At 37.6% G+C, this 288,358-nt stretch overlaps 1 protein-coding gene and 1 long non-coding RNA gene across 21 annotated transcripts; one reads left to right on the plus strand and one right to left on the minus strand.

Moving 5' to 3' along the window:
* The first annotated feature begins 16,317 nt into the window (after positions 1–16,317).
* On the plus strand, positions 16,318–192,804 carry ADGRL2 (adhesion G protein-coupled receptor L2). 20 transcript variants are annotated; one of them, XM_058421844.1, is made up of 26 exons: positions 16,318–16,359; positions 67,509–67,681; positions 120,665–120,878; positions 141,549–141,658; positions 147,265–148,065; positions 155,984–156,280; positions 156,818–156,921; positions 157,762–157,947; positions 159,581–159,619; positions 162,499–162,682; positions 164,553–164,675; positions 164,928–165,133; positions 166,194–166,367; positions 167,377–167,586; positions 168,554–168,774; positions 170,047–170,113; positions 178,064–178,155; positions 179,010–179,054; positions 179,342–179,368; positions 180,035–180,203; positions 183,839–183,967; positions 184,390–184,486; positions 187,288–187,416; positions 188,216–188,233; positions 189,997–190,049; positions 190,733–190,873. In XM_058421844.1, exons 2-25 carry the CDS (start codon positions 67,609–67,611, stop codon positions 190,032–190,034), a joined length of 3,753 nt encoding a protein of 1,250 aa, XP_058277827.1. In that variant the 5' UTR covers positions 16,318–16,359; positions 67,509–67,608; the 3' UTR covers positions 190,035–190,049; positions 190,733–190,873. The 20 variants fall into 20 exon arrangements, with proteins under 20 accessions (XP_058277827.1, XP_058277826.1, XP_058277814.1 ...); XM_058421843.1 differs by lacking the exon at positions 189,997–190,049 and having other exon boundaries at positions 188,216–188,267; positions 190,733–192,804; XM_058421831.1 differs by lacking the exon at positions 189,997–190,049 and having other exon boundaries at positions 190,733–192,804.
* LOC131378611 (uncharacterized) lies at positions 19,850–23,897 on the minus strand. The gene is made up of 3 exons (XR_009208142.1): positions 23,875–23,897; positions 22,230–22,256; positions 19,850–20,118 (listed from the first exon to the last, which is right to left on the minus strand). It is a non-coding gene; the product is annotated as an uncharacterized LOC131378611 (long non-coding RNA).
* Positions 192,805–288,358: the final 95,554 nt, after the last annotated feature.

Genomic DNA, 288,358 nt, shown 5'->3' on the forward strand with positions numbered 1-288,358 from the left:
CACTGTGATTTTTATGGGTATCAGCTGAAATGCACAATATTACAAGAAACAATCCAGAAAAATACAGCAAACTTACTAAAAATTCCACCAAACTTCAGAAAATCAATAAAGCATTGACAATCTCACTGAATTTACCCTAATATGATGTTTACACACTATAATCTCAGACTTGACAGTGATTACATGACTTTAGGCAGATGTTTTGTAACAAAATTTTAAGTAAACTTCAGTTGCAAGAGCCCTCCAGAACGTCTTAATTTAGCTTTACTGCAAGTTTTCTAGATTGGCTTATTATTTGTGAAAGTCCAAATTAAGTTTCGATAACAATAAAGTCATAGAAATCATCTATAATTGTGGGATTTGTTCCACTCAGCTCCAATATCCATCCAGCAGTTCCTTGCTGAGCTCCCGTATTCAGCCAGTTTGACTGTGTACTTGAGAAGACCTCAATATGTCACTTTGATATTAATTATAGAATACAGTTTAGATTTCCTCTTATCTCCTATCTCACTCACCATCCTCAGCAATTTACCTAAGGAAACAAAAGCAGGGAGCACAGTGCTGGCAAGCAGATACAGTATCCAGGTGCTGCAGGTTCAGGTGGCTGAGCACCATTTAGCCTTTTGTGGTGCCATTTCTATGAAATTTCAGCTACCCGACTTCATAAGTACATGCCTTGTGATCTACATGTGGAGTACCCTATGAAAGACAGATATTATTTATTATGAAGGATATCTCTTCTCAAGTATTAAATATTTTCATTAAAATTTAGTTTAAAAATAGTTTTTAAATGTTTTCAATCTCATTTTCTTTTTGTATTCTTGCATTGAGCTGGTTTTAATTTTGCTTAGTATGATTAAAAACAAGAAGCGCAACCAAAGGAGAGCATTCTTTAGCCTTCATTGTACCTTTTTAATCAAAGCACTTCACTTTTTTCTTTATCTTTTGAATGGTGAATGTGAAGCAAAAAGAGAGAAAGCAGAATACAGAACAGTAAAGAGCTTAATGATAGGAAAGGTTGGGAGACTTACTAAGGTGAGTACGGAAAGAAGTTTGTAGGCGCAGTAAGACATCAAAAAGTTAGAAATACAGTTTTCTTCCTTTTTCCTTTTTTATATATGTGAATGATAAGGAGGAAATACAAACCTCAGGTCTAACCTGTTGAAAGCTCAAAGTATGCAAAGTATACAAAACAGTAGAAATTATGTCCAATAAAAAAGATAAAAGAGATGTGTCAAAAGAAAACACTGAACTCAAAAAAATTATATGCATTTATGTTTAGAAAAGAACAAAACAGAAACAAAAAGACTGTGATTAAGAAAAACTATTCTTAATTGCTAAAACTGAGTAAATTATGAAGGGTTAAGTATTTTTATTGATGTTTTCTGATATAAACTGAGTAGTTCAAAAGGAGCAAGAATTTTTTAGGAGCAAGAACTTTTCGCAATCTTCTTTTTGGTTTGTTAGTTTTTGTTGGGGTTTTTGGTTTCTGATCTAGCATTTCTTAGTCCTTTTGTTGGTGTAGATTCAGAACAAATGCTTGCCGTTTCTCTGCCTTGAACGTCTACATAGCTACCTTGTAATAGATTTTTATGATATATAGGGTTCATAAATGTTATATATATAGGTATAGAATTTTGAGATGATATAACAGATGGAAAGTCATTCTATAATTAGATAAAGGCTATACTTATTTTCAAATGGAAATCTACTTCTAGGATTTTCTAAATCAATTTTTGCATGGCAAACTACTGAGATTCTATCATCAGAACACTGTTTACCAAGAGCTCCCTGGAAACACCCCTGATTACTGGTATTCAGAGTAAAGTTTACAGCACTGTTTCTGGTCTGTGGACTTTGCTGAGGACCTGGTGGGTGACACAAATGGACACTGCTTAAGTTTGATTTTTAAATGTTTTTGAAGGATGTTCACATGAAGTTCACACAAACTAAGGCAGTGCTATTTATATATTAGACAAACCATATCTCAAATCCCATTTCATATACAAATTTTTTCAGCTTTCCATGATGCCCATAGGCCCACTGCTTCTGTAATATAGCCTTGTCTGTATTGATAGTTTTATTATCAGGAGGGGCCGTTTTATTCAGTTTTCACAAAGAGGGTAAGATTTTAATTTGGGTGGATTCTTCATAATGAAAGGTTCCATATTATATGAAGTTATTTTATAGCTAAAGTATTTAATGTAGACATAAATCACTGTTTTATATCACTGTTTACTGTGAGACTGGTGAGACAGAACAGGAAGCTGGTGGATGCCCCATCCCTGGAAGGCCAGGCTGGATGGAGCTCTGAGCAACCTGGTCTAGTGGAAGGTGTCTACAGCCATGCAAGGGGGTTGGAACTAAATGGTCTTTAAGGTCCCTTCCAACTCTAACCATCCATTGAGTCTATGATTCCATGATTGTGTGATATGTGTAGGTACAGTGGATAAAATCTGACTGCACAGGTTTGAATAGAAAAGTAGCACTATGTCCATGAGTTAAGTAACAGCTTAGGATAGGGACAGTTGTAACTGCCAACATTTGCCATAAACATAATTTTCTTATATCAAGGAACATCCTAGGGAAATTTATACAGCTTTTAAGAACAAAGATTTCAGTAAGCCTTTGCTGAAGTTAACTCAAGGTAACTGTGAGCTGTGTGAGTTTCTGCCCTGCAGTGACAGATTGTGTCACACACCCTGTGTAAGTGAGAACAGTCTCCCAGGGCTGCTGCAGCCTCACCTGGCTAAGGCAGCTGGCAGAAGGGCAGCGATGGCCTTCCAGCACGATGTCCTGCACAATTCAGATTGGAATCATTCAGGTGCTACTCGGGTCCAGCTGCAGACTCTGTGGCTCTTTACTGTGTCTGTGAAAGAAATGGCAAATGCTTGTCTGCGAGAAGTGGAAAAACAGCAAATATATACTATCTGCATAATAGATTGAAAAATTGTAAGAATTTTAGGCTAAAGTTGCATTTTTAAACAAGAGATAATTTTTTTTTTTTTTAGTTAGCAAGCATATTTAGATCAGTACTTAATGCTGCATCTGTAACATAAAAAATACAACCCAGCTGAATAGTACAAAGTGTCCAGTACTTTGGGGGTCATCCTTGCGGCTTCTTGGTGATTGTGTGTAAGTTTGTTTTGTACTATTATTTAAGGCAGGACTTGGAGTGATCTGTCTGCTTTCTCAGCAGTGAAGAGCTTATACACCTTGCAACTGCCTCTAATGTATTCCAGTATTTGTGTGTTTGTTACCATGACATCTGGTTCTTTGCCAGACGTTTTGGGTGGCATTGCTGTACACTTCATTCTCAAAGTGCTGAGTGATATGGTCATGAAAAATGCCTCCTCTTTACCCATAAAAAAAAATCCCAATCATATTAGAGTTGTTAAAATTTATGCTAAGTCTATTCAGTGAAACATAAATAGTCATCACTTGAAGAACTTGCTGTGCAAGGCATGATCCTGCAATATGCTAGGCTCTTCTGAGATATTCTCAGCACCCTTAACTTTTAGTGAGTTGCCTGATGCTCAGCACCTTGTCAGATCTGGCCTCTGAAAAAGAACATGAAAAGACCCAAAGCAAACTGGCAAATATTCAGCTTTTTGTTGTACAGCTCTTCCTCCACAACCCCCCCCCCCCCCCCCCCCCCCCCCCCCCCCCCCCCCCCCCCCGCCCCGCCGCCCCTTTCTCTCTCAAAAGTAGCAATTCAAACAAAGGACTAATTTAGAAAGAAAAAAAGTAATTAAAATTGAAAGAGGAGAAACTAGGATGTGTGAAAAAAAATGTTAATAACAGTATTTGAAGAGGCAGAGAAATTAAAAGAGATAGAAAACCTGATATTTCTTTAAGTAACATTGGAAAGGTTGTAGATATTATTTAATATTGTCCTTGAATATTTTGCAAGTGGCACAACTACTTCGTGAGATGCCAATTGCTGATATACAGAGTCGTGATTTAAAGTGACAATGTCACCTCAGTTGTAGTCCAAGGGATGGATTTTACTATGAAATGGGTTTGAAATGGTTTGAAATGGTTTGAAATGGGTGTACCAAACCTAACATGGGAAGATGTGTTTGCATTTGAGTTAATTTCAATTAAAATTAGTTTTATTAAAAGTATCACTGCCATAACTGTTAATGAAAATTTTATCCCTTCTAATGTGAACTCAAACGGGCCTTACAAGACACCAAGCACTCAGGAAGAGAGCTGATGTATCCAGATAGCCAAGACAGGCAGCAAAAGTCCCAAACTGTGCAAAGGAGCTCTGGATATTTCTTTTCTTTTTAACTGAATGGATAAAAGAAAATAGACAGAGAGCCTTTTAAAAATACAGGAAACATATTCTTAATTGCTTGCACCTGGTTTATGTGAAAAGCTAATATGGAATCCTGTAATATTGACTGATATCACTTTCTTTTCATTTTTTGTTATGATAAACTATAAAAATGGCAAGATGGTAGAATAGGAAGCACTAAGTCTTTATTTCATCAGCTTTTAAATCACAGATTGCATAGTAAATCAACTTAATTTATGTACTATGTTTATTGGTAAATTCTCTGGATTTGTTATAGCCCTGGAACTTCATTTGTATAACAGAATATGGCCTCTTTTCCTGGCTTTTGAGTCCGTTTTCAAGCTGCATAGACCTTTGAATGTGTTAAAGTAGTAGCCTCATTTAACAGGGAGACTTCATAAAGCTTTGAAGTGTGTCATTGAAAGGGACACTGTCAATTTGAATTTTTTCAAAATGACCAATTAAAGGTTTTTGGTGTGTTGTTGTTGTTGTCGTTGTTGTTGTTGTTGTTGTTTGTGTTTTTTTGGTTTTTTTTGGTTTTGTTTTTTTTTTTTTTTTTTAATGTGGAAGGGTATTTTTTCTAATTCCTAGAAAATACCTAGAATTCTTTGGGGTTTTTTTTTCACTCTGTGAATGTTTGGAAGCATCATTCAGAAGACCAGAGAATAATACCATCATAGCCATCATTATTAATCATGAATACTGTCATATTTCCCCCTCACATCCTTTCCTCTTACAGGAACTCAGCCCCGTGCATTCAGCCAGCCTGACTCCTGGGAATCATTTCAGCATTGTTTTAAAACTTTGAAATCTGACTTTCGCTACAACACTGTTCTGTCCACTGTGGTTATTTTTTCGTTCTTTGCCGCCAGTTGTTTGGAGAGGATTTGTAGGCCTGAGCTTTCCAGCACCTCTCTCCAGCAGACCCCTGCCTGCAGAGCCCACCCTGCCAACCAGCCGTTCAGCCATGGCCTGTGACAGACGAGCTCTGCCAGATGTCGTTGCCATGATTTCAGATATTCATGCTCACAGCTGTCCACCTTACAGTTCTGCTGGAAACTACTGTCAGCCTGTGGGGATGAGAGAGGAGCATGTGTCTGTACTTGAGCCACCTACATTCACACCGCCTGCTCATTTAAACCGCCAGTGAAAAGCCTTTGCCCTGCTCTTTGGGACTGTCGATGGGATTAGTCTTCCAGTGGAGGGGCAGGGTATAAGGCTGGGAAGTGCTAACATCCAAAAGTGTGGCGGCTTTGTGCTTCAGTGTATGTGAGCAAGAGCACAAACTACCTGCGCTAAGTAAGCAGGAAAAAATGGAGCAAGAAGGGTCAGCTACACTGCATGATAAGTTTTTAGATGAGAAAGTAGCATTTGAGTTCCCGGTGTCTTTTTAATGGCTTGGTGAAATATATTTTGTTTTCCCAGTAAAGTTGCTAAACTGCGAATATTTCATCCAAGCGATTAAAGTAACTTTTTACTCTTACTAATTAGGCTTAGAATATTTAAATATAAGTGAGAGAGGGAACACTAGATATGATAATATCTGACAATGTGTTTCAAATTACAAGCAAAGCATGTGCATACATATATGAATACAGCTGTGGTTTCTCTTCAGCATTAGGTAATGTTCTTTTAATGAAAGAAAGGAGTGAAAGCTCCTGCTATTCTCTTCAAAGGAAGGGCATTTATATATTTTATATAGCACTCTTTATACTGCTGTGTTATGGTATGTAATATATTGGAACTTCTCAGCCTGTGATAGACCCCCAAAGGGTAGACATGTAGGTCTAAGAGATGAAAAAAATCAAAGACATGATCTCTTGACAGAATTATATAACCTTCTCACACTGCCTCTGAACTTCATTGAATCCTCGAGGTGACAGAAAGTTGGCAGGCTAAGTAGAAGCAGCTGCTGGTGATGGCATGGCTGAGATCTATGAGTCTATTCAGTGTGATCAATGGCTGAATGCTCAACAGCCCGAGCCATTGATCACCACACTGACCCCAGTTCCTGCTAAGTCCAGCAGGCTGCTGGAGAGGCTTTAAGAGGCAGGGAGTGGAAAATGGAAAGCAGGACACAAACAGCAAAGGGAGGAGAAAGACAGGTATGAGCCCTCCTCATAAAAGCTATTCAGGAAATTGCAAAACTCAATCCTATATGCACGGTACTTGATCACATGGAATTTTAACTTTAAGGTGCATACCTTAATAACTTCAGAGAAATTCTGTTCTCTACATAGTCTGGGAAGCCTACCTTCCATGGAATTTCTATAAATGCCAGAGGTCTAGTTTCTCCATGCACCTTTGGCTGTCTCAGCTATGATATTCACATGAACATGAACCTTAATTTTTATACCCTTTTCTTTAAAATGTTCTTTAAAATATTGCATGTAATAAATAAAATACCAACATGCAGTATATGCCAAATTTTGCCAAAGAAAGCAACAATGTAGAAAGGGTGCAAGTGAGTTTTACTAAATGCATTATACTCATACTCAAAAATACTTTAACAACTGAATTGTTTCACAAAAGGAACTATTTCAGTGCAGTTGCACCATGAAAAATTACTTTGTTAGGATGGCAGAATATATTTCCATATGCTTTAAATCTCATAGGATTTATCTAATTTTCTCAGTTCACTAATAAAAATAGATTTTACAGCTTTTAACTGCAAAACTTGGAAAACTCAAATGGCCTGCAAAAGACCAGGCTGGGTTCCTTCTATCTCATGCACCTTGTTATTACTAAAGATGCTCCCAGTTAAACATTAGCAGTTTTTCTGCTACCCTTCATTGGAATAATGTGGTTTTATTAAATGCACTGCAATTGCACAAATTTCATTGTTGATACATCATAAATGGGAATAAAACCATTTTTTCCACCAAAGTAATCATACATGAATGTGGATATACACAAGGGTGTGATCCAGAAGTAAAAGTCCCAATAACTAGAAGTCTGGATTTAGTCCAAAGAGCCGATCTGTTGAGCAAAACCAGTATGTTTTACATCGGTGCTTTTAAGCATGGAAGTGCCCTATAAAGGCAGAAGTCTTTGAGGCTCTTGTTTCTTGTTGTTTCTTGTCCAGCACTAGGCATGGCTAACCCAAGAGGTCCCAGTCGACAACAAATATGACACCAATGGCTGAAAAGGAGAAACCAGGGAGGTACAGGTCTGTCAGTCTGACCTCAGTGCTGGCGAAGGTCATGGAGCAGATCATGTTTAGTGCCATCAAACAGCAGGTGCAGGATCAGGGGATCAGGCCCAGCCAGCATGGATTTATGAAAGGCAGATCCTGCTTGACCAACCTGGCTTCCTTCTATGACAGGGTTACCTGCTTAGTGGATGAAAGGTTGTGAATATTTTCTGCCTAGGCTTTAGTAAATTCTTTAACTGTTTTCCACTATGTTCTTAATAAACTGCCTTCCCATGGTATGGATGGATGTACTCTCCCACTGGGTAAAAAATTGGTTGGATGGTTGGGCCTAGAGAGTGGTGTTGAATGGAGCTACACCCCTTTGGTAGCTGGTCACTAGTGGCATTCCCCAAGGCTCAGTGTTGGGGACGGTTCTGTCTAATATCTTTACTGATGATCTGAACTTGAGGATTGAGGGCACCCTCAGCCAGTTTGCAGACACCACCAAATTGTGGGGAGTGTCAATCTGCTGGAGGGCAGGAAGGCTCTGCAGAGGAAATGGCCTCAAATTGCACCAGAGGAGGTTTAGAGTGGATATATTTCTTTGCTGAAAGGGTGGTCAGGCATTGGAACAGGCTTCCTAGGAAAGTGGCTGAGTCACCATCCCTGGAGGCAGTTAAAAAAGCATGTAGCTGTGGTACATAGGAACATGGTTTAGTGGTGGACTTGGCAGCATGAGGCAAATGATTTGACTCAATGATCTTGAGGGTCTTTTCCAATGTAAACATTATATGATTCTGTAATGCCAATTAGATTATAAGACTGCACTTGGAGTCAAAATGCTCAAAGCAGAAAAGAGGATTAATTTATATTTTCACCAGGAGAAGGCCACATCCTAGTTGTTGTGTTATTCTGATGCATGTGCTAATACTTTTTTTTTTTTTCATTTTCACATACTTCATTTCATTATATAGTAGTTGGACTATAAATATAGCTGTCATTTAGATACAGCTTCCAAGTGCAGAGAATCAGAGGAAGACATGCTTTCTTTTGTCCTGGTGGAAATTGGGAGCACTTCCAGTGGTACCATTGGGATTACAGTATTGTAAAAATGAGACAGAATTACATTCCTAATCTTCCTTCCTACCATGGCTTAGTATCCTTGTCTCCATGTCCAAATGCTGTTTCATTTTTGAGCATTTCTAAGTCGACAAAGATGCATTGTCATGGTGGTAACTGTTGGATAACACTGCCATGAAATAACTGAATTAACTGGTTGGAGTGCAGTTCCTTATTTCATTATGTAACTGTGATATTGAGCCATGTCATTTCTCTTTCTCAGTGCATAACACCTAATAATTTACACAGCAAATTCTTTCACCATGAGATACATTGTTTTAAGGTTTGAATGAAGGGAAGAACCTAACAATTTTACTCACAAAGATAAATAATTATTCAGTTTGATCACCTTCACCTCTAATGAATACATCCCTTTGCACCTGCATAAAATGTGATTTTCAAATCCAAATTTAGTATACATTTAACACATGCTACTACTACTACTACTACTACTATAGTTGTTTATAATTCTGTTTTTGATCTCAGTATGCAGACCTTTGGCCATGTCAGTTCTGCACATCTCAGGTATCCTTTATAGGATCTCATTGCATCCGCCAGTACCAAAAAAACCCCACCTCTCTTGCATTTTACTTTAGAAATACTCTTATCAGGAAAATATTTTTTATGAAAGTTCTCAAAGTTGATCTCACATACTCCACTGCTTCCAGATTTCAGGAGATGTCCTTGTCAGCAAATCTACTTGCTATCATATTTCTGACCTGGGTAGATATCCCTCTTACTCTTTCTGGGCTCTTCTGTTATGTATTCCCTCCATCCATCTGCACTCAGTCCTGTAGTTTAATGAGTTTTACAGAAATTTTCTTTATTTTTATCTTACAGGCAGAAAAAAAAAAAAAATCATGTCATTTTGGTTGAAATTCACACCACCTAAATGATTATATTTTTTTTAATTGCATTTCCTGCAGCAGAAATGAGAGCAGTCAGTTGGCCCAGAGAAACTCCAGGACACCCACGGCTGGATAAATTCCTGCTGTTCACTTCTGTCTTGCCTGTAGGCATTTTTTAACAGTTTTCAGTTCATGTGCACTTTTACCTCTTGTTTAATTTTAATTTGTCTTACAACATAATAATACCTTTGGGAGTTTTAGTGCTGTAGTAAGAGCATACATAAATTCTGTGTGTACATGTATATATGTGTGTGTGTGTGCATAACATAGACAAAAACTGAGCCGTGCCTCCCCTGTAGTAGTTCTAGCTTGGTTAAGCTTTTTAAAAAAAATAATATGGTCACTTGCATAAACATTGATTAGGCTTTATAGAAAGGGTGTTTAAACTTGAGTAGATTTGAGACTAAGTGACTGGGGAAATGAGCAGAAAATGCTGCAAGCAATATACCAAGAGGGAGGCTTTACCCCAAGGAGAGGAAGGAGAATTTGTTGAGCACCTGGAAGTGGGAATTAAAAAAATAAAAATCTTCAGAGTTTTATTCAGCTTTTGAATTTTCCTGTCATCCTGCCCTGTCTCTCTGTCACACAAATTCCTCCCTTCTTTGGCAACCATATGAGAAATGGACCTGCAGCAGCCACAGATGCCACAGTCCATGTCCTCTTCTTGAAGACAAGATTTTCAGGCTGCAAAGAGACAGGATCAAGGAAAACAGGCACTTCTCCTAAGAAAATGTTTGATTTGGTTGACCAGCAAGATCTTCTGTGATGAATACCTGGATCACAGCAGCTCTTGGAGAAGTAGGAGGGACAACTGCTGGGCAATGGGAGGATGCCAGGAGCTCTGCTTGTGCTGGAGGGAAACAGGAGAGTTTTTAAATTATAAAGAATGTAATTTACTAGACCCAGAATGAGGGAAGGCATGGGGTTAGGTTAAAACACACTAAAGAAAAATCTGCTTAGAGAAGGAATGAAAGGGAGAAGGAAACAAACTATACTAAAAAGTAGAGGCAACCCATAGCAAAAATTTGTAAACTGCTGATAAGAAACCTAGTGAGAACTGTGTGTCCACTCCAGAACTCTGTGACATGCCTTAGTTTACAGATTACATTGTATTGAACTCTACTGTACCCTGTGGAAATCACACCCTCACCCAAAACTGTATTGAAAATGTTTTACTTTTGATTATTTCACATAAACACAAACAGGTAAAGGGTTTAATAAAGTTTAAAGTACTTTAGCAACTCTGGTTTTTGTACAGGTAACTTATTCCTAATATTTGTTTGGTATATCTTTTGTATAATCCTAGACAAGAGTCAAAAGGATAGGGAAATATCCTCCAAAACTGGAATTTTTACACATTTACAGCAAAATCTCACAAGGTCCAAAAAAATTGTCATTTAATGACATGACACTGTTCTGTGAGGGGTTTTGCAATATCTTTGTCCTAGTTCCAGCCCTCGCAGGGTTAATTTTTTGCAGTGTCCAGGAGGGGCATGGCCAGGACAAGGAGGTTATTCCATACCACCTCACATCATTGCCAGGGGTTTGGGGAAAGGAATCTCTTTTCCGGAAGGAAGGGAAGGGCTTGCAGGGTGGTGTGGCTGCAAGTCAGGTCACAAGTGAGCATATTTACATGTGAATCACTGTCTTGTTTGTACACTTTTATTATTAATATTGCTGCTACTGTTCATTTTCTTATCTCATTGCCATTTCCAGTAAATTGTTCTTATCTCAACACATGATCTTTGCCTTCTGTGCCTCCACTTGGATGGGGGGAGGGGAAGGCGCAGGTGGATTTAGTGGGAGTACCAAATTGGATAACACCCTCCCTAAAACATAACAATCTTATTACAAAGTCTCCAGTTTATAAAGTATTCAAACAAGGAATATGTTGTTTGGCCTAGCTTTCCAATTGTATGACATAGATCATTTCAGCAATAAAAGTATATGATTATAAAGACCATGTAACAGATTCTCAGCTGGTGGAAATCAGCGTAGCTCTTCCATGAATCAACAATCAAGTGGAGAAGTTATACTACAAACATTTTGTAATCTTTACTTTTTCATAGATATCAAAATTTTTAGGTTGAGGGTTTGAGGTTTTAAATTTTTTTTATTTTCCAATACCATTTCAAAATCTGAACTTCAAAAGATCTCTGCATCCCCTATGGCACATTGTTGTCTGTTATATATCGTTTATAGTTATATACTCATCTTAGATATACAAAGTTGCAAGGAGATACCTATTTTAAACTACTGAGAGCATCCTGTAAACTGAAATAGTTTTTATTTATAAAGTTAGACCTATAAATTTCAAAGACGTATATATGTATGTCTCCAGAAGTACTGATGTGAAAAAGCATAGTAAATTCTCTAACTTTCAGCTTTTTCTTCAGAATCCTGAAAAAATAGCTTCACTGGTTGATTGGGATACAGTGCTGCCATATGACATAGGCCTGCAACTGTTGGGCTTTGGTACCAGAGCTGGAAAAGTCTCCCCAGATCCATAATAATCATCCCATGTATCATTAACTTACATTTTCCTGTATTTTACTAATAAACTGATGCTTTATATTTTTTGGTATCTTGAGTTATGAAGCCTCTAAAAAAGCTGCTATGGCTCAGATAGAGATTAACTGTAGAAAGTGAGTTCATGTTACATGGTCAGGGAGGCTGATGAGACTTTGTTATCACTGGCAGGATGTGGAGTGGTTCTGACTCTGACTCCATTATACTTCTCTGGAACAAAATGGTCCAAGACAACTCTGTGCCTACCAAGGGTTTCCAAAAACCTTTAAGACAGCAGTAATCTGAGACCTTATTAAAAAGTGAGCTGTGATAGTTGCTTACATGGAAACAGATGAACAGCTGTAAAAAAATACATGTAGAACAAAAAGCAGTGTAGAATATTTTCTTTAATACAAAAAAGCAAAATTTACTATCTAGTCTATCTTCAAAATAGGCAGAATTACGTTTTAATGCTTTATGCCTATCTCTCTTTCCTAAATGTTTGACTATAATCCAAACAAATTTAATCCTTCTAATGCATGTCTATGTTTTTCACAATGGACACTAAGGCAGCATTAGGAGCTTATCTCTGTTTGCCCTTTACCTTGATGGTGACATGTTTGCAAAACAGACGATATTCTGTGTCAGAAATATCAAGATTTCCCATAACCTGAATTTAGTAATCCCCATCTACTTGTAGCTTCCTGATTCTTTTTACTGTCTGCATTTCAATAAGGAGTCCCTACTATCTGCTCATCACTTGTAATTACTTTTAGCCCATGTTCCTGGTTTCTGGGCCAAGAACTTTAAAGAACTATGATGTACTCTGACGAAGCATTTAATCAGGGCTGAGTAATCCAACAAAAAGCTTTTCAGGGCAGGGTGGAATATGGGAGGAACCATATTGTCTGCCCAATTATTATGTTTCCTGTTGTCAGCCCTGAAAGGGTTCCTGCAGGGACCAGAAGACCTGCCCATTGCTTGATGGGAAGAGTTCCCGAGTAAGCAGAAGCCTTGTGAAAAGGGAGCGGTGGCAGAAGACAATGTAAATTCAGTGAAGTGGGGAAGAAACAGTGGTAGAGAAGCACACACACTTTCCAACTCCTAAAGCTTTTGTCATCGGAGTGCAAAACTCTAGAAATATTTGTGGCTGTGGGTGAGGGGAAGAGGAAACCTAACCATTAATTCCTAAGAGGTGTTATCAGATGCATCAGGGTTTGGCTGTAAATTTGACTACATTGCTGTGGTGCACAGAGAAATGAGTGAAAAAATATCTGATTAAAGTGTACATTGCTGCTCAGGCAACTGAATGTTGCCATAGCAATTGAGATGAAATGTGCAAAGAAGTGAGATAATTAAATCTAACCCCTTTAGTAGTTTTGATAGTCAATGTAGTGCCAATAGGAAAAGTTATCTACAATGTTAAAGATAAAACATACTCTTTGTGGAAGTTCTCCTTGCTGGTATTTTGTTGCTCTCTTTTTAAATACTTTGCTTCAGGTTCCTAATTTGAATGTTCTCTTTAATAATCAAATACAGTTTTGACCTTGGTCAAAAGCAGAGGACTTTTGCTGACTTATTGTATTGTGGGAAGCATGTACACAGCAAATCCAGAAAGTTTTATTCACCCTTCCTCCGTGTGCAGTACAGTAAAACCCAGGCTGTCACCTCAAAGCTTACAGTTCAATAATATCTAGAACGTGCTGCCCTCTTCAGGAGCCCATGATAAGAAATGGGAAGTTTTGTTTAATGAAAAAAAAAACCTGGAGTGAGCAAACAGGAACTACAGGGCTGATTTTTTTCGTTTTGACATTCGTAAGGCCAGTACCAGAGGCACTGAAAACAATTATAACCTAAACAGACAAATCTGATCTTTCAGAAAGGAGATCAAGACATGTTAGCATTTCTTTAAATTTGAGAGCTGGGAGATCATATACATACCCAGACAGTTATTTATTTCGGCCAGTGAAAACAAAATCCAGGAGAAGCCTTGACTCACTTCTTCTAAACTAATAATTCCATATTCTGTATAGCAGCAAATAACCTATTAATCAAAATTGTTTGTGTCCAAAGAGTTCATACATTAGCCATCACACTAAACTTACTTTCAGCTGCTCTGCTCATCTGAAAACATCTAAGTACTTAAACCATGATTTAGTAGAACATTAAAACATATACTTAACCGTAAGCACAAACATTGCTGCAATGCCTTCAGGAGGATACTTGTGTGAAAGTACTGGAGAACTCATGGATCAGCCTGGTGGATTGCATACCTGGCTGATAGGTAGGGACAGGCCCACAATTTTCAGTTCAAGTCTTACAACACTAAGTCACGTTCTAGAATCCTAATAATTAAGCAGGTAAAAACTAAAGACAAAATCTTTTGCGAATATAATTCCTTTTGAAGTCAATGAGAGCTTTTGTTCATTTATGAAGTAGTGACATTTTATTGGTTTACAAATAGCTTTGGGGGAAAAAAAAAAATATCACAACTTTGTGGCAAGGGGACTTAAAAGCTGCGTGGAGGAAAGGGATTATTACTTTGCTGAAATGAATGGACTTTTTTTAGTAAGAGTCCCAGACAGGCAGTTGATAAATGTGTACCTCACTCAAACAGCATGTTTGCAAACTCAGAGGGCTGAGCAGAGATCTCTGGTGTGGGAACTTGGCTCCACTGAAACAGATGTTCAAAGGATTTGTTTTGAGCCTACGTGAAATAGTGTTTGTTTGGCTGAGAGGGATCCTGTTTTCCTGTGTGTTTTAAAGGGAGCAAAAGAAATATCCCGTGCTACATCTGATGTGGAGCACTTTGAAGAAGTGTAGCCCATGGAGAATGGAGCAAAGGAGGCATTTTACACCACCTCTGTAGATGCTGAGATTCAGGGCTGCTGCAGGCCAATGAATCCTCATGTGAAATAGAGCAGCCCGCGGGGATTGTTCTAATTTACACGAGCTTTAGCCAGGCTCCCTATTTCTTGTGCTGTGTGCAACCTAGATTAAGTCTGAATTTCTGCAGCACTGCACGCCCGGGAAACTCCCTTTTTGCCCAAGGTAAACTCCTTGAACGGAAATAACTTCTTTACTGTACTGTGGAATTCTTCTCTATCTGGAGTCTCCCTTACCTTTAAATACCTATAGTTCATCCAGTGGTACAAGTGGTCATGGTGAGAACCTGGAATTGATCTGTCATTTATTTGAGTTCTCACTTTTCCTCTTTAAAGGTGATAGTCCTTTGTAGACCTCAGCATTTTTTTTTGTAAGTGCCTTATGACTGCGTCTCTTGGCTCTAGTAACATTTTCTCAACATAATATTTAATTAAATTCCTTAATTCTCTCCCTTGCATGTTTATTTAAAGATTTAATTTTCTCAAACAGTGAAAACAGTTACGAATAATAAGTGGGTTGTAAGCATTCTTCCTTCTTTGGCACAAAACTGTTTTGCCTCAGAAAACTATATATGAGGCAGATTATGTACCATTTCAGCAGCACTAAAGTTGTATTCTGTGTGAGAAATGATCACAGAATTTAGCCTATTATCCTGAAAACTTTTTATTCTCAAAGTGCACAATTGGTATAGCACATGAAATCGCAGAGAAGTCTCTGTGTAGGTACTGAGTGAAAGTGCTCACTTCCTCTCCCTTCTGCCTTTAGTACAGGGAATGGTAGCACTGATTCATTTCTTTCTAAAGAAAACAGAATAGCCATGATTTCAGGTGTAAAACAGACTGAAAGGGATCATAGAAAAGAAGGAAGTGAAGAGAGTTAACTAGTATCCATTCTTTCATTTTCACATCGTGGTTAAAGCATGCTGATGAGGTGTGGGGTGTACTCAGTACTTCCCCAGGACACCAGTCTGATCATTGCAAACTTAGAACTCATGAGCAATATTATTCTGAAGCAAAATGTAAAGGCTGACTAATTGTTTTAATAGTAATGGAATTTTTTCAATACTAACACAAATTTCTCGACGAGTTAGGAATAAAGCCTTTGACATGTCATTGATAATTGTCTCTTCTGATCATAACCCTTTATGCTCATGTTTTCTCCCACTCCATAGCAGAGTGACAGCAAGCCCACAGTTTTATTTTTTAAAATGCAGTCACAAGTTGGATGCCAAGACCCTGTGTCTGTATTTTGTGAATACCATGCAGATATACACAGATATATTATTAGCAGATATGTACCTGCTAAGTACATGTCATACATATTTGGAACTGCATTAAACTATTGATTTATGATTTGAACATGTATTTTCATTTTTTGTTTTGATGTTGATGCACTGTTTGGCGGTTAGAATCCCTGCAGATAAGAATATAATAACTAATAACACTTTCTTTGCTTTCTAGGGTCTTTATGGCAGAATGATGAATTCCATCTTTTCCAGAATGGTAAGCAAAAAGCTTTTTCTGTTCCTGATAACACAGAACAGAAGGTAAATTCTTGTAAGAAGGGATTGCCAAATTGCTTGAGAAATAACTGTACTGTACAATTTCATAATTATATGGCTTATACAGCTGAAAATATTTGAATATTCAAATCCTGTAAGCTACCTAGAAAAGATTTGCAGAACATTATGTTAATTATTCAAGAGAAAATATGGGAGGATTTAACATCCTTGTTGGAAATGCTGATGACCACAGAATACTCAACTATTTATTTCTAATAACAACTATTTGTAATGTATAAATTCCCTTAAACATAACTATCTCTCATATTTAGGCTGAAAAGAGGTGACTTTCATAGTGTGTTACTACTTGAAATGTATAAAATTTATCTTTATTTATGTTTCACTAGAGCTTTGCTGTATGTGTGAATTTAAAAGTATGTAATTTACAAACATAGATATAACTTCTGCATTCTATCATGTTGTTTTAAAAAGATGGTTTCATCTTTCATTCTTTTTCTTTTTTTATGGCTGAAAAAGGCAGTATTTATTTTGCTCCATGATCATAATATCTTTACAGTCAAATATAAAGAAAAATTCATCATACTGTGTGTGTAAAGGTCATCCACTTCTGAACAAACTACTGAAACCAATGAGTATATTGCTAAGGAGAAATGTTTTCCAACAGGTCTTGGGCATTCACTTTACAAAAAATATCCTTTCCCCCTACATAAAAATGTAGTCTGAAATCAACATAAAACCATCAGGAAGTGAAACTACCGTGGTAGCTAAAGTGGAAAGAAATATTACTTGAAAAACATCTCATTGGAGCACAAGTTCTGACTTAAAATGTGCTTCTTAGTGTTACACTTGAAAGATCTTCCATCTTATCCCTAAAAAAACCCTCAACATTCCTTTAAAAATTTATATTATTCACAAAATTCAATGCATCAGAGCTTAAAACAATGATTTAAAATATGTGGGACTGATTTTTGTTATATCTGATAAAAGCAGTATCAAAATTGCCAGTGTTCAAGAAAACCAATATCAAAACACAAGTTTTGTGACGACCTTTAAGAATTATTTCTGATCAACGTGGAGGGTTAGTTGTTCTTTGGAACTTTCTTCTAGGAAAGTAAAACCTGCAGGTGAAGCTGTTTTGATGCACTTGGGTTTGACCTGGAGCTCTACCCCTCTGATAACAGCAGTGAGCTCTGCTTTGGCAAGGTCTGTAATGCACTTTTACCTCCCTGCTAAGTGGGAAAGAATGGGGCATTTTAGAACAATCATGCCTGCAGATCCTTCAGGGGCATATCTTGATTAAAGAAAGGGAAATCTTATGTTAAGCTAGGGGTGGGGTCATGTTAAAAAGAAAAATAAAAGAACAGTCCAAACAGGCATTAGAACTGCATTTAACCTCTTTCATCCACAAACATAAAAATGTTCAAGAAGAACTCAAGAGTAATTTTTAATCTAAAAGATTAACTGTGTGGCCGTTAAGTATGTTTGGGATTAAACCATCAAAGGGCCTGCCTCTTTTGTGTATATTTGCCTATTAGCAATGGGCCCTGGGCACAAGGATTGTACGTAGGTTGCAGCCACAGACACTTGCACTGCATACACCCTTCTCTGCAAAGTTCATTAGACAAAAATATTGTCAAAGTTAAGTGTTTACCAGCACCTTTCGTCTACTTAAAACCACTTTAGCCTGAGGCTGATTTTGTGAAGGCTGGGGGGAAGGAAAGAAGAGAGTCATAGCATTTCATTTTTTTCATGAAAACGAATGTATTCAGCTCTTCAGGCTTGGACTTGAAGAGTTACTTCAACAAGGACAGTAATAGATTGTTTTGGGTAGAATTAATTTTTATACATATAACCATGTATGCCTCAATGAATTTTCTCTGACCTGCTCAGGAGTCCAGGGTTACTCTGTTGATTATGGATTTCCTTTATGTAAATATTATTTCAAATACAAATATATTTTCAAGTTGGGTATCTTTTGTTTAAGGAATGGGAACCTGAGCTTTGTCACATTACTTCCTTTCAACATGGCAAGGCTTTCTCTAATCTTAAAACCAAGATAAATATCATAGAATAAAATAAATTGTTGAATATATAATTAATATCACTTTAGGAAAATACACTTACCTTCTCATTTCTAACTCTACCTCTGCTTAATGTATAAAGATTAAGTGCACATTATGAGCAGTCATAACACTCGATTTTAATCTAAAAATGGACCTTTTTCTATACATGTTAATAAATTATCTGTTACCTCAAATTATTCCTAAATATGTGCCATTTTGTGGTAGCATTTCATCAAATATATAAACATTTTGTCATAAATTTTTAATTCCACAAGTTTTAATATCTGGAAAGTCATGTCAGATTAACTGAGAGCATAAAAGACCCACTAACACACAGAAGACAGCTGCAGCTAAAAATTGAAGAAGACAAAAAAATAGTTCTCACTTTCTTCTCATCTAAAACTCTGCAATTATTCTTTGAGATTATAGATCTCTATTGGGATTCTGGTTATACAGAACTTTTTGGTTCATTTCACAGGAATAATATCCATCTTAATTAGCAAAAACAATTGATGGGCTTTTCTCTTTTTTACAAGAGGGAGTTCACTTGGTGTACTGATTATGAGTAGTAGATTATCCTGGTAAATGAAAAGTTCTTGTCTTTCTGAACAGCAGCTGAATATGTTAGCTGTCTTCAGCCTTGTAGCTTCTTTGTTAGACATCACCTTGTTGAGACAGAATGACTTACTTGGTAAGTGGCTGACCCTGATTTTTTGTCTGGCACCCTAACATTGCTGGGCATTACGCCAAGATGGATTCTGCAGCTATTTATGACTACATTCAAGGTTCAACTATGCAAATCACAAGTATTAGGCAAAAAAACAGAGCAGATTTGTTTTTTAAATATTTCCACAGCTCACAAGGTCAAAGCATTTGTTTTCACAATTTTAAAATATAGCTTTGTAAGTAACGATCAGTAATGTTTAAAAAGATTGTCACCTTTAACATTTTATTTAGACTGACTGATTTAGACAGTACATAAACATTTTTCCTCATGTGCTATAAAATACTTGTATGGAGCACAGGAAGAAGAGACATGAGCTGAAGTGAAAAAAATGTGTCTCATTTTATCAGCTGTGACCAGCTTAGCCACACCATACAGAATTACAGTAGAGTAAAAGGAGGAGGAACTGTGACAAAACATCTTTGGAGAGTGAGGCCATCCTGGTGCAGCTGCCTGTGGGAATGGCACAGAAGGGCAAGGACCAAGAGCCTGCCCTGTCCACTTTGCCTGCACCTCCTTGCATGGGCCTGAAATCAGGCCTGAATCCCACACCAGTCCCTAGACAGGCTGTATTCACAATTATTTTTGCCTGACGTTTGCCAGATCTAAATTCATCCCGCATCTCTGGTGGATTCTGCTCACGGGCAAGTACAGGACACAGTGGCCCCATGTCTCCGTTTTTGCATCACTCACTGAAATGGTGGTGGTGGTTTGCTGGACTTCAGCTTGGAGATTTCTGTGAGGTTTCGTGTCCTCCCCCCATTCCCATGACATTCAACCCCCATCGAGACTGGAAAGTTAAAGGCGTGTAATTTCAAAAGGAGGGAGTGCTACAGAAGTTCTTTGGGATAGGTTTGCCATTTGCTCTGTGTGCTCTCCAGTGTTCATCCTGGTTTGAATCCTTTTGTAGCCATTGCTATCATCCTGCAGAGGAGCTGTTGTTTTGTCTCTGCTGTACAAAGTAATAATGAAAACATATTTTTAAAACTAGCAATGGTATATGTTATGTAGTAAAGAACTGTGTCTACAGAAAATTGAAATGTGATTTAAACACATATAAAAATGATTACTCGTAAGCAGAAATTGAAAAGAGGTTATGTGCACAAGTTGTTACAAGATGGATTTTAAAAAACCATATATCTCTACCATATCCTAATTTCCTGACAAATTTAACAAAAGTATTAATAAACCTTACACATGTATCAACAAACTTATCTATTAAAAATACTTAATTACAAAATAATAATTCCACTCACCCAACACCTAAAGATTTTTCAACAATATAATACAAACAGGCAATAGATAATAACTAATAGAGAAGCATGGAAATAATGATAATATAGACTATATATAGTAGTCAATATACTTAATTGAGATTTCCTCTTAAAGAAAAGGGGAGCAGATTTAAAACCAAGCAGAGTCTGTTTTCTAATAGGGGTTCGGGCATACGTTGGATTAAGCTCTCAGACAGAACTTGATGTGGGTGCACGTGTGCCTTCATCAGACATCCTTCACATAACACCAAGGGTAGATAAAGGCTACTTAATTTCTTGATTGTAATATAAAATAATTAACAAGGCTGAACTGCTGGTTCATTTCTTTGACTAAAATAAAGGGTTAACATAAAAAACCTAAACCAATTAATTGTTTTAACAGTTTGCCTTATCAGTCAACAGTTTTCTTTATAGTTGTAAAACAAAAAGCATTTTTAAAACACTCTGTTGAAGAAGACTCTGGGTGTGAGTTAACAGTGGCTGAGCATAGTTTTCATTTGAGCGATGCTTTTTATTCATCACCTGAGTTCTGTGAGTTGTGGTGAAATAATGTGTTTCAGCAGAAGGGAAAGAATTATGGGAGAAATGTGAATGAGTGCAGAAAAAGGCCAATTAAGATAAAGTAATTGGTCGAAGTCTTGTTTCTTTGTTTTAGTTACCATCCACGCAAGAGCAGGGCTCATTGATCTTAGTGGGTTATTTCCTTACAAACTGCAGGACTGAGTGTAGAGCTTCCCTGAATCATCTGTAACACTGTAACTCCATAATTCTAACAAGGTGTGAAAAAGGCTTCCAACAAAGTAGGGAAGATATTTTAAAGTGGGTCAAAAAAAAGATAGGTTGAATTGGGAGTATGGAGATTTTCCATCAAATTCATAGGATTTGTACAAAGAAGTAGAATTTGATCCTTATTAATACAATACAAAGCCTTGGAATTTATTCATTGTTAAACTTCCGTGCTTCAGCCAATTCTTTTTTAAAGAGCCCCTTCTCTAACGAGAGTCACAGAACCCTGTGTTAAGGTAAACATTAGCAACTCCGTCCACAGTCAAATCTAAATAATACTTAAGAAACTAAATCCAAGACATTAGCAATAAAAATACTTAGCATGTATTTGTTTCCTGGGAGCCTACGTGGAAATTGAATTCCACTGACTGCACTTACACAGAACAGAATTCAATTAAAAAAAAAATAATCCACCTGAATTCCATGCTGTGAAAAGCCCTTGCAAATATATTTTAGGGACTTCGGATGTGGAGGCCGGACACGGTTTTGTTTTATTTTATTTTTTAATGGAATCAGTCTTAATGTCTAAGGTTGTTCTTTACTTGCCTCTGCTGAACAGTTTTCACATATAAGCCAATGGAGGACAACTCGTTATTAAAGAAGTCAGCAGGTGTCCTGTGCTCTGAAACATATTAAATAAAAAACTCAACAGGATCATGTTGACTGTGAGCTCCACAAAGAAATTAAATAATGAAGACAGCAGCTCTTCAATAAAGACGGGTTTTCATAAGTAAAAAAGTCTTGTCACAAGGTGGAAAGTTCTCCTGCATGTTTTTACTGGAATCTCCATTCTGGCATTTTCTGGAAAAGGGCGTATAGATGTAAAGTGTATAGATTTGAGACACTAAAACTTTCTGACCAGAATCTTATGCAATAGAGAGTGATCAGCGTGGCAGGAACTGAATAGTCCAAATCTGCTCTTCTCTTCACACTTTCATTGTTCAACAAAAGAGCATTGCAAAATGGCCTTGTTATAATTTTCAAGTTTTTTGAAGTGTCTTACCCGTGTCAATATTAATATGAAGCACTCCTGGAAAAAAAAAAAAAAAAAAAAAAAAAAAAAAAAAAAAAAAAAAAAAAAAAAAAAAAAGTTCATTGTATTTTTAGTTAATATTTTTTTCAATGTATGAAGCCTTCCAGCCACAGAAACATTTAAAATACAGTTTCTTTTGAAATTTAAATGTATTTTCAGATAAGATATCTTTAAACCTTATTAGGAAGGTTAAGAACTAATATAAACAGTTTTGAACTTCCCACTTATTGTGAGTTGTTGAGTAATTGCACCAGCCAAATGTTTTTAGAGGTGGCTTTAATATAAGGAATCACAAAATTTATTGGGTGCTAATTTATTAAAAATTTTGTCATGCAATAATTATTTGAAGAAAATTGACAATTAAGAAACCTAACTAAGATTCTTTTTGAAGCAAAATTAAACTTGATTTAATTCTCTTTGGAAAAATAAAAGTTGACTTCAATAGAAGTAGGTCTGGGCAACTCAGAGTTGATTGGAAAATAAATTATCCTAAGTGCATCCAGACTCACTGAGCATCTTTTAGAAACGGAGTGTTCATAATGAACCAAAGTCTTCTGACAGCTTAATATGACTTTAAAATAACTAATACAAAAAAAATATTGCAAAACTTTTGTTGACCAGGTGTTTTCCCATTTTATCAATACAATATATTCCTATAATGGCCATCCCATGCTCTGTCATTAAAATGTAAGTTTTCCTTTCAGGTGCTTTGTCTCAGACATATGGAATTCTCATCTGTAGTTTTTACCTCCAGCCTCCCAAGTTAATCACATAGGGCTTCTTGAAGAACAGTTTGCTGCAAACACAATTGCACAATATGGGCCTCAGTGAGTTAGTAAGAATTTACCAAAACAATTAAAAACTTCTCCAAAACTCCCCACTAATTTTAATAGAAGGTGACACATTTCCCTATATTTGTGATTTCTTAATCAGTACTGTTGTTTGGAATAAGTATTTCTAGGACTGTGGATATGGTCTTGGTCCAGCAGAAGTTTGCTGACCTAGACCTGTGTGTTTGCAGAAGAGGGCTTCAGCTTATGTTATGGGTGAGAAGTAAGAACTTCTGATGTCCTGGTGCCATTCATTCCCAGCAATAATTTATATCCATACTCATTCTTTCAGGAAGGAAAAAAATAATTCTCAAATACTAATTCTTCCCTCGACACAACCTAAAATTGAATTAATTACCTTGTTTGCTAATCTCTTGTTGTCAGCCTGATGCCTCGTGTGTAGGTAATAGTGTGTTTAACAGAAAAATTTCCCAGAAAGTTCAGAGGAAACCACAAAATTTGTCCAGTTACATGCGGCACTTCAGCCTCAATGTATGATGAAAAATCTTTCTCCTACCATTTTTTCATTCCAGTTGCCATTGCCAGTTCCCCCAGAAAAAAAATCCCAATCGATCCTTATCCTTAAATATGTGCACGTGAGTCTGCCCGGGTCAGGAATTCTACCAGCGCTCCATTACAGCAACGCGGGGCTCAGTGCAAGAATCCCTGTCAGGAGCACTGGGGGAGCCCAAAGCCAAGGCTGAGCCTGGAGCAGCAGGCAGGCTGAGCACAGGGCTGGCAGCTCCGTCTGTGCCAGTGTAGAGTGTAGGAGTGTGGGAGCTTACCCCTGGAGATCTCTGGAGTGAAGCACAGATGGCAACCTCTAAGTGCGTTGGAAGAGTGAGTGACCAAATAAATTGAATTCGTTCAATCGCTTTCAACACACGTCATCCTTGTGTGTGGCATTTTGATCCTGTTCTTGAGTAAATGTATCATTAATTTTTTATTAAAAGGTAATGCTCCTGTTCTAATGATGGTTAATTATATATAATTAAACTGAAAGGATTAATAATATTAAACATTTCATCAGAGGTAAAGATAAATATAAATACATATATTGTAGTATGATTTAATATGAGTATATAACATTGAGCCTATATTATCTTCAATGCATTATGTAGAAGAGCAAATGAATAAAATAATACGTGAAATAATATTATGTTCCAGGTACTACGTAAAATAAATGTCTAGTTCAGTACTTCTACATTCATAAAATCCATTTGATTTTTGGGGTGCAATATGCAAGGAATAGTTGAAGTAGTTTTAAAAATTCTTATAAAAAGTCCCTATTAAATGGATGCATACACTTCCTTGCTATGACACCCTTCCCTGTGAACAGTTAATTACAATGCTAAATGACCTACATTTTTGACCACAGAGTCATAGATTACAATTTGGAAATACCTCATTTCCAGTTAACATTGAATCCATACATCTTTATAGGCCTAGCTTCCGATTTTCAGAATCTTTGAAATGGACCTTAAATATTCATACACAGGGTATTCTTCTTGCATTGCTTATATGTTGATAGATATAATTTCATTTTGACTCTTTTTAAAAGCTTAAGTGTTCAGTATCACAACAACACAACTTGATCTTTACCCATAGATACACTTTGTTTTAAACAATAATACTCATTCCAGTTTTGATTTCTGCCATTAGATACAGTTAATCTGTATCTCCAGATGTAAAATGCTGTGAATACGCAGACATTCTGTCCTGTAAAATGCTGTGCCTTAACATAGTTCAATAAGCTGAGAAATGTGTTAGCTTTTTAAATAATTCCTTTAAACTGTGTAGTTTAAAATCACAGAGATGTTTTGGATTCTGCAAACTTATAAGGAGCTAGTATTTTTCTAGCAATATCTTAAGGCCCTCAGAAGAATTTTAAGGATTTTTTATGAACCTCAGTATGCATTTTTTAGCCAGATTTTGGCATTGTTTCATTTTAACTCCAGTACAACTCAATCAGTTTATTTTATAATTAAAAGCAAGGAAATAGTAACAAAAAATACATAATGTATGGTACTCGTGTTTATAATAGAAACATCCATAAAGAAAGAAACATGTTCTAACTCTTCTCATTACCCTAAAGGGAATTGCATCTTTAATCACACAAAGCACAACGGCTTTCTAATTTTGTTTAAAGTGTTTCAGTACTTACAAAAACCAGATCAGGTTATTGTAAATCTAGAGCAAATTAGAATCATTGGCCTCTGCTCAGCTGTATTCAAGAATACTATGTAAATCATAAATTTAATGGCATACTGAGACACACATCTGTTTCTATTTTGTAGAAGTTAATAATCTAACTTCAGAGTATTTAAACATTACTTTCATTAACTGGAAAATTGTGAAAAATAGAGACTGCTGTAAGTCATGTGTTGCAGCAGTATGCTCAAGGAAATATAAAAAACTGGAAGTCTAATCAGTAAAGCCCAAGTTTCTTAGAGATATGCCATTGTCGGTTTTGTGACCTTGCAGCTCCTCTGTTTACCAGGAAAACTTACACAAACAGAGCTGCATCGCTAACGAGAATCTGCACCTGCACGTAGTAGATTCCCGTTTGTAGTTCTAGTATCAAATGCCTTTCACAGCAAGGAATAGATGGTGCCTGAGTTCCCTAAACTCATGTAGATAATGACCTAATGGCTTTTCCTATAGTTAGCATTCTAAATCCAGGTAAATAATTTGCGGATCAATATACATATTGCAACTGATTTTAAAGATATTTTTGACATTAGAACTGATAAAACTGCTGTGCTGCATAAATCAATTCCCACTACATACTTAGTTTGGTAAAACTTACTTTTTGGTCTACTGTGTACTCTGTCGTATAAGTTGCTTCATAATAAAGTACTTACTGGAAAGTTTATTCATTTATTAATACCTTACACTGGATCACAAAAGAGGCATCGTGCACAATTTATGTAATTTGGAAAGAACCAACAGTGTGTGCTTTGTGGGAGAAACATATCAGTATTGTCAACATTTTCTTTGTTGTAAAGACAGTAGTTTTTATGTAAAAAAATTATGTCACAGATGTAACTTCTAACAGTTTTTTTTTTCTCTTCAAATAATCTCTTTATTAAAAGACACCCAATCTTTGGGAAGTCAAATGCCACTTACGTGCTGTTTTGCTTGTGCTAAAATTACCTGCAGTAGTAGATACTTTGCATTAAAGCTTATGTGCATAAAGCTGAATGAGATTTATGTAAATAATTGTATGAATATGTATCCCACCTTTTACCAGAGCTAATTTCAATGAACTGCATTTGAGAGGGAATTATATTAATATATACAACTGATAGGAAATTTGCACATTAATTTTACTGTCAACAAAAATTCTGATGAAAGCAAATTAAACTGACGTAGCCATATAGAGAGCAACGGGAAGAGAAAACCGAAAGGTGAAACTGGGTATCTACATGGTGCAATGCAAATTTGTGGTTTATTCTTCAGTAATATTCAGTGCTTGCATATGCAGAAAATTCTGCCATTTCTGTGTAAATTAATATGGGGTTATCACTTTGCTTTCCAAGTGTTTAATAAAAGTTTAAGTGTCTTGTTTTAATGATATATTAAATGTAGTACTATGATTTACCAGATATAATACAAAAATATTACATTTTGGTGCTGAGTAGTCAAAAAACAGCAGCTAGTGCTCACAGTGAGGTGAAGAATAGCATCTTAATCAATTATTGAATACATTTTATTATTTATAATTAGCAGTAGAAATAAGCAGTCAATTGATGTTCCTCAAAGCAGGAGCATGGTACTAATGTCATTCTTTGACTGCAGTGTTTTTAGGAAGGCGTAGCCATACCTTCAATCAGATTCAAGTCTATTTGTCAAAAACATTGAGGTCTGTCAAAAGTAAATGATCGTTTAATTAAAGAAAAAAAGGTGGAATATCTTTGATCCCTATACTTAGTGATATTAATTCGCCGTGCTGCAGGTGTTTGTAATATATAACAAATCATTACCAAAGCGGAGGCTTTTATAGGCGGTTTCGGTGAAGGAAAATGACTGTTCTTTACAACTACCAGAGTTACACCTGGCAATGTAACACAAGCACAACAAAATGTGAACTAGAAGATGTAAGCCTGGAAACAAATGTGGGTCTCCGTCTCCATGCGCTGCTCATGTCAGCTGAGATGGATTGCAGAGCAGTGCCGCTGTGCAAAGTTGGTGGGGAGGGGAGGGAGACTGAATTTGCTGCTATGTCTAGGCTCTCTGACCAGTGATCCATGATGCATCTTTGGTATCTGCTCCAGAGGGAGCCAATCACGTAACTTTCACCATTTCAATGGCAATCAGTAACAAGAGGAAAAAAATATAATCTTATAAAAAAAGATAAGGGACCAAGTCCTTGTGTTAAACCCACATAACAAAATCAAAGCAAGTATAGCCAATCAACTGAGGTTAAAGCGCTTCCAGACTGGCATGAGGAACTGATGGGTAGAACCAGATAACTGCATGTAAAGCACAACTAACATTGCCTTGATTAAAGCTACCAATTGAAAATTAATTAATTTGGTCTCACCGAATAACAGATATTGAGACACAGGGAAAACAGCAAAAGGGAACTGTGTTATGCAAGTTTGGAAGCAAATATGGCTCTCGTGCCCCGTCTTTTGGGAAGGGAAACTTGAAAGTTGCAATCATGAGGTGAGGAAGTCCCAGTGGGAGGTTCTTTTCTGTTCGTGATTGATTGTGAGCACCCTGTCCTTTCCTGTTCATAACCTATTACCATATCTCTCAACTTGATTATTATGACTAAGGGCCAGGTTTTCATGTAGGCAGTGTATAGAATTTCTGCAACTTGACTCCTAAAGAGAAACATGGAAAGAATTTAAGCCATTAAGTTTAAAGACTACTCTGCTTAAATGTTGCCTACCTGGGGAAGATGTCTCTGTTCAACAGGCACTTCTATGTTTTTTATATCAATTTTTCCTGCAGCTGTAATACTCATCATGCCAAATACTGTTTCAGTCAAGATAAACCAGACTAAGGAGCTCTGCACCTATATTATTGCTAAGGTTCTGTGTAAACCAAAGCTGAGCAGTTTAAGGTGACAGTCACTAAGAGCATCTGATACCCATGAGTGCAGTTAGTCTGCCACTAAACCCAGCAGCAGCCATCCCTTTCTTTTAAAGGCTTTAATCTACAACTAGCAGCTAGAGACTTGTCCAGTGTATGAAGCAGGGTCCATTCTCTGCTCTGCTTGAAATGCACATTTCTCACCAAACAATTCTCTAGCCCACAACCTGACTGGAGATGGAAATATTTTCCACTTCTCCTGTTGAAGTCCTGCACCAGGCAGAAAATGATTCATGATTCACTGGGCTAGAAAGTGAGAACACCAGAGGGAACATGACTCTGTAGCTTAATGATTCGGGCAATCAGCCGAAATGGGGAGACCTCAGTTCTGGTTGGTGGTCCAAGAATTTGATGTATTTTATCCCATAACTTCTCAAGAACATAAATTTAACCTTACTCCCAATGTAGGCATCTAAATCTTTATGGGTTTGTGAAGCTGTGTACATATCCTCAAATCTTGGTCTGTTCCATCAAGAACATGGATTTTAACAGTGCAGATTAAGTGAGGTGTTTGGGTAAGAAGAGAAAAGCCTTCATGGATTCATATTTGCAAATGTAATGGTTCATCTTTGCAAATTCTTTGTTTATCTTCTTGGCATTACCTTTCATTTTGTGATACAGAAGCAACAGAAGACTGTCTAGAAAGCTAGGTAATATGATACTTAAAAGCATTATGTAATAAACATAAGTTCTTAGATTGGAGTCCAGGTGCAACTGGAATTTGATAAAGCAAATTATTGACATTCTTTTATATTTAGCAGGAGGGTTGCAAGAGGTAAGAAGAGATGGTGAGAATATGCTGAGACCACCACACATGCCAGTCTGAGTCATGGGGTACTTCTCTTACTGCAAATTACAGAGATTGAGCAAAGTCATGGAAAATTTTATAATATAGTTGTGTAAAGGGGAGGAGGATCTCCCTGCAAAATTGCATTTATTTTAAATAGAAAAATCTATTTAATTTCTTAGTATTCTCTTGGGCTTCCCTCCTTAAAAAAAAAACCTAAACCAAAACATTTATTTGCCTCCCAAATGCAGAACGTGTGCCTACACAGATACAGCAGTTGAAGAAAAGGGAACCTAAAATGTGCAAACTTATTTGGAGAATTGGGACCTCATGACATATTTCTTCCCCCAAAAGCTCAGCACTGCAGTTCCTTTCCTGGTATGATCATTTAAGCTTTAGTGCTGAGCTTTTCATATGAAAACAGGGAATTGTACTCTTTTTTTTTTTTTTTTTTTTTTTTAATGTGTCCTGCTATGTTACTCCTAACAGCTCAGTCTTGAAAACTCTTTGGCCTTTGTAAATGCCTGCAGCATAAAACTGTAAACTTTTCTCCACCGACATACATCCAAAATACCTGAATTCCAAAGGAATGGATTTCTTCAGTAACATTGAGCACCACTGCTCCCGCAAACACTCAGAGAGTGGAGAGGTATCTGCAAAATACTGCATAAAAACCTGCATCCAGATTCACTGGCAAAAATCACATTGATCTCTTCTAATTTATTAATGTGAGACAAAAATTTGATTTCAGAATACGAGTTAATATGGCATACACATGCTTTTGTTTCATACTGCATTTTCTCTGAACAAGGTTGTTTCTAATATTACTTAATTAAACAAAATTAAATTAATTTCTAAGAAACCAGAAAAAACAGCTTTGTAGAATAAAATGATCTTCATTTTCTCAAAGCTATTTAAATTAAAAACATGCGTCTCTACAGTTGGAAAAAAACCATCCATGGTTAAAATGTTTGAAGCCCATCAATCTCTTTAACCACACAGCTAATGTGTTCCTTCTGTTTTCTTTGAATGAAATCACCATGAGTGGTTAGATGTTGGTTTAACATAAAGCAAGTGGAAATGGGTGTTTCCTTAGTCATGTGTAGAATTTATTTTTAAAAACAATTAGCAAGTGTTATGAGTAAGTCAATGATTTTGTCAGTTCTTAAATAATGATATAGATTATGAGTCATTAAAATTGATTACTGAAGTAAACTATGCAAAATGCAAATTCATATTACATTTATTTGTTAGGAACAGCTGCAGAATTCTCTTATTTTATTGATGGGTTTCATTTTTTTTTCCCCAAGTGACACTAAAATCAATTACTTAGTTTAAAAGACCGGTAATTGTCAAGATATATTTCCAAACTTTTAAGGCAATACATTGCATATTTCCTATTATGTGTTGTATCATTCACAGTTTATTTGTATAAATTTGCCTGCAAAATTAATTAGGGATTTTCCTAACTAAAACAAATAAATTTTTCTCTTTTCTGCTTTATGGTGAAATGGTAAAATCATTTAATGGCTTGTTACTTTTCCACGGGAAAAAATGAAGTCTTTACATCATAGCAATTAAACTGTGTCTTTATATCAGTGCACCAATTTTAGCTGATGTTAATGCATACATATATTTACTACCTCTTCTGTCAGTCTTTGCCAACATTACATCTAATTACAGGTTCATTGATAAGTTATTCACAGGAGTACAGACAGATAAGAGGAAATGTCAGTCACTAGTATTTAAAGTTCAGTCATAAAACTCCAGTAATAAAAAATAGGCTGCATAAAATCTGTGTAAACCATTCTCATGGAAGAACTGACACTTAGGGCAATACAAAATATTATTTATCAAGGTATTGAAACATTTTAAATTAACCTTTTTAGGAATAGGCAGATATAAAATGAAATTCTATGACCAAAAAAAAAAAAAAAAAAAAAAAAAAAAAAAAAAAAAAAAAAAAAAGCTAGAGCAGCCTCTAAGATCATATTACGGACATCATAATTTGACCAATTTTTTTGCTACAAGTTAAATCATCTTTCTCCGATGCATCTCTTCTGAGTACACAGCTGACAGTTCAATCTTTTCCAGTTGTTAATTACTACACATAGTCCCTGGAAATGCTAATTGATACACAATTTTTGTGATTATTTACTAAAAATTACTATGGATTTGCTTTTAGTTTTTCAAGGACATCATCCAGCAGATTCATGAAAGTAACTGGAGAGTAATACATACAGAATATACACCTTAGCATGAAAGATTACAAATGTAATGTTAGTTAAAGAGTGGGGATAAAATATTGCAAATTATTTTGATAAGAATATAACATTTCTTCTTGTGTTTTCAAGCTAGATATTTTGCACTGTTGAAGCAAAGCAAGATTTTTAAGGAAAATACTTGTCTGTACTTCTTTGTGGAGTCTGTATGGAATAAGATTCATATTTTATAGGAATATGTCAAAAAGCAAATAGTAGGAAGTCATAATGGTGGAAAGGAACTTGATTTGTTATAATTCCTTCTTACATATTTAATATTAAAATCTGACAATAATTGTGGCTGACTAAAAACTAAAGGATCAGATTTAAGGATGTCATGCATACATGTGTGTACAATTTTTCTTTTAAAGAAACATATGCTGATTCATATGAAGTAAGATTAATCATTTTAATAATAGTATTATACTTGCCAAAACAATATACACCTCTGCCAGGTATTCTTACATCTTAATGCAGTTTTAATGAGAATTAATGGAAATGTGTTTTCGAAACAAATGCTAAAAAGGTCTCTGCATTTCTAGCAATTATTTAAAACTCAGTTTTACAGCTTGCCATTGTAAAAGAGTTGTAAAACTCCATCTCTGCATGTAGAAAGAAATATGATTCCAGAGGTTTTTGATGAAAAGAGGGAAAATGAACTTCAGTCCTACATTTGAATCCACACAGGTGAATTCACTTTGACTTCTGCAAATATTAGCACAAAGCCTAGTTCTGCAGTTCTTTTCAGTCTTTTTGTGGGCATAAAAAAAAATTAGAGAACCCAACAGACTTTTTTTGTTGCAAATAGAACTTCTCTCTCTCATGTCCTCTCAAAGGAAAATCATCAACCCCAGATAATTCTTGTATTATCGACAGTTTTCTGGCTAAATCCTGTTCTCATCAACTAAGCAGAAGTCTGTCAGCTCAGGGCTATCACTGCTTATCTGCAATTACGTGAAAGAGAAAAACAAAGAAAGAGAAAGAGAAAAAGAGAGAAAGAGAGAGAGAGAGAAAGAGAGAAAGAGAAGAGAAGAGAAGAGAAGAGAAGAGAAGAGAAGAGAAGAGAAGAGAAGAGAAGAACGCAGCGATCACATACGCTATCACCTCCTCCCTCGCCTCTCCGCCTCCCTCCCTCTCCCTCCCTCCATCCCTCCTCATACCACGCCCTCCCTCCACTCCCTCCCTCCCTCCCTCCCTAAAGAAAGAAAGAAAGAAAGAAAGAAAGAAAGAAAGAAAGAAAGAAAAAGAAAGAAAAGAACTTGTTAATGATACAATTTAAAACTTTGGTAAAATCATAGCAAGTCAATATGTTTATATTTCTATGACCTTCTTTTTAAGCATGTTTCTGTAACAGATGCATCCAATCCTTTCAATGAAAATCAGCTTCTAATAAAATACATTAAAATGCCTGTATAATTTAATTCCATTAGAAATGCATAAGGGGTTATTTAGGGTTTATACAGGTGTATATATAAGGATAGCAAGAAAGGGCAATTGGCTATATTAGGAATACACAAAGAACCTGATAGAGACTCTGCTCTTTTGCTGTATGTTGCTCTCACAGAAACCCATACTTTAAACTATCTACAGTAGGTACAAAACTATTACCTAGACAGATGATCTGTCCTTCCATTCTGTTCGGGGCATTTTGCAGATTTAACCCAGTTGAAATCAGTCTCAGGAAGGTGCACTGCTCACTATGGCAGAACTCTTCCTCTGGTCCTAAAACCTCGAGATTGTTCTTCCACTCCCCAGTCCCCTGGACAGACACCCTGAACTGAGGAAGATCAGCATGGCTATGGCCTGTCCATATTTCAGTGACTTCTAGATATTCATCCCCAAGATTTTTGCTAGCATTGTTGAAAGTTTAATGTGGTTTGGAAGAGCCCTGGACCAGCTCTATGGTTCTCACTACTCCATATTGCAAGGTCTTTAAGATCCAGTCTCCTTTTAACATGTCATTTTTTTCTTAATACATTTGTACAATTCCTAAACACTAATTGCACAGGTATGCAGAGACATCAAAACTATTAAGTAGAAGAATAAATCATGACCATTAACAAAGGTAATGATCCTGATTCTCCCGTGTGGCGTAGCTGTTGTTCTCTGGACTGTCAATGTGCTTTGGACCTGAAACAGTTGCTCAAGCCCTAAGTGGTCCTGCCTGGCACATGCGATTTCGTGAGTAGAGACAGTTGAGAGGATTTCATTTCAGTGCTGCAGAGAGGGAGGGGATGGCTAAAACCCCCAAACAAGGGGAGGGGGCAGTTACCAGGTCACGTCCGAGCCGCTTTGACCGCGGCGGTCGCTCCCCCTGGTCGCCGCAGCCGCGGGCTGGCGCGGAGCGTGGGACGCGCGCACGGCCCTCGCCCCCCGCTGGCACCGGCCCTCGCTAATGCCCAGCTGCTTCTCCCTGACCTTGAGAGATGGGAATTGCCCGTGCTGCACATCCCGAAAGGTCAGAGCGGATCCTCAGTGTTTTGCATCCATACAGAGGAGAAACCCAAACACTGAAATCCCAGACCTGGTTTCCAAGAGGAGATTTTGGGAGAACGCAACAACGCTACTAGACTGCGTTTTGCATCCGAGCGCAGCAGTGAGTCAACCGAGTATCCTTTAAATCGTTTCCAAGTGCTGTTTACCCTGCCCTGACATGTTTTCCCTAACGCATCGCTGTGCCTCGGCGCGCCGTCCCTGCCGGGCAGAAGCCGGGCCATGTCAGTGCGAGGCAGCGAAGGAAAGGACCAGCGGAGCCCTGAAGGCGCTGGGGCTCCGGCGCCCCCCGTTCTCCCTCCCTGCTTGCCCTCCCTCGCTGCTCGCCCAGCCGGTGAACGATTTTTGGGTGACGCCGGGGAAAGGGAGGCGGGGGACGGGCGCTGCGCTGCGCTGCGGTGCGGTGCGGAGAGCCGGCCCGGCGCGGCGAGCCCAGCCGGCCGGGCAGCCCCGCTCGGGCCCCCGCACCGGGCGGGGTGCGCGGCATCGCCGCGCGGCCGGGTACGGGCACCAAGGTGCGGCGGGGACGCCTCCGGCCGGCCGGCCTGCGCGCCTGCAAGCCGCCGGGGAGGCAGAGGGAGGGGGCGGCGGCAGGCCCCAGGCCCCGGGCCCGGCCAGCGCCGGGGCCCGAGGCGCCGGGCAGGGGCGCCCAGCGGCTCCGCGGCGGCGGGCGAGCGGCTCCGCGGCGGTGCGCGCCTCTCGGCATCCGCGGTGGCGGCGCGGGCAGCGCCAGCGCGGAGCCGGTCTGCGCGGCCTCTGGTGCCGAGCGGCCGCTATTTAGCCTTCAGCCCCCCCCACCAAATGAATGAAAGGCGCGGGGGGGGGGGGGGGGGGGGGCACTGAAAAAAGACAGGAAGGGAGAGATTTTTGTCCTTCGCCGATGCCGCTCTACGTGATAATATGTTTATATGATTAGCTGAGCCCAGGGGTGGGAGCGCAGGGAGAAGGGGTGGAGATTGGAGGGGGAGGAGGCTGGAGGTGACTCCAGTTCAGAGCCGGCGGAGAGTCCGTGTCAGGACTTGGCGCTCCCCAGCCGCAGACGGAGCGGTGCACGAGCACGGAGAGGCTGCCATACATTCATTGGGATTTTTTTCTTTTTTTTTTTTTTTTGTGTGTGTGTGTATGTATTGCGTTTTTCCCATTACCGCGCGCGTTACTCGCTCAGCGCCCGGCGCCCGATCTCCAGTCGTTGGCGGGGCAGCAGCACAGGGAGGAAGAGGAGAAAATCCGAGGAGGGGCCGGCCCCGCACTCCGCCAGAGGCCAGAATGTCATCCCGGGAGATGTGAATCCGGTCGGTGCGAGCGACAGAGACACGGAGGAGGGGGTCCATTGTAACATTCGAGTTGTTCCCCGCTGCCCCAGCTGCTGGCGTCGCCTCCTGATCGCTTCATAGAAAGGACTCCCGAGGCTGGGCGCACACACTGCACTGCGCCCGTCCTCCTCTCCATTTCGGCTTTTTTTTTTTTTTTTTTTTTTTTTTAATTGAATTTATTTCTTGCGTGCGTGCCTGCGGGAGCCTGGCTGCATCGCTCGTTTGCCGCGGAGAGGAGTGTGGGGAACTGCAGGAAAATGTTGACTTAGACCCAGAAGACCCTCCCGGCCGGCTGCGTGGAGAAGAAGCCGCCCCTGCTCTGCGCTGCCCCAGCCCTCCGAGCCGCAGCGCCGGCTGCCGCCCGCTGCCGCCCCAGCCCTCCGCCCGCCCGCCCGCTCCCGCGCCGCCGCCGGGGCCCCGGGACTAACTCCGCCGCGATCTCCCGCAGCCCCGCGCTCGGCGGGCTCACCCGGACCGCGGGTCCCGCCGGGGACGCAGACCCCGGCCCGCCTTCGGCTCCCAGACATAGGTAAGCGGAGCTCCGCGCTCCAGCCCCGCCGCGCGTTCTTGCCGGCGCCTGCTCCCTGACTTCTGGACGTTCCCCTGCCGAGCCGCCGGCGGGGATGCGCTTACTTTAGGGTCTGCCTCGCCCGCCGCCGCCGCGGGAGCGATGTGGCCCTCGGTGAGCCCGCGGCTCCGGGCGCGGCGGCGCCTCCGCTCCGCACGGCCGCGCTCCGCCCGCGCGGAACGGCCGCGCTCCGCCGCCGCGCCCTGCGGAGGGACCTGCGGCGGTCCCCGGCCCCCGCCCGCCGCCGCTGGCCGCCCCGCCGCGGGGCTGCGGGCCCGGGTCCGCCCGCCGAGCAGGCCCGGGGCTCCGCGGCGCGCCCCGCGCAAAGTTGCATCCGTTCGCTAAATAATTACCTGTTGCGGGTTTATTTGTGTAACTCTGCCGAGCGCCCGGCTCCCAGCCCGTGCGAGGTGGGGGGGGGGTGGCTGTGGGAAGAGGAATAAATTACCCTTTGTCGGCTGTGGGGTGAGAACAACTTTTTTTTCTTTTTTTTTTCTTTTTTTTTTTTTTTTTTTTTTTTTTAATTTCTATTTATTTTCACATGTAGAAATCTGGGGCCATCTGGAGACAGAAAACAGTGTGTCATGAGCCACCGTTGCTGTGTCTGGCTCTAAAAATAACATCTTGTTGTTAGTCTGCGCCGGCCCTGCTGGGATTTGAGCGCGGTTTGTCAGAAAGTAAAGAGCTCTGCTGGTGCTCAGGTGTGTTTTCTTTGCCCAGAAATGCCCCTGTGCGCGACGGAAGGAATCCTGCGGAACAAATGTTCTGCTGTTTGGCTTCCTCAGACGCCCCGGCTCCCTCCTTTTGTTGCTTGCCACGAAAAGAGGTGCCATTTCGCATCATTCTGCAGAAATTGTTTGAATTAATGCAAGTGTGAATTCTTACCGTTTGAAGGAGGGTATTAGCATATCAAAGGTTTCTTAGCTCCGGCTCAATTGAGAAAACTTCAGCTTGTCTTCCATTTGCTTCCAAGAAGAGGCCCAAAGGGCAGTGGGAATTGTGAAGGGGTAAAATGGGGAGGTGGATTTGGGTTATGTTTCTGAACTTCTGCTGTTTTGCAATTATGCGAGTGAAAAACAAGGTCCCTCTGCTGCAGAGCCCTTGCGAGCACTCGGACAATTACATTCTATTGATTAAATGGTTTGTCCCGAGTAAAAAAAGTGACCTTTTATGACAGACACTGTGGCGTGGTTTCTGATTCCTCCTCTCTGGGAGGGGGGTTTAGAGAGCTCTTTCTCCCGCGCTTATGCTCTGGCTATGGCCTACACGTTACTGTGTGGAGGGATGAATGGGGAAGACCTTCTAATTACTTCAGAAAACAAATGAAATCTTGTAATAAAAGACCTCTCGGTTCCAGGCCTTTGAAACAAATATGCTTCCTTCCTTAATGGGTGGGTAGGCTAGAATAATAGATATTTTTATGGAGAGTTTTAAAAGAAGTTTTGATCACCACCGGCCATATGCTTCCATTTCCTTTTCATTCTAGAAAAAGTGAAAATGAGTAATTCTTGTAATCTCATTTAATCAGTGATACTGTGTTTACTAAGATAACTTAATTTGTGGTTAGTATTACCCTATAATAAATAATTTGAAACCAGCTCTGGCAGGAGTGCTGTTTTGGTGGCTGTGTAGAACATTTATCTCATTGCAAGTTGTTTTACGAGACTACATGTTCATAGTTTTTTATTCTTTTGCTACTATTTTCTTGAGTTTGATAGGGGATGTGGCCTGGCCTACCCTTTTATTACCTTTGCAAATCAATATTCACAATCCAGTAACCCAAAAGCCAAGCAAAATCCAGTTTCCATCAATAAGTTGGGACCTTTTCCAGGGACCAGATGTTTCTTGGGAACTGTATTCTGGTTTATATCTCTGGCAAAAAGCAACTTCCTAAATTTTCCTTGCCTATTGCTTCTTTCCAAACCTTTTACTTGAGTGACACAGATGCTGAAACACGTATTTTGTGTCTTTGAAAAGTTGGTTTAAGTTACTGGTATGTAGCATTTGGTCTGTTGTTTGGGGGGGGGGGGGGGGGGGGGGGGGTGGGCAGTGTGTGTGATTGTTTGTTTGTTTCTTTTTTTTTTGCTTCTGGTTCACCATTTGGGGGCTGTTTCTTTTGCTGCCAGGAAAGTGATGTGCCTTTAGAGTAGGATATTCAATTTCAGGCTTCAATTTCCTTTCATGTAATGAAGGAACTGAGTATATATGGTATGTCTTGGAGAAAAACACTGCAGTTGATCAAGTAATTTATATAGATTTCTGTTATTCTTTTATGGACACGGGTGTTTGGGCACTTTGTAAATAGATGTATTTAGTGGTCCTAAAATTGCATAATTACTTTCAGGTAATTTCCAGCAGTTTATTTACCTAATGTCTTCAGCTGTCTGAGGTAGTATCTTTTGGTGGTGTAAAAAGAGCATATTGATGTAATTGCCATTATCACACTTAAGTTGCTGTTAACTAGTCTGCTTTGAATGCAGAGGGCTATAAAGAGAGCGCATTATCCTTTCAGCTATTAGGGATAATCTAAAAATTGCCTTGGAAATGTTGCACTTTGGTTCATGTGATGGCAACCCCAAATTCGACAAATCTCTAAACGTAAAAAAGTAGAAAAAGAAGATTTTCAACATTCAGATGACAAAATTGGACCACTTAGAGAAAAATTAATGTGCTGCAGCAGCACTTCAGCTGCCATTTTCAATCACTGTGGGTTACTATGTGTTGGCAACAGGAAAAAAGCGTAGACGTTCAGATAGCTCTGGGAGCTGGTGGTTGGGGGAATCAGGATGTTGAATCATGTGGGGTAGAACAAACCAATTACTTCAGGTTTTGACTTGAGAATTTCCAGTAAACATTTTTTTTCTGGCTTTTGGCTCCCCTGCTCATTAATAGACCGACATCAAAGCAGGCAACCAAACTTCCAAATGTTATAAAAACTAATGTAAAGATACAGATCTCACATGTAGTCTTGCAAGTCTTAATTTAAAACAAGCAGTTGGAGTTTTTATTGCTGCAATTTTCACAATCAGCAGAGACATTAACACCAGGCTTCTGGGTGTTTCCCGTCTTAAAATGAGCAAGAGGAAGGCTTTAAAAAAACCAAAGTGTGCTTAGTTAGTTCTTATTTGATCACTTCAGAAGCTTTCTCAATGTTTTATTTATCTCTTACCAGTTTTAATACGTAAAGTCAGGAAAGGGGGTTACTCAGGAATCCTAGTTTCTAGTAAGGAAGCACCTTATAAAATTTAAATAAGCAAGGTAGTATACTCTTAGGAGTTCATAGTCTTTATGGTTAATAGTATGTAATAGTATGGTTGGTTTTATTCTGGAAATGTGATATGTAGACATGACATTTTGATGAATACATTTTAAATGAGAGTAGTTGTGATGACGAAAATTTGCTACAGTTTTGAATTACAGCTTTTTTTAAAAGCCCGTAATTTTCACTTATGGGCTTCGGAGAGAGAAGTCTCTAGTTAGGCAAAATATTTATCAAAGTTTATTTTGAAATACATTTCTAGATAGTATGTCATAAATTCATGTAAATCATAATAACTGTAGAGTAGAATTGTTTGACATTTAGAGAGCACAGAAACACAATCATAAATTTTTACTGAAATTTGAACTAAAAAGTTTATGTGTTTGCAAGCGCTTGCTCATCCTGTGTCCACCTAAAATGCTGACGTACCTGTAGGAAAATACTGTTACCTTGTAGTACGGCTCCTGCTGGGGATTGCGCCACGCCTAATACTAATGACAGATAAGCTACCAGTAACACTTGATATCAAAAAATGCTCTCTGATTCCTCTGCATTTCCACTAAGGAATATCTGTGGATGACTGATTATACAGGAACGGGAAGCACCAAATAGTGATCTTTACCTAGTCAGCTGCAAGTGGAGAGGTCAAACGACGTGTGGTGTGTAATGGAAGTCATATCCATGCACAGGTAGACGAGCAGTCAGTTATGAACCAAGATAGTTCAGAGCACAGGCTAGTGAAATTTGTAGTCAATCATGTTACTTGGGGATGTCATGGTGAACACTTTCAAAGCATTTTCTTAGGATTGATGCTTGGGATGTACAAAAGTGATTTGAAATTGAAAGAAATTCACCTCCTTGAGTATTTATGTGCAGCTTTTACACTTAAAAGCTGTCTATTATTTTTGAAAACACCATCTGTTTGAAACAGGTAAAAAATTTAAACCATCATGGTTGTAATTGGATGTCAAGAAGACAACAACCTATTTTAAGGCCATTCTCAATACTCTTAACAATTGTGTTTAATATTGAAGTAGTTTTCAAACATAGCTGCATTTTATTTCCAGCAGTTTTTAAAATAAAAGTAGCAGGTGGCTCTGGAATATTGGTAACTTGTGATTTAATTTGAATATATACCTGGTGTAGAAAATACTTTTAGTCTTTATTTAGCAAATGTGATTCCTTTTAACATTCTTCATTTAAAAAGTGGAAAATGGCAGGCTTAAAGCTCTCTTCAGTAGACAATTTTCTGGGAGTTCATGGTTCTTTCAGCCTGTAATATACAAGATGTGTTTCTGCAGCATGGACTGGGAAGATTGTGTCGCTTAATATCAGCAAATTAGTTATAGAAATACACTTGCTTAGTGAGTGCTACAATCTGACAGCATTCTCTAGATGCAAACTGATAGTTAAGTAGAAATTTATTCCAAAAGGAGGAAGGAAAAAAAGTCTTCAAATTCAGAATCGTAGCATCTACAGGTTATGGATTGTTATATTAAATGGAGCATTTTATGGGTTTTAAAAGAATATGTAATATGCATATGTCATTAATTTTTTCTTTTTGATTTTCATGAGGTACTGTAATGATTCAACCAACTCTAGCTTGCCATTTACCCAAATTATTTAGAAACGTGGGATAGTAAAAAGCATTGCAGCCTGACTGAAGCAAGCACAGTGCTCAACACCTGCAGGCAGAGTGCAGTCTCTAGCAAAATGTTGATTGTAACTCTGGCACAAAGCAAGCTTAAATACAGTTTTCTTAATTACAATGAAAATCCTTTTTTATGAGTAAGATGCTCTGGGTTTGGGGAATGTTTTGTGTTTTGTCTGTTAAGTAAAATCCCATCACACTTGTATATGTTCATTCAATTATCAGAGCACCTAAGAGGAGGAAAAAAAATCAATTTACCCTGAAAAGTACCAGAAATAAGATTACCTTGGCTAGTAGGAACTTGCCAGCACTGTCTAAATTGCTTAGTATTATCAAATGTTGCAATTTTTCATGTTCAGTAAGAAGGATATTGACTATTCTACATGTTCAGTTCTGCTATTTGTCTATTTCTTTATAAGGTATAAGCATCTTATTTTTATTCCTACAGTAGCAGTTACAGATAGATCGGAGGATCTAACAATAACTTTATAAAATAGATGGAATAACTCCATTCACTGGAGAAATAGTATTTACTTGAGATAAGTGATAACAACTAGTTTTTTCACTTGTTGTTCTTTTAACAGACAAATGTAAATACCTTAGCAGACATTTCAGAGTGAAAGGCAAGAGATAAAATGTAATTACTTTTCAGGGTGGCTCTGACGATTCCCATGTTCTTGTCTGTAATACAAAAAGAAAATCTTTGCTCGTCACCTCAGAATATGAAGGCCATTGTTACTTCTCAATATAAAAATATTTTCTGATTTTTAATGTTGACCTCAGTATTCATCTTTAGCTCTTCTGTGTAAGCTGGAATCCTTATAGCCATGAGTTCTAGTTGCTGTTATCCAACAGAGCATTTAATGGAGCACCTAATGGACTCTGCTCCTGTGTTTTTCTTGAATGCGTAGCATCTTGCTTCATTCAGTCACCAAAACTAACTTTGCTCCAAGGACAGGCAACACGACAAGTTAGAATCAATGGACCATTTGTAGGTCACAAAGTCAGTTTACTGGAATTTCAGAGGAAACTGGTTGAAAAGAGAGGACAAATGTCACTTTGAATAGAGATGTTTAAATCAGGCTTCTGCCTTAGGGTAAAATTTGGGTCTCTTGTAGCCTAGATGTAATGTCTCCCTCTACAGAGCACAGCATTAATCATGGCTTGACAAGTGATCATGGGCTGAGAAAAATAGGGCCTGTCTTGGTTGTGTGGTTATTTTTTTTTTTTTAATCTTAATCTCTTAGGAGCACATTATAAACACTAACATTTACACAAAAAGATTTAAGTATCATTGTCTGTGTTTCAGTAGTGAGAGTAGCTGGCTTCAGAGAAAATCTAGTCAGAGCTGGTAAGAAGCCACTTGTATTTCTTGCGTAGATGCAGTAATAGGAATGTTTTCCTTTTAATGTAATGCAGGGGGTTTTTGTCGTAAGAGATTTATTTTATGCCATTTCCTCATACAAATATTCCATAGTTTTGGTCTTGTTCCTTGGTGTACTAAATAACTCTGAAATCTTTTTGCTTTATCATTCTTTTACAATGTGTTTATCACCCAAGAAAGATACTTCCTTTACAAAACGGGCAATACAGGGGGAAAGGGGGAGCAGTTTTTGTAAAATGTAGCACAGATGAGTGGTTTTTTACTATGTTTATATGTTAATGATGTGTTACTTGATTGCAATGGGCTACAAAGGCTGGAATGAAATAACATTGAATGAAGAGTGCTATTTAAGATCCTGAGTTCTGATACTATACAAATTTTGTTTAATACTTAAATAAGGGGTGTCTTGATTCATAGATAGGTGTGGGAGTGTTCATACCTTTTATGGTAAAGAAGGGAATTTTCCATTTCTTAGGCTTCTTTGCTGCTTCCTGTGGTGGGGACAGTGTGGGAGCAGCCGAGCACTGGGTGTGCACCGCTGCTAGAGAGCTGCAGCTCCTTCATGCATGTTTATATTTGTGTCTGCAACTGTTGAAAAAATAGATAATATCAGCAAAGTCCAGCAAAACAGTTTATCACTGGAGAATTATGCTTTAAAAATTAGAGTACTTCTGTTTATCCAGTTGCCTGTGGATGTGATAAAATCCCTAGTCTCTCGTTTAGGCTGGGCTGCTGCTTTCCTTTGTGCCCTCTGTTGGTATTTTCCCATCAGTCGACACCTCACACCGATTACTGCTCTGAATCCAGATGACAGAATAATAACGCCGATTACTGGTAAAAGTTGTTTCTGGCAGCTGGGGAGGGGATGACCGACCTTGTTCCTGACTATCAGACTCGCTCTGCTGTTGATGGGCTCGGGTGTGTGTAGAGAGAGAGAGCCTTACTGTGAAATCAGTGCTGCAGTGGTGGGGAGTGATCACATGCCAGAAGGAGACTTTAATTCACTTTTCTATATATTCTCTTACAGTATCATATTTGTAATTTTTTACAGCATTGCAACCTACACCGGGGTGAGCAGTGTTCAGAAACAATTTCCTCACAGCAGGCAGTATTGCTTCTAAATAAAGTGGCATTTTAAGGAAATATTTCTGAGAACAAGTTCTGCTGTTGACTCTGCATTTCTCTGGCAAATTCCTGATGCCTGTATTGATAGTAGGCAGAATTCTTTTCATCAGATCCAGGCATCCTTTCATTAGACTATTGCGCTGTTTTTTAGACTTTTTCAATGTGAAGTGACCAATTTGGAAAAACCTTCTTTCTCAGAATGAATAATGATTGCATCTTCATTTTGAACGAAATGAGTGTTCTGCAGAAGACCAATTCGTAACTATTTTGTTGGCAGTGTCTCCAGCAGCTTTTATTTACTTCAGTCTAATAAGTATTTCTGAAATGCAGACTCTCAATTGGTGAGGCTGATTCTTGTGTAAATCGGTATAAAGTGCTTAAAGGAGAGAAAGTGCCTCGGCAGTGGTGTATTCCTGGCTGAGCTCTGTGCCAGCAAAACGGGTTGAGGCTGGGAGTCGTTTTGAAGAGAGAGGGGAGGCGCAGGCTGACATAATTTGAAATTGAGAAGAAATCCTTTTGCCCTTCAGGCAGTAACCTTAAACATACTTGAATAGCGCATCATCCTTCCAAAAAGTTGTTGGCTTCTTTTCTTTCTTTTTTCCTGCTTTCTTTATTTCCTCATTTGAGCAGGTGTGTAATAGTATCTCGTTGTAACTGGTTGATGGTCCAATTGTTAAAAGATATTCCTTCAGCAAAGAGGAGCTCTATTTGCAGCAGTCTCATCATCTTGAAGTGGACATCCAAAATTTGTCATATATTTATCCGGTGTAATAGCTGTGGCCATATTGAAATAGCAGTATTTTACTCCTGTGTTGTTTGTTGTTGGTGTTTTTTTGGTTTTTTTAATTGGGGGGGGGGGCATGGTTTGGTTGTGGGTGGGGGTTTTTTGGGTTTTGTGGGTTTTTTGGTTTTTTTTTTGTTTGTTTTTTTTTGTTTTTAAGCTGATATTGGAAACCTTGAAGGATTGTATTTTGGAGTTTATTTTCCCAGCGAAAATTAAAGTTGACACAGGCATATGTGACTTTATGCCCAATGCATATGCCCTTACTTTATGAATGTTCTTCATGAGTCTAAGGGCGCTACTTGCAGAAAGTGAGATTGCGCTCTGTAAGGGAAACAAAACCACAGGCGTACATTGGTTCTTACTGTGTGAGAAGAGAAATTAATGTTGCCTGATGGCATCCCAGTTTTTTGAGTGTGTGCTAAAGGTTAGATGGGATGAAGGCTTAATTACAATGTACTTAATATTTATAGCTTCATTGACTGAAGCTTTGTCCCATTTGCATTGAAGGGATTTTTATCTAGAAAGCTCATGCCATGACAGCAAACTTGAGACATTTTAAGGTAAGGGTAATGTCTTTTGAGAGAAAAACAGTTTACTTCCAGATGGATGAAAACTACATTGTTACTTCATTATTTGATTTAAATTGATAGGCATTTTTTAAATATAATTTAATTTTCAAAATAATTTATTATTCAGTTCAATTGCTTTTTAAAAATTTGGTGGAGTGCATGTGTAATTGTATCCAAAAGTGACATTAGGTTTTTGCTCCCAGCGGTGAATAGAATGAAGGGATGCTACTGTTTGGTTGGTTTTCAGTTAGACAAATGCATCAGATAGGATGAATTTGTTTTACTGTTTGGGATGGTCTTACATTCTTGTTTAGTTCTGGATAAGTAGAGCAATTTTAGGATTTTTCTTTTTTCTCTTTTATTTTTTTCCACACTGAAAGCATTTAGATGACTTTGGAAGAAGAAATTTGTGTCACTTGATATAGGAAAGACTAAAGCTGAATGTTTAACTTTTCCAAGGAGACAAGAGACGCAGAGCTGGGAAAAAAAAGAGGAGAATGTTTTCTGTGTTACCTCCTTATGCTGGATAACATCAGAGAAGGCTTTCTGGGGGAGTTTCTTTAAAATGATGACTGATTATTTGGTTTCCTATGCCGGCTGTTGCCCACATTTTTCACATATTTTTGCTCATTCTTATTATTACCTGCAGAGGGAGCTTGTATATGAGATAATCAGAGTAATCAAGGCGTTCAGGGCTGAATTGTTTCCAGTAAGTACAATTTCATTTCACAGAGCCTTCTATTTTATGCAGAGCAGAAAGGCTCTGCAAGACAGCTTTTAAAAAGGCTGTCCATCAGTAACAGCAAATCACAGTGGCAAAGGTTTTAAAACATCAATAAGCACAAGCCAACTTAAAAAAATACTTTGTATTTCGAAGAAGTACCTTTTTTTTCAGAAGTTTAAAATGGAGATGAGGAAAACAATTCTTGCTGGTGGAGGTGCAAGAGGACAGGTCTGGTATTCTGTATGACAGGAAGCAGATTTTTGTTGCATAAACTGTCTTCTCAGATTCTAATAATGTCATGTCAGCACGAGAGAGACAGCAGAGTATTTTCAGGTCTTCGACACATTTCGTGCAGAGTAGTCTGGTAGCCAAAAAGCAGTAGGTAAGTATTTTCTATTTACACAAGCAGTGTTATGGATCATAACCAAGGTGACTGCTGATGAAAGGCTAACTCTTAATTTTGCTTATCCTCTATATGAAATATAAAGAGGTGAATGAGTTTCATCATTTTGCTTATCCTCTATATGAAATATAAAGAGGTGAATGAGTTTCATCCAAATTGATTAATTGATACAGTCAGGGACAAAAGCAGGCAAACAGTTGTAAGGATTTCTGTCTTAAGCTTTAATAAATGCTGACAACAAAGAGCAAGGAATATCTTAACCTGAGTTTATTTGTAAACTGTAACTTAGACACTAGCTCGAAGAATCAGATATTTGTATTTTAGGTACTGATATTTCCTTATTTTAGCACAATGAAAGAAATAATCTGGTGATTGCAGGCTTTATAATTTGTATTGTAGTTATCTGGATGATGAAAGTGTGTGATCCTTCAAAAAGTTAAGACTTCAGAGAAGAAAATAATTCATATATAATACGGTTTCACTTGCTGAGCAAGAAGCATAATAGATGGTACTTAGATGAATTCTGTGCTATTTATCTCTGGAAAAATGGTGGCAGTCATTTTACTTTAAAATATTTCAGTAAATTTATAGATGATTTGCTATGGTATCGTTAGGAAATAAAGCAGTATGTATACACATTTCCTAAAACAGAAACAGCTTTCTGCAATATGCTCTTCTGTAATAAATCTGTGGTGTAAATTGGTCAAAGAGTTGATTTGGGGTTGGGTTTTTTTTTGTTTGTTTTTTCTTTTATGTTAGTTTAAATGAACAGAACTTTAAACTTCATATACATTCAGCCCAGCATGGTCTTAGGGGTTTAGTTTGGATTTTCTTTTAAACACCAGGAAAGATTTACCATATCTAAAAGAGTAGTAACTCTGTGTCAATTTATTATTTATACTGGCTAATCCTTTCTAATGTGAAAAGTCAGCTTGTTATTGTAACACCAAATGGCCCTCTAAGTAGGGAAACAGTTAAGTAGATCTCCTGTAATAGCTTGTTGTCTAATAAAGAGATTTATGGTATTGGCAAGGGCTATTGTATAGGTATTACCCTCTCACAGCATGATCATGTATTATCTTAACAACTCAGTGCCACGTTTACGTTGAGCATTTTCATAACAGGGTAAGAATATTAGCCACAGCAATTACACCCCAATAGGATTATGATGGTAAGATTTACAGAAAATATATGAATTGTGTCTTTCAAGGAGATGTTGGTAGGTGCTAGGAGTTTAAAAGTTGTACCATCCTTTTTACATGGGAAAATACTGATGTGTAAGTCATGATGAAGAAAGAGAGGTTTGTTAAATTAATCTTGTTGAGGAATTGTGGGGAGGCAGGGACATAATCTTTCTTTACAGAGTCTGTCTTTTTCTTTCCTGGCGAGGTAGAGACGTTTCAGAAGTTCCACTCCGTGGAGGTTGCCATACAATATGAAAATCAAGACGTGTATGTAGCTTTAGTTCTGTTGTGAGGATAGTGCAGCTGCGATTAAGATATACTTTTAACAGCCTTGTATTTTGAAGGTAGAACAATGGTAATTTAAATGCTACATCGGAAGAGCCTACTTGAATTAAAGTAGGTGGTTTTTGTTTTTTTTTTTTTCTTTAGCTGTAGTGTAACACATTTTCTCTTTCACTAGTGCCAGGTTTTTATGGTGATAAGTAACTTAAGATAATTTTTAAAATTACTGCAAGCAACAAAAGTGACAATAATGTCATACTTGTACAATTCTCATGTAAGTGACATTCAAGCTGTTCCTTAATTCTTAAAATTTTCCATCTGTTTTTTAAAAAAACAAAGAACTCGAGACATTAATATTCACTTACTTGGCAGAAGCAATGTTCCAGTCACATTTAATAAAACTAAATTATGTTTTGTCAATAAAAAACACTTATGGGGACTAATTGAACAAATGCATTAGGTTATATAGTCATTTATGAATAACTGCATTGAGTGGCACAGCAGTCTGCGTGGCAGAGCGTGATGAAACAGCCACATATTTTAAGATGATATCTGAGCTGTAATTCAGTAAATACTGAAATAATGAGTGTTTCAACAAACAAAATACCTTTCTTTCCCTGATTTCCTGTACCAAAATTAGAATAAGGTAATTCCAAATTAAGAAGATATATAGATGGCAATTCTTATTGAATAAGAAACTTCCAGTACATATTCCATACATTGTAGACATGCGGTGGTAGTATTGGTTAAATCTGTAAAGACACAACATTTCCTGGATGCTTTGGATTAATTCTATGTATAAGAGTTTCTTTAGAAAGATTCTCCACTCATCTGTATTAAATTGTTATTGATCATCAGAGAAAAGATGTACATGTTTCTTTTGACATGATATATTCCACTTCTGAAAATGTGCTAGAAGTTGCCCATGGATTTAAATGTGGGGGGGGGGGTTTGTGGTTTACTGGAAAATAACTGGGACCTCAAAGCTGGTTTAAAGTGAATACTCAAAACTTCGTTGTTTTTCTAATCATGGTAGCAGTGTATGGCTTCTTTTGTGACCAGTAGCCCGTGCATGTTGTATCTAGTGCAAAATTCTGGAACTTTGTCTTTAGTTTTGTGTTTGGAAGAAGAATATAATTTTCTATTTTAGACCAGCTCCTGTAGGTTCTTAGGTTGGCTTCACATTTCATTTATTTTGAACTGTGGAAAGCGATTGGATCTTTTGTCTGTAAGTAAAGAGAAGACACAAAAGGATGAATGTTACTCCCAGTGAATGTGGAGCTCCAGCCGATTTAGGAGCGTGAACTGTGACTGCATCGATGAGGGCAGTGCTTGGCTTGTTATACCCACACTAAGAAAAAGACAGTATTTAGAATAAAAGGGTGAATAATGCATAAAAATTCAGTAAGAGGTAAAGCATTTTATCTGTGCTTTGATATTGCAAGTATTTATAATTAATTTTAGAAGTATCAAAATAGATTGCAATGGATTTGTTTTACACAGTATTTGGAATTTCAAAAGTTGTCTAATGTTTTAGAATACAATTTCTACATTTGAAAGAGGAAAATGTATGCAGAAATATTCTTACCAAATTGTTAGCCTTATGTGCTCTCCTGAAACATATTCCGAATGTGTATATATAACTGTGAGATAGATTAACCATTTTTCTTTTTGTACAAATGTCATAATGAATTGCTGCATAAAATCAGTATTCTTCTGTTTGCAAGACAGCAAATCAAAGCACTAATCCACACTGTAGTCATTTTACTTGTAACGTGCATTAGAAATGAAGCCACACTAAGTCATACTTAACTGCCCACAGACAACTAACCCTGAAGAAGGGGCAAGTCTTTTTCTTCTTCTGTCTTTTTTATTATTATTTATATCTCTTTGTCTGTTTGGAACAGCCGTGCTGTTATGACTAATAAAGCTTTTGTATTTGGCAAATGGGATGCAAGTAATCAGCAGTTCTTGGCACATGACTGAAAAATCTGCCGAGCAGAGCACATAAAACCAATATAACCTTTCAAGTATACCTGTGAATAAAATTCTTCCTTATGCTTCTGTCACCTGTGCAGAATTCATATATCCTTCCTAAAATTTCACTTCTAATGGTATTATTTCTGATTACAGTGGTTTTGGTCAGTGGCATGATGAGCAAGTACTGCTTGAACGGATTGTAACTTAGAAAAACAAATACAAGAATATAGGGACTAACAGTGAAGTCAGCATCTTTCTGCTGTCTAATTAATGGCCAATTGAAAAATTTGATTTATTTTAATTATATTTAACTTAATATCCCACCAGCATGTGATTTATCACTAAGATTCTGTCATGAAAAATTTTCTTAGTTCTAACGTATTTCCCACAGAAAATCGCCCAATATATGAAACAATTATTTAAAACAATTCTTTTTGTTCAGTACAATTTTACATATAAAGAAAAACTTACCGAAGCCCTAATGTTAATTGATTCAGACCCAAATAAATGAACATTTTTTAGTAGGTCTGCTGGAATAGAATTTATTTCTCTCTGTATTTTAAATAGATACATAATAAGCAATGCACCAAATAAAGCTGCAGCATTAACAAATTATTAAAACTAATTGGTAAGGGTTTATGAAAAATACATGGGGCAGTGAGAAAATTTGCTGCTATTTCAGTGCTGTGGTGAAGCAGTTTCACAACTGTGTTCACAACCTCTGCAAAGCTGAGTGATAGGATTAATATACCCTTAATTAGAGCCATTAAGTTACCTAAAAGAAATCTGTTCAGATCTTGTGCGTATATGGAGTATTAGCTGCTGCTGTACTAACTGGGTAAGTATGCTGAGTGGAATGTTGTTGGGGCTCACAGATGCTGTAAAAGAGTAGCTCCTGGTATCACACTCTAGCTCACATGACCGTTGAATAAGTTGTAGTTTTTCTGCAGTGTTGATGAAATACTGAATGCCAATGTACACAAGAGATTTCCACCCCTTCCCACCCTCCCCCCCCAAAAAAGAAAAATAGAACAGCTTTATTTCTGTAGGTTTGTGACTTGGAGCTCTCTGGTGACATGGGCTGTGATATCCTGGATGCAGTGGTGGTCTCTACCATGGCTGCCACTTGGACAGTATGAGTCCTTCTGTCCTGCAGGTCCACATTCTTGGCTTCATTCTCTCAGTTGCTTCATGATAAAATGAAGGTGTAATTAGGACTAATTTAGCTAATCATCATGAACTGGAGGTGGTCCCATCTGCCCTTCCCCCTGAAAACCTGCCTGCGATATATCAGTGCGATCATTGTGAGAGTGAAGGGGGAGCTTTGTGTGTGCTGTCTGCAGATGAAGATCCTTGGAAACCAGGTTTGTCCTTTTTCTGTTATTCACAGTCGAAAAGTCAAAATCTCCATTTTAATGAAGACATTTCAAAGAACAGACGGTCTGAGAAAGATATTGTATTTCTTTACATGCACCTTCCTCTTAAACATGGAAGAACCCTTAGGCTATAAATTAAAGTGTTTTACCCTGTACAGCTGATCTCAGGCTGCCCAGTTGCCGTGAGGAGCTAAACTTTAAAAAAAAAAAAAAATTGTAAATGATTTGACAGTTTCATGTTTTACAGTCCATGGTTATCTTTTGTCCCCCTTATGTCCTGTTTTTGACAATATTTTCCTTTTGCCTAGGAACTACAGCAAGTGGGAGGAAAAGTAACTTGGAGGAATGTAGTTATGCTAGAGATGCATTTTCATGTGGGAACCTTTGTAATCCCTTCATGTAAATGACATTCACTATGGAAACAGTAAGAGCTCTTACAAGCAGAAAGGTTCATCCTGTGCTCCATAGGAAACCCTGATTTAGTTCTCTCCCTTCCTGGAAAGGGCACACATGTATCTGGGGCTGGGGGAGGCTTTGGCCATGCTCCATGTCCAGGGCTGCAGGGGGATGTAGGGGGCCCTGGGAAGGAGTGTCTCAGGCAGTGGCGTGTCCGGAGTCCGTGTGGTTTTATGAGTGTGTAGGAAATGGAGCCACCTTAGTGGATAGGTGTACTTTGCATTTTTAATTTTGCATGGTAGACTCTCGTTTTCTTTCTTCTTTCCTTAAGTCATTGGGTTCTCAGGTGTACTTCAATTTTAGTGAATTTCTGGGGGGATCCTCCCTGTGCAGCAGCTGGGGTCACAGGCAATGCTTGTAGTCTTGCTGGCTGGATTCCAGAATGTTTCTGGGAGTCCATTTTCCTTTAACTTGGAGCAAGAAGAGATGCAGATTTTTGTTATTTCAAAAGCTTCATATTTGTAAGCTTTGTTGACCAGTCTTGTAAAATTTAAAGTTGTTTTGCAGTGCTTGTTACTATCTCTACCACATTCTTAAAAATTAATTGTCTGCTTGAATAGTGTTTCCCAATCAACTTGAATTATTGATGTTTTGCTCCTTAGTGGAAAAGCAGTGGTACTTTTCCTCCCACACCGCAGTCTGTTCAACCCCAGTTTAATGAGTTGTAGTCCAGTACCTGTAACAGAATTACAACACACACACACAAAAATCAAAATTATGGCTCATTGAGTGGGGAAGTGGGAAATGGACTTGTGTGTAAGTTCAGGTTTTAGGAAATTGGTGCTCTGTGGATATTGAAGTAATCGATATTTGCTGTTTGGAAGTTAAAACTGTTAGTTTGCAATATAAACACCTTCCTAGACAGAAATGCAAGATTTAGTAGCCTATTTAAATATTTGAAAACAGTTAGATGAATGTATTTTGAATTTTAGCTATCTTAAGCTGTTCTTGGGCACTGTGTATTTTACAAATATTTTCAAAAGCAAATTAAATAATAACAAAATTTTACCAATCATAAGTAAGTATCTGCTTATGTATGTGTATATACTTGAGTATACATGTCTGGGTCATTATTAAAATACTACTTATTTAAAAATTAAAAAGTGTCCAGTTTATCTTGTGATAAAATTGGGAGATCAGGAGAGGAAATATTTCAGAGTCATGGATGAAGGTCGCTGCTAGCCTGGAAGAACCTGTTTTCCTTCATTCTGCTCTCAGCCAGTTGGACTGTACAGCTACATGTTCTAGTTAGTAAATAACAACACTGTTGAAAAGCTAAAAATTGGTATTTATTTAGCTGTTGTAAAATAATACTGTCACAGTGGGTTGGTTGGTTGGTTTGTTTGTGGTTTTTTTGTTTTTTTTTTTTTAATTTTGGAGACAAGAAATAAAATTGGGGTGAAATCTCTAGCTGTTGAAAACTTCCACTGTGCTTGCTGCAACCTCTTCTTGCTTCGTACACCATGGTAGCCTTGGACTGGATATTTTTATTTTTAAAGACCTATAAAGCTGCTATTTTTAAGTTAAAAATGTCAAATCACCTTTTGACTGAAGAGATATTAAAATAAAACTGAGTAACTTTTGGAGAGAGTGTGTTGATAACCAAGCCGTGTCGGGTGAAGTGTCCTGTCATGCCTCTGTCTGTCGCTTCTTACATATCTGAGAAGACGGACCTTTAGGTTGACTTGTTTTCTTCCTATCCATTTTTATCTGTATTATTCATCCTCCTGTCTTGCTTTTTTTCTTCCAGAAACAAAATCTTAGTTCAGCCCAGTAGTGTCCCATAAGTAAGCTGTACACTTATGTCACCGAGACACACAAAGCAATCACACGCAGACAAGAGATTTTCGCAGAGGTTCTTCCGATCCAGCTCCCAGCTGAAAGAGTGGAGAGAAGAAGAGAGCCCTTTGTTTATTTCTTACTTTTTATACATTTGTGGGTCTAGCAGAAAATTGGCTTTTTGGGGTTTCCACCCCTCAGCCTCAGTGGCCAGACCAATTGTCAGTTACAATTGTTTTCAGGCTAGAAATATGCAAACAAAGGACAGAGAATGAAAAACAAAGGATTTGTTTATGTTACATCTGTGGGAAAGGTAGAAAACTGCTATTGTACAATAACTAAAAAGACCTGACCCCATTTAAGAAAATCAAAAGGCTCAGAAAAACCAGGGTAACAAACTTATTGCTTTCACAACCTCTTCTGGATTTTAGTTTTAAACAAACAAACAATTCCCAGAATGGGCAATGGATGTGTTGAAATTGTGGTCACTTTTTTTTTTTTTTTTTTTTTTTTTAATTAATATTATTATTATTATGGCACTGTGAAATCGTTAGCCACTTACAGAATATTGCGATGGCACTGTGAAATCATCAGTAGTATAGAAAAAGATTACTTGCAGCATGGCAAGTGTTTCAAAATATTTGTGTGCGGCTAAGAGATGCAGACATGCATTTCATTGCACGTTGTTTGGTGGCCCCTCTTGTAGCACCGTGTGTCCACGGTCTCCTTCTCTGTCTCCACATTTATTACTGCTTTGACTCAGTTGTCCAGAGATGCTGATGTAGATTGGTGGGTTTTTCATATGGATTCCAAAGCGCATCGCTGCAGTCCGTGTAGCTTGCAGTTGTGTCCTGGAGAGGAGCGGATTCTGTGCCTCGGCTTACGGGGGTGTGGCAGCTGATCCTAAGTGCTGGCAGTCCGCTTGAAGGAAATCGAATCACGCTCAGATGTTTCATGCCAGCGGGTCTTTCGGTCCCTGTTCGCTCGCATTCCCCCGCTGCCAGCCTTGCTCCGCTCCTCATGCCCTCGCGGTCCGCTCGGGCTCCCGGAGCCGGGCAGGGTGAGCCCCGCGGGGCTCCCGTGCCGGCCTTCCCCTGCCATCCGCTGCCTGGCCTTCTGCGCCCTGCCCACGGGCTTTCCCGCTTCCTCTGCACTCGAAACTAGCTGCGGGGAATGCCGTCTTCCCTCTCTGCCTGCTCACTTGCTTTTTTACTCTTTTTTTCCCTTTCTTTTTCTTTTTTTTTCCCCTTTTTTTTCCCAGCCCCGTGGTGTGACTCTCACTGATTTCTGGTGAGTAACTGGCAGCACGAGGGGCTCTACCCGATGATGATAATTTCATAGTGCATCTGATGCGCACTCTGTTGCAGAATTGCCTGTAATGCTGACTGCTGTTATTTAGTGTTAGGGTTTTAAAATGTTAAAGCACATAGAGCACAAGGTAAATCAAGGTGGCTTGCTGAACGTGCGTATAAATTGCATGGTTTTGCGAGTGTGAAGATTTGGCGCGATACAGTATCTTTGGGCAAGATGTGAAATCTGGTGGTCTAGATGGAATCTGGAGTTTCTGAGATTGCTGAACGAGAAGCTGGTAAAATGGCATGCATTTTCTTTAACAGGGACGGCTTCTCTTAAATTTGCTTTCTATCCGTTGAGCTGTCAGCCGCTCTGTCACTGAAGGCTTAAAGCTATATTCATGAAAACAAGAGTTTCCTGGATTTCAAAGAAAATGCTATTTTTGTTAAAAGTAGCAATCAGACCAAAAGGTTAGACTATCATCAAAGTGTCTGTAAAAATATGCTTAAGACCCCGTTCTGTTCTTGGCTGTCGGAAGAGACGATGACTTGTAAATTGCCTTTCATGAAAGTGAGTTTGATTTAAGGTATTAATAAAATCTAAATTTGTGCATTCTGGCTGTGGGGAATGAAGATTTTAATTTAGTGAAATGCCAGGACAATTTTTTTGTGCTCAGTTTGATGAGTGTTATGTGAGAATTCCATCTTACTAAATTAGGGCAGACATATATATTACAGTGTTTACAAACTGTTATGATTACAACCTGTTAAATTTCATATTTAATATTCAGTCATCTTTGAGCGAAAAAGCCGCCTCATTTTTGTCTCAGCGCTGTTGAATTCTTGTGTTAAAATAGATTAAATTGCAAATGTTAATCTAAGCAACTGTGGAAAGTTGTGACCTGGATTTGAAATAGCCATGAGACTATCACAGCAGCAGTAAATCTTCCAGAACATGTAAGGCTGGCACATGGCAGGGATATGTCTGATGTGAGAATTAGAGTGCGGGCGGAGGAATAGCCTGAAAAGAAAATCATCTGCCAATATAATTTTATTCTAAAATAAGAAAAAAGAAGAAATAATCACTTTAATATAAAACTGTGTTTTTAAAGGCAGCACACAGGAACTTAATAAAAAGTTATTTTAAAACAGTTATCTAAAATTCAAGCTCCATTTAAGAAAGACTCTTTGTGGCATTGAGGCACCTAGTTCTTAATCCTCATGTGCTTCCTGTGGCAACAGTGATTCCGGTCTTTGAAATATGTATGGGAATTTTGGGTGCAGACTTCAGCCTAAAGAAACCATCAGTTTGAGGAAAAGTAGATACTAAATGTGCTTCCCTTTTGTTTTAAGCTTTTTCCTACTGTCCTTTAATGACTGCTTTTCTCTCAGCTAAGCCTGGCTTCAGCCCCAGTACTGGGTACTTTTAAATCCTGATATCATTAAAAGGCCCTGAGTGTTAGTTGTCAAGCACTGGCTTTGCTGGAATCTTTTATTATCTTCTTGCTTTGATTTTCTTCATCTCTCTTAAAACGTGTCAAACAAGAATGTGGGCGATGTCAGAAGAATAGGATAATAGTAATTTTTAAAGCAATGTTTTGACTTAAAAAATAATGTTGAAACAATCGTAATGTCAATCAGGGTACATTAATTGATAATTAAAACCAGTGTATTAAATAATTTCTACATATATATTTGATCCAGTTCGCCCTTCTTCTCTATAAATGAATATGTATTTATACAAATTCATTCTTTCATGAAGGAAAGAAATGAGCTTGCAGATACTGGCCCACATGTTCACATGACAAAATTATCTTGGGGCACTATAAAAAGGTATTCAGAGTGTTATCATGTCTATTATTACAATGTTGGCTAATGATTCTGTTCAGTTTCTAAAAAATACTAGGATAGTAGGGCTTATGCAGTGAGAGCCTGAAATACTTTACCTCTCTGTTTTTTTTAAAAAAGCTAGAATATGACTTTTTTCATTTTCTTCACTCCAGAGGAGGCTGATTGGCAGGCTCTGGCATTCGGCTGTCCACAGCTGAACTGCAGGGCTTGAGTTGCCTTGGCAGGGCTGCAAGTAAAAGTTTGTGCTGCTTTTGCCAACTGTGTTCTTGGCTCAAGCTGATGTTACACGTCTCTCGACTCCAAAGCATGCTCATTTGCCAAATTCTACCTAAAAATGTATGCTGGAATTCCTAATTAAATAAACCCCCCGATATTTATTTTACTCTTTGGAAAGGCACGCATTCTTTCATAGTAGATGCTGCTTTGGTAGAAATACAAATAAAAATTTAAAAAGCCCAAGGTGGATTAGAAATTACAGCTTAAGTATTAGGAGAGAAATTGTCTCTTTCAAACAGATTAGCAGCTTTGGTTTCTTCTAAGTATTGAAATTTTGTGACTTTACCAGCTTCTTACCTGGATTTCTTTGCATATATACTTTTTTTTTGTTTATTTTTCAAGTATTTTGAAAATTGTTGCACTACAAAGGATAATAGCAGTCCGTATATAATTTCCTTGTGTTTTCCAGCTAGATAGCATTATAGCTACCCTATTGTTGCCGTAAGCTAAAGCTATCTGTTGAATGATAAAGGTATAATTTATGCCAAACCAGTCTGGAAGCTTTTTTCAAGAAAACTGATAGCAACTGCTTTTATACATATTGCTATGTAAAATGCTTATTAATGTTAGCAGATGTTGCACTTTAATCCCCCAGAATGATTGTTTGGTAGCAGCAGGAGATTTATTAAGCTTGAGTTGTGTGAAATTGTGTGTGCATAAGCTGCTATTTGGATTGTAAAAATGCCATTGAAAACTGTAAAAAAGTTCTAACTGTAATTGGCAGAGAGGTATTAGCTGTTTCAAAAGAAGTATATGTGTACCATTGGCCCTTTTGCTATAACCTCTTTATCATTTATCTTCTTGTATTAATGTCACTGAATTATTAATTCATGAGCAGGGTTGGATAGGGTGAAGGCACTATTTAAATATGTGTGGCACATGTATCCTTATCGCTGGAGACATGAAAAGAGTCATTTCGTGTTATCTATAAAATGGAAACGACATTTAAAAATTTCATTTACGGTAATCCACTTCACTTCCCAGTAAAACACCTAGATTATTGCTACTATAATATAACGTTCTTATTAAAATTTTGTCATCTTTCCACTCTCTCCCTTATAAATACTGGTGATAGACAAATGTAGACTTTTTTTTTTTTTTCATTAGTTGTACATACAGTTCATGAACTGCAGCAGAATGCAGGAAGACCAGGGTTTTAATAAAAAGCAATTCTCTTTAATTTCTAGTAGAAGAATACAAAATAAAAGCCAATAAGTATTTATAATCATGAAGGGCTAAAGAACTTATCATCTAAAATCATAATGTAACCTAATTAAAGAAAAACAGGATATTTTCCAGAGTAACAGTGTCATTGTCACATTGAGCCATCAAGAGCTATATTATTTAAAAGAAATTGTAGATGTGTGGTTTTGGTCTGCTTGATGAAACCACAGAGTATCAGAGGTCACATTGCTGCTAAAAAATGTGTTAAAAATGTATCTTAAATTTCATCTGTGTTTTATGGATGATTAAAAAATAAAATGTACAGGAAATGTAATGTTTTCAGTCACTCCAGTGGAAAGAGTTCATTCTGTTGAATACCTTAAAAAGTGTTCATTCTTTTTAAAAATTCTTCGCATGAAAGCAATTTCAGGATACTTTGTCCTCAAGTGCTCGCAGTGGCTGGCATGGCAGTGCTGGAGATAACTCATATTCCATTTTGTTTAATATTTAAAAGATATCACTTCGCACTTCCCTTTTCACCATGCGTGGAAGAGACCTTCACTGTTTCCAAAATACATGGGGAGCCTTTCTTTCTTCAGAAATTTCTCTGCAGGAGAGAAAATGTTATGTAGACTGCTAGGGAGAAGAGTTTTAAACAGTGGTACATGCAGGTACATGCTGAATTATAATTTAGTGTTCTTTTTCCTTGTAACTTTTCCAGATGTAATCATTACAGTTTACTGACTTAGACTTTCTACAAAAGGAGTAAAAAGTAACTGAAATAATTTCTATTTTTCTATTATAGTTGAATAAATAAGAAAGCCCAGTTTTCCCCAACTGAAAGAATTTTGCAGCTCTGATGAATGACTGGTACTTATTCAGCTGTCTTGCGTAGTTAAGAATTGTCACTAATGCTCATTGCTTATTAAATTGTACAAGAAAATACTCTTAACTACAGCGCTATTGCACTATTATGCACCTCGGCAACTTGTACATCCTTGCCGAGCCCATCATCCATTAAGAGCATTGAATCCCTTGTTTTATTGCAGAATCAGAATTTCTGAATAGATCCTGTAGATTTTTTTGCCAAATTTATTTCATATGTTTCTCAGGTCCTTGATGATGTGCAAGCAGTAGGTGTGTGATTCAGTAGTATATCTGTGTGTAGGTGCAAGGAGGGGAGTGGTGTGTGCAGTGCTGTCATACAGGGCTTCTCACCCTTGAGTTCTTGTCTTGAATGTGTGTATGAGAAAAGCCAGTTATAAGGGGAGAAAAAACAAAGGAGTCTGTTGATTTTTGTTTCATGATTTTAGGGTTTTCAACCTCTTAAGTGCTACTGGTATGGAAAAGGGGTGAATATGAAAGATGTGTCTTCTGGCGCTGCCTGTTTTTTTGTACTTAGGAAGTCCACACAGAAGTCCTCCAAAGGCTTACATAATTTCAGTGGAATTTCAACCTGTAAGTCATACTTGCCTGGAGAATCTCTTCTGCTTAGCAAGCAATTAAAGACTTCTCTACTTCTACTGTCAAAATTAAAAATTTTGTAGTGGCTCATGGCCAAGTATGGGATGGCAGCACACAGCACTTCTCAGGTTTCTGTGCAAGGCATGAGCCACTACCTTTTAATAATTAAATGGTTTGTAAATGGTTTGGAAAATTCAGGTTTATGGAGTTACTCCTGGAAGTTTGTTTGGTGCTGGAGATATTTAGTGGAAGTAAAATGTGGTCTTCTAAATGTCCTGGCCATCAGGCTGCTGGAAAGAGAACATCTCTGATCGTGGTAATATTAATAGCGCTTCAGAGAAAAGAGACAAAGCTAGGAATAATGTAAGAAGGGCCTATTTGAAAAAAGAAAAAGAAAAATGCTTAGGTACAGGATGTTTTAAAACATGGTTAAAAGCATGCATTATTGAAATGGTCTTTCAAAAAATGCATTGTTGTGATGCTATAAATTCTAATACTTCAGCTTATGATGGAAGAAGAAATATTTTAGATTTACTTTCTCCTGCTCTCTGTATGTAGTCACAGGTTTTCGACATTTCTTTGCATGCTCATCTGATGTATTTTATCCTAGATTATCTCATTGCTCCCAAGAAAACCCTTTTGGTAATATTGATAACCTAATATATGATAGATCTTTGTCATTATTATTTCATTTAGTGGTCATATGTATAGACCAAGAGGGAATCTGAATATTGATTTCACTGAATGGCCAGTAACAATGATTTATGAGTCACAGATTCAGTGCAGTGAGCCAAACAGAGCAGAGATTCCATCTTAGGTGCCACTGTTGATTTTGATTCATATTTCACTGCACAGTGATTAGGCCATGGTGTCACAGATGTTAACGTTAGAACAATATTCCTCTCTTAAACAAAGTTCCGCCCAAACTACACCCAGTGCATGGTGACTGTAGCTATATGCCCACTGCTTCTGGCTTTTTAAAATGGTAAATATTTTTCAGTTGCTTATAAAGAGTTGCTGTCTCCCTGATAACAAAGGGTTTTGACAGAATCTTTTTAAACAATCAAAAGTGATTTTGCTGCACACTCAAGCTTGTTCCTGAAACTGGAACAATATAATTTATATTGAATAGAGACCACTTAATATTATCATAAGTACAACTGATGGAAAGCATATGCTTTAAAATGAATGTTAAACCAGCAGCTTCATGAATCTTTTTTTGATTGCCCAGAAAAGAAGTTTCCAGTGCAGTAGTTTCCAGGGAATTGGTGCTACCAAACTGAGGTTTGTGCTTGAATATCAAATGCCAAGGCTGCAGCACAACCATCCCCCAAGGGGTCCAGTGGGTTGGGGTTATACAGCCCCCATTAACCTGGTTATAGCAGGAATAAAAGTGCTGCACATGCATGAGGAAAATGTGTTCTTGTCTGTTCTTGCCTGTAACTTGATTTTATTTGGGAAGTTAGTAATGCGTGGGTGTTTTGCTGGCTCTGTGCTGTCTGTGGAGTTGTCTTATTCAGTGTCAGCTGTGAAAGGCAGAATGCTAGAACAGTTTGGGTTGGAAGGGACCTTAAATTATCATCTAGTTCCAACCCCCCTTCCATGGCCAGGCACACCTGCTGCCAGACCAGGTTGCCCAAAGCCCCATCCAGCCTGGTTTTAAACACTTCCATGGATGTGGCATCAGCAGTCCTGTTCCAGTGCCTCACCTCTCTCCCAGTGAAGAGAAGCTTCCAAACATCTACTCTAGATTTTCCCTCTTTCAGTTTAAAGCCATTCCCCCTTGTCCTTTCTCTGCAGGCCCTTGTAAAAAATCCCTTTCCAGTTCTCATGTGTCCCTTTAGGTGCTAGAAAGGCACTATAAGGTCACCCCAAAGTCTTCTCTTCTCCAGGCTGTCTAAGCCAGTCCGCATGGGAAAGGTGCTCCAGCCCTCTGATCATCTTTGTGGCTTCCTCTGGATGTTCTCCAAAAGGTCCACATAATTCTTATCTTGAAGGCCCAGAGCTGGATTCAGCGCTCAGTATCAGAACTCATCTCCCTGCCTGAGCCCAGGGCCTCATGGCCATAAAGCAGATCAGGTGTGCTGAAATCCGTGCAGTCAATTAGAGAAACACCATGTCACTTCACAGGTACCGACTTGTCTGACCACAGTCCCAGGACTTAGTTCTGTTTGTTTTGTTTTTCAGTCTACTTCCACTTCAAACAAGTTCTCAGCTGTGAAAAACAGTGGAGGAAAAAAAACACAAAATCAGCTAAGTGGCATAACAGCTTTGAGAAATACGGGCCTTTGCAAAGCCTTGTCAAGGCTGTCAACAAACAGTTTCCTGTCTTTCAAGACTGCTGTGTCTTTGGTTGATGTTAGTCTAGTGATTTTTTTTTTTTTTTCCATGGGAAAGAAATGAGATCTTTAATATAAATAGATTATTTTGAGGATTTCTCTTCTCTGAGAAGTTTGAAAAGCCTTTGAATTTTCTTCAGCTGTTACAATTGCTTCTTTAGGTTTGTCATATGGTTCTCAGTGTTTTTGTAAATATACTCATTATTTTCTTGTTTATTTTTGATGTTCATAAAATCTGTCCTACATAGGTTTGAAAATGAGAGCTATTTGTTTTGCAGTTTAATGAAGAGAATGGCAAACAGCCTCAGACTATGCCTCTGGTGTCCACAGTGATCAGCATATTTAACATGCTCAGCATGACACTAAGATGTTACAGCCGATAACAGTTGTAATTGACTTACAGCATCCCTTTCCTCCCCCCTTCTTTGCATGGTGGGGATTTATCTTTGAGTCCCTAGGAAGCTGTAGTGACAGAGAGGGCAGAAATGGTGGAAAGGTTTTACCTGCATTGTCTGTGTCAAGGTGGTCTCATGTAGCGGCATGGTGTCAATTCAGGTGAAATACGGGGAATTTGCATTGAGGATTGAGTGACACCCTCCATCCGCCTCCACCCCTCCTTGATGCTGAGCATTTATCAAAGGCAGAAAGAGAAATTCAGACTTGGCAAAGGAGAGTGCCTGGAGCCAAAAAAAGCCATTCTTATTAGCGCTAGCAAAGGTTTACTTTGCCGGCTTATTGAATGAAAACTCCCTTGAGTGTCCAGGCTTTATGCTGTGTTAACAAGGGGCAAAGCTGGCTTGTTGGGAATGGACCGCTGTGTAACGTGTCTGTAAAACACAAGAGTGAGGCCAGGCTGAATTAGAGTGCTGATGAGAAAGGAAAATCTTTGTCTTTTCCTCTCAAATCCTATTTATTTTCTCTGTGAATGATTGTGGTAGACCACTGGGGTGCTGGGGACTGATGGACTAAATTGTGATGTTCCACTAGTGAAATAGTGTCAGTGCACTGTTCAGTGCCATGTCTTGCATGGATATTTTGAATGATCCATTACACTGAAAGCTAGCAACTCAGGCTGGGGGGTGTGGGTGTTTCTGGGGTCTTTGTCAATTTTAGGGTGTGCATTTATTGCTCACTGTTTCAGGCATTCATCAGGCGAGCATGTAACTACGGAGCACAATGCAACTGAATGCATTGAAGTAATTTTTTTGTAGCAAGATTGGATGACCTTGGTCAAGTCTTGTTCTTACTGTTTTATTCCCTTCCCTCATACTGTATTCTTTCCATGTAACTTGGAAAGAAATGTTTTGGGTTAGAAATCCAGCGTTCAAGGTGACAATTAATAGGGACTGTTGAATACAGAAGTGTAGATAAGACTCCCTGCTACCTTTTGAGCATTAAATTGCTTTTAATGAAAAGGAAGTATTTGTTAGCCATTTTAGATGGATCAGAGTTAGCCTTTCCTTTCACCTTGCAATATGCAGTTGGTTTCATTGGAGCAGATCAGGCATTGGTTGTTTACCATAGGAAGTAGAAGGAGGCTAACTCGATCAGCACAATCTTGATTGTTGTCAGGGTTTTTTTTTTATAAAGTCTCATAGCTAAAACTCATAACCAGATTTTCTGCAATCTGGGACTGTAGCACTAATGTGGAGTTATTAATGCAAATCAATTTTTGAATAAGCATATTGAGAACTTAGGAATAACTCATGTTGAATGCATCTGAAGATATGTTCGATGTCGAAAACTAGAGCTGGATCTCATTGCAGATATGTAGAAAATGGTAGCTCTTGGATCATAAACAGTATTAGTCTCATTTGAGTATTTTGCTAATGCGGCTTAGACAGTTTTACTAATCACTCTTCTCTAATTAAATTCTTGCGTTATAGATTATAATAAATTTAACTTCTTGGGCTTTGGTTTTGTGGGTTTTTTTTTGTTGTTTTTTTAAATTGGGAAGGCCTCATGATGGGAAAGCACGTGGACACATGATTTCTCAGGAGGCTAAGTAGTCTATTATATTGTATGAATATATATCTACTCACCCTTGCCTTCTCTTCCCCCTCCTTTCCTCTGCAGAATGGCTCATATATATTATGAGAATTACTCAGTTTCATAAACTGGGTTATGAAAGGCAGTGGGGGTGCTGCATGTGTGGCAGGGTAGGTCACACAGGATTTATAAGAAGGACTGCCTAGTTCCTCTAGTTCCTTGGCATGTATGAGCTGTGCAGCTATGCCTGATGTTCCTTACCTCCCTGTGCCTCATCATCTGTAAAGCTAGTATAAATCTTATTTCTGTAATAGGGATGTTAAAGCTTCACTGAGGTTGCAAGTGCTCTGCGGTGTTTCTAAAATGATTTGGAAAATTAGGCACTATAGTCTCAAATACATCAGCATTAGTCTGAATGACTTAGCTAAAGAAAAACATCCTTGCTTAGCTGGAAAGATCTCTGTGTTCTCCTTTGTCTTAATTGCCTGAAAAGCTGGATAGGACAGGAGGGAAAAGGCAGCTTTTGAGCATGCTGTGTCAGTTGTCCGGAAGCTCTTAAGAGACCCTTTTTTGGCTTTTGAAAATAAAACCTTGGGAAGGTTAAACAGAGTAGAGTTGGGATGCGGCAGTCCTTTAGAGGTCTTTCTCTTCAAAGATAAAAGTATTTCAAGGAGCATGCTTGGAGCAGCTTTCTCTTATCTCTGGGGTGCTCTTGAGCAATGTTGTGGGGAGAGGGACGGCCAGCAGTGGCATGTATTCTGCAGCGGTCGTGTTCCGTCTGGAAGGAGGTTCAGAAGCACTGAAGAACAAGGAAGCGAGGCGGGGGCACTGAGAAATTCGGGACTTGGAGCACAGCTTATGAATACAGTATGAAGAGATGCCCAGTACCTTTGCAGTGTTACAGGTTTGAACATTAACATTTCTATTCCTGATCTAGCCTTCTTTAGAAGTGCATCTGAGAAGAATCTTAACAAGGTGAACCACTCTACTTCCAGCACGGGGTTGTTTTTTTGGTTGTTTGGGGTTTTGGTTGGTTTTTTTTTTTTTTTTTTTTTTTTTTTTTTTTTTTTTTTTTTTTTTTCCCTGTGGGAGATTGCAGTATGGCCCAGAGGTAGGGATTTAAGTTACAAGTGAAATTTTCTGGGCAGCTTTTATTGCACTCTGAAATTCAAGCAAGATTTTTCTCTAGGGAGTTTCTCCCTGCCCCACCCACAAGCTGAAGCAGACAGCGATGCAGAGAAAAGGTTTATTAAGGTCCAAGGGGAAATAACTTATTTGCACAGGACAGCCACTCGCTGTGGTCTCCTTTTTCTGTTTACAAAGAAGTAACTTAATACATCTTTTCCTGCTGCTTCTCGTTTGGTTTGGGATTTGTTGTTGTTGTTGTGAGATGCCACCGACAGTCTCTATCCCTGCTAGATGGATGGTCAGAAGGATGTGGCTGACAGCAGTGTCTTTAGTCCGAGTGCTCTCTGGCTCCAGCCCATGTCTGGATGCCTTTCTCAGCTTTACTTTTTGTTATGCTGATGAATGGTTGCAACTGCACCCTTCTTTTACTTGGAGCCACACAGAGATTCTCAAATACAGAGGCTCCATTAAAATATTTTTGCTGTGAGCATGTTAACTTAAGAGAAAAGAAGCAAACCCAAACACTATTGCATCAGTTTTCAAACGCTTTTTCATTATTTTTGAGGGGTTTAGATAAACTTGTGTTACCAATAATCTAGCAGGGGCTAGTTTATTTTTAATTCTTTTTGCAACAACACACTGAGTTAAATCCTATGTCTTTGGCTACAGCAATCTAAGAGAACAATATATTTCACAAAACCCTTAAAATTGTCCTTTAAAGTGCTCACGATTTCATCTAAATTGGATAGTTTCTGCCGGTTTTGGTATTATAAAGGCATCAATATATTTTCAGAAGCTGTGGGTCCTTATAAAAGTGACTAAGTCAGTTTAGATGGTCGAGGACTCTTACTCAAATTGAAAAAAAAAAAATAGGCAAAAGTGTTTGGCATACATTTTGCAATTATTTCCTTGGGAGATGCTGGGTCTTACTGTGAGTGATGCTTTGATTGTTGGTTTTATTTTTGACATAACTCTTTCCTCCCCCCTCCAATTTAAAAAGGCCCTCAAGGAAGTGATGACTTTGAGGATGATAAAGTACAAGGATGTCACTGTCCAGTTGAAGTTGGAGAAAGATATCTCAAAACCTTGGAGTGCAGCGATATGTTGTGGAAATAATGATAAAACCCGAGTCTCAGGAAATCCAAATCTTCTGGACAGACTGGGAGCAATCAGAAGGCTGATTTAATTTCATTTTTAGCCATTATTATTCATCATTATTCTCTTGGATTATTCTGATTGCTTACTGAAATTACGCTGATTAGTCTGTAGTGTGTGTGAAATAGTCTTATGATTTTTCCTTTGGGTGCTACAGGTGAAAAATTAATCCAAACTCTTCCCAGGCTTCCAGCTGAACTATCTCCAGGGCTTTTTTTGGAGATCATGGTGGCAATTTTTTCTTCTTAACTCAGCAGGAGCTCCTTTGCAATTTTAATTTCTGCTGAATGCAGTGCATCCTTTGCAGACTTTGTGGACTAGTAAAAGATCTAGAGCTGGAATGTGACTGTCTCTTCGGGGTTGTCCCGTGTCACTATCTAAATGTAGGTCACACCTTGTACCTCAGGGCACACGGGTGTGTGCCAGGGAGAGCCGCGCTCTGCCCGTCCCGCGCTCGGTTTGCTGTTGCCCGCTTCTTGTGGGAAAAAAGTGCCTGACTGAAGAGCACCTGTCTGTAGCTGGAAACTGGAAAAAAGGGTTCATTTTTATGTATCAATAAACAAAAAATAATACGGGCTCAGATGTCAGTTTTCTTTCATTTCCCTGTGTGAGGAATCTCACAAGCACACTTGGGTTGTGAGAGAGGTGCCTCCAGTTCTCTTAAAGAGGAGCCAAGTAAAGAAACCTGCTTGGCTATTTAATAATCTCTGCAGGTACACTGCCTTCATTGAGGGCCGGTGAAATTGTTCCATGTTTTCTGTTAATTCCCATCTTTCTCTCCTTGTGGGAAAAAAGTGTCAGGCTTGTTGCTGTTTGTGTGCTCAGGGAACAAACTTTATCACTGATTATGATTAACATTGAGTAATATACACTTTCTACTTCTGAAAATTATCAAATTTTCATAGAATTTCTGTATCTGGCATTTTGTGCTCTTCGTCCTTTCCACTTCTTGCCTGAAGGGTAAAAGTATTTTTAAGGCCCTTAACATGCTCTAGTACTTGTAAGAATCATAAGTGGTCCTTAGATCCTGCCACTTAAATTTTTACACAGTCATTGTTAAATGATTTTAAAGTAAGATTAATTTCAGATATCTCAGCAATACATCCATGCAGTCCTGTTTGTTCATCCTGGAAAGACCAAGCCAATGTGACACCGGGCTCAGCCCTTTGCATCTATGATTGCTGCAGTGTTCAGGGTTCTCCAGAGTTGTTTCACATATATGCAATGTGTAGAGCCAGCTTTCTACTTAAATAATGTGTTCTTCTATGGCTGTTAATTTTTCTCTAACTTCCCAAACTCTAATAGTCAGGGCTGAAGCATGACCTAGCTTCACGCAGTGAGATATGGAAGAGGATGTGAGTAGTTACTCAGCTGGCTGGTGAGAGAATAGAGTCATTAGCAAAAGGGAGCACTCTGCTGTCAAATCTTCTACCACAGCTACTGCACTCTATCACTGTAATTATATTTTTCAAATGCAAATGATAGCTTTAAGAATTCTTCCTTTGGTACATCGTTTACATGAGTAGCTCAGTCCCTGTTTCTCAGTAGGAGACAAAACTTGTCGAAGGCTAAGGACAGGAGAAGGTCTCATCCGTTGTTTATTCCCTTCTCTCTGAAGATGTTTATTGTGTAGAAATACAGCTAACTGTGCAGTCACATGAAGAGGCTGCCTCACCAAGCAGGGTATTTTGTCAGCAAAGCAGCTGTTACTGCCTTTCTCATGCAAGGAGAGCAATCTTTGTGTAGCATGAAGGGAACGCCAGAGCCATGGCAGGGAGCAGACCTGCTCAGCCTTCCTGCTGAGAAGAGTTGCTGTGTCGTTCTCAGTCCCTCCATGTTTCAAATCCCCAAGAAATATGGTAGTGCCCTAGATTTAATTTTATTGTGGTTCTCTGTGGTAGGGAAATGCAGATTCTGTCACATTTGTGGAGTCAGAAAAGCTTAGCAGACTCATGTACAGGTCCAGTTTCTTATATTCAGTGCAAATGTTCTCCTGTTGTTTTTTGGGGTTTTTTCATGTGTCTTAGTGCAAATACATCAATACAACTCATGCTTTCATACGACTTTAACATTATTTGGCATTGTGCTTAGTGATCAATGACCTTGAGAGATTACATCCCAAAACCCTGCCAAATTCCCAGCAACAGTGCAGGTGTACTCTGAGCTTTTACTAAAAATTTCTGTCTTTGTATGAAATAAAATTTGGTATTCCAAATTATTGGTGCTCAGGTACTAATAGATTTTTTTTCTCCTTTTCTTTCAAATCCTCTGCTACTCCAGGTATGAAGATGAATAATGCAGACCACTGGTTTCGATGATGCTGGGCTTTTATAACTGGATTCATTAAGGAATACAAAGAAAATTCTTACAGGGATCAATAATGGTGTCTTCTGGCTGCAGAATGCAAAGTTTTTGGTTTCTGCTCATTATCAGCTTCCTGCAGTGCACTGAAGGTAAGCCTTAGTTTATTTTTACTTGGGTTTGCAGATGAGTTAAATGGACTGTACAATTAATTTCTGTAAGATAATTTGAAGTTTGAGGATGACAAACTAAATGTATCTGTAGCTTATTCTATATTCTAGGTTTAATTCATAAGACTCAAATTGTCTCTTTTTAATGAAGAAAAGAAGAAAATAGGTTTTTTTAGGTTTGATAGTGTCATATGTTGAAATTGAAATGCAATGTTCAGGCAAGTGAAGTATTAATAGCCTTGATTGGTAGGTGCCTTAATTCTGGATTCTTCCTGTTTATCCTTTCTTTTCGATTCTCATTGCACAACCATTTAGAAGAAATGTATGGATATGTTAAATGTGATATAAAACAACTAAATGAAATACCCATTTTCCTTTTCTCATTTGGCTCACTGAAAACGAAATGGCAAACACTTCATTAAGATTAGTGCTATGCAAGTTAAATTTCAGGAAATAAAACTCAAAGTTCATACAGAAATAGCATCTACTTGAAAATATTTTTGCTTTTTTTAGACAAAGGAAGAATACTTCACTGCTATCAAATGTATTTAAAATAGCTGTTAAATTGAAGAGATGAGGAAGGAAAAAGATTTTTGAAAGAAGATGCATTGTCTATTCTTGAACTGTTTTTTTCATAAACTATACTTAATCCATTTAGTCTGTCTCCACAGCTGTTCTTGTAGTCCTTTCAATAAACAGGAACACGAATGAAAAGGAAAACATGACTTATGAATTCTTAATTAAAAATATTCATATAGAACTTGAGGCTATTTTGGGGTGTAAACATTTTGATTGACTAGATTGCAGGTGAAAAGATTAGTTTAGTAATAAAATAGCATCTCCATTCCATATCACATTATTCTGTTATTGATGTATAATGTATAGACTTCCTTGCTGCATCTTTGTCATAATCTCACCAGTTTTTAAAGCAGATATGCACCTTACTCTGTCAAAATTCCTTGAATTTTAAGGCCAGGCTTTTAGAAATACTTCTGAAAAGCTACCCTGCCTCCTCCTCTCTTTCTTCCTAAATTTGTATAAGTAAAAAGGAACTATTATATAAATAAAAAGTCCCTAAAAATGACAAAACCCAAGATTAAAAATTCAAATATTTTATGCAGACTTCCACACTCATTGTGTAATTTCCTAAGCTTTCTTTCTAGACTTGCGCAGCTCGGCTTGTGCTGGCAGACGAGCTTTGCTGAAATAGACTTTTCACCTGCATGTGTGAACGTACACATCTCTCAGGGAGCGCGTCCTCGGAGTCTTCATGGCAGTTTCTGAACTTGGGGAGGTCTCATTTCACTTAAATAGCTTCCACAGTCAGTTTCCCATCCCTCCCCTCCTTTAATATTGCCAGGATGTAGTAGAAACCTGGCGTTCCCCAGTGCAGCTCTCGGATGGTTTCATCCCTGGTGGGACTCCTGATCTGGGAGCTGCTGTACTCGCTGCCCTCTCAGTGTCTGCCCAGGCTGTGGACTTGGCTGTAATCTTACCTGTTCAGGAAAGTAAGTGCAAACAGCTGGGAAAGGAAATGCTTTCCAGCCTCTTTCACAGGTTAGAAAGGTAGATGTGTATTAGGAGGTTGGAATTATAGACTGTATGGCTGACTGGCTTGGTAATAACTGCTGCTAATTATAAATGCACTTACAGTGCAAAAGCGGTTGCACTAGGTGAAACCTACGGTGTAGGAAGTTGAGACATCTATTTATGGATTTTTTCCTGAAGTTTTGAAACATTAATTTATTATTTGTATTAGTATTAGTATTACTACAGTTGTTTCAAATCTGTCTCCTAAATGAATTTTACAAACATTCAGGTGCTTGCAGTTTAATGCTGTGTGGTGGTTGAAAACATTGGAAAGCAAAAAGGAAAAGCGGACGAACAACTTTTTGTGGTTTGGTTACAGTTGCAAACTGCAGACTGTAACTCTTTAAAAATCTTTTAAAATGTTTTATCTGCTGCGTTTGGAAAGTGAAAAGTCAACTGAGAACTTCTGCAGACTGAATTTTTGCAATTTGCAGAAAGTTAATTTTCATTGTAATCTGTAATATTTCAAGTTCATTTTGTTCTGTCCCTGTTTTTCTTGCTTTTAGTAGCCAGTAGCAATCTTTTGATGCTTCAGTTGTGAATTTACTTTTTTAAAGTCTATACAAGAGCTGCTTTTTCAGCTAAAAGAAACAGGGAAGGAAATTGGGAACAGATAACAGAATCATACCAAATTAATTGTAAATTCTTAAAATAAATGAAATACTGTGGCTCTGTATACTGGAAATGAATATTAATATAGAGTTGGCTTCCAGCCACAGAAGAAAAATGAATACTGCATTATTACACTTTCTCACAAAATTACATTGCCTTCTGCTTCAGTAATAAGAGATGCCAAGTATAACATGCTTTAGTAGCACTTCATGCCTGGAAGTATGAACATGAACAAAGGTTAAAATAAGAGCATCTAACTTCTGCTAGAAATAAGAAAATCTTTAATGCTCTTGCTTGGAACGTAGGATTTTTTTTATAGAAATCTGATGTGTACATGAAGGTTGTTGCAGTTACTGGGGGAGATAAAACCTGGCTGAATTCCCTGCTATTACATTTTAATGTTTCTGTACAGTTCAATGGGGGTAGGGGGGGGTGAAATGATCCTGGATGTGGACAAGTGATTCATTTATTCATATAATGAAACTTTTTCCAATCAAGAAAAGGCTTTATTACTCTCACAGCCTTAACTTTAACTCACCAGGGAATTAGCAAGCAGGCACAGTTATACGAAGGCTGTAATTTTCTTTTAGTGTTACCTATCCAAACAAGAATTGTATCTTCAGATAAGGTCTTGGTTTTGCTTTTTTTTTGTTTTTTTTTTTTTTCCTGGCTATGCAGTCCACATGGGATAGCTTTTGAACCAGTCCGTTCCTTCAGGTGAAATGCACCTGGAACAGACAAGTGCTGACAGCTGGACAGGAAAACCACACTGAGTTATGACACACTGCTGGTACATCTGATCAACAACAAGTCGATATTGTTGTGTTTGTTGTTACTGCCCTCAACAGCAAGCATTGCAGCCCTAAATGAGGAAGAGATGAGGCTGGGAGAAGGAATGGATAGCTCAAATCATGGGTTGAAGTGTTATTAATCCCATTTCTGAAAGTTATTTTTCTGTCCCTTTTTCTAGCACATTCTACATAGGCATGTCTTTCAAACTACAGTTCTCTTGCAAAAGGCAGAATGAAGGGATTACCTTGGGAAGCAGTTTGGCTTGGCCTTGGGAAGGTGGCCTGGGGACTTGGGGCAGAGCAGAGCTCCCTCTGCACTGTGGCAGAGCCCATGTCTGTCCCATATCCTTGTCTGTCCCGTGCCCATGTCTGTCCCATATCCTTGTCTGTCCCATGTCCTTGTCTGTCCCATGCCCATATCTGTCCCATGTTCCTGTCTGTCCCATGTCCTTGTCTGTCCCGTGCCCATGTCTGTCCCACCCCGTGTCTGTCCCATGCCCATGTCTGTCCCATGTCCCTGTCTGTCCCATCTCCATGTCTGTCCCATCTCCATGTCTCTCCCCTGTCCATGTCTGTCCCACCCTGTGTCTCTCCCGCACCATCAGGAGGAGCTTCCTGCTCAGTCCCATGCCTTTGAGTCCAGCTTTACTTACCTGTTTCCTACAAACTCTAGGAAGTTAATTACTTTTGACACCACCTCTTTTTTTTTCCTTCATTTTTTCCCCTTCCTAATTAGGTGAAATCATCTAACAAGTTAAAAATTATCTGAGAAAATACAGAAAGCCAGAGAGTGAGATCACACATGTCTTGTTTCCATAGCAAAGCAAAGTAGAAAGCATATTATACGTATTATTGGTTTCTCTTCAAGCAAGTTAAGACAGATACACTAATATGCATATAAAAAAAGATGTCAGAGCTAAACATTCTGGTGAAGATTGGTTTTTGGACGGTGCAGGTTTCGGTATTTTAAGCTTTATCTTGCTTACAAAGTCCACCTTTTTGACGAACTTTTGATGTTGCTTGTTTTTATTCGCTTCTGCTGCTTGAAAAACACAAGTGCCTTGGAAGCGCTGGAATAATTTTCTTTGCTAGCATTTTATTCTAACCAAGGTTTAATACAATTTAAATTCATTTCATTATGAATTGCTATCTATGCTTTGTCCAAAGGAAGAAGCAGCAGGCTTTCATATCTGTTTAATTCTGTTTTCCTAAATAGAATTAATGTTATTTAAAGAAAACCAGCTTGTCTTTGCTTCTGAATATTTGTTTTAATGAGCATGACACTGAAAAGGATGTATTCCTCTAAATTCCAGTTATGCCAGCCAAAGAGCTGAGTGCTGAATTGGAAGCAGTTCTAAGTGCATATTCAGTGTTAGCGCATTTACTAAAGAAAATACTAAATACAGATAACGTGCTTTGGGCCACTGCAAAGATATTTGCTATTTTAGTGTATTACTTCAGCCTTTCAGCTTCCTGTTAAGCCACTCAGATGTGGAGTGTCTAAAGCACATGGCACAGGTACTGAACAAACTGTAAAAGCACATCAGCTTTCCTACATGCTTTCTAGGAGTATTTAGCAGGACTTTGCCCAGGATAAAAATTATAAAAAACTTGTACCATGGACTAGAGTAGAATTCAACTTCTGTTAATTAGTTGGATTTAGGTTCTGCAAGGAGTGAAATGCATTACGGAGTCACACCAGAGCAAATAGGAGCACTGATTTAATTTCTAGCCGTGGAATTTATCCCAGTGAGGCTCTGTCAGGCACCCAGTTAGTAGGAACCACTTGGTTTACAGAGGTTGCAAAGCATCCACCAGCACACCCAGCCAGACTGGAATTGCCCACCCTTTGGAGGATCACTCATTAATGAGCTTCATGCTATCTTTATTTATGTCAGGTATACCTGATATGGTTTAGGGTTCTTTAGCAAATATTATTTTTTTCTAAATTGGTTAATGCAGATTATGCAGGATTTTTCTGAAGTAAGCAACTGCTGCTCTGGGTCCTGTTTTCTGTCCTGAAAGATCATGCCATTTTTCAGTGAGATTTTCTGGTGCATACTTATCTGGGACATCTCTCTTTTCTTTTCTGAGGGAGGCCCAACATACCTTCTAAAAAAAAAATTGATATAAACAGCAAGACCAACTTCTTCTTAAAGAAGAATGTCTGTTAAGCTTTTCAACTGCATTTCCAGAAAATAGAGACTGACAGACTGCCCGGAAAATCCAGAGATACTTTAACATACTGGCAGTGAATAACGTTTTATATATTCCCAGAGCAGTGAGGTCTGCAGGATTCTGTGCTGTAACATTACATTCCTGAAACCAAAGCAAAACCACCACTATTTCAAAATGTGGAAGAATCATGTAGAAGGACACATGAAGAATCATTTTAACTACTGTACTTACATTTAAATGAAAATTTGCTAGAAAGTGTTAATGTAGGAGTCTTACAATTTAAGCAAAGAAAAGAGTATAAATGCATAATTACTATGAGATGAGTAATAATATTACTATTTTGGTATGCTGTCTTCTCAGTTACTGATAAACATTCTCCTTTTTGAGGGGAGATTTTGCATATTCTTGGGCTCTGTGTTCAGAAGGGGAAAAAAAACCCTGTAGTGTGTAAAATGATAGAAGTGCAGAGCGTTGTGCTAAGGGCAGATGCTGTATTTTTAGAGCCCTCTAAGCTGCTGCTGGAGTTTGCTGTCTTCGGTTGCTGTGACCTTGCTGGGTCCCAGTGGGTGAGGTGAGCTGTGCTGGTGACCAGTGCAATTCGAGGGGGTTTGTTTAACCTTCAGCTGACCTGCGCTGACATCCTTGCCTAAGGGCCTTTTCTTTTGTTAAATGTAAATCTGGGAATATTTTAGATTAGTTTATTATGGTAAAGGGACCTTTGCAGGAATATGGTAGCAGAATTTGGACATGTCTTTTAAAAAGCAAACGGGCTTTATTAGTATTCTATTACTAAATATGGGAAAACATATAATTCAGTTTTTATTGAGTTGCATTTTAAAAATCTTTAATTACTTTTCATTTCTGTTTTTTGTCGAGCGGAAGAATGCTGCTTGTCTTAGTAACAAGGTTTTTTATATAGTTTTAACATTGTTTTATATTGTACTTTCAGGTCATAGTGTAAAATGTAAGTATAACTGTCTGAAGCATCTGACAATCAATGAATGCTTCAGCATTGGCTTTCTTATTGCATTTAGTGTCCTTATGATCAGATTATAAAAATTATCATAAAGTATAATGATTTTAGATGTAATATTTGTTGCCAAGTTCTACAAGCACATAATGGGTTTTATATTGCAAGTAGATCCATTGATGCTCATGGTCTACCTCTGTGAGTAAATGGCACAGAAAGTAATAGTCTGTGCTAATTGTATATTGCATGGATGGATGTCTTGATAGCAGGAAGCATATGTAGGATGAAGGCACTACAGAAGAACAACTTACACAAAGGGCTCTAAAATACATTTCATGTATGTGCCCGCTTCCATGTTTGTGCTAGCGTTCCGGGTTGTGTTATGTGAGGAAGAGGGGATAAAACTATTCACAGAGGGAAATTCTTGACTCGTCCATCCATACTCCCATTATAAAGGTGCTTAATAGTGTAGGAGCTCCTATCAATGGGGAAGACCCTTAAAAATTGACCTTTTGCAGTGGTTAACTGGTGTAATCTTTATTCATCAACGTTGTTTTTGTAGAAGAATATTTACAATCGCTCATTTTTATTTTTGTTTGTTTGTTTATTATGTTTGGGTTGATATTTTAAATGAAACTCAAGTATACTGGTTACTTCTGCAATTATAATTTCTTTTTTTCCAGGAATACTAAATTTTTTACATTTTCAGCACAGGATATAATTTGTATGTGTGCCTTTGTAAATGAGCTACACCTGAAATCCACAGTCATAGTATGGTAAATTGAATATGCAGTTCTTTTTGATAGTAGGAGCTGAAAAAATCCTTTTGTGTGAGGTGTTCCAAATCTACCGTTCCTGAAAGAGTCTCAAACTACTCCTTTGGCTTTCAAAACCCAACTGTGCTAAAGCTCTGTGTGTTTCTATAATCTCTACCTCCTTGCTTTCATTTGAAGTATAAAGAAATGGAGCTGTATGAATGTTAGCTCTGCTTATGGCTCCATCTTTCAGTCAGGGAGACAATTCATTCATGTCCCAGTGACATCAAGGTAACCCCTGTAAGTGTACACGAGGATGTTGGCAGTGGTGGAGGAGATTCCCTGGCTGTTCCTTCTGAGCTTGGACCAGTCCAGGTGGTTGGGAATGTTTAATTCTTTTTGTTTTCTCAATTTATCCTAGTATAATAATCCTGGTGTTTTCTTGGTGTATAAAAGATGTGTGGGGGAGACTAGTTGGGAAGCAAAATGAATTTTTTTTCATCTGTTGCCTGAGCAACCCATACATGTGAGAAGCCCAGGGGGACCACATAACTTTCAGTTGTTGGATACAGCACTCGGCGAGTTTTATGAGGGATCTTGACGATGGAAGGAAAGCTGGCTTTTGTGTTCTCCCTTGTCAGGGATCTGGATGTCTCTCTCAGGAGTTAGGCAGTTTTGTTCTCTTCCAGCAGAAAGCACAATTAATGCAAGGTGCTGTTGGAGCAATTTTCTTGTTAAATTTGAATTAGGTAATTCATTTAGGAAACCTGAGAGGAAGTTGACACTGAAACCAGATTCGCCTGCGTGCTGCACTTTCAGTTGGAAAAGCAGTGGGAAATGTTTGCCTTTTACAGGCTTCAGTGCAGTTTCATATCGCTTGTGTTTTAACCATCTTTTGAATGAGCTTCAGTCAGATTTTCCTCTTTGCCGCTGATCCTGTACATGTGACTGGATCTGCCTTCCACAGTTATTTCTCCCATTGGGTTTGGTTGTTCATTTCGCTTAGGCTTGTGAGTCGCCTCCAACTGCAAAATGTTACTTTATGAATTAAGTGTCTATTCTGCAACACTGTAGCATTTGCCATTGAAAGTCTATTGGAAAAGTCTGGGTTTCTGACTGTGGACTGATCATGCTTTTTCGTGGCTTTAGATAAATATGCTTTTAGTAAACAAAACTGAGCAGTTTGTTGCTTACGCTTTTGCATCATTTAATTTGCAACAGATGAAACTGGCATGCGTGAAGAGTGAAGCATGGAAAGTACTAGAGGGCAAACTGGTGGTTTGTGATGTGGATTATTACCCATAAAGATGGATAGGGTCCACGAAACATCACTTCATGTATTAATGCACCAGCTGGAAAAAAAAGAAAAAATCTATCAGCATATTATATCAAGCATAAACTGATTGGTTTAGGGCTTCAATTCAAATCCTGCTCAGTAATCTTCCCTATCTTTATGCTACTCTGAAGATCTAAATATATATAAACTTCCTATATATAAAAAGCATCTGTACATTAAAAAAAAAATAAAAATCACAATACAAAAGGCTGGAAGTCATCCATGAGTAAGCTGTCTCGAAGGATTTATGATACAGTGTTTTGTTTTGCAGTGTAACTGAGAGCCGACAGAAAAACAGAAATACATCTACCCGGCAGTCTTTCCTTTACCGGTTACAAAGTCATCTAATAATGTAACAATTATTTTAGGCTTTATATGTAACAATGTAGCAATTATTTTGCCGTCCAAATTCTTTCAAATTTCACGCTGATAAACCAACATTCCTGACTCAGTCCTGAGAACAATTCCTGTTATGATATTTAGTCTTATCTCTTTGATGCATTATTTTCCATCTCTTAGATCTGTTGTGGATCCATTTTAACTATATTTCTATGTTGACTTCTTTTTACCAAAGGTTTTTTGAAGTATGAAGAGAGACTTTCTGAATATTTACTGTTAAATATTTGTCGTCATGTTAATATTATTTGTAACTGATTCAGTGACTCTAACTTTACTTACCTCAGAGCCTCATCTGTTTTGATTACTTTTATTCCCTTTTGTTATATGGCTGATTAAAAATAAAATAGAAAAATCCAGTGACAATAACTGGGAAAAACTAGTAAAGAAAATCTTTGGTCAAGGTATGAATGATTATGACATACTCAAAATTAATTCTCTTGATCCTCTTTCCATCTGGAGTAAGGGATAAGTTTGTAACAGGGGGAAAAAAAAGGTGCATTTAGAAGCATTCAAGGATGTTAAGCAACAATAAAACTCTGTAACCATTGAAATGACAGCAACTGACTATTTGAATTAACTTTGTGTTTGGCTTAATTTTGGGGCCTAATTATTCCTAACTTACGTGAGTAGATTTCAATTATACAATACTGCAGGGATTTGTAGCTAAGGCAACTAAAGGAATCATTTTACATAAAGTACTTTTGTTCAACTGATTAGGCAGGTAAAAATGGAATGATAGAAAATGGGAACTCTTGTCTAATCAGGGCCAGTGAATTCTTACCAATGGCACTATGAAGAAATAACACAAGGAAATCTCATTTTTGAAGATTTTGAGACTCTTTTGGCAACATGTTTATATCTTGATAGGGTGGTGTTAGTTAGCTGTTCACAAACAATTGTCTGGAGTATTAACAATATCTCTATCAGTAAAAAGACAGTGCATATTTTTGTGGTACCTTGGTTTGGCCTGCATGAGATGGATAGTTCTAGAAGCTTGATAATTAAAAATTTTGTTCTCAGAGGGACTTTTTAATATGTATTTATTTATGCCAGTTAAGCATTTAAATGGGCAAAAGATGCTATCTTCATTGCGTGATATTTCATGTTTTAGACATAAAATAATTTTTAGACATACAATTCATCTGCAGCATCCCACTTATTTAGAATTACTGTTCCATGAAAATAGTTCTCAATTATGCTACATTGTTAAGATAACCTGGGGGAATTAAAAGTGAAGGAGATATTGGAATAAAAGCCTCTGGAATCAATTCCCGTTTTAATGCCCACACATGTATACCCTTCATTGTGAATTAATTTTTCAACAAATTACCTGCATAGTTAGAGCTTAAACCTGCGTAGTTTTATGCATGTATAGATAGAGATATAGAGATATATATTTTGACAGTGTGAACACATATGCTCAATTAAAACTTATTTTTATTCTTTGAGCATTTATAAAGTCATGCCTCCTAAATTAGAGCTGCAGCATACGTAGGTGTCTCCTTTTGATGATAGTAGACTAACTTCCCTAGATTTAGAATGCCTAATTTTGTTTTCCCTCCATTTTTCAAGCTCAACTTTTTCAGTTTCCTCAACCAAAGTATTGAAGGTTACAAGAGTGCTTGTTCTGCTGACAACACAATAGCATGTCTGCAACCTAAACTATTAAGTCTGTTTTTAGAGCTGTCAGCTTTGCCCGTGTCACTTGAATATACACCTAGACCTTACAGTCAGATACTTTAGGAGAAGCACTGCACTTGTTTTCTGTGTTTGTTGTGTTTAGGAGGTCAGAACTTGGAGTGCCTCTGATAAGGTTAATGGAAGGCTTTGATGCTGTTTAAAGGGAGGAAAAAACCTCACTCATAAAGCATTTGGTTAAAATGCATAACAGCAATTTCTAAATTAGATCCCAAATAAATGCTTAAAACAATAAAATCAGACAATAATAAATGCCCATGCATATCTTTCCTCCCTCTTCACAAATTCCAGTTTTTTATGGAAAATTTGTATTTTTGATCATATGTCTGCTGTTAACATTAATGTTACACGCTTTCAATTAGTACTGCTGACAAGTTATTTAGAAAAGTCTCTGGAGCATGAGGAGATGTGTACAGCTTCTCTGTGTCTGCTGTTTGCTTTCCAGAGTGAAAGTATTAAGATTTAATTATGGGAAGATGTTTGCAGTAGGCAGTGTGCCTTGGCAAGCCCATCAGGGGCGAGGCTGCGGGTGCCCTCCGTGCAGCTGGGCAGGGGGACGATCCTGCCTGGCGAGCTGACACCACAGAGGGTTCGTGCACACCTCGGCGTGAGCTGCACGATGTCCGTCTGATGGTGGGAGGAAGTGTTGACTCCTGCTCTGGCACTCCATCAGCTCCCTTGTGGTCTCTCTGGCACCCCTGTGGTGGACTGATGCAGGAGGCAGGACCAGAAGGAGACAGCTTTTCTTTCTCTTTTAGGAAGAACTTTCCCCCAGCCTCTTCCCTGAGCCATGTCACCCAGGCATTTGACAACTGGGAGAGGTGTAGGTCATGGTGGAGCTGTCAGGGTGCTTCACCCTTAAACAGATGAAAAAACAGTGAGAACTGTGCATCCGCTGAAGCTTGGTAAACTGCTGTGCCAGCTGAATGGGCATTTTGTTTTCAAGATGGAAAACTGGTCTAAAACTGGTCTAAAACTTTGTTAGAATACAGTACCAGTTTGACACTTGGCGTGATTAACGTTCCTTTATGCGACCCTGTCATTTAAAGTCAGAGTATCTAGAGCCTGATTCTCCTTGATTTAGTTATGAAGATGGTGAAGGGTATCCCAAATTGTCTGCAAGGGTTTACAAATGCAAATATGAAGACAGCCTATGTGATTTTATAAGGGTGTGGTTGGGTGCATCCAGAGTTGCATCTGATTTCTGTCATGAAGAGAGAAACAAGATCTTTCCAAAGGGTCCATTTCCCAGATAAACTAGCCCTTTCAAGACTACTTTAGGGATTTTAAGAGTGCATGTGCTTTTACTGGGACAGAAATTGCCTATTGTATCTCAGTCCTTCAGATCTTTTTCTTTCACTGGTAGTCAGTACTGGAGGTCTCAGAGGAAGATGCCAAAATACTTAAATGCACAAAGTAGCCTGCTTAAAGTGTACATTTCTTAGTTATCCACTGTCATTGAGTACCAGTAGGTATTTCTTGACTCGTTGCTTAGGATTTAAAAATAAGTATTTAAGTTTTAATTTGGGGTTTTTGAGTGCATTACTTTGGCCACAAATCTCCGTGTCTTTTATCAGCTTTACTTTTTAAAGACATTATCATAGAGCATATTTCTCCATCTCTTACTTCTCAATGCATTTTCAGATCATTTAAGGAGTACAGTAAATAATACTGCTGCCTTGTAAATTTTTCCATCCTGTTCTCTCCCTCCACCCTCTCCATCATCCTTTTCTGATGATCGACGCCACCTCACAGACCTCAGCTGTGCAGAGGAAATTATTCTGCTTCTCTGCATTGTCTTCCTTAGCCTTAGTCGGTCACCTAATTCAGCAAACTCATCACTCCTCACACAAAAGGAGCTTCCTACTTTTGTTGTACTTAAGAAAATTCTGGTTGTGAAATCGTTGGAAAGCATTTTGGAAAAAACACCTGTGAGTTTAAGATGTGTACAGAATGCAGGCATGGAAAAAATACCAAAGAGTCAAGAGACAAAACCAGTCATAATTTGCCAGTTTGTTTAATTTTATGTATTAGTACAAGTCATAGTGCCAGATACTTTCCTTTAATTTTGCAGCACAGCTATAAATTTTGCTGTATCTAATTGCAGCAAACTTTTTCTGCTCGGCATTTTTTGTTTTTTATTCTTGCTGAGCAAGTAGTGTATTTATATAAAAAATACTTTTATATATAAATTTGGTTTACGATGTTTAAGGGCTTCTAATTTTCCCTTTAAACTCAAGCTTAATTTTTTAATATATTTTTTAATGGAAAGATTTTATGGCCAACACATGCCCCATGAGAAAAGGAAGAAGCTACAGATGGTCCAGAGTAGAGGGTCTGTTTCATACATAAAAACTTCATGTCAGCATTTCAACAGAGCAGTTTCTTAGGGTATCTCTGTTATCACTGACACTTTCACATTGACAAGCATATGGGATGTAGTGCTGAATGTGTAAATTGAAATGATCACATCTAGCATTTCCCTGTACCAGGTGCCAGCTTGCTGCTGCAGCTCTGCGCTTAATGTTGAAGGAGGAGTGCTAGGAATAGTTTCATTTGCTAATTACCTCATCTCCAGCACGTAGTCCTTGGGCAAACAGCTTACCCAGGTGTTTTTGAGAACACCTCTCTGGACAGTGCAGGACTGCAGGTGGTCCTGTGGTGACAATACAGAGTGCAGAACATGTAAGAAATCTCCATCCATCTGTGCGTGAGGGGTTTTTTCTCTCTTTTTTTTTTTTTTAAAGTCGTCAGTGAAGAACAGAAGATAAATTTGTGAGAATTTTTCTCTGCTTTTAAAGTTTGTGTGAAATGCAGAAGACTGCTATTCCACAGCCCAAGGAAAACGTGTGCATGTGTGTGTTGTGTTTGAGGGGTTTGTGATAACAAACCTGATTGTCCTGTCTTGTGATTTCAGTGGCAAGAAAAGAATGTACGTGCTAGTGCGAGTTTTGCAAGGACCTGCAAGTTAAAATAAATAAAATGTGGTGGTTTAAGGAAGAGGTAGAATCTAAATTGCCTTTCAGTACTCCTTTTTCAGGATCCTGTTTAACAGGATTATATAATTTTACTAATAACACTTTGATCTGTCATTTATACAAAAAAGCTGGCTTTCCAAAGCATTTGCCTTACATGTTCTCTTTGGGCTAGACTTAATCACTTGCAGAACTGATAATATTTTCTCATTCTTTAAAAATTCACATTAGAGTCTTACGCTTAATAGGACTGTGGTTTGAGTACGGAATGTTAAAAGGAACCATTTAATTCATAATCCAGTAATTCAGACAGCTAAATTATCCCTGCCTTTACCTGATATTTATTAAAATTAATCCAAAGAAACTTCAGAAATGTTGCTGTCATCCAGTTGCCCTTTTAAGGTTCTTTATTGCTGTACACAGCATTCCTTACTACGAATAAGTGCAACATCTGGTTTTTTTATGATTTCTCCTTGCATTTTTCCACCCTTCTTATAGGAGTCACAGTTTTCATTCTTAAGCATTCCACACAGGCTAAAATTCATGGTGTTTACTCATGAATCTGAGTGAACTGAGCATCTCAGTTATATATATCTCCCCAAGACAATTTTATTAGTAGTTGCAGCTTTACACTTGTTTTATTTCTTGCCTCTAGTTTTCAATATTTACTAGCACGCAGAAGGTGTTACATAGCAACTTGTTAATTAAAGAGAGAACACCCCACACCTAGCAAACAAAACCGAGAAAAAAAAAGCCTCCCAAACCAGCCCAAAGGGAAAAGGAACCCCCAGCCTGTAGTCCCAAATGAAGTGAGGCTGGAGAAGTACCTGAGCGTGCAGTTACTCGGTGCAAATCGGGCTGCCTCAAAACTCGGCCTGCGGGTTTTTGTGGCACGGAGCAGATCTCTCCTCTCCGCACGTCTGAACTTCTGCCAGTGCGCGTCCTGCGCAGTCAGTTTGCTGCGTGGGCTCGGGGTTACGTGTCCCAGTGTCCCGGTGGGGTCAGTCCCAGGAGTCCTCTCAGTGCCAGGAGTTCTGTGCCCTGCTCTGGAGCTGGGCTGTTCCTCCTGCATCCCCCGGCCCCGCTGGCCTGTGCTGACAGCAGCTGGGCTCGGCCCCGGTCCAGCGCCAGCCGGGGTTGTTTCCGATCCCGGGAGTGGCTGGGCACTGATGGGGACAGGCAATGCTGCTTTATGGTGGATCAGATTAACTCTGAAACTGTTTCCTCAATCTCCCGTCCGTGTTCTTGTTTTTACAAAGCTTCAGTTGTCTGTCCTAAGAGCGGGTGTTTTTAAAGGCGTTGATAATGCTTAAAAATGGAGGCAAAGCTGCTTCATTGCAGGTGCACGCTGTGGGTTCTTAGGTGTTACTGAAAGTGTGTTAATGGATGCCATTAGGCATTGGACCTGCATTTTAGGTGCCTAAACCATAGTTACGAGACTGTGAGAGTGGTGTTTTCCAGCTCTTGTTTCTGCTGAAGTTCATTAACCTGAAGGAAATGGGTAAATAACAAAGACCAAAAAGCATCTTGAGCCTAAGAATCTATTCCCAGCCTCTGAAGAACTCATTTACCTTGTTCAAGGGGTCAGTTCTTTCTGTGACTCCTCCACCAGGAAAAACAGGTTTTTTTCAGAGAATACCTCCAGGCCAAGTAAGGCCCCAGACCTTTTAACTCTGATTCTCATTATAATGGCTTTCCCAGTCCAGGCATGAATAGACATCTGGGAAGCAATTTCTTGTCTTTCTGATATTTGTTCTAGCAGTTTTTTAAGTTTTACTGTGAGATTGATCGTGTAGAAACAAACTGAATTCAAAGCAAACCGGACACTTCCACAAAACCGCAATTTTTTCACTCCTTTCCAAAACTCACACTACAAAAACGTATCTCTAAATGAAACAAATGGGAAATATTCACGGTGAAATATTTTATATTGGAAAAAGATTAAGTGATTTTAAGGGTAATGTTTATGACATCATATTTTAAGAAGAGTAGTTCTTAAAATTAAGGAAAAATTAAATAAAAATACTAATCTTATTAGATTAAGCTAATTCAATTTCTATATCCTTTATTTTAAATTTACTGCTTGCTTTTAGTACTATGCTGTGTTATGTCTTATAACTCAGTATAATGATTATTTGAAGGACGATTTGGTTTTTTCAATTTTTGTGCTGCAATGTGTGTTTCTTTTGGCTTTATACTTTCTTTTTGCTCTTCAGCTTTATATCATTAAAACGATTTTGAAGATTACGTAGGACTAGATAGAGTTTGAGCTACTCAAAGCTCTTCCATTGTTTTCATCATACATCATTCATCAAAGGTATTTCCTATGGTCAACATGTAATCTCTTTTGTTCTGTCAACAGTCGAGAAGTATTTAAGCACATTATTGTGCAGGTCAGTTCTATTTCAAGATATAACTGTCACTCTTCTCACGTATTTTCTTAGGATTTCATTACTCACATGGTGAGCAGTTGGTACCACAGGGATGGCACTTTCTGTGCTCAGGTTATGCTGTTCCTGCAGGAGAGGCTGGATCCGTGCAGGAGGCAATAGATCAGCTATTTTAAGAATTACAGACTGTATTCTTTCACCTTTTAACATGGCATATTTTCTGTTACTGAATCTTAGTGGATCTGAATCTGAACAAAGGATTTGGTTGTTACAACTGTAGCAGAATCGCGGATTTGTTTTGTTTAGTGCTTTCACTTAAGTTTCGGCTGGAGGAAACTGCATTTTGTAGTGACAAGGCTTCCCAACTGGTACAAAACAGTAATGGACAGGCAGTGTAGGTGCTAGACAAAGCACTAAAAAAGAGGCATTAGGCAATATGCAAGCTATGTATATGCTGAATATTTCTAAAGATATGAGATTTGTAATCTGATATTCTACATTGTAATAAATCTTGAATCTCATTTGAATGAAACATGATGCCCAGGTTCAAGAAGTGTGGTGCCCTACTGGTGACCTACTTAATTGTATTTTTTTAAAAAATAAATTTTTACTCCAGAAAGCAGAAGTGGGGAATATAAATTTCTGTAGCTCAATTTGATATGACTAGTGTTGGAAATTGTGAAAGGCAGAGATGCCTAATAGGAGAGTTTTGATGGAAGGGAGAGTAAGGCAGCCCTAAGCAAGTGCTGTGAGCAACCCTGGAGGAACTCCCTCTTTAACAAAAGAACAGAGAAATGTAGCTGTGAGTAACTCTCTGAAGCAAGTTAGCTACGGGTAAAGGAGGAGCTCAAAAACCTGCAAGTAAACCAAGACAAGTGCAAGAGCTAGGAAGGGTTTGCTTGGGAAGGAAGCTCTACTTTTTTGCTTTTGTATTTTACGTAATTCTTTTCAGTTTTCTAATCAAGGAAGTGACCCTTTCACACCTCTCAATTTTTAAAAATGTTTACCTACCTAACCTGTACAGGGCGTGTTCAGGACACGGGACTCACAGCACTGGGATGCATTTCCTGCTCAATTGCCAGCAGCAGCCTGGCAAGTGGGATGATGAGTGTCAGACCAGAGAAAAACGTTCCCCTGGCTGATGCCTCACAGGCAGCAAGGTGCCCAGTTTGGCAAGAGGCAGATTGCAGCTGCAGGCAAGAAGTTTCTGCAGGGTGGGTGGAAGAAAATGCTTCTTATGCAGGAGAAGCTGCAGCTTCTCGAGGCCGAATAATTATGTGCGAGAGACTTTTGTAACAAGGAACTTGCAGTTTCTCACATGGGACCTCAAAATAGTGAAAAACAAATATCACAGCTTTTCTAGGCCATTTCTTGTGAAGTTTGGAATATTTGGAGAAAAACCTTTGTTCACCTTCTCCAGCTTTCTTCATAGCTTGAGTGGGGTTGATGCAAAACAAACAAAACCACTTAGCCATATGAACACAATATACTTCTAAACAAAGAGTAAAAACAACTGAATTAGCACTACAATTAAAATATGTCTGTAGTGTTTTTTACATTGTTGATGCTCTAAAGGGGTTAGAAATGGTGACATGTATCTGGCATCTCTCTGAACTGGGTTGTTAGCTGTAATAATCTAATGAAAGATCAGAACCCTCTCAATTCCTTATTGTCTGCAGAACTTTTATTTTCTCTCTAATTTCCTCTTCAGCTGTTTTTCTATATTTCTGGCTTGTCTATAATTTTTAAAAAAAAGAAAGGAAAAAAATTAAAACTCACATCTATTTTATTTTGCAGTGGGAAACTCATGTGTGTTTCCTTTTGCAAAGGGAAACCTTTGGGGCAATTCTTAATCTCCCAGGAGCATCAAAATATTCAAGTCAGTGTTGGTTTAGTGGCCAGTCCAGATAAGAGAGCATTCTTTAGTGCATATTCTTGGTGGGTTTTTTTGTTTTTGTTTTTTTTTTTTTCCCCTTTCACCAATAGGATTGTGGATTTCTAGAAAGGTTTGGAGTTTAGGATGCAGATGTGTTCAGCTGCTAGTCTCTGCCTCCCACCAGCATACCCTATTTCCTTGCCAATTCAAACAGCACTTTCCAGATTTTCTTAATGAAATTCAATTACTTTACTCAGCCTAAAGTGAGTACTAGAGGAATGTATTAATTCAACCTCGAAACTTGATCTGTGAGTTATCTCAGTTCTATCAGCCTAGGTGCTTGTTTGGACTTGGATCCAAGTCACAGGAGTGAAAATTTCTTGCTGGAAAATTTAACTGCAATTTCCAGGCATAGCTAGCATTATCGAAATATGAAAAAATTAAATTATCTCATTACTCTTCACAGAGGTGAGAAGTATGTCAGCACCTTCCCAAAATGAGTAGAAGTCCTTAAGATTGGCTTTATTTTTTTTAATTGGTTAAATATAATCTCTTCCCCAGGTGCTTATTAGTTTTTGCCTTCTTTACCTGTCTGAGACTCCTACTGAAATAAATAAGAATCCATGCTGTGCATCTGGGGACAGTGCATGGCCCTTTGGAAGTATTTTGCTGTAGGGTCTCTGCTGCTGTGGTACAAGTCTTATAATCTGAAATACATATTCTGCATTTTAAACTGTAAGAGAAGTGGGAAAAAAGAAATACATTGCTATGATTTTTTTTTTTTTTTCATCTGCATGGAAAATGTGGTTCTCTTGTTAACATTGTTAATGCAGTTAGTTAGAAAAAACCTGGCTGAAACAAAGATATGTATCAGTAAAATTCAAAATAATTGGCATCAAGGTAGTAAAAAACCCTCAGTCACTGAGATGTAGCTTATTTTTAAAATTAAGGCTTTGAAGTTTTTTTAAAAGTGTGTTTTTTATTTTGACATAATTATATACATGTTACCAGCATTTCAGTGAAGACGACATTTCCTGAAACAAAACACATCATTTATAAAGGCTGTTGAAAACTCAGCTCTCAAATTATTCTGACTTCAGTGGTATGAATTACACATATAAGCAGAGCCTTTAACATAAAATGACTGCGGCACCGGCATCATCTTTCATCTCCTTTGCCTGCCCTGTCTCACACTTATTCCATCGCTTTAAAAGGTCATATCTGTTAGTGTAAATGGTCTCGTACCCCAGTACAAGTAATAGAAAGGAAAGGCAAAGGAATCTCTATTATGGAGGATTATCAGTGTGTTGCTTTGTCTATTTTTCTGTAATTATTAATTAAATTTCTAAATCCTTCAACTACTGAGTGTAATAAAAATCTGAGATTATACGCATTTGCGATTGAAATAAGCCAGTGTGACCACTTTAAAAGCATGTTGCCCATCTCTCCATCCCTGGGACCTGTTTTCTACTTTAGGTTGCCCCTCCCTACAGAAATGTGGTCTGAACCCTGATCAGTTATTCAGCATGGGTGATCCACCAGCGCTGGAAAAAAAAAAGGCAAGCACACACCACAAAACACCTAGCCTAAACAAGGGAGGAGCAGCAAAGATGAAAGGCAGAGTCTTTTTTTTACCCTTCCTTTTTTTTGTGGTGATGCTTGTTTATGCCATTTGAAAATACGGCCTTAGTCTTTTTAAGCTCCATTTGTAGTTGGAGAATCAGATTTTTCCAAAGCAACAGGATGTGAGGAGAAAAATTGAAGGATAGAACCCATGATATTTTAACTTCCACTTTTGGGAGGAAATGAGAGATTTTTATGACTCTTTTTATTTAAGGAGAAAAATAGAACCCAGGTTGGATTTGATGTTTTAAGTATTCCCTTGCTTACAGTTTTGAGGTATTATCAGTTTTATAGGTAGATTTAATTTCCATGGAGTAAAATTGGTGCTAATTTCAACATGTGGCAGGCTACTGTGATGTTATTTCTTTTGCTGTTTTACAATTCCTTTTTCTGTTCTACTGCTTGATTACTTTTATTGTAAACCCACAAAACAGCTGGCATAATACAGAGATTAAAATTACACTTTTACAAGAATGATGAAGTGTTAAACTACTTTTACTCTGACATTCTGGGCGGCTAGATTTTAATTATTTGAGTAAAGTTGTTAATTCAGCTCAATAAAAGCCATATCCACATGATAGATGTAGATGTCAAAATGCCACAAAGGGTTCCCCGCCTTTGATTAGAGGTGTTACTATGAAGTTAAACCCAGATTACAAGAACATCTTAAATTCTATTGATTCTGTCATCCTTTTTTCTAATGTGCTGTTCAAAATCAATGTTTAAAAAAAAGGAAAAGGCAAAGAATGTCACTATATTCCCCCCTAGACCTGCTGGTTTCTCTGTAAGTTACCAAGAGACAGTCTCCACGTCTTTCACTCAAGAAAGAACTCAATGAAACAGGGATTTACTCTGACTCGGCTGTCTTGCTTTAAGTTTCATTTTGTTATACATGCTTCACCCATCTTGGGATGTTGTATTGGGGCATGTGCTTGGGGGATGCAGCTGTCAAGCATTATTTCAGATAAACAGAGCCCCAGCTACATCCTATCAGAGAAACTGTCCAGAAAATCAGATACTGCTTCTTTTGAGGTTGGCTTGACTTTTGCTTACACGAAGCACAAAAGAGCTTACAGAGAGGAAACACAGTCCTTGGCACATTTTGAGTAGTTGCAAATTCATGAATACTCTGTATTCTGTCTTTGTTTAAGGCTTAGTCCTTATGACCCCAAGCGTTCAGTTACTCCCTTCCCTTTCCATTACCTTGCAGCTTCTTTTCTCAGGGAGATCACAATGGTAATTCTCCTATGCAAATTATGCAATTCTTAAAGGCAGTGTTCTTTAAAAAAAGAATCGGTGGTATGTTAGGAATAAGAAGAGGTAAAGAAAGAAAAAAGCTCTCAGTGTAATGGGAGTAATCCTGCATAGGACAGGTCACACAAAGTGGTTGCATCTTTTCCTTTTAAGCGCGTCTTCCAGTGTGTTTTGTTTGAACCTTGAGGGCATTACCTTCTTAGCAGTAACAGTTAAAAGTTCACAGCTTATAGGGTAAATATACCTATCGACCTTTAGCATATGAACATGGAAGTGCAGTTAGGAAATGTCTACTGTATTGAGCAGAACATTTTACTTCTAGCATTGCGATTCTAATCTTAAAACTGTATCTTGCACAGCAGAATAAAAATTGGGACGAAACTTAAGCCAGGTGATCCCATCCTGCTTACAAGTAAAACTTCTACCATGAGATTTTTTTTCTAAAAGCAAATATTAAAATCATCATGCTTTACTTATTAAAAAAAATTCTTTTAGAGAGGAATTCTGCAGAAACATAATGTAAGTGTTATGTTCTGTGACTTGACATTTATTGCATTTCAAATTTTATGCCTCAAATGGATGGCTTAAATAGGAATTAAGACAAAATTATTTTTGGTTTTTTTTTTCATTTAAATAGTTGCTGGGAAAGAGGGAATAGTCTAAAAATACCATCTTGTAATCATGAATTAGAATGAGTTATGCCAAGTAGCTGTGGAGGCCATTTAGTATTTCAGAAACACAGCAGGGGAGCTTTTTTAAAAGACATAATTAAAAACAACGGATGATATAGGCTGTTATGGATCTTAGGTCCCAGGCTTCCAGAATAATTGTAAGTGCCTCTAAAATACCTCTTGCTATGGTTGCCTCAGCATTTTTGTGACATTTCAGTTTAATCGCTACATTTAAATGTTGGGGTTTCAGTCAGTTCTGATTGTATTGGTCACTTCTGCATTATTTTTGTTAAATACTGTTTGTTTGGGTTTAGCTAATGGACCTTTTGAGAGAATATTTCAATAACATTCATGAGTTTTGCTGTTTGGATAATCTTACCTTAACTAAGAGAAAGACTGAACCTTACCAGTGTAGGTGAAGTTGCTTCTATTGTTATAAATGACAAAGTTGTTCAACTGAATAAAGGCCAGTATTTTTTTTCACTAGTTGTCAAATTGAACGTGAGCTGTTTGTAATCATCTCTATTGCTGTAGGCGCAGAGAGCTGTGCTTTAAAACAATTCTGCATAGCTACACAGGGACATAACTGAAATTTCATTGTAGTATCAGCAGTTTTAGTAGGGGCTGCAGTATTGGAGGAAAATTTCTTTGCCACTAGTGGTGAAGATTAATGGGCATCTTTAAAAGATAGGGAACATAAACGCATGCGTAACACTTTCACCAGTATAACAATATTCCTGAAAAATGTTAAATGGAATTTTGAATTGAAGCCTTGTTTTCCCTATTGCAGTGTTGATCTGTAATCAGTATATACCGTCCTCTGAATTGCAGTGACATATTCACTGCTGCAGACGTAGGTTAGTAATGCTGCGACACCGACCACTGGCATCTTTAAACGGGATGTTGTCTAATACAGTTTATAGCTTTATTCCCTGTGCCATTAAATAAATAAAGCATTCAGTATGTGCATCAGTGCCATCAAGCATGAATACCCCGGTGGACTGGGAATTAAATGCCAAGTGAGGGTCAGAAGCAACAAAGGCTGAATAACACTCAGCAAATGTATACATATTAGGTAAGAACAGTGCCCCTGATGCAGAAGAAATTGAATAAGCACCTTGCAATGTCTAGATGGAGCATAAAGACTCCTTTTGTTTGCCTGAACCCCTATCATTGACTCAAGTAGAATATTCCATTATCGAAGGAACTGAACAATAGTTTATTACAGGTAAAAAGAAATCTTGGAATCCCAGATTCTGCTGTGCTATTATACAATCAGGCCTGATCATTGTTCGACCTGCATCCTCTCAGGCCAAATGGACTAGTAAAATATGTTTTGCAGTATGTTCTCTTAGCAGACTTACTATCGCTGTTTTGTCAGATTTTATGTTTTAAAAGACAGTTATAATTTCATATTCTTACAAGGAATGCCTCTGTCCCAGTGGTGCTAAGTTTCCTTTTTTTCTAGTAGTTCAGTTTTGGTTCTGTGAACTACTCTGCTTTCTCCAAATATGAAATTAAGAGACAGTATTACATTCTGGTGGACCAGCTTGAAGTTACTGCTGAAGCAGCTTTTTCTCATCTAATTTCTTTTTTTTCTGAAAATATCAATTATGTTTTATGTTATAATATAAATGTAAAAACAATGTGTCTAGATAAAGCTCCTAGAGGCTGAATATAGTTGTTTCTTGATGGGTTTATATCTGAACGGTTCCAGGAAAAAGACATTATTTTCTATATACTTAAATTGGTTGTTCTTCATTATTATAGTTTGGCTTGCTTCATATTACCCTGTAGTGTACAAATATCCTTGAAATATTATTTTTGTTATTAAGAACTAGCAGGACTAAGAGCTTAAAAGAGTTACTCTCTTTGCTTTGCTTGCCTAAAGTGTGAATAATGATCTTTTTGGCTGATCTAATGTAGATCATTTTATTTTAGCATTCTAGTAGCTTCTCTATGCAACTGAAATAAAAAGGCAGAATTTGTATTATGAGACCTTTGTTAAAACAGAGGAGCAAAAACTAAATTTGTGACTTTGTGGTAAGCTGGGGATAATTATTGGTTTGGGTGACTACTGATAACTGTGTTCCCATATTTTTTTTTTTTCTCCAGTCTTCATATATAAAAATTAAGTTGGTTGTAATTCTGACACTTGGCTAGGAAAATAATTGTCAATAGTTAGCAGGAAAAAGCAGTTATAACAGAATTTTCTACTCAGTTACTTTAATGTGTTCTGCACAAAGACATTCAACAGCCAAAAAGTCTGTGAATTGCCTGAATTGATGGGAATTAAATAACGAAAATTAAATGAAATTTGTTTTGGAAATAAAAATGGAAAAAAAAATCAATAATGCATCAAACTGTCATAAGAGGCTATTCAGCTTCTTGCATAGTTTTAGTAACTTATCTCCTGAACTAAACTGGTGGATGTGCTGATATCTGATAATACACACTTACCAAATTCTGTAATTTAATCCACACTGTAATTCAATTGCCGTTTGCCTAAGATGTTGTAATCTCTTTAGGATGTACTTATCCATGAAAGTAGAGCCTAGCAGCCTATTTGAGACTATATGTGAGTGCAGAATTTCATGCCCTTTTAAGTAGTCTGATGCTCTTTTTGTTAGGTAGTTTAAAAGATCTGATTTTGTAAGGTCTTGTTTTCCTTTAAAAAAATATGAAATTAAATTAAGGTAAAATGATAAAATTAAAACATCATGGTAGTTGTTTTATTCCTGTAAGTGAGAGATTTCAGGACAGATCCTCATTAAATGAGAACAAGTTTAATTGCAATGCCTTCACTACCAGTGAATTCAGTGCTCCCTTTCTCTTATTAAGATATCTTTTGTTTTCCTGAGAGTCTGAAAATAGACATATAAACCCCGGAATTGACAAGCATGTAGTGCCTCCACTAATTCCTCCCTCTGTTTGTATGTTCAGAGCTAGCAGGTACAAAATTCTGGCTACTTTAAGGCTTTCCTGTAATCTCTTTCAATGCTCTTTATTTGTGAATTGGATAACAACACAAAAAGGTTGATCTGTTGTCTCAATTATTCAGTACTACAGTGTCTTTGGCCAGAGCTACAGAAGGTTTGCATCTGGTCATATGAAAAAGGTATCAGTGTTCATCAGTCTCATTTTGGTTTTGAAAGTTTGATTCAGGTGTGTAAACCCAGCAATTTGATGTAATGAGGGGTGAGTGTTTAAAATTATAGTAAACAAGATTTTTATATGTTTAGGACTGCTCACTGCCTAAGCAGGAAAAAAATTGTTCAAATTATGCTGTTTTAATGATTCTGTTACAGTTTCCTGGAATAAATGAAATACTGAAATACAGACAATTATAACTGCAATAACTGAAGTAACTGGAATACTTTTGTATTGGAAAGTAAGTTCAAAGAAACTACATAACGAGGTTTCACTATTTTGAATCCAGTGAATAGTTGAAAAAAAAAAAAGTAAAAGGTAGCAGTTAGAATAAATAACAAATTGGCTGCATGTAAATGCAGACTGCAAAATCTGTAATATTATTTTTTACTCTGTATTTGTGTAGTTCTTACCTTAGAAGAAGTAATATGGATCTAACATCTGTAGAAGAGCAACATCAGGCTGAGCTTGTGGGCATCCTCCCTGTCCACCTTTATCAGAGTCCAATGCCTCACACAGATGGGCACAAATATTCTTAATTGTAAAAAGAAACTCTGAAGACAGACTATGAAATGTATTTTTAGGCTCAACAACCTTATTTCAACAGCATTAAAATGTGTTCTCTCTTCAGTCAAAAAGATTTCTTCCTCTTCATTTTCAACTTCTTCAATCCAATGTGTGTATAAAAGTTGCCATTTTTAACATTCTTGTGGAGTACAGAACTATAAATAAAAACCTAATTTATGAGGATTCTCATCAGCATATGATTTGAACCTATTAGAGTCCTCACACCCCTTCATCTATCCACATCCATTTTTACCTGTAGCTGTTAATTTGTAAAAGGATAATTAAGATTTTGTCAATTACTTTTTTTAAGTTGTAATAAGTGTATTGTATCACTGTGATGAACATGTTCAATTTGTGCTTGTATGGCACAATTTTTTCTTAGGCATCCTGTAATCTCTACTTCATTATCCAAACAAGATTTCAACTTCCTTTTCAAGTACATCCTCATGATTAATTGGGCTATTAGCTAGAAGGCACCTCACGTGCCTGAAAGGGTAATGGAGCACTGATGTTTTGGGATGTGTGTTTTGTTGTCCAGAGACCAGAAGAGGCACCCCCAGGATTATGCCTATAACAGACTTGAGATACCCTGTTCGTACTTTAATAAGCAATTGGAATGGGTAATCTGGTAATGCATCATTGTAAGTAGTGAGTAGTAATTGCTAGAAAATAAACTGAGATCTTACAAAACAACTGCACGCAAGCACTTGTGGATTTTCCCTGTAGGTCTGGAGCCAGGAGCTCAGGCAATCACACTTGTACGAGTACGTTTCTACTGAGAAAAACAGAATAAAATAAAACATGTGACTAAGCTTTCTAAAAGTGATGTTCTTTCAAGACTGATAGCCTCTGGCTAAATTCACATATCTTGCGGAAAATAATGTAGAACAGCAATTTTCTCATACATATTTTTCCCTATTTTAGGAATAGCTGGAATGCCTATCCACACTTCTAAAAAAATAAATACCACTAGACAATAAGTATCAATAAGTATTGATGAACCACTGATTAGTACCTTTCAAAATACTTACAGCATTTGAATGATGTAGCTGTAGTTACAAACTACACCAAAATACTTAATATGTTAAATGGCTAGAGAGAGGTATTTCTGATGATCTTTCTTATTTTTTAGTCTTTTAATTTTTTCTTTATCATTAGGAGTGGTGGGCTCTAACATTCCACTGGAAGATCCTTAATTTGAGAAATTAGCAAAACAGCACTGAGGCTGTTAAACAGTCGTTCCCCAAGAAGTGACCTTTTCATGTGCTGGACTGACCACTGGGATTGTTTGTTCCATACAGAAGTTCAGGGATTTGTATCATACGTGCATTTGTCACAGTATGTATCCAGGGTGGACTTCAAATTTCAGAACTGGTCAGAAGGAAGTGCTTTTTGTGTTCAGATGGCAATGGGTGTTTCTCTTTGTTTTAGCATGTTCTACTTTCAAATGTGCCCAGCTTCTTGGAGCTTTGTCGTACATTCTGCTTGCTGTGTTTGCGAGCACAGTTTCTAGTGAGCTTGTCCCTCCTGTAGGTACTTAAAACACAAATCATCTCTTCACCCTCTTTTGGGTTGATTTTGTACCTCACATAACTGAAATTTGTAGATTCTGAGCTATTTCTGTAATGTAATAGACATTTCTCCTCAGAGGAGCTGCAGGTTTCACACGGGGAGCTCTCAAGAGCCTCCAGACCCTCCCTGCACCTCTGCAACCTCCTGCATACAACATGGGGCCTCAGAAACCAACGGGTTCCCAGCAGAGGACACCCCTGAAATCCTAACTCCTGGCTCAGTATGTTCAGCTTCCTCTGATGAGAAACCTCACTGTGGATCCAAGACAACTTCTTGAAACATTTGCTTGAACAGAAAAATAAATCAGTAACATTTACAGTAAGTAAATTGCTCCAGTTCCTGCTGTGGCCACATGTCCTCCCAGTCTTGATCTTCCCAGCAGAAATGTGGCATTTCAATGGGCCTGGCCTTGCAAATGCAGACAAGGGGTTACTTTGCTGATGACTGCACAGTTTTATTCTTCTTTACACGTCTTCTTTACGCGTTTACACCGCGTTCAACAGCTGCCCGAGTACACTGTGGCATAAAACTGTGCCCAGAGCTGCCCAAGTGTGTAACTACTCACTATTAACATTGTGCTTCCTCACCCTCCTTCAACCTTGAAGACAGGCAGTATAGTATTTTACAAGCTAATTGTGCTCGGTCTTGCTGAACTGTAAAACAATAAAACATAAACACGGATTTTGAAATCTGAGCTAGAGAGCAAGCAGTTTAAATACTGACTGACTTTGAAACTGGAGCCGAAGAACAAACAGTTTTGCCCAGGCACGCAACCTGGAGTGCGGCATTAATTCACCCGATCTGTTCCCGACTGCTCCCTCCCGAGGTGTCGGGGGCTCTTGTCTGTGTCATGCCAGCTGGTGAGGTACACTTGTTGGGTTGAGGATGGCTCGCAGCCAACCTGCATCGCTTCCAAACATGTTGAAGTGAGTAAAATTTGGAGTTGAAGTATTTAGTTACTCTGAGCCAGCTCTTCAGGGTTTTCTTTTTCCCATCCCTGGTGGCAGCCCCTTTTGTTTTTTTGTGCTGGAAGAAGCAACTTGTGGGCTGCTGCTTTGAGAATTGAGCAAAAGTTTCTGATGAACACCAGATGAAGAAATACCATCTTTTGTAAATGTTTATGTTACAGTTAAGAAATAATTTCTTCCTAAGCACCTGTAGTTTTAGACAGTAGAGTCTACCTAACAGTTTGGGGATTTCTGTTTTCTTAGTACTTATTTGTACTATTGTTTTGACTCGGGCTCTCAGTAGTTTGGCAGATGTCTTGCTCTGAAACTGTGCAATGTCTTTCTGGAAATCTAATCATACAAATGGGACTGTACAGTTCAATTGAGATACTATTCAGTTTGGTTTTAGTTTCAGCCTCTTCTTTGGCATATATGTATAGCTGATCTTTGCAGTTTTTCTTTTCAGTATCGTTTTTATCAGTAAGTAATTGCTAATTCTGGAAGCAGTAATCTTCAGACACTTGCAGTACTGGGCAGGGAGGTTTGGAGATTCAACATTCAGCCTTGATCATGCTTAACATTAGATACGTGGTCCCAGTCTCGTAAGAGCACTGTGGTCCCTGTACCTGTGGTGGAGCCCCCAAGTAGGATATGAAGTTGCCAGTGGTCTGGCCTGGAGCTGTGTACTGCTAGCCCATAGAGAATAAGTTTTTCTGGGACTTAGTTCTCAGTTAGCATTGAGGACTGCTTGCAGGCATTTTCTTCCACCTGAGATCTGGAAGTGAACATTTGTTCCTGCATTTAGCATCATTCAGAGGTGAGCCTGCCAGGAGTGGGTCTGGTTTGGCTGCTGGTGCCATGTCCCGCCTTTTACACAAAAATACTCCCGTGCAGGTGCACTCACACAGGAGCTGGAAATTTGGAGAGTATCTTCTGTACTTGATAGGAGATGAACATTTCTCTCTTCTCAGGCCACCCAAAGCTCCAGGTTGAAGGGATCCACATGCCCCTCCTGTCAATAGTTTGCTCAGGGAAGGTACAAGAACCCCTGCGAGATGCAATTCTACAATAGCCTGGGGCTGATGTTGGATATGTATCCTCCAACCTCGATCAAGTATAAATTGTCTTAAAGCACGAAGGTTTGCTGTCAGTGATCTCAGAGGAGAGTAAGCACTTCTAACTAGGTCACTCAGCTCTGGTCATGCTTCTGATCCGATGCGATAGTCTTGTCTCTGTTCAGTTCTAGGCCAAACTGCTGCAGTTGTAGCCAGAATTATTTCTTCCGTCCTAAAATGAATGAATCCTCAACTGCTTTTGGGTTACGATTTTGTAATCGGATTCTGGAAAAACCTTATATTGAGCACTCAAAATGGTATTACTGTGCTACCAGGAAAATGCTAATTAATCCAGGCATACTGTTTCCATGAAAAGCAAGTGCTGAGTGGTTTATTAACTTTTTTTTTTTTTTTTTTTCTGAGGGAGGTGGAAAAGAAAATGTAGGCATCGCCACTATTCCACCCGCCCAAAGAGATGGGCAGGGAAGGGGTGGAACTGCAGTTTATTATTTCTCCCCAGTAAGAGTGCCAGCGCCGTATACGGAGTTCATTATCAACTCCTTCCCACGGGGAAGTAGGAGAAAGGAAAAAAGAAAAAAAAAAAAAAAGAAAAGTCATTAGTGTCCGCTTGGCAGAGGCGATGTCAGGAGAGTCAGAGCTGTTTCGCTGCATCTCCCTGTGCGTGGCAGGGAGCGGGGCAGGGGGAGGCCGGGCAGGGTGGGCGGGCACAGCCCGGGGCGCCCGCAGGTGCTGGGCTGCCGCTGCGGGCGCTTCTCGGGCTGCGTTTCATAGGCGACGTTCGAGCCCGACCGGTTTGCTCTCGCCAAGGGGAACGGTGAAAGCATTGACTTGGTCTGGAACAAAAGACTGGGAGGTGCTAAATTACCTGTAGGCAGAGCGCTGTCCTCGGCAGGTGTAGGAATAGTTTAGGATTTCTTTTTTACTTTCCATTTATGCTGTTCAGTACAATTTTGTTAAAAGTTAAAGTTATCTAGGAGCAGCAAAAGTGGTGGTGTGTTGTTTTTTTAGGTGTTTTTTTTTTTTGGTGGTGTGTTTTTCTTTTTTTTTTTTTTTTTTTTTTTTTTAATCTTCTGCTCTGTTACTAATATTTTTGAAGTGAGAGGATGGGTCTAACCTGGTTTCAAAATTCTGTGTGACCTGGTCACTAAACCCAAACAATTAGGTTTTTCATTCCAGGAAAAGTGCTTTTTATATATGCTCATTCGTAATGCAAACAAGCTGGATGTCTTAATTTACGTGGCAAAAATGCTCGAGATTTGAAGAACTGTGTGTTTAGTAGAATTCCAATCTATTTTTTTTTTTCCCAGAAAAGGTCCAACATAAATAAGAGTAAGATTTGATACTCATTTAATAATAATAAAAATAGTACTTATTTACTCTTTTCAGTATAATTAAAGAGGAAAAATATAAAAATCTCCATTGGAATAGCATTAAGGTAGATAGATCTACAAATTGAGAAAGGGAAGTGCAAATTCGGTTTAAAATCTATGTTTATCAGTATGTTTTGTTAACAATCACTGAGTTAAACTTTCTTTAATAATAAAAATAAAGATAAAAGTAAATAAGGATAAATAGGTTATCTAAATATAGGCTTCTTTCTGACAATTTAAATAATTGGGCTTTGATTTAAATGACAGTTTAAGTGATTCTGAACAGTTTGATTTATATTCATCATTTCTGTTTCCAAAGATATGGATGGCTCTGCTTGCCTCCCGCTCCTTGTTTATGCAGTTATTCCTCGGATTAAAATTCAGATTATTCTTGTGGCATCAACTGGCTCTTCTCATCTGCAGTATGTAAACAAGCACAGCGGTGCTGCCTGTCCTCAGGAGGGAGAGCTGTGGGGCAGCGAAACCAGAGACCTCTCTGAGCTTTACCCTGGGTTCCCACCGACGAGAACCTGCAGAGCAGCAGAGCTTCTGTCCCTCCTGGGAGTCTGAGGGATCTCTCAGATTATCCAGTCTCACCACTCGCTAAGGAATTTCTGAGTAGTACTTGTCACCAGAAGGGATCTCTTTTATCTCGGTTGCTGCCTCTGTGTAGCTCCTTGAAGGAGTTCTGTTTTCCTGTCAAGTGCCCTTGGGAATTTGCTAAGCACCGTGGAAGTGACCTAAATATCTGCTTTTATCGTACAATTAACATCATAACATAGCCTTGGAACATTTCTCATTGTTTGGCAGTTATCTTGAATTCACCTTTTAACACCAAAAGCTACAAAAGACTAGTGAATGTACTCTACCAGTAGACTGCAGATTTACAGTAGGCAAAGGAAAGAAAAACACTGCTTGTGTCTACCAGTAACTTAGATAAAAGAAACCCCCTGGGCTTTATCTGTCTCAGGCTAATAGCATTTTTGTGCAGCCCCATGTCTGGGCATCAACTCTGCACACTGATGCTCAGTCCTAATGTTCTCCTTCATAAAGCAAGACCTGTATTAAAGGATTGGGACTCAGACTGGGGGATGCTATTCATATTTACATTCCTTTCCCCTCTCCAGATTTCTGTGAGTGTAACTTAATTAGTAAGTTGATCTTAACCTTTTCCTGCTGCTGCTTAATTTTTAGAAATGCTAACAACCTTTGGGAATGGTTAGGTGGAGCTATTCCTGTCTAGACGGTAAATACAGTTTAATGACTGTCCTGGTCTTTAAACAATCTTTAACTCATTGTGAAGTACAGGCTCCCTTATGCTTAGTAGCTCAGGGGACACCTTCAGCATCCTTACCATTTTTCACACAGAAAAATCCCAATCGTATTAACAAATATGTGTATTTATTAGCAACAAAATCTTACTCAAATATTTAAATGTGAATCCTGCATGTCAGATTTTACTAATGCTCAGTTGAGGCCAGACAGGGTAATAAACAAAGCCTCTGAATTTGCAATGGATTTGTGGAGACTGACCCCAGCTTTGGTTTTCAGGGATACTGCGACAGTATATTATGTTTTCTCCACCTGCTGACCAAAATATGGGAGTTAATTTAGCACAGTCTGCACAGTCTAGTGAGTTCTTTCTGACCACTGTGTTTCAAAAGTCACTGTTCTTTATGGAAGTTTGAAAGCAGACATCAAAGTAGTAATTCTGGCGGACACTGAATTTCACACAAATTCTGAGGGAGTTGTTAAAATGTGAAAGCAAACATCACAGAGGAAAGGCAACCAAATGCTGATTTTAGTTACTTTAATCTATTCTGGATTTGTATAACACATTTGTGATGTTGCTTACTGCTGGCTGTGTACTCTTTTGGGCATGAAGATGGCCTTGATTCTTGTCTCAGGCAGTGTTTCTTCTCACTTCATCAGAAACTGGTCCTGATTGACAACAGACATTTGTGTTTTTAAACTGACTGTTAGAAGTAGTCACAATGCCACAAAGAAAAATAGAAGACATATGTCCCTAGGAGTGTGTAGTGAACGTAATCTATTCAGAGGAGTAGTTCCCAGTGGGCTAGCAGCAGGGAAACTTAAACACATGCATTGAAGGATTCAAGAGTCAGTCTTCATCTGTTTATTCCAAAAATGTGTGTTTTATCAAAAAAAAAAAAAAAAATCATCTATAGAACTCTTTTATAATCTGCTGTGGATTTTACTCAAACCTTTACAAATAAACTTCTGTAACTCACTTTGCTGAGCTCATAAATGGTCGTGTCTGCGACTGTCTGCTAAGGCTCAAGATTAAGGTATCTAGATTTATGTGCAAAACTTAGTTTTTAATGTAGATTAAATATGAACAAAGTGCATGCTGTACTTATTCATGTTCTATTACAGCCCACACAAAGAAAACAGGAAAGTTAAGACTCCAGGTCTATTCTATAATTCAGGGTTTTTACTGAAATTTGAAGGCAATTTAAGCCACCTACTTATTTCAAAGGTAGTATCGATAGACCACCTGCTGTTGACATGAACTAAGAAAGATGGAAGGATGTAAATGAGTTTTAGTGATTTGCCTGCCTTTGAATACAAATGAGGCTAACAACCTCCCATCCTGCACTCTGGCAGTCAGCTACTGGAGTGTTTTCAGCGTGTTTTATTGGAAAGTGAGTGTTGTCACCAAGAATTATCATTAGACTTTGTTGTTGTTGATGACTGCTTGTTAGCACTGGATAATTCAAGTGTAATTCAGTTAGAATGTTTCAGGTATGTCACTAATTATACATTTCGTAAGTTACATTTGACAAGGGAAACTACTTCCAGCTGAAACTTGGGGAAACTTCTCTTACCTGCACATTGACAGATTTGTGGTGGAGAGTGAGATTAAGCTGATTTAGCTGAACGAGAGAAGAGACTCGAAGGCTCCTTTGTCCCAGTCCTGTTGTCATAAAACTAATCTTCCAAGCCCAGTCAGCATTTTCAGTGAGTCCAGGGAAGATGTGTAAACTTGTCTCACAGTCCTCTGTGCTTTCCTGTTGAGAACACCAGGCGACTTAAAAGTTAAGTCAAAGATTCCAGAAACGTCTGTGCGTTTTTCTTTTAACACGGATGCAGAGGCCTTTGTGATGAAGACATTTCTTCCAGTGGCGAAACAAAGAGCTAGGAAGCAAGCGATTCAGGGCAGGAAGAGCTCAGTCACTTTTTGGGTTGATGAGATAAAAATCTGAACAATCGGGACTGTCCCTTCGGAATAGCTTAGCTGGCTGCTGGGGGAGGTTTTTGGACCGATTTCCATTCATTGTTTTCAGTGACCCCTCTTGAAGAGCCTGAAAGGCGTTTTTAGTCAGTCACTCGCTCTTTTCTCTTCTCTTGTAAGTTTTGAAAGCACACTGCAGTGATTCATCTGTGGTTGCAGACTGCCACTGGCTGTCTCCTCCCATAGCATCACCACCCCTTTGAATATTTGCTGCCTATTCCTTGTTTATGCGTGGCTTCAAAAGCAACAGTTGTCACAAAGAAACAGGCTATCCTAAATGACAGCTTTCACTGCCTTCAAGATCACAGGTCAAATTGGAAAATGAAAGTTCAGGGATGATTTGATAGCACCAGATACTATCCTAATGTCTTTGTAAACTGATCTTGCAGTTTAATTCAGCATCATAAAACCCCAGTCAGAGGAATGTCTGCTTGCCCTTATATGGAAGCTATCATAGCAGTAATTTGCTTATGAGATGCTTTTCTTTCTGGAAGACCAATGTGCCTCAGTTCCTATCAAAAATAAATCAATTGCCTGTGAAAACTGGCATAAATCAGATTGTTTCTTCATGTTTTTGCAGTGTTTGTTGGAGTTGCTGTTAGCTATAGCTCAGTATTGTCTCCTGATGAATTGTTGCAGTGGATGAACAAAACAATATTAATCTGTTTTTGTTAATCCTGTTTTGTAATTAGATACATCTTTCATATAAATCCTGTTAAGATTTGAATGAAAGGGGATTTATGGAAACATGACTTGCTTTTTGTAAGATAGTTTTAGGATTATGAAATGAACACTGGGAAAAAGAAAAGTTTGACTTGTTCACAGAGTAAAAGATTTTCTCTTTGTTATTTTTGCTTTGCTGGTGCTATGAAAAAAATATAATAAGAGCATTCAAGCTGAGTTGCCTGTGGTTTAACTCTAATTCCATAGGCTGCACACTCTTTCTCCCCAAAATCCCCACAGCAAGTGACCTTGTCAAACAAAAGTGTGGAATAATGGGAGGCAGCCCAGGGACTGTGGCTCATTTACAAGCAGCTGTTTGCTACTGTCAGAACAAAGGCAAATCAAAGTTGCATTAACGGGGTATGACAGGCACAGTGAGAAACTCCCCAACGATGTTCATCCTCTCTTGTTGTTCTGGTTATAATATTGGTTTGCCTGAAAGAGAAAGTAGTCATAAGGTCAAGTCAGACGTCTATGTTTGCAAAGCCTTTCAAAATTGCACACATTATTCAGCTTATCAACTATTGATGCTTTTTAACAAAATTAACATAACAGCAAATAAATACGTATTTATGTGCATGCTTGGCTTTTTGTATAAGTATTAGAGCCACGTAGAGAATTAACAACTGTATCTTAACAGCAGGTTTGTAGTCTTGTCTGGCCTTCTCTAGTTCAGCCAATCCAAGAACCAAGGCAGTTGTAGAAAATTGGCTTCTGAACATCTGCATGGCATCCTAGCAAGTTTAGAGGATCACTGTCTTCTGAATAGCTTTTGTAGTTTACTGCTTGACTAGAACTTTTCTTTGCACCTTGCAAAATATCACTAGATTGTCTTACCTCATGGTAAAGAAATTACATAAATGATGTACAGCGTTCCCTGAATTTCTATTAAAAGTGTGCTCTGCATCCTGAGACACATCGTGAGCAAGGTCTGTTTGACTTAATTGAAGCCTGGTAATGTGCTGCTACTGGAAGCTGGACACTGATAAAGATCACAGGAAATTTCTTACGGAATAGTGGAATATTTTAGGAAAAAAGATCCAGAATCTAGCATATGAGTGAGCAGTACTCCCTAGCCACAGCTGAATGGAATAAGCAGTAGGTGAGCCATGTGAATGAGCCTGTTGCATAACTTGAGCCTGTACTGCTCAATCCAGTCTGTCATCCAAAATTAGGATGAATCAGTTAGACTTGCTAGGAACATGTCTGAGAAAGGCTTGGGAAGAAAGGAAATTCAAACTGAAAAGCCAGGAGAATTGCTGGACATGGACTTTATGGCAAGGCACACAATAGGCAGCACATTTCTTAGTGTTTATTGTACCTCACGTAGGGTGATAAAGGCTGAAGGCAAAGTGACTTTTAACAGTCCCCAAAGTGCAGTATTCCCTGAGAAATACAGTTTAAAGTGCCTTACTGCCATTATGAAATTTATAAATAAAAATAAGGAAAACGGTAAGACTTGCACATTTATTGGGCAAATGGATATGTCTACTATGTCATTAATAGCTGATCAAAAAGATCTATTTATTCCATAAAACAGCGAGAAACAGTCTTTTATATTTAGCAAGTATTTTGCTGCTGGTATAAATTCCTGATTGCTTGATTGTTTTTTTGATAGGGAAATGTGTCTGGTTCCTAGGAGGAGGAACAAGAGAAAAAAAATGCTTTTAAAGTAATATATACTGCAGATTTAAGTCAACTGTGGAGTACATTTTGGTAAGGGCATTTGACATCTGCTATATTTCACAATTCAGACATAATAAACTCATTTAGAATTTAACAATTTGAAGTGTAGTTACTTTATTTTCAGCCTAATTTGCAGTTTAGTTAGGCATGTTGAGGAGGTACGGATGTGAATAATGTGGATAAAGGCCAACTAAGATACGGCCAGTGTATCTCCTAGCCCTTAGAGACAGTGTGCTTGAATTCTAAACATTAAGGGTAAAACTTTCAAAAGTGCAGTGGCTTGCATGCATACAAAGTTGTACTGACAACATCTTTTAAAGTGCTAACATGAATGTGAATTTAATTTAATTTATTCTCACAAACTTGCAGTTCTAGCTGTATGTGTTATAGTATCATGTACAGGTGCCAGCCAAGATTACAGCTCCATTGAGCTCTACTCATCCAAAAAGTTCTATATTTATCAGCATGGAGAGCTTGTCGAGTTTCCTCTTTCACTGCCGTTATCAACTGTTTTGAAATATTCAAAACCTTAAGTGATACTGAAAACTTACCCAGTGTCCAAAGCACATTGTGTATTTTGAAGTGAGAAATAGAACTGTACTTGTAAAGTGTGCTTGCATTTAGCTTAACACCCAAAATAGAAGAACACAATTTGCATAGGAAAGTTGATAATACTGACTTATTTCTTGGAAAGGTTTGGTTTTCTTACATTGCTCTAGATATCACACAATGTGCAGCAGATTTATATCATCACCTTATAGTCAGTATATTTAACAATAATATAAAACACGGAGATTGGATTTTGTTGTTAATCAATCGGTTAAACTCACATGACAATATCCTAAATTCCATTCAGTTAATGGTCCTACTCTTGCTGGGAAAGGAGGACATTTTGTGCATTGCTTTGCTTGAATAGTGCTAAGAGACTAGCAGATGGTCACTTTCCAACTGGTTTGCCTTGAAAAAAAGAAATTAAAATATTATAGTGCCGGAGAGAGATGTTGTAATGTGTCCCTTTCAAATTAACAGGTCGTTTTTTCCTACTATTTTATGATTGTAAAATAGCTCAATGTCACATAAAAGGTTAAAAGCTGGAGTAAATGGCATCATGGGAAATTTGAAGCAAATAGGGTCTCATATGGTTTATGGCTCTATACTTGAACACACAAGGAATATATTTCTTTCCTTGAAAAGGCATTCTCTAGGAGCTTACCATGTTAATATGAATTGTGGGCACAGCAGATTCTATTTCAAGTACTTATAATTCACAAGTTAATTGTTTGTTTGTTTGTTTACTAAATAGCTGCTTTCTAAGGGTACTTGTTCAAACTGTTGGCAAGCCTAAGAAAAAACACGGTATTTTCAGGAAAAAAAAAAAAAAAAAGGAAGCCAGAGGTTCCAGTCCATTGAATTATTTTGCTGGTGTATTAGGGGTTATAGACCTTCAGAACTGATGAAGTTTTAGACTCCAAACTGTCAGGTATTTCATATCAGTGGTGAATTTATTTTTTTTGTGGTAAAACTGCCTCCACTCTGATGTTCTTCAGTATCCTAGTTCCTAAGCAAGTCTTGCACAAATTTAGCTCCTTTGTCTGCTCCACTGGCTGGTTTATTGCTATGCAGGAGAAGAAAGATGATGGGAAAGCCCTCCTTAAGTGTCTCACTAGCTACTGAGGTGAGAAAACCCTTGTTTTGTCTTCTGATATGCCATCATCTCTGGCTGTTGCAGAGTTAGTGTCTAAAGGCTAAGAGGAAGTGCCTAAAACAGAACTTTTAAAATTGAAGGGTTTCTGATTTATAAGTCTGTAGGATTGTCATGGCAATGAGAAGTGCTTTGTCTTTCAAAATCATTAGCCATAGTAGCCTTTAAAATTATCAGTCCCATGCAGCTAGGATGGTTTTATATTGAATCTGATACCAAGACAATATTTGTTTTGAACTGCAGATTGTGAACTGCATTTATTCCTATCAGGGACCTGGAAAGAGGAGAACCAGGGTAAAAAAGAAGAGAGTCAGTGGAACATGGTCCTGCACACAGAGCTTTTTCCTCAAGTTAAAGTTTTTGAATTTTCTCAAAGATGAATACTGTGGTTAGCTGTTCTGCAGTTTCGGTTTCGTCTTACTCTCCCAGAGAGAGGCCTATAAATAAGCATCACAACTAGTTTGTTTCAGAGTGCCTTTAATTTTTTATTTCTGTTTTGTTTCCAGTCCTTTTTGCTTAGTGTAATTGGTATTCTGTGAGGAAATGCAGAACGCATTGCCTGTGTTTCTTCATAGAAGGATGTCTGTGGTAATGGCAAAAAGAAGGTGTTTAGAGAGATGATGAAGCCTGAAGATGGAATTCCTCTAAAAGTAGCTTAGGCCAATTTCAATTATTAACCCTTTTTCATAACTACAGTAGGAGACAGTTGTGGATGCTTCAGCATGATACTATACAGGGACATATGAAAATTGCATTTGAGTTCAGAATTGTTCAGAAACTGCTTATCTACAGCTTAGCAGCACCACACCCAATCTCCTAAAGCAGGCAGTGCTCAGCAGGCAGTGCTCAGCTCCACAGCTCTGGAGCAGTTTGAAGCCCAGGCAGGGAGCTGAAGTTTGCAGACGCACAGGAGCAGCATCCCAGTGCAGACGCAGAGGAGGGATGCGCTTGGATGCACAGGACAAGCCGCCTCTGGTTCAGTTCTTACGGCGTGAGCAGCCGGTTGGTTTCAGGTGAAGAGCCAATAATGCTCTGCAGAAACTCCCCACGTAACAGCAAACCCTATTGAAGTCCAGAGTTTAGTGTTATAAAGAATAAGAGGTTTGAAGGCTTTTGTTCAAAATTGCAGGAGTCTAAGCAAAAAGGTGAAGACAAAAGGTAGTGGATAGACACTGCTCAGAGGACATAATAATTCTAAAGAATTGACAAATCAAATTGACCACCTGGAAGATTGTTCAGAGGAGAAATATCAGCTTATTATGGCTTCCTACCAACAGAAGAGAACAGAGGTATTTTTTTCACAGTGGATTATGATGGAGCAGGTCCTGGGTAATATTGAACTCCTTCTCCAGCATCATGTGTCACTGGGAAAGACAGTGACGCCATTCTTTGACTTTTGAAGTATGTGAAAGTCTTGGATGATAAAAACATATTGTCACAGAGATGTTTAGCCCTAAAGGTTCAAGATCACTGAAATTTAGCAAGAGATGTAAAAATAAACTGGTTCCTGTCATTGTGCTCAGGAATCCAGACAAATTTTTCAAATAAGAATAAAATAGTGGTAAGAATGTGACATAGTAAATTATCTGTAAATCAGCTGAAGGCCTTTTTTTTTTTTTTTTTTCTGATGGATGTACATGTGTATTTTGCAAATGAATGTATTTATAGGCAAATGGCTCAATCACTTGCTTTCGTGTTATCTTTTCTGATGGAAACTTTTATTTTCTTTTTTTTTTTTTTTTTTTCTGGTAAGACAATCAAGTTTTAGAGGCATATACAGTCATATAGAGAGTAATGTGCATTATTGTAATTGGTTGTAACTAATCATAATTGTACCTTTTTAAATGGGATGACAACTAGAGGGGCTTCAGTTTTTAAATTGTGTAGGAATAATTCTTCCTATATGTGATTTAAGTTTTATAGCTGTAAGAAGCATTTGGATTAAAGACTATTTTGAACATATAAGAAAAGGCAGGAATCCACTTCAGCCTGAATTATTTCATGATACTCTGCAGCTATGAATTGTTTTGGAACAAAGGTCAAAGTTGAATTCAAGCTCTCTTAGCTACCCAACATGAGCATTATATTTCCTTGGAAGAAGAATATGGAAGGGGTTTAGACTGGGTTTGGAGGAGAGTTTATTTTGCTTTGATTGAGCCTGCTGTGGAACAAACATTTGTTGCTTTTCATGCATTGTATGTCTACAGATCTGTTGAACAAAGGATTTTACCAATATCCTTAGTTAATATTTGACTATTTCTGCAGAAAAACTGTGTCACACCATAGTTTTGCTGAGATGTTTGGTTTATCTACCAACTTAAAAAAAAAAAAAAAAAAAAAAAAAAAAGGCCAGTTGCTAGAGTCAATAAAACTAAATAGCTGTCTCTGAGTAGCAGCTGAGCAGAGAAAGTGCTGTTAGCACACACTTTTGAGTAATGGATAAAAAAATTAGTTAATTACATTTAAGCAAATGTGGTGTCAAGATAAAGTTTTGGAATTAGACAGTGTCCCATTGAAACTTGGATCCTGAGCTGAATCTCTTACATTCTTTACATACTGAAAGAAACAAAGATCATTAGAATGGTGTACCGGAAACGATTAAAAACACAAGGGTGTGTCAGTCTTATTACTTTTAACACATTTTGCTAACATTAAATTTATAAAAATGTATTAAAGGAAATGGTCTTAGTGGTTGTTGCTTGGAATAGATTAGGAATGAAAAGAAGATTTATCCATTGCTAAAACAGCAAGGAACCAGTCAACTAGTTGCAGAAGATTTAAAGAAGAGTCTTCAGGAAATCCTTCTGGTAGTCCTTTTCTCTCTGTAGTTGTTAAAGGGAGCTTTAATGTTTTTTTTAAAATTCTCATAATTCTTCCCTGTGTCTCTAGATTTTCTTTTCCTTAAGTCAGCTGGGAACATAATGTACTTGTCTGTTGTTCCTCCTATTTCCTTACTTTGAAGATACTTCCTCTAAAATCTGCTTCAGGATTTCTTGAAGGATGAGATAGAGACACTAATACAGCTGTCCTCCTTTTTTGGCCTTCCTGATGTTGAAGCACTGAGAATTGCTTATGCTCAAAGTTTGGTGCTTGTCCAGTGGCCATGTGTGATTACACCAGAAACAGAAGGAAAAAACAAGTTTGGATATGTTTATAGAAGGTAATTATCATTGCAGAGGAAAAAGACAATGATGCATTGAGCTATCTGAATGACTTGGCATGGAGTCAATTTTTAATCTATTTTGCTGTGCTTTTGAAAGCATATTTGTCTTGCACTTCCCTTTCCCTCTTCGTGTCTTTCATGAGCATCTTGCATGTCCGCGAGTGGAATGAATGGCTGATTCCCGCTTCCAGGAGTGCTTAAGGGAGTAGGAGCACGGGGGAACTGGAAATACGCGGGGCTCGGTGTAGGCTGTGATAACCAGGCTGAAGGCGTTAGCACCAGTAAATTAGGAACGCCTTCCTAGCCAGCACAGCCGCAGCGGCATTGCAATGCCACGGTGAAGCCGGCTGTCCCGTTTGCCGGTGGGGAGCTGATGGGGCTGCGCTGGAGCCCACTGGCCGGTCCCCATCCGCTGGCGGGGGACGGATGGCGCCCAGAGCCGCCGTGTGTGGCCCCGCTCCGGCGAGCCCCAGCTCCTGCCTGAGAGGAATAGAAAAGCCACTTTCTCAGTCTCTGCCCAGAATGCGTGATAAGGCTTGATGTCAAAAAGGGCAAGATTGGGCTCACAGCAATTATGGCAGAGGCATACTGGTTTCCTTGACAACCAGATTGAGGATTCTTTGTGATTTATTATTTACCACTTCAAACTCTCATTCTCTGATTTAATTAGGGAGCAGGATTTCCATAAGTCCCCTCCCTTCCAAATTTGAATACCCCCATATTATTGCTATGACCAGGTACACCTATCCCGCATTGATGTGGCTCTAAACCATGTAATTAGGCTCTGTGTTTAGCGTTTGGAATTTTAGGCAGGTTGCAGCAGATAACTGAAATTCAGTGGATGTTATGTTGGATGGTGACTTGTTAATCTGCGCTTACTAGCAGGAATGCTAGACCTTCTAACCTTCTTCCCCCACCCAGGTTTTCAAGGGACTGCAAAAAGTGATCCTTTTCAATTGTCCGTAGAGCTATGGGAAAGATAAAATATCTGCAAGTGTCAATTTCCCTTGCTCGGGCAATTCACATTATTTTCTCCTTGAAGGCTTTATTAGCAATACATCAGCCACTGTTGTGTAAACAAAGAGTGCATTTTGATACTTGGGAGCTTTTAGCTACTACCAGTTGGATAGATATTTGAAAAGGAAAATATCTCCTAAATTGTGGCTACTAAAGTTGGGGAGTACAGCTGGTCTGTTCTTACTTCGAATGTGTTTCAAATATGTATTTCCCATGTTTATAAAGCATTGACTGAATTGTGATCTTCAGTGTCTGCTCTAAATTTAGTAATTCAGAATAAAAGTCTGAAGACAATAATATAAATAATAGAGATTTTTATTCAAATGTCACTGGCAAGTTTGTATCATTATACATCAAGATTGAAACTGGGTCCTCCAAAGGGCAGATTTTCTCAAAGTACTTTCCTGGGTTGCATATTTTTTATTTCGTATTCAGCTTGAGGAGTCCGCTGCATTTAATAAAATGAAATGAAGGTCACAGAAGATCACTGGTTTTCCCATAATGTGTCCCAGTAGATGACTGGAAAAAAAGGTAGTGTTTGAAATGCATTGAGGATCTTCTACGCAGACTGTGTAGAAAACCTGTGTCATTTTTTAATTATAGGGAGGAATTGTTGTTTGAATTGTGTTTATTTCACTGCATACAGTCTTTCAGCTGTACCACTCCAGTTTTAATTTCAAAAGTGTAAACACATTTCATCATTTCCACCTCAGGGAGTTCCTGAAGTCAGTCCATAGATGTTGCTCTTCACGTGGTGGGCTGAGCATGAAGCTCCTTGAGTCAATAAAAAGACTTAGAGTGACCTAAACACTCTTTGTGTCAAGTTCTGGCTCACCCATGCACCAGTGCCCCATTAGGCTGTTGAGGGAGGCTGGCTGCTGAGGGAAGATGCTTCTCTAAAGTTGAGTAGTCTAATGAAGCTCATTAATGCATTTTTCATTAGAACAAGCATATTGAGTATCCAGGTTCAATTCTAAAGAATCTGTCCTGCGCTCATTGAGGTTAATGACAAAGCTCCCAATGATATTAGTGACGCAGGATGAGAACTTAATTGAGGTAATTAAGATCCTGCTTACCTAAAATTCCCTATTATTTTCAAGTAGATAAAATGTTACAAAATTGCTACTGTGGAGAGTTGTATAATGTTGGATCTCAACACATCCTTCAGAGATAACAGCAATTCAGTGGGAGATAACACTATTTCTGTATTTTGCATTTGATTCATAAAATGCCCTAATCTGCTAGAGGCTTGTGTATGTGAAAACCTTTGTGGAAAATAAGTTCTTTTTTGGTTTTGGAGCTCAACATTGCCCTTATTGTATATTTAAAGATAGCATAGGCCACATTGCTAAATCCCAGTAAGGATTTCGTGGTTAAATTCAGCAGTGGCAGAGATAGAAAAGCCACTGCAGTAGTACTATGGCATTGTATAAGTTGCAGAGAATAGTTTAATTAAATGCAGCTCACTTTGCAGTATTGCAGACTTACTGAAGTCACTGTTTGGACCAAAAGAAATGCTATTTGCTTACTGAGTAGAATAGATAGGATATCCAGCTTTAGGGCCTTCCAGGGAGTCTAAAGCCTCCGTCAGAAATGATTGTGTCAGGATGCCTAATTTAAATAGTTACCCTAACACCTGCTCATTCCTGCCGCCTTTCGACACCCCTAACCTTCTCCTTCCCTCCTTGGCATCCCCGGCAGATTCACAACTCCCTCCTCAATTAGGCTGCCATAATGGCTGCTTTGATCACGCTCTGAGCTCGATATGGAAATTACCTTGATGAAGAGCACTCGGGGCTGCAGGAAGCAGCAGCAATGCAGACAGGAGGGCCCTGGGTGCTCGCAGGGCTGGGGACCCATGGCTCTGGAGCCATCCCCTCTGGCTGGCTGCCTGCTTGTACACCGCAATAATGCATCAGGTGCTTTCGGTAGGAAAGCGTCCGTTTAGGTGGTGTGGAAAATAGTGGAGCAGTCAGATCTTCTACACTTCCCAGCTGTCTCCTGAGATACTTGCCTTATATGTGGGGAAAGATTTTTTAAAAAGAAAACTGACCTGCGACGGTGAAGCACCATGCAAATTAATTACTGAGGAAATTACCGTCCGCATCTGTAGCAGTGGTGCAGCACTTCTATCTTGCTGGGTTTGAGTTTATGTTTGAGCACCTAAGAGTGATTTTTTTTTTTTTTTTTCCCCCTGGGTGTGGTGCAGAGATTTCCTAGCCCTTGCCTTCATTGTGAGTTGTATTAAGATCAATGCAGAGCTTTGGAAAGACAGTCTTTCAGCTATTAGATGTGTGCTTCTAAATTGAAGTAATCAGCAAATGCAAAGTTTGCCTTTTTTGTGTTGTGCCACAGTGTCTGTTCATCCCTCTTGTTACTTTATAATATAAATAGTATTAAATATGGGACTCTTACACATGATTATGGAAAACTGTTTAGTTTCTGTCTTAGTACTCAGAGATTTCAGGGATCCTGATTTTTCATTTATTTCATTTGGACCTTCATTAGCTGGTTCTCTAAAAGCTGAGAGCGTTCTTGCCATACACATTGTGACAGTCGGTTAGGAAGACACACAAATTCCAGGACTGAAAACCAGAATTCAAACTCAGAAGCCCTGCATTTGAGTCCAGGTGGAATTTAATTATCCTGTCCCTTTATCTCCCTTGTCTTTCATGTTCGCAATGAGGCATATGGATATGCAGTTCCTTTAGAGGTGATTAACAGCGGTTTGACAGGGTGGAAAAGGTGCCTATTTCCATCATTTACTCTGGAACTGGTACCTGTGTTAGCATTCTTGCTCCTTGCTGCCCAGGGAGCATGTCAGAACTGCATATAATCCTCAGGAGTTTTTAATTACTTTGCTGTTTACAAAAAATGAAAGAGTTTTCATTTCTTTGTGCAATTTATTGTTCAGAGGATGCTTTTAAGTATGTACGTAGAATTATTTCATGATTCACAGAATGTGCCAGAATCTTAAGTATATTGTAAAAGCTGTATGGTACATCCCTCTCCTCTCTACTATAGTATTTCAAAAATCCACAAATATTTCATAGAAGGTAAGGTCAGGAAGAAAGCCTTTCACTTTGACAGGTTTTTTTCCAAGATTGCATGCTACTCTTGCCTCATATCTATTTATGGGAACATTTAAAGTGACGGCACATTTACCTTAAAGTACATTCATCACATGGCTCTTCTTGTTTTCAAAAGGTATGACTGTATATTTTGGTTTCATCTGCAGGATCCCTGCCTTTATGTTTCCAAGGGTTCTACTTTCTATGCCTGTGTTCTCTGAAATGTTTCTGAAGCTATACTTATGAGAAGGGGGTTGCTGTACTATTTGCATGCTCATAAGCACTCTTTAAGCAGCTTGCCATCATTAAAATTAACCACGTAACTTTTCCACCATAAATTATACTGTGGCAATTGACTCCACCCCATCATTTTACTGAAACAAAAGAGAGTATATGAACTCATGTATTGTTTCTTGATTCCATTTCTAATGTGTATATATAATTCTGTTTGTAAAACAAGAATTTATTTTTAAGTTTGCAGGTATGATCTCAAATATTGCCATGTGGTAGCAATTCACAATAATTAAATCTATGATTTTTTGTAGCACTAGGGCTATATTTGGTATTTTAAACTCTGGTAATTGTAGAATAATATCTTACTTAAAAGAGCCAGAATTATTAGATATCTTAGTGAGATTATATGTTTTACTTTCTTACATAGGTTAGGGTGTAGCCTGCTAAGAAGGCAACATACCTAGGACACTAAGGGTTATTATTAGCACCCAGCATGTCACCTGCTGGGTGACATATTCCCAAGGAAATTATACATCTCTACATGACTTCTATCAGCCTCTGAGGTAAAACCTAAGGCTTCAGGTTTCTTAACGATGGGAAGAAAATAATTCTTTTGTCAGCTGGCCACTCTGAATACTGATGATGGAAATTCCCCTTTCTTCCTCTTCCTCTCCCCCTCCTTAACACCTGGTTTCCAATCAAAAAATGATTGCGATAACTGGAAATGTAAGTTGCTGTCTAGATACACTTTTATAGAAAATAAAAGAATTTTTATTTTTATTCTGCTACCAGTATCCTGTTCTGAGGAAATAATTCAACGGGAAATCCTGTTGACACAACATTTCTGACACATCAGCCTTTGTGTGTCTTACCTCCCTTTTTAAGAGGTTGTTTCTGATTCAGAAGTTTCTCCTTCCTGACAGGTGCTGTGCTCAGAGAGTTCACAGTAGGTAAACTGGAGATAACCTTCAGGAGAGTGGGTTTGCAAAGACCGTGGGACTTAGTTGCCTTGAGAAATTTTGAAGATGCAGTGTATTTAACGGCAAGAAAGAAAAGGGTAGAGTGCTTTTTGTGAGCTGGCAGAGGATCAAGTGTGTATGATCTGAAGGAAAAAAGGAAAGAGATTCTTGCAGCCTGAGAACAGACATCTGGCTGGCAAAAGAAAAGAAATATCATTGACAGATGAATACTGTTTAAAACTGGGATAATTTTAGATCAAGAGGGCAAAGTTTTGCTCTCATGCATACAGCTCCCCTGAAAGGGCTGGGAAAGGTGCATGCATATAAGAATAAAATGTGGTGCAAAGTGAGAACGGAAGAACACGTACTTTTCTATTAGATATTTAGACTTTCATGTTTGGATCACATGGTTTCCATCTGCCATATGTAGGCATTGCTAAAACGCTGCCAGGAACCAGGCTCTGGTTTGGTGACTTTCATTAAAGGAATTAGTGGTTTCTCTCCAGTTTCAGTGTGGCTGGATTCAAAGTGCAGAAGCCCATTTTCACAGTTTAGCATTAATTAGCACTCTGATGGCAGCCTCAGCAGGCAGGTGAAGGATTAAATGGGCATGAAGACCAAACTCTTTCCTTTCCCCTAGTGGCGAATAGGGTCGAGACGTACTGGGCTGATGTGGGGATGTGTGCATGGCTGCTGTCTGGCTGCTCTTGTTCCAGGTGACTGAAGGACTGTGGTCTACAGGTCTGTCAGTGTAGCACTCTGTTCTCTCCTGCTATTAAAGTGCACACACACACTTCCCACACACACCCAAACCCTAACAAAAACACAATTTAAAAAAAAAAAAAAAAAAAAAAAAAAAAAAAAAAAAAAAAAAAAAAAACCAAAAAAACCCCTTTACTTCTGCTGACTCAGAGAGATACATTCTTGCCCTTCTGAATAAGGGGTGAGAGCTGTTTAGGAGAATTTAAATGCAATCCTTGCCAGCAGTATACAGGAAGAATCGACGCTGTTAGATTAAAAGGCTGAGATGCTGCTGCTCACTTTAGGTTTTGCTGAATCATTTAACAAGGTGCAGAAAGTAGGTAAGCCCTGACTCTTTTTTTTGGCTGAAGAGAGCCTCACAGGGTTATATTTGAGAATTGCATGGAGACAGAAAACGTAGAAGGGAAATTGTAATAAGTTTCAGTGAACCTGGAAGGCACAACCCATCTTGGTGTGAATCAGAGGGTGTAACTCTGGCTTCTCTCCTGAATTTCATTAAGCAGACATAGGTACTTTATGTTTATGTATACTGAATATTAAGTATGTAATTATAGAAAATTACATGCAGTTTTAATTTTGCTGCTCACAGTGAATCTTGAAAAACATTAAAACTTGTCAAAGATTTTTAAAATTTTAATTTTTAAATCACATTCAAATAAAATGTAAAAAATACTATTAAAAGCCTTCACTAGTTACTTAATATTTCTAAAAGCTTTTATTGATAAGAATTCATATTTCCATTTTGTAAAAGACAAAGTCTTCCAGATTTTAGTTATGCAATTGAAATATGAAATGTCTGAGAAGCAGAATTCTAGAAAGGTGTTAAGAATCTCCCCTCACAGCTCATTTATTCAGTGAAGAAGTTGCCTGGCTCAGTGTAATTTAAATGGTCAGGTCTGTTTCTTAGGACTCGGTGCCTCTTTGTTAAAGTACAAATTGCATACTTTCATGTACTTTGTTTTGAGATAATCCCATTTTTATGAATCAATTTTTTAAAAAAATGAGGGAGATGTCTCTTACTAGAAAACAGCTTTCCTTTCCTAAAAAAATATCTTTTCTCCCAATGTCCGCGCCATTCAGCATCTAAATTGACAAGAAGGAGTATATACATGAAATGGTAGAGAATCCAGCTGTATGTAGGAGGATATTTTTGAAATGATCACTTCCTGCCTAATTTGAGCCCGACTGAACAGTGGGGTTTTGTGCGCCGGGCTCAGCACAGGCTGGCTGTGCACGGCTGCTGGGTTTCCCTGAAAGAGGAGCTGAGTGCTGTGAACTCCAGACCTCTGTGCACTGTCAGAAGCTCTTACTGTGCCAATGTAATCTTTTAATAGACATGCTTGCCAAAATAACTTTTTCCTTCAAAGATAGAATGAGAAAGCACAGTTGTCATATAAATTGCCTCTGTCTTCTGTAGTAGTTGGTAGCGTTCTGTTGACCAGGACCGGATAATTTAAAAGCTGTTTAACAAAATAACATGCTTGTCTGTGTGAAATATATACAGCGCTGAGAGACGGGGAGAAAAGTCTCCCTTGACAGAGTTCATGGGATTCTTTAGAAACTGCAGGATGCTGAGACTTGTCTGAGGAATTACAAAAGCTTTGAGGCGCCCATGTTGAGCATTTGCATGATTTTCAGATGGTGAAGTGTGTTCAGCTGTCTTCGTGCACCCTCCCATGTGTGCATGTACGCACTTCAGTGGAGAGGGAGAGGATTCTCAGCACAGTTTTCATTGGGCTTTGCATTTGTTAAACATATATTATTGAAATGCTGCCCAGGACACATCACTTCATCTTGTGTAGAACTTAAATCACCATGTTGCATGATATGGTAAAATAAAAGAGATTGTGAAAGAGACAACTGTAAACATTCTGTTTGAAAAGATGTGCTCTTTTCAAAAGACCTTTCTGTTACAGCCAAATAACACAAGAAGCAATATTTCCTTGCCCACAGAGACATATATATTTATTTCTGCAGAGATTTGTTTTGGATTCTCAGTTCTTCCAGTATATTCATTCTTTGAAATAATTTTATACTTCCATGTTGACTTTCTCTGTGCTTTAAGTTTTAATCAAAGGTTTCTTGCTTCTGATGTCGAGTACTGATGTTAGCCTGTTTACATTCCACTGTTTTTTCTCTGTATTCGGTGAACATTCAAATGTGGTGGTGCCTTTTTGCTTTTATCTACCAAACTTAGCACACTCTCTTATTATTGACAACTCAAAAAGATGGTATGCTAGTGGGCAGGATGCTGTGAATTATTAACTTTTCCTTGCGGTTTGACAAATTTAGGTTATCTTTGTAAAGACAGATAGTTTCTCTGAAGGAACCAAGACAGTGGAATAGTAAATAAGGCTTTGCAAACTTAAATTAATTTTTTTTTAGCCAAATTTGAATTTACCACATTTCCAAAACGTGATTCTGAGTTACAGTTCTTCCATAGGGCTTGTACTTTTCGTTTCATAGAATAAAGCATCAGAGGACAGATTTTGATTGTGATTTTTCCTTTCAATTTGCCTTTCTATATGGATTGATCAATAAAGCATTAAAGAATGTATATTGCCGCTAAACATCCCCTTTACCTTTTTTCTTTAGAAATGTGATTTCACAAAAGCAGTTTATTTGCTCCTTTCAATAAAGAGCCTGCACACAGATTGGTTGTGAGCAGATAAAATGTGAAGGAAACATATGTTTGCCAGGAAGTTTTTCTGTAATCAAAACGGTCAGCAGGACAAAAACAATGTTGCTTTTTTGGGTGTGTTGTTTTGTTGGTTTTTTTTTTCCCATTAGGTGTTAGTCTTCTTCCATTAAAAAAAAAATAAATTAAAAATTGGCATACAGCACTGATTAATATACTCAAGCATGAGTGAATCAGAGACAGCATATGTTGCGTTAGGCAATAGGCGCTTATTTGAGTTAATGTTTAGGTTGTGCTGCGAGTCCCAGCCCAGGCACCAGAAAGGCCTTTGCAATCAGGAGCATTTTGGGCGGCAGACAGCAGGAGCAGTGTCATCCAGGGCGCAGCTCGCCTTGAAGCAATTAGCAGGAAGAGGAGGAATGTTGATTTCAGCTGCCGGAGGACAGCCAAACAAAATAGGTTTGTTCAAAGTATGGTAAGACAAGCAGCAGGTTTAATTCAGGTTGGTTAAGAAAATACAGTATTGGGAATACTGATGCGGAATTGCATTGGAGAGACAAAATTTCTGGTGACAACAGTAATTATTGACAGAGCCATGTACTTACGTCTAAAAAACTCTGGAATGATGTTGAAGCATTCAGACACCGGTTGTTCACACTTCTATCCCATGGCAGTGCATCTGTTTATCAGGAATTATCTCCTGAATGTAAATGAATTTCAGTCCTAAGTCATTGCACCTGTTGCCAAGAGGCATTTATTCCAATCACTTGCCTAAAGCACAGGGAGTTATTGCTCGACGTTTTATAGCTCCAAAAAAAAGCTGTCGTTTCAAAATCATTTGTTCAGAGAGGAGAAAATGGAGCAAAACAGTTCATTTTACCCTAAGCACTGCTATTTGGCAGTATTCACATTTGCACGGCACAAAGCTGCAATATTGATTTTTCGCTTACAGGGCCTCCCACAAGTTCTTTCTTCGATTGTCAGGATTGCAAGATGGATTGAATTACACTTTGCTTGTTGATACACTTATTTTTTCTTTGGTGATAGGAAAAAATTACAAATAATGCTTCAGCATAAAGATCATAGCAGCTATGCTAGTGGACTTTGAATTTATTTATTTTATTAAGTTAAGACTCACTCTGCACCACAGAGGTTCCTTAGAGCAGCGTTCCTACCTAACACACGCTGCATTGTTTTGTTTTATTGCTTGCTGCTTTTGCAATGTAAAACCTACATTGCAATCTCAGGTGTGTCCTCTGTTGCCTGCAAAGTGATCTAACCTTGCTCTAGTATTTTTAATGTTTGTCCTAATACAGAACTTCTTGCAGATGCCTGCGGGGGGAAAAACTGCAGGATAAAACACATTCAAAGTCATTATAGCAGTTGCTATAGATGATGAAGTAAGATTTGCAGGCTGCTGATTTCTCTGTAGCAAAACTGCAGAGGTCTTGTGTTTGAATGCAGAGTATTTCCTAGCAGAAGTGGAGCCTGTGCTGCAGGATCCACAGGAAGGGTCAGTGCTGGTCGCAGGGAGCTGTGTGTGGGTTTGTCAGCCCTGGCCCCATAACTATCCTGAGCTGCTGCTGCACATGAATCCAGTGACACCTCAGCAGCTGTACCCCTCCTGCTTCCCTCCTGTCCTGGTGCAGACACCTCTTTGGACAGCTGTAGGTGCTGTTTCCCTTCTTGCTGATGGAAATTCAGGGCCAGGCCATAATGGTGCTGCAGGCCATGGAACCCCTCTGGAGTGCAGAAGATACAGGCACCGCTTCTGCCAGCTGGAGGGAATAGCTTCCTGGGGGTGGCATTAGATTCGACAGCAGTAGCAGGACGTAGGAATGGCAGTGGCTAGCAGCATTGTATTTGGTGCCCCATGGCTGTTGTGATGGTAAATAATCAAAGGAGTTGCTGTATTCACGTGTGGTGGGGAATCTGTGTAGCCCTCCCTGTGCCTGTTTCACGCCCTCACTGAGCTGTGAGTGACTTCTGTCTTCATTGTATTAATTTGCTGCATGGGAGGAACACGCAGGGTATTAATGTGATGGATTCGTGTTTTAGCTCTCTCCAGCTTTCAGCCCATGACATCTCAGCAAGCCTGTAATAACAGTGTTTGTTATTGTTTGATATGTGCAGCTAAACGGAGGGCCAGCAGTGAATCTGAGATGGAACTTGATGCTTTCCAGGCTCATTCCCTTACTGACAAATACTGAAACACACTGGCAGAGTAACAGTACTGGTTTCCTGTAGGATATGGTTGCACAAAATACAAGGCAGACCTGCTCCCTGGGCCCTGGCCAACTGTTCTCCTTGTGGCTGGGCAAGTTCATGCCCAGTCAAAGACCTGATCCTCTGGGACCTCCTGCAGTAGAGGGAGGTGAGGCTCAGACCAGCCCCTGGCCTAAGTTCATTACACAAGTTGTACAAAAGCTGGTGCTGGTGCCAGGGGAAGGCAGGGATGTGCAGATACAGGAGAGGTGGATGGGAAGATGGGCTCTGGCTGCCAGGGATCCACATCCTTACGCTTGCGTGATCAATGTAAAAAACTTTTGCCGTCTTAACAGATAATCATCTGCATATAGTAGGAGTTTTAATCTACAGAATTCAATAGAAAAAGTGATGGCTTCTGGTTCATGGGAAAATTTACTATCAAGGGGTTATCTCAAGTTATTCTTGATTTTTTTAGGCACTTGTTTCCTTGCTTCTTCCAATGCATCATACTTTTAAAGAAAAGTTTATTTTCTTCACTTTCAAAAAACCACTGAGCTCCAACTTTCCATACTTAGCAACTCTTTCTCTTTGCTGTCGCAACTGGTCTCCAATAGCCTGCAGAGAAATATTACTGGCCTTGTGTTACTGTACTATGAAGACATTTTTAAAAAACAGGAAAATCTCCCAAAAATTTAGGATTTACCGTTTTAAAGAAGTAAGTTTTTAATACCGCCATATTACTCAGCTTGTCTTCCAAAAGTCACATAATTTTGTAAAAACAGAAATACTGTTTAATAATACTCCGTCAGTAACTGTGTACAAGAAACTGTAGTATGCAGGTAGTTTTATTCCGATGTAATATATTCATTTGCATTAAGAAATGTCTCTAAAAGATTAACATCTAGGAATAGCAGAACCTTGTTTTGTTTCTAAAGGATTTTATACTGCTTAATTGGAGAAGTTACTTAATTTTAGGAATCCTATTAAGCAGAAAAACCATGTTAAAAATTAAAATTCTGTGAAATGTATCATTTTTGTGAGATATGGGGAGATTTTATGAAGTACACATCTGTGATTTGTGGTACTGATAATTTCTGTATTTGTTTCAAAATCCTATCTGTATGTAGTTAAATTTATGTAACAGTCACAGTAAGGAGCACTGGAGTTCAATTAGGTGAAGTGTCAGCATGTATATTGGATCATGATCATGCTGAGGTCACAAAATAGCTAAGCAAAAGTAACTGGCTCTTCCTGAAGAAAGGGAGACACAAAGTAAAAAAGCCTAATGAAGCTGGAAGTTGGAGCTATGGCTTTGGCCTTTTTTGTGGTTGTATTGTTTTCTTTTTTAAAATCACTTCTGCAAATCCTGCCTGCTCTTCTGCTTCCCACTTCCAGACACAGCCTGTCTGACTGTGCCCAAGGAGTGGAGACAAGCAGAGAGAAAAGAGGTGGAAACTGGAACGTGCAGTGTAGCCATGCAGACAGGCACCACTGTCTGCCCTGCCCAGGATTAGAAGCAGTGAAAAGGAATTTCCTCTTTTCCCAGGTTAAGGATACAGCAGCCACGGTGTAGGGATGTGGCGGTACCATGAAAGATGCCTCACTTAACGTGGTACCAGGTCAAACTGTGTAAAGGTGCACTTGCTTTAGCACACCAGAGTTAGTGCTTACGTGGCTGACAAAGAATAGCCCAATTCAATAAATCCTTTCATCTCAACCCCGTTCTGTCCTTGTTTTTTTTCCAAGGTTTCAGCCGAGCAGCACTACCATTCGGTTTGGTGAGGAGGGAGCTGTCCTGCGAAGGCTACTCCATCGACCTGCGGTGTCCAGGCAGCGATGTTATCATGATAGAGAGTGCTAACTATGGGCGCACTGACGACAAGATCTGTGATGCTGACCCTTTCCAGATGGAGAACACGGAATGCTTCCTTCCAGACGCCTACAAAATTATGACACAAAGGTAAAAAACATACATGTTGTGGGGAGGACTAAAGAGCAAAAATGCCTGTATTAATACAGGGAGAGGTATATACTGTAAGAAATGCTGAGTTGTAATTGCCACTTTGCTATTCAGGTAGCATTGTTTCTGTCTAATAATATTTAAAGGAAGTTAAAACTATCAGTTGCAATTAGAGGTTTGGGTTTTTTTAATTATGTAAACAAACATTAAAAAGAAGAAAGATAACTTCAAGGAGAATGAAACAATTCAATTATTTAGAGATTCCCCATCTCTTTGTCTTTCAAGGGGTCAAACAGCCCTGAGAATGTTTCCAAATGGCTGCTGTGTTTGTCAGTAAATGAAGTAAATCCCTGCCGTTGTTCCTAATAGTAGTTCCCTCCAATGGAAAATGTCAGAACGATTACATGCCATTGTGGTTATATGTCATTATACATGTGTGTACGAGCATACATGTGCATATAAGCACAAGTTAGTGACAGCTCTTGACATTCAGAGACAGAAGAATCAAACAAGAATCATGAAATCATTTAGATTAAAAAACACTTTTAAGATCATTGAATCCAGCCATTAGCCTGGTGCTGCCAATTCCAGCTCTACATCATGTCTCCAACTGCCAATAAAAGTATTTTTATTACAAAAGGTGCATGAGAGCTTAGATTCGCAGAAAGACCTGTGCTAAAAGCTGTGTACAGGTAGCAGTCACCTACCACTGACAGTTGTGGAAATGTCAGCACAAATCAGTCACTGGCATTGCTACTGGCTTAAACTAAAAGCCTGAATGAGTTTGGGCTTGGTTGGAAGTTTTCCTCCCAGTGTCTTTTTCCTAGGTTGAGGAGTCTGAACAAAAAGGGGATGGGAATAACCTGGAAGCTTTCTGGTGCACGTACTCAGATGCGTCAAATGAAATATGCAAGTTGTCCTGCCTTCTGTGCTTCCTCTGTTCTGTTCAAACATGGTAACACTTAGTAACATAGTCACTTCTTAAAAATAGTCTTCCTTTTTGATTTACCGAATCACTTGAGTTATTGTGAGTGGGGCTCTAAAAATTTTTTATCATTTTCATGTGAATATGCAGATGTTTTCTGCTTTTGTAGTCAAATATTTGGGCTAGATCTCAGACTTCTCTTTCCAAAGCTGGAGGTAATTTGAGGGTATCAGGTCTTTTATTTCTTGTTCTGTGTTGAACCTGTGGCTTCTTTTGTGATCAGTAAGGGAAAGGGACTATTAAAAAGGTCATATAACTTCTTTAAATCATGTTTGAATTATCTTCTTGTGGTTCTCGTTCGTAGTTGTTAATTAGATCAAGCCAGATTTCCATCGAGACTGCAGCAGCAGCAGTGTCATCATCCTCTAATCTGTCAGCTCCCTTTGAAACCACCGTCAATTGCTTTTGTAAATGTAGTGTTGCTCTGTAGACTTCCTTGTTGTGTAAAATGCATGTTGTGTTTTGATCAAAGTCTTCCTTATGTTCACTGCAAATATACAGATTAGGGTAGTCAGAGACAAATATAGAGGCATAATCTTGCTTGAAGTGACATTAGACTGTTACTGAAAAGCTGAAATTTCAATCTTTCCCTTTCAGTTAATCAGCTGTAAATTTATGATAGCAAAGTGTACATTTGAACTTCCTCCATCTTCTACTCTTCTGCTTTGTTCAGCATTAAAATAAAGTTGTGATCACATGTAGGACATTGGTTCAGATTATCTATGCTCAAAGAGTTTTTCATTTTGGTTCTCTTTTTTCTTTTTGTCTGAATAAATGGCAAAGATCATTTGACACTTTGCTTTCTATTTTTGTCTGACATTTATAGCAATTTGGAAGTTTGCTTTTGTAGTTTTCTTTCTTAGACCCTGTCATTAAGTAGAAAAGATGTCTCGTCTTGCTTAATCTTTTCCAAAATTGCTCAATTTGTGCTACATTGCAAGCATAGAAGAATGTTGCAGATTTCTTATGAAATATTAAAAGTTCTTACATCTCATTTATTTATAACTGCATCGGTGATTGTGATTTTTTTGTTGTCTCAGGCAAATTGTTGTTTGGTATTCAGCACATGCCCTTGATCTGATATATAAAAGTAACACATCAGCTGTATTTTGATGGCAGTAGTTGCATAGAAAAACTGAAACTGGAAGGACTATCAGGTTCATTGGTTTTCCTTTTTATTTAATTAGTTAGAACTTTCAATGACAGTGAAATCTTTTCTTCTCTACCTTTAGAAAAAAAGCAGCAATAGTTTCTCAATTTCTACTTAAAATCTCGAAGTGTTCTCTTTTAAGGACCTGTTTTTATCACTTCAGTCAACCATGTTACCACTGCATTTGACCACTCAATTCAGTTCAGAGGTACAGTTAAATGTAGTTCCAATTGTTAAGTACTCATTATTCATTTGCAACATTAATCCACAGCTTTTGCACAGCAACTACATTTACTGCAATTACAAGGTGAAAACACTTGCTTAATGAGATCAATACTGTGAAATCTGAAGATTGAAAAATAAGATGAGGTTTCCAGTTTAACACAAAGCCATGTAATCACGTGCCCTGCTCCCCTTCCAGAGAATTTGAGACAGCACACAGACCTTGCCAGTATCCACTGATGCATCAGCTCCTCTTTCTCAGAATGAGCTGCTACTTAATCTTTTCTACCTCACCCTGTTCTTTCTTTTCAGTAGTTCTCAAAAGATTTTTTACTTAATGCGCTCCTAGGAAGCCTGACTAGAACATTAATGACTTCATTGCTTTGCTTTTACCTTTGTAAAGTAGTTATTAAATTTTTAGTCCCTGATTGAAATTACATCCCAATTATTCCAGAATAAAGTCTTTCAGATGTATTTAGATTTTATGTAAACTTCAGACTGGCATAGTTGAAATTAAAGCTTTGAAGAAAGAGACCAGACCTTTAGAAAATCCATCTCCACTTTCACACTTCTCTCATAATTAACCTCAGCGTTTGCATACCATCAAGTTTGAGAGTTTCTACCACATGCTACTGTTCAGTACAGAAATAAGCTAATTTCTGGAATATTTGGTGAGAAAGTAGTGTGAGTGGCAGAGGACCCACATTTCAGGCATGTTTTAGTTCTTAAAATAGTCAAACTCGTCTGTGCTCTGCTGTCCTTTAGCAGGGACAAATCTCCTCTGTTTCCTTTTCATTTAAAAATAAATTAAATTAACTGGGAAGCAGAAGATGCAAAGCAGCCTGAGGAAATTGCTCTACTTGCTTGCTCTTAAAGTGCATTTGTGTGGCAGAAACTGTCATGAAACTTTGAAGTTGATAAGGCTAATACTGCTCTTTATAGGCACGGCAGAGATTTGAAAATTAACAACATAAAATTTATTTATGACCTCGTATTAACCTTTACTATGGCAAGTGGATTGCAGGTAGATCTTGGGAGTTTTGGTCAAACCTGGGTGTTTATGAACATTTTCTGTCTCCAGTATCTCCTTAAGGTCTGGACCAGAAGTATTTGTTAGGACAAGCACTAAGCATTACCTAGGTGCCACATAGAGTGGGGGGTCTGTTTTGTTAGCTTAAAAGAATAACAGGTGTTTAATAGATTTTTCTAAGTATGTACTTAAAATATATCTCAAATGAAAGGTCTCTCATTTATGTAATTCTGTAGTGGAATAATAAGATGCTATGATGGATTCTTGCATGCTGGGACCATTCTTTTTGAATTACAAGTAAGGGTTGTTTTGTGGGAATCATTTTTCCTCATCCTAAATTTTTTGTTTAGAAGTTCAGGGTTATTTATTGTCATGATTGGATAATGATCTTTTTGATTCCACGATGGTGCAATTAGATTATTTTTTTTTAATTGACTCTGTATTTAAATATATACTTGGATGGTGTGGCAGATAATAATTTGGAATAATATAATTTTAAATCTTGATAAACCCCATATTTAAAAAATGATGGATCTGTTCCAAGCTGTGTACCTTATTTTTAGTAGCTACAACTACAAGCAGTTGTTGTAGTTTTATTGGTAGAAAATTAGTATTTTGTATTTGGAGAAAATTAAGCCTATTCACTCAGAATCTATGGAATCATTCTCATAGATGCAAAATTCAAACATTTCCTTTTGACAGCCAAATTAATGTTGAGTTCAGAAGGAAAACACTGTTTCCCTTGTAATACAGGCTAAAATACCTTGAATTTTTAAATAGGAAATGTGTGTTCTCAGATCTGATACTTAGAGTATTGTCGTAAACACAAAAAAGAAGAAATTTCAAAATGTTTAAACTTCTTTTGCAGACCATGTAAACATCTACATTAAAAGAAAGTAGTCTTACTGTTGAGATAATCAGTTTATTTTGGATCTGATTTTTGATCTTCAGCAGAAAGGCAGTTACATCAGTTCTGCGCTGAAATTGCCTTTAAATTTTATTTTTACTTACAATTTATACTATAACTGTGGCTTTTGTGAACTTTACATCATTGCTAAGCATATTTAATCAGTATAATTTTGCTTTCTAAATATGCACAAACAAGGCAAACCTAATTTTCCATAGGTTAGCTTAAACATAAAAATATGTCAGGTATAATAGATGAATTTATGCAACTGTAATTTTTTTAAGATACTCTTCCCTTTTAAAACACTGCTGCAGAAAAGTAAACGGATTAAAAGAGGAATAAATCCTTTTCAGCTGTGTTTGTTTTTTCCTGTTGCATCTATCCTGTCCTATCTATAGCACAAGCAACACGTACTTTCAATTCCCATGTCCTTCATGACACCAGTGACGAGTTCACGCCTGGGTTTTTGTTACCATGAACTTTTCTCACATGGCATTGCTCTTAACCTGTTACGTCCATCATCTCTGTGCGAGACAGCTGTGCTTCAGCAGAGGGTTTCAGAATGTAAGCAACATGCCCCTGCCCCGCTGAGTGAGCAGGGAAAAGCTGAAGGAAGCAGCATATCCATTCCTTCTCCTGAGATTTATTTTTCTTAATCCATCCCATGGGATATCGGAAGACTGGAGATGTTCATTCTTTTCCATCTATTCACACGTCCAAGAAATAGATTGTATATAGGAAAAATCCTATATATAAATGAGGGGATAATATAAACGAGGGAAACATTTTTAAAAGAAAACAAACTGAGTTCTATTCCAAAGGAGACTCATCTCTCAAGCCCTCTTTCCTGTTCCTGCTTGTCAGGTCTGCAGAGAAAGCGCTGTCACACCGTATTACTGTCCTTTCAAATGAGAACGAGTTTGGTCTGTTCCGTAATGGGAGTGGATAAAGCAAATCTTCCCCTGGACTCCAGGCTTGGGTGGACACTGGGTAAAATCTATAACTGATGAATCTCATTTATTGTAGCAGAAAGGTGTAGTCAAAAAGAAACTTGGCAGAGGGTGCTTTGCTGGTAGTGACTGTGGGTCACTGCAAACCTGAATTCCAGCCTGTGCAAGACTTCCAAAGAGAGGCATTTCAGAGCCTCTTTCAAAAACAGCTCCTTCAGACAGGGCCTAAGGTTGATTTAGTGTTTAAACTGCAGCACACTTCAGATTGGCATTTCTTGGTATGCCTTTCTTACTGCCTTTTTCAAAGGCTGGATTTTATCCTTTGCCATTTGGAGCTGCCTGTAGTTGAGGTAATGGCACACTGCACTTCGGGGGTCTGCCAGGCTTAGGCAAGGGCTCTGCTGACCCCTGCTGCTATCCTTGCTTTATCCCTTGCCTTTCCTTCTGCAGCCCAAGGTTGCCTCTCCTTGCTATAGATACTATCAGGTGAAAAGTCCTTTTGAAAGGTACAGTTTGCCTTTTTCTGCTTCCTGTATGTCTTTCCTTTTTATGTCAGAGAAATCCCAGTGCTGATGGCAGAGTAGCACAGGCTGTTGTGGATCGGGTGCGTTCTTGGAATTTGCACACATCGGAAGTTCTGTCGTACTGATGCTGATCACAAACAAGAACCTTTTGCTTTGGCAAGCCGGCACTTTCTGTTCCAGCTTGCTTACAGCTGCTTCACAAAACATTTACCATACAACATTATCAACATTAGATGTATTTTTCATAAGCACCGTTTTAAAATGAAGACTTCTATTAATCTGAAATTGGTCTAAGTATAGCAGTCAGCCCTGTGACTATTTTGATGTAGCAGAAGCTTAAAATGCTTTTTATTGTGAAACTAAGCTTTTCACAATACCGAGCTGTGGCCGGATCGATTTTTGTTTCGCTTTCTATGTGTTAGTCACAAGATTTAGTTATGACTCAAATACAAAGAAAAAGGCAGAAATATGTGTAGGCTGTTTTAATGAACAAGGCATAATCACAGAGCCTAGAAGGTTCCTGAAACACACTGCGGTCCTTGGTATTATTACAGCAGAAAACAGTAATACCCGTGACTGAGAAGAACCTTTTCTGACATTGTGTATTTTCGCTATCGTTAATTCTTAATAAGAAAGTAGTAGGTCTATTTCTGCTCATTAAAAATAAGGGATTTTATTAATGGGGTTGTTCTATCGTGGCATTACTTAGTAAATTAAATACAAATCCTCATATTACGAGGTTCCTTAGCAGTCAGGTGAGGGGAAATAGCTGTCAGTGGTACTTGATCATCATTTTGCAGTGTGTTCTATTTTAATTTCCTGCAGAAGAAATTTCACTACACACGTGCAAACACATAACACGCAGGCACGTGGCTGTAGTCACGACATTGGACAGGCTACAAAAGAAACAACAAAAGGATCGTTCATACCAACTAATTACATTTCAAATTTAGATTTAGTTTACTTCAAAAAATATGGGATTCATTATTTTACTAGGGTGTAGCTTGATATTCTATTTAGCGCTTTCATATCTCATATTCAAGTAGTTTTCTTCCTTATTATTGGCAAAACCACAATCAAATTCTTCTTAAGTCAGCGTATCTCTCATCTGGCAGGATCATATATACACACTCATCAGTCTTCCCTTGCTGTTCATGGGGTGAAAATAAATGTAACTAACTGTACATACGTATACATAAAAATTTAAGTATTATATGCTGCTGCTCGTGTATTTGAGCATCATATAAAATGCATGCTTCGGCCTGTGATTTTCTTGTGGTTTTTTTTCTGCTTGCTGAAATTGGCATTACTAGGTGTGCACACTATTTAGCCCAGTTAATCATGTACTATAGGTTTTGGGGATATAATTACCTCTCTTAATAATTTGCTAATTTTTTGAGAACTTGACTGAGACAACATTGCTTAACCTTCAACACCTTTCAGTTGAATTTTGTGTCCTCTTGAATGAGTTTGCATGAATTTTACATGGTTTTCATGTTTCTAGTCTAGCCAATATAAGTTCCTGGTTCAGTTGCAGTCAGAACTTTATTATTAAAATGTTCTGATTTACTTATATATATTGCTGCACCAGATTTAGTTAATGTAGAATAATAATGTAATAGTTGAAGCCCATTAATTCCTCCCACCCCAATAAGACCTCTATAATACTTAGCCAAAACAGCTACGTTATCTGATAAGTTGATTTTGGACTTTATACATGTGTTCATATAGCCATTTATCTCTACCCTTTCTGAGGAGACCTTTATTAAGCTGTGATGACTGCTGAATACGAAATGTAACCAAGATTATTTTTTTATTCAAATATAATTTAAATATTCATCAAAGAGGAGTTATGCTTGAAACTGACAGAGACTATTAACATCAAAAAATATAATTAACTGCACTGGGTATCATGAAGCAGAGTTAGCCAAATAGCCGAGAGGTCTAATTGCTCTAGAGTCTGAGAAGCAATAGTTTTATTTTATACTGTTACTGTGGAATTAATAGTGATGTGGTTTCCTATGCGAGGCAATTAAAAGCTGCCTGTTAAGGTTCATTGCACTATAGGAAATCTGTTGAATATCACTTAGTAAACAGAACTGACATGGAAAAGGTACATGAAGATGGGCAGAGCAGGGTATAGATCATAAATTAGGACAGATTAATAGGAATTAAATATATGTAAGTAAATTATGAGTACTTTCTAGTGTTGAAAGTCAGCAGTAGCCATAAAAGTGAAAAGTTTTCATTAGTAACACAAAGGAAATAGAATTTAAAGATTATTACAGTGAAGATGTTTAATTCAGAGGAAAGAAATAGAAGAGTAACATGGGTTTAAAAATTAAAAGCTATCTACAGAGTAGTATGGAAATTAGCAGATCTCATATTCTGTAAATTTCCTTCTGCCACAGAATAATCTCCTACTTACAATAAAAAGAACCTTCTGACCTTTTTGGCTCAATTAAGCTATTAGTAGTATTCAACAAGAAAAATCTTCTTTATTGAATCCCATAGATTCTGCCTGTGCCCAGGGTATACAGTCTAAAAAGGGGTGGCCATATTTGTGGTATTTTGACATTAATGAGGTTGCTGAAATGGAAGAGTTTAAGGATCAAAGATACAAGCAGTAGTGGTATTTTACAGCTTTTTTTTTTTTCTCTAATAATAAAATTGCAATTTAATTGCTTAATAAATGGGCCATGGTTACTGAAATACATAGATAATTTCCCTCTTTCCATTTTATCTTCTCCATATTGCAGAACAATAATTAGGAAAAATAATACTGCCACAAATGAAAGAAGTTTTCTTTTTTTTTTTTCCTTCGGGTAATAACTGTGAATGAAAGGAGTTAGCATGTGTGTCCTTTAGTCTAGTCTACTCGACTTCTATGGTTTTTGAGAAGCAATCTCAACAACTAATGTCGTACTGGTAAAATAAAATCACACGAAGAACTCCACGAGAATTCCTGCTTTATAGAAAGATTGGCTGCCTGTTTCATACATTATTTAGCAGGCTTTCCCTGTTTATATCAGTGACATAAGCGTGCGTGCTACTTCCTCAGAAGAGCACTGTCTTTGCCGCTTCACAGCACAGTGCCTTGTACTCCCAGGCTTGCACATGGTGTTAGCAGATATTTAAAGCACTTCAGCTTAACATTTTATAGGTCATGATGAACTGAGCCTATAAAACAAGTTACTGCAATGAAGTTAATGCAGTCTTAAGAGTGTTACATAGACCGAATACTCAGTATTCAGTATATTTTTAGCCCACTGTAGACATATCAATGGGAAGGAAAGATTCTTACCACGAGGAATTTTGTCATGTCAAACCTGATTTACAATACACACAGTATAGAAGCTCTGCTACAAATTTACTGTTGAAACCCATGATTTTCAGGTTTGCCCAGTAATACAGTAACTGGAAGAACCTTTGAATTCGAATTGTTCTACTGTACACATACACAAACACAGACATACATACATGCAAAACAGAAAAAAAAGAGACGAAATTGGGCAGAAAAATCATTTCATTGGGCAAGCTGCTCTGACCAAAGTCATGCACTTTGAACACCTTGGAAGGAGAAGTCGTGCTCCTTCTCCGTGACACCAACCTGTACAATGTTTCAAGTGGCAAGATGTGTATTCTGCTGTTACCAGTGCAAAGGCATCTATATTCCTTTCTTAGCAGTAATCTGGGATCTTAAACCTTACTGTTCATTGCTTCTCGGATACCTTGCTTCTTGTGATATATATGCATATAATGAAGGAACAATTTGGAAATGTATTTAATATACACCTTTTTGCAGTGCTGTAAAATTGTTTTGCCATAACTCAAGAGTTTTTGCTCTGTCTCTTAAATACTTTCTTTTAGGCTAAATTGTAAGCGTAGCAATAACATGACAGTTCTGAACCCATAATCTTTCCCTGTTTACTGAATTTATTACAGACACTGAGTTCAACTGTACTGTTAACACTCATGAAACTGTAGGTGTTTTCTCATCTAGGATGTAGCAGCAGTGATATTACTTTCAGTATATTATTCTGGTGCCAGCATCACTGGTGGGTATGAAAAACATAATTTACTTTGTGTATTTAGCTTTCTTGGATAATTTTGCTGCCTTTGTGACAGAGATACAGCAAAAGAACACCTCCTGGAGTCACATTTAAAACAGGAGCACTTTGGGTAATGTACTGTAGAAGGAACACGTATGAGTTGGAGCTCACTTATCGTGAATGCCATCAGCAGTGCCTTGTTGCTTTCTTATCAGCCACTTCCTGCTGTCAGCCCAGTGCTTATTTCAATAGTGAAGGATTTGCATCAAATGAAATGTAACACAGTATTATGTATGGCTAACATGCGGTTTTTAATTGTGCAGGTGCATGAGACTCCTTCAGTGGTAGACAGTTTGATAAAAGGATTAGATCATGAATATTTTTGACACAATTAAAGATTATCTGTGCAATGACAAAGTGAAGCCAGTGAATTTTCTGATGTATGTTTTACGGTGGTGAATCTGCATGGCTTGTGTAAAAACCAGTTGCAGAACAAATTTTTGCAGATGTGGGAGCAAGGAAACCAAAGCAGTCCCCTAATCTTCACTGGACTCAAAACTGGAAATTCCAGGAACCACAGAGTGCACAGTTCAAATCAGTAACTTAATCCCTTAACTTCAGATTGCAAAGAAAATGTGGGATTGTGCTTTCCAAGTTAGAACAGCATAGTTTTGCAGGGGCAGTCGTATACCTGGAAGCCCTGCAAGCTTTCCAGATGATAATTAGATCCAGACATCACTGTGGGTAATGAATAACAGTGCTTTTGTGACAGGCATTCCTCTCAGAAGAAAAGAAAGTACTTGTAGTGAGGACTCTCAGACACATTTTAATAGGAAATGACACCACTGTTACAGAGTTGATTAAAGATCTACCAAGGGACAGCGCTTCTAGAGAAAATCAGCAGATGAAATGAGAAAAGTTGTAATTTTATTATTAGTTATCAGTTAAATATGCTTAACTTTAAGGCCATGAAATCTGCAGTAAAAATTATGAGAAAAAAGACTGTACCTTCTTGCTAGCCGATTGCACTTTTATAAATCTCTTAAAATAACCAAATTGTCTTTTGCCTCTTGCTCAGCACTTTGCTCTGAGTTCTGTTGAGCTGTATAAATGAGTCACTCTGCAGCCCTATGGAGTTGGCGGATATGCAGCAATGGGCACATGGCCTCTGTTGATGAAAATGATAATCCAAAAAGGGGATATTCCCCAAGGCAAGTTTACAGAAAACAATTTATTCTTTTTCACCCTGTAAAACTCATCTTACATGCAGGATCTCTTGCATTATTATAAACTCTAATCCTCTGAGTGGGTAATTAACGGACCAGAAAAGCCATTTGTGGAAAGAAAGAGCCATAAGGGTGAAAAATATTTCTCTGCTGAATGATCTTTAAGGAGTAAATAATTACAAGAGTGAGAGGTTTGGGATGACCAATCTAAATCTGAACATAATTGGGACGAACACAGTTTGGAAATTGAAGCAGTTGGCATGTGCAACAATTCTCATTTCAGAAGACTAATTAAATATTTAAAAGCCCAAAACCTCTCACTATTCACAGAAAAATAACCTGCCACAAAAGGGTCTGTAACTTTGCAGATAATTAGGAAGGGTTATAGGGGGAAAAAATCACGGATCTGCTCCAAGGTTCTGCAAGGTCACGTCTTATTATGGTGTATCTTTTATATGGTCTGATAACAAGATCTTGCTAATTTAATCTAAGTAGGGCATCCCATAGCGATTTCCCATTTCCCTTGTTAAAAATATGATCATTTTTCCATATGCCGACTGCAAGAGGTGAACATTTTTATAAATAATTTCTCCTAAATGATACTGGCTATAATATTTTTAATTATTCAAGGTGAATGCACATGTTAAAGTTGAGCTAGGGTTGTGCCCACTGCATGCCCCATCTGAAGGTGTCCTCAACCTGCCTGTTGCACAGGGAAGCCAAAGGACTCTATGGAATCTGCTTGTCTCAGTGGCCAATTCTGTAAATGACTAAATCTTAATTTCCTGTCAGAGGCAAAACAGTTTTTTGTTGAATGTGCATTTCTCTAAGCAGAAGAGCTGTGTTAAACTCAGGAGACCCATAGTGAATCAAGCTGAATTCACATTGCACAGATCTGGAGGTCTGCTGGAAGTGTGAGCATTGAAAGCGTACGAAGGCTTCTGTTTCAAAAGTTATGATAACAAATCATACTTGTCATCTAAAATACCTTATTTTAGTAATTAAAGTGGGTGATTGTTAAAAATGTATTTCAGATCTGTGCAAATTAACATGAAGGATAAGGCTAGATGTTTTCAATATTGTAATTCTTCAAGTTACTCATTTAATAATGACTCAGAAGATGTCTTAAGTTACATAACTTTTAACTACATTATGAATATGCTGCATGCCAAGCCATGGATTAAAAAGATCAACCATGCTGCAAAAGAATAATTCTAAAGAGTTTTTACTCTTATCCTATACTTTCTGCCTGGTAGTCTCTTCTCCTGCGAGTGTGTTGCAGTGTTATTCCTAAGGATCAGACACTGTGCTTCAGGATTTTCTCTTGGATTTTCTATAGCTGTGCTCTAGCACTGTGCCTCTGAAATAAATGCCCCTTTGTAAAGCTCTCGGTTTATTTAAAGCCCACGTTTCTCCCCAGAAACCTGCTCCACACGAGGCATGATGCTGCACTCGTGCTCATTCTGTGTGAATAATCTGTGCAAATTGCTCAGATACAACGATGTGCACTACTAAAGTTTTCATTACTAAGTAAGCATAGCTGCAGGCTATTTATTTTGTCTAAATGGTGAAACATTTAATTGGATCTTTTGAACTTATTACTTTTCAGCTGTGTGGATCTGCTTGGCTTAGTTGGTGTTCTAAGATGTACGCTGCCTGTAATCCCATGCTACAGCTTGCTAGGATGCACGCAAATAATATGACAATTATTATAATTGTGAAAATTACTGTATTTCCATTTCTTATTCCTCAGGTGGGATTGCATTAGATACATTTTCTCTAAAGAGCAGGTCTCTTCTGCTTCATACTGTTACGGGGTTTGGATTTGTGCCTACGCAGACCTCACCAGGAGATTGTTCCATTTACTTTGCACACCTCATTGCATCTTTGATACTTAGTTTTACTGTCCTTGATTTACAGCAATCTCCTTACAAACTCTGATTGGGCTAGCAGGCCTTTGGTATATGTAGTAGAAAGTAATAAAAATAGAAAAGCAGGATTATAACAGTGCCTAAAAACACCAAGAGAAGCAGGAGTTAGGTATTCCACTGGAATCCACTTATTTTCCCCCCTTTTTCATTATTTTTCCTCTTCCTGTTTTATCTGATGCTCCAGTTGCAAGTTAATGATAACCCCACAATAATAGCATTTACACCAGTAAGAAAAGTATTAGAACAAGGATGAACTGTAACAAGAAAAACTGTTTCTGATAGCTTAGATGTGAGTAAGTGAGAAGATTCCTCATTTTAACAGTGACTGCTTTGAACTTAGAGACATGAATACTAAAAGGCAAATGGGTCATAACTAAATGTATTAAAGTTGTAAGAAGAGGTTGAAAGTAAGAAATATAGTTAAATTACTTTGTCTGATATACATTCATTGATAGTGAATCAGACTGGGTAATTCTAAGAAAAGGCCTGTGGGAGTTGCATATTTTATGCTGTGTTTTATTGTCTATTTGGAGTTTTTATGCTTAATGCGTACCCTTAGACTCCCACAAGATTACATTGTATAAAGAAAGCACAATTAAATATTATTGCATTTTTTTATTGGGCAGATGGAAACAAGGCTATGGTGCACCTTCTCCTACAATATTAATTATACATTATTTAGCTTCCTTATATGTGTTTATGTGGTAATTTGGAAGATTCAACAAATCATGAATATTATATTTTAAAAGAAAACAGAAGGAAAAAAAGACCCTTTTTTTTTTTTTTTTCTTTGCCCCAAATATTTTTTGTCTAATTCCCCCAGATTTATTACTGTACTGGTCACTTCACCAAGTGCATAGAAAATCCCGGGGCTGGTTCATTAATTTTCAAACCATGCTGTAGGATGCCTCACTGCTTTAGCAGTCATAGGTGAGTCACCAATATCTAGACACAGCTCTTACAGCCAAATTCTGCTATCATACCTGCTCATATATTCCCTTTTTTCTTTAAGGTAATGAAAACTACCAAGCACAGCTCAGTAAATCTATTTCCTCTTTGAGCTCGGTAAAATAGCTGCTATTTCCTTTTTGCATGCTCATTCCCCCATAATAGTTTTGGGGCTTCTAACTGAAAAGTAATGGTTAGAAAATCTTACAAATGAATAAGCAGCGTTGTCAGTGTGCCTTTCTGGGTTTTCAAAGGCCAGTCCCAGGATTATATATCTATCCTTAGGGGCGCGTGGCTCTGTAGGATGCGTGCACTCACTCACCCTGCTGGCCAATCCTCCTTCAAATCCAGGCTTTATTAGGAAGCCAGGATTTTCTCAGCAGGTCTTTTTTCCAGGCTTTGGTTAGGCTTAAATTGCTAACTCATTAGGTCTCAGTACGTAATAATGTATGGCTTGTGAGGTGAATTTGAAACCCAGAATTTAAATTCGTTCTTCTAAATTTATCTGCTGTGGCATATCTTTGTGCATACTTATGTATCAAAACACCCCAGAAATAAAATCGCTGTTCTCTATTTTATAGGTAAGTTTTGTAATAAAACATAGCATTTAAGTAATACCTGACGTCTTCCTACATACGTAACTTTGCATTTAATGACAGGAGTGGAGGTTTAGTGAGTATGCATAAAAAAGCAAAACCACATCTCACATGGCAGTTGTAGGCCATTAGGAATACAGCTGTAAAGACAGCTACTTACTCTGGGTAATGAGGTTCAGGAATCTTTCAGTGTAAGTCATCACATGAAGTGCATTCATCCCATATTCCCATATCTTTCCACACAGACTGCAGCTCACCCAGGGTGAATAAGGAACAAGAAGACCATATGGAGTATGTGGTGCTACAACTCAGAGTTTACGTGCCTCGAGTGGTGTTTAAGCAGGTTGCTGCAGGCGATATGCAGGAACATGCCATCATGCTGGCTTTTAAGTATTTAATCAATATGCTGAAAGAGAAATATCATCAGAACTGACTTGAAAGTTTCAAATCATACCAGGATAGGTTTTTTTCATGTATCAACAATGTTAATAAAAAATAATTTTACTTGCCAAATGTGGGTTTAAATTGTATCTTTTTTTTTTTTTTTTCTTTTCTTTTTTTTTTTTTTTTTTTTAATAGTGACTGTTTGCTGTGTTTGCATTTCACCCTACTTAAGGAAACACTGCATTCACAGAAATACCACATTAGGAATACCCAAAATGATTTTGATAGGGTTTTATTCTGGCTATACATTACTACATTTCCTTTTCAGAATAGCATGATGTTTCTTTTATGTCACTATCTTTGTCAAAGTTGTGTACGCAGAACAAAAGCATTTGAAGGATAAATGGCAATGTGGACATTATTTCTTGCATACCTTATTTTTGCAAACTGCAAGAACCACTTGTAACAGAACTGTTGTATCTTTCTGTGTCAGATGTGACTTGCCCACAAAGATGACCTCTTCCCTCAGTCAGTTGGTTTGATCCATGTAGGGCTAACGTCCTTCCAGAATCTGTTTCTCAGATCCCCGTGCTTCACTCTCTGGTCCAGTCACGATACACTGTGTTTTTCATTTTCATGCTGGAGTATTTGTTCAAGTCCATAGATTGTTCGTTTTTAATCTTCCTTAGAACAATGGTGAATAATGGCCCTTGGCAGGAGATAATGAAATTTTCTTAATTTATATTTTCAAGCAGAAGCTTCGATTGAAAATGGCATCCTATGGCCTGGAGACATAGCTCTAGTGCAAGTTTCAGGGGAGCTGTAATAATAATGCAGTGCCAGCAGTGACGAGGCATGATAGGACAGTGAAGAAGCAATTTAAGAAAGAAAAGAGAATGTACCAAAGCTTTATTGTAGCATATCTAATGATCTGCTGAAGATTCCCAATAGCTTTGGGAGCATGACAGGAGAAACTAATGTTATCTTGCCAAAACAGAAGCCCCTGCTTAATCAGCAGAACAAGATTATTGATTAAAACACCTCGCACAATAGATTGCACATAGAATCTCATCTCCATACATTGTACATGAAAAAGTGCAATAATAAGAATAAGGTAATAATAATAATAATAATAATAATAATAATAATAATAATGGCAATTTGTTGGGAATTGTACAAGTCAAGATTAGAGTTGAAATACAAACAAATCATCATGGAAAATACAGCTGTCCTTATAGCTGAGCAGAGAGGATGGATGCAGTAGGGACAGGGCTACATCATGAGCAGAAGATAATAACAGCCCTGCTGGAGCTGCTTTACTTCCCTTTTTCTGTATTCATCTGAAATGTGAAGGGCCATTCCTCATTTGCACAGTCTTCTTCCTGAGGTGAAAGGAGTTCAGACATTATACTGTAACTGTTAATTAAACACTCCATTTGATTTTTAGATTACTCTAAGTGATGCATGTGCATTATGAAGATGTAACCTTTCTTCATTCATACTAAAATACGGAACAAAGGAGTGTCAGACTACACAATTGCTCCTTGCATTCATGAGAATAATGGTAATTCCTGCATTTCCCCTTGCAAAACTGTTGTCACTGCTAGCACAAGAACCTGAATTATCATTCTTTCACTACTACAGTTAGTCCTTTCCTGAACAGCATTTCAAATGTATTTCATGCATTACCTTTCCTAAATTAACTGTTACTGATTTTATACAGACTTCTTTGCTGATCTGCTGTGTTTCCTTGTAAATTACAAAGTCATTACGTCATAAATCTTTGTGAATATTGTGAATTCTTCTTGAGTGGAAAACGCTTCTCAGTGTTCAATCATATGAATTTTAAGATTGTACATAACCCCCTGAAAATGTCTGTATTTTAGCATATGCTGGGGAAGTATGCAGTTATGTAGCTTGCAGAACATTTAAATGGTATTAAAAACTCACACAGAACTTAAACACTAGATTACAAACACTGAAACACCAAAGTGTTTGTGATTTGTCTTCTTAAGTTTGCAGAAATTACAGCTGGTTTGTATCATACCTTCATTGGAATAAATCTAAAAGAGTTTAAGTAGATGGACAAAATTAACAGTATATCATGAAGAAAAAATAACTTTGGTTAAAATGAATGAGAGACTTCCAGGCAAATGCCAGTTTGTGTTTCTGAGGTTTGGATTTTGTTGTTTTGTTTTGTTTTGTTTTGTTTTGTTTTGTTTTGTTTTCCTGATGGTGTCTAGGCCAGTTTTGCAAATTCTAAGGCACTTTATTTCTAGAATAGTCTTGTTTTGGAGAATCCTGTGACACAAAACGTGCTTGCCCATTACAAAAAAGAATGGGTCACCAGATTTAAGGCTGCAACAGTGCAATATCCTCTCCTTAAGCGCAGTCTTTCTAAGTGTGTTTCTTAAAATTATGACGTTCTGCTGTGGCAGTGATGAGGTAGCTTTGATAATCCGTAGCCATGCAGGATAATCTGCTGTTTAGTGCTATTTTGTGGAGAGTGGAGTCTCTTTTATCCAATATGCCACAGATTTTGCGCCTTCTTGTCATTAAGAAACCCTTACCAGTTTGTAAAACGTTTTTTTGCAGACAGTAGCAGAAGGATAGGCCAATAGCTAACAGAGAAGTATCCCAGACAGAAGGCTTTAATTTATCCAGAGAGCGAATCACAGTAGTGTAAATTCCCTGATTTACTTGTCTCAGAACTACTTCTACAAAATTCATTTATTCTTCATTTCTTCTCTATAACCTGTGAATTAGGATTGATAGCTGTTATAGTTGCTGTTGTTTTTTTTTAAAGTCTCACCCTAATGGAAATACGTCCTCTAAATATGTAAAAAAATGGTTACCTGAATGTCAACTTTTTAAAATGCAAATATCCTAACCAAGTGTCTTTAATTTGAAATCTTAGAAGTGTATGTAAATTATTCAGGTTTTATAAAATACAGCCAGCAGTGCAGCAAAATCTGTAGTTTGAATGTGCAAACCTAAAACTTAAAACACAACTACACTATTCATGTAGTTATTCAAGTAATTCCACTTCTTGGGGAAGTGCTAGTGAGCCTGGTAGCACGGCTGTATTCTGCAGCAGTGGGCAGAAATCGTTGGCTTGTAACTGGAATCTTGGGTGTGGCCAAAGGGGGGCAAAAGGTGACCATATGCACAGTACGTGAAATTTTTCATAAAGGAATAGTCAAAAGTTTTTAAGAGTGTCATCAATTTACTGTAAACACCACTTAGTGCCTGAAGTTTTACTCCGACACTTCCTGTACAAAGAAAAAAGCCTGCATTTTCTTCTGAATCGTTATTATACATCCTTTTGATAAAACCAAGCATGAAGTTCTCAGTTTCCTGGCTGATGGCAGCATTATGAATCTTTTACTGGGAGAAAATGAAACTGAAGAAAACAGTTCTTCACAGGGAAATTAGTCTATCTTTTTCCCACTGCTAAAAATGACCTTGGTTAACTTCATTCTCAAGCAATTCCTCCCAACACGTACTCATTTTATTTTGTAACAAATAAATAATTCTGTCTTAATTGCTGCTCATTTGAGTATTAAATAAAATTTTCACACAGCTCAAAGCTGTGGAAACCATCATACTGAATAAAGCACTAGGAGAAGTCTTGTAAGAGTTACTTTGGTTTCAGGATAAGGTTTTTGCTAAAGAAACACCAATTTAAAGAAATTTGTTACAAAATCTTACATCCCAGATTTTCTCATGCTGGTTAGTGTACCTGCAGTGTGGCACATAAAACCCCCTGTATAGGGGTAGTGCAGAGGCCTGCAAGGTTTTGGGGCCACGTTGCCTTCTCCTGCTTCTGCAGCCTCCATCTACACCACAAACGCGACAGCAGCACTCTGTCCTCCTCGGCAGGGGCTGTGTGTACATTGTCACTTACAGACTCAGTACAGAGGCTTTCTCAGCAAGCTGGGTGCACATTTCACCACCTCAGCCTGGGTCTGAAGCCACTGGATGTGTCAGAGTCGTTGCAGACTCTCTGACGTGCGGCAGGAGCTGCTGCACTGGCTGACTGTGCCACTGGGATGGGAGTGGGGCGCCAGTATTTGTGCAAGAGCTGTGCAGGGGACCTGGCTTCGCCCTCTGGAAAAGGTGGCAGGTGAACTTCTCACCACCTGTCCGTATCCAGGGTTGTGTATGTGCAGAAATCTCTGGCTATTTCCAATTAGTTCTGCAATTAGGAGGCTTATGATGGTAGAAATAAGCAACTTAAGAGGAGAAGGGAAAGAAGAGTTAACTTGAGTCAGAGAGCTTTTGTCTCTGAGTTTGTTCAGCAGAGAGGCACAACATGTCCTGACTGGCTCTGTGCTGGTTTGATTACTATGTAAAAAAGGAAGCAATTTATATTAGAGTTCTTTGAATGTGTTTGCTCTACCTTTTATGAGGTAGCATGAATTATTCTAATACCTGTTGGCGCTGTACAGCTGTGGAAAGCCACTGATACAAGGCAGACTATTTTAGCTTGGGTTATGTGGTATTCAGGGAGTATGGAAAGAAGTAGGGCAATAGAGAAGTTGATGTACAGCTGGAGTCAAAGGCTAGTCTATTACTTCAGTTCAGATTTCTGTTATTCAGTTTGCTGACAAAGAAAACTAACCCCTGAGAAGATCAGCCAAGCTCTTTCCCTTTTAGTCACCAAACTCCCTGACCTTCTCTTTTTTTCCTTCATCATCCTTGTGACTGTTTTCCTGTATTACATTTTGACCATCTCTTCAAGGTCAGGTGATTTAGGTGATTGTTTCTTCATTTTTAACTTCCAAGCTGATATTTGTTTTTTCTGGTGGTTGGTTTGTTTTTTGGGTTTTTTTTCGCTTTGTTTTGTTTTTGGTTTGGTTTGCTTTGGGGAGGGGGGTTAGGGTTGGGGTTGTTTGTTTGTGGGGGTTTTTTGTTGGTTTGGTTGGTTTGTTCTGGAAAAATAATAGTAGTTTAAAATCTATCATTATTATTATTATTAATAATAATAATTACTATTAAAATCCTTCCAAAAATGAAGTTCTGTAGAACAATTAGAGGCATTGTAATAAAGTTCTTCTTTGTATCAAAATGCATTTTCTTTCATTGTTAAGCAAATAATTTTTATGTTTCGGTCTCCTCAGAAATACACCTGAATTAATTTTCTTGCAGTTCTTCTTTTATCTGTTTTTCTTATTTCTTCAAATGGTCATTCTTTACTGCTTCCTGTGGCATAACAGAGGAATCTTAGAGTCCAACAATTGCTCCTAAAAGAATTAAAATTAAAATGCTAATGTTCTTTGTCTACAATAGCTCTTCCAACCAAAATAATTTCCTTGAATCACAAGAAAAATCTCTCTGAGATGTAAAACTATTCAGCAGGATGTATATCTCTAAAGATGGAAGGAATTACTCATTGTTGTTATTATACATTATTCAAAATTGCACATTTTTTTCGATTGTTTAATCTGTGCATTTTGTTTTCATTTTATTTAACAGTAGTATCAAATCAGTATAAACTTGGTACTTGATACAGCTGTCTCTACCAGTGGGGACAGTTAGGATAGCATCGATCTCCATATTTAAAGGTATAAAGCCTGAACTAAAATATTGTCCTGAACCCTTATTTTTGGACTTTGGCTAATTAGTATTCATTAATTTCGTTGTCCTATGTATTGAACTGCCCAAGTGTGAAAAGAGTTAGCACTGAATGTAGTCCTTTAGTATGAACTAACAAATTAAATGTAATTTTAAATTAATTACCTGGCCTTCTTTTCCCATTACAGGTGCAACAACCGAACACAGTGTATAGTAGTTACTGGGTCAGATGTGTTTCCTGATCCTTGTCCTGGAACATACAAATATCTAGAAGTTCAGTATGAATGTGTTCCTTACAGTAAGTATAATCTTTTTATTCTTGCTCACTTCCTCTGGCCCTCACAATTGAAGCTGGAGTGCTGTTACATGGAAAAGAAGCATATGTTTATGGCCCATGGACCCATTATGCATGCAAAGCACTTGCAGACTAGGGCCTCCAATTAGCTTCACAAAGTGTGGAAGGAAGCCATGGTGTGATGCTGGCCAAGTGTCTGTCTGTGTTCTTAAGTGTTTGGCTTTTAAGGCTACTGTTTTTCCAGAAAACAAACTCAAATTAGCTATTCAATAGGCCAGATAGAAATTTGTACTTTTGCCCGCAACCAGTTGCTGACAAATTGGCTTGGCTCACAGACTTGTAAAGCAGGAATTGACTTCAGTTTTAACCATGATCTACTTGAAAGGCTACCTGCTGCTGTGGTGACTTTGGGTGCACAGCAAAACCCAGCACTGACATTCAGAGGCAAGTGACCCAGTTGGGGGACATTGTGAAAGGATTTTGTGTTTCGGTATAAATGAACACGGATCCAGAGTGAATAATTCATTAATAAGGTACTCACACTGTGTTCTTTAAAAGCAAAGGGGAAAAGAGTGAGAAAGAAGTGTTTGCTTTTAATTTAAAGACAAAATATCAATTGTTCCTTGAATCAGCTACCAAAATAGTGCTTTTCACTGAAAACAAAGTAAATAGTGGAGTCATGATGAGATAGAAAAGTGTGAAATTATGGCTACATCAGCAGTTTAGTACAATATTCTTTATAATGCCGAAGTTTGGTAGCTTTAGACATACTTCTTATTTCATTGCAATAATTAATGCTTTTTTTTATTGGCATGTATGCATGTTCATGAAAGTTCTGCAGATTCGACACTTTTAACTGGCTTTGCTTTCTTGTAAGATCATTCTTTGCAGTGACTTCTCTCTCGTCCCATAACTCAACAGAGAAATAGCTGTGCTTGCAATGGAATTTGAGCAGTGCACTGATCATTCCCTTGAGTTATTATTAGGTGTGAATTTCTTGATCTGCAGTAATCCTTAACCAAAGTTGTATTTTCTGTTGGTACAGGATACAGGCCAAGTCTGAGATGCAAAAACACTGTGGTGACAGTATATATTGAAAAAGGAAGGAAATGAGTTCTGGCATAAGCAAAGCTATGTCAAAACTGTGCATAATGTTTCCTGCAAAATTTAGAATTCTGAAACTGAAATACTACTCTGTACTGCTTCACCACACTGAACCTTCACTGTTTCTAAAGGCTAAGCACAGATCATCTGTTTTTTCTTCATTTCTGCTGTGTCATTGTGAAATGGTTGCTTGCTGATTTTTTTCCCTGTACCATTTGTAGGTTTGGAAGCAGTGATTTGCAAACAGTGATCCCTAGTACCATTCCTCCTGTGTGTAGTATTGGTGGCTTGTTGTAACTGTTCTTCTCGTGCCACTTTTGAGGAGTGATGTCTTACCTCAATCTAACCAAAGTTTTGTTCCACAAAGATCACTTCTGCTTTAGCACTATTTTCATTCCCAAATTCTCAGAAAGAGGGCAGTGCATCTGATTCCAAAACCTGAGGTCAGTCACGTGTCAAGAAGTTATGTTTCCAGTTCCAGTAGGCTAGCTCATAGAGGAAAAAATGTAATGCAAATAATGTTCAAACATAATTTCTTATGCTGTTTTAGGAAGAGAAGTGTGGATATGTTCTACTGATTGGGTATTGCTGTCTCCAGGAATCTTTTCTTTTCCAGTTTCAGAAGTATAGTGCCACAGCGCGGCCTACCCTGTACTCTAACTTGTAGCTACTTTAATTTAAAAGTGTTTATTTTTGTTTACTGTCAGTTGCATTGGCCTACCCTTTGAACTCTGTAATTCTGTGTCTGTCATAATTCAGGATTCTGGATACTTTCCTGTTTTCAAAGTCTGTAAGTTTTGGAGTTTGTCGACTGCAGCATGTACAGTGATGACACTTCCCAGTTCCAGAACTGTAAGAGGCATCACCTGTCATTTCCAGCAAAGATTGCCAGTTACTAAAATGAGTTGTGAAGGTTGATTTCAAATCACATTGTGCTTCAGTAGCCACTTTGATTGTTGACTCTCTTTCTTCTCTGTCCCACAAAGCCTATCCTGTTATTTTTCCACATCTCTTCTTTTGAAGCCTAGTAAACTCCAGTTATCAAGTCTAAATTTTATTTCTTTAATTGTTCCAGAGCTCCTTGTCTAAATTTACAAATCATTAGATTTGCAAATAGCAGCTGTCTCAGTGTAAGAGACTTCTTAGGAAGATAGGATGAGCCTTTGTGGGCCCAGGAAGGGAGGAGTTTAGTGATCAGAGCACTTCTAACCAAAGTTCATTTATTTAATGAATTTCATCTTCAGTTACTGCAAGACTGCAAAATTTGTAAAATTGACTGTGGTAGCTTTCAGTCCATGAGAGATGATGAACCGCAATCATAATAGGTTTTGTGGGTAAAGGTGAGAGTTCTTACACACTGGAGTAGCTGTCACCCTTGTACAAAATGCAGTTTATGAGTTCCTCTGTGTCTTGCTGGCCTCCAGAAATACATAGCTGATTTGCTTATTTGAAAATACTTCATTTTGCAAATTTAATTAAGTTCGAAAGTACTTAATAAATTCTTCCTTTTTTGCATTTTAAAGTGCAAACCAAAAAAAATCCAACAAAACAACTTTTCAGATACTCAGTTGGATCTCCAACAAAAATTCCAGACAAATTTGATAGGCATTGCTTTGTCCTGAAATAGCTAGAGTGTTATTGATTAAATTATAAAGAGATTGAGAGTACTATACTTGACATTTCTCTCACTTAAGCTTCACGATATATGTTGGCACTTTGACTAACAGAAGTCAGCCCTTTTATAAAGAAGAACATCAAAAGTGCTATTTTGTATATCTGTGCATTTTTATTTTAAGCCTATTTTGGACTCAGGAATTCAATAGAAAACATTTTAGAGTGTTTTATTCTCTCTCTCTGTGTATTGATTGGACTTTGCAGCATTTGTTTATTTCAATAAGCCCATCTGACTCTGAAAAATGTACAGCTGTACACCAGTGCATGCAGAGCAGACATGCCAGTAATGATTTTAGTTATCCCTGTCTTTTTACCCCTGTCTCATATTACTAATTCTAAGCAGGTACAGTATCAATATCGATCTTTTGTGAGAAACAAGCACATGCATAGAAGTTCACAAACAGAATCATCTCAAAGTCATTAATACTAATGGTGAAACCCAAGAATTCACCTCCGAATGCATCTTCTGTTTACTCGGATAAATCCAGAATTACAAATTACACAAAAACAAGTATTTTACCTAAAGATGTATAATAGTACAAAGGCTAAGAAAACTACTGCTCATTTTGAAAGTATTGACCCCCTCTGGTTCACCTGTAAAGTTATGGAATTGTTTCCTGAAGAAACACTGGATCAGATCAGCCAACATCATTCTCAAAATAATCATATGTCATTTTAGTAAATGAAACTGAAAATCCAAAACTTTACATGAAACATATAAAGGCATTCTTCAGGATAATACTGTAATACTGAAAATGTAATAGCTGTGCAAATAGTTTTGATACACTTCCCTGGTATCAGCAGCTACTGTTACACAGATTGGTACATCTGTCATTTTCCAGGTCATTTCATGAAACCAAGGGAGCATACTTCAAAGGCCACAGAGTATATGAAATAGGTTTTATTGCAAATAATTATTGAAAAGCTATTTACTAGCTGGGCTTCAGCTATATATCTTTCTGTAACTTCCTTAAAACTTCCTGGGGGAAAAATTGCTATAGTAATATAACTTTCTTAATTGGGTTCGGTTTATGTCTTCCATGTATGGTGGCAGGTTGGATGTTTGTTTAAAACACATTATGGCTGTCCTTGCATACTAGCTTGCTGTTTTGGGCTTAATCGATGATGCTGGAGAATATCTGAATGAGCTAATTGTTAATTTTTTCTTCTCTTTTCCTCTTGCTTACTGTGCTTTTGCTTCTTTTTTTCTAGACGTTTTTGCTTATTCCTTCTAGTCTGATTTTGCAGTTATAGACTAAGAAGTGGCAAAAGTTCTCAAGATTGACATTCAGGAAAACAAATAAAATAAAGCCTAAGGAGATACAAAGGGTGCAAGCTGCTTTCTTTACACGAAAGAAAAGCAGGGAAATGTCTGGGGCAAAGATGGGGGAGGTTCAATAATCACATATTAAAACCTATACAATTAATATACTGAATTTTATATTTCTAATTATCAATTAATACAATATGTATATGTGCAGTTGCACATATATGATAAATTAATATGTTGCTTAAAAATCAACTTGATTAGCATTATACTTTTAGAAGAAGAAGAGTGTATGTAGCATGTATTAGTAAAGTAATTCATTATTTATTCAGGTTCACTAAGTGAAACTACATGCCAACATATCTGTATTCCCTCCTTAATCTACTAAAATGATTGATCCATGTTCATTTGTGTAACCGTAGAATCTCTCTCCTGCTAGGTTATCCTGTTGTCTGTTTCTCTTTATCCAATATAGTGCAGTTCTTATTCTCCCTATATTTAGCGTCTGTTACTAATTTAATCTTTTAGCCTAATAGTCAATTTATGTTAATCTTCTTTCTTTTTTCCTTGCACTTTTTTATTTTTCTTCCGATGCTTAAAATAGAAGTGGAGCAAAAAGGTAAATAACGTATACAGTCCAAACCCCAGCTCCTTGTTATGTGCCTTATGGATGTTAACCTCTTCCCTTCCCCTCCCCACAACACTCTTATATTATGATAATCAGCAGGATCTCATAAGTACACCTCATAAAGAAGTCGACTATTTGCAATAAAGTGACTTGGCTGCTTAAAGTAGGTGGCGGGGTATAGTGTCTGAAGTACTTGGGCTGGAGGGAAGACTCCCTTGCTTTTTTCTTTCCCTTTCTCTTTGTCTTTCTTTCCCTCTCTTTCTCTCACCCTTGGGTAAATTCTTGTTAATCAAGTGTCATCTTGCCTGGCTTCCAGAACCCTCTCCATAGCATGCCATGGTTACAGGGTTTCCTGGTCTGTTTCATTCATTGCTTTGGTTGTGTTTTGTTTTCTCTGCTCCTAATTGCTTTCTCTATATACCTGATGATTTGTTTTGTTCCTTTATTTTTAATCGAGGCACCTCCTTTTTCAGCCTCACCACTTCTTAAAGTTCTAAACAAGTCGATGTGATTGTTTTTTGGACTGAAATGACCTAGCACACTGCTGCACACCAGTTAAAAGCTCTGGAGCGTTAATGTGTACTCACTAAAAGTCTGAAATGAAAATGCAAGAGTAGCTCTACATTTTCAGCTGTCTGTGTATGCCATTGAGCCTTGGTCTGTACTAGTGAAAACAGTTCCCATCCACTTTCCATACTGGTACAGCAAGAACATGGTAACTTTAAGAAAAGTGGATGATAAAGGGTGATAATTGCATTAATTATAACATAATGTATAATCTAGTGCCAATTAAATTGATTTTTTTTTCTTCCTGACACAGTCATTATGATTTACCTACCTTTTTGGTTTTTTCTTTTTTTTTTTCTTTTTAATTTTTATCATGAGACGGTCTTAATTTGACGTAATTCTTGTCTTACTTCTCTCTGTGACTGTTAGTTTTTGTTTGCCCGGGGACGTTGAAAGCAATTGTGGACTCACCGTATTTATATGAAGCTGAACAAAAAGCAGGTGCTTGGTGCAAAGATCCTCTCCAGGCTGCAGATAAAATATACTTCATGCCATGGACTCCGTATCGCACGGATACTTTGATAGAATACGCTTCTTTAGAGGACTTCCAGAACGGACGCCAGCAGACGACGTACAAACTCCCAAACCGAGTGGATGGTACTGGATTTGTAGTGTATGACGGCGCTGTCTTTTTTAACAAGGAAAGAACTCGGAACATAGTAAAATTTGACTTGAGGACTAGAATTAAGAGTGGAGAGGCCATAATCAATTATGCTAATTACCACGACACCTCTCCATACCGATGGGGAGGAAAGACTGATATTGACTTGGCCGTTGATGAAAATGGCTTGTGGGTAATTTATGCTACGGAGCAAAACAACGGGATGATAGTAATTAGCCAGCTGAACCCCTACACTCTGCGCTTCGAAGCCACCTGGGAAACGACCTACGACAAGCGGGCAGCATCCAATGCCTTCATGATATGTGGTGTCCTGTACGTGGTGCGGTCAGTGTATCAGGACAATGAGAGTGAGACCGGCAGGAACGTCATCGATTACATCTACAACACCAGGTTAAGCAGAGGCGAGCACGTGGACATTCCTTTTCCCAACCAGTACCAGTACATCGCCGCAGTGGATTACAACCCCAGAGACAACCAGCTGTATGTGTGGAATAACAACTTCATTCTGCGATACTCCTTGGAGTTTGGCCCACCTGATCCTGCCCAAGGTAAGAATTTATTTTTTTGCTCATTTTTGATCTCTTTGTGTTTCCATTCAGAGAAGTAAGTTACGATACTTTTGTCCTTAGATTCAGCTCATGGCAGAAAGGCAAGGCAAGGGTTTTTGTCTGCACTGTGCTGAGCTGAGCAGCATTACAGTGGTGCGAGGCAAATTTGCAGAACCTGTGTGGAGAAACAGAATTATGTTATTTGGTTTACAGGCTCATGCTTTTTTTTTTTTTTTTTTTTTTTAATTTTTTTTTTTTTTTTTCCTTTTTAAAATGTAAGTGGGTAGCTTTTCTGTGTTTGAGAATGAGCTGGGGAATTATTTACTTTATACCATCAGTCAGTTTGACTCTGATAGCTAAACTGAGTTGGAGTTGCTTCATGCTGAGCGAGAAGCCTGTTCCCATCCGCTCGGTGTTACCTGCCTTCTGAATTGATTACAGCATACATGCAGACCTTTTAACTTCTTGGCGCCAGCGGTGGAAAGCAATGTGTGCTGGGAGGTCCCAGAGGAGACGTATGGGGTTAATGTGCAATACCAAGCATAAGTATTTTTCCGCAGCCTTATTTTCACAGTTTCTAATGTCAGGTTAGACAAGATTGTCTGACATCTTTTTAGTGGATTTCTCAGTAAGCCCCTTACAATTGCATTCTGGCTCACTAGAAGTTAGTACTACCTCCTAAAAGGAAAGATACTAACTGTCAAAAGGAAAAAGAAAAACCGAGGTCTTTAGGTGTCAGAAATCCCTAAAAATGACAGGAACAGGCACAGCCACATATTAACATCTACAGAGGAGAGTAAATACCGGGAGAAATGCTCTGTGGCAGAAGATGTATGCAGCAAAAGCTGCTTTAGCAATGAAGGTAATACTTCACTTCTCTCATCTCACTGCTATGCATGTTTAGCAGACGTGTTTTCTACTTCAAGAAAGTAGCAGTAATGACTTCTCCATATGAAAAGTAGCTGTCCTGCTTCAGCGAAGCTGATTCATGCACAGCAGTACAAACTGTAATATGCACACAATTATAGCAACACACATACAGCTTTTCCAGCTACAAAACTGCATATGAGGCAGCAGAGTGGGGTGGCGTAGAACCAATATGTTAGTGATCTCCAAAGCTATGGGTGATCTGTCTAGTCACCTGCAGAACTCCCTGGCAATACCTGGCCAGGCTCAGGCAGGTTTCAGGTGTTTGGGGAACTGGCCAGCTTTGCTCACTGTATATCGAGCAAGCCCATTCCTCAGGGAGGCTCTGGGGCTGCTCTTAGCAGAGAGAACAAAGACCTATGTAATTAAAAAAAAAAAAAATAAAGCTTTCATTTTTGTACATTCTCATGCATGCCACTTTTCATTCAGTTCAACTGAGACAAAGATGCATTTTAAATTCTCTAAAGCTTTAAAAGTAAGAGGAGAAAATGGAGGTGCAGCCTCTAAGTAGCTTTTGCAGTTTCAGGCAGCTGCTGTGAATGTGCAAAAAGCCAATCTTTAAGTCATTGCATAGAAGGAAAAGCAGGGGCAGAAAAGACTTTGTGGAATCCTTCACTTTAGTAAACCTCCAAAGGTCTCCAGTAAGATATTTCATAATGTTTTTATTATGAGAGAGTCTTCAAGATGTTAAGTAATAGCATATGTGCAGGGCATATCCCATCTGCTATCAAAACTGGATTTGGGCATCCACCAGCACCCTTTTCTCTTCTTGGGTTCCTTGCTGATGTGCAAGGCAGGAGCAGAAATAGTTTATTCCAACAAAACCTAGGCAAAAATGGGACCAGGGCATGCTGCAGGGTGCTTGCCTCTCCTCTGAGCTATTTGCCCATTCACCCATGAAGACAGAAAAGGAATATTTGAGTAAGTTATGAGTTTGGATTTTAAACTCATTAGGACATCAGTAAAAATCCTTTGATTCTGTTTTGTTTTGTTTTGTTTTTTAAATACAGAAACCAAATTACACTAATTTTATTTGAGCATGTGAGGCATTCACAAACAGTATTTTTCCTTAGATAAAGCCAATACCCAGTATTTTAATTTTATATGGGTATGTACATTGCAGATCTAAGAATATGTTTCAAGTCATTTTGTCTTTCGCCTAAGCCAATTGCCTGTAGTTAGAAACTACTAAATGAAAGGAAAAATTATCTAATATAATTGTCCTTGAGATGTACTGCTATAAAAACAAGGAGAAATTCTTTACAGTATCTACTTCTATATTTATTTCTATTATATTTCAGTTCCTCTTTGTTTCAGCATAAATTCTGTATAAATTTCAGCTCAGTCCTTCAACTATTATATAAAGGATCTATATATGTAATAGACACTTGGATTTTTTATCTCGTATGGAATTAATTCAGCTTTTAAACGGGCTTGATGAAGGGCATTTTCATGCTTCTTTTATTCTAATTTGGTTTGGGTTTTTTGTGATCAACTCATGTTTCTTAATCATCTACTCGACAGCACAGGAGTTACGATAGTGTTCTGTAAGTCACCTAACACAAGAACTTATTTTAGTGTCCTTTGCCACAGTACTTTAATATCAAGTATTTAATGGTGTCGCAAGGTCAGTGTCTCAAAATTGGAAGTCACGGCCCTTTCTTTTTGAATGGTTAACTTGGGACCATTGTGGAAAACTCTGTGTTCCCTCTGTTGCCAAGTGAGAAATAATGATAGATAAGACACACACTGATTTTTCGTTTTTTTCCCTATATATCTCTTGGTTATTAGTTTTTGTCTAGACCAAAATGTCCAGCTACTAAGTTCTTCAAAAACACCTGTCTTTCTTTCTGTGTGAAAGATGAATTTGTCATACTTGAGCTGCACTTTCCCTCCAAATTTGCTCCCAGGGCCTAAACTTGGGCTCAACCATGTCCTGAAACTCCTGGCTTTGTTTTCTCTGTTGTCTCCTCCATTTTTAAATCTCCCCGTTGAAACCTCTGAAATACCACTGTAATTAACCTAAAGTTGACCTTGCTCTTGCTGCAAACCTACACCATTATCTCTTCTTACAACTTTCCCTGTATCCCTATTTTCTTAGTCTTCGGGAGAAACTCTTCAGATTTCTAAAACTGTAGATGCCGGAGAGAGACTACTGCTTTAGTACTCAGACAGCGGGGTCTGCTGCCCTCAGAACTCCTCGCTTAACCTCATTCTTTTTATGTTATTTTTCTCCTTGCTTCTCTTGGAAATTATAGTACACAGATGCATCATAGAATGATGGAAAGATCATTAAGTCCAGCTATAAAGCTCACCCTGCCGAGTCCTCCACCGAACCGTGTCCCTGAGCTCCACATCTGCACATCTGATGCTGAGCGAATGCCCCAGCTGCATTTGCAAGGGGTCCTCCTGTTCCTGCAGTGCTTGTGTCTGCCAAGACGGTGCATTTGCAAGGCGTCTGCCAAGACAATGCTACGTGTAAAGCGTTCAGCCTGCAGCTGGTGCCTCTGCTATAGATGTAGAAATGGTTTTCAGAGCTACAGCTGTCAAGTACCGCTCAGATGTTGCAGAGGAGCGTGTTTTCTAAGATTAAGTGTAAAAAGCATTTAAAAATCAAAAGCCTCATTTTAAAATGAAATAAAATACATCAGGCCTTGTAAAAATCCCCTGAAAATTTTGAGGCAAACCAGAGGTGTTTATATCCTTGGTAAATTTCAAGGATAGATCCAGCTACATTCTTTCTAAAGGAGGCACCGAGGGTCCAAATGAATCCTTGCTGAAACAGGAATTTTTAAAGGAATTTTAAGTTAAAAGACCAGGAAGAATGAGGAAATTTTCCCTCTAAAAAGTGAATATGAGCATTACATTGTAAGGTTTCCTTGGTAACAAAAAGAAGATAAATCCTTTTGTTCTGTGTTAGTGCATTAGGGAGAGGTTTCATCTACACTCATCCCAATTTGTGCTAACTGCTCAAACTGAAGTTGTCTTCCCTTTTGTGCCATGATACCCATCATTAAGTATTACTGGATGACTGCTGGAAGAGATGGATGTTGTGAGTGTGGACAGAACAAAAACTCAGAGAGTAGCATCACCAAGGGCTTGAAGTGATGGGAAACTGGTGCAACACCAAGAATCTACACGAAAGTAATGCAGCAAATTAAGTAAATTGAGCATATCAGATCTGATAGACTACAGATGAATGAAAGAGTGATTGTACATGTAAAGATAATATAATGGGGACCAGATAGCATATTTCTTAACCACAGGTATTGTGCGCTTTTTTTTTTTTTTTTTTTTTTTTTTTTTTTTTTTTTTTTTTTTGTCACATGTTATCATTTTCAAGGTATAAATTTATAAAAGGCTGTGTAAACATTTCACTTTCAATTGAATGGGATTTGGCAGGGTCGATAGAGTACTGGCTAACATAATAGTTGGAGTCACCTATAGGTAATTAGGTGATGCTTAGTACCTGCCCTGCTATTCACTGAAGCATGAAAACAGGTACAGAGCAGTAATAAGCGGAAGGCAGGGAAATTGTGATTTGCACAGTTTTCTGATCTCTGTTGCTTTACATAGCAGCTCTGTGTGTGACACCTTTTGAGAATAAAGGTGGGCAGATAGGATTTCATGTGTCCGAATAAATTGAAATACCTGACCTATAAGAATATACATTTAACTGAAAAATCCATGCAGCTGATTTTCTCAAATGACCTAGATGCCAGAGGGGAGAATGCAGCCATTTTCAGAAGTTGCACATCATTTGGGCATTACAATTGACACAATTGTAAATCTAAGGTTAGAGTTGCATTTTGGGTGGGGATATTTTTGATTTGGCTTGGCTTAGAGGTTTTTTGGGGTTTTTTTCAGACTTATTTTATGTCTGCCTAGAATAGAAACCTGTTGGCAAGGAATACTAGATAGCTTGTGTGCATTCTCTAAATCTGCTCTTCACTGTCAGTTGGGGAAAGAAAGTTACTATTCCCCTGCTGTCCTACAGCAATTGTGTTAAGTTTTTTATAGACATCACACTGCTAAAGAGGTGTTGAGTTTTACTCCAGTGGTGTCTTCATTTTTAGAAAGAGATAGGATACATAACTGTTTAAATCAGCTGTTAGGAGCTAGATGAAACAAATGTAAATTAATTACGCCTCAATTTGAATCTTTGGATTTACTTCTTATTGCTCTTTTCTCTGATTTTCTTAATTTTAATGATTGCCTTCAGCTGATAATAAGAAGAACCTATTCTTAATTAAAAAAAGGAGGCAGAAGAGGTTTCAGTTTTTTCTCCTCAGCATATCAAGCCTAGTCAAAAAGTCAAAATAGAATCTCGCATTGTAAAAGTGGCATTTTTGGAGTTGGACAAAAACTACATATCTTCACCCCTGCTGCTTAGAACAATAGGTTAAAAACCTTGATTTGGAGTTTGTTCTTCTCAGTTGCAGCCTATTAATCATCAGTGCCATTATCTTGTATTGGCAAAGGGCTGTGCAGGGCAGAGCCTGCAGATGCCACCGCCCTCAGCTCTCAGAAGGAGACACATCAGGTGGTGGCAGCTGTCATGTGTCTTCTTGCAGCTCGGGAGAATGGCCGAGCAGATTAAGTTCCCACAGGTCGTTAAAGACAAAATGACCTGCCTTCTAAAAGCTACATGCATTCCTTGAAGTGATGTGTTCAGTTATTTCTTATTTTTCATCCACCTTCTTTCCCAGACTTCCAGCACTGTCTGAAGTTTCCTGGTGCGTTCTTAAATATGCTGACTTCTTTTTTAAAATTTGATTAAAGAGAACAGCTCTTAGAAGTTATCTGCTTTTTTTTTTTTTTCAGGTTTTTTTGAGAGAGGTGGTTTAAAGTTTTTCTCTGACAATGTGAGATTACTAATATATTTCTAAGTACGTAATATTACCATGCTACTACTATGTAGTGCTACCATTTCCAAGTATGTAGTACTACCGTGCAGGTAATTTTTGAATCATGAATGATAGGCTTCGAAATTGATCTTAATGGATAGCATGAAAATTGTACTAAATAAAGTTGTGTAATGACAGGAGAATTATTTTAGCTCAAGGTGTGACACCAACTATATTCTGAAAATTGTTACCTCACCACTGAACTTGGAAGGGTTTTATGAATTCTGACACTGCTATTTTGCTCCTGAGACAAAACTGTCCTAAGCATTACAGGGTTTGAGTAGTAATTGCAATAATGTTAATACACATTTTGATGTTCAAATATGTATTAATTAGCGGAGTGTATTAGGGACGGATCGTAATAATTGGTTGTCCCCTGCATCATTCTCCATCCCCACGAGCTCCCTGTTCCCGAGGATCTGATTCAGCAGGCCTTGCCTGACACTTGTGCAAGTGATTGCAAAAGCTTTTGACAAATGTTAATTGGCGAAGCACTAGAAGGCTGGATGCATTGTAATCAAAAGCAAATTAGAGCAGTTTCACAAGATGTCAGGCAAGCACTTGCAGAACAGATCTGAGGGTTTCAGTGGTAGCTGGCTACGCCACAAGTTCAGCATGATTACACAGGCTGTGTTCAAACAGCCAAGAATGAGACTGAAGAAAAGACAGGCTCTGCAGAAGTTTGTGAGCACCACAGGGAGGATGGCACATCTTTGCTTTTAGTCTTGAAAAACAGATCATGATGCTCAAAACTTCACCCTAAATTTTTGTGAAAATAAATAAAAAAAAAAATATTCTAAACCTCTGATATAAGTGAAACATAATTTAAAAAGGGGGTTGAGAAAATTATTTGCCAAACTGCTGAATTTTAATATCATGCAAAACACTAACTTACAAAACAACTGCTGAAAAAAGTGAGACTGCTCTATTTTATATTATTTAATTTAGAGAAGCTGTATTGTCCAGTAAGTCAAAGTTCAAGGGCCTACTAGAACAAGAAAAAAAGAGAAAGAAAAAAGCCCAAAATATTTTTCTTGAGCTTATTTGTTCTCAGCACAAGCATCTGTACCTTTCTGTGCCTGTAAAGCATTTTGAACACTAATGAATATTTGGAAATAATGATAACTGTTGCAGTTGCTTTGCTGACTTGCGTTGTTTCTCAGTATACGTGTGAAGGTGTTGCACACCCATTCCTCTAGCACTAACTTACATTATCTCTCCAAAGCCTGCAAACCCTGGCATGGCTTGGGCTGTACCTCAGCAGCTCCAGCCATGAGTTCCTGCTGTGGGTCGGTGGCAGGAGCAGCTGCACATCCTGAGCACCTGGGATTTGGCCTAAGCCTGTCCTGGTGTTTCATAAAAGATGAAAACTCGGTCCTTGCCACTGGCTTGTATGAATTGTGTCTTCATACCTGCTTTACCAAAAAAGGATGTTAAGGCCCCAGATGTTCAAAGAGGAGAACGCCGTGTGCCTGTTGGGTGCTGCCTCTGTTTGGAGCTAATCGGGCACGCAGCTCTCTCAAGCGGAATGACTGCTGGGTAGGAAGATGTTATCATAATTATTGCCCTGGAAGGTGTGCACTGGGTGACTTGAAGTTTTGGGGTCTGTTTTTCAAGAATGGTCTCGTTAGTTACAGCCCACTGCCTTTGTTGTTAAAGCTGGACTGCATTGTTCACGGCACACTAGTTCAACAGATTCTATCTATTGAGTTGCTCCTGCTGCAAGTGTGATTAAGTAATCTTTAATTGCTTTGAGCGTGTTTGGTATGTACTGATAACGCACTAGTATGCCTTTTAGCTTTTAGGAATGTAACTATCAATTTTTATTACAGAAGAGATTGTTTGGAGAATGTGCTGAAACGTCGTAACAGTATGAACTGGGAGTAAAAAAAAAAATAAACCCCCAAAAGAAAGTCAAAGTTATATCTTAAGCATCCAGAATAGCAATAAGAGTAATATTAAGATAAAGGAAAGGAGACACCAGAGAATCCTTGAAAGCTACATAAATAACTTTTAAATAACTTTTTTTATATATAATTCTGAAGTAATTTACTTTATTATTACTCTCATTTTTCCCTGCACAGTGCCTACCACAGCAGTGACAATAACTTCTTCAGCAGAGCTTTACAAAACCACAGTGTCAACCACTAGCACTACATCACAGAGAGGTCCCATAAGCACAACATCGGCTGGAGGAACAAAGGAAGGAAGCAGAGGACCCAAACCACCGCCACCCATTTCCACAACCAAAATTCCACCCGTGACAAGTTTTTTCCCTTTGCCAGAGAGATTCTGTGAACCGACTGAGGCCAGGGGGATTAGCTGGCCTCAAACACAAAGAGGAATGATGGTTGAACGCCCTTGCCCCAAAGGAACACGAGGTATTGCCTTTAAAAATATCAAACAGACATTTCAAAAGCAATGTGCAGCTCTCTCATGATGAATATTTTTTTTAATCTCAGGCTGTCTATCACATGATTTTTTTTGTTACCCAGAGAGTGCAGTATCTACAGGCAATGGTCAAGTTATAATCTGCAGACGTCATTTGAGCATAGCCACAGAATTACCTTGCGCTCGCTCTTTTGTGAATCCAGGTCAAATTTTAGGGCATTGCTTGAGGACTGTTGTGAAATATGCTTACAGCTGCCTTTCTCATTATGAACTCCCCTCTGGATGAACTCCAGGAAAAATCAAGGGCTTTTTGTTTGTTTGCAGAAAACGTCTGGTACTTTTCACTGACTATTTTATTGCTCTTTGTAATTTACATTATTTCCTTACGTCTTTGTCAGTTATTGTCAAGTACTACCATTAGCAGCATTCAGAACTGAATGTTGTTTAGGAGCACAGTGTAGCCAGTTTCCTGAATGCATGCAGAAAAATGGTTTCCATTTCACTGTAGTTTTCTACATCTGTTGTAGGAACTGCCTCATATCTCTGCGTGGTCTTAACGGGAATGTGGAACCCCAAAGGCCCTGATCTTAGCAACTGTACCTCACACTGGGTAAATCAGCTGGCTCAGAAGGTTGGTTGAAACCTTTTAATCTGGCGTACACTGGTGATTAAGGATTTTAACTCTGAGCATTAATATTTCAGTTTGTTGAAGTTGTCTTTATTACTCTGTGTTCATTAAAAGTAGAAGGAATTACGTGTACTTCATGTGCAGAGCACTGGCCAACAGTTAGGCTCTTACGTGTGGTGTAGTATGCCCTCTTTAAATTCTAACGTTGAATTTATGATTACATGTTCCCATCACTATTTAAAACGAAGTAGCTTTGCTTGTTTTCAAAATCCAAAAGCAATATTTGCTTAAAAAATCAAATACTATGCAACACACAGCAAAACCTGTGGTATACAGCAAGGGGGATTTTTGTTCAGTAAAAATTACTCTGTAATAAATACATTTTTGCCTGAGTGCATTGATAACAGTATGATTAGCCACAGAACCACTTTCTGTGTTTTCTTTCCCTACTGAGATTTACAAAGTTTGTGAAAACTGGATAATTTGTTGTCAGTACAAGGCTACTTGACTTTCAAATGCCTCAAGCACTGGTGTGAACAAACAGATTTCTTACTGTCTGATAATGGCAGTAAAATAAAAGTGAGGATGAATAGAAGATCGAGCCCAAATGTCCCGCTCAGATTTCTGGTTTTGATGGCTCTTAAGAACTGCTTTTGTGTGTCACGGATCTAAGAACCTTTAATCTTCTGAGATAAAGGGAACGTTATTGGTCTCAATTAGTTACAGATTTCAATGTACGTGCAAATGGTTATTTCACCACAACAAAGGTACTCAGGGAATTGGAATTAGGAGCCGCAAGCAGAACAAGGGACCCTGCTGAGATAATATAAACTCTCATTTCAGATCAGAAGTGGAGAAAATGCTGCTAGTCTGGCCAATGAACTGGCTAAACACACCAAAGGTCCAGTCTTTGCTGGTGATGTTAGTTCATCCGTGAGGCTGATGGAACAGCTCGTGGACATTTTGGATGCTCAGCTTCAGGAACTACGGCCCAGTGAAAAAGACTCCGCTGGAAGGAGTTATAACAAGGTACACACCTCCCATCACCTCCTCCTGCTGGAATAACAATTGCTCTTGGGTTTGGTATTTTTTCCTTTCAGAAATATTAATCTATACTTTGTTCCTGCATATGTATAGTCCTGGAATAAGCATATGAGAGGAAACAGCAGTAAATACACAGCAGAAAGTTGTAATTACCTTCTTTGGGGAATAAGATATAATTCACAATAGCTGACTGGTCCTAAAATACATAGCTGTGTCCCATATTAAAATCTGGAATGCATTATAACTAGTGTGAAGGAAATGAGTATTAGCTCTCAGAAATTCTGTAACAAATCAGCATGTTTATCCAGTGATCCTTTTAACCCTGAACATGTAATAAAATCAGTGGAATTCTGCATAGGTGCAGGGTTTTATTTTAATCCAACTTCCTGCAGAATAATAACACTTTCTTCGACTTCTAAGGACACCAACATGATTTATAATTGATCTTTATAAAAATGCCTTACTACACATATCTAAAATGTGAATTAATGTTTTCTCTGGAAACTTGTTCCAAGAAACATTTCAGAGAAAATGTGTCTTTGTGGTTTAAATACAAATTACAGTGTTATTACCTTTCCTCTTTTTCTCAGAGGAAATGCTGTATTTCTCAGCCTCTTCCTTGCATGAGCCCAGTCAGCAAGCCACAAATGAAATATTTTTTCATCCTCCTTTAGAGAGAGGAGCACTTCTCTGTTATTTTGGCAATAGTTTTTACAGTCTCTAGATGCCCTTAAAATAGTTTTCCCAGAGACATATCAAGTGCCCACACACGGATTTTTTTCCTTTGACCTTTTCATACAAATCCCACCATTCAGGCAAAAGATATCTAGATACCTGAGTAAAGGTTGCTGTGCTGCTTTTGGCTGGAGTAGAGTTAATTTTTTTCACAGTGACTAGTATGGGGCTACGTTTTGGATTTGTGCTGAAATATGTCTTTCATATCTTTGATAATATAAAGATGTTTTTGTTAATGGTGAGCAGCACTTTCATAGCATTTTCTTCTTTTTATACTGCTGCACTGACAAGGAATTTGGGAGTGCCTATTATTTTGAGAGGGACCACAGCTGGGACCTCTGAGTCCAGCTGACAAAAGGGGTATTCCAGACAATGTGACATCATATTCAGCATATAAAGCTGGTGGGAATTAGGAAGAAGTGGAAGACTTCAAAGTTATGGTGTTTGTCTTCCCAAATAACTATTACATGTGATGGAGTTTGGCTTTTCTGGGAACAGCTGAACACCTCCCTACCCATGGGAAACAGTGAATTAATTCCCTGGTTTATTTTCATGCGTAGCTTTTGTTTTACCTATTGAACTGTGTTTATCTCAACTCATGGATTTTCTCAGTTTTACCCTTGTGATTCTTTCCCCAATCCTGCTGGTGAGCAAATGAGCAAGCGGCTGTGTGGTACTTGGTTGCTAGCTGGGCTTAAACCACAGTTGGGAAAAAACATTTCCTGTGTGATGGTCTTTTGTAGTCATCGTGGATAGAAGCTAGATTAATGTCCAGGCTATCATTCAAAATCAGGATTTGAAACACCAGAGTATTTTTTTTTTCTCTTTCTGAAATTTTCCAGAATCTTTCTAACTTCTGATTTTCTTTTTCCTTATTAAAAAGCTCCAAAAACGAGAGAAGACGTGCAGGGCTTACCTTAAGGTATATCTCCTGTGCTGTCACCCTGCTTTCTCCCTGCTTCAGCAACCTGCCACGCTTTATCATCTTGCTGCATGATCCTATGTATTTCAGTCTTTGATAAATGTGTATTGTGCCCCATATCAACTTTACAAATGTTGGCTTTGCACAGGTATAACACTCAGAAAAAAAAAAAATAAGATCAAAATCCATACCTCTTGTACCTTAACTTGTTCAAAACTAAAAGAGCAGAAGGGATTATTATCTGAATTGGAAGTAACATCTCTCTTGTAATAAGATTTTGGGTAGGGGGAAGAAGCTTGCAACTCAAAGAAATTAGTTCACCTTGGTAGAATTTTATATCAAAGACTGTTTAGAGTTAATTTGCTTGCGAGAAAAATGTACATTGTATAGCTTGCTTTGTGTCTGTTCTTATGCCTTGTAAAATCACTCTTTCTTACAGTTTTAAGAATTGTTACAATTCAGTGACTTGAGGATACAATGCAAAGACAAACATTTCTCTAACTTCATTAGTAAAATTCTGCCGCGTGTCCCATTAACCAGGCTATGTAGAAGGCGTATAACACATTGCTACCTGATTTCCAGTTCCTTTCCTCTATAGAATGGTTGCCTGTAGTGGCCAGCTCCTTTTCTGCAGTACAATGCCAGTAATGCCACCTTGCCCCTATGAAGGGGAGAAAAAAGTCCTAGAACAGACATGTCTGGCTCTGAAGGATTTTATTGCTCATTTTTTCAAAACTTCTTTTAAGATAGTGATTTGTAATTGTGCCCTCTGAGATGAAATGTAAGAATTATTTTTGGAAAGAATTTTAAAATACTTTACAATATAATAAAAAAATTCAGACTTACTGGAAAGAGAGTTCTCTGTGCAGGGCACTTCTGTCTTTTATCCTAAAGCTCTGGAAGTGGATGGGAGATGTCCAGTTATACAGAAATTTGACAAAAAAGACAAAGATCTGGAGAGAAATTCACTTCTCAAGTAACAATAATTGTAATAGGTTTTTACTAGAACATATTTTTTAATAGTAAAGGGTAATCCAGCAGATGTGTTTCGGTTAGAGTGGGTTTTTCTGCTTCCTTTTCATTAGTAAACAGGATCATGAGAAGAGCAGTAATGGGGCCACTCCAACAGCTGTGTCACAGGGGCTGGGGGTTTTTTTCCACCCATTTGCCTCTGTCTTAGTGGAGAAGTACTTCAGAAATATTACTGGGCAGGTGATGATTTTCCACAAGGCAAGTGCAGTGTTAAGTTATCCCATAATAAACGAAAAGCGTATCGTATCAATGAATGCATCCCGTCAGTGCTATATGGCGATGCGAAACCAGAGCAGAACCTGCCTTTTCAACTGGTGTCATTTTCTGTAGGTCTCAAATGGGCTTCTCTGCTTAGATAAGACTAATAAACCTCTTGAAATGACAAATCAAAAACTGACTTACACTATGCAAATGAAGCAAGTTCCCACTTTGTGACAGAGAATTCATTTGTGCCTCAGGTTAGAGGCTCCAACATGTATTTCTTAGTGACTAATGAATCTGGCCTCTGCAGACCAATTTCTGTTCCATTCTAGTTCATGGCTGCAGCAGTATCAGTGCGAGCATTTTGACTATTCTGTCTCCCATTAGAAGAAAAAAGGTTTTAATGCCACTTCGAAGTATCTTCCACCTGCCAGGAAGGTCGTGGTGGCTCACAATGAAGACAGAAAGAGGATATTAAAATGGATTAGGCTAATTAATCTTGCTCTGACAATAGCCTTGACCAAGTTTTCCCATTCGTTTGTTTGCACAATATAGTACTCCAGACTGACATCTTTCTGTTTGTATAATGTGTTCTGTTTCCATTTCCAATGCTTTTAAATTGATCAAACAAATTATATATATGCTTAATGACACATTAGGAATGGTAAATGGGACAGAGTAAACAGGGTGTTAGAGCAGTGCCTGGTGTACTCAATGCACAGCACACTCAGTGCACAGCAACGTTATGCATTAATGTAAAAGCCTGCCTTCAATTGATTACCTGATTACTCTGATTGGATTATTTTGTAAAATAATTTAATCATGTCACTGAATTATTCTTCTTCCTTATTTATTATTACCTCATATGCAGCTCAGTAAACCTTAAAGCACAATGATAGAGTTGTTACAAGTAAAACTTTTTAAAATAGCAGCTTTTATTGAGCTTTACAGTTTTGCCATCGCTGATAACAGGAATGGTCAGTGGACATCTTGTTTGTTCTATCGATTTCCTTTTCTAACTGACCTCTGCGCAGGAGTGGGAGTTGCTAATCCTTCTAAGTATCTATGAACAGGTACAGGAACAGGAGGGGGAGTGAGAGTGGCCAGAGCTAATTTATCTCCAGTGCGTCAGCTTCATTTCATGCCTCCTGTAATAAAGAAGTTCTATTTGTCATAGAGAAGTAGTTTATAGTGCTATGTCTGCACCAGTGGGTCTCAGTTTCCAGAGGAATATTACTATCATTTTAGCCTAAACTGTGGAGTGCTAATTTTGGCATTAGAATTTTTAAATAGAAGTTATACATTTTGACATTAAGATGAAAGCTTCAGGCAAGACTTCTGGCTTTTTTTTTTTACATTTTTCAGCACATTAATAATACCATGCTTATATCTGATACAAAACAAGTCAAATTTGCATGTTTACTGCTTAGAGACCACACAATGCCAGTGGCTAGCTTTGCTTCTATTCATGCTAATCCAACAAGCGGATGGAATATATTTTAATGTTGAAAATAGTGTTCTTGTGCCATTAAATCACAGTAAATCATTCTGACAGTTAAGTATTATAATTGTCGCTATATAACATTGGGAATTTTCCCCAGCTGCCTAGGGCTTCAGACCTAATGATAGTTTTCTAATGAATGCAGGCAGTTGTGGATACAGTGGACAACTTGCTCAGGCCTGAAGCTCTGGAGTCCTGGAAGGACATGAATTCTTCAGAACAAGCCCACGCAGCCACAATGTTACTTGATACATTGGAAGAAGGGGCTTTTGTCTTGGCTGATAATCTTGTAGAACCAAGTAGAGTCTCAATGCCCACAGAAAATATTGGTAAGTAAACTTCTTTTCAAGCATAAGTTAAAGTCCTGTGTATTGCTTCACACAAAAGGAAGAAAAAGTACTCCAGATAGCAACATATTTTCTGAAGGCCAGGCTGCGCTGTTTGAGGGAAAGGTGAGTGCTCCAAAGCAGCGAAAACACATTTTTCTTGTTTGCTTCTTTGAAATTAGCCTTCTTCTTTAGTGTCATTAGTACATTATAAAATGGAAAGTAGTTGATGTTACAAAGTTGATTTTTCACTGAAAAATCATTAGCAGAATGTGTGGATATGAAGCGTGCTTAAAAGGCAGAGTATGGATTTTTTTGAGGTAACTGCTTTCTGTAGAGCTGCAGAAAATACTTTTCTGTTAAATATAAACTGTTCCTAATGAATTTAAATTACTTTTTTTGCAATGTACTATGCCAGTTAAATATTTTAGGCACTCAGCATAGGCCAAATGTTTATATTAAACATGACTGCCTTCAGGTAAAAATGTGTTCAGTGAACTACATCTCCCATAATGCAGAATAGCTATGCTCCAGAGACTGTAAAATAGCTGGAGATAGTTGAAGTGTAATTTAGAATTTTAGTGGTGACAGAGAAATGAGGGGGTTTGGTATTAAAGATGTGCAAATATTGTTGTACAGGATGTGTTAAAGCAAAAATCATTGCTATGCATAAAATTAAAATTCCTTATTACAGAGATTAATGTAGTCTCAGTGAGGTACAAGGAACCTGAAAGTCTGCTAATATGCAGAGCACCAAGATAGAGACTTGGAATAGACTGCAGAAATGAGAAATTTTCAGTGTCTGCATATTTGTAGCTGGAGAAGATGATTCTGCCTAGTTTTTAATTGAGTAGGAAGATACTGGGAAAGTATGGGGAAAGGTCTCACAGTCTGTTATCAAAGGAACTACATCAGTTGTTTTGGAGGAATATGGGTAGAATCACAGATCTGCCTTTGGATGTACACAAGGAGTTCGATGGAGATGAGTAGACAGTGGATATTACTTTTTGTGATAAGCTGTCTTCATGTCCTAAGAACACTTTCCTGATGCCATGCAAGACTGAATTCCTTGTGCACATATGTATGTATAGCTTAGAGAAAGAGAAGTGATTTCCTAATTTCATACCATTTGTCAGTCTGTAGTTCAGAGCTATAGTTGGACTGCTTTAATGTAACACAGATTTTGTCAGCCAATTGTCCACTCTCACCTGTATGATTTTATCTATCCAAGGAAATCCAGCATTCAATGGAAATCCCATGGAAGTTTCCTGATATACAATGTGTTATAAAAGTAATACTTAAGTATGGCTGAGTGGCATCTGATTTTTCAATTTAAATGTTTATTGGCAGACCTAATAAAATGCTTTCCTCCTATAAATATACAGAACTAGATATAGAAAAAAAGTTGGAAATAATTTTAGCTTCGTGTACTGATTTAGCTAAATATATGCCATGATTAGTTGACTGTTTAAAAAACTTTATATCTAAATCAATGCTTAAAGTTCTAAATATGTCAGCAAAGGATATTGCATAGACATTAAGATCTTCAAAACGAACATTTTTTTGCAACATGTGTGTCATATCTTTAAGTGGATGTTTTGTGGGCGCAAATTTGAACGAGGTTTGATGTCATGTTATCACTACTAAAGTGCTGTCATTTCAGCAGTGTGCATTAGTTTAGTTAAAGAAGCTAAGTCTGGGTGATTGAAGCATGCAGTACAAATCTGCATTACAGACAGCCATGTGAGAAAACTAAATAAACATGGTGGGGGGGAAATTGTTGTCTGGCATATTGTAATCTGGCCAAGAGGCTTTCTCTGCATTCTTCTTTTTTAACGCTGTTTGTTTCCCCCCCCTGCTCTGGTCTGCTTAGTTTTGGATGTTGCAGTGCTTTCTACTGAGGGCCAGGTGCAGGACTTGCGATTTCCTCAGGCTGGTAAAGGAGGCAACTGGATTCAGCTCTCTGCACGAACCATGAAACAGAACAGCAGGAACGGTGAGCCTTGGGCACGGAACACTGGAACTCCATCAACTTCTATAAAACCTACCTTACCTAGTTAAAACATCAAAACACTACAAAGCTGCTCTCTGGCTTTTTCTTGATGATTATGGGTATCTGGTCATTTTTCAAATCCATGGCCTGAAAATACCTCTCAGTTTACTAATGCTTAATTGTCATTAGAGTACAGGTTGTCTTTCTCTAGACCTCTGTGGCGTGATGGTGGGCTTTTTTGTTTTTCTTTTGTAGGATTAGCCAAACTGGTTTTCATTATTTACAAAAGTTTGGGTCGTTTCCTCAGTACTGAAAACGCAACCATAAAGTTAGGCAGCGACTTGGCGGGGCAGAACAGCACCATTGCCGTCAACTCCCACGTCATCGCAGCCTCCATCAACAAGGAGTCGAGCCGGGTGTACCTGACTGATCCTGTGCATTTCACACTGGAACACATTGACGTGAGTTATGCTAATCAATTAATGGGAAGGTCGCAAAATCAGCAAGAGAGAAAAGCAATGCAGAAAAACAACCTTTTTTTTTACATTTGAATTTTAAATGTTGGACTAGGTCAGAGACGCAAGTCTGTGAACATAAAATTAAATGAGCCTGGTTCAGTGATTATTAGAACTTAAGTGTATTCTTAATGAAAGCTAATTCAGTAATCAACATGAAAATGTAAATGGCTAATTTGTTTCTAGCTGGAAATTAACTCTTACCTTAGTAGAAGGGTAGAAAATAACTGTTAAGATTCTTGGCTGTTTGATGTAGAAAGTTTTATTGACACTTTAACTTTTTACATTAATTTTGGACCAGATAACGGAAGCTTATACAAATTGTTCAAATTGCATTTTTTCAGCAAAGAATAAAGTATGGTATCTTGGTTTGTTATACTTTGAATTTATGTATATTTTCTTCATGTTGTCTTATTTGATGTGTTTCTTTGCTCTTAAGCTTGGCCCTTTCTCTTTTCATGTCTCACGTGGGGAAAGTAAACAATCATTACTGTGATAGAGAAATTATGGTTAGATTTTCCTTTCTTTTGCCTGTTCTTATAAATCTGTTAGGATTGTTTTTCATCAAAGTAAATAGGTGTTGAGTGAACTTTTTTGTGATATCTGTTCGCATGACTTTTGCCTGACCAAAGGTGAGAATCAAAGGAAAAAGATCCTATTTTCAAATTGTCAGTTACAGGAAAAAATATCATCAGGAGAAATTTACAGTCCTAACTTTCCAGAAAGCAAAAATAGCTACAATATACCATCCATGCATAAAAATTGTAATTGTTTAAAATTTGGTCTACAGTAATTGAGATTACACTTCAGAGTGTTTCAGACTATAAAGTCCCTTTTAAACTAGATGCCTTCCTTGTGCAGTGTAGTCCACAGTTTTGCTGATGAAAAACTTTATTGTCCAAAACATACAAAGTTTAATCTAAATTATCCTTTACACATATTAAACAATTGTTATTGCATCTTAGTGTGTAAAATCCTCATTTTATGTCATCCTTTTATCTCCCAGCCTGACAATTATTTCAATGCAAATTGTTCCTTCTGGAACTACTCAGAGAGGACTATGATGGGATACTGGTCAACTCAAGGCTGCAAACTGGTTGACACAAATAAAACTCATACAACGTGTGCTTGCAGTCACCTCACCAACTTTGCCATTCTTATGGCTCGTCGGGAGATTGTGGTAGGTAACAATGTTTCCAGCCATCAGGAGGGAACAAACTTAAAAGACTTAGCTTTAAATTTTTAGCAAGATCCAAAATTGTTAAAGTTTTTTTAGTATTTATAGCTCCTACTCACTCTTTCCAAAGCAATTTTGCTTTCTGTAGCACTTTTCTTCCTCATCCATAAAATTGCAAGCAAAACAACAGGGAAGAGAAAACAAGGAAGGACAAGCTGTATTTTAAAGTTGCTGACCAATCTTACAACCATTTTATAGACTCTCCGCCAGTACAGATGGAGAGTGTCTGTTGAGACAGCTGTGCAGGTTGTTCCCTGGAAGCCCATGTGCCAGCTCTCCTTGGTGAGGAAGGTCAAGGAACTTCCATACTGGTTGTTTAAACATCTCATCATAGTCAGAAATTCTGTTGTCTATTTAAAGCACTTCCTGCATGTCAGGGGGCCCAGAGCATGCAATATTTGCAGGGATATGGGACTTCTCATAAAACCGTTGTATTTGAAAAGGTCACTGCAAGGAACTGAAGCAAGGAATCTTCTTTAGCTAAACATGAGACTGAAACCGGAATTACATGTGCAGTGTATTTGTCCTGAGCAGTGTGTAAAACATTGCTTTCTTCTCTGCCATGGAGTTGCAGGTCTGTAGGAAAGAACATGTGCCCTCATAGGAAGTCCCAGGGAAAGCTCTCCTCTTTCCTTTCATCAGAGCCTAGTGGTACCTTAAAAATACTATGTTTCTCTGCTCATATTTCCAACCAGTCTGCAGGGAGCCATAGGAAGTAAAAATGCTATTTGATCTGGATCATGTAGTCACATTTTTCTCTCAGATCTGCTCCTCTTCTACTTACCCTGATCTTGCTCTTCTGGGAAACTTACCTGAGACTGAGAAATTACTGAGTACATTTTGCCCATCTCATGTAATGAACAAGTAACTTTTCTGGATACCTGTGAAAATAGGTTTTTGTTTATGATCATAAAGAGTCATATTAATTTTCTCCATTCTTGGTTATTTCTAGTACAAAGATGGAGTGCACGAATTGCTCCTCACTGTCATCACCTGGGTGGGAATTGTCATCTCTCTTGTTTGCCTGGCCATCTGCATCTTCACATTCTGTTTTTTCCGTGGCCTGCAAAGTGATCGTAACACTATTCACAAGAACCTTTGTATCAACCTATTCATTGCTGAGTTCATTTTCCTAATAGGCATCGATAAGACAGAGTACAAGGTAAGTTTTCTCTCTGTGTACTGATCTTGTTCTATGAAATGACTGTTTGAAACGGATTTGAATTAAAATGTGACAACACTGACAAGTACTCAACACTCTAACACGGCAAGGCTGAAATAAAAGCTCAGCATGAAAATAAGATAGATATATTCATACACAGTATTTACATCCATCCAAAATATGCTTTTCATTTTCAGTTGAGAAACACTGACTATTAACGAAGCAGGTGGTTAGATTTTTGAAAGAGGAGATGAAATTGAATGTTGACTATTAGGAACATATATATGCTTTCTCTATATATTCAAATGTCTTAACAGATATTGACTACATTTTTAAATATATTAATACAAAGCCTTTTCTATATGTATACACATTTTTTACATGTCACATTTAAGCAGATATTTTGGTAGTAGTGGTAAAATTACCTCTGACATGATTCATTGGGCTTAAACTAATAATCTAGCATAGTTTCATCCACAATTTGGCCAATGGGGTGAGAATTCAGACCAATTTCTGTTACAACAGTATAACTTTCCATGTTAAAGCAGACAAAAATTGCGGGGCAGACAGTTCTTAATTTTAAATATGTAGTATCACATTATGCATAGAGAACCAACTGTTCATGCCTAGGATTATCTAAACTGTAAATCCTAAAACCATATCAGTTTCAAAATTAAAATTTGCTTATAAAATTAAGAAGCACACTCTGAAATTGATGACTGGGAGATGAGGGTGCAATTTCCTTATCCTCATTTACACTGTTTAGCTAATTTACTTTCTGTAGCTGCTGAGCACTTATTTGGGTTTTCAAATGTTCAGAGTATGTTTTGAGGTAGGGAAGATGCTCCTGAATTTGTGAAAGGTTTCTAATAGAACTATCTGCTGTTCTATTGCACACTGTTCAGTTGGAGAGGTAATGGTGTGAAGGTTTTGTGGTTTACATTTCCATCTCTCTCTTTCTTTGCAGATTGCATGTCCAGTTTTTGCAGGTCTCTTACACTTTTTCTTCCTGGCAGCCTTTGCCTGGATGTGTCTAGAAGGAGTGCAGCTTTATCTAATGTTAGTAGAAGTATTTGAAAGTGAATATTCTAGAAAGAAGTACTATTATGTTGCTGGCTACCTCTTCCCTGCTACAGTAGTTGGTGTCTCAGCAGCTATTGACTATAAGAGCTACGGAACAGAGAAAGCGTAAGTAATTGCAAGTGACCTGAGTGTTTTTCAAGTGAATAATTTTTTAAAGCCTATTAGCTGTCAGAGGGTCCCTGACAGACTAAAATACCATCTGAAAGCTTTATGGGTAAGAGAATGGCAATGCTGTGCACAAATTACAATCAAGTCTTTTGTAATTCTCTAGATTCAGGGGATTTGTGCTCTAGAGAGACCAATTCTAAATTATGGTCTTTCTTTTAGCACAAAAGATTGACCTGAAACAAATTGAAAAAATAAATAACTTTTTGTCCTCAGATGTATATTAAGCAAAATTTCTCAACTTAAAGTATCTGACAAGCCTAACCACCCAGTTGTAAGCTAATGCTTCATTAGGTCTCTTTGTTCAGCTGTCCCTCTAGCTAGCTCTCATCCTGAATTATGACAGTACAATATTCTAACCTATATGTTTTATTTTGATAATATTTTATCAAGCAAGTAGAGTGGGATTAAAATTAGCCACTGCCTTTTATTTACAAAAGTACAGATGTATATAGGAAGTGACAGAAGGTAGACAGAAAACATTTCTGAGGATTTGAGTTGCTGGAGGCATGAATTTGCCTTTCAGTAGTGTTTATTTTGTCCTTTGATGAAATTAGTTGCAGAATGGGAAGATTCTGTTGACTACAAGAAAGCTGCTTGATTTTGCTAGTGAGGAAAGACAAATAAGGGAATTCAGCAGGGAACTGGGCTGTATGAAAAGTGAATTGCTAAGTGAAGTTGGCCCTAATAGGTTTATACGTCACTTAGTCTGGTATCTTATGTACTCTTTCTCTACAGTTCAACTCCCAGATGGGGCATTTTATTTTTACCGTATTGTTATTCAGCAAAACATGGCATCTGAATGTTTTCTATCTCATATTCCTCAGGCGTGAGCACTTGACATATGATATAATTTTAAAAGCAGACTTTGAAGATCACGTGGGAAGCCTGCAAAAATTATTTACTGATGTGTCATTAGTCCACGAGAGCACCTGTCACCAAACCTTTTGACTGAAAGGAGAGCTTGTTTTGGTTTTGTTTCTCCTGATGTTATTTATTCCTGGTGACGTAGTTTCAGGTTCAATCGTGTTATTATACAGAGTTCATTAGAAGAGTTTCAGGTTAGGTATTGTCCATGGAATAAATGGTACTGTGCAATGTTCATCATTGTTTGCTGGCAAAGTGTTACCTTAAAAAGTATTTTTGCACTTTCCATTTATCGGACTGAGGTGCTAACGCAGTGAACTTTTCATTCTCTTTCTTCCATAATAGTTGCTGGCTACACGTAGATAATTATTTTATCTGGAGTTTCATTGGACCCGTTACCTTTATTATTCTGGTAAGAACTGTTTTTTCTGCTTTCTTTTTAGGTTGCCTAATAGCAGATAAAAAAGATTTTAAATCTCATTCAATGTCATCCTTATTCACAGGACATTCCATGAAAACACTTATAAACAATTTGGAAAGTGACTAATGGTTATATAAATATGTAGAAATCTTTAAAGAGTGCTGACCAAATGATTAATTGTCAAAGCTGTTGTGGCACTTCAGCATGGCCATTTTTTCCTAATGGCTTGAATTCAGAAGGTCATATTGACATGTGTAGTCATATGAAAGATCAATGAAGTACTAAACACAGAGATTTTTTAAAAGGAACCATTATTATTGCTTCCAATTGAGTCACTACTGTACACATTCTAGATTTAACTGCTAATTATCCAACATAATTATCTCAGAAGGATATTCTAATTCATTGGATAATTAAATAAATTTTATGTTCCATTACACTTGCACAGTATTTGTATGTGTATTTGCATATTCACGTTTTTCCATGCCTACTTCTGTGTGTATTTGTGTTACATGTAGTGCCTGTCAGACACGGAACATCCTTTGTTTTAGTATAAATAATGGGCTGTTATGTAACCAGTAGAAAGCCTGTGCACAGTGTTTGCTGAAGTCACTGTGTGCCTGCACCCATCTGTGCACCCACAGTGCCCCAGTGTCCCCTTAAGACAGAATGTTGCATTTCTACATCAATTACCAATTCTCTGAACACTTTCAGGTAAAAGGGGTGTAGCCACGTGTCACCCCAGGGAGAGAACTTCTCCCATTTATTGCAGACTAACAATACCAGCACTACACAGTGGAGGAATTTGTGAGCACAGTGAATGTAAGATGTGCATTTTGGCTGTCCTTGGTTTTCTCTACTAGCTCTGTATCTTTAAAGCCTGGCTTTTCTTGGGAAATACTGTAGAAGGCTGGCTGGGGATGTAGCCTGTGTACGTAGAGACCTTTTCTCAAAATTGCTGATAGTTTGAAGGGATGAATTAATTTGTTTTCAAGCTTTTGAAATCTTAAATAGCTGTATGTTTTCCTGCCCTTTCACAGTAGTAGAGTTGTGAAATGTTAACAGAATTTCTGTTCACTTGAATGTCCAAATTCAGGAATTGTATTTTTCCATATTCAGATACATTATTTTTTCAGTGCGAACGACATGCATCAGGCATAATTTTGAAATTTCTTTGACTTTTATAGATCTGTGTGCCAGACCTATTATTTCAGCGTTTTTGTACTTAGAGTACAAATTGGTACTTTGATTATGGAAATTTTTTACTAAAAAAATGCGCCTGGCCAGTGTTTTGGTTTACATTTACTCTGTTTATATCACAAACTATTTGAATCCTTGAGCAGTCACTTAAGAAAAGATAGTTGTGCAATGTAGAGGTTGTTAGAGTTCATTGGCATATTTTCAAAGACATGGGCATAGATGCCAAAATTTATGAGTGTATGACTTGAATAAGAAAAATTACAGTGTTTCTAAGGTATAGATCATAATAATTATAGAGAGTTTATTCTAAATAAATTCAACTTAAATCATATCTCAGAATGTTGGGGATTCTTTTTTTACTTAAATCTAGAATTGCAATTGAAAGTCTTAGAAAGATAGACTTAGTATGCTCAATATGATAGACAATATTTTTCAAAGTGAAGTTGTTTCATGCAGTTGTTGTAATTATTCTGGAAATTGTTCTGAGTTTCATGCTACAATAGTTAAGTCACCTCAAATCTGGCTGTGTGGTGATAATTTTGCTTTTTGTTTGTGGCTCCTTCCTTATTTTATTGTTACTGGGGGTATTTTGCTAAGTCACCTATATTTCTCTCCCTTCCTCTAAAATAACATTTCACATGGGAAGCCTTGGGCTTTGCTGACGGCTTTTTCACTTCCTCATAACCAGGTCAGAGTGAAAATAGAGGTGAAGGACATTTAATCATATTGACCATGTACAGACATAGTTCACTATTATTTACTGGCCATGACATTATTATCCTCCAGCAAATCATTTAGACTGAGACGCAAAAGGCTTTTGGGAGCAGTATTCCCAACTTGAAAAATATGAAACAGCAGGTAGCAATCACAGCACAGTTCCTGGGAGTAATTCTTCCCTGGCAATTGCTTTGCCCTCTAATCGTCCCAGCTGAGAAAGCAAGAGAAACCAGAGGAAGAAGTGTGAGAAGTGTAGTGCCTGAAAAATAATGTCACGTGCACTGTAACCAAAGAGCTATATTTGTACTGTAGCTTACTTAGTGTTGGTAGCATGTGAGAATTTTGCCTTGGTGAGCTTTTTAACATGTCGCTCAAATTGCTTCTATGTTTCTCTATTTAATAGTACTGTTCATAAACTTTTTTTTTTACAGTATTGCTTTCTATTTCAATTTATAGATTTTTTTTCTCTGAATTTATAAGCATTTCTGCTTATGTCTGTGCACATTTTTGCACAGAGTGAGAATGGGAAGGACGAGGGGGAAGTATGAAGTTCCTCACTACATCTTCTGAGGAACTTTTAACTTCACTATTTCTATAGCTTGTCATGCCTTTGGGCACAAGGGTTATTACATCTGTGAGAAAAGAGCATGTAAGTAATGAGCGGTGGGAAACCATTAGTATGCCTGAAATGGTTTAATGAAAGCTTGGATCATGATACGTCAGGAGCTGTTCTTATCATTTGGACAGCTCCATCTGCATCTTTAATAATTAATTCAGTTCAGTAAGAGTTCAGTGTGCACACTCATTTAGAAGCCTTCAGAGAGCACCTCTCTCGCTGCCAGTCCCAGGGAGAAATAGGCTTCTGCATGGCTAAGAGCAAAGATCTGGAGATACAAGAGCAGTTTTAGAGCTGCATTTGCCAGGTAACAAAAGCTCCAGGGAGTTCAAAAAGGGTCAGAACATGTGCAGTTCAGCTAGGTTACTTCAGAGTGGTGTTTCTGTTCCTCTGTCTTATCGTATCCATGTCAGCACTGCAGGCTGTGTGGAATGAATTTTAAGCTGCTAAGCTCAAGGTGGACGTGATTCCATTGAGCAGGTTCATGGCCATAGAACACACAGTGCACTTCCGTAATCTGTGCTCAAAAAAGCCTGAGCACTTGGACTGCTGTGTAGATCTGTACTCATTCATGTCCAAGGAACGCGTGGTGTCAGTTTAAATTGCAGTTTCTTCTCCCATCTCATAGACAGAGGCCATGTATTAGTCTACCAATGGTTGTCTAATTACTAAAAATTACTAAGATGCCCCATTTCATTAACACAGAATGTGTTAAATGTTTTCACCCAGGTTGAACTATTTCTTACCTAAGTTAGCGGATGTACAGATGTACACATAACTTAGCTCCACATGTGAAAATGGACTGTATTTGTAAACTTATTTTTATAAATAATACATGTTTATCTTTCTATAGTAGGCACTTGATAAATGGTATTTATCTATTAGTCATAGGCAAATTTATAATAATTTTTGAAAAATCTAGCTTTATTTTGCTACTAATTCATTGTACCTGCAGCTAATTCCAATTGATTAGTCATCTGTGCAGGTTAGTAGTCATCTGTGCAGGTTAGTACACCCATTTTTCAAAAAAGTTAATTTGAGCTGAATGCCCTCCCTCTCTCAAAATTACATAGATTTCAGGCACTAGAAAGACAAATTTCCTACTTATTCCTTCTTTCACATCCAGTGCCTTCTGATTTACAAATGAGACATGGCCATATATGTATTGCCTATGAAAGAAGCATCATCTTCCAGGGTGCTGTATTTGATTATTACCATAAAAATTCTTCATATTTTATATTTTAAAGTAGTAACTTGTTATTTTTTAATATATATCAATTTTCTTTTACTTTGTTCTATATAATTGCACTTGTCATATTAAGAGATGACAAGGAAGTAGTATACTAAAAGATACTCTAATTTTTTTTTTTTTTGACTTTACACAAAATTCTAAAATCAGGCTATAAATTAAGCTAGTTCTCTATCCAGTATGCCATCTCTCCCAGTAGACAGTTTTAGAAACTAGATTAGAATCAAGTATAAACATGAATTAAATACTATCAATCGAATTTTTGCTTACTATTACCAGCTAATGTTTTAAAAGATCTCGTAGCTCCACCTTCTGTAGCTGTGCGTTCTGTCACTCTTTGATATCATACATAGCAGAATTTTCAAATCCAAACCTGATGCCTGACCAGACTTTTAATTTCTTATTTTTAGCCTTAAAGACTGTTGGTCTGATTTGCAGACATGCAGCATGAAAGAGATTTTACAGACTTGATTAAGGGTATAATTTTAGGACTGTTTGAGATGTATACATTGTGCATCTGTGTGTGTTTCCTCGATGCATTTATATTTTTTATTAGCATTGAAGAAGTGGGGTACTGGTCAGCTGCAGATTTTGGCTCATCCGGGATGGATGCAGCCCAGTTGTCAGGATGAGGTCCAGCCAGTCACTAACTATTTATATTACATTAAGTGATGAGAGCACCACCATTGTCAGAGGATCACTTTTTTTCTCTTAGAAGATTGCTCTCAAAAGTCTCTCTTGCCATTCATGTGGGTCTTTGTATGACCTCAGAGTAGTACATGCTTGTGGTGAACGTTTTCTTAAAGAAAGGTGTCCTACTCAGACCATCTGTCAAGACTGGAAAACATCTACAAATTCAATTGCTTAGATCAGTAACAGTTCAGTCCTCACAGAAACAATTCAGGTGGAAACAAGCTTCAGGAGATCTGTGGTCAAACCTTCTTCTGAAAATAGCCTCATCTCTGAGCCAGACCACGTTACTCAGAGCTGAAAAAGCTCTGCTTGTGCAAGTGAATACAAAAGTCCTAACTGTGTTTTCTTCTCCCCCTCCTACATATTTCTCACCAAGAGAAGTAATTCAGCTATTCCTTATAAAAGCAATCATTTTCCAGTAAGTTCTCTTCCCTTACTGCTTAGTGTCTTTCGTGAGAAAAAATAACAAAACAAGGGCGGGATGCCCAAAAGTCTTTAACTCATGAGTTCTTCCAAAACAAACAATTTCTAGATGAAAAACGGTTAGAGAGCCAAAAGCAAATCTACAGAAAGGTTTAGTTACAGTATCTGTAAGCAAGCAAAATAGGGTTTTTATAATGATACAATGTGTAACAGAGATGCCAGCATGTTTGAGTAAGTGGCAAACCATGGTCTTTTGACTGCTGAAACTGAAAACTATGCAATATTTCACAGTGATGGAGAAACAAGTATCATATGCTCAGTTGTCATAGTTACTTTGTCTTCAAAGTACAGTATTTTTCCTTTTTTCTTGGAAGGATTTTTTCAGCTGCTGTGATATGGCGTTATTATTTCTGTGGGCTGGTTTTGTGGGTCTGTACCTAAATTAAAATTAAAATGTCACTTAAGAAACTGCCTTGTGCAGTTGTTCCCTGGTGTAACAAAGACATATACCCAGACAGAGCTGACTACCTACATAAAACCTGTTTAATACAACGGAGCTTGGCTCAAGCTCTGGGGTAAAGCTGTGTCTGCTCACATGTCACCAAAGGAAATTCACTATGTGAATGCAATTTCTTACTTCTTGTGTGGCAAACCAGCACTTAAGTTGTACAAAGAATCAGAGGATAAAACAATCTTGTTTCATAAGGCAGTCATTTATGGGCTAAGACGTATCTGTGAGTTCTTATCCAAGAATGATAATGCCAGTACAATACAGGATACTCCAGGGTAGCTATTTAGGCAAGGATTATCTTCCAGCTGTGCTGTAAATACTGTTCTGAACTGGATCGTGCACTCCTGGATGTGTAGGTTGCAGCCAAAGTTGATGTACGTGTCAGGATTGACACAGGGCATGTGTTTCAGCTCTTAATCTGTTTGTTTTCACAAAAAGCAAATTGAGGTTGCATTTTTCAAGCAGGCTGAAGAAGTTCATGTTATGTCAGCTACCAAACTGTGCCAGAAACTTTTTCAAATAGCAAAAAATAAAATCTGGGTGCAAAGACATGGAACTGAGGGTCAGGTCAGTTGCAGAGCCCTTGTCCTGTCTGGTGCAAAGGCCAGGGACGGAAGCAACTTGTTTTCTCATCCAATGAAGTTATGCCATACAGTGGAAACCTAGACGAGGAAGAGATCACAATGATATAATGAAATAGGTTTTCTCATCTGGTTAGTGATTTCCTGTAAGAATCATAAACGATAATCACAAGATCATGAATTATTGACACTTCTATTACATTTTGCAGCAATGGAAATATGCTTAACCTACACCATGTACATACATCAGCTTAAAGGTTAAGTATTTTCAGCCAGTTCTTGAAACACAAGCAGAAATCAATCATAAAAGCTTATTTTCCTTATTTGTATCACAAACACCTTTTTCTATTAATCTCAACATACCGTTGTAAAAGTGTTATTCTTTGCATGATAAGATTAAAAGTTGCCAGACACTTTTCTTGTGTTGAGAACTGCATTATAGTTCATGCTGTCCATCCTGATTTTGAGACAGCAGCAGGAGTGATAATGATTGCCCGTAGGAGTAGGAATTATTTCTATAATATGTGTTCTTATTAACTCTGATCAGAGTCTTCAAAATACTCATCTTTTTAGGATTAAGACCAGCTCTTTATTAGGGTTTCAGTGACATTTCTGACCATTGAGTCACAGTTGCAGGAACACATCTGTAATGAACTGGTATCCCCTATGTTACAAAAATAATGAAGATTTTGAAGCTGTCTCAAGCCAAAGGCTACCCAAATTGAGAGACTGGGTATAATCATGCTACATCAGTAGCCAGCTGCATATATATATATATATATATATATATATATATATATATATATATATATATATATGGAAGATTATTAGAATGGGGCTCTCTATCTAATGTACATGTTATAAGGATGTACAAACATATGCTCCCATCTTCTCTTAGCTTTTGGTCCAGCTGCTTTGTGTGGACCATTATAGCAGCAGACAAGGATGTGTCTTGCTGAAAGGACATGGCTGTTACTGGTTTCAAAGATACTGACTTTTCTGTGTGATAGAGGACAGCACAAACTAATCACTGAAATTAATTGGATACCACTTTTTACCCTGTATTTTGTAGGCATCCTTGTATTTTGCTTGCCTGTGCTTTTCACAGGCTTTGAAGTCAATAGGAGAAAGGCACCCATTAACTTTGATACCTGTGATTCTGTTTCACAATAAGAGAATGATAAAAAATTTCCTTCAGTGCCTTCCCTGGTGTTACCTATATGAATGACACAACAAGAGTAAGACGCCACAGTCCTTCAAGTGGGACGCACAATCTCGCTTCAACAGAATCCAGACTACAAAGGGAAAGAGGGCAGCAGGAGGGTGCACCACAAGCATATATCGATGGCACTGTTAAGTTTGATGCATTTGCTACATCTTTGTGTTTCTTTTTCTTTCTTTCCTCTCTTTTCTTCTTTTTCCAGTTACATTTAAGGTCTTTTCAAGACCCCAGTAGGATTGTGAGAACAAAAAGGAATTAAAAAAAAAAAAAGAAAAAAAAAAAAAAAGGAGAAACCAGCAGAGGTGAAAAACATTTCAAATCAGATGTGGTGATAAAGACAAGTAGTACAGCCCAGTAAAGGGGTGATCGTAGTCCTCAGAGAGTGAGATAGAGAACAGGGCCAGAGGTGACAGGTTAAGGTGAGCAGGTGACGAGCAAAACATGCTGGAGGGCAGAGCAAGACTGGCAATGGCAAGTGTTGGACACGAGTTGTATATGGTGGTTCATGATGATGTGGTGCTTTTCGGAAATTAAGTGAAACAAGGACTTCTAATATTTTTATCCTCTCATTCTTATTTGCAATCATAGTTTGCAGACCATCTGATATAGTTACCAATTTTCACTACTTGCTTGGAAATAAACTACAGGGTTTTTGTTTAGCCTGTAACATCATCATTATTCACCTTATTACTTGAAGTAGTTTAATTTCATTCTTATCTGTTTTGACAGCTGAATCTTATCTTCCTGGTGATCACATTGTGCAAAATGGTGAAGCACTCAAACACTTTGAAACCAGACTCTAGCAGGTTGGAAAACATTAAGTAAGTGCTTTGTGTTCAAGTATGAGAACTATGATTATTTTCTGATTGCTGAACTGATTGAAAGCTACTCTCCATTAGGAGCACATGCCATTGTCTCCCAGCAACTGCAGATGTCAATTAGAAGCAAACAGAGCCAATCCTGCTTTCGTCACATTGTTGCTGTAATGTCACAAACGCCGGTCAAAATTAGATCATTTCAGCCTGGAACTAGTGCCAAGAAACTGTTTCACGGAAATGCCACAGCACTGTAGTAATTTCATTTGCATTTAAAATGCAGTTCAAAAATGATGTTCCTGTTTGCATGGCTGATATGATTATATTAAGTTTGTTTAGTTAAATGACTTTTTGATTTAGGGATTCTGAGCTGTTTCTACTAGTAATCCTGTTCTCCCAAGAGAATTGACTCTATTATTATTGTTACCTTGAAGATTATCTGCTGTTTTCATGCTAATTTAACAAATGTTTACTTTATCATGGTGTTCTACTGTAGTATCCCTTTTGCAGAGTAATATAAGTTTTATATAACTAACAAGGCTTTGGCAGCTTTCGCTTCTTTAGACAGCTTTTTACTGTATTGTGTATAGCCTTACGTTGTATTCAAGGTTTTTGTTACCAGCACTGAAGGGATGATGCAGCTTTCTAACACTGAGGGTTGGATGTGAAAGGGTCTTACAGATCTGCTTTGAACATTGGAAATGGCAAAGGGAGACTCAGTAAGGATAACATTGTGAACTAGATGTTCTAGCTAGGTCAGTATCAGCTTCATTGCATGTTGCATGATGAGAGAGAGAGCTAATCTTTAGCATCTCTCTCTTTTCTTCCTTTTCCTCTTTCTGTCTTCTCATCCACACCAGTAATTACCGTGTTTGTGATGGCTACTATAATACGGACTTACCTGGGTAAGATAGAACCCTACATTAACAAACTTCTAGCATGATTTTTAACTTTACAAACTCGGTCATATTGTGGATTTCCCTTAATTTTAATTAACTATTTTTGAGATACCTGATTTGCTAAGGACTTTTAAACTATTATATGCCTTTATAATTTTAAATTGCTTGCCTCTGCATTTTGAATTTCCTAGTTTTGACTAATTTTTATAGACAATTAAAAATGCTTTTATTAATTTCTGTTTCAATTCTGTCTAATAATTTTGTTTCTCTTTTCTGCTTATAATGCTTTCTAGCTATGAAGATAATAAGCCATTTATCAAGTAAGATCATTAGTTAGATGTGGAATTCACTGACTAAATTCCCTTTCCCTTTCATTCTGTGCTGTTCACTGCAATTCCTTTTCCTTAACCTATTCATGATGGAATCTTTTTTAGATTGTTCTGTAAAGCAATATCCATATTTTTGTTGCATTTCAGCAGGGTTTCTTCATGCGGAAGTTACATCCTCTAGCTTCAGTGTAGCTGAGTTTATCGAAGCATTAATGATTTGGGCTCTAGGCTTTTAATCTGCTGTTTAACCTTTGTGCATTTGTGTTACCTTATTTGGTGTCATATGGCAGCACCACTGTTTAAAATCTATGGTGTGATTAGTGGCTAAGCCAGATTTATCAATCTCTTCTCTAAAAGCAGATAAAGCAATGGAGTAGCTGGGGCTTGTGCTATACTTCTGCATTTCAAGATAGTTTTGACATCCTATGTTGCTCTTGAGAAAGACAAAGGTTATATCTACTCTTGCTGTTTTCACTGGAGTCTAAGAGTACTGAATGGAATTGTTCTTTCTTTAATAGATAAAGGTTAAACCCAAGGAATTTTTACATTTGAATGTGAAACTAGTAAAAGTCAACTGCAGGAACTGAAATGTTAATATTGGATTTGGCGAAGTACATTCTCATAAGTAATGTTACTAAAATTAATTTTCTTTTGCAGATCCTGGGTCCTGGGTGCATTTGCTCTCCTGTGTCTCCTTGGCCTAACATGGTCATTTGGTCTGCTGTTTATAAATGAGGGGACCGTTGTGATGACATATCTCTTCACAGTATTCAATGCTTTCCAAGGAATGTTTATTTTCATCTTTCATTGTGCCCTTCAAAAGAAAGTAAGTTACCAAAACCACAGATGAATGTTCCCTAACTCCTTAGAAATGCCACATATAATTCTTAAGAAAATATAGAAAAATTAGCAATTCGAAGAACTTTGAATTAGTTTGAGGAGGGGCTAGAATTCCAATGCAGTTCTTGCTGTGTGTGCTAGTGGGAGTCATGTAACTGCTCTGTGACCCAGACAGGTTTAACATGGATGCACCATTTCCAACCTGGGCTTGAAAAGTTTTGAAGTTTTGTGAAGAAAATGTAGAAGTTTGACACTGGTGATGTGGTAGACATTAGCCTGGACTTACAGCCAAAAGTCTTTAATGTTCACATGAAACAAGTCCTGCCTCTGCCGCAGTGCTGCAAACAAAGGATCGGTTACAATATCAGCCCATATCAGGCTGGAAATGCTCTCCTTTTCCTAGATCAAGGCAGAACACCTCTCCTGAGATCCCATTAAGCTGCCACATAAAGCTGTGGGTGATAGGCAGGGATTGTACTATGTGTGCTCATTCATTACAAATTTACGTGGGATGTAAAAATTAATCTTATTATGAACTTTGACACACTTTATAAAAAAGTAGCCATTAATGCTAGACAGCTGCTAACAGGAACAGTTTTCTGGAGATGGAAAAGATGCCAGCATTAATACTTCTTTTCCAAGTGTTTGCCTCCCCCAGAAATCCTAATAGCTTTGTGCTCTTCACTGGAGCCTCCCTCAGGAGTGGGATGAGCTAAATTAGTTCTGCTCCCCTTCGCTGGATGAAAGCAGAAGGGTCTGGAAGGAGCAGGTCTACTGGAAGGAGAGAGGGACAAAGAGAGACAAAGAGAAAACTTGAAGGGGAGAGAGGAGCAAGCAGGAGAGAAGGAAAAAAAAGTGAAGGATGCAGCTCTGTGGGACCCTTTTTGGGTTTCCTGCATCTCTTCTCTTCCCCAGGGGGTGGAGATTGCTTCCAAGGATGCTTTGGAGGTGCTTTAATGAAGAATGCATTAAAAAAGCTGACAGCCTTTGTTAGAAGGCAGGACAAATGAAAGTAATGAGAGTTGAGAGGGAGAGTGAACATCAAAAAAAATCCCACCCAAACAAATTTAACATGAAATGGAGTATGTCCTACATTTGGAAATATCCAATCTGCAATATTTAGATTCTAAATACTTTTACCAATTTTAGGCTGGAGACCTAGTAATTATTAACTCCCATTATAATTAGCTCACCAGAGACATATTTAACTGATATTTATAAGATGGTTTGATACCATTGGGTAAAGTTGTTGTGTAAATACAAAAATCCTATGCTCATGTTCTCAACTGTACCAGCTCTAACATTACCAGCATCTCTAACTTTGGTGTAGACAGTGGTATTCAGAAGTGTTTTAGGAAAAGATCTTGTATACAGATACTACCCAGATGAACATGACACTCCACTCATTTGGAGAGAACAAAAGCACACTTAAGAGAGAAGACTGAGCCTAGGAGAAGAAGATAGGGAAGAAAATGCAAACATTCTCAAAATGCAAATAATTTCTAGGTTAGGGTTTCATATAATGTTTCCCTTTTCCCTATTTGTATTGGACTTGAAAATCAGAAACAGATTCCTTTTTTATTTCTTTTTACAGCTGTGCATTGTTTTTATATAAAGTGGAGTCAGCAAAAAGCAATATTAAAATACCAGTCAAGTGTGAAAAAACATAACCTAGAGCAATGAGATTTATACCTGAGAGAATGTTAAAGCTGCTATTTAAGATTTTTAAGTGTCACTGCCTTTGACTGCATATAGTCCTATCCTCTGTCTGCATAGCTAATGTAGTCTTTTTATTCTGTTATTACTACTTGGTCACTAAATTGAACAGAGAAATAGAAATGTGGAAGTGAAAACTATTATGTTTCCAGTTCTGACAAGATGATAGTGCTGTTGCTTCCATCAGTTTCCAACAAGCTATAATTTAGAAATAATGACAGTGGAATGGGTAGTCCTGACAGATAATGTACATTTCACTGCAATACAGGCATTAGGCAAAACCAGCCCTTGAGAGTGGTATTTGGGTAAAAATACAGTTTTGATTGCTATTGTTTCTACTGTGTAGTGGTTTAGAACATTTAATATCCATTAGTGTTCAGGGATGTATTTTCTTAGGTGTTATACCGTCTAGTGATGATGTATATAGACCTATGTTTTCCAGGGTTAAAAATTATAATTCTAAGTTGTTTTATTTCCGTTTTCATTTTTTTACATGTCTTTTGTACTGATATGGATAGGGGTTGACTTAAAATATGTACCATACACTTGTATAAAAAGCTGAGTTATTGTGCCTAGCTCGAAGTTAAAGCATAAATTATTCAACTTTTCTTCATCCTTGTGATTTATAGAAACATCACAGTATGTATTCTGTGGGTAAAACTCCTGTAGAAAACAGCACATTACATATGTAAATCCACACTATTAATTTTTTTGCATTTTCTCTGCTTTTTGCATACACCTTTCTCTCTTATATATTGAGAGGTCAGGCAGAATTTCCAGATTAGCTGAAATCCCTCTTTTCACAGAAACTCATGTCTCATTGATGCAGAAGAGACATTTAAGTTTTCATGTAACCTGGTGGAAGATTTATGAATTTAGGCTTACACATCTGTACAAATTCTATTCACTGTGTCCTTTCAATGATGCAGTCTGGATGCCAAGACATGCACGCTCTCTTCTGTTATCCAAAAATAGTAGTCAGTGAAGCAGTCATGGAATATGAGGGAATTAACTGCTCTGTAAAATGATCCTGTTTACTTTTATGGCAATTCTTATCACACATAACAAAACTGAAATTTCCAGTAGGTCACTGGAAACACAAGGTGAATAAATGCAGCCCAAATACTGAAATCATTAATTAGTTTTGCTGTTCTGTCAGAAAAAAAAATCATAAACGTACTCAAATTTGTAGATTCAACAAAGACAGGAATTAGAATTCTATGTTTGGATCCTAAAAGTGCAAGCACTTAATTCCCAGCTTTTATGGTTCAAAAAGTGACTCTGGAACACTGACAAGTGGCTCCAGCAGCATAGCTGGGGCTGTGCCTGGAGGGGGGTAGTGGTGTTTGTGAGCTGTGTTCAGTGTCAGGTAGGTGTGGTCATCTGAAGTAGTGGCTGGATGAGTTACATGGGGATGAAAATGCCTTTACAGGCATTGCAAGTTTTGCACTCTCTATTGGAAATTGTCACATAAGGGGCAGTACTGAGCAGTGCTCAAGCCCTTCTTGCCTGCTAGGATGGAAAGACAGGCTTTCTGTGCTTCCTGCACCAAAAGCTCTTATAACAACCACTGTTTTCAGCCAGCATTCAATTCAGGTAAACCTAAATATATTAATCTGCAATGTGAAAATGAAATAAAAACAATTCTATAACTAATTTAGTAATGATTATTCAGAGACATCTCTAAGAAGTGTGTGTATACTTTGGAAATAATTGGTTCAAAACTCCTGGGTACTGCCACTGAGTAGGGACAAATATCTGGTTCTGGTAACAGCTGGCAATTCGACAGATGAGAATTATCTATTTGCTTGGAGAGCGAGTAGTTTCAACGCAAGGTTCATGTGTTTCTGCCACCAGCAGATATTTAAAACTATTCGTGTGCTAAGCAATGTTTTTCCCCCATAGGTACGTAAGGAATATGGGAAATGCTTCCGACATTCCTACTGCTGTGGAGGGCTTCCAACAGAGAGTCCCCACAGTTCAGTGAAGGCATCAACAACGAGAACTAGCGCTCGCTATTCCTCTGGCACTCAGGTAACAAAGATTTTGACAGCACCTGTTAATTAACTTATTTATGAAAAGCCCACTGAGATGACTTCCAATCAGAAAGACTAATTGTCTTCTCATTATTGTCACTTAGATGGTAAATATATACTTCTGCATAGTAGAATTATTTCTTTTTAAACATTTATTTTGGTCTAATACAAATACCTTATTTTTTCTTGTAATTAGGGGCTGGTTTCTAGGAAGGTTTATACTATCATGTTTCATTTAAATTAAGTTTAATAAATTAAAGTTATAATAAAAAAATAAGGAATTTTCACTATGTGCTAGAAGACTGGTTTACTTTAGGCTAAAATAAACACATATATTCTACATAGTAGTACACGAATGGGAAAAAAAAATCTTTTTTTCAAAACCTACTATGCTTTTGTCTCACTGCTTTCTGTTAACAGAGTCGGATAAGGAGGATGTGGAATGACACTGTGAGAAAACAATCAGAATCATCTTTTATCTCAGGTGACATCAACAGCACTTCAACACTTAATCAAGGTCAGTCACTGGGAACATTTCAGTTTTAGAATCCATAAATTTAATACAGATTTTATATCATTTAACACAGAATAAATGAAAAGAATGTTAAAAAAAAAAAAAAATCTGGAACAAGTGTTTTCTAAAACCACAGTTTTAAACTTATCCACCAGCACTTTTGAAAACCATGTTTCCTTAACTGGCCCCTGCTATAGAAGTTTAATTCTTCAATTCATGGGAATGTATTTAAATTAGTTTCATCAATAATTTAGCTTAAAAGCAAGATTATAATTTTAAATCTTTCCTAACCTTTATAGGTTAAATCTGAAATAGAAATATGAGTGCAGTAACATTTTAATGCATATTTGACTGATTTTTAGGTGCAGAAATTTTCCCAGTGAAATCTAATTGATATCATTTCTATGCAAAAGATGTCTGTAAAGCATTTATCTTTTCTATTTCAAAGAGCATCATATCTGTAACATGGGACAGAATCCAGATTTTCAGGCACAGAGAAGTCAAAACTCAAAACTTCTCAGCTCAGGTCGACTTTGAGATCTGTAACCTCATTCTCATGTCCAGAGAGATCAGAAGGGTATTAACTCAGACAGATTGTCCCTCCCTTTCTCCCCTCCCCAGTGTGTTTTGAAGGCAGTTTGAGACAGCAGTGAAGAGAGGACTGCTCTGTGCAAGCCAGGTTTGAAACTCGTTCTTCCACCCAATCCTTAAGTGAGGAGCAGGCAGCCCTGGTCTCACTGCAACCAGTTCCTGCTCAGCTCAGAAAGTTTCAAAGAGAAATTAAAATTCAGGTTTTGATAGCAGGGATGTGGTTACATTCATTTCGGAAGTAAGAACGGTGGTGTTTGCTAAGCAAAAGTATCAGAAAGGGTGATTCTATTTTTGATATTTGGTACATAGAAGGTGGGCAAGACCTGTGTGTCTTGCTGCTCCTCCCACCCTCATTATGGATCCTGCATGTTCATCTGGCAAAAATCAAAATTAAGTAACTTCTCATAGGTAGAAAATGTATATTTTTCATGTCTCCTTCAGTGTCCTACTAAAATTCAAAAAATACAAGCCACATAAAATTTGATATTTACTGTAATTTGCTCCCTCTGATTCCTGAGGTTTGCCCTAACTCAGCTGCAATGTTATTTAATTCAGTGTTGAACAGGGGTCTCAGCAGCTTCTCCCTGTCCCAAGTTCCAGACTCAAGTTACTGGAGATGTTCTGCCATGATTAGAGTAATTGGTATCAACTCTATTCAGTTATAGTATTGTCACTATCTCAGTAATACATATGTATAAGAGTAGTTTAATAATTAATGACGAGTGTCTTTTTTCCTTTAAAATAAAAATCAAGCTTTTAATTAAGCTTTTTTTTTCCTTGTGACAAAGAAATTTGGATTAAAAAAAAAAAAAAAAACAAAACCCCCACACAAACAAAACAAAACACGAAACACAAAACACACACACACACACACACAAAAAAAAAAAAAAACCAAACAAACACAACCACCCACCAAAACTACAAATTACATGGAATTACTCTAACCAAGATTAAATATAGTACACAAAATAAAAAACCCCAAGCAAAATATATTTCAGTTATTATTTCTAATAAGAAGTACTTTACAATGGAAAAAGCTACGGTAATTTTTTTAGTTGATCGCTAATACAAACTTTCAAATAAGATTAGCATAGTCAGACCATAATTCTCTGAGTGTTAGAAATTTCTGCTCATTTGTACTACTAAGTAGCTCTGGGAGTAAAAAGGCATTAATATTTGGAATAGATATCATCCCTTGCCAAATAAAAATATTTATACTATAAAAATACAGCTGTCTCTTTAATTGTCCTTGGGTCTGTAGTACACTAATCCTGAAGTACTGCTTTGCAAAGTAATAAAAAAGAATCTTGAATTTTATCTTATTGAAATGTTTAAATAATTTTTAAATCACAGCATTTTTCTTGTAGTCGCTAGAAATCAGAGATTAATTAACTTCTTAATAATTTCTCAAAATATGTTGGGTTTTTTTCTGATCATTCTGGGAGTTGTTTAAATGGTGTTGCATTAACGTGCAAACTTGAGTTTACAAGAGTTTAAAAGAGTCTGTTCATGTAGCATTTTTCTTTGTCTTACACTGTAAACTGGTAGTTTAAAGAAATTTGTCGTTGGAGGGATTGTTTTTTTAAAACCTGGCAGATACGTTTGCAGCATGAATGTCCCAGGAGAAAATGTGAATGCTCTGATTTCTTAGAGCAAATATTTTGCTTTCCCCTCAGCATGCATACTTTTGCATATACTAAGATATGCTTCTTGCAATTTGTCATCCACTGTCTGTTTGAAAACAGCGACTCCCCTCCACTATCTGTGTGTTTTTAATAAAGTCAGTAACAGCTCTGATCCTGTCATAAGAGGTTTTTCAATACCTTTCAGTTTGAGAAATTCAGTTCTCTCAATTCTGGACAGAACTGTTTCTTATGATCATTTTTAAAGTTCTAATAGCTTTATGTAGTACCTTGATCTCTAAACATTTAATTGCTGCTCTTGTGTAACAGTGATTTTGTATACATCAGTAAATATCACTTTCACTAGATGTTTACTTTGGGGATTTGGACAGCACCTGTGAATTACTGGAATCTAACTGTATTTTCCTGCTTCCATTTCCAGTGCATAGCTCAAATACATCCAGAAATTTTCAGCTGAATTACATTTTAGAAATCCTATGTGATTCATGATGAATAAAAATTATTCTTTATTGAAACTGTCAGGCTAAAATTAAGGAACTGACATTTTTCTTTCTGTTTCTTTTGCTTTAGGAATGACTGGCAATTACCTACTAACAAACCCTCTTCTTCGACCACACGGCACTAACAACCCCTATAACACATTGCTCGCAGAAACAGTTGTATGCAATGCCCCTTCAGCTCCTGTGTTTAACTCACCAGGTGTGCTTATACTTCCTGAATAAACTGCTTTTCTTGGCTCCCTCCAAATTCCCTCTTTTCCCTAGATAGTAACTCAAGTTGCAATACCCCAGCTATACAGTCTGAATTTCTGAAATACAGTGTTGCCAATGTCAGCTTGTAAAACTGCACTATATTATAGTAATGCCTTTGCCCTAACAGTATTTACCAATAATTATCCATGTTTTTAACACAGGTGGCATAAATCTTAATATACTATTAAAGGACTGACACCACATGGTCTGAGAGCCCATCTTCAAGATAGATATCACTTAGAGGTATCATGTCTATGCAATATAAGGTTGACTCTAAAGCTTGCTGAGAAAACCCTGCTTATGGAATGGATGAGATACTAAAGCAGTGCAGGGCATCTTGGCGCCTTTGGATCCCCCGGTGTAGAAAATTGTATCCAGCGTCAAGCAGATCTAAACTATAGTATAGTGCAGCTTTATGGGAGATCATTTTCCTCTAGGAAAATCTTGACATTAACAGTTAGAACAGTTTAGTTCTGTAGAAATAAAGGGTGTCATCATTTACCTAACATTTTGTTGTTACATTATCTACTTGCTTTTTTGAGCAACGTTGCTGTTCATCAGTAAATATCTTGCAGATACTGTTTAATGAGTCCTAAGATCACTTTAGTGTAAATAGAATGATAAATCTTTGAAAAAGAGCTCATAAAACCTTGTTTCCAGTTTTTATTTCAAGTCTCCTTTTTAACTGAACTGTAGTTTCTATTTTCATTCTCTTGTTTTCTTACTTTCCTTATGCTTTCCTCTAGCAACCTACAGAGAGACAAGTATGGGAGTAAAACTTAACTTTGCCTATCAAATGTAAATTTTTTCAGCATGATTTTTAATGGGCACAATTAAAACATAACTAGCGGTCATGAAGTAGACTCAGCGGGCAAGTGGTTCACAATTTGCAAATAAAATGTTTCCACATTCGAAAAGTACTTGATACTGCATTTTGGGAAATACTATGAGGTCTGTAGCAAACCCTATTGGTAACACAAGTTATGCAATGCTGAAATAATTTGCTGTTTAAAACCAAAGCAGTGTCATTTTGAAATGCTTTACAATTTACTTGTATTTTACATTCCTACAGTAATCTTGCTACAGGCTATGAAAGATTTCAAATTAATTACCTGATCATGGACAACAAAATTTGCCTCATCAAGCCAATTTGAATATATTCTAGCATGCTTAACTCTGCAGTATATCATAGAAAACTCATTTTGGATTATCAGATGTATTTTGATATCTCTTTAGCAGAGGAAAAGAAAATTAAAATTACAGAATTAAATCACTTTCATGAGGGAAATGAATCCAGCATGTGGTCCATGTGTTGTCTACTTTTATAAATGCCATATGTTCTGCACAGCTAAATCCATTGCAAGAAAAATCTTGGAACATACATGAAATTGCAAAACTACATAGTTGTTTAATCAAGGCTTAAAGAGACCTTTCAAACAGCCCTCATCACTATTAAAATCAGTACACATGGAGAAGAGTTAACAATAGCACAAATGGAAAATGACTTGCAAATTGCTCAGAATTTATTTGGAAATTATTACTCTTATTTTTTTAAAGTTGAAGACAAAAATCTTTTCATGAGAAAATGCAATTTCTTTTTAATTGAAAACCATATTTCCAGAGAATATTGAATTTTCTAGGATAAGCTGCAGCTTTAATTATGAAAAAAAAAATCCACAAAATGAGAAAATGTAAAATCTTTTCTAAAAACTTTTCCCTTATACTCCTCCAAGCCTTGCATATTATGCAGCAGCCTCACAGTGGTCAGTCTCATTTCAGTAAAGTCACTTCATTCTTTCTTTACTTCCAGACATATCTGTAGATAAAGTACTTTTCTAGAAATGCTCTAACCATCTGATTTCCATGGTTCAGACTGTTTAATTTCTTGCCAAGTTTTTTTTATTTTTATTTTTATTTTTCCTTTGCTTGGGAAGCACTGTGCTGTCATAGTTTACATGTCTTTGTGTCTATAGGAAAACCTTTTCTTTATCAAGTTATCAGAAAAAAGCCAAACCCCAAAGCATAAAGATTTTAATCATCATAAGACTTCATTTTCTCCCCCTCTTAAACTCCTTTTCATGTTTTCAGCAGACTTACCCAATCTGTCATTCCCTCAACAGCTATGAGATATCAGCCATTGGCTGATTTCCTCTTCCCATTCCACAACTAATATTTATTCTTTGGTTTAGTTTCTGTGACCCATACTTACAGAAATTCCTAACATTTCTGCATTTGACTTCCATGCCCATGGTAACTGTGGGCCTAACTCTTAATTAACTGTTCTGGTTCATTCAGTGCTGTCACTGTGACTGATGCAGACTGCAGGCAAACTTTGACCTTTAGGAGCCTGGGGCCTTTGTTGGCAGACAGAATATTAGTGCAAAAAAATTACATTAAGTGGGAAAAGAAAAGCTGTTATTGCTTAGTAATCTAATTTGCTGAACCCTTGCTCTGACTAAGTTGCTGAGAAGCTCAGTAATTCTTCATCATGTTACAATAAATCATTTTACTTTCTTTTATATATCAGCTACTCTTAGGCCAGATAGCCTGAGCAGACAGACATGATGTGAGTTGTCCAAAGTGAGTCATTCCACCTGCTGTCTATCGTGTTGTTGGATGGTGCTTGTGGGCCCTGGTCCCTGTAGTGTGAAAGATGGCTGTCCTTGTTTAACATAAATTCTTTGTATTTATCCATTTTTTTTCATTCTTTTCTTTACTTCATCTCCAAAAAAACAAAAAAACCAACCCAGGAAAAATTGTTAGAAATGTTGTTAAAATAGTTGCTTGCCAGTTATGTGGGTTTATGTTGTACATTTACCTTCAGTTATGTCTGTGATCTAATTCCTTTTTTAATTTAGTGTCGTTTAGGACAAATTCTGTTAATTTTATTTTTCTAAATCATGGTGATGTACTTCAAAGCATAGATGTTTCCAAATGAATTGCTTTGCATTACGTATGCAAGGGCATGGAGTGAACAGTTCCTTGTGGAAAAGTCACAGAATTGACACTAAATTAAGAAATTCAAATGCCACTATTCCCCACAGGAAACACACATTACTATTTTTAGAATGCATCTTTCCTATAAGGTGTGCAACTGTTTACATTTGGGAATGTTCAATAACCTAACTTTTCTCAAGTTTTACTTCCAAGTACAACTTTGTCCTGAACTACATTAAAGAACTTTGTTAAAAAGAAAAAAAAAATTAAAAAAAGGTGATAAAAACATGTCAGGCAATAACCAGAGCTGTCCTTTTCCATTTCAGGACATTCACTGAACAATGCCAGGGATACAAGTGCCATGGATACTCTACCGCTAAATGGTAATTTTAACAACAGCTACTCATTGCGCAATGGAGACTATAACGACAGCGTGCAAGTTGTAGACTGTGGACTAAGCCTGAATGATACAGCTTTTGAGAAAATGATCATTTCAGAGTTAGTGCACAACAACCTGCGGGGCAGCAGCAAGAACCACAACCTGGAGCGGGCGCTGCCGGCCAAGGCTGTGATCGGCGGGAGCAGTAGCGAAGATGACGCCATCGTGGCAGACGCCTCATCTTTGATGCACAGTGACACCCCCGGGCTGGAGCTCCACCACAAAGAGCTGGAGGCCCCACTCATCCCTCAGCGGACTCACTCCCTTCTGTACCAGCCCCAGAAGAAAGTGAAGACCGAGGGAACTGACAGCTACGTCTCACAGCTGACAGCCGAGGCCGACGACCACCTCCAATCCCCCAATAGAGACTCTCTTTACACGAGCATGCCCAACCTCAGAGACTCTCCCTATCCAGAGAGCAGCCCCGATGTTGAAGATGACCTCTCCCCTTCCAGGAGGAGTGAAAATGAGGACATTTACTACAAGAGCATGCCAAACCTAGGAGCTGGCCACCAGCTTCAGATGTACTATCAAATCAGCAGGGGTAATAGCGACGGCTATATCATTCCCATTAACAAGGAAGGATGTATTCCGGAAGGAGATGTTAGAGAAGGACAAATGCAACTGGTGACAAGCCTTTAATAGTGTAGCAAAGAAATATTAAAGGCCACATTCAAGTATTAAAAAGACTTAATTGGCCCCATGCAGGCTCCCTCATATCTGCTCGAAGAGACAATTCTGTTGACCCCGTGGTTCTCCAGTAACAGGGATGACTGGACCTCGCAGTTCTGTGAATTTTTATAAAACAAAAACTTTGTATATACACAGAGTATACTAAAATGAATTATTTGTTACAAAGAAAAGAAATACCAACAAGGTATTTAAGATATCTTCTGCTGCTGAATTTAACAAAATTGTGAAAAAAAAGAGAAATAAACACTTTCCAGCCATTTTACTGCAGCAGTTTGTGAACTAAATTTGTAAATATGGCTGCACCATTTTTTTTTTTCCTAGGCCTACATTGTATTATATACAAGGCGTAGGCTTTAAAATCCTGTGGGACAAATTTACTGTACCTTACTATTCCTGACAAGACTTGCAAAAGCAGGAGAGATATTCTGCATCAGTTTGCAGTTCACTGCAAATCTTTTCCATTAGGGCAAAGATTGAATACATGTCTAACCACTAGCAATCAAGCCACAGGCCTTATTTCATATATTTCCTCAACTGTACAATGAACCGTTCTCATGAAAATATGGCTAAAGAAATTATATTTTGTTCTATTGCTAGGGTAAAATAAATACATTTGTGTCCAACTGAAATATAATTGTCATTAAAAAATAATTTTAAAGAGTTTGAAGAAAATATTGTGAAAAGCTCTTGGTTGCACATATGTTATAAGCTGTTTTTCTTACACTGTTCATAGTACGATAGTTTGTTTAAAATGCAAGTTCTACCTGTTTTCACTTATTTTTTCACTGTAAACAGTGTTCTGCTTTGACAAGTTAGTTTATATTTTTAAGTTTTGAATTTTTATTGCCAAAAAAACCACCATGATTTGGGGAGAAAATTGTTTTAGAAGCCAATTATGCCAAGCCTTGCACAAATTTGATATAGCTAACAAAGATTGTAACTCAATTCCCTGTTCATTCTTTAATCAGGGTTGGGTGGTAAGGGGTAAAGGGGACACTGGACACTTCTCACAAGCTTTCTCGTGAATAAAAGGTGCCTGTCCTTTAAAAAAAAAAATAAAACATAACTATAACTCTTCCATATTCCTTCTGCCTATATTTAGTAATTAATTTATTTTATGATAAAAAATCAAGTGAAATGTAAATTGTTTCAACAAAATTCTGCTTTTTTCATCCCTTTGTGTAAACCTGTTAATAATGAGCCCATCACTAATATCCAGTGTAAAGTTTAACACCTGTTTGACAGTAAATAAATGTGAATTTTTTTTCCAAATAGGTAAAATGTGCATCATTATGTACGAAGCATAATTGGCATGAGCAGTCCTTCAACCCAGATGTGTCCTGCCTAGGCTGGCATCTTTACATTTCCTGATTAAAGTGCCAAGAATTCAACAGAAACTGTCTGTAGCTCTACAGAAGACAGGTCATCTTTACTATTTTTAAATACTATTCAACTGAATAGGATCAAACCCAAATAAAGCCGGGTCATTAGGAAAATGTACTGTAAATTCATATATTTATATAACTTTTAAGTAGGCATCTGCACTGAAATTAAAAATGAGGTGGTAAACACAGCTATCATATTCTTGGCAACAGTAATTAGCGGTTAATTATCAGCGATGAAGATACATTGTTGTAGTGGGGAAAACACAAATAAGCAGCATTTGGCTAGCACTCTGAGTGCTATCTAAATAATTCATCCATCATGGCACTGGTTTGTGTTAGATAAATAAGCATGACTGTCCCTATTTTTATCAAGCTAGAGAACTGCAGAAGGCAGCTGATGCCCAAGATGTTATCTACAAATCAGTAGTTAAATTGGAGGTCTGAAATCTTTGTTGTGTTGATTCCCAAGCCTCTTTTGTTCCTCTCATCCAGGGCCTTTCAAAGATAGCATCAAGGAGTGCATTTGTCACCACTTCCAAAACTTTGTTCTTTCAAATAACTCAAATTAATGCCCCATCATCACAGAGGCCACAGTGTCATGTGTGGCCACTGTGACTTTCTGCATGATAACAGCAAAAATGCACTTGAAAGCTGTATCGTTACCTTCCAATGCATTGGAATGTATAAAGTGCTTTTGGAAAATAAGTCAATGCATTTTTAAGAAGATTGCATTTCAGAAGAATGTTGGGCGAGACTTCCCACTGTTGAGAAGGTTCAAACTCTGAAAAATTAAAATCCAGGTTGAGATGGAACCATGGGGTTCAGGTAACCTTAATATATCTGTTCAGGACTGTGACACTGTAGCAATTGTTCATGAGTTAAAAAGCATCTTCCACCATCAGCCACTGGCAACTCTTGCCAATAAGTTCCTTAACATGAAAAGTTCCTGTGTTTGCAGTAGAGTCACTGAAACATATAAAATTTTATCAGAAATGGTTTACTTCTGTTTAGTAGAGATGCTTTAAAAATCTGAAGTCTCTATGAAACAGGACATAGTTCTGATTCCAGGTGCACAAGACTCCTTGGAGCAAAAATTATTCCCTTTGTCTGGCAAAAGCATACTTACTGCCTTCTACCTAGGAAATCATGTTCTTAAGGATTTCAAAAATATGGTACTCAAGTAATTGCAGTACACATGACCTAATAACATCACCAACTTTCTGCAGAATCTTCAACCTTATTTCGAGCAGTTACTCCTTTGTGTCTAACTAAACATGGCAAAACTACATACTGGATAAAGGTTTGTAGCATTGTGATCTTAAATACATATTCAATTGCAAATGTAACAAGAATTCATAAAACAAGAAAAAGCAGCTGATGAACCTAAGATGAACCAGCCGAACCTAAGTATCATAAGGGAATTCTTTTGTTAGCTTCTTTGTAACGTAGATGTTGCTTTTTAGTGAGCCTGGGGTGGGGTTTTTTGTTTGTTTGTCTTTTTTAATGTTGAGCTAGTGAGTGTCCTGTGTTAAGCTAGCAGCCAATACATTGCCAAATTTTTGTTGGTGTAATTTCTCAGTATAGTAGGTTCCAGTATAATTATATAGTTGGCAGCTTATTGTAATTTATGTTCTCTTCTAACATTCCTGCCATCTTGTCTCGGGATCAGAAGGACAGAAGAATTCAGAGGAAGAGTTCAAGAATAGCGAAATAATGGCAGCAGAATTAATGGAAACAAGTGTTTCTTCAGGGTCATCAGTTAACCAGTTCCTATGATGGTGCCCATGGTATGTTGCTATTTTAGGCACTGTCTTTCAGAAGAGCTGTAATATTCTTATGGCTGGTAATCTCCTGCTAGTGTCAGTGTTAACCCTCCTGGCTCAGTTCAGTTCTTCCTTGTAACTTCAGTCCAGGTATATTAATTCCTACAAAAGATTGAATGGGATGTGCATTTAGTGAACTGTTGTATAATGGTGCTATGCATTGTTTAATATAAAATACGTCTCAATTCCACGTAAGTGAACCATAACATGAAGAAATGCAACACTGGTAATACCTTTTTAGTTAAAACTAACCTTTATCTGTAAATTCTACAATACACCTTTGATTATTTTAAATTTGAAATGAAGTTATTAATAAAGTTTACATATATTCACTTATGTAGGCAATAAAAGGTGTTTCAAATTGCCATAAATTATGGATAAAATATGTGTCATACTTAATGTCCTAAGTTTTAAGGATTGGGGTTTTTTTTAACTACTTGGAACAGACATTAACAGAGCAACAAAAAAAAAAAGTAAACAGTCTCTGTGTACTGTAGCTGGTGTTATTCCACTTTACTTCAAAAAATAACAAAGCTTCTCTTCTAGATTTGATTATATGACAACATACAGCAGTGTAATGTTTTATCCCGGAATAAAATTACTTTTCAAAATCAGGAGAAGCTACAGGTAGACAATCATATATGTATATATAGATATACACACAATATTTTAATTCACTAATTCTAGGGAACAATGAAGAATTTAAAATTATGGGATTCAGCAGTAGTCCTTCAGTTCTTCAGAAATCCTGCAAGGACACCCCAGAGAGATCACAGTAAAGCATTCCTTAATTTTTTTAAAAATAAATTATGACAATCACCTTCCACATTTATGAAGAGCAGTGCTACCATTTCAGTAAACAAGGATCTTGCAGCATGGCTGCACTGTGGGATGAGGATCCCAGGTTTGTGGATGCCACTGGTATGCTGGGTCTCTACTCCACAGTGACACCACAGTTTGTAATCCAGCTTTGCACTGAGTTGGAGAAATAAATTATCACTGTCACAACCCTGTAAGCAAGAGACCTGTGTCTTTCATTTACACAATAACTCTGTAAATCAATTGGACTTCAGTTAAGGGCTCCTGCTCGATCACCTGGCTCTGTCAAAAGTCTGGAGTAAGGGTTCATTAGGACCCTGTCTATTTCAACAGAGTGTTTGGGGTTTTGTCAGTAAAATCTTCATGTGGTTTTCAGAACAACAACTTCCAAATCCTTTTATTCATGCAGGATAAATTCTCAATGGTATTTCATTAATTCATGCCTAAGAGCATTAATATCTCTTCTTAGTGTATTATGTCATCATTAATCTCAGCCGCTCCCCATCAAAGTTCCTGGCATGTGCAGCAGATCTCACCATGGTGCAGCCTGAGTGGTTATAAATGCTACTGAAAATCACACAAGCCTCAACTCAGCAGCAAGGAGATTTTAAAGGACCATTCAATATAATGCACCAGCTGCTGCAGACATCATTCTGGAATCCCAGATGGGGGAAGTCGCAGTTGCATAAATTACACTCAGAATAGGTAGCTCCAAAAAGAATTTTTTTCTACAGCAAAGTTTGTGTACTGAACCATTTCTTCCTTGGGTACACGCCTCCTTTTATAGGGTGAAGTAGGAGCCCTAGCACAATGTAGACTTGCCACTGCCAACCAGTTCAAAGTTTAGGCAGCAAAGCTGCCTAACATCAATGCACAATAAATGCTCAGGTTCCCAAAGAGGAGGCATCAGGTTAGTACCTGTATGGGCTTTTTTAATGGAGAAGCTGTATCTCATAGATAGCATTGGAATAACTGTTCCAGTCCTATTGTAGCATTAGAATTGTTTTAAAATAACACAATGCTGCTGAATATTTCGCCTCCATGATTGCTTCACAGAATGATTCCCAAAGGTTAATGAGGTTCTCATGAAAATAATTAATTTTAATTCTCTTTAAATATATCACTTTGCTTCTTTATTTTTGCACTAGCAATATAAATAAAAGCTTCTAAGCTTGTATTCTTAACTCCACTCATTGTTTTAAATACTTGCCCTCTATCTCCTATTACTTAATTTCTTTCTAAACAAACCCTTGTTTTCAGCATCCTCCACCTCTCTAATTATTTAGTTGCCAGTTTTCAGAGTTACTTTTTGTCAGTATGCTTTAAGAGATATGGCAAGAATTATGGGTGATTTGTTCATGTTGATTTATGGATGGGAGTTTTATCTTCTATTCTGTGCTACTGCCACCCCCCATGGCCTCACTTTTGTTTTCATAGGATCCCTTCACAACACACTATTCCACTAGGCTGGTCAGACTAAGTAATGACCTAAATAGTTACGGTCAAGCCCAGAAAACCTACAAATACTTTGAATTATTCTCTTGAATGTGTGCCCAATCTTGCATTTCTCAGCACCACATTTCATCTGCATCACACTGCCCATTTATTCACTTTGTTAACCCAGGTTAATCACAATCTTCCCTAGTTCTGATTAACTGAAGAAATTCTCTGCTGAAGCAAACACTGCCACCTCCCCAGCAGCACGTTCATGCCCATTTTCAGACAACACCTGTTGAACAGTGTAGGGGCACTATACCATTAGCTTTTTGCCATGCTAAAAAAATCAACCATTTAATCCTGCTCTACCTCTTAGTTTCTAATGCACAACTGCTTTAGCTCTCACTTCCTTAATACGCATTTGCTTTAATGGCTTCTTGGTAGGGATATTTTTATATGGATTTTTTTTTTTTCTTTTTTAAATCCGAATAAATTACATCAACCATTCCCTCTAGTCTCAACAGCTGCACGACTGACTTAATTTTAGTGCGTTAGAGAGGCACAGTTTTCTTGCCCTAAGCAGTTACAACTCTTTTGGCAATGTTTCCTCTGCAGTTTTTGCTTAAATGTAGATCTGCTGGATGTCAGACCCAAAAAACACTTCACTGCTCAAAGTGAAACTTTGGTGAATTTAGGCACTTAAATCCCAGGTACAGCAGACATTACTTCAGGGACAGAATTAATTCTAATCTGGAAGACATGTATGTTTTTGTCAGTAAAGGCTTTTTATCGTCCCAAGTTTGGTGACTGTGCGTGTGCAGCCCTATCATTGCAGCCAGGAACCATGAGCAGTGACACAGCCTTGCTGTGCCTGCCAGCGCCGTGCTGTGCCCTGAATGCCGTAATCCAGGAATCGGGTTACAAAGGAGCTCCTTCCTTTCTGGGATGAAGTTGACGTCTTGACAGTAACTAGCCTGGAGTAACTGTGAAAAATGCCACCAGAGCTCTGCAGCACCCATGGATCTGCCCTTACTCTAGCTAGATCGCTGCAGTGGGAGCTGCATTTGACAATCTTTCCAAATCTCTGTGAGCCTATGTGTATCCTTCTGCTACGGGAAACAGGTGCTAAAATTTCTCCCTTTTTTTTTTTTTTTTTTCTTTTTTTTTTTTTTTTTTTCTTTTTTTTTTCCAAACATGTGGAAGCTGAAGGCTGGGAGCACACCAAGTATATAGTTCCTTTTGAGAAAGGGTCACTTTCTCAACTCCTGCCTGTACTCAGAAGCAGCACGGGTTTTGGCCCGGTGTCCCTCCCAGGCCCACACGGCGTGAGGGGCAGAGGGGCCATGCCGTGTTGGTGCCCCTGACCGTGCCAGGGGCCCTGCAAGGCGGTGCGAGGTGCTCTCCAGCCAAAGGCGGGCACTGCTGCCCCGAGGGGCCCTCAGGACGCTCCCAGCTCAGGGAGCCAGGCCGGGGCTGGCAGTGGGCAGCCCTCAGCCTGCAGTGCCCAGCCGCTCCCGGGCACTGGCTGCCCGCCGGGCCCGCGCTCCGCCACAGCCGCGCCACGGCCGCAAACGCCGCCTGCGGCTCTCGGCCTCCGTTTCCCTCAGGCAGGAGTGGCTTAGTGTGAACCTACTGCTAACATCCTCCCTGAGGAGAACATAGCTGAAATAACTGATGACAGGGCTATCTCAGTGACAAAGCCCGAACGTGCAAGTTTGTACAAAAAATGAAGGTTTCCACGTACATTAGAGGTTGCCTGAAGAGCCTGGACCTTTTTTCAAAAGCTGGGGAGGAAGGGGAATACAGACAGATGGAGAAGAAAACAAAGGGACAATATAAAGCAAATGAAGTGCAGAATTAATTTTACCCTTTCTCATTTCTCTTCTTTGGCACTACAAGCTGCTGCCCATTCAGGGCAAGATCGAAAAATCTCAGTAGTGTCAATCTATCTGGGTAATTTGGCAAAATACTTCAGAGAGCCATTTCTAACTCTTCTAACTTGTTGATTCATGTATTTGACCTAGCCTTGCCAGATCACAATATGCTTACAGACAGCAGTCAAGAAATTTTTCATTCCAATATATTGAAATTTTCAATATACTTTTAAAATCCAGTTTGACAAAAATAACTTACTTCAGTGGACTAAATCTCTACCACTCACAAAAATCACAGAAAATTAAGGAAATAGTCAAAACACCTAGCAAGAGAAAGTTGATTAGGGATTTGCCTTAGCACAGGCTCCCCATAAGCAATCCAGGCAAGTTTTCTAAAGCTACGAATACACCCTTCCCTGAGAACTATGCTGATTAGTACCAGCAAGGCAATGCTACCCATGCTGGGGTGCTGTAAATACCACAGTACTCTACTCTTCAGCATCACTTAAGCAATCTGTTCTATGTCCCTTCTTAGAAGTTCTAAAAGTACCTGCAGAGACAATGTTTCTCTCATATTTAAAGGATTACTGTCCTGACTGAATACTAAAAGTAAGCAAAAGTGGCGCCTATATATAAAGAAGGAGAACCTACAGTTACAGCCCTACACAATGCTGTGTAACTTGCTTTCATGATCCAGCTCATGGTGAGCACACAGAAGATTCTTTTAATGCAGATGCAGAAAGTGCATGAAGCTAAGTTCTGTATAGTCTAACAATCGAAGCAAGCAGGTAGCTGCTGCAGGGGAGGTTCTTCTAGGTCTCAGCAAAAGTTTGATGCACATTAGCTGGCACTTATGAGACTGCTTGGCCTCCCCATGTCAAGATAAGAATATGCTTATAGTTGTAAGTGTTCTAATTAGATCAGCTTGGTCATTGTTCTGTGGTTTGACAGATGCTGTAATTTAAAACACTAATTTTTAGACCTTTTCTGTGAACTGATAAATCAAGTGCTATTTATTCATGGAATTATTCTTTTCTTTCTTAATGCTTATTCCCTCTGGCTTGTAACTTTAATTAGAACCTGCTATCTATTCATATTGGTAATGGTAACAATTGTCACTAGAGTAGAGATGTGTAGATTCAGCTCGTATTGCCCCTTTGACATTATACTTAAAGCCTAACAATCTTCCCAGCTATGAATCTGAGCATACCATCCATTAGTGCTTTATCTCACTGCCACCCTGAACTCCAGACTCTAAACACTAACAATCTGATGGTTTTTTAACCAACCAATAATGCATTTTGTAAAGACTAGAAACTGTACAAAAAATATCTTCATTTGAAGATAAATATCTGCCTGAAAAAGTTACTCAGCCTATCCAGATTTCTTTTTTATTACCACAGATTTTCCCAAGACGGTATTGTTTCTTGAATAATTATCGATCTAGGCAATCATGTGCTAAAGCAGTCTGATTCACTCATTAAACATACACATAGAAAAGAACTTGGTTCCCCTGGTGAAAACAAACAACTCTTCTTCTTTTTTTTGCCTGCTCCTCAACCCTTTCAAAGAGTATAATGACTGCATTAAAATGTAATCAGTTAATATTTGATTTGCATTTGTCAGGAAAAGGAAACATCAAATATATATTTTTAGAGGAGAGGAATTGGGATCTGGAAAATTGTTCAAATAATACCAGTCTTGTTTGATTTGTGTCTTTGCATACTGATTCGTAGGTTTTAGTAATTTGAAAGGAGTCTTCCAGCAACTAGTTGCAATCAGATTCTAAATGCTTGCAAACTTACTACTTAGATAAACTATTTAGATAAAGTTTTCCTTCCAATAAAAACTATTTTTTTTTTTTCACTCTGTGATGCAGAAAATAATATCTGTTTCAGATGTTTCTGATTAAATGCATCAGGAATAGAATGGCTTTCAAGGTCTCTGTTCATTGGGAAGATACAGACAGACTGCTCTTAAAATGCTCTGTGCAAGAATCAGGAACACCAGCCAGGAACAGGCTTATGAAGGTATCCATCTGCAAATACTGCAATTTAAAGGACTTCCATCTGCAAATGCAGCACTTTAAAGGACTTTTTTTTTTTTTTTTTTTTTTTTTTTTTTTTTTGCATTGATTCATGTACTCCATGGATAGTACCAAGTTAAATTCAGCCTCACATCTTCAAGTGCCCAGCGCCACTTGCTTACAGAAAAGGTACATTCTGCTGAATGAATGGTGATGATGCTTAAAGCAGGCAAGGGAAAGGGCTTCTGCATATCAAATATTTAGTTTTCACTTGTCCTCACAAACAGGATGAATGATCTAAAGCTTCTCCAAGTGACATTGTAATTCAGCATGCTGCTGTGTGCCACAGAATAAAGTATTAAATATTCTTGGCAAGAAAAAAGTGGTGGCTCCAAATAAACAGAGGTTCACCAGCTGTGGATCTGCTCAGAGTTCTGCAGTTTGAGAGTCCTGGGGGCTAGAGACATCAGGACTTCTACATAGCCTGGTCTAGTGAAAGGCTCCCTGACCATGGCAGGGAAGGTGGAAGCAGATGATCTTTAAGATCTCTTCCAACCTAAATCATTATGTGATTCTGACTTACTAAAAGCATCCGGTTGAAAAAAGTATCAGGAATGAAATTTAAATCTCTAACATACATTTGAGAGATCGGGATGATGCCTAGTGGGCTTTGGTGAATTATGGAAAAATACTGCAGCCTCCTGATATAACTCTCAGTGAATATTTTTCCCGAAATACTGAAAGTTTATCACAATCATTCCATTGTAGCTACAAGTCAGTACACAAGCAGGAGTCCTGCTACATCAGGGAGTGGAAAAGCATGAAGGATATGCCCAAATAAATTTTTGACTCAATTTGTGCCAATCCAAAATTAGCATATTTTGACTGAAGTCTGTGAGATTATTCCAGTCCTGCACCAGTTAATGGGAACAGAGTGAGGGTTGGTGTCTGGTGTTGTCTATTTCCTGCCATTTCTCTCTGCTGCTCACCCCCTCTGTTTTATTACCTTATCGCAGAGCCAGTGCTGTTCCACATCCATGCACTCCTTCTTGTAGAATCATTGCTAAATTTAATGCTCACTACTTAATCAATTTTCTCTCAACAGGTAACGAATAATTGAACAGTTGGGGGGTAGGGAATGACAAGATTTGGTGTGTTATTTCCTCACAGGAAACAAGACAACTCACCCATTTATGCATATTCAATTTCTTTCATTAGATGACCCTAAGAGTAAAGGAATCCATGTCAACTTATCCAGTTGGTAGAAAATAACAGGTATGAAATCCAATATTGGACCATAATAAATAATATTTTCAACTGGTGAGAAAGTGAAGACAGCAGAAGACAGGAATTTTTTCGATATATTTCTTCATGGCCATGTTTTGTTCTGCCACCAGCACCAGATTGCTGTTCATAAGAGTAAAACCTACAGTGAAGCCCTGGCCTCAGTTAAATCAATGGCAAAAGTTTTTGCTGACTTCAGTGAAGCCATGATTTCTCTTCTGAATTTTTAAGAGAATCTTTCTGTATCTCAGTTTGTTGATTCTTAGACTTGAATACTGGACATTAAAAATAAAGGCAGAAAATACCTCAGTTTTTCAAAATTATTTCCAGCTATGGAAGAATGCTTTGTTTCTTCACCACTCATCACATGCATCCACATGCATCACCCCCAGTAAGTGCTGTTTCACAAAGGAGAGCACACACTGTTTTTCGCCCACTAGATCAATATCTGTCTAAAAGTATTTACTCACCAAAAGGGCTGTGATCCTTTTCTTTGTCACCCTTGAACTTCTGTTCTGCTCTTGAAATTTTTTGCTTTTTGACACAGGTTCTTTTATTTCCTGTCTATTGCTAGCTCCTAATAGGATGTTTTTTATTTCTTTGCTCTCACATTTATTATAGAGTATACATCATAGCTTTTCCACTTGTCTAATCAGAGAGTTGGTCCAGCACTGAAATTGCAGCTGTTTTAAAATGCTGCCTATAAACACACACTTTATCTTCAGCTCCTGTTCACAGTAGCTCAAAGGAGACAAGAAGATGATGATCAAAAAAGGAAATGGAAAAGACTGATGGGAGACTTGTTTTATAGGAACAGAGGAAGATAGAAGGGCAAGCAAGACATACAGGTAATTCACTCTCTATTGGAATAGGGCAGCTGTTATTGTATCATACTCTGTGAATGTATTCAGCTGAACAACTTATATTCTGCCTAGCAAAGACTAAAGTGATGAAAGAAGCTGGAATAAAAGGATATTAAATAAGCCCTGGATAGTTGACTGCAATATTCACAGCCTTTGGAATCCTTTGTCTTTCCTGCAATTGGCTGCCGACAGACCATTTGTCTTTGGAGGAGCTCATGCTTTCTTCCGACTGTCTGAAATACAGATAAACAGTGTTCACTGTCAGTAGAGACTTTAAACCTGTGTTCTTAAAGCAGTATCTGGAGCAAAAAGCAGTTGTTCACTCCCTCCAGTCCAGCTGAAAGATTGTTACAGAGATGGAGGCACACCAGGAAAATTAAGGCAGTCCCCCTTTTGGCATCAGGGTTGATGTCCCCACCTTGAATCATCTGGAGAAGATTTAACAACAGATCCCTCATCCACAGGAAGAGTGAGCCAATTACAGCAACACCATGTGCCCAGTGCAAATGGGCAATGCTCCCCCCGGGCACTGGCACAAAATGACCATCAGAATGCCTGGTTTGGGAATGAGTCTGTCAACAGAGATGCCTCTTTTACCTAGTGCCCCAAATTTTAAGTTTCATGCGACACACATACCATCTGGGAACTTACCTGCTGCAGCTTATTCAAAAGAAGTGTGGCAGGGTCTGATTTCACATTCCAGACAACATAATCTTTACTTATACTCTGACCTCATCTCTTCTTATGCTGATGTACTTCCAGAGGCTACTAACCTCTGTCCTATTGCTCAGAGGAAGCAGTGCTTACAGCCCAGATTTTGACACAAGACACATGATTTTGGAATAAAATCTGAAGTGAATCTTAGTCAATATAACTGAAAGAAGAAGAATGCGCACCTTTTTTTTCCTCTCTCTCCCCCCCCAAAGGACAGCATTTTAGCATATCTCTGAACTTGACACAAAATGGGAACTTTGACAACACTCTCTTACATAATGAAGTGTTTTAATTAATTCACTTTCCCAGATTTCTAGTGGCAATCACCTATTTCAGTCATAGCAACTAGTCATATTGACATAATCACAAAGAGTACACAGTGCACAGTGTATGATCAGAAGCATATAATATGCTTGAAGTGTAAAATGCTCCAACAATAAGGCTGAAAAAAGTATTGTTTAGTTATTGGCAGAACTGGTGCATTTATAGTTTCATCCAAATTGCTCCAACTCTGAAATTAATGCCTGTGCATAATTTTTTCAGTGTGGCACACATTATTTTTCATTTATTAAGCAATAGGTTAAAATCAGAGAAAGGAACATTTTGAACTACAAATATATTGTAGCTTCTACTGCTTCGGGGGGGGGGGGGGGGGGTGGGGGTGGTTCTGGAATTGTGTGTCAAGGGTATAGTGAAAACCTTTTCCCAAGCATATCAGATGCCATGATGCACAAAAACAAAAGACAATTGTCTTCCCAAGTAACTCACTGTATCTTCTGTTCAAAGCCTATTGAAAGACTAGATAACTTGATATATAAAATCTGAAATGTCATCAGTTGGGGTTTTTTTCTTGCATCATCTTTGTAGGCTCTGAACTTGACTGCAGGCAATGAGCATGTTACTTTTGATTTAAACAGGCTCTAGGTCATCGCATTGCTGTTACTACTTCAGCCACTCTGTGGCCTTATTTATAACTCTCTCATTACACCTCACCCAGAAATGTCAGCTGGGAGCTTTCTGTCAAGTGACTACATCTTTTTCTGTATGAACAGAAAGGACAATGGATGTTGAAAATGTAAACACAACCTATGATGTGCCATCATTTGCATGCATCTTCTGATGCTCCAGAACAAATCTGAACAGTGTCAGTATCTGCTCCAGTCACCGTAACAGGCAAAGTTCATCGAATTAATGACTTTGCCAAAAAAAGAGCCAATAATCCAAGAAGATTAAATGACACTGGTGTAGTTGGGGGAGTATATAATAAAAAGTTTCATTAAACAGTTCTGTAGGAGGAGAGGCCAAGCACATCAGCATTTTATACAGCCTCTGTGCTAGACTGCTATAATTGTATACCATAGCTGCTTTCTTTCCATGTTTTCTCCTTCATTCCAAAGCCAGAAGCAAACCCAGGTAAATACTACCAAGCAGAAGTATTCTCCCATCTTGTGCTGTTCCCTCCATAAGCTTGTGCAGCAGCAGTGTCTAATGCAGCACAAATGACCCAAAGCACATAGCACCACTTGCAGCCCAGCAGCTGCATAGGCCCCTTTCTCCTCTAGCAATAAAATGACTGCAGCTGACCTTGTATTAGCCTGTATTTAAAAGAGAATAGAAATAAGAACCATATCATATCAGGGCCATCATTCTACTGCTGCAGGAATTAGCTGTTGAAGTCAATAAAATCCCACCAATTTGCTTAAAACTTGTTTTTCTATCACCTGTCTGCTACAAACCATCAAACCATCACACACACACACACACACACACACGCACACACTTCCACACCCCCTCCCCAAATAAATATTAAAGGTACTTCATGTATGATCATGTAAGATCAGAATTAAAGGCAGCTCAAACAATTTGATCACCCAAAACTTGAACAAAAAATAAAATATTGCACAGTCTATCCACAGATGACTAAGAGACAAACTTCAGTCCTACAGTGCTTAGGACTACATTATTAATAGTATTCTGTAGGTTACAAGCTGATTTGTCCATATCATTTCAGGGTGACTGCATTTTTATGTAGCATATGTCTAACACCATGGGTACAATTACTACCACTAAGTAACGCCAGTTTTCATGGGTTATTAATTGATAAATGACAGCCAACTCCTTTTTAGCTGCTACATAAGCCCTTTATTAACACATTGAATTCAATAAAGAGTGGGAAAGTACAAATCATAGTGAAGGACAGAGAATGAGTTTGTTCAGTATCATACCCTGACTTCTGCAGTGCTCAGTAACAGCGCACGGCTCATTGCCTTCCCTCACAATGGGTCATCTGCACTCTGGAGACAACAAATAGTAAAACCAACAGACACCATTCTTGTCCCAGAGACATTTAAAATCAGGAGGAGGAAAGGACAGAAATCTCACAGGCCTGTCCTGTAAGGTTATTCACAGTGGCTGCAATGTTATATGAAGGGAATGAATGCTCTGAACATAACATGAGTCCCTGGAAAATAAAAGTGTACCAAAAGGAAGCAGGATGACAACAGAGTAACAAAAATCACAGAAGAAGAAATAGAAACAAAAACTTGAGGAATAATTGAAACAACAAATCAAGAAACCCAAACATCGGAGCATGCTGCGTAAGGACCGTGAGAATTTTAATGATAGAGTAAAATAAGCACAAGCATATGTCCAGGGAAATATTTAAACGTGAAGACGTAATGGCACCGAAGGGAGAATCCAAAATAGATCCTCTTTCATGTGAAGAGCAAAGAGCGGGTGGAAATTTTTATTCTAGCTAATTTGGTATATTTTAAAATAAACAAATCATGACAGATTTCTAATAAAAATCATGCATTTGCGTCAATATCTCAAAATCTCCTGTTTAGTTTTGTGAATCCAAATTCAACCTTTAAAAGGGACTACCTAAAAATATTTCTTATGTCGATGTCGACATTGTTGAGAAAAAGGTTCATAAGAGCTGCATAAAATTATTGTAAAATGAAGTTATAAAATTAATACATGCCTTTTAAAAGTGTGTTAGACCTATAGTCCTGACAATGCTAACTACAAGTCACGTCCATCCCTGGAAAACTTTTAAAGAACCTATTCCTTAATTTGTCATTCTATACTTAAAGAATAACACAGAGCTTATCTAAATGTTCTTTACTATAAAATAAACTGAATTTGCTGACCTTCCGAAAGGCTGCAAAAGGCATCTCTCTGACTGAGATTTTGGTAGAATGCCAAAATGAAGGAGCTGCATTTTAATTGGTGTCCTTAGCTAGCTAAAAAGCTTCAAAGCATTTGCTGCTAAATTCTTGCCTGAGTCCTAATTACAGTCCTGACACAAAATCATGACACTATTACTTAGAAATTATGGTAACTTGGCTCAGATTTAGGAATATAGTCAGGCATATCTAATATTAGCCTTGTAGAACTTTTTACTGATTGTTACAATGTCAAATAAATAAATTATAACTGAAGTAATTTCACTGAATTATATTTTTCCTCTTTTTTTCCTTACCAGCGTTTCTTTGCTGAAACAATGTCAAAGTTCTGGAATTCCTGCTCAAAACAGATGGAATACAGAGTAGCAGCAATTGTGTTTTCAATTCTGAATTCAGTTTTGAATTCTTGTTTTACCTATCTTTACTGAGATACCCTCAGACTCACTTCTCATACACTTCTTCAAGCTTGTGTGAAGCCTCAAAAATCACAGTTCTCCTGCTGAATTAATCCACAGAATACAGATAAATTTAATGTGTACTTGGTGGTGTAGCTCAGAAGTAAAGACTTTTGGGAGAACACAGCCTTTATATCGCAGAAAATTCTCCCTCAAGACTTCTGTCTTAAATACTTTTCCAGAATGATGAGACAGATGCTTTTACTAATGATCATTTTGTTTAGCTGTTCATGGTCTTTCCTCCAGAGCAATTTTTTGGAAGAAAAGCTCAGACAAACAAGTCTCTTGTACCCTGTTCTTGATCAAAGGCTGTTGGGCAGAGTCCTTTTGCTCAGATTGGATGGACCGGCATAAGCGCCAACAGCAAACTGGGGAGGAGGTCTCTGGGGAAGGTTTGTTTTAAAGGTTCAAAAGATTTCTAAACAGCTGCTTCCCACAGGGCCCTTTACAGGCTTCAGCCTCAGGAGCAGCTGGGAGAAAGCCACAGTCTGGATCTACACTCATAGGGCAAATCTCCAAGGCTGTCTAATTACATCTGAGATTTCTCTGCCCCTCTAAGACACAAGGAGCAGCCAAGCAATAAACAACGAAAATAATTCTGTGCTTAAGCAACAGTATCGAGTGTCATTTTAGACACTGAGTGAAGACATCTGCCCAGAGAGCATCCCAAATGGGACTTTAGGGGACCATTCTAAGAGACAGAGCAATTCCATGTCTAATTTTTTTAAACAGAAAACAGAAGTTGACAATGTTTCTATAGTTATTAGTTGAGGTCATGATCCTTAAAACATCACATAATATTTAATATTAATCACAGCAAAATTATATGCAAAGGTAAGCACTTGCACTCCTGCTGATTTGAAGACAGTAAAATACGTAACAGTGTTTATGAAGCTCACAATTTTCAGGAAATCCACTTTCTTTCATTCATTTAACCTCATCTTAGAACATCTTGCCTCTCAGATACTTTTCTGTTAGACACACAACCTTATGAAGAGGTTTAGCAGAAAAGACTGAGATATTACCTTTGCTATTTTTATGTTCAAATACATAATCATTCTACCAACCAAAGAGATAATGACAAAAATCCTTTTAAATTTGTACTTAATTCTGTGATTTAAATTGGAAATATTGTGGATTATGGGTCTTCATCTTTGATTCAACCACATATATATTCTTAAAGGCATATATTTGTTACTATACAAATGCTATACTGTACTATACTAATGCTGTCAAGTTTTAAAAAGCATATTACTGTTCAGTGTCAAAACTAAATACAACATATATACACATCTCATATCACTTTTAATGTCCCAGACTTTACTCTCAAAACATCAGTGGCTTTTCTAATGTCCATATCTGCAGTGACTGCCATTTGGAAAAGGTCTGGTACACAGAGAAATAGGAACTTAAAGAAGGGTGATGGGAAGGTGCAACAAGTGATACAAAAGGAACAATTACTTTCTCAAATCCTAGTAGAAATGGAAGATGAAATGTTTTGGAGTAACTCAAAATCTTGTCATTTACCTGTCAAAAACAGACCCCAGATCATTCCAGTCTCATAATAAATCTATTCATCTACAGAGTTTGGGGATGACAAATAGGAATGTACTTTTGGAGTTCAAAAGCAGTCAGGGAGGTTTTTCCTCTCCCTGCAAGCTGCATCTTCCTAAGTTTGTCTGCTTTTCCATACAGACTCAGGTTACTTGCAAGGGTCAGGTGACCCTTGTTGCTCCTCAACAAGAAGGAAGTGCTTGAGCACTTTCTATTCCAATCACCCTCTCTAATAATATGGGATTTGGAAAATGATAGTAACACCTACATGCCTGTTCTAGGGTTTCTGCAAGTTATGTCATTGCAACTACTTTTCTCATTGCCAAGAGAACAAACTGGCTATTTTGGGCTGAACTAGAACTTTGTTATTCATCATGACGGGGAGAAGAGTCCTCTGGAGAAAATTAGCCAGGTGTGCTCTTGCCGCCTTTCACTATATTTAGGAATGCTATGAAAAAGAAAGGCTTTAGTTCTCCTGATATCTTTAGAGCCTCAGTTTTCATTTCCATCTTTCTCTTCTATCCTAATTTTATCTATTACAGTGTGGGAGAAATTTTAAAGGCAGAATTGGGCTGCAAAATAAATCCTAGGTCAGAAGTATTGACTACTTGGCATTCATTGCTGACAGTGTCAAACAGGTGAAGATGAAAACCTATCTTGAAAGCATATTTACGAAGGTTATTTAAAATAAAATAAACCCTGAAATGTCAAACACAACTGTAAGAGCAGAGGTTGGACTACATTCAACATTTCATCACAACTGGACTTCTTGAACCTGTGTCAAATGCTAGAAATAAATTCACTTTCAGCTGCAATTGAAAATTCCTTTTTTTCCCAGATAACTGTGAAGCCAGATAAAGGCTGATCTGTCAATTTTACAGGTAGTAGGAACTAAAATATTATAGCAATGAGAAGACAGGAGGCTGAACTTAAGTCTTCAGGAGGATTTTTCAGTAGAGACACTCCCTGACTGAAGGAATGCATCTATTCATGCACAATCATTTGGTGATATGAACTGTATTGTCTGTGTTTTATATGATACTTCCAAAAATATATCAAAATACATCTGGTTTGACTTTTACTGAGTTCTGATAGATTATCAGAGGTACTTCTGCCCACTATATATTTATATCTTTGTATATATGCATACATATGTGTGCACGTATATATGTACACAAACACATATGAGCTTTGGATTTACCTCTTGTTTTTCCAGGAAAAAAAAGTAAATCTATTACAACAGCAGAATATAACTTTCAATTCCAAAATCCATGAGTTTTCAACTGACTTTGGTGATATTGGTTTGTGTCTGAAAATGCTATAGGCTGAGAACCCCTTTCATAACAGTGGTACACTAACTCTTAGCCACGATAGACCATACAGCACTGCCTAAGAGGTGATGTCCTTCTCAGGCTGACAGTGCATACAAGTTTTGGCAGATTTTCAGTCACCTGCAGTTCAGTACAAGAGTGACATTCACAAACCACATATAAGCTGCTTACACAGGACTAACTTTTAATCTGTGCATAAACACAAGCTTGCTGCTGAGTAATGGAAGAAGTGAAGGAAGAAAATGCAGCAAAGATCATAAATGAGGACTGAACTAATTAATATAAAAGTATAGCATACCATTCAAGGCAAAATTGCTCTTTGGAGACCATGGATGGTGGTTTATTAGCAGTTTCAGAAGTACGTTTTTACACTTTAAGATATCAGCTCAATAGCCTCCAGAGCCCAGGCTTCTGCTTTCACTACTGAGCTGTTGTTTGGCTGAGTGTTACTGTTTCCAATTTGATCCTGCCTGAAACAGAAGCTTCCATGGTTGGTAGCACTGAAAAAACAAATTAAAACTTTGGAAAATTATGTTAGTGGAAAATATTCACTCTCACATACCACAGTATTGGTTTGAGTCAGGCTTCCTTGAACACTCTAATTTAACCTCTTACATACTAGATGTCTTGGGTTATGTAACCAAAAAAAAAATGTATTTTCTTTCGTCTGTTGAAAACTGTTTTTTGGGAGATGTTTTTTCCTTATCTCCTGACTCCAGGGGGAAGGGGGGCGGATGACTTCTGATAATGTCCCAGCCATTAAAATCAGGTGGAGCAGTGTTTCTTATCTCTTTCACCACCCCTCCATCCTCCAGGGGGACATCTTCTGATAATGGGCCATTAGGGCCCGCCAATGACATGACACATTCCATCATCCCATTGTGAGATGCTCCACAGGGAGGGAGGAGGGGGGCGGGGAGGAGCCAACTGTTGCTGGCTAGATAAAAGCTGGGACTGAAGGACACAAAGTATGTGTTTTTTCCACTGGATGCCTGGAAGAAGATTGGACGCATCTCGTCAACACTGGACTTTCTACAGGACCATCTCTACTCCACAGAACCACATCTGTACTCCAGGAGGATTTACGTGGACTGCTTCCAACACCCTGACCAACAAGGTGTCAGGATTTTTCCAGGATTTTTCCAGGATTTTTGTTTGCTCGCTTGCTTGTTTTTTTGTTTGTTTGTGGGGTTTTTAGGGGTTTTTGTGTGTGTGTGTGTGTGTTTTGGTTTTTTAATTACTATTTTTGTATTTTCCTTTTTTTAATATTCCTAGTAAAGAATTGTTTCTCCTATTCCCATATCTTTGCCTGAAAGCCCTGAATTGCAAAATTATAATAATTTGGAGGGAAGGGAGTTTACATTCTCCATTCCAAGGGAAGCTCTAGCTTTCCCTGGCAGACAACTGTCTTTCAAAACCAACACACTAGAATACTTTCTATTCTCCATTACTTATTCTTAAGGGGAACTTTCACAGGTTCACCAGTTTGCAGACTCTGAAGAAACTAACAGGATTAACGTGACTGTACCACATAAGAAGGATGTTCCTAGGATATCTTGCATTTCCATGAATAATAGCTACCTCTGAATTAAATAGCTAATTGCTAGGTGCTATGTAGCCATACTGCTTGGCGCTTAGATGGACTTAGTAATTCTGATGAACAACAGAACATATTTATTCTGGCAAAGGCCCACTATAGGCACTGTAGTATTTCTTATGCTTGCACTGTCTTTGTTATCTTTTTTATATCATCACATTGCAACACTATTATGTTTGTGTGATTATGAAATGGCATAAAGGTCAAGGGTTTGCTGATGATCAGATTTAGAGGTCAGTGTGAGACCCCACTTGTCTGACCTAGCACAGTCAGTCTAATGAGGCTGCTTTATTTTCAGGGCAATTTCTTAAGTGATAGAAATGCAATCTAGCAAAAAAACTGTCACAGAGGATGCAGAAAAATGTTGATAGCAGCTTAAGATGATCACTTAGTAAGAACTCTTCATCTCTCCCTAGGTTTCCTGGCCTCAAAGTAAGTTTAACATAATTTTAGGTATTCATATACGAAACCAAAAGATTTTGAATATAACCCTCATTTTCATTTAAAAAAAAAAAAAAAAAAAAAAAAAAAAAAAAAAAAAAAAAAAAAAAAACAACCACCCACATGAAGAGGATCGCCAGAAACTCGGGAGAAGCAGATACTTTTTTCACTGTTCAGCACTTCTAGAACAGGTTACTGGATCCCAGCTCAGGCTCTCTAAGCTTACTGGGAGCTAGGAAACCCAGTCTCCCCTGTCCTGGGAAGAGTCACTCTTGAAAGTCAATATCCTCAGGAAGACAGAATTGTACCTTTGAGAAAAAGAGGAGCTAAGATCTCTACACAGGCTGTGAAACTTGTGGGACTGGTGAGACATTGATGCAGGATTTTGCCTTTGAAAATCATCTGCTTCTGGCTTCAAATCCAAACTGAACTCTGTATCTGCTACACCTGATTTTAGGGCTAAACCCTCCATTCAACTGCTGCCTCATATACAGCAAGCAAAGATCACAGAGCAAATAAACTGTTACACATCTAGCAGCTCTATTAATATGAATCCTATTAACTTTTCTCCACTCTACCCCACAAAAGTCTTCTAACTCCTGATTTCCTCTCAGCTTGTAGGGAATTGTGCTGACACAGGTAAAGGGACAAATATCAGCAATCATTTTTTCTCTTGCATTGAATCTGCCACAGAGAAGCACAAACAAAACCTTCAAAGGCCTTGATCCAGCCTCTCTCAGGAAAGATAACCCCATTCCTCACCAAGTACATAAGCAACACATGTCTAAAGGAAGGTCAAACATCTGCACTTAAGATGTACATAATCCTACACAAAATCACCAATTCATCATCCTTGAGCAGATAATATAGATACTTTACTATTAAGAACTTAATTCCTTAGTTCAGCTAGGAATTTACGTGAGTTGCTCCAGGAAAGCCAGGGGGGAAGGTAATTGTAAAGGCAATAGCAGAAGCTGTATGTGTTTAAACCACTTCTGTAAATCTCTGTACAGTTTTACATCCTGAATGCGAGGGGACAGAAACTGTGACAAAGAGCATCTGGTCTTTGAGCAGCTGTAACACAATGAACTCTTTGAAGTGACAACCCAAGTATGGGGAAGGGCATTGCTTAGATCAAGCCCACATGCTGCTACTCTTAGTAGATATGCTCTATGGAAAATGAAAATTAAACTGAACCATTTGGCAGGGTGGAAAACGTGTGAAAATTTCTTGCTTGTATGCAATAAGGAAAATTAATTTAAACATGGGATAAGAAAATAACTCAGAAAGTGATTTAATGGTCCTATAGAATGGTCCAAACCCTCAAAGCCTCCAAGACATTAAACATTTAGCATTGTATCACTCAAAAACGCCACTTCCTTTGACTTGAGACCCAGCTTCATCTCCTAAGTCACAAATTTATCAGTAAGTTGCAAAAAAAGGATGGCATTGCAATGGTCTGGGTTTGGGGAAAAGATTCTTTACGTCATGTGCTGGCCAAGAGCACCCACATATAAAAAAAGAAAATTGAATTTGGTGAGATATAGACCTGCATGATTAAGAAAATTCTGGTTTTATCTGGGATTAGGTAGGAAAGAAAAATATGATTTGGTTCTATTGTCAGAAGATGTGCTGTAGCCAGGCTTCATAATGTATTTTTTTTCAGTTTTTCTTGTAGTATAAGAATGACAACAGTAAAGAGAACAACCAAAAACGACGCAGAAGACATGGCACTGGGGCAGGAGAATCAGGTGTCATACAGAATAAATAAAGACCAGTGAGCCAGACCACATCAATAATGTAGGTCAGCAAGAATGTCTAGGAGGAAGCCTGTGTAAGCCTTCTTCAATTAAGAAAATCCTTTGACTCCATGGGATGTCTTCTGAGAGGAATATCCCATGACTACAATTAAAAATATTGTTTGGGTTTGTTGACCCTCTCTGCATACATAGCCCAAGCTTTTAAAGAATTTGTTTTTTAAGGTAAAAGGAACAGATCATGATGTGAGTGCATGAGTGTGCCTGTGTCTTACACCCCCCCACACACACCCCCACAGTTACACACTTACACACACTTACACTCATGGGTAATTAGAAATTAAAGGTCTCTTGGCACAGACTCATGAAGAAAAGGCACTTGATGCTCACAGAGTATGCACAATAGTGCTGAACTGCTCATTTTATAAATTACTTTTCTAGTCCCTTCATACTTCTGTATTCCATCAACCAAAATAACATAATTAATATTATTTAAGCCTTGAGAGACATACATTTGCAGAGACCATGGATTTCCTATGATTTATTTTATCAAAAAAATCCTCTTTTCTATTATTCTGAGAAAAAAAAAAAAATCATGTAAATATGAACAAAAGAGAAACATCTGCCCATTGGTCTGGAGGTGTCTGGCCTTCCATTGTTCAGCTTCCCATGGCATTTGAATTTACTGAAGTAATCACCTTTTAGTTTTTTCTTGGCTCTTGGAAAACAGCATTTCATGACCCAATGATTTTTAAAAAGGAATTGAAAAAAGTAAGTCTGAATAATTTGAGAATGACTTAATCCAACATGAAATGAGCTCTTATTCATCAATACTTACAAATAGCTTTAGCAAAGATAAAATAATGTGTATTGTAATTAATATTTTAATTTGCTAAGAAAAGCTAAATAGTGATTAAGCCCCTACCCCTCCCCTTTCCCCCTGACAATAATGAAGCTAGGCAGTTTCAAGAGAAGCAGAGCAGCCAGGAGTTTAATGTCGTTGATTAAGAACATGCTTCCATGGTGGCTATTATGTCCCTCTAAGAGACGAAAACAAAACCAAGCCTTATTTCCTTTTAGAACTACAGGGTTTCTTCTGCCTTTATAGGACAGACAACAAGAAAATGTTTAGGGATAATTAAAGGCAATTAGGCTCATCAAGGCTCATTTCTGGTCTAGCTCCACTTCTTTTCTCTATAATGTGTACTAATTGCTGCTTCAACATATCAAGTAGCATGGATGACTTTTTTTTGTACTTCCACAAACAAGACTTCTTGGTCATTACCAGCTTTGACAGTGTGAATAAGAGACTCCTGATTAGCTTTTTGTTTGCTTTTTTAAAGATTTATACTACATATCCTATTGAATCTGATAATAGAGAATAATAAATTAACACTTAGCAATTGTGTAGTACCTTCTGCTAGAGGATCTCAAAGTTCTTTGCAAACATTAATGAATTAATTCTCTATACTGTTTAGTTCTGTTTAATAGGTATCATCATCATAATTTTGTGGACTACTGAATACAGACAAAGATGGTGGGTAGCACATTTAGTGTCACAGTCAACATGTTACAGTGTTGGTCTCCTATTCACACACAATTAGCTTGTTTGCCATAAACATGCCTCCCTGTGTAACTTCTCTTACATCTGGCTTTGATTCATTGATAGTCAGATCATTTAAGTTATTCAAATGTCTAAACTTCAAAGAGAGGTTTCTACAGGGAAATTAGTCAGAGGATATCCAGAACTATATACAGAAATAATCAAGTGCTTCTATATTAAATGTTGCAGAAGAGAATATTGGGGAGTTCCATTTTTGGAAGCAGAAAAGGTTTGTTAGCAGAACTCTACAATTATCAATTCCTGCAAGCAGTCATGACAGCTCCAATCCCACAGATCCCTTCACATAAAACTGCAGTCCACTTATGCAACTCAATAGCTCTCCAGTATTGAATGCAGTTGGCTGACACACACATTTAATTTTTCCACCAGAAAATGTCTTCCTTTACTGGCTCTAAGTCCAGAATAGGCAAACAAGAAACTTTGCCTCAGAAGAATCATAAAATCACAGCATATTTTGGGTTGGAAGGGACCCCCAAGGACCATCACGTGCATATGCTTTCATGGGTTTGAATATTTGTGAACATTAATCCACCATGGCTCCTCCAGCACTGAGAGACAGCTAAGACTGCTTGCATGTACAGCACATAAGAGACTGCAGCTGATGCATTAATTTAACTTCTTTCTATACAGCAATTTTTTCATGAACCACACATCTCAATAACTGTAAATGAAATAGATCCCAAATTTCCACAAAAGTCCAGTCTGAATCCACAGATTAGATAATTGTTCGATCTTCTCATTCTCTTGACCTGTCCAGGAAATATAATCACATAGATAGGCTTCTCATAGACCAGGCATGCTCATTCATCACATTTAAAACCTGGATACAATTCTCTGCCTTGGAGGCACTTAGGCTCACATGTCCAACCTCACATTTACAGTTTACAAAGCCATGAGGTGGAGGAAAAGTTACTTAATTATTATTTAAAGTGTTTTATTTTGATAAATATTTAATAATTAAAAATAAAATAAGGCTACAGACACCTACATGAGCAATAGCGATAGCACATCTGAGCTTTGCCCCTTGAGAACTGACCACAGTCCTATCTCTGCTTTTGGTGGTTGGAACACTGTTCTGAGAGACACGAGGGGGACTCAGCTCCACAGACGAGAAAACTTTTTGCCACTTGCCAGATGCTGGTTGACTGCTCTGGAGACATGAGAACTGTGTAATGAGTACCATGGTGTCGGCCTCTACTGCACCGTCCTGGGAGGAGATTTAGAGATTTAGATCCCAGCATTTCATACCAGACATAGTGTAGAGAATTATTTTGGCTGGAAATTTCAAGTAGTAAGCTGTATTTTTGTCCAGCTAAATAGTGTGACTGAGAGCTGCAATCTCTGGCTCTAAGGACGGCTGTCTCCACTGCTATTCACCAGCTTTCACTCAAGGTATGTAAGAAGGACCATGAAAAATGTCCTGCACAAAGTTTATTGGCTCCACCAAATCCAAGTAGTAATTAAGTTGCTTAAATCAGAATGAACTTTCAACCTTCATTCTTCTGGACAATTATATGCCCCCAAAGACATTAGTACAACCTCAAGTTGCCCTTTTCTGAGAAGAGAGGCACAAATCTCACTTTGCAAGTTTGCATATGAAAGGGTAGTCTGTTTACAACTCTCAATAAGGTGTATTTTGGGATGAAAGCAGAATTATTTTCTTTTTCCCAGCTGAACTTCAGTGTATTCTACAGGTATTGTGAAAGCAAGAAGAACTCACTTGGATTTTCTTAATAAAAGGAGTATGATTTAATAAAAGAAGAGGCCACATTTTCAAATGGCCAGAGATTAATAACATAGCTTGCCCCATTTTAATAACAGAAATACTTCCCTCACTTCTCAAAAGCTGTTCCCATTCTCAGCCCGTGCTCTTCCATACTAAAAATATCTTGGGGCAGTTAAAAGATTAGTTACATGGTGCAATATATTCTTTTGGTTCCATGTCATTTATAACCAGGGGACTGAGAAGAATTTTTTCAATTCATAAATCAACTCAACTTTAAAAAAAATCTTTCAAAAAGTATTTCCACAGTCCTTTTTAGCAGACATGCTGAGTGCCAGTCATCACATCTGATATACAAACTCCCTGAACAGAGTCTGATATAAATCCCTCCTCAATCATACCCTGCATAACACCTTCTACATCGAGGATAACAAATTTACTAACCTAAAGATGTCTTTAACTGAATAGGAGTTTAACATCCTCCTTCCTGCCAGTTCTCACACCTGTTGAACAAGGAAAGCTTGGCTAGACCAGTTTTTCTAGCTTCCCTTTGTCCCTTTCCTCTACTACATTTGCAAATGTTTGTTTGGTAGGGCTAGGGAGCATTTTGAGACCCATAGGTTGCAGTCTCCTCCTCAGTCACTGTTTTACTTCACTTCACTTTTACTTTCACTTCAGCTCCTGAGTATAAGTACATTCTTCACAGTTTGGCTGGCCTTCCAGATAGGCAGCAGCCACTCTGGGCTCCCACACACATGATGCTTTCGAGAAGGTGGGAAGAAAGCATCTTCAAGGTTTTAGACCATAGGTTACAACAGAGGTACACTTAATGCAGAAGGGCAGAGCATTAAACAATTTTTGTTATTTGCTAGTCATGGAGACCAGACCATGTTGGACCAGATCCAGTCCAACAGTACCTTAAACCAGTTACCATGGTTACTGACCCATTACTGACTCCAAAAGCCAGAAATCATTTTGACATTTAGGAGCTGAATCCATGCTGGTTTTAACCAAGACTCCCTGAACACCACATGGTGAAAGGTACTGTGGAATATCCTCCATGCAAAAACCTCATGTTTTCCCCCACAAGAGTGGTAGAATGCAGGCAGACTTGTACAGTGTTCAATCAGTCTGACAGTGGTGTTTACTGGAGATGGTGCTGGTGCCTGGCCAGTTCACCCATTATTTCCATTAGTTTTGAGGAATTTTCTAGTAGATGGTTTATGTTTTCTGATGATAATAGCTTGAGATTTCCCTTCACTTTTTGAACAGCTACATAAGTGTCATTCCTATTTTCAGAAAAATAATTATGTATCCCATTAATTTTCCTTTACCTAGAAATTTATTTAAGGCTCAGATATTTATCTTTCCATGTGAAATCTGCATGGGGCAATGACAGACAACTGTTGTGATAATACATATAGTTTTTGGGCAAAAGCTAGAATGCTATTTCTTCTTTTTTTCCATGCTTTGAGTTATTGAATATGAAAAGGTTAGGCCTTTTCTACTCCCTATGGCATCTTACTGAGACTTCAGGCATAAATATACCATGGTTGAATCATCAGTTCTGAACAGTAGGTGCAAGTGGTGAGGTACTGCATAAGTCAGTCATTTCCAGTGATTTTGAAATGTCCTGTTATAATTTTCAGTCCTAACCAAAGAACTATTGATTTTAAACTACAGTGTCATGGATTATATTACGGGAAACAAGTTAGGTAGAAACCTCTTTCAATAATTAAACAGCTGAAAAAGGAGCTCACTTCTTTGATTACCTGTGACTTTGCATTCTGCTTCATCTTTGATCTGGACAAGCAGGTAGAGAAAAGGTTTAGATAGAAGGTCACATAAATTCAATCACATAACACTGGAAGTCTCTATTGCAGATATCTATGTACATATATATACATATTTATGTTCATATATATATAAAGGCATATAAAGGTGTATATCTAGATCTAGATCTAGATCTGTATCTAGATATCTCAGGTATTTACCTGATGTTCACACTCCAGGCATTTAACTGCATCCAAGGCAAGTCTGGGGGGCCCTTCAGCTCATAATAAAAGTCACCTAGGGGAGAATTTTCCAGAGCCTACCTCTAGGACTCTTATCTATTTCCAACCTTCCTTTATTTACTGATATTTTTTGATCAGGGACAGCAGATATTTTCAAAGGCCTCAGTTGAGATAATTCCAGGATTTTTCTTCTGAGAACATGAAGTTCATTAATAGAATCCCTGTTCTCATGTACTTCATTGAAGCGGGTCTTTTCATCACGTGCTTAGAGCGAATATCAGACACAATTTATTACAAAATAACACGCTCACTCTTCTAATATTAAACTTACTGAGTCCTAAATGCTTTCAATTCATATTGTAAAATGCAAAAAAGTTTTGTTTTTAATCCTCCAAAAGTGACTGCCTGGATGCACAGAAGATGGAAATGGCATGTTTCCAGCTGGAACTGTTTACATATCGCAAAGCAAAAAGGTGAGGTAATAGAGTGTTGAACACCCAGAAATCTAAATGGATGAAGCACTACTATAATACTAATTTTAATTATTTTGCCCTTCCTCTCCTCCTCAGACAAAGGGAAAAGTAATTTGAGCACCCCAAACATGTCTTTATATGCCCATCCTTTCAATCTGTGATCACACCATCAGCAGTGCTTTCAGCATTAACCCCATGTTCACTGCAAACAATTCATTCTATTACTTTGATGTGGGCTCCCTGTGGAAGTTTATGATGAGACATTTTCAAAATTTAACCTTTTGGAAAATATCACTTGAATCTAGGATTCTACATTTATCCCTTCTTTGCCTTTCTCAAGTGGCCAAACCAGTTTTGCTTTTCATAATCTTTATATTGGTCCTTCTGCAGAGAGGAGTCCCTGGCTGTCACACTGTCCCCAACACAGATATCCAGCACCACTGGCACTGTCCATGTTTGGTATTATTCTTTAAAAAAGAATAAAACATTTTATATCCAGTTTCTCAAAACCAAATCTTTACATAACCATGACCATTAAAAGTTTTTTTTTGTCTTTTCGAAAACATATGAAATGGACAAGTAACACACTGCCATGGTGTAATTAACAGTAGAAATTCATATTTTATTTAAAATGCATAAGGATTTCAGAATAAAATGTAGTGCCTATCAGAAAATTCCCCCCACTCTGGGAAACAAAACACATACTTATCTATAAGTAGATGGAGGCAGTACAGAAAGGCCAAAAATTACAATACCTGGGAAAAAGGAAGAGTCAGTGCTTCAGATTTCTGCCTCTAGCTCTCACATAAGGTATTTCCATTTTTTATAATATATGTTTTACCACAGTTTTCTTACATTACAAATAAATGTACTCTAGGGCCGCAGAAGCTGGGTACAATATGAACAGGTATACCTGAGATACAGCAGGAGTGATTTACAGCATGTCATTTCAGTGAAACAAATTGGCACCTAACCTATAGTATCTATGTTTTTATCGGGCTGAAGGAGATAATATTGTTTGTCAAGCACATCATATTTGTTATCTTGCTCTATCTTGGAGTTCCCTTGAAATGACTTGTTTGAGTTTCACTTCTGAATAGATGGAAGGAAGAGAAGAAACTTCGCATGGGCTCTTTATTCTTAACATACACACAATTTTAACTTGACTTCACCTACTGAAACAGCTCAGCTTTATTATTTACAAAAAAAATTCTTGGCGAGACATGGCGGTGCAAGAATTGTTTTATCAAGTTCTTAAGTAATTTTGTATGTTTTATAAGAAGTTTTATGTTATGGTTCATTCCACTGTGCCCCCAGTTCTGTAATGGTCCCTCCTCTTTGAGCTTACTGTATAACAAGTTGTTTCATGTCAATCATCCCACCCCCCCACCTATCCTTGTCAATCCCCTCTTCTCCCTGCTCTGGGGCATCCTGTCTGTCACCTCGGGACCCCTCCCCGGCCTCGGGAAATTCCCAGAGGGGCGTCGAGTGATAGGCTGATGCCTGGGAAATCCCCTTTTCCCCTTTGGTGAGTGGTCCAAGGTCTAGAAGTGGACACCCCCTGCTATCCCCCCGAATTCCCTGATTTGCTGAGCTGTTGTTGCCACCCCTGAATCCTCCCCCGCTTATAAGTTTGGGGAGGGAAATTCAAACGCTCTCTGGCTGGGCAGTTGGGAGGGTGGCGGAGCTCCCGCCGCTCTGAATAAACCATCTTTAAACCTGCTTAGCTGAGAGCCGACCTTTTATCTACCGCCGCAGTCACGAAGCAATTTGGGCCAGCCGCTGGTGAGAAGCCGAGTCCCGCGAGGAAAGGTTCCAGCTTGCAACCGAGACCGAAGCGCTCTGGCCGCTGTGCAGATCTGAGCCAGCCGGTGGCCCGCGCCTGCCCGGCGTGGAGCGGCACAGCCACAGGGACATCCATAGAAGTTCATTTTAAATTTGACCTTAATTATGATCCATGATCCATATTATGATCCATGATCATAATGCTGACTGCTGACGTTGCTCATATGCTTTCAGCTGCAATTATTACTCAGCTGCATATAAGTAATTACTTATGCGTGGGAGAAATGGCTGAAATAATTTCCTTTAATCCTGAAACTTTTCTCTTCAGAGGCCTTTCAGCCTTTAGCTTCTAACTCAGTTTCATGCTGCACTTCTCTTCTGTCTCTCCTGCTCTTCCTTGACATTTTTACTCTTGCTATTGTTCTTATTCAGTAGACTGGCTTCAGGATACATATAAGAACATTACAATTGCAACATGGAGAAGATGGTGAAAGTTATCAAAATGTAAATCTATTATGTAAATACTTTTTGCTATTTAAATTTAATGCTAGTAAAGGGGAAAAAAAAAAGCCTGTAAATGCCAAATTTAACACCACTAAAATAAAATTAACAGAAACCAGCTGGCAAAACTTATCAATTTAATTTTTCTTCCAGTTTTTTTTGTGATTTAAATTTTTATTTTTAAAGATGGAGATATCAGAAAAAATTTTGAAATTACTATCCTTGGAGAACAGAAATAGAATCAGAAAAAGCAAAATATAAGTTCTATCTTACTCTTTCTATTTACATTCTTTTTCTTGGCAGCCTTCTAGACATCTATTACCTCTTGCCTTGGCATATCTCTGACAGTTAGCAATAGTAACTTTTGTTAAAGACAGGTAGTTCTGCATCTACGTAGAAATGTTTACATAAATTAAATGGGACCTATCAGTTTATCTAGAAAAGTTATTTCAGAGATTATAATTTTGCATTTCCAGCTTTTGGGAGTAGTAGTCCACTAAATGTGTACAAGCCACAAATTATAGCTAAAACACTCACTCAAGTTACTCTGGGAGAATTCAGTTTTAGGGGATGAATACAAACATATAAGCTGAGCATTTGCACATACCTGTGATTAGTCAGGGATATTATTTAAATTTTCTGCTATAAACAATATTTGCAATATAAACATGTACACAGAATTCTGAGCATATCATTAAAGAAAAAATATTGGCCAATCATTTCTTTCTTAATGAAATTCCCTAAAAACCAACAACCATAGAAATGTCTGTAAGAATTACCATTAAAAATCAGACAAAACCAATTCTTCTATAACTTTTTTTTCTTTCAAGAGAGAATAAGCACAGCTAGTATACTAGTTTTCTTGCTACCTTTACTGTCATGCTTTCTCAGAATGCTGTATCTAGTCAGAACCCATTAAAATCATAAAGTAGAAATGTCTTTAACCTAGATTTAAACCCATACCCTGATCCAGTGTTTAAGATCTCAGCCAGGACTTTGTTCCACAGTCACTATCCATAATGACTGAGAGGTCAGAGGCTATTTTGCTGCTCACAAGTGCAAACGCAACTGCAAATGTACTGGAGTTCACTTGCTGCCAATTGTAAGGCCAAGGTTTGTTTTGCAATAGGGCATGGAATATTAAAACAACACAGGAAACTTGGCTAGAGAATAGGTCCAAGAGGACCTCGAAGGAAGTAATTACTTTGGACTACTGTACTCCCTTTTCCTTCCTCCACTCTTTCACTTCTTTATGTGCTTAATTATAAATTACCCTCCACTCCTTCTTTCAGTTAGTTTTGCATTGTACTAGTGAAGCAACACGAAAGTGCTGGTACTGAATTCCTGCTGTAAAACTGGTGCCAACACTTGATGTCTACAAGCTCCAGAGCACTTTGAGCACTGGAGCTAGTGACATTACAAAGCTTGTTAACGTAAAATCTTCTTTGTGTTACATTTTTTGCAATACATTTTACAAAAATCTACCCCAGGGAGCCAAGGGACAGTTGCTTCTTTATTACATTTTAGGAGAGACACATTATTAGCGTTCCAGTCTATATATTATGAAATTAAGTGGATACCCTTGGGGTTAATTCCTCGTTGTAATTGTAATGAAAAGAAACAATTTCTAACCCTCCATTTAGGATCTATAACTATTAAAATCCACTAGTCTTAGTGACTCCTGGGGCCAGTGAAGTACTTCAGTGTATATGAAAAAGGGCACTCCCACAGTGTCCAATATAAGTAATTTATAAAAATAACAGCCTCCAAGTGGGAAAACTAACAAATGAGTTTCCATTGAGCCCCTCCCTGCTGTTTACTATTGCACGGTGGATTCATCAACTATGTAAAATTATGTGCATATCAAAATTGGGGAGCTGGGTTCCAAGATTAGTTTGCCAAGAATAAGAAAGGTAGAGCAAGAATTACAGAATACAATGACTAAATACAAGGCAAAATCATTCAATAAAGCCATAAAGAATCCTCCCAGGAAAAAGAAAAAAGTTAAAAAAGCAGCACTTGTTTTCAATGGCTTCTCTGTAGTAAAAGATACTGTTTGCTTCAATGCATTATAAATGATAATAAAACACATTTTAAATAATCAAAGATTTATCTATTTAAAAAACATTTACTTTCTTTTCAAAATGCTTGATTTTTTTAGTTTAGGAGATGCATAGTAGCAACAATGCTATTGCACGTTTTCAATGTCTTTACTGTTTATCTCGTACCTTCTCTGAGAATTCCCCCTCAGCAGCGTCTTCCAATTTAATATTCTTATTAAACTCACTGTTTCTATTAAGCTGAATACCATAAAAGTGCATTGTTGTCTAATACAGCATAAGTTCCCATTTGAAATGCATGCATCCAGAACAAGCTTACTAATTTAATAGCAGGAGAGTTTTCTACTGCTTTGTTAGAACTGCCCTGTGATAAAGAATGCCTCTTTAAAATTTCAGGAGTGGTCTGTCTTTTTGATACTTGTTTAGCTGCAGTTGACAAACCTTTAATACCATTTCTCTCTCTGTTTTTATTCATCATAATAAAAACTCCCTTAAAAGAAAGGAAAATGGCCTTACCAGACGCGAAGGACACAAGTAGTTGGTTCTTTTAAGTCAACCATTCAATTGGCTAATAAAATAACAATGTAAGTTGCTCTGTACAGAAGAGTTTAGGCTGTCGTTGTTTTTAAGGGAAAGAAGGAAAGTAGCATCATTTCATATGTTTGTGACCAGCAAAAGACGGGTTTATTTTAACATTAATAATTAATAACATTAATTGCAAATTCATGCTAATATGTTACCTGTTGCTACTGGCAAGCCATGCTCGTTAATGTCCTGATTTTTCCAATGTCTACAAACCTTCTACAAGCGTGAGCATTCACAGCTTGTGCATTCTCTGGCCATCACACGAGCCAGTGAAACTGGCAGCACTATCCTCACCTTAGTGAGGCATAAAGTGCTGGCCTGAAAGGACAAGGACCTATTACTCTTGCTTGCTTTCAAAGGATTATAGAACTTTTGATACAACTATGGCAACAGAAGATGAAATTGGAAGGCTGATAAGGAACTACAAATGCTTTCATTTTTACCATTGGCACTGTATGAGATGCTGAATATATGGGTCTTTAGCCACTGATGATTTTTAGAACTTGCATAAAATGAACAGGTGGCCTCTGTCTCACTGGACAGGTGTTGATATCACATCTAATGAAGCTAAACAGAACCACTGTCAATAGGAAGGCTGTAAGTGTAACACTTTTCATGTCATTACATCCCTTTTAATAAATCAGGAGCTGTTCAGAAAATACATGACTATCCCTAGGAACTGCAGCACTTTCTAATATTGATTGTGCAGATGGTAGAATGGGCTGCACTTCTCAAGGCCAGTTGCTAATTATCCCATATCAAATATGGATAGGATGACTGCTGGGCAAATAACTGAGTAAAATGTTGATACTGGGAGCCTCAGAAAGAATTGGAAATCATTAAAAATTAATCAGAGAGCTCTGACTTTTGAACTTCTGATTGTTTTTTCCTTATGCCTTCGTAGAAATGGGCTTATTCCAATTTATCTGCAAGTCCCTGCAATTTAACTTCCAATCATGTACTGAAGGGAACTTTCTTGAACTGGGACAGAGCAACACACTGGTGAGTCTGGGGTGTATGGAAACCATTGTCCTAATTTGCAGTAAAAGCATATCCATTTTATTCTATCATTAACAGTAATATACATAATTTTGAAATTAGAGTGCTACCAACAAAGTCATATAAGTGCTGAGAATGGATCCTTTTGCACATGAGAGAGCATGGGCACAGTGAAGACAAAGATGATATAATTCTCCTAAGATGCTGAGTTTGTATATTATGCCTATTTACTTTGATAGTTGTAGAGATTTTATTTGTACTGTGCATTTCATTTAGTGTTAGAAGTTGAAAATAAACCTATAACACAGCACAGATGCTAATATTACATTTCAACTTGCATAACTACACTATAACTACCTAAAAAAAATTGTAATTTCAATTCCATATTATGCCCTTTACTTTTTTCTCATATCCCTTACTTCTGCAAATATAAACATCAGTACATTTATGAAGGAATGTATATTTGCCAGCTCTGAATGGCAAATATATATAAAATTATCAAAATTGCTTGTTTAATATTGACAAGAAAAGTGGGGAAAGGAGTCAAAGAAGAAAAGAACAATACTGGAACATTCAAATAATGTAGAAACATGCTTATGTTTAGTTATTATTTATGAAATAATAACCAAAAGTAGGAATTTGCTTCTTACAGAAAAAAAAAAAAAAAGTTAACAAACCAACCAAACAAAAAGAAACATTTTATTTTCATGGCATTTGTTAATTTTTTTAAACTTAACATCTTAGTTACTGATATAATTTCTTTTGAATAAGCTTCTAACATGAATAGCTGTATTTTCCAGACTGCATTTTGTGAAAGAGGAAAAAATCACATGGTAGAACCCAGTCTCAATGTTTCCTGTCAAACCATAAATACAAGAATGACTGCAATGTGCTTGTTTTTTTATGGGAGTTAGTAAAACATTTTTACATGGTGAAAAGACCAATAAAAGACCCAGCATCAGTAGATTTGGTGAAAATCAGTATAAAATTTTTCTATTGACATGAAGTGAATCCATTTGTTTCCTCATGCAAAAGGACAAATTACACCCATATATTTTGCTGTTACATCCTAACTACAAAATCATAGACAAAAAGCATAAAGTAAGAGCAAATATCACTCCAGAACCTAAAGCAATTCAGCATTCACCTGGGAGAATGGAATTCTGGCTTCCAGTTTCTGCTTTCAATTAATATTTGGGTTATCTCCATCCTAAATACCTCCTGGGCATGTGGATTCAATCGACCAGCACAGAGCAACGGAAGGCAGGATTTCCACATTCCTGATGGTCCCTCTGATTGTCCCTCAGCACTGCTGTGTGATCAGGGAAAATCAGTCACTTGCTAAATGGGTGCAACCTAACCCAAAGGCCACGCTGCGACTTCCAGTGTCTTTGTTTTGGGAAAACAAGGGGAGGAAATGGCCTATCATTATAGACCAAAGCATGCAACAAAGGTTATTTAAATTCATAGCTGAGCTACTGCATCCAGCCACTCAGCACAAAGATAACTTACCCGTGGGTCCCTCAGATTAGCACCACGGCGACTTGCGAGAGCTGAAGACAAGCTACCAAAAACTGCAGCTGAATCTGGTGAAGAATTATCTCCCCTACTTTCTGATGAGTATTTTTCAAAATGTGCTTGCCTCTGATGTTGTGGGAGGCTACCTTGAACAGAGGCTAGAGAGTGTTAAAGGAATAAAGTAGGTGATAATTAAAAAGGCCTTCAAAGGATACACCTTGGGCAGTACAAGAGTCTGGCTGAGGTTACACCCAAGATGGATGGCGTGTCACAAGTTTTCACATTTTTATAAGTTTTGGACTATTTACGTATTGGGGTTAATTGTCCACTTACAGCTTCAGGTTATGAAGTCTCATCCTTGCAGACTGCTCTCCTCAGTCTGCTGTTTATACTTTTTGGGCCTGAAGCTGCACCAGTGTCCTTGGGCTGAAAAAGGATTGTTTTGTCTAATTAAACTGTGAGAAGAATTTGTTAACACTTTATGTGAAGGTCAGAGTTATATACTAGTACAGTACAGAATCTGGATAATATGAAAGTTAAAACTTAAGGCATCACCCCAACATGAATACAGAGCAGGAAGAATCACGCACCATCTGTGCTCACCTTGGCACACCACACCACTCAAATGTGCCTGCGTGAGGGTTTTCAATGAGCAAAAAGAACAACTATGCACCTTGAGGAGCCTTCGTGCCTTTTCTTTAAGTTCACACATTTTCCACAGTGAATGACTTGTTACTTGCTTAATACATGAAGGATTTTTCAATCAAATAAATAAATAACCAAATGAAGTGAATACCACGTCATCTTCTCACTGATAAGTCATTCTTCAGTGTGGTAGATATTTGGAGCCATTTACAATCAAGCTGAAGAGCTGGTGTGCTAGATAGTATTTCCTACTAGCAACTCATTCAAGTAAGCACACAAGGCATTGCCTCTCCTCAGACATTTTGTGTAGAAAGCGTAATTGTCTGAACTGCTTTGTTCTCCACATCTGTTAAAAGCAGATTCATCTGTGAGTTAAAGAAAATAACAAAAAACTGTCTCCACAGACTTTTAAATAACAGTTCCTCCCCTTTTACTCTTGGCATTACTACAAATGAAAAACAGAATGTTGGAGGATTGCTACAGATCCTTGGGCTTTTCCATTCGCAAAGAAAATTTGAGCTTCTTTGAAGACGCATGTCATAGTTCCAGGAGAAGATATTTTGCTAGTGGATCATTTCATCATTTGCTAGAAGGATCATTTCAACAGCTGAATAAACCCATGGATCTGACCAGGTTTTGTTTTCCTTTTTATTGTAGCTGTGAAAGTTTCTCATTTATACTCCGGTAGAAGCAACTGAACAAGAGTGCTCTTTTTAAATCTGAAACTTAAAACAGTTAATTGTGCTCTGAGGAACAATCCGAAAAGAAAGAACCCAACGAAACCATAATTCAGAAATATTTAGTCATATGTAAAAGTAGCATTGAATAGCAAATGATAAGAGGAGTCAAGAAAGTGTTACCAGCAGTGTAGTCTTGTTTCAGTGACACTTAAAAGCAGAAAATGCATTAGATTCTCCTTCTGACCAAAGTCTCCTTCAAAATCTTAATCAAAAGTATTCAACACTCCTCTTTCAGGTCAGTTATGGATCGAATTGTTCATTAACTCTGGAACCCTTCTTCAGGTTAAAGTATTTACTTTTTTAGATTTCAGATTACTTCGAACTAGATTACTAATGCCTACAGTACTGAGTTATACCATTTTACTTACTAGAGTTGGAGGTTTTTTCCTAGTGCATACAGAATTTTGAGTGCTCAGTCAGACGTTTTCAATAGCAACAAATGCCCAATTTAGAACTGAGTTCTTAAAAAATTGGATAAGTAAATGCTCCTGCTCAAAATCAGGAGAAAAAATATTTTGCTGGGATCACATGCTGGTTAGTACATTCCTACTTGCAACCAAACTTTTTGGTCCAAAACAAATAAAGGGAGGAGCAACACAACATTAATATGGGAAAGCACAGCAGCAGTGTGTGAAACTGTTTTAAAAACAAGTAAAATACACCCACAACCTGAGTCAAGAGCAACTGACTGTTGGTAGAGCCCCAAACAGGTTTGGACACTCTACTCCAGGCTGCAGGAGAAAACACTCTTGCGCTTCATGTTTACTTGCAATGCCTCCTCAGATATCTCCTGCTGGGTGGTCTCTCCAGCTGAAATGTCACCTCTGCATGGGGTCAGCCTGCTCTCAACATCTCTACAGGTATTGGGAGGGATTTTTTTGGTGCTTGATAGATGTCTCCTGGAATGTCCACAAAGATGCATCCCTTGCTTCAGCTACAAAATAAGTCCAGGTGTTCATCCAATCCTTTAGTGATGGAGAAAGGGAGATCTCAGGCAGCTCATTTGGAGCCTGAAGTCTTTGGCCAGCTCCTCACTATCTCCCACCATGCTGCCAAATCTTTTTCAGATTAGCAGAGTCCAGTCTAATGAAGATACATTTTAGTAATTTGTCAAAGACTCTGCACTCTTGTTTATATCCTTAGTGCAGCCTCTGGGTCATGCATGGCCAAGTGGAAGTGCAGCATGTGCTTGTACTCATTATCAGAAAAATTCAAATGGGTGATCACACTGTCTCAAGGCTCGATAGTTGCTTGGTTTGGTTTGTCCCTTCTTACATCATGTCCATCAAGATTAAAAAAAAAAAAGAAATCAATATATGAACAGATTTGCAGCTGTCATTTATACTCAGCAAACTACATCAAATAACCATTGAAATTGAACTTTGCCACACTTTCCTTTAAAGTGGATTTAGATTGTCATAAGTTCATAATTTTGGATATATTTCTTATGATTTTGCAGTCATACATATTTATCACTTCATTTTTGTGAATGTAGATATCCTTCAAGAGCTCCTACCTGGAGATTTCTTATCCTGTGACTATTTTCTTAAGAAAATGTAACTCCAGGAATATTTGTATTAAGATATAGGGTGATGAATAAAAAAGTATAATGCAGTAGATTATTAGTTTGAAAATTAAGTTAATAAAAATGGGGGAAAAAATAGACATTGTTCAGATCTAAATATTTAATTCCAATTCCTTGGTTTGGCCACATGCCCACCTTCTACTGAAGTTACTTTGAGAAAAATTAAGATAATTTAGGATAATTTAAATATTTTAAGAGCAGCCTTATAGTTTTCAGGATAAGATCATAGCTATCCATAATAAAATATACTGAGTATTCTGGTTGTTTATTGCTTTGTCAGAAACTAACTGAGAGCAAATATTGCTGTGCAGTATCAGTACCAAGATTTTTGAGAGAAGTAGTACAGCATTTTTACCATTCTCCCCATGTGGGTGACAATGAAATGCCAGAAAGTTTGGCACAAAGCTGATTTTTTACTGTACTAAATAAAGTCAGCTTACATTTCCTACAGCAAGAGGATGACAAGGACAAAATAAGAGTTTAATATTTTAAAAGTTCCAAAGGCTGTGAATCCTTTTTTAGTTTGAGGTAGCTTGATTTTTGTTGTCCCATTCCTTTTCATAGGTTTTTTGATAGCTCAGAAGAGAAAGAAGTCTCCAAATATAGACCAGCACATCTGTAGCCCAGATAAGGAAAGTGATATACAGTCCCATGATAAATGATATCTCAGGGAACCATACCAGATATTTTGATAAGTACTAAAGAATTTCCATGTGGAGAACAAACATTATCAGAAAAAAAGGAAGCTATGATAAAATCAAAAATATTTCAGGGGCATGAGGAAAAAGGGGAATAGAAGGAAATGCAACAGTTGTCTTTGAAACTGCACTGATAATGATACTTTCCATGTTAGTAATCTTTTAGCCAGGGTGTCTGTAGTTTTTATTGAAACCTTTAAGATTTGCATTGGACCCTAAAAATAGTTGAGTTAAAATGGATCACAAGTGTTTTCCTCCATTGGAATTCTGATATTCTATGGGTGAAATTGAGTATTACCTTTCAAGAACTAATAGAAATGCTTTTCTTCTTGCAGAAAACCCCTCCTTCACTTCCTTTTTTTCTTTCCCAACATTGACATTTGTCAGTAATGCCTCTTATTTTTCAAGTTTTGTAATGTAAAATTAAAAGGAAAATAGTTTCAGATGAACAAATTTTCCATTACATGAACAGTTAATTCTAAATTTGATGGCAGTCCCTTTACTGTCCTCACTACACGTAATTCCCATTTAGAAAAGCCTTAACCCTAGAGTTATAGTAGAAGCAATGCTTACTTTAGTATTTTTTTTCCTTAATCCAAGATAAGTCATTATAATTAGAATTGACTGCTTTTTAAAAGAACAGAAATGGAAAGAGGCTCTATCTTAAATTAAAAGATATACTACCTTTGGTCTTCTAATTCTTCTCAGCAATATGTTTTCTCTGGAGGCACTTTCTCATCCTTATGAAAACTAACTTACTCTAGGTGCAGAGGGAAAAACACATCATTGGATTTGTGTACCAAGTGACTCGATAGGGAAGATATATACAACTTTAGAGAAATGGGAAATAATTGCCAAGTATTTCATGTATGAACATATTAAAAAATATCTGTAGCGTAAGATATGCATCAAATAAGACATTTTTATTGAAGGCTAAATTTTCATTCCCTCATGCAAATGGGACCTAGGAAAATAAAAAGTAAAGACTCACCATTTCTGCATTCAAGAGTTGAATGCCAAAAAATCATGGAGGCACTTCTTGTAAACCATAGCTTTGTACATCCAAACCATAGAAACCCTCATGGCTAGCAGTTAAAAGTGGTATAGACTGCCAGGATATCACGGCATGTATATTCAGTTAACTTCATTCTTTCTGGTCCCAGGACTTTCTTTGTTTCCTATCTCCTATAAGTTTATCTTTTTCTAGCTTCACTCTGTTAGTGCCCCTTTCTGTCATGCTCTCTGTACGACTGTGGCTTCAAATCTGGACCTCAATGATCCTGATTTTGTATGCTTCTCACTCTTCTATTTCCCAGACAGACAAGCAGCAAATGTCTTCTAGATGATTTCAGATTTTCCAAGACCTGTTGTACCCTGGAATTAGTGAACACTGGCAGCATGTACAATAGGAACAATGCTGGAAGCTATCTGTTGGCTGAAGCTTTGATTGTAAAGTCATTTATTTAACAGTAACCAATGCCATTTGTCTAACCACTCACAGCATTCAGTGGATGGTATATACCACATATTAAAAAGACCTCGATCCATGGCAGTTCAGCTTTCTTTTACCCAAAATAAATAAATCAATAAATAAACGAATAAAAAAACCTCCCCCAAAACCAAAAACCCAACACATTATGAAATGAAACATTGCTCAAGTACAAAAATAATTACTTCACTCATCCCTCTTCCAAATGCTTAGTTTTATTCACTCTGAAAATTATTTCACCTAGGTATTGTAATAGCTTCTATATTTCAATAACTTCTGTATGTATTGCCCTTTAAAATTACACCGTATGACCACACATTGGCATCTGCAGGAGGGATTTTAGAAATCATCAACAGTCCAGATAGCTTATGCTTGCTGAACACAAGGTATTTTGACTCTCCTGGCTAATTCCATTTATTTCAGCGGAGCTGTGCCAACACTGAATCTGAGCCCTCTATCTAAATTTAATCTGTTCATTACCTCCAAAGACTATTGCAAATAAATAGGCAATCAAGTAGCTAGAGGGACAGAAAAGAGGGATATGGTGCATAATAGGTAACCTTACAGAAAAAAATCAAAGCACTGAATCCTTTCCTTCCAAACAGCAGACAATAACAGTTCAAACTAATCACATTTCAAATTTTCTTTTCTACATTTGATACTCTGGAGACTTTATTCCGCTCATTCTAAATCAGCCCCTTGGTAATTGACTTCACCAATAACTGGATCAACCTGCAGGTAAGAGCTGGATTGCGATCTGTTGAGCATAAAGCTCTCTGCTTTGCACAGCAGTGAAAGCTGCTCTGACACTTACACAGCGTAAGCAACTGCTAGGAAAGGCTTCAGATGCCCTGACAATGTCTTTTACCTTGAACTGGTAAAACAAGCTCAGTTTTACCCAGTTCTTGGCTTCTTCACTCCTGCTACATTTAGAGTGGCACTTATGAAATAGAGATCTTTCCCTAGGGAATGAAGTTAAGAACAATTTAGTTTACAAACTCTGGGCTAAAAAGATCCTTTTTAATAATGCTTCCAGGAAGGACTGATGGGGATATCTCTTTACCTGGAGTATGCAATTCAGCTCTACACTCCTGTGGATTCCTGACACCTGTCTGATATTTTCTAGTCATTGCCAAATAGAATTCTACGTATTCAGAAAATTTCAACAAACATTGCTATTTTAAAAACTTTCCAAAGGCACAGTTGAATGTGTCTCTGGGTCAAAGGAGGATCTTATCTCACCACGGTTTCTAAATCTGAGATTTTCTGTGGAATGAAGTGTCGAAATCAGATTGCTGAGGCTGTGCAACAAGAATGAAAGATAAAGATTGAAAATGTTTAAAGTTCAGATATATCATTACTACCTTTTCCAGCACATTGACATAAGGATTAAATACAAATTTTCAGGAAAGTGAAAAAAAAATAATTTAAATAGGCTCTAGTCAGAATTAGGTAATGTAAGGATTGTTATCCTCACACATAAAATAAGAATATTCTATAATAAAACAGAATAGTCCTTGAAGTAAGACATTTAATAATAATCATCATCATCCTAAAAGTGCCTGGTTTTGATCAGACTTCAGAATTCTTTTCCATTTATTTATTTTTTTAAACTCTTCAGGTCAGCACGTATTGAATTTTGATATCCTGGTTCTGCTGTCTCTGTCTTCAAACTGTTCTTCAGAAACTTTATTTGCTTTCCTCTGTCCTGATACCAAATATGTAGAGGGCCATATGAAGTTCTTCCAACTTACAACAGTAATGGAATTCAATCTCCTAATGTGGGGCTTTACTGAATCACCTTGGCCAAACCTTTTAGTCTTTGGGAGATCACGTACGTGACTCTGACCTATGGCTAACGACCAGTGCAGGATTTCAGTTCACTGGAAGAAAACTCTACCTTTTGTCAGCCACAGCCACTCTACCAACCTACAGCCTAAATGTCATGAGCAGCCCAGAGGAGAGGGGCAGGCAGAAGAACAAACTCAAAGGACCCCAGGTTTATATAGCAATTTTTTTGAGGTACTATGACTTTTATTCATCAGGCTATTAGATAACCTAATACGAATATTTGATTCTTTGTATAGTTCTCATTTTTTGCCTAATTATTACTAATGGAGTTAATTCCCTGCATTTCCCACAGCTGTTTATAGCAGTTGAATACTCAATAAGAAAAGGTGTGGGGAGCAATTGAGGAGGAAAGCAGTGAGTTGTAAAAAGGGAAGGGTACTTTAGTCTAAAATACATTTGCACTTCAAAAGATTAGTGTAAATCATGTGTGCTTACCTGGCAGTTGCTTTTGAAAATTTAATTAATGCTAGAAAGACACTTTAAGACATAGTGCTCTAAAGGTGCTTGGAAGAAAAAAAATTGTCCCCCAAGTGTCTGATGTGAAGAGCCCCTAGGTGACACTCAGAGTAATGCACTTTTTGAGCACTTAAATTTACTAGTGTCTTTCAGTGCTTCATTAACATAATTCAACACAATTATAGATATAAACACTTTATAAGCTCTTATTACTAGAAGTATCAAAAAGTTGTTGATCTCCATCAGTTTATACTGAAAACAAAAAACTCCCGCACAGCACTCCAATAAATGCTTAGAACTGTTCTATACTTATCAATAGCATTCTAAATGTGCCAGAAAGAAAGAAAGAAAGAAAGAAAGAAAGAAAGAAAGAAAGAAAGAAAGAAGAAAGAAAGAAGAAGAAAGAAAGAAAGAAAGAAAGAAAGAAAGAAAGAAAGAAAGAAAGAAAAAAAAAAAAAAAAGAGTCTTTCCCACATGTTCCCTGGATAAATTCTTTAAAGATTTTTTAAAAACATGTATCCTAGAACATTTAAAATTGTATTAAATGAACAATCAGATTTACTTATTCCTGCTGCTCCCTGACTAGCTGCAGTGACTAGGTAAGTCAACAGTGTTTTTGGGAAAAGGAAAACCAAAAATTATGCCATTTAGAATAACAATCATTACCTTATCTATCACATTGACATGTTAAATCTTCAGGAAAAGGATTAAGAATACAGGCTGGTATACATTCCAGGCCCAAGTCAAAGTAATGTGAAACTGAGTGCAGGTATGGCATGTGGCGCCCCAGATATAGAGGGTTTTTTTGTTTAAGCTCCTAACTTACTTGAAAAAACATTTTGGAAAAAGAAGGTCATGTGAAATGTGTTGTTTATTTTCTTGATGCAGCTAGTGAGTCCTCCACATGCCTTACACCCTTCAGAATGCTTCTTGAGAAGAGAAATGTTGTTCTCCCAGAAGGTACTTTTGAGGACAGGCTCCGACAGGCAGTTTGGCCAGCAGTGAACCCACCTCAGCTGCCAGCGCACACACTCCATTTCCCAAATGAGCCACACATCCAGGCTTTTTGTTGAAAGTTCCTTCTCTTCAATGGGGAAAAGTGTAACAGCACAAAGTTGAATTCTGCTCACAGGACACCTCAGTATCACCTCTCCCTCTCTTTGGATCCATGGATTTTCTTTTAAGGGAAACAATTTTCAATTATTAACTTTTAAATTAAAAAACTTCTGTGCAGCCCAAAAATTCAGATCAGGGTGAGGACTAAGTAAACACATAGTAAAAGGATCAATTTCTAAAGATGGATTTGAAATAAAATTAAAGAAACAAAAAACACAGGGTTTTTTCTCTTTTCCCTTCTCTTGGTATTTTTAATTTAGCATGCATTTACCTAAGTCAGAGGCTGTGTTTTCCAAAGCATGTGAAGCACATATACCTTGAAACATTATTATCTCTTTTTATGTGTGGTAAGACAGCTAAATTTATTAATAACTCACCTGACAGTTACATTAATCACCCTAACAATTCATGATATTTTTGCCAGTAAAGTGGAATGACAATTGCTCATACTAAAGACCAGTCATCACATTAGGAAGATTCCATTTATGTAAACTAAAAAAATCAAAAGACTATGTAAAAGGTGGCATTTTTCAGGTGACATTTTTCAGTCATCACTTACTTACACTAGGGTTAGTCCCTAACTACTTTTGAAAAAAATCCATTAGAAATTGTCTCTATTTACCTTGTTAAGTGCTGGAAGTGGGTTCTTGCAGGATTGATCCATTTTGGTTTAGGATATGCCTGATTTGCCTTGAAATTACCTCTGTCATCTGCAATTGCTGAAACAGTGTTTGCTGAAATCAAACGAGAAAATCTCTTCTTTTACGTTTGGAATGAGACCGGGAGTGATGTATAACTGAGGAGCCTAAAGAAAAAGAGAACAAAATAGCTCTGAAAAAAGGCACCAAAAGAATAAAAGAAAATTTGAGGCGGTAAGAATTTAAGATTATCTGAAAAATCAAACCAATTTTTGGCATCTACCAGCAGAGACTGCAAAAAACTGCCTTCCTTTATTTGTCTAAATTTTTCCATCTACCAATTTAAGGCACTGTTGCAGCAAAGCACCTAAACATTGCTTAAATCCTCTTGAAGTCAGAGGGATTTAAGTATGTGAATAAAATTATGTGCATACTGAAGTACTTGGCTGGGCTGGGTTGCTTTGTTGAATTTGGCCATGGACAATTTTAAAAGATTACTCCAAGACTGCAACTGTTATCTGTAATTTCCTTGACAAAAGAAGATGTATTCTGCCTTTCTTTCTCTAATACATTTGAGATAAATATGAGAACAGAAACAGCTAAAAATAGTTATTTTACAGGGGGAGAGAGAGATAGTCTCCAAGAGAAAAAATGCAAGCTGATTTTTACTTCCTTTGGATAAATATATATTTCAGGTTCTCAACCCGTCTTTTCTAACAACCAATCTTCACAGTTAAGAGTTCTGTCTCTGTCAAGTTGTACATCATGTCTCTCAAAGTTTTGGGTGTTGATGTGAAAAACACTCATTGTGTTCACACATTTAAAAAAAAGGCAAAGAACCCACCCTTTCTCCCCTGAATTCAACTGCAGTTGAAGAAAAGTCTAAAACTATGACTGAAAAAGCTTTAGCCTTACCATCATCTAACTACATAGGCATTTCTTTGTTTGACTTAGTCTAATTCCTCTAAAATCTAGAAGTCTGCTTCAGAGCATGTTCAAAACTATTCCAGGTTTAGCAGTTCATTTAGTTTGTCTTAAACTTGATAGGAATCCAAAAATTATGCAGAGAGTATTTTAAATCCTGAAGGGTGCAACCCAGGGGGTGGAAGAAAAATATACATAATATGTACACACAATTTAGTCTCAATGAAAATACAGCCAAATATCTCTTTCACAATGAATGCAAGAAGATGGTGTAATAGCCCAGAAGGGAGAGTGGTCACTACAAATAGGAAACATATTCAATTCCTTTTTCATCCTGGGAGGGTTTACACTTAACCTTGAGGTTTCTCCATGTGTGCATTTGAAAAGCAAACTACCTTCTGGTCTTGAAAAAACGGTTCTAGGTGTGTAACATGGGGAGCTTTGGGACTGCAGATCCCCAAACAGGCAGAGTTTAACCTTAAAATCCTACTCCAAGCAAATCCTCGCTCTAGACAGAGGAGTAATTTAAAGCAGATTTCTGGAAACGTATCTTGCTACATAGCCTTACATGCCTCTACTAACCACACAAATAACTTAGGTTATAGTTCCACCATGTTTCCTAGTCAGGTAATGTAGAAGAGACTAGAGGGCCAGAGATTATACACTACAAATTTTGTTCCTGAGCAGAATCCCTTATGTATGGTTATTGTTTATAGTTAACCTAAGTATTAGACCCTGGATTTAGCCCTCCTCATGAAACAAGTGGTTTCAGTTTAAAAGTTGTTGTGACTGTAATTTTATTAGAAAGCAGTGAAAGAAGCAGGTCGGTTATTTTCTTGTTTAAACAAAAAGCAATGTAAAGTTTAATTGTTATACGGTACTAGTTTATCCATCTGATTCCACTAGCAAAAAAGTTTATTTTCCAAACAAAACCCTGTGGTGGAACAGTTGATTTAGATTACAACTATCTGTCTGTTACTCCTGGACTCCCACTATTTTGGAAAACCCTCTGGCATTGTGGGACTATTCCAGTCATGAGACATATAGGAGCCAGTTAAATGTGAACTTTTCAAAGAATGGGCTGGGCTGGAGGAGACTTTAAATATCTCCTAGTTCCAACCCCCCTGCCCTGGGAAGGAACACCTTCCACTAGACCAAGTTTTCAGAGCTCCATCCAGCCTGGCCTTGAACTCATCCAGGGATGTGGCATCCACAGCTCCTCTGACAACCTGTTCCAGTGCCTCACCACCCTCACGGTAAAGAGTTTTTTCCTGCTATCTGATCTAAACTTGCTCTCAGTTTGAATCCATTCCCCCTGGTCCTGTCATTACATATACTTATGTATAGCAGAGTGCCAGATTTCTTAACAAAAGCAGTCCAGGAACAATCAACCTCACCCTTCTGCTCATTTTCAAACCCTGAATTCATTCAGCATACATTATAAATCACTTTCCTCCCCAGACAATAAGCATTTGGGATCTTCTGTCATTCCATGGCCCTTTACTCACAAAAGGTCTCATTTTGTTCCACCCATAAATTGTTTGGGGTTTTTCTCACCACAGCTTTAGTCACAAAGTTGCTTTTTACTTAATAAAAATGCATTACTTGAATGCCTAAATACCATTATGTACCGTACATGGGTATGAGGGGATATGTAAATAACAATATACTAAGACAATCATCACAGTTAAAACTGCAGATGCATAAAGGCTCTGATGGCATGATTATTCGAGTGCTGAACTATGTACACATACACACCCTTATGATGGAAATGATATAAATATTGCTTACTGGGTTGGACTCTGCATCTGATGATTGCGCTTGTCTCAATCAATGGAAGGGTTATAGTTCAGCATGGATATGACAACAGAACACAGTGCTCCAGTGGAAAATGTAAAGCAACCTTAATAGCAACACAATCAGACCCACTTAAAGCATCATACAGTCATTACATTTTGGGAGGCAAACACATTTGTTCAGCACCTATCTTAATATTTTGCATATGATTAGCTTAGGTCTATCACACTGTGTAAGCATGCCAATAACATACTGATGAAGTGATATCAGTGTAAATGAAGCTCTGGGGTTTTTGGGTTTGTTTCTTTGTTTTTTTTCTTTATATTGTCAAGGGCACTAAGAAGTATCCAGTAAATTGTGCTAAACTGAGGTCTGCAGCATCAGCTACTGTCCTGGATGCCTATGAAAATAAGACACTGTTGTAATGCATTAATTGGGTTTATATTGTGTTTCATCAGATTTGTAATGTTTTTTTCCCTGTATCACGTGGTCTGTCCCTGCTCAGCAGTGCCCATCCCGCACACTGGAATGTAACCCAACTCTGTTCCAGTCCCACTTTGTCCCTGATTGGGTGGTGTCTTGTCCCTGCCTCTGGGCCCTGTCCCCTGGGGAAAAAGCCCTGGCACGGGAGAGACCTCCGTGTCTCTGGCACTGGTGAGGCACAGGGAAAGAGCTCCAGCCAAGCAAGGCAGGACTCCACAATAAAGCCAATATTCCCCTGGTGAGAGAGAGCAGGCTCTTTCCTTTTGCCATCGGCGGTCGTCTGGTCTCATAAAGAAACCCCACATCCCACAAGACATGGCTGGAGCTGAGTCTCATTGACCTTCTCTGTACAACTCTATTTAATACACAATTACCTTCTCTAGGTCTCTGTCAAAAAAGAACATACCCAATGTCCGTTGATTTTTTCCTAGTATGTGTATATTGGTTTTTTTCACTGTATGCAGTTTTCTTTTCAGTAGAAAGTTCTGAAGACAGTCTTGACAAGTATCATTTATTTAAATAGGCTGAATTGTGTTCAAATCTTCAGTTAATTCCACTGCCTGCTTAAATATCTATCCAAGTAAGTTGTTCCACTTCCAAAACCTCTCTTGCTTGGGTACTGACTGGCCACTATGGACAAATGGCTGCTTATATCTGCTGAGGACAAGACATGAAATTTCTGTCTGCCCTTCCCTTAAGTCCATCACATGTTATTAAAATCCAATGGTTTTTTTTGCTCCTTGTCAAGAGAGAACACAAATTTGCAATAAAATAAGCTTAAAAATGCTCTGCTGTGCAGATTTTTTTTCTCCCTTCTCAAAATCACTCATATCAATCTACTCGTTTCCTCCTTAAACTCTTCCTCCCCACAACCCTACTGCTCATAATGAATAGAGTCTGCAGGCACTCCGAGCAGAAAGGCTAAATCTGATCTGAGGCAGCAGATTTGTTGGAAGCACCACAGAGCTCAGCTACAGAGGCATGGTGATGTGTGTCACATAGAGTTGCTGCAAATCTCATAGAAACACAAGGATTGGCTTGTGCTCTGGAGCAGATTTCTGATTGAAATGGATGAAAAAAAAAAACCCCAGCTTTGCAGGCAAGTGCCATCAGTTCATATGATGTGGGGGAGTGTGCCATGTTCTTTTGGGCCAGTAGGTGAGAGGTGGAAGCCTTCCTGGAGAACTCACAGAAAAAAACATATCTTTATAAAGAAAAGGAGATAATTTTCTGTTGTCTTAAAATGTTTGAAAATTTTATTAAATTTTCAAATTTATCCATGTTTAATCTGTAAACTTGCAATAAATTTCCTCAGTTAAAAATACTTTTCCCATAGGTACTGTATGGGGAGGAGTATGCAGTAAGTAGTGTCTTTGGGTAATTAGAATATCGCAGTAGGGGGAAGCACAGAACTAAAAATTAAGTAGCCTTAATGGCATGCCAATCCACTGGACTGTGTTAACAAGAGCTGTCTAGATAGGTGAGACATGGGTTTAAAAAACAGTATCAAGATTTGAACATTGTCTATAATAATTTTGAATATTAATGAAGCGCCACTGTGTAGCTGTGCATATTCTAACATGAATTCCAGTTAGGCTTTTGTAGCTGAATACCTAATCTTTATTATGTTATAAACAAGGCTCTGAGGTTTTTTAACATTTACATGATTGATTTATGCATACAGGATCAATTTATAGGTCATTGCTTTCTTTGTCTTTAACAATTTGTTCCTTAATTATGAAAAATTGCTGATCCAGCCATTGCTCACTGCACTGGAATTTAGCTTCTTTGCCTTGTATTAGATCATATTTTCAATATTGAAAAATTGCCTTGTGACTGCACTTCTGGTGACAAGCCTGCTGCTGCTCTTTCACAACTTTTTTCTAATAAGAATAACAATGGTCAGTTGTCTAGATGATTACTTACTTTCTCAATACTCACAAGGTCACATTTGTTTGCAAGGCAAGTGTTACAAAACATCATTAATAGAAAAAGAATGGCAATTATATTTCTAATAAAGGCTTTAAATCCTTGTCTTTTCCGTATTTGAGGCAATGTTGATGAAGGCCTTAGGAGTGGACAACTGTCTCCATGGAAATATGTTTCCAATAACTGCCTCCCAGAAAGATTTTCCATTGAGCTTTTAAGATTGTTTGGCTACCTATTTACATACAAGGAGAAAGATGTAAGGGTCATGGCATGTACAATGCCTCCACAAGAGTTTTGATTCAAAGCATGCCTGCATAAAAATATTGACAAAAAAGGATAAGTCTACACACTGGCAAATTATCATCTAAATCTCTGTTAAAATAAGCAAGACAATAATAATTCTTGGCACAATTTTTTTGACCTAAATATGGAAATATGTCCCTTGTCTACACTGTGGCACTTATCTGAAGTATGAAGGACACCATGCCCATAAAGGAGTCATCAAGCAGTAATGCTTGCATTAATAAATGCATTTCATTAATAAATGCAAGATTAGCAAAGAACAAGCAGAATTCCATTCAGAGAGTGCTTTTCTCAGAGATATTTTATGGTGAATGTGAAGAGATTGTCTCATTATTGTAAATTGTTCTTTTATCTTCAAGCATAACAACTCTAAAGCAGTTTATAAATCTTAAAATATGAAGTGCACAAGAGTCCAAAAAGACCACTTTACAAAGTATTTCCTGAAGAAAGTTTATTCCTTGTAAAACTTAAAAAAAGTTCCGGGTAGTTTACTAGAATAACCAGAGAATTTACTAGAATAACAGGGATACATAGCACGGTAATTGCCTGCATTATCTGGACTAAAAAAAATTTAAACATCCGTGCAAATGAACTGAAGAAAAAAAAAATCATCAAAATAATAATTCTTCTGTATTACATAAATCAATATCCTAAATAGTGGAGAAGCTCCTTAATCTAAGAAAAAGTTCAAATACATTCTCTTAGGCCCTTTCAAATACACCTCACATTTGGACCAGGAAAAATCCAACCAGCTATTTTATCCAAAATAATAACAGTATTATTTTATCTGAAAGGTAAAAAGATATAGTTTCATACTGAGTGACATGGACAACTAACTGCAGTAGTGAATGAAGACAAAACCAAATCCTTTGGGTTTATAGGCAAGACATTATGAAGGAAACAGGTCAAATTCCATGAAGGATAGAGATTCAAATTTTGAGCTTGAGGTTTACAGGCATTTTGGATCAGTTTGGTACCTCACTGCGTCCTTCCCTTCAGCTCTTGGAAATAAGGCTAGAACTGTGCACAAGTGGATGAGAAAATACACACTAATTATGAACCTGCAAGGCACTAAACTAAGTTAATATGGATCAAAGTATAACAAAAATCTCAAACCATTTACTCCCTCCATATTAATATCTATCCTGCAGGGTAAATTATGACCTATGATGGTACTTCTCTAGTTAGTTCATGAAATTAATGTTAAAGGCCAACAAAAGTCAACCAAAAGAATGCTTCATCTTAGAAAATGTTCAGTAAAATCTCCAATGATTTTCAGTAGGAGCTAGTTCAATGAAGTGAGAATTCATTTTTAAATTCAGTGTAATTACTGATTGTGCTGCTAAATACAAAAGCATGATATGGTTTAATTTGCTTCTATCAGCTTGGATAAAAATTTCCTTTTTCATAAGAAGCTTTCTTTCCATAGTCCCTTATAGAGACACATACAGAATGTGTACAGAGTACATACAAGAGTGTACAGAACACATAGAAGATGCATACACCGTTCACTGTCATGCATTCCAAACAGGTTCGCTAACCTGTGGGATAGGTGGGAATACCTGTGAGTGGGGAGGAATACTTGTCAGTATAGCCTAGGGACATAGGAACAAAACCACCAAATACCAGAGGATTCAAATTACAATTGCATTCAGTACACAAAGTTTCTTTGGAGGAAAGAGCTTTCAGATGCAGATCTATTTATAGAAGTACATTCACTTTTTTTTTTAAATGACCATATTAATTTACGACCTCTTGTATATCCTGCTGAAATAAACTGGGCAAGTTGATTGTTAAAAATCATATACAGTAAAGTGTAGGGCTCATCTCTTTCTCATTTTAAAAGTGCTTCCTTCTCTAAGCTTTGACCTTATTCCCATTATATCAAATGTAGACGTTAAAAAGGAAATCAATTCACATATTCAAATTATTGACATTTACCTTACAAAGAAAATAATAATAATTATAAACTTGGGTCATGAGTATATTTTTATCACAAGTTACAAAGCTCTGGGTATCTTGTGATCACAGTTGCACAATAACTCTGGTACACAAGAAACAAAGCCTTGTTGTATTATTAAATCATCAACACACCTTAAACAATTGAATTAGACTTCCTAGGTATAATAATTAATATGTGCAAAAAAGAGGAACAAAAGATCAAAACAACTTAATTAAATGCCAAACTTTACAAGCATATCCTCACCTCAGATACACAGACTTAAAAGCATGTAGGCAAGACTCACAGTAGGAGCAATCCTTTGGTTTAATTAATTAGTGGAATAGTTAAATAGCACTGACTGAAGAAAATATAGGATCACTTAATGGAAATGCAGAAGTTCATAACAACCTCCAAGGTGCAAAATAAGAAATTATTTGGTCTTGAACTAATGGTTGTTTAAAACATTCCTTTAAACTTCCAAGATTAATTTACACAATAATGTAAAAATAAGACATTTTTAAAGAAAAATTTTATGTTTTGAGTAATTTCAGAAAAAATTACTATGTTATTCTCAAAACAAATACAAAATTCTCAAAAAGTACAAAAACATAATTACAGATTAATTTTTAAACTGTAAAATTATCCCAGATGTGAGCTGTACAAATTAGAGCACAGTGACAAGTTCTAATTCAGCCAGTCAGCTCCTTACACATTAGAAAATACAAGGTGGCTTTTTCTTGGCACACTTTTGGGTTAATATTTTCTAAATGTTTTCATTTGGAAATATTTTTTTTTAAAATATCAGGCACAAATATACTGTTCTTTAAAATATTAACAGGGTTTTGTAGAGCTGTGAATAAATTCCTAACGCGTGTGAAAGACTAATGAAATTATTTTAAGCCAGCCAGGTACAGAAGGACATAGCCAAGACTCCTGCTGAGTTCTTATCAATGGACCTCCACAAGCCAAACCTTGGCTCCTTCAGTGGGGACACGTGGAGATACACAGACATCACTCACATCTATTGACTAAACCCAAGATCAGCTGGAATCCCAAGTCACAAAAAAAAGGCACCATTCCAATCTCTTAATTAGTTGTTATATACGCTTGTCCCTTAGAAGATATTTCATGTGAAAACAAAAAAATTATAATCCTACTATATATAATTATTTTATATAATTTAAAAAAACCCCAACAATAAACCCAAACAACAAAACCAAACCAAACAAAAACAATCAAACAAAACAAAACCTACTTTAAATTCAGGTAGAGTTCAGAAATATAACTGTAAAGGATCTAGCCCCAAATTTAAATATAACAGAATTGTCTTTTCATTGTATTAGATTATATGAAGGAAATCCGAGATAAGTAACCTCAGGACATGCAGTCAATTAAAAACTGAACAGGAACAAGCTCATGGCTTTCAAATTGGAAGCTAATATGAGGCCAGCTGGAATGCATGGAACCCCCATGGTAAGGCTGAAAATACATGTTTATAAACTGTGTTCCTCCGTGTTTTCTGTGCTCTGGAGAAACACAGAACAGTTAAAGATACATAGTCATAAATCACAATTAGCCTACCATAAAAGAGAATGCCTTCTTATTGCTATTTTTTTTTCTTTCCAAAAAAAGAAAGAAGAACTCCTTCCCGTGGAGGTAAAATGCAAAACTGAAGATGGAATAACACTTATTTGGTAAAAAATTATCGGTAAAAGCTTTTTCCCAAAAAATATCTTACACAAATGAACTGTTTGCTTCTGCAGTCCATCAATTTTTTTTCAATTTCTTACTAATTTGACAGTTTTTCCAGTTTCCTTTAAAAACTCAGCCAGAGAGTTAACAATCAGCTTTAGAAAAACTTAAGAGAACTTGGTGACTGCTGTTCATTTGCATATAGAGATTTAAGCAAAGACATTAGGTGTGGTTTAGATCAATTTCAAACAGACATATTGAAGATTGAAGAAAAGCTCTACCTCATAAACTTAATATTATAATAATAATAATATTCAGAGAAATCTGTCAGCGAAGCCCATTTTGTGTCTGAAGAACTACAATGCCATTGCACATGTGCTAGCAGAGTATGTAGGATGAGATGGAATCAGTACACCAAGTTACATTCATGAAGGAATGCCTTCCTTAAGCCCTGGAAAAGGTCCTTCACTGTGCCAGGAAAGAAAAAGAGATCAAGGAAACCTAGAAGTGCTAATTGTGCTGCTCTCTGAAATGAGATGCTAATTCCACCTTTACACACTTTCACTTTAGACTACCTAAATTAGAAATCTGCAAATGATAAAAAGAAAGCTGCTTGCTAGAGCCATGAAAAACAACCTGAACAACCATTGTTCCCACAATTCAGTTTCAACATCACTGGTGAGATATTATTTGCAAAAAATTTTCTAAGAGATTTGGTTAAATATTTTTTTATTATCAAGAAATAGGATTTTGAGAATGATACTAGAACTTATAGCAGTAACAAATCACTCCAAATACATATTATACTGTCTATTGTGCAGTCCAGTGAGAATATAAATTTTAATGAACAAAATTCAATTTATGTCTAATTTGATACCTACATTAATATGTCTGTTCCAAATACTCTTTATAAATAGAAGTCTAACAAGTAAAATCCACTGATATTCATCCCATTATTTAAATTAAACACCTTCAATTCCATTAGGTCAAGTCACTTGCATTTCTGCGTTTACTAACCCTTAGCTAATCCAAAATGCCAGTAAGGATTTACCAATCTTAAAGCTAAATACCTCTGTCTATCTCTAAACCATTGCAGTTATCTGTTGTAGAATAAATTAGGAATAATAGGATTCTTGTTTCTCTAGACTATAACTATTTTAGTAATTTAGAGATAAAAGCAATTAGTGTTAGATCCTTTTTGCATCTCATTTTAATTGGTATGATACTGAATATTCTTATTCTTCACTGGATAGCTCCTCTACAGGATTCTAATATTAGCATGTCTTTTGTACCTTTTAACTATGTGAAATGTTTCCAGTAAGGGTAATAATAAGACCTCTTAGACATCTTTTCCATTTACCAGTCAGCTAACATGGTAAGACTAATATTTAATGTTATTAATAATTCTCAAGTCAGGAGTTCAGAATTAAATAAAGAACACAAAAGATTTCTAAATTTAAAGCACCATTTAATTTTGGTAGAGGTATGCAAATCAAGAACTTGTACAACGCCTGGGAGAAAACTGTTTAAACATGCTTGAATTTCTCTTTAATTCTTTTTAACCTTCAGGTTTTTCTTTCCTGATAAACATTTTCCCTAATGCCTGCTGTGCAAAGAACAACAAGAAAATCACCAAAGCTCCCCACACCGTATCAGTGACTTTTCCTCAGTCATTATCTTATAGCTCCCGTAAGTAGCATGAAAGGTATGATTTCTACCACTCCCAACAGGAATCCAGGGCAAAGTATTCCACATGGTGTCTCAGGGAGAAAACGTGGTCTAGGAGCTACATCAGCGCCTATCTAAATGCAGTCTCCAGCCTCCAAAGCTAGAAGAGAAACATTCCTAGTGCAGTTAATGCGTGTAATTCCTTTTCTTGTTCTCAAGTGAAACTGGGGCCATATAGTCACTTTTGCTAGCTCACTGATGAGCCCATTGACTTCCTTCTCTATTAATGACAGCAGTCAAGGGGAAAACAAAAATCCTAATATAAACTGGTAAGGGGTAGTCTAAGGGGAAATGAAGTGTATATGCTAGGAACTTATAGCTTTACATAGATAAGATATGTTATACTTTTTAAAATACATTGGAAGTGTTCCTTCCTTGATAAAACTTTAATCTTAGGTATGTCAGGGCAGCTTTCATTGGCTTTTACAGCCATAAAAACAATACTTGTGAACCGGGAGACTGCCTCAGGTATATTTGATGATTAAGTCTATTTTTTTAATATATTATTCGTATTTTTAGTCTGAAAGAATTTTAGTTCTAACGTTAGTTAAAATATAGCTACATTTAAATAGAAATCAGATTTCTTTTTTTCTTTCTTTTTTTTTTTTAATTTTTTTTTTGTATATACATATACATCTATAAGGATAAGAACATGTCTTAAAGAATGATTCATTAATCTCTGCATTAAACTCAGTTCTTGAAAGTCCCAATTTTCAGGGAAAAATACTGTCATGTTCTACAGTTACAAAAATAAATATACAGCATGCTTAGAGACTACAGGATAGAGGGTGATTGTAAATACTAGTATATAGCAATACCATATTCACCTATAATTGTCTTAGGAATTTGTTTCCAGCTCAGAATATAAAGCTTCTATCAGTTTTCAGATGGCAAAACTTGCAACAATATTTGCAATTAGTGAATGTGACATAGATCTATCCAGTATTTGCTGAAGAGGTGTAAAAAGTCATATATACTTGAAAACTAAAGACTAAGTAAACATAAATCAGAGTTCTGTGAGACTAGATTATATCCGTGACATTTTATCCAATTGTTTCTGTCTCCCCTGTTATTCTTAGTTAGAGATCTGAAAGTATAAAACTTCAAAAGTCTTATGGGGACAAAGCCCATGGGGTGAGAGAGAGAAAAATAGCCTAGATAAAAGGTCAGAAATTGTGGAAAAGGACATAAAGTAGAATGCAAACATGAGTACCATGTGTGATAGATTCCTAGCAATATTTTCATTGAAATTATCATAGACACAAATTTTTGAAAATAAGTGCAGATATGTGCACATGTGCGTAGAAACAGACAAGCCAATAAATCAGTGTGAGATTAAACATCTATGCCACAAGACAGTGAACAAACTATTGAACACACATTGACACACTGTACATGCCAAAGACATTGCAGTTTTTACTGTAATTTTTTGAGATTCAAATTAACTTCAATTTTTTTGTAGTAGTAGTAGAAATCCAAGGCTTATTTTCAGTTAATTTTTTAAAACCTTGCTTTATGTAATACTAGCCAGTAAAGAGTTCTGTGCTACATTTTATAACATCAATATTTCAAATAAAACAAATCTACATATATGCATATGAAAAAATATAAATGTGTGTATTGAACTCTATAATTGTCTCTTCATTTGAGTACATCTGCAACAAATAATTTTGTTTGGAAAAGGCAAATAGAGTCTACATGCATTTTTTCCTCAAAATGAAATCTAGGAATTGCAAATGGTTTTCTTTTCAGGCAGAATAGTTTCCAAATTGATGTATATATCTATGTAAAGTATATATTTTTTGTGTGTGCAATTAATTTTTTTTTTTTTTTTGAATTAAAAACTCAGTCTATATAGACAGCATTGTGAACACACATTAGAAAAATTAATTAAATTATTAAACCTGTAACCTATTAAACTTGAACTAAAAGTTGTCAAATGCCAGGAAAGCCACTCCAAAAATATAAGCACTCTTATACCACCATTAAGGAAATATACCTGAAAGGAGTTACAGAGCACAGTTTCATAGCCACATGAAATAATATTTTTCTAAGTCTAAAACATAATCCAAAGCCCATAAAAATCATACATACTTGTTAAGAGAAACAAATACATGTGACCCTAAAATAAATAAGTTCATTTCATGAGTTGCACTGTGTAAGGTCTTGATCAAACAGTGATTTATGCATGTGTTTATACACACAAACTACCTCATGGGTAAATCTCACACATGTAATTCAAGACAAATTAGCTGTTGTAGGATCAGGTCCTAAATAAGTGCACGCTCAGATGATTGGGAATCTGTTCCTGAGATTGATACTCAGCCAACTTCACTGTTGGCTATTTAATTGAATAATCCAACTGAATGCATTTGAATTGGATAATTTGTGGAGTTAATGCAACACAACATGAGAAAAATGGCAGCATTGCACCATTAGAGATGACAATTGCTAGTTGATGCACCTGAAGTTATCATGCTGCAACGTTAATGAGAAGCCTGAAAAAAACCTTGGGGGAAAAAGACAAAGAAAGGCTTCCTTAATTAAATAATATGTTAAAATCTTTAGTCATTACTACCATCAATCTATTTTCATGGATTGTTCAGGAGAATTAACCAAGCCAAAATTGGAGGTACCATAATGTCTTTAAAACCTATAAACGTGTAAGACAAAATTACTTAAGTGTGTAAAGTTGGCATGCAGAACAAAATTAATCCCATTTACTGAACTTTGTTCCTGCTTAGTTTTAGTCTTGCAGGGGCCAAGGCGATTACCTAGCTCATTTCACAAACTAATTCTATGAAATGCTAACAACCATCCTTAAGTCACCATTTGCTCTTACAAACACATCTAACCTGCCGTGCCATTGCCAGCTGATGAGTCATGACAAGCATCAAAACAAAGTAATTAAGAGAAATATAAGAAAGATGGTACATCTAAATGACAGGCAATATGAATTACCCCCTCTTAGTGCCCACTACAGCTCAATGGTCATGCGGGAAAGAACTATTAGTGGCAACTTATTCTGATTTTGTGAGCCAAATTGTACTTGGACTCCCAGAGTCCATCTAAACATTCATATGAACTATGAGAGTAATTTTATAGTTGAGAATGTGCATAAGGCCCCTGTCACAAAGTGGTGGCTGGAATAGAATGGTTCCCACATAAATGTAGTGTGCAGGGACCTACAGGTTCCATGTCAGCTATAGGAGGAGGGACTTTTGGGCCAGGCAGCCCACGTGGGGCAGTTTGAATACCGGGATCCTTGTACTGCTCCTATTTATTATTTGCTTCATCATATTCATTTTGTCTTTTCCTGCTAAAACAGGTGCAATCAAGGGGAAAGCGCCTCACACAACACACCAGTGATCAGCCACACGCCACATGCAGTGCAGTGCACACATAACCTACAGGCTGTTTTCAAAATACTGACTCAAAACAAACACACAGAAAGAAATCAAACCCCATTTGCAGGAAGTCCTCATGGAAAACACGAACACTGTCTTCCAGGATACATGGGGTGACAGGGAAGGATGTTTGATTAGCTGTTCAGTGTGCTGCTGATGACTCCCAGGGAATTATATGATACTCCTCTGTTGGGGAGAATGACTAGGTAAAGGCCATGCAGGGATGAATCAATCTGGTTCACCTCTTTTTAACAAAGGTGTGTTTAATTTAATAGAATTATATCCTCTTAGGGTTTGCTGTGAATGGATAAAAGATGATGGCCAACACTGGCAGGATGTCGTCAGTCTAATCCAGTATTTCCCTATTCCTGATGTTTGGAAATGGTGTTCTCAAACCTGAATCAATCTAGTTTCAATTCATGAAATGTTTCATATGAAATCCATCACTCTGCGTATCAGTGAGAAGATGGAGACTCCAATCAATTCAGGAGGCCAGTTTCTGTTTAAGCCATCTGAGACAAACAAGCCTTCACTACGTAAATGAATGATGGAAGGCAACCTAGAAGTTTGATGCGGTAGTCTTGAGATGAGGAACTGATACAAAAACCTATTTTTTGAATGAGAACTAAAAAAAAAAAAGAAAAAAAAAAGAACCTAAAAACTTAAGTTTCTCCCAAAAGAAAAAGCATTTTAAGTTAATAGCCACAGTGAAAAAGAAAATCCCATATGGAATGAATAATTTTTCTAACACGTCTTTTTTAATTTGGAATAAGATTTGTGATAAAAATGTTAATGCTGGAGATTTTAAGTGACAGAATATTATTCTAACTCATTCCTTTAAAGTCTCAAAAAAAACCACCCCTCACAAAAGCTCCTTTGTTAGGCCTAGTTTAGGCCACCTTAAAGCTCCTTTCAATCAAAGTACAGCTTCTCATTAAGGGAAAAATGATTATTAACATCCTCATTTTGCTTCCTCATGTGAATTATTTGCATTCAAAAATGTGCATGGCATTAGTTTCAGGGTAAATGCAAATATGACAGCGGGATTTCTCACCAAGCTCCTTTTTATTATTAGCTCTTTTTATGCCCTCCATTTATTAGTCCCTCATCATTTTTCACAATGTATTAAAATGTTTCATTTCTTAAAATAATAATATTTTCCTTCATTTGGTAATTGTCTCAGTCCAGTCTACAAAAGTCTCCATCACAGTGCCTACAGTCTATAATTTGGAATAGTTTATAATAATTGTTCATCACTGCTTAGGGGAGCCTTGGGCATTAGCTATCACAGTTAGAGAATCCCTACTCTCCCACTGAGTACATGATTATTTTAGGTGAAGTTCAAGTAACAGGGGGTTAGGGCAGGGGCATGGCAAAGCTTATATTGTGACTGTCCCTGATAGCCTCTCAGCTGGTGGTCTGGAGATAAAATGAGATGTTATTCAATTTTTAAGCTTCATCCATCCCATGTCTGCCAGAAACGAGGCCAGCTCTAAAACATATTTTGAGATTATTTTAAATAGAACACCAAAAGAAAACAAATAAACTATTACTCTGACTCATCTTCCTGACATTTTAAGAGAAATGGTCCTGGATGCTGAAGATTAGTCAAAACATAGTGTGTTCAGTTAGAACAAAATCAAGTTACCAGTGGCATACTCTCTGCCAGGGTTGCATTTGATAAACAGATTACAATTACTTCTTTTTTCCCCGGTCATATTAAAGAAATGAAAATAGATCTGACTAATAAAAGCAAACTAATAAAATCATTTGATCATCCTGATTCACCGCACTTCATCGTGCCAAGCTTCCCTGTTGACTCTCAAATTGTTATTGTCAAATTCTCAAGCATTTATTACACTCAGGATGACTTACATATCCCTTTTTTCTGTCACTGTGTTGATGTCCATCATCGCACCACCACCACCATTTAATTGCAGCAAAGACCACTCTGATATCACCCAAAGAATATGAAACAATATTGTTTCAGAGTACCAAATTCTGCAATAAAATCATCTACTGCCATCTGTATTGACATGAACGCAGATACCATCTAATTCAAAGATGTATCTGAATACATTTAAAAAAGAGTTCATGGCTGATATAATTTTTAATTTTCTTCCCGAGGAGGCCCTGAGATTTACCATGTCATTTACTACTATGTCACTGAAACATTGTTGCTGAGTTTGACCAACGACGTTGAAAATTACTGAGAGGAGTAGAACCAATAAAGCAGTTACTGGCAGGATGTGTGCTAAAAGCAGATCATTTCCTATTTATATCTTTCCTATGCCTTATTCCATCTCACTTACACAAAGGTATGTGCCCATTTTGTACTCATGAGTGTCAGTGTGAGTAATCTATGTAATTGTGAGTTCAAGTAGCGTAACTTACTGCCTTGGAATTTGTTCCTTTTCTTGAAGTGGTTTCTGAGTTATAGTGGATTAGTTTTCTGCAATGTTCTGTGGGAGAGACTTAGATTACCTTAGGGATCATAATGAAATGCACCACAAAGAGCTAGAAGTGAAGAAACATTTGGTTTGTGACCCACTTAGCCAAATTAAAAGCATCATAAATCAACTCCAAAAAATTGCTCTACCCATGTGAAATCAAGACAGACATGAATCATGGGGGAGGAATATGGAGGATGGGTGTGGCAGTGGATTCAAGAGACTGCAGGATAAAATCCTCGCTCACCAATCTCTTAACAAGCCTGCTAAGTATAACTATAGGCATTTCTAGTGTTTGTAAGCCAATAGTGAATTTCACATTGAAATAATCTTTTGAACATAAGAAATTCTAACAAGTGCGCTTATATGCTCTTTTTCAGCTTTCTTCTCTATTTTCCTACTCTGATATGAGGAAATGCAGCAATTACCATTATTATATGTTTTTAAAGATGTATTTGGTTCAGCTACATTTCTCTCATTTTTTGACCATAGATAATTAAATCAGTAACTTATTCCCTGTTCTATTCAGAGGTCTTTCAGAGCACTAAGCCTTTCATTTGGGCAAGTAGTACAGCTTATTAAAATAAATTCATTTTAATGCCATCTAATTCTGCAATGATCAGTTAATTATGGACTCCTGTTTATTTTCCAGTCCAAGATGAAGAAATAAAATCATCACCTGACAATCAGAGGAGTGCATTTCTATGATTTAAAACATAGTGTAGTACTCAGACACACCCTGAGTACCTCATTATTTCAGGAATTGGAAGGACAGGGCCACAAGTGGAAATGCAAGACTATATTGGCTGTTTATTAATTTTTGCCAGTCAGCTCTGCTTCCACTTTCTTCACCATATGGAGAAGTTCTGAAAAATGGACAGTAAAATACTACCTACAGTTCGGATAGGTCACAAACCCAAAATCTGAACTCCTGTCAAGACTAGTAAAATGATGCCATTTTCAGGTACTTGTTGAAGGGCCACTTAGTATTTGCCACAGAAACACTATTTGGAGGGAACACCATAGACTTGATATTTTCTCTTAAAGGTAAAAAACACAGAAATTAAGCAGTTCTTCCAAAATACGTTCAGAGTTTTCTTACTTGAAAAGTGGTGAATTTTCATCTTGGAACCTGACCTTCTGTTATATGCAACTATTCTCCCTAGTCGAGACTGCAAAGAGTTGTCTCAAAGTTATATTTCAGAAGGGGCTGCATGTCAGAATGGTTACTTTAAGGAATTACATTCTGTCCTCTGTGTTTCTGTTCCCCAAAGCTGAATGCCTCTCATTTTTGTTAGGGAATCAAGAAAACTTTTCCACTAACTGTGCCAAGAGCTGTATTATAAATCTCTTCCTTCTCCTCTCAGCATTTGCATTTATCTGTTCCAAGGTCCCTCAGAACGGGCCAATGTTTGGACCTGTGGTATACCTGGATCACAAGGTGAGCCACAACCACCCTGTCCTAGGTGAAAGAAGTCAGGATTCACTGAGGGCAGGGTCTGCCACAAGGACAAGAGAAAGATTGCAGTTGACAGAACACCTACTTATATCACATACAGGCTGTTATTCTTTAGACCTATGAGACCTCACCCACACATCTATTGGCTTCCAGCTACATAAATATGTTTTTCCCCAGACCAAATTTATAGAAGAATGAAATCTTGTGCAGCTCCAGGCAGAAGTAGCAGCATGAACACTGACTCAGCTTTGCTGAGGTCATAGTCTTTACAGAGCCAGCAGAAAGGACTGGCCATTTATTTTCTCCAGTATGATTTCACTTTTCTCATTATGTGCAAAAGTGTTGTTCCAGACTAGTAGGCTGTGGCTGTAGGCTGGGGAGAATGCATTTCATGAGACAGCGCTCATAAAAAAGTGCAACAAACTTCAGTGAAGGTTATCCTTGTTGCTAATGATACACCAAAATGAAATCTCAGTCCAGGCAATAAGGACAATGACAGTGGCAGTAGGACCTCTTACAAGCTCTACTGTGAGGCACAGCCACCAATACCCACCAATACCCAATAATACACAAACGTAATTTAACCACAGTTGGTAACAAAGTACCGGAGAGCTTCTGCCTCACCCCACGTCCCCTGCCCTGGTGGGAAGGGGCGGAGATTCTTGGGGAGAGAAACAAACAGTTTAATAATTTAAATATAGTCATAGTAATAATAACAATAAACAAATGATAATAAAAGCAACAACAACAATAAGAATTAAAAGGAGGTAGAGAGGAATGAAATTCAAGAGAAACAAGTGATGCACAATACAATTGCTCACCACCCAGTAACCTACCTCTCTCCCAGCTGCGGGCTCCTGGCCAAAACTTTCCAGTTTATGCTCTGAGCAAGACATTTTATAACATGGAATATCCCTTTGGCCAGCTGGGTCAGCTGTCCAGGCTATGCTCCACTGCAGGTTTCTTGTGTACCTGGTCACTGGCAGGGCATGGGAAAATGCAAAATGCTTGATTTAGAATAAACATGCCTTAGTGACAACTAAAATATGAGTGCATTATGTTCTCATTTAGTATGAGAACAGCCTTGTTCTCTTACTAAATCAAAAACACAGCTTTGCACTGCAACCTAAGAAGTAAATAAACTCTATTGCAGCCAAAATCAGGACTACTTAGAGGCCTTAAAACTCCAACAAGACATTTCAGAAAAAAACCCCAAACAAATAACCTAACAGTTATTTCAATTTAATTAGCTACTTTTATTTACTTATTTCACAAATTTCTTTTCTTACTAAAAAAATTTTTTTAAAGTCAAGTTCCAGTGCCTTTCTAGTATGTGGAGAATGATACCTATTCAGACAGCAGTAAGCTGCTTCAAAATATTTTCTAGGGGAAGAATATCTCCTTCATCCACTATGAGATTATCTGTATTCAATTTCACTTGATTTTGTCTCACTTTTATCATGTATGCGATTTACCTGCCAGAGAAGTTGAAATGTCTATCAGAATATGGCAATAATATAGAAAACAATAGGCCTGGATCTTTATTAGTAGTTTTAACTGAAGATAAACTCTCACACATCTGCAGGCTGAGAAAGAAAATGAAAACTCTTATAAGATACACATTTTTCAATTCAATAAGATACGATTGGCATAGCGTGATTTAAGATAGATATTGAAGGAGGTATCTCCTGGTAGGTAACTATCTGTGCCCCACTTCAGTACAGCTCATCCAGGACTGAGAGATGAAGGTCAGGATGTTGATCCATTTGAGCCCATGCTTTTAGGAAAAGGTTAATTGATGAGACAAACTTCATTACTTTTTGGAAGGGTAAGGGGAACATTTCATGCCAGGATGGAAAAAAGAGAAAGGAAATCAGCGAAATACAGAGCTGAAATGACACCTCTGAAAAAAGAATGAGGAAGCACTTCTTCCATAATAAAAGCAAATAATAAAAGTAAAACCAAATATATTCAAAATACTGAACCAGATAATACTACATTTACAAACTGGCATTTTTCTTCTTACTTTTTAAGGCTGTGAGGCATTCTGGGAAATAAGAATCTATATGGATCGGTGCAGGTGTTTCTTGAGAGGACAGATACAAGGCAAGTTGCATACTGTGTGGAACTCCGCTGAACCAAATTTATCAGGCTTATTATTGCCTGTAAGCCAAATATGAGAAAAAATAACAAGATACAGTCCATTTTTGTTTGCATAGATGAAATAACAATTTTCCCACTTTATGCATCTTCCTGGGCCAAATTGAACCCTGAAGCTTTGTCTCGACAGTCTCTTACAAAAAGCATTAATTTCAAGCTTTCATATGAATGCCTTTATCAGATGAAACTTTTACTTAGTCATATTTATATCAATTTAAGTAGCAAGCTTAGTGACTCAGCTTTCTAGCGGGCTATCACATGCTTTCTTTCCTTTAAAAAAATAGGAGCAATTATTTGTGCTTATGAGAAGGATGGGGACAGCAGTGCTCTAAAGACAAAAAATATATGAATTTATCCACATGAAAATTACAGAGAAGATACAACTGAAGTAACTGTTCCCACTAACTACCCATTTACTGACCTGCATCTTAAATTTCTTACTTGAGTGAATGGCAGAGCACAAAGACAGTCTGAAAGATCCACTTGCTATCAACCCATCGAAAAGGTCAGCTGAGCTCATTTGTTGAGGAATTCTGTCCATATTGATCATCTGCTACAACTTTCACTGCAGTGAGAAGCTAAGCAAGCATAGAGACAAATTCAATGACAACAATGTATTTTTATAAAGACACAGATTTGCTGTCTTGAGCCTTTGCAGCATAATGTCTTAATCTGAGATTTAGAAGTGTCCATTGCACTGGGAAAAAAATTAGTTTAAATGCACAAAAATGCCACAGTCTTACCTGGAAAAGATGGTTGTCAGGGACAGGATTTTTTTCCTAGTTTTTACATAAACCTGTTGAAGACAGAATTTAATAGTGTAAATTGACTGATGTGCAAATGTTATTTGACATTAAAACAAATCCAGATTTCTAATATAATGGGATAACAGACAATATAGACTCATTATATATTAGTTTTCAAAACCAAAATTTGACTTACAGAAGTGAAAGCACTATATATTAAGGAGAGAATAATGTGACTGATTTGAATGAGAGTTTCTGGTCTTTTCAATGTTGTTATCCTGATGCTGCTACTGAGGTACATTTCTCTACCAGTTTATACTATTTGCATGTGGATAAATTCTTCCAGCAAACATCTTTTGTACTGAGTAAAAATTAGAACCATTACAATGTAGGTAGAAGGGTACTCTTTAGAAAAGACAACAAATTCAGCAGAACAGTTGGTCTAGCACATATTAAAACTTTTCAAAATGTTAATCTTCTCATGTCCCTAATTACTGAAGCACACTTCTTGTATCCTGACAGATAAACCTGTTTAAAATTCTTGAAGGGGCTGAAAAGAAATGACGTATCCAGCCCAGAGCACCTTCTGCCACATCTCTGACAACAGTCAGCTCAAGGCACTCTGACCCCATAGATGATTATCTGTGCATTGACAATGTTATCTACAAAAAATGACAGAAAATTAGCACTTCTGAATGCCTGTTTTGCATTCTTCAAGTATACTATTAGAATTCTTTTGTCACGAGAAGCATGCTACATCATTGTATTCATAATAAATGCTCTTTGATTTGTATGACTTTGTGTTTGTAATAGACCCAAACAAAGATCTCATTTGTTCTGCCGGCAAAAGCTAATCTGTACAAGGATTTTTTTATTATTATTATTATTTTCTGCAGAAACTGCCTTTCTGAGCCTAGAGATTGGGTTAGCTAAAAGCTTCACATTCATTATCTTTAAGGTACCATGTTAATGAAAGGATTTTAATCATTGACATTGCTTTGTGAATTATTATTACACAAACCCCTGCTGTTGAGTAAGACAAAATTAACCCAGTGTAAGGGGCATTAAAAAAATCACAGCTAATTAGTAAGCTAACAGGAACAAAGAGAATGTATAACGAAGATATTGAGAGGAAGACATGTAAAATATGTAGCTTCCATTCCAACACTGATCTTTCTGTACGAAAATCTTTTTTCTGTCTGATTTGTTCCATTAGTCTTGAGCATTTTTATGTTTTGTAATTAGTTTTCTTAGCCACAATGTCTCACTTCTCTCAAACTGTGGAAATCCGAAGGCTCATAATAGAAAATAGAAGATATTTAAAAATGCTTTTAAATTATTTCCCTAGCGATCTATATCAGAAACATAAAGTAATTCTCTGGATTATTCTGGGAAATTATTTCCTTATTCTCTGCTGTTCTCCATGAATTGCAGAATACTTTAACTAATCTAGCCTGGTTCCTTTGGAATAAGCCCTTCATTTTAATGGATTCATACTATTGTCCAGGTTGTAATTCCATATGGAGCAGATAAATGAAGCTATAGGTTTAAATCACTGCATGGCTTCCCTTCCACACTCCTAGTCATGCTGGTTTCCAATGGGCATCACATCATTGTGCTGATGTAAGAGCCAAGGATGAGACAATCAAATCACAGAGTAGTATTCATGCTGGGTGCCATTTGCTTATAATTGCTCTTCGTAAGTTATAGTTCCAGATAAAGCTCCCAAAATGGAATGAAGAGAAAATAATAATTAAGTCTGTTTCTCTTTTTGAGTCTGACAAAGGCTTTAAATTTTTTTTTAACGTGTTTGCCCTTCTGTTCACTATTCCACACATCCCCCCCTTCTCTCTTTTGTTCATCAGCCTTTTCAGCCTGATAATTAAGACTCAAAATATTTGCTGCAGTTGTTTTTTGGGTTTTTTTGTTTTGTTTTGTTTTGTTTTTTTCTGAGACATCAATTGGTTTGTGTTGTAAATGTGGAACAACAATCATCTAGTTCTCTTGTGTGCCAGTAATTTAGTATTTCAATAATCTCCAATTGTTGAAAGGTTTAAAACAAATCAACATTTCTGGCAATTTCCTTTTCTTTGTGGGGAAAAAAAATGTGTGAACATAACAGTTACAGCCTATAGTCTTCTATTTTCCTTTTCCCCCTCCTTTTTATTTTGTGATCTTTATGAGGAAATTAAAACTCAGGGCAATTGCATGGCATAAAATAGAAGACTCACTTCAATAAAAACATAACATTCTTGCACAGGGGCAGTTTTTACAACCAGTATCATTGCTTCAGCTCTGCTAGTGCTTTCTCAAAATTTCAGTAAAATAAATGAAAGGTAGTATCTAATGTATTATGCAAAGGGCAATACATTTTCATGCATAGAATTTTCCATGGAAGGATACTATAATGTTTTAAAAATAGTGGCTAACCAAGACAAAAAACTGTAAGTCAAAATTATGGTAGGTCTGTGACATTTACAGTGGATCCAGGAAGGGCAATGACAAAACTGGGAACTAGATGTTAAGCAACACAGAACACATTTTAGAATTACGAAATTTATTTATTTCCATAATCCATGGGCAATGTTCCTCTCTCCACATTATCAAACATTTAGGGAAATGTCTGAGTCACTGGTTTTGGGAGATCTGTTGATATTAATCAAGCCAATTATCTAAAATGGATTTAGCTATCCAGTTTATGTAGCACTGAAACTGTTTTCCATCACTGGCCTGGTCAAGCAAATCAGTAATAACTCTCAGAACAGAATCAGCCTCACAGTCCTCACTGCCAGTGTATTGGGGTTTTTTTGGGTTTTTTTTTTCATTCAACCTTGATACTCCAGGAACAAAATACAGTTTTTCCGACATTACAAGTTTTCCTGTAACACAACTTTCAGAGCACAGAAAAACAACACAGAGGCTGCTCCTAAAATTATATCAAAATCCACAAATGATTCAGCTGAAATCATTAGGACAGACTTTCAAGTTGCAGACCAGAGACTGTAGAGTTCTCTGGCTCCTCTAGAAATTGGAAGCAATTCATTAGTCCAGTTGGGAAATGACTGGCAGTCACAGAAGACAGAATTCCGTCTCCCATGCTGCGGCCCTTCCCTGTGTGCAGCATCTGGCTCCCTAGTCCTGGAAATGAGAAACTTTGCGGGGACTGAAAGATAACAAAGCTATTCAGTAACATAAGCTCTGCCTCCAGTCACTTTTCCTATAATGTCACACACTCTCCAGAGAGATTACAGATTCTTTCTTTACAAAATAGTACTATACAGATGTGGACAGAAGTCCTTGGATAATCGCAAATAATTCACAAGCTCTTTTCCAAATTTTAGACAATTTTGGCAAAGATTTCCTATGCCTTTTTCCTCGCCACAAAAATGGTTCCTTCCCCTATGTGCACTAAACCAGTCGGCTCAATGCTGACCTGCTGCAAATCTTGCAATGTGGAAAACTACCAATAACTTCAGCTGTAATAACCCCTACTTATAGAGGTCCATATGCTGCGTTTGGCTAAGCATGAACTGGGGGAAAAAAAAAAAATCATGAAAGGAAAGGAACTGAATGAAATTTTCAGATGTCCACAGCAAATCTCTGTTGTCTATTGAATGTCATGTTTTTACTTATAGTAGATGCTATGTATTTATGATAATTAGATACAAATCTATGTATCTATGTGGGTATGGCTTCACATATAAGCGTGGATGTGCCTTTGTCTGTGAGAATTGCATAGGAAAACTGATTAGAAAAATAAGACTATCAACCCTGGCCCATTTGTGTTTTTCAGTTTTATATGCTACATGAGTATTTACTCAGATTTCATACTTATGTCTGTGGAAACTGTATGCAAGAAATGAATGCATGATATAAAATAGAAATTTTTTACTTGTAGCAGAAAGGTTTATTTTCTTCTCAATAAATATCATTAAAGCTGGCAATTAAAATCTGAAAATATAGAGATCAAGATAATACCTCTTTTGAACAGCTACCACATATTGTTCTAAATGTTTCCAGCTCTGTTTCATCACAGAACTTATGTATATATTTGTATATTAGCATGTGTTTAAGTTTGCTGTTGAGTAGAGCTGAAATTCCACTTCTATATCCTTTTAAAAAGATGTATTCTTACTATTTTAATGTAAAAAAAAAGAAAAAGACATTCACACCACTTCTTTACATCTTATATGAATGAATGACTTACAAAAGTTTTTGAATTTTCATTTTTGCTCTGCTTCTCTACAAAGCAGTTATAGGATCCCATTGTGAACACTTTGAAAAAAATAACCTGGCTGACAAATTAGTAGTATTTGGTGCTAATATTACTAATTCAAGATTTGAAAAGGCTTCTCACTAGGAAAAAATGACATGTTCTCTAAGTCATGGGAGAAACTAGGGAGATAGTTAATGGGTGTTGGCTGTGCTGCACATATTGTGCACGACACTGTTCACATTGCAGCTGACTGACTGCCAATAGATGTGGAAGCAATTGTCAACAAGATTTATTGTTAGTTTCACATCTATGCAGTTAGAGACAAAAGGCTGGAAGAGTTTTGTGAAGTTCAGTCCTGGCTTCTACTGAACAATAGCAACACACACTGATTAACATTAATGCTCTCACTGAAATAATTTTCCAGCTTTGGAGGTCATAAAAGTCATTTTCTTGAAAGAGCAAAATCCCCACAATCCTCAGTAATTTTTTTTCTGAGATCAATACTTGAATGACTTCAGTTCTAACTCACAAAATAGCAATTTTTCAGTTTACAACTGGTTTTAGAAACCTCAGACTTAACAAAAGAAGTAGGGCACACAAAGTAATTAAAAAAGTAACCACTGAAGAGGAGCAGATGTTTCTTATTCAAAGTTACGGATTGTAAGGAGCGAGGGGAGGGGGTCTGGGGAGAGGGTTTGGAGAGCGGGCAGTGGGTCATCTATGCACACTTTAGAATTTAGCTCACCAGTTGGATAGACCACAACAAACTTGTTATATAAATGTATGAATTCCAGAGGCATGAATTTCAATGAATGCTTTTTTCAGTTTCTGTTCTTGCAGTTTGTGCTTCTAGAGAATGTTTTTAGCCTAGCTTTACTAAGGCAAAATGGTATGATTTACATATATTTTATATCCATATAGAGTCTAACTTCAGAAGGATAGATTTATTTACCAAATGCTACAGAATTTAAGCAGAAATCAAGACTCAGTATCTCAGGGATTTTTGTGTCTATCCAGAGCAACGGGTTTGTGTACTTTGAACGATAAAAGTATTTTGAAAGCTCTTAGGATTGTCTTGTTTGAATCTCTAGTGTGTTTGTTTCTTTGTCTCAGATAGAAATCAACTGAGGTGAATTTAATTACATTTTTTTGTTGTAGAAGACACCTCTGGCTCTGAAATCTTCTTAACTAATAGCTTGAGACTATGATGCATGAGATAGACTGACAGGAAATAACCAGCTGGATTGTTTCAAACAAAAATTTCTGCAAAGACACTCTTACATGGAGGGGAGAATGCTGCTACAATTAGAGGACTTGTCCAGTGCTACTGGATTTTGCTGCATCCTGTATCAGGGTCTTGGAAAGCAAACAAGAAGGGTATTTTGGCACATGCAAACACACGCCAGCCAAACAGCTGATAAAAGTCTCTGTGTTCATTATTTTCTCCACCAAAATGGGCACAGATTATTGTAAAATCATTAAAAAAATATATATATCTCTTGTCATCCAAATTCGGGTGGCATTTCCCAGCACAATTTCAGCTATTCAGAGAAACATCTTGGTAGCAAAGGACATCTGGATAACGGACAGCACAAGAGCAGCAGAATATGTAGAAAATAGGATGGTAAAAATTTATGACATATGGTAAAAATTCTGGGTTGGAATAACTCTAAAGTGCACTAACAGGTATTAGAAAAACTGACATTTCAGATAAGCAACCAGCTTATCTAAACATTATTTACAGGGAAATCACTTTTTTTTTTTTTTTTTTTTTTTTTTTTTTTTTTTTTTGAAGGAAGAGAGCTGAACTTGTAATGCCAATTTAAAAAAAAAAAAAAAAACCAATAAAATTCACTACTAAGGAGAAAATCAAAACAGTTTGAAACAGTCTTTTGATAATTAGGCAAACACTATTACAAGGTACAATGTGGGAAAGAGTCTGTACAGATCCTTGTGCAAGGAATTAATTGCAACTTTGGTGTTGAGTGTTCCCAAAAATTAGATTTGACATTGTATTGGGTTTGCATGGCCTCATTTTGATTGCAGGGGAGGGCAGGGGGGAAACGGGGAAAGCATTTTATCTCTTTATTTCTCTCTCAGTTTCAGGATTTTTCCTGTTTTCCAAAATATCTGCCATTTTGTATTATTCTTCATAAACGTCTATACTCAAATTTAGAAAAATTATATGAAAATAGTGTATTTGAAAATAATAGTATAAATATCATGAGTGTATGGGAAATACAACAGTTCTTTTCACATAGGCTGAGAGTTCCAAGATTTAAACACATGTGCATGCACACACACAGGAACTGCCTCTCCAGCCCTGCCTACCCTGGCTGTCCACAGGGTCGCTTAGCAAATCCACAGGGAAATTTAGTCCCTTGTAGCCAACTTGTTCCCAGAATTAGAAGAAATGTAAATGACGTGAAGTGCTGAGAAATCATTGATGACTGTTGTGTATCTGCCTGAGCCAGAATAAGAGCACTCACAGAGCTTTAAGAGAATCAGGAGGTATTACAAGGATAAAGCAGAACATTAACAAGGGTAATTTCTGAGGAAATGAGGCCAGAGGACGAGATACATGCTGCACTGCATAGTGTCCAGGACAGACCCCCTCAGAGTTCTTCATTCTAGCAGTTCTGTGTTCTGCACATGAAATAAATGAAAACTGGCTACAGAAATATAGGCTAAGAGTAGTTCAAAGTAGTAGTAGTATTTTTGGATGGCAGAAATTTCTGTTAATTCCTTTCTTCTGCAGAGAATCAAATCCAAAGCTTCACCAGATTTGTCTAAACAGCCCTGAAGGCTGACAGCAGGACTGATACCTTTTTTTGGTCCTCTCCCTGGGTAAAGACACAGGGTGCTACTTCAGTCACAAGCAAAGCTTTCTCTGCCAAGGCTTAAAATCCTGTCTTCTTTCAAGGCTCACATCACTTGTAACCCCAATATTTAAGGGTTCTTGTTCAAATGGGATAAAGGTTCATTTCAACAGAAAAGACCTAAGGAGTCAAATCCTATCTCGAACATTATTGTGAGCTAATGGGTAGAAACATAGCAGTCTGAAAAATACGTTAATTTGTTGAACCATTAAAGATAATTTGTATGAGTAAAAATACAATTGGCCAATTTACAAAGAGGTCAGGTAAGGCAACAAATGATTTAGGAGAGAAAAATTACTAGGTGGTTACACAACAAAAATATTTACCATGGCTGTTTTCAGAGATAGCATTACAGCTCTCTCTCATCATGCCTACTTGATAAAAGCAGTAATGGAAGAGCTATTTTAATTACAAAGAATCAGTGTAGCACACACCACTATTTGGCAGTTGGATGGAATTAGTGCTGAGTAACGCAGAAAGTTTCCAGAGATAACATCTTCATTAGTGAGACTATGATGTCCTACACTGACTTCCTTGTAGGGTCCACCAGGCTGAAAAACAAATACTATCGATTAACCCTTCAAACTTCATGAACAATTTTGCTGCGTGTTTCCTGAAGAGAAGGAAGAATTATGAAATACTCTGGTGACTGATGCAGACAGTCATGTGGTAGCCTGTTTCCCCTTCTCCCAAACACATCTGAGGCACTCATCTGTTTGACATGAGCCCCTAACCCGCTGCTCACCTTCCCTTTGTATGTGTCAGTAAAAGCCTAGTACAGACAAATTAAGGTAGTTCAGAGCGTATCCCTGGGTTTCACCATCTCCTCAGTTACCAGCCGTAGGACAGATGAAAATTTCACAGATGCTAGGAGCAGAGATACAGCAAAGCAGTAGTGCCACTACAGATAAGGTTAAGATGGCACTTCCATTATAAACACCTATTCAGAGTGGCTTATAACTTCAGGCTAAAAATTTCCCTCAGGTTGAAACTGGCATATTTCGGCTCAGCTTGATAATGGTTTTCCCTGCCTCCTCATACCATTTTGATTAGGTGTTTATGATATGAGAATGCAAACAAAATGTATGTCTCTGGTAGTTTGAAATGGTAATGGAAATGTGTTTCTTTCATGAAAAGCCTGGAGGCCAGGATGTTCCTGTCATGCTAACAGCCATTTTACTGTCCATTATTTCCCCTCAAAATATAATTTTTAAAGTGACATTTTACACCCTTTTTTCCAAAAAGCATTCAGGGCAGCTACAGGATGTGGTCCCTGCCACTTGGCTCGGAAGGATGTGCTGTGTCCCTCTGAGTCTCAGGAGCTCACAACACTCATCAGCACCATGCAATCCAGGCCAATCTTTGCTTCAGTCTTGGATAAAAAGCCTCCTTTGGCAAAACAGCATTTTTGGGTGTTCAACATATTAAACAAAACTTCCATAGCTTGGAATGAGGAAAAAACAAGTGTCATCGTATAGCACACAAATCTCATTACTTTAATGAGGCATTTATTGTAACTGTTTAATTTATTTTGAATTATACCTTATTATTAAAATCCTGCATTTTTGTTCTGATCTTTAATGAAGGATGTAATGAAATCCCTAAATACAGTAATGTCTTTTTTTTTTTTTTTCCTGTGGCCTTTTTCTCCTATAAAGTTTAGAATTTTTGCCAAATATTATAATTTTTCATCAATCATCCAAAGCAATAAAGTACAAAGTCTTGCTTGCATGTCTGTCCATCTGCATGGCTCCATTAATAATAATATCTACTTCAACAGGTATTTAAAACAATAAATTACTGTAATAAACCTGTTAAATGAGACAAAATTTGTGTTACTTTTTGTTTGTATTTCTCATGCAACAAGATATATGCTGAATTATTCTATCACAAGAAATGCATAACCATGGAAGCGTGGTTTTAATGAGCTGAGAGGATGCTACATCTATCAAAGAATATTGTTCAGGAGTCAGACTCACAGAGTACAAAAACACAAAGGAATGAGAACAGGAAGAGGAGAGAAAAAAAGGTATACCAGCATTTGGAGAGTGAATATAAAAATGATTGGACTTTGGTTATTCTTGATATTTTTCAAAATTTATTTCTGATTTCCCTTGTGAATTTAATTTTTTCCCAGTATAGCCTGTGCACACTGTAACTCCTTCATGTATATTCTTCAGGGCTGCAGTGAGCCTGCTGTGCACATTCCTGGGCACAGACACATGATGGCTTCATGTGAAGTAAATCTTAAAGGCTTTGGGGCACCATCCTGGTATTTATTTTAGATGGGAGGCTCTCAGACAGGGCAGATACAGAGAGCAGTGTGGTGCATTCGGAAGGAGATAACATGCTTCTGACTCTGATCACTCCATGAGGAAAAGTGTAAAGGAAGCTAAAGGCAAAACCAAGTAAAAATGGATTGGTTGTTGTTTTTTGAAAAGGAGGCCAGAAAGAGGAGAGGATAAAAATTATAACTGTAATGTCACAGCAAGAAATACAGGAATTTTTTAGATGGAACATACTCACCAGGAAGCCGCCCACTGAAACAGGAAAGCAATGATTTGGGTGCCTGCATCCCCGCTAGCCTGTGAGTCCATCAGGAATGACAGCAGCACCTGGAGAGCCCCACTGTGGCTCTGCCCCTCTCCCAGACAGGCACCACAGCAGCACGGGCTCAGCAGGAGCTGATTTACTCAGCTCCCAGCAAAGCAAATTGGCTGTGCTGAGCTCCGTGCTGCCGCGCTTAGATTGTTACCAGTGCTTGAATTTACATCTGGCTCAGTTTCTCCGCATTACACTGCAGGCACTTTCGCTGGGTAAACCTGCAGAAAGATTGTAGAAAGACAGGTTTTAGATGAATTGTACACCTGTGGAACTCCTTCTAAAAAATATTATTGTGTTAATAATATACTGCAGTAAGGCTCCTCCCAAAGTACTGGATACATAGACAGTAGGAGCTTCCACAATTACATTACAGAGAATGAAATAATTGCAAAGGCAGAGATATTATTATGCTTCAGGGCATAAACCTCAATTTAAAGTTCCCTATAAACTGCTGGTACAGGCAAGGTTTGGATGACAATCCTGTATGGTATATTTTATATTCCTAATTGGATATACTGATTAAAAGTACCTTTCCTGTGCTTGTTGTAGAAGAGTATTTTCAGTATATATTAGCCATCATTATAAACACTACTTAAAAACCTCAGCCAAATGTGGTGAAGAGTAACTTTTTAAGTCAGCATGTATATACTAGCAAAATAAAATAAAAATAATAATAATTAAAAAAAAATAAATAATCAAGCAATACAAACCAGAATCTCCAAACTTAGGAATGTTTAGCATTTAGTTTCAAATCTCAACTCACAAATGTAGGCATCTATCACAAATGCTATCTTTAGTATTGAATAGATTTATCTGTTATGGTTGTCAGATGACTGTGTGGCTACAAAAATATTCCTTGAAGAGATGGATGCTATTTCTTCATTGTAAGAAGGATTGGTCATGGTTCAGCGAGACTGCAAAAATAATTTTAATTTAGGCATGGGCTGGAGATAATTGCTAGTGATTGAATGCCAATGAGTGAGAGAGAGAAAAAAAAAACCCCATATAATGACAGATGATGGTACAGGAAAGTGCTGGTTACACTGACACTGTATCACTTCATCAGACATTATAAATTAAGGGTAAATTAAATTAGGTTAAATATACGGTTATTTAACAACACTCAACCAAATATTTCTTTGCAGGATGGCAAATAAGGCTTGTATTTAACCAAAGATTAGTGCATTCCAATTCTAATACCAATGCAGTTTGTTTTTATAGTATGATCTAAACAGCACTTTATGTTGACATTTCTATTGCCTACTTAATGAAAGCATATCAAATATGCATGGCAAATAAATAGTGTGTTCCACATAAACCTTCCCTGTATACCCCCCTATCTTTTATTCTTTGAAATATATTTGTTCTAATAAAAATGCTTATCACTACAATGTAACTAAATCTTATTTTCATTTTTTCCAGACAAGAAACACAAATCTAGATCATTATAAGTACGGCTGTACCACTGTTTCAAAACATAGCCTTGAGCTGTACCTCTGCCTCCCTCTAAAGAGTCTGTCTGCTGAGGAAGTACCCTTGTGACAGAAGAGATTAAGACTATCTGAAACTCCTTAATCTACTGTCCATGTAGACAGCGCTGTTGCATCGCACAAGATGCACCAAGAGAAATCAAACCTGGCAGCAGATCCTGACTACATTCTTCAGCCTGCACAGCTGAAATGTTCTCCATTCCCAGCTAAAGCAGAGGAAAGCCTCATCTGATAGTGTCTGGTTAGCTAGAGAATGGGGGGTATATTTCCAATACAGTGTTCAATTTGTCTGTTTGAACATATACTGTGAATTATACTATCAAATGAACAAATTAAGATATATGTCTATTGCACCTGTCTTCTGGATACTTGCAAATAAGTCTAAAGATATGAGAATTATTGCAATTTTTATTTTAAGTGATGTAATTAAATCTATCAGTTTCTTATTTGGGTGCCCTTCTCAGCTTGAGCAGAGAGCAGGAAACTCTTTTTTATGTGTAAATATATGAACATGAAGGCATTCTTTTTTTTTTTTTTTTTTTTTTTTTTTTTTTTTTTTTTTTTTTTTTTTTAATTCACAAAAGCTTTTCAAGTAATATTGCAAAGTTGTGGGGGGAGGGTTTTGTTTGGGGGTTTTTTGGGGTTTTTTGGGTTTTTTTTTAAGACAACATAAACTTCGTATTTTTGGGTATCTTTAAGTGCAGAAACTACAAATCCCAGAGTCCTTACCTCAATAGATTCTGAAAAGAATGTTTATTCCTGCACACCTTCCGGTTCTGTTATTTTATAAGAGAGCTTTAATGCTAGTCCACCTGGTAATTCACTTTGGGATGTCTTTATATACCACTGACAGTAATACGGCTCATTTTGGGTGATTAACTTAACCCCCAGTATTACAAGTGCCTTGCTACATTAGCATATCTTTCAAGAAATAGTTGCAATGTGAGAAAATTGCCTGTAGGATTATTTGCAACAAGGAACCTGTGAAATGTAAAATAAAATTGAAGACTATAAAGTAAAACATCAAAGATACCCAAAATATTAATAGCACTGCTCCAAAAGGTAATTTACAAGAACTGAATGAGGGAGTGAAGATTACTAATTTAAAAACATATAGACTTGGCAAAACAAAGTCAGAAGTTGAGAACAAGAATAGATAATACAAATTAACTGTATACACAATATGAAAAGAATGCAAGTGGTATCAGCAAGTCTAGTAGTGAAAAAGGCTGGGACAGAAGTGCCTGACCAAGCAAACAACTAGATCTATACAAATGAAACAACAAAGTTACATTATATTGCATTTAGGCTGCCGAAGATAAAGAAAAACAAGTGCTCTTTAATCCATCTAGTTTTCTGTCACACTTTCATTCCAATTGAATGCAGACAGAATTTGTGGGCAGAAGGATTTTCATTTTAGTAGAAGATTTTGGAGCTGACAGCCATTGTCACGCTGCTCCAAATCATGTTTTCACCCACTCTCTGTGGGACAAACCACGCTGCAAGTTTCAGTTGGCTTTCTGTGGGATATTACAAGCTTCAAAGCTAACATTTTGAAACCTTTTTGATACGTGCTTTTTCTTTTAATAAATTTCAGAACAAAGAAATAAATTCAGATGAATCATAAATGCACAGGAAGTTGGAGGAAGAAGTCCCTAGTCTTGAATCAGGCCCTGATTCTGCATGAAAAATGGCAGAGCTTTGGGTCGGATTCATGTTCAATCTTCCTTCCAACGAGATGTTCTGATGCACTTACACCACTGCTGCCTGGAGCCCCAAGAAGGGCCAAGGGCAGGAGCCTACAGCACACGGGTCCCTGGCGCTGCTGCTGCCCAGGGGTGCCCAGCCTCCACTCCCGCTGTGCTGGGGCTTCCCCAGGCACAGGATGTCTGAATGGAATTCAGGGCACATTCCCATCTGCTCCAAGGCCTGTGGAACATCTGCAAGCGAGGGTGACGGGACTGCTCTGCCCTGGTCTCCTCCTGACTGGGAGGGGTGACTCCAGGTCAAAGCCTCAGTAAGAGGCTCTGGTTCACTGAAACCCACGCTTGGCTTCTGAACACCTTTAACCTGTTGTTGCCAGGGCTGCTCTGTGGAACCACTTTAATGCCAGAAGTCCCCCATGATAAGGCATTAATCCATGTTCTACAGAAAACAACATGGTTGTGGTTGAACAGGAGCTGACTTAATGGATAAAGAGGTCTTTTTCAATCTCTAATAACTCATATCCTGCTATTTCCATAGACACACTCTAAAGAACAAAACAGTAAAAACTTGACTTGTTTGGGAAGTTCCAGTGCTTAGAAATGTCAAGAATTCTACCAGCTGTTTCTAAAACAAGAGAAGCTAATCATGCTCTCTTGTACCACGGTGTGAATAAAAAACCCAGCCTTGATACTGCACTTCTAGTTTATATTTAAAAGTCAGGGAAGGAAACCCTTTCAAACTGATCTATCCATCCAAGCAGCAGATGAAAAAACAACATCAACAGCTATTTTCAGATGACTTGCTCTAAACACCAACAGGAATACAACACATTTAAAAGAAAGGTGCTTTTTGTTCTCCTTTGAGCTATAATATGTAGAGCAATAAGGTAAAGGCACCTAAGAGTGAATGATTCCGTTTCCTATAATAATGTTGGGAGCCTCTCCTCATTCTGCCCTGCTCACAGGGTAGCAGAAATTGCCTTTGAAATGACTTTACAGAATCACAGTGATTATTCTATGGATAACCTAGAGCAAGGCTGCTACATCATCTTCCTTCTTCTACAAAGGGAATCTTCTTAAAGAGCACTAAATTTAATTATATTGAGAAACTTGTGATCTCATCTATCCCATATGGTTTCATTGGACAACCAACTACCAGGGATCATTCAGAGCAGCAGGAAGAATCTAAATTAGTCTGGGTTGGGGGGATTAGACCCAACTTTCACCACTGTTGCAATGAAGGCATTTTGACTCCAGTTACAGAAATCATCAGGAAATTGCAGTGCTTCTGTACTGGGCTTTAAGAACAAAGTTATTCTTCACTATAAAATAAAGCTTGGCTGAGTCAAACTTAATAGGTCTTACTTAATGGTTTCCCAAAACTCTCTTCCATCTGCCTGCTTCTATATATCAAGAGTTATTTGGCCAAAAGTGTTTCATCCAGTGAGAGCAAATGAGTGACCTTTGTAGTGAAATCTATCATACCTGCACTGTTCAAACAGATTCTAGCAAAAGAGCAGAAAAATAAAAATATCCAAAGATAATACTGTTAAATGAGGGCTAAATGACCACAGGCTGATTGCTATTAATCTCACTATTGATTTCTGAAATCAATTACTTGATGTATTCCTGATTCTTTACTCAATGAATGTGTACACCAGGATTTCCATAACAGAACTCAGTGCTGATTTTTATGAGCAGTGTCTCATCTGCTATGAAATGGAAAAGAACTGTTAAGCCAACACTTTTTTTCTTTTTTCTTTTTTTTTTTTTTTTCAGCTTTTCAGCTTTTTTTCACTTAGTACCAGAACTTTGGAGAGAGAATTATGATTCTTTCAGCTGTGAAATATTGTGTGTTGGCAGTCTCCATTCCATGGCAGATCCATGACCCAGAGGCTGGTTGCCACAGATCCCATGAACAGGTGCATGAAGGGCTTTCAGCAGCTGAATGTTTTGGAAATGCATTAGTATACAGATTCTTTCACATTTTCTTTGGGAGTGGTGCTTTTTGTGAGGCTACATGAGCTAAAATGCTCTCACCTGAGCTGGTGGCTTGACTGGCACTCAAATACCTATTAAACAAGAAGCAAAAGAGAAGTGTCAGCTTTGAAAACATATTCAATACTTATACCAGTACATTAATTTTTTACCAGCTGGGGTAGCTGGCAATAAAAGGCTTAAAATTTGGAAGGGTTTTGTTTCTTTTATTTTCTGTGTATTTCCATTCTATTCAGGAGCACACAACTCTGACTGTAAGAACTATTTCTTGCTGAAGTACATGATACTTCTATCAGAATTTGTAGTCACTTGACTTTTGTGTGTGTGTTGATAAGAGAACTATTTATTACAGAAGCCTAAAGTGTCTTTTTGAAAAGAAATTACCAAGCATATTTTGCTTTGTACAAAAATATCCTGTAAAAAGATTATTTTCATGAATAGCAAGACTTCGCTTCAATTTATATATCTGTTTGCAATTTCTAAAGACACTTTTAGATAGATCTCATTTCTATGAGGATTTGATAAGACAACTCTGTGGAAATAATAAACAGATTCTGTTTATAAAGGACTTGCTAACTAGCACTCAAAAAAGGCTTTTATGTATGAGGTCTTTTTCTTTGAATTGATCTTCACTGGGATAAAACTATTATCTATTATCATATGATCCCATTCAGTCCATAAAGATACAGAGACTTGTTTTTGTCTGAATCCAGATTTAAAAAAAAAAATAAAAATTCAGTGTTTCTTGGAACAGTAGGCGATGGCAATATAGTCACGTTTCTAATAAAAGAAAAGTCCAAATCCCAAAAAGTTCATGTTTCCATTTCAGGGTTCTTGGGAAGATCTCATAATGTCCCACCTACAATGTCAGACTGATTTCTTATCTGGTAGGATTCACACCTAACTAGTTTATCAAGGAAGGAGGATCTGACCTACTTTCTCAGATTTCCCATGGTCCCCAGTAAGGATTGTAGAATTTATGGTTTGAGACATGCTGAAAGGATCAGAATTTCAGAATCACAGGAAGCCCAAACTCCTACAAATAACAGCTTAATGTGATTGAATGGATAAATTGATGACCTTCACACACAAATATTAAAATACTTAAATGAGAAGAGACTCCAGGAGTAACAGGCAAGTTTCCAGTTCCTAGTTCATTATGTTCAGGAGAAATGGACAGGGTGTTTTATTCTGAAATGTCCCTAAAGAAGAGAGCCAATATGATACTACAACTGGCCAGTTCTCCACTGGCCATTCCCACTCAACTCAAGCATTAAAACTATGATTTGTACATTGAGAAGCTGATTTATCTAATCTGAGTCACACAAAATTAAGGAATATGAAACACTAGCCTTACTTTCCCATTGCATGCAGAACTTTATATTGTAGAGTCTCCTGTAACTAGTTTAGACCAACAATTAATTCTTTCCACTGCTCAAAGACATGGAACAGGATAATGTGAGGCAGTGGGAAAAAAGAACCATCCTGGATTGCAGGTTTCTTTCTCACAGTAGGCATGTCTGAGTAACTTTGAAAGTTTCAAGCATGAAGACTCCAGCATAAGAGGTTACTGATGAGATTGTCCTGCACCATACATCTGTTGCTATCTGATCTGGTTGTCTGGGACAGACTCAGGAAACAGTGCAAAAACACATGACCCAAATATTTTCAGAGCTGTTATCTCTAAAATAGTACAAATGATTTGTAGTTCAGTGATATAAAGAATAATAATAATAATTTAAAAACTTCTAAAAGCCCCTTTTTTTAACCACCACAATTTGAAGAAAAAAATAGAAAATCTAAAACAGTTTACCATTATTTTAATAGATACATTATGTTCCCCAGCATCAGAATTACAAAGGTATAATTTTTTGTGTTTATAACCCCTATCCTAATTTGCAGTGAAAATCTTACAGATTTTTTTAAGAGATTTCACTTGGAATACTTACTTACCTTGCTCTTTTTCTTTTTTTTATTGTTATTACATACTTTATTCTATTCCTTCTATGAAAATAAATGGCAAAATGCTAACTCATTATACAGGATCTCATAAAACTCTCACATTTCTTGGGAAAAAATGGTTTATGCTAAGATTGCTACTGACAAGCATTTTTTAATTGCTAGAAATGTATACACCAAGAATACAGTAGATCTTAGCACTGATATTGCTGCTGAGGCTATAGAAATCTCTGTATCAGAAGTCAGTGGCATAATTTTCTTCTCTAGAGGGTATGGGTTGATTAGGGCAGTCCTATTGTTTCATCTGAAGTCTTAGCAGATTAATACTTTCATCAGAGCATCAATTTGTCCCACTTTTCTTTTTGCTGCTCTTTGTGAGTGACACAGCCAAAGGAATGCACCTCTTTAAACTGTCATTCAGCTTAACTCCTCCTCTGCAATTATACTCGCATGCATAATACATCATAACAAATTGGATTTTGCAAAGAAGCAACAACAGAAATTACATTTGCTTGTGGCATAAGATAGAAACTGTTCTAATAGAGAAGGAGGGGTGTGAGCAAGTGATAAAGAAATCTAATGACTTAAAACCACTTACAGAAAACTATTGCCTTCTATTTTCCCAAGGTTTCTTCTTCTTTAGCATAAAGACCAGTTGCAAGAGGGGGATGAAAGAAAAAAAAAAAAAAAAAAAAGAGAAATAGTAAAACAAATTAAAGAAATTTTCATTTATCAAAGGCTCTATAAAAATGTAGAATGTGTTTGTGGTTTTAGCACAAAACTTTGCTTCTGGCTTTAGAGGTTAAATATAACTGCCTTCCTTCAAGGAAGAATTTTTGTTTGAGTAAAAATTGTAACAGAGACAGCATGAGGTGAAAAATCACACAGGACAAATACCTTCACCAGATTTCCTGGCTGGAATAAGGAACTTCCATTTCCCTTTGATGAGTATAAGCCCCTCCCTTATACACCAAACTCTGTGATGATTTTCCAAGTCTCTCTAAGTCTAGAAGACTCAGCACATGATTATTCCTCCTCCATGCATCTATTTGGAGTTACTGAAGAGAAGAGACAACCCAGAATACCCTTCAAGTAGCTGACTGCAGCCAAAAACATGTCCCCACTGTGCACGGGACTTCAAGACAGCAACCAGGTCAGTTGTCTGCTCCAGATCCCTCAAAAAAAGCAAAATATGCATTTGGCAGAAAATCAGCAAAGCCTTTTGGTTTATAAAAGAATTTAGATGAAAGGGAAGAATGTTTCTGGTAGAACACTGAAATCATTCTAATGTTTTAACTCTGTTTGTCTTCAAGATACTCTTCAAAATTTAAACCATGTTTTTTTCAGGCAATTTTTACTAACTTCAATTAATTTCCATTCTGTGGCAGGAGCTCCAATTAATTTGAAAAATAAAATGGGATGGAGGAGAGATCAGCTTTGCTTGTACTATATCTTTGTCCTTCAAAACATAAAGTATGTTTGGCTCAATATTTAGAAAATAAAAATTTTGCAGATAAAATCTGAACATTTAATGTGGGAATTCTTCAAACTTCAGTAACATAGCAACATACAGGTATGCAAGAAAAATAAAAGGAAAGGTCAGAAAATAAGTAATTCAAAATACAAAAGCCAAAGACAAACTCCTAAAACCAGTAAATAGTGTCATCTTAATGAAATTCAAAGGGTTTTTTTAGCATGGACTTTATAATGACAGATATGCCCTGGAATGTTTCACTTAGCTTGAGTATAGTAGCAGTGACACAGGTGGCAAACACATGCTGAGGCTGTAAGTGATCGAGATATAAGGGGTGACTGTGATAATTCATATTAGTGGGAGTTTAGACAGTGAACACTTCAAAATACTCATATTAGGAAGATGGAGCATAACTGTATAGATAAGGGACTTATTCTTATTCCCTGTAAAACTGTATAGATAAGGGATTTATTCTTATTCCCTGTAAAACTGTGTCCTACTAACTTCTACCATTATGATGGATGATAGCTCCAGGACCCTTGCAAGACCTCACAATAAGGAAGAATTATACTGTGAATTATGTGGAGAGCAGAAATTAGCAGCAAGATGACAATTCCTAGACTGATCTTAAAATAACCAGATACCTTCTTTCGTATAATTAAGCCAAGAATTTCCTTCTCAATTAGACTGGCAGAAAATCCTGCTCAATGACACTGGCAGGTGGATATGTAGTTATTTCCAATAGTGTTAGTGTTTGTCTCAGGGATAGAAATGAATTAGAACTGGGAAATGGGAGAGCCTTATGTGAACAGGCAAGTTTGGCTGCCAGTTATTTAGGCTGTGTTGGCAGGCTGTTATCCGGGATACAACCACAGCCAAAACTGAGAAAAGTCCTATCTTTTCCGCACATACTGTGTTCGTCTTCTCTTCTTATTAGGATGAGACATTTGGTTGCTTACACATTATCATATTAGTGGCCATTTTCAAGTGCCCTTCAGCTACCCTTTTTCCCACACTAAAGCTGCAGAAACAAACCATAGGGATTTCATGGTGAGTAAAATGAATATCTGTGGTGAATGATTAAAGGGCAGGCTCTAAGCACGTTTCTGTACTTAGTATCTTCCTGTCACAACCCTTTGTTACAGTAAAACTGCATTTGCTGTGATAATCTTTGGCTTGCACATTTATTTTTATACTAATTATATGACTATATTGTTACACAGGTAATTGTGGGACTTGTCAATTAAATTCTCATTTCTGTTCAAACTTGGTGAGTCTGCTCTTAGAACCTTATGCACATGCACAGAAGTCTGCCTCTTGTAAACTACACTTTGCTTGATATACGCAGGATTTTACAGTTTATCAGATATTATGCTGAAAACTTCCATTCTCTTTTTTTTTACAATGCAGTGCTGTATAAGAAGGTACTCTGTATTCATTTTTCAGACCATATTTTAAAGTTCATTTTTTAAGCTATAAAATAATCATGAAAAACTCCCACTGGATTATGTCCAAAGACCATAATAAGGTCTGTACCTGAATGAGATTTTTTTAATCATTTCTCCCTTCTATTGCAGTTAGAGAGCACGTTTCATGGCACTAGTCCTTAAAAAAAAAAAAAAAAAAAAATCTAAGTCTAGGGCAAATAGAATACTTGCATGTTAACAGGTAGTGCTGTCCACTACATAACAGGGAATTTCCCACAGGAAGAAATGTGCTGATGCTGACATATCTTTTTATGATTTTCATAGTAATCTATGTGTGCAACAACATTACAGGTAATGATACCGTTTAAACCAGTATTTGTTAGATTTTTGACATTCCTTTGCATTATATGTGAATACAAACAGTACAGTATTACATAGTACAGAAAATAAAAGCATAGGTCCTTTCCCTTTGAACAGGAAGTTGACTAGCAGCAACAGGTGGTGAAAAATAAATTGTATTTAGAAAATTGAATAATTTAATAATTTGGGATAAAATTAATAATACAGGAAAATTGATTAATTATTTTTATTAGTTTTAGCCTACTTTGTGCTAAATACATGGAGGATCTACCACTGAAATCAAAGCAGGTCTAACAGTTCATCTCAATGACTTCTAAGACTTGCACATCAAACTTTGTAAAATAGTGCACACACTGATCTGGAATGGATACACAGGTTTGGTTTGAAAATTAAAAGCTAGAAAAGAACGGGCATATTGGCTTGGCACCCTAATTCACATGTTACATTATCCTCCACAGAGTTTAACTGCTCACAGACTGCAAAAAATGCTCCAACTGTTTCCTCATAAAGTACAACTTATGATATAGATATTTGTCAGTCTCTACAGATGGGGAAAAGTTAGTCTCAGAGGACTGGGAGGTCCAATAACTTCCTTAACTTTTAAGTACTTAATGAACCTTCCTGATGAAGCTAGAAATCTTGTGAGACCAGGCTTTTAGAGAATGCCCAGTCCTGTCTATTTCTATCCAGATGAGGTGTGCCAAGATAGCAGCTTATATAATTATATCCATGGTTGATTCACTTTTTCTAACTCGTAGGACACCCTTGAAGTTTGTCAATACAATATACTGTCATTCAGATGTTATTGATTATAGTTAAGATTTGTTTTGAAACAGAGAACTCAGTAATGGAAAGGACTTGAATCACACCTATTACCTTGTTACAGTCAAAGGTGACATCTGTTGAAAGGCCTTCCCAAATCCCAAGGGCTGCTATGCCAGAGCTGCTGAACAGTAATATGTCTTCAATCCTGGCATTTCATCACACATCACATCCTGCATTGCAACACCTGGATTCAGCATGGATCTTCCCTACCTTAAGAAAAACAGAAAAAATCATAACTATGGGACATTCCTGACTGAAGCGATCGAACAAGAACTATCATCTTAGTCTAGCTATGGAGAATGGAAGCAGTGCCATGGTAGCAGGACTGATGAGCCGAAGAACCATGTTGCACACCAGGAGAGCCAGAGCTGTGGGTGGATGGTTAAAGGACAGAAACCCCTTTGATTTCTGGTAAAACAGTTCATGCCAGTCAGCAATACAAACAGACTGGTCTCCTCCTTTTTCAAAGATGCCATTATTTCCCAAGTGTCACTGATTGGACCATCCTAAACATCCAATTCAACTTCATCTAGTGATCATCAAGATATACTTTAAAAGGCTCAAAGATGAGAGTGGACAAAAATTGACTGTAAATGTATTAAAGAATTGATACTATTCCAGACTTAAAAGAACCTTTAGTAAACCAGACCATGCCCCTGAAATTGTTTAGAGATTGAAATGGATCTGTACCTGTAAACAGATGGAAGACATTCACCCTTATTGTACAAATGCATTCAACAATTTCTCCAACAACATCTTGGCATCTTTTGAGAGAGATGACAAGAGTCCATGGTTTTTAATTCTCCTCAAACTGTCACAATGGGTTTTTTTGCTTCATTCATTTGTGGCATCTCACACTACTCCATTCTCTCCAGTTATTTTCTATATTCTTCTCAATCACCAAGGGGAATTTGTCAGATCATCTATTCTTGTATGCAATTAAAACATTGATGATATTAAGCTCTTTTCTATGTTTTAACCACAAACTCCAACACACAAAGTGCTCAGATAAAATAAATTCATTTATAAAAACATCAGGCCTGCATTTGAATCTAAAAAAGATCATGAGGGGGTAGGAGGAAGAATTACAAAGAATATGAAGAGAGGTGAATTCTTCGATTGAAAATGGGCCCCAAATTAACCAGTTATATACATAGCCTGAGAGTATATGGATTCTTTGATGCAACTAAGGTACACAGCACTATCCATAACAGCACTTTCTATCATCACTGATTGCTACAAGGTTCCATCCCATCTTGGCAGATGAAGCCCAGCTTTTGGTTATTTACATGTGTCACCTCTCAGCTGGACTACAGCCATGTGTTCCTGGGCACAAAGCCATCACAACACCTTAGGAAACCCAATTAGTAGAACATGCTGTAATACATCAGCTGCCCTAAGCAAATCTATCCTCTCTTACAGGTCACTTCTCTTTGACTCCTAAAGCAAGGGAAAATCTCAGTTACCACTTTCACTACAACAATAGCCTGAGCCAAGATTTTTAGAAGACTAAATTAAAATTTGCTATCAACAAACTTAAAAATATACTTTAGTTTTTCAGTACATAAAGCTCAGAAAGGGAGTTACAACTTGTCTACATATAAGGCAGAACATCCCCAATGAGGGAAGACAGAAGTAAATTCAATGTTCACTCTGTGATCATACAATATTTATGAAATATTTATTGTTACTAAAAATGAAAAGAGGAAAGAGAAAGAGAAAGAGAAAGGAGAAAGAGAAGAGAAAGAGAAAGAGGAAAGAGAAAGAGAAAGGCAAGAGAAAAGAGAAAGAGAAAGAGAACAGAGAAACGAGAGAACGCATGAAGAGAAATAGAAAGAGAAAGAGAAAAGAGAAAGAGAACGAGAAAAGAGAACGAGAAAGAGAAAAGAGAAAATAGAAAGGAGAAAGAGAAAGAGAAGAAAAAGGAATCAACACAGCATATGCTAACAAAATCATAGCTTCACATGTTTTTGCCCCTACGGAGAATATTTTGAGAACAAAAAAGAACACACAATAAAGAAATAAAATAATAAATATTACACAGATGTTTCCTAATAATCTACTGAAAGGCACTCACATGAGATTAATGAGTGCAGCACAATGTCTATGTCGAGCTGAGAGCATGGAGTACCTGACCGTGAAGTCATGTTTCCAGTCATTTAGTTCTTTCTTTTCCTGCACATATCAAATCTATAGTTTAAAAGGGACATTATTTTTTTAATAAGCATATTCCTCACAAAAGAGAAGGTGCCAGTGTAGTGACAAAAGCTTCATTACTATCTACTGAGCACTCCCAATCCTCTTCCTGAAAAGAGCCCAGCTCTTTATGGTGGGCAAATTTCTGTCTTGAAACTGTCACTGCTGCTAGCAATGTCAGATCACAGGCCATGGGATGTTGGCGCCTTAATTTTCTCTCCTTTGGTGATTTTCCCTCCCAGTGGGATGAGCAAATCCGTGTTGGTGCCAGGTTGCAGCCTGTGCCACCCGCGCTGCACCTGATGCTGTGCCCAGCCCAGGGCTGCTGTCTCCAGGGCCCTGTCCCGCACCTTTCTAAAGCAATAAATTAACTCCAAAAGAAAGAGATTCCTACTGCAACTGCAGCACATGAGGAAATTATGCCAGCTCTATTAATGATGAGTGTTCTACTTACCATGTTGAAATTGTTTGTCCAGTTGTGCACATCCATAAATTAAGCAGCTGTTACTTTTTTTCCCAGTTAAACACAGACCTTACAATTTATAATAGGTCATTCAGAATTGTGTCTAATCTGTCTATCCTCACTAAACAAAAAGTTAGATTCAGGCTTACAAACAAGGAGCCAGTTGTAGCACATTAATTGAAAAAAAAAAAAAAAAAAAAAAGGTAGGAAAAAAGCTGTGGAGTTGTATTCTTAAAGGATTAGTACTGGGAAAATCTCCAGGCCAATAAAAGTAAAAAGAAGAAGTGTGTCCACACTCCAAACTTGATGGCAAAACTCCCTCTCTGCTATTTCAGAGATAAGAGAAGCTTATGTGTAATTAAAAATAACCATGCATTAGCACTTGCTAAACTGACCTCCAGACCCCATAAGTTTTTTCAATGAAGGCCATACAAAATGCTTTGTTAATTTGTCATCTCAGTACTCAGCTGGTATGCAGATTCCTGCAGACAGGTGAAGTTTGTGTCACAGGTCATTAATCAGATATCCTCCCCCTCACATACAAGAAAGCATGGCAATTGATCAGTGATCCTTAAATCTTTTCGAAGTCACTGAACAGCAAGAGTTCAACTTTTCCTAGCAACTGAGAAGTTGAATTTCCTTACAAACAAACCATTCTTCTGCCACTGCTTTAAATAACTCAGAAGGAAACACTGGAATTCCACGTTGTGTGCAGAGTAACCTATCCTTTGAAAATATTTATCCCTTCCCTCCATTCCACCTCGCTACTTCTGTTGTGGTGAAAGATCGCATCTAAACTTTATAACCTTGACACTTGCCTGCAGTAATTATCTTTTCTTATCCATATGAAATGTGATTTTCTGTGACTCTTAAATATGTCGAGTGACATCTTTGAGCAAATAGTTCAAAAGACAAGGACAAAAGCAAAACACGTCAGCAAGAACAACCTCTCCAACCTGAGTCCTCCAGTCCATGTGAGCTAGGCTCACTGAAGACTTAAGCAGAAAATGAAGAGTTGAGGATAAAGTAGTGAATAGACTTGGGTTGCTAAATTCAGTCTCATCCTATGGAGAAAGTCACTTAAGAACAAAAAAGCAAGTTAGCCTCAGCTGTACCTCTTCATCATACTGGCAGTTTTGGAGAGAGAGCAGTTATAGGACAAGGAACATTTCCAATCCTCATTTCTCCTTCTGCAGTCAAGCTGAACTGGCAGAACTTACTCAATATCTGTATTATTTAATATCCTGTTGGGTTTGGAAACTGTTCATTCCATTGTTACACAGTGCTCTCCAGGGCACTGCCTGCTCCCTTCCTTGCAGGTTTGGAGTGGATCAGCCGTTGAGACCACAGCAATTCAGGCAGGATGCAGTGAAAAGCGTAAGGAAGACTGGACAGGTCTCAGATTTCATACATGGTCTTGGTGTAGTTATTCTTAATGGACGAATTCTCACTCATAGGGTTTCATCCTCTCTAGGAGTATCAGATTTATTAAAAATGCCAAAGAGCTGCCATAAACTGAAAAGGAATTAGGGAAAAAAATCATTCTCTAAAACTCAAAAAGTCAGTTTGGTGATATTTTCACCCAAGTTTTCTATTTTCACTGTCTTTACAGATGCAATGCTTTTAATCTGACAAAAACTTTGTCTCCTGCTGGGGAGAAAAGGCACTTTTTCTAAAGAAAAGAAAGGAAACAAAAAGAAAAGAAAAACTAAGACATTTTCTTAGAGATATTTTAGTGAAACTGTTGGTAGTCCTAGAGTTGGTGACAATTGTGTCTGAGAGAATAAATCAATGCTGATAAAGCGGTAGATTGTTAGATGACATTTTTTTCTTAGGTGAAAATATTAAACTCTCTTTTAACTGACTTTGAGATATTAGAAAAAAAGAGTGAAGAAACGATTCTGATCAGAGCAAATACAGGACAAAGCCAAGTGAATAATGGTCTTCTCCATTAATCTTTTCTTCTGCAAATTGTCACTGTCTGTTTAGACTGCAAGGATATCAAATGGGGATATCTTCCTGCTGGAACTGCTTCAGGGCCCTGGTAGGTCTGGACACCACACCAACAGCCACTTACTCTCACCACTCATCCTCTTCCACTCTGATAATCACAGCAGCAGGTTGATTATTGGGTTGTAAAATACAAGGGATTTAGTGCTGACTGCAGCACTGAGTGCCTCGTCAAATTCCTCACTGTAGATCATTTTCATAAAATTTGTCAAGGGTCTTGTCTGAATTGCATTTTCACATAGTCAATCCTCTGTCTGTACAGGATTCTGGCCCTGTGCTGCCTGCACTGCAGAACACGCCTGGGCTGACCTCCCTGCACGCCCTGCACATTCATCAGGGTGCAACCGGCCCAGCCACCCACTTAGCTGGTCCTGACAAACGCTGCCACAGGCACACGTGGACTGACCACAAAGAAAAGTAAAGACAGTGAGGAAATGAAAAAAAGTCTACAAGAGGTAATATGAGATTACTGCTGACAGACTTCCCTGAAGTACACTCTGCAATGTGTAGGAATAGTCAGAGGAAGGAATAAGACATATCTCTGACTTCAGGCCCTGAACTTTGGCAGAGTTCACAGAAAAGTTCAGTAGCTTTGCAGGATATGATAAGGATGAGTTAATAAAATGGAGAATGGGCTTAACTGGTGCTCAGCAGTAGTAGTAGAGCAAGCTCTGACTATAAGAAAATGGAGTATTAAAACACAAGTTATCTGCTTGACCTAAATACCAGAGAGAGAAATAGCTCAATTTCCCCCATCCATTTTCTGGTCCATTTTGGTTCATTTGTTGTATTTCTGTTTTCCTTTCCTTCTTTTTAATTATGGTTAATGAAACTCTTGCCACCTTTGATTCCACTTATGAACCATATTCAAGGTATTTAAGCCCTGCAATTAAAAAACATGCACTTTTTTTTTTTTTAGTTCTCCCTCCAATGCCTCACTACTTACTTACGTTGCTGAAAGTAACCACAAATATCTGCCTAGAAATAGGGAAGAACTAGGGCCAAAACCAGGGAAAGATAGCACAAGAATGCATTGTGTTCCATCTTGACAGACAACAATACTCTTCTTAGGTCATGTTTCCATACTGAAAATTAAATGCAGTGGAAAACAATGGAAGTATTTTGTAAAGGAAACAAAGATTATGTTACTTAAGAAGGAAAGGAAGTAGTACAAAAATAACTCAGGAGGATAAAAGAAACAAAATGTCAAGAACTTCAACATTTATTTTTGGATGTTCCATAATTTTATTTTAATTAATAACTAGTAACTCCTCCATAACAAACAGTGTTTTCTTCCATACTCCCCTTTAAGCTCAGGCCATTTCCATTATGCATGCATTTCCCTAAGTATTTTTAAACTGATAGTTTTCCTAGTAAGACAACTGATATGTGGGGGGAAAAAAAAAAAAAAAAAAAGAACTTGCTGGACAGCTGAATGAGAAACAGGACTTTGTTCACTCTCACTAATGCATCAACTGAGAGTCAAAAATAGGTGTCATTTTGTCAGAAGGAAGCCACTTAGCGAAATTCAGTGATGTTTTCAGATGAATTCAACTATAGTTAATTGAAGTCTGTTATTTACAAAAGAACATAAAAATCTATTAGGTTTCTTGGCTCAAAAGCTGACAGAAATGTACTAATGCAAATATGGTTCTAAAGGTATGAGAAATGCATAAATACAGACCTTTAAACACAGACTATTTTTATTTCTGTAACAACATTAAGATGCCTGACAACCCAAATTCGAGAGCACTGCAGCATATAGAGTTTTGTCCAGTAACATGGCCAAATTCCTAACACTTCTTTCTTTACATACATTTTAAATACTCTCCATAAACTGTGAAGTAATACTGGCTGTTGCAAGCTCTTGGCAAGTAAAAGTATGTTAAAATTTTTTCACAGGAAAAAGCTGCTGAACACACCTTTATGCTCAAATTTATTCATTTTGCCTGATTGTAAAAATTGTATATTAGTAGACTTTTTGCACTGAAAATTATTACTTTGTCATCCATGATCTACTTTACAATATTTCTAATATTTTGCTACATATTCACAAACCCATTCTCATTTCTGAACTACAGGCTTATTACTTCTGATAAAAATAAAATTATAATTTCACTTGAAATTAAGTACATGTGAAATAATTGTAGTAACTTGTAGGAGTGACACTCCAAATTTAGAGCATAATTACACTCAGGCTCCAGTTCTTAAGTTTTTACCTCTCAAGGTTGTTTCTAAGTATCCAAGAGGTACACAGAGGGGAAGAGAAAAAGAAGAAGCAAGGAGTCTTGTTTCTCATTTTCTTGAATTCAAAGTGTTTTAGTATGACAGTGTTCTACAGACAAAATACTGTAAGGAATAAAATCATTATATGCACTTTCTATTTAAAAAGCAATATTCTCTTTTATTTTTTTTTTTTTCCAGATAGCAGCTACTGGAAAAAAACCAACAAAAAACCATATTGTAATACTGACTGGTGAACAATCACTACCAGCTGCAGGCATTCCCTATGTAATGTAGCAGGAGCCTGTGTTTGAGCACACCCTGACACGTGCTCTGCGATCAGCGTCTGTCACGACTGTGCTGTCCTAGGGCCAGGGACTCTGAACTGCTCCTTAACCCAAAAGCTACAATTTTTGTAGATGAGGATTGAAATACAGTAAGTAGCAATGGGGAAAAGTTAAGATGCCGTTATCCTAGGAATTTGTTACTGAGTTATTCCATTGCATCTTTTTCACAAACACTAAAAATTCCTTAAAAATACACACAAGCCCCAAGAACAAAAAGGTAGGTGGGCCTTGGTTGCTGGCTGGGGTTAAACCATGACAATCCCAAGACTGGGAAGTATGAAGGCTTGCAGCTTCTGGCACCTGGCTCCTTCTCCACCTGCAGCTTTGCAATTCCAAAGTAGGTTCAGTTCCCTGGTAGCAGGCTAAGGTAAGAAGTCTCTGTTTTAAGCAGCATCCCCAACAGGATACAGCAAGTGACAGTAGTGGAAGATCTGCTGCTGCAGGGAAAGGCACACCCATGGGCCATCAAACTCCCAGTGCAGGCAGGTTTGTTGCTTGCTGGGGGGAACTGTGCAGAACAGGAGGGACCCAAGAGGCTGTGCAGTCTCCCTCCTTGGAGGTTTCCATGGACAAGCTGAACATCCTGAGCAGCCTTTTCTGACCTCCAGCTGGCCCTACTTTAAGCTTGCAGATGGACTAGAGACCTCATGAAGTTCCTTCCAACCAGAATTATACTAAAATTCCATTAGGTCAAAACATATTGCTCAAATTACAGACAAACTGTGTGATAGCATCTTCCCTCAGTTATAGAAGCATTAGATCATGTGAGAGAAAATGGAGTAAATTTATGCCAGCCATCAAGCTTAACTAGCTGAGAACAGAAACTTGCATAAAAAAGAGGGAGATGGAGAGCAGTTCCTTCTCAAAACATATCAGTAATATATGTTTGCTTTGTTGTTTCAGGGCAGGAGAGTTTGGGTACTGCAAGAAATTTCATGCTGTAAAATACAGCTAGGGTTATATACCAGCAACAAAATTCAGGAAAAAAAATCTCCTTACATGAATAAAGTCAGAATGAAAAGCAAAAGCAGCTCTTATAATTGTGGCAGTGCACTGCAACTGTGATACACAAGAGCAGAGGCAGAGAGAGTGACAGTTCTGCAGTTCTCCACCCAGAGGTAGCAATCACTGATGTTATTCCTTACCTTTACATCCAGCTTAACATATTCTCATTTCACTTCCCTCCATTCACAAAACCCTGGAATAACTCAAATACTTTTCCTCCGAACATCACCTCAAGGAAGGAACACAGAAACTACCTAAACACTTTCTAGACTAAGTTTTGAAACCTGCTCCGGGCTCGTAGCCAGGAAGTCAACAGTGCCAAAAAATGCTCTGTGGAATAAGCCCCTAAAGGGAGAGCATGGGGTTGGCACAGCCAGACCACACTGTGTCCCTTTTCCCTACACCCAGGGGAAGGCTATGTATGCAGTGGACTCTGATGGATGACCAGGCTCACAAATCCCAGCTATAGGGAGCAGCAAACAGAGGCACCTGGTGTCAGGGTCAGACCACTGCTCTTGATTCCCACTGCCCTTTTTGCAACCTTCTAGGAGGATCTAAAACATTTCCAAAGAGAGAAATTATATTTAAATGCCCTTTCCCCTATGCTCTGCACTGGCATAAAGAAACTATGTTATGCCATCTAGAAGCAGTATCAATGATTTAAACGACCCCCTTTAAAGGATGAAACCACTCGATCTCTCTCTGCCTCCCTGATGTGAAATCAGCATGCCAGGCCCAGTTTCCCCTCTGGTGACTGAACAATATTTTAGACAAACTGCTTCAATGGCCAGACTGTTAATCAGGCAGAGTAAACATTTACTCATTTTTGTTAGGAAACTGCTTTCCCTTCCCATAGAAAGATACTGTTAGCTGTCTGTCTGTAGAACTTATTGCAGCAGTGCACCCAAAGAAGATAACTGTAACCCATATCTTTTAAAAACGACTAATGTAGAGCTCTGTCCACACATAAATATTTATGACAAAACAGCTGGTTTCAGTTGAAGATGTTTAACTTATAAGAGCTCAATTTTATAATCAAGGCTAACAAGTCCCATGAGCAGAAAATGAAATGTAAACACCCATTTTGGCGATTTCCAAATGAAGAATGCTCTACCACGAATTTTCAAATGAGAAGAAGGAGGAAGAAAAAAGGAGTATGTGATACGACAAGAAAGAGCACCACTGGTTTACTTATGTTCAGCCATTAATATAATTAATGAAACATCAATAATTTTTATTTAGAGTTTATAAAATTTTTTCCAGTTATGGCCATGATGGTGGTGGTTCCTTCCTTGGTAAAGAACATTAGTATCACATGCTTTCATTAGAGTACCTATGCCTACTGAAAATGCACTTAAATTTAATGTGTGAAAATTTAAGGCTTTTTAAAGACAGGACCAGATCTCATATGGTATTTATCTATTCAGGTACCTATTTATTGATCTAATGTGTGTGTTTTCACAAAATGCACAAATAAAGTATAAAAAGTATATAGTATCAGATGCTTTAAAGAGAGAAAATGTTATTTTTATACATCTATGAAGTCTGTGCCTCATTAATAAAATGGAT

The sequence above is a fragment of the Hirundo rustica genome, chromosome 9 (genome assembly GCF_015227805.2).
Source record: "Hirundo rustica isolate bHirRus1 chromosome 9, bHirRus1.pri.v3, whole genome shotgun sequence".
In the NCBI taxonomy this organism is placed as follows: Eukaryota; Metazoa; Chordata; class Aves; order Passeriformes; family Hirundinidae; genus Hirundo; species Hirundo rustica.

What these genes read in the sequence shown, in the direction of transcription:
- ADGRL2 (XM_058421831.1), top strand. Translation starts at nt 67,609, where the DNA reads ATGGTGTCTTCTGGCTGCAGAATGCAAAGTTTTTGGTTTCTGCTCATT. An exon ending in TCGATAAGACAGAGTACAAG is followed by an intron (nt 167,587 to 168,553) that starts GTAAGTTTTCTC and finishes CTTTCTTTGCAG; the next exon opens with ATTGCATGTCCAGTTTTTGC. An exon ending in GCTATTCCTCTGGCACTCAG is followed by an intron (nt 183,968 to 184,389) that starts GTAACAAAGATT and finishes TTCTGTTAACAG; the next exon opens with AGTCGGATAAGGAGGATGTG.